At 35.4% G+C, this 219,091-nt stretch overlaps 6 protein-coding genes across 7 annotated transcripts; 4 read left to right on the forward strand and 2 right to left on the reverse strand.

The window, feature by feature from the left end:
* Positions 1-13,404: 13,404 nt before the first annotated feature.
* On the forward strand, positions 13,405-143,321 carry SIFaR (SIFamide receptor). Its single transcript, XM_073963371.1, has 7 exons — positions 13,405-13,819; positions 49,020-50,197; positions 108,002-108,101; positions 119,711-120,159; positions 139,064-139,238; positions 139,403-139,962; positions 142,481-143,321. Exons 2-7 carry the CDS (start codon positions 49,189-49,191, stop codon positions 142,693-142,695), a joined length of 2,508 nt encoding a protein of 835 aa, XP_073819472.1. The 5' UTR covers positions 13,405-13,819; positions 49,020-49,188; the 3' UTR covers positions 142,696-143,321.
* Positions 108,164-108,996, reverse strand: LOC141390432 (uncharacterized). The gene is made up of 3 exons (XM_073963373.1): positions 108,848-108,996; positions 108,532-108,668; positions 108,164-108,464 (listed from the first exon to the last, which is right to left on the reverse strand). The coding sequence occupies exons 1-3, from the start codon at positions 108,857-108,859 to the stop codon at positions 108,308-108,310; spliced, it is 306 nt and encodes a 101-aa protein (XP_073819474.1). The 5' UTR covers positions 108,860-108,996; the 3' UTR covers positions 108,164-108,307.
* Positions 143,322-155,950: 12,629 nt separating the features above from the next.
* Positions 155,951-166,475, forward strand: LOC141390443 (3'-5' ssDNA/RNA exonuclease TatD). Of its 2 annotated transcripts, XM_073963376.1 has the most exons (6): positions 156,001-156,610; positions 156,666-156,896; positions 159,483-159,831; positions 159,896-160,007; positions 164,605-164,774; positions 164,849-166,475. In XM_073963376.1, exons 2-6 carry the CDS (start codon positions 156,683-156,685, stop codon positions 164,985-164,987), a joined length of 984 nt encoding a protein of 327 aa, XP_073819477.1. In that variant the 5' UTR covers positions 156,001-156,610; positions 156,666-156,682; the 3' UTR covers positions 164,988-166,475. The 2 variants fall into 2 exon arrangements, with proteins under 2 accessions (XP_073819476.1, XP_073819477.1); XM_073963375.1 differs by having other exon boundaries at positions 155,951-156,896.
* Positions 166,476-175,354: 8,879 nt separating this feature from the next.
* On the reverse strand, positions 175,355-176,535 carry Idi (Isopentenyl-diphosphate delta isomerase). Its single transcript, XM_073964405.1, has 2 exons — positions 176,132-176,535; positions 175,355-176,043 (listed from the first exon to the last, which is right to left on the reverse strand). The coding sequence occupies exons 1-2, from the start codon at positions 176,426-176,428 to the stop codon at positions 175,588-175,590; spliced, it is 753 nt and encodes a 250-aa protein (XP_073820506.1). The 5' UTR covers positions 176,429-176,535; the 3' UTR covers positions 175,355-175,587.
* Positions 176,536-188,775: 12,240 nt separating this feature from the next.
* Positions 188,776-189,843, forward strand: AP-2sigma (adaptor protein complex 2, sigma subunit). The gene is made up of 3 exons (XM_073964406.1): positions 188,776-188,910; positions 188,984-189,133; positions 189,207-189,843. Exons 1-3 carry the CDS (start codon positions 188,908-188,910, stop codon positions 189,480-189,482), a joined length of 429 nt encoding a protein of 142 aa, XP_073820507.1. The 5' UTR covers positions 188,776-188,907; the 3' UTR covers positions 189,483-189,843.
* Positions 189,844-202,086: 12,243 nt separating this feature from the next.
* Rab1 (RAS oncogene family member Rab1) lies at positions 202,087-212,104 on the forward strand. The gene is made up of 5 exons (XM_073963377.1): positions 202,087-202,588; positions 207,148-207,268; positions 207,338-207,385; positions 207,449-207,676; positions 210,484-212,104. Exons 1-5 carry the CDS (start codon positions 202,566-202,568, stop codon positions 210,679-210,681), a joined length of 618 nt encoding a protein of 205 aa, XP_073819478.1. The 5' UTR covers positions 202,087-202,565; the 3' UTR covers positions 210,682-212,104.
* Positions 212,105-219,091: the final 6,987 nt, after the last annotated feature.

Raw genomic sequence — 219,091 nt, forward strand, 5'->3', positions numbered from 1 at the left:
ATACACCTATTTCAAATAGATTCTTCAAAAACCGGATGTGCCTCCACATTCAATTTTTGGCGAAATACCCATATTACTCGCGCATCTCTGTTTTTTTTTATGACGCGTGTTTTCGCAAATATTATAATCGCGAGTAAAGGATTCCATTTATGTAAAAAATTTTAAAGAAAATCGCGGTTTAGTACGCGGATTTGTCAAAATATATTTTTGCTGATTTATCGATTTTCAATGTATCTATATTCGCGGTTTTAGTAGATGAATTCGATAGCGGAAGGCTTCATTAGAACCGTCGCGTAAAAAAACTAAATTCACGCGGGTTTCAAAGGAAAATGAATGACAGTTGTAAATTTTACACGCAAAAAATATGTTTTGTAAGAAAATTCACGCATGAAATTTTGGCCTTTCGACTCCAATTACTAGGATGCTGTAAGGAGCACACTCATAAGATATGCACCAAACGACGTAAAATCATGAGTTCTATAATCGTGTTATGAGTTTGTAAAATTATCTTCTTGTGCGTCTGGATTATTAAAAAAATTCAAAAAACCCGGAAATTCCGGCTTCAAAATGTTAGCATCAATTTTAAGTGGATGCAGTGGATATATCGAAAAATGATACACTAGTGTCATATTGCCCATGAAGTATTCTTTGAGTCTTTTTTTGGGCATATAAAATGTAAGTTTAAGCCAGAAATCGGAAGAGAGCATAAACAAACTTGTTGGCTTCAACCCATTTTTACCTATTTTTCTACATTGATGCCAACACAGCTTCCACGTAAATTAATTTTAATGGTCGACCTTATAGGATTCCTCCTAAAGCACTTCAGTTTAAAGAATTTTAATCATACTATATAGAATATCTTAACAGTTCGCGAATTCTGAATGGGTGAAACTCGGATTCATCGATTGTAAAACATTTTTGGTTTTCGCCATATACCCTCGTTAGCATAAATGCTGAGGGTATAAACAATTTTCAAAAAAATGAAAAGCAAAAAACATTTGATACAATAACCAAAATGTGTTTTTGTTTGTGAATAAACGAACTAATCCGAAAATGTTTGTTACAATAATAGTCTGTTAGGGTATGTTAATTAACCATTATTTAAATTAAACTCTTGATGGCGGAATTGATAAATAATGTTTCTTCCAATTCGTCGTTTGTGAGGCTTATTGCTCCATATATTCCTGAAAAACCATCAAAAGTTACTTGAAATATCCCGGGACTCCAAAGAAGTTAATCCCGGGATTCGGAAATCCCGAAAAAACGGGGGATCGCCATCCCTAGACTGAACGTGATTATACGTGAATGTTGCATACCGCAATTCAAATAAAAAGTCCTAATTGCAAAAGCTCACGGGAAAAACCGATATTTTATGATGCATCCATTGAGTTTGAAAACATTTATTTGTCGCAAAAAAGGGGATCTTCCTCGTATTTTCGCTTTTGCTGTTGTGGTTTTTGGTCGATTTCACTAGTTATTGTCATAATTTCAAATTAAACAGGTAGGCAAAAGAGTGTATGCAAATTCCAACATTTATCTATATTTTGTTGTTGTAATTTGTAATAAAAAAAGTGATTTTCAAAAAATGCGGTTGTGAAAACAATTCCTTGACAAACTGTATTTACGTCTATGTACTGAATTTTGACGATATTTGCACCACTATGTGAGGAGGGTATTATAAATTGGTTTTGGCTTAAACGTTGGTAACACATCGAAATAAGGTCGTACATTAGTCTGTCCATGAAATCTTATAATCACGCTGCAGGTCTCAATTATGGTCGCAGAGAGGAAGAGGCTTCTTTTGGTGATGTTCGGGGGTCGGAATGGGAAAGAACTTTAGCTAATATCTCGCCTCTAAAGTAAAGCCTGATAATGAAAGCAGACAAATTTCTTCTTTACAACGATGCAAATTCTGACGAATTGCTTAGCGCAAAAGGTGCATAGCTCCAATATAGTATTCCCTATTGAAAGTACGACTTTGTGGCAAGAAACGATGCAGCACTACATTGTAGTCGAAGAAAAACTTCGCTTTTGACCGAACTAGACGTGCATTTTTCGGTCTTCCTTACACCGGTTATACCACAATTGAACTTATGGTCTGTTCATAGTAGATATAACAAACGTCAATAACAGTCAACATTTCAAATATCTATGGGCATTTAATTTAATTTTTTTTAACACTATACTTAATACATTTTCTTTGATCCATTTTTTTCGAATAGCAAAAAAATTGAAGAGCACATCAAAACACGACCAACCTTTTTATCTGTCAAAAACAAACTTACAAAATAACGGTTATTTTTTATTAGACTTCCTTTTAAAAGAACAACATGAACAACAAAACATTCAAAAGTACATATTTGAAATCATAATTGTATTCCATAGCAGTTTCCAATAAATGGTTAAAATCGTTAACAATATTTTTATGATATCGTAACAACAGAGTTTAACAATTGAACTTTTCTATCTTTATATTTGTATGTATTTACCAAACACCTTTATCGGAACTTGTGCAGCCACACTTTTTACTAAGGAGCCCTTAAATGATGGTCCTATGTTTACAATCTTCCGTCTTGTCTTGTCCATTGGCCGCATAAAATCATAGAGGGCTTTGTTGAAATGAGGCTAAAAATCGGCAGCTTAGATGTTGTAGCGATACTTCTATCATTTTGTACTTAATGGAAAACCATAAAAAATGCGTAAAGACATTGACGTTATATTCTTTTCATTGAAAGACGATTTTTCTTTGAGGGTAATTTAGTCTGGGTGCAATTGCAAGCTAAGCAATCGGATTGATATGTGAGTGTGTGTGTATGTTTGTTCTACCTTAAGGTGTTTGAACTTTTGGCCGCATTTGATTTTGCAATAAATAATGCAAAGAAAATAAATGGAGAGAATCTCTCTCTTCTCTCACATGTAAAAAATACTCTTAAAATGTAGTTTACAACAAAAGAGAACGTACACTGCAAATGAACACACTCACATGCCAACATACTCACATTCGTACCAAGAAAGGAAAGGATATGTGGATATGTTCATGGAAATTACGAATATTACAACACCGAAAGGAAAATCATCATAAAATGTTACTTCAAGTCAAATAATTTGGATGCTTTTAAGAAAATAACAACAACAATAGCAGCAATTTGTCTTCATTTATATTGTTCCCAAAGAACTAACTCTAATGTTGAACTTACACACGCACACACACACATAGTCTCTTCTTGTGTGTTGTACAATAATCAGTATTGGCCAGGAAGGATAAACATTAGCATTAGGCCTAGAAATGAAAGGACAACAGCGCAGCCGAAAGTTATGGATGGCAAATAAAAAAAGGGATTAGAAAAGGAAATTTGAAGGAAATTAAACGTAATTTTCATTTGTCCCAAATAAATTGGGGACATTAAAAGCAGTGCAATTTTCGGAAGTCATTAGCACAAAGCGTGTAACTGTATTGGGTATGACCAAAACAACTTTTCCAGGCTACCAGTTATAATCGAGCCAACACCATTACAGTTGTTACTCTGGTCGGTGTGTTGTTATTTACTTTTGAAGGCCTTTTTACAAAACGAACGTTTTTTTCTAGTTTGCATGTGTTCATGTTTTAAGAAACAACAGCTAACAACAAAAACTTGCAAGTTAATGCTATATTTTATATCCACCATTACTATTACCCACACACGCACACATACATTCCACTCACCAGCTGACTTACAAACTTTGGAAACGGTACAACGAGTGCATAGTACCGAGGACAACATGCATATGTAGGTATATCATTTTGTGTGCTCCTATGCATTCATATCTATGCATGTATGTGTGTATAGGGAGCAAGGACAGCAATAAAATTCTTTTGCAATATTGGTGGTTTAATAAGGAAGGGGATGATGTAGTCGAAAATCTGTGGGACCTATAAGTACTTCAAATAAAAACCTAAAAAGATGTGGCGATTTAAAAAATTCAACATAACTGGAGAAGTACCCTTAAATGAAAATTTTTTAACTTTTGTCGGGGAGCGATCGGTAGGAATGGACCATCTTAGAACTTGAGTAAGTTTCAAAGAAACATTATGAAATATATGGCGGACCAAACCGAGCAATCAATCGAGACTTATCGTTCTCAGTACAAATTGACTACCGGTCAATTATCATTTTTTTGGATAATTATCTTATGAAATAGTTTGTTTAGAAGTTTTCGACGAACAGAAGACAATAAACGTCATGATACAGTAAATTTAGTTGGATAATGTATGCCGATTAAAAATTATGCAGGGGTTCTGATATGATGCACCAATTCGGTTTTGTGGAAATCCATGGAAGACAAAAAAATGTTTTTCCTCTGGCTCTAAGCTGCAGAAGGGATACCAAAAAATATTTGTTTGTTATCACTAAAAAGGAAATCAAGTAAGCTCTCGAAAATGGGAAAAACAATAAAATCGGTAAAATATAGTAGAGTTTGACAATTTTTGTGTGCGTTTAACTTGTTGGTTTTTTATTAATATTTTTTGTTTTTAACATTGGAACCCCAGCGCGTATGATTGTTATAATTTAGAAATATAAATTCAATCATACGAACTGTTGCACTGTGGGCGAAATCCAAATCTAGGGGGGAAAAATTAATAACTCCCAAACTAATTGAGGTAAGCGGCTATAATAAACAGATGTTACTTATTTGTATAGGTATGATTACACTGAGTATGGCGAATAAAGCTCACCGTTAGAGCATTTCGTCTTCGTAACGGTACGTCCGCATATAAGGTATTTTGGGTATGTGGACCACATTTCACTGTTAATTTTGCTGTATTTTGGTATTTAGGGTCTTAGGTCCACGTTTTGGGCTATCCCCAAGATTTGTGTTATTTTCAATGTATTCTTCATATTTTAAAATCAAATTAGCTGTACTTTGGTATTTAGGGTTCTAAGTACACACAAAACCTCCGTACCAAAAATGTTCGACCTAGATCAAAGTTTTGATATAGCGTCCATATATAGGTATCTCCCGATATCCAGAGTTAAGAAGGTTTTAGAAACATTTTCCAACGGAAATGGCTGCAAATTTTTCGGGTTTTTAATAGACAAAACATCTATACACCAAACATTATTCACTTAGGTTCACGTTGTAGTATATCCCCCATACAAATGTCCTACTTTATATTACGTATTTTCATTTAAAAATGGGTTTATAAAATTGTTGATAACATGAAAAAAGGCAAAAAAAAAAGGCAGACGAAATTTTGGGAGTAGATACCTCGGAATATGTAATTTAATATTAAACAAGTCCTGTAGTGTTTCCGTGTGTTTCCCATTAGTTGCACTTTACTCAAAATGCTCTAAGTAGAAAAAATCTCCTATAAATGTTTAAAGATTTTTTTCAGAATATTTACAACATCAAATAATGCTACAATTTTTTTTAATAAACACTACTTCCAAACTGTCTGAAAAAATAAATTACGGTCATATTTAGTATCACTTGTCCATATTACTTGTCAATATACAAGTCATCAAAAAAAGCCGATATTATCACTTGCACAAAAACTCCTAGTAAATCTACCGTTATAACGGCCAATAACCATTAAATATACTGATTGTTGTTTTTAGGTCTACCAGTATGTTTGGAAAAATACTGCATTAATGATTTTTACTAAGCTCTTGGTCAGTTTTCGGACTTTTTCCCCGCTAGATTTGAATTTCGACCACAGTGTGGTGTTGGTAAAAAATTGATAAAACAAAACCAAACAGTTAAACACACAAACACGAGTAAAAAAGTATTAGTCGGTTTTTCTGAAAGAAATAAGAGGGTAATAAATGAAGTTGAGCCAATGGGGGAATACTCCACTCAAACAATCGAAAATGAGATTGAACTTCAACAATAAACAAAACAAACAAAAAACAGCCAAGGCACGGGCGGATTGGAGCTTTGTTAAAAACAAAAAAAAAACAAAATTCCAATAAACAACCTCACAGGCAACTGTGTTGGTGTTCTTTTCAACTCATAGAATTCGAAGAATTCTTAGTTGATACGTGCTGACATGTTGCAAAATATTTTGATTTTGGTGTTTCTTTGGAAAAGCCGAAAAGTGAGTGTGATTCTCATTCATATGAGAATACTGGACACTTAAAGAGTTCGGTTTTTCGCTAAAAAGGCATCATTTCAAAAACTGAGAAGCCAATTGATAATTCCCTTCGCCGGGATGAAATCATGATATTGGTAGCGATCAGTAAAATTTTGCAACACTGTCAGTTCGTTTTGAAAAACATTACTCTCTGTAATAGAGGGTAATAAATGAAGTTGAGCCAATGGGGGAATACTCCACTCAAACAATCGAAAATGAGATTGAACTTCAACAATAAACAAAACAAACAAAAAACAGCCAAGGCACGGGCGGATTGGAGCTTTGTTAAAAACAAAAAAAAAAAAAACAAAATTCCAATAAACAACCTCACAGGCAACTGTGTTGGTGTTCTTTTCAACTCATAGAATTCGAAGAATTCTTAGTTGATACGTGCTGACATGTTGCAAAATATTTTGATTTTGGTGTTTCTTTGGAAAAGCCGAAAAGTGAGTGTGATTCTCATTCATATGAGAATACTGGACACTTAAAGAGTTCGGTTTTTCGCTAAAAAGGCATCATTTCAAAAACTGAGAAGCCAATTGATAATTCCCTTCGCCGGGATGAAATCATGATATTGGTAGCGATCAGTAAAATTTTGCAACACTGTCAGTTCGTTTTGAAAAACATTACTCTCTGTAATAGAGGGTAATAAATGAAGTTGAGCCAATGGGGGAATACTCCACTCAAACAATCGAAAAAGAAATAAAGTTTGAAACGAATCGGTTGCTCCTTTTAATAATGTTACAAATGTAACTGATTGGTTTATGTTAATTTAGTTTAATTTCCGTTAATTTAAAATTTTGAATTGTAACGTAAAGTTTTATTACGCAGTTACTTTATTCAAGCAACAACAACTACCATGTAGAATTCTCTTCATCATTCTAGTTCTTACTTTACCTTTTATTGATGTGCTTTTGTTTTCATTTGTTTTGCCATAATCATGTAATTATCGTTTGGTTTGCTACTTCTTGCATTGCTTTCATTTGTTTGTTGTTGTAATTACGTCATTAGCGTGCTTGTTTACTTGCATTGATCTTCGCCCATGTATGTGAGTATGGTTGTTCGCTTAGTGCGAATGTGCGTCTGTGTGTTCGTTGCACAGATTCGAGGTGTTACCAGATGTTCTGGATAACTCTCGAACAGGGGGATTTTGGGATAAATATAGGTGGAATCAACAACGGCGAGTTAGTTGTGTTTTAAGCGTTGAACTGAAAAGATCGGTCAAAGAAGAGTTGCGTGCTAACTAGAGACAAGCTGCGTGCTTAGTAATTAAAGTCGGTTCCGAATAAGTGTAATAAAGTAAATAAAGCATTGTAGAAACGTAATCGGAAACGAACCCTGTTTTATTTGGTACAAATCGTATCGTGGAATAAAACAACGTCTACACGGAGATTAGTAAAATCTAATTCCGTAACAATACGAGGGCGGTTCGGAAACTTCTTAGCCTATCAATGAAAGAGAATAGTTAGTTTTTCAAAAATATTTTTATTTTTCAATATAATCTCCTTAAACTTCAATACACTTAGTCCAACGCTTTTCTAGCAATTATATCCCTTGATTAAAATAGTTTTCCCCAAGGTCTTCAAAATAGTGGTTTACAACTGTAATTGCATCTTCAGTTGAGGTAAAACGCTTGCCAGCAAGGAATTTTTTAGATTTGGGAACAAGTAAAGGTAACTGGGAGCTAAATCAGGAGAATAAGGTGGGTGGTCAAGCAACTCGTACTTTAATTCGTTGATTTTAGACAATGTTAAAACACTCTTTTTGTGTTGTAAGCCAGGACGTTTTTCTCGAATTTGTACATTTAATTGATCCAAAAGGTTGCAATACTCTGAATTTATTGTTTTACCCTTTTGCAGATAGTCAATCAATAAAATACCTTTGAAGTCCCAAAAAACCGTTGCCATAACCTTACCGATTGGATTGCTTTTGCCTTCTTTAGGGCACTTCCTCCAGCTTCAGTCCATTGTTTGGATTGCTCTTTTATCTCTGGAGTATAGTGGTGGATCCATGTCTCATCAACAGTTATGAAACGACGCTTAAAATCCATTTTATTTCGCTTAAAACGATCCAAACAAGCTTGAGAAATGTTCATTCTTATGCGTTTTTGATCGACTGGTAACAAATGCGGCACCCATCTTGCAGAAAGCTTTTTCATCTGTAGTTCTTCATGCAAAATTAAATGGACTCGATCATTTGAGATGCCCATGATATTAGCAATTTCACGCACTTTTATTCGTCGATCATTTAATACCATATCATGTACTCTGGCTACAATTTCTGTTGTTGTTGCTGTTTTTGGACGTCCACTACGTGGTTCATCTTCAATGCTTGTACGACCACGTTTAAATTCAGCAACCCAATTTTTTACTGTTGCATATGAAGGAGCACTTTCACCTAACACATTCACCATATCATTATGAATTTCTTGTCCCGATAAACCTTTTTTATATGAAACAAGTGAGCCAAGGCTATAGTCGGGTCGGGGCCGACTATGTGATACCCTACACCACTACCCCTGTTCATAAGCTTTTGACTAATAAAGTTCAAAATATTAAAATTGGGATAGCTTAGCGCCTTTGCTCTGAATGTCTTCATTAACACGGGTCAATTTTTTTGAAACACATTTAAGTGCATCGAAAGTACAACCCAAATAAAAAATGGAAAAGTGGGATGTATGCCAACCATCTGTCAGACCCCCATCAACCCCCAAAATTTCGTGAGGATCCGATCAAAATTTCGTAGTGTGATTGCACAAAAATGGAAAAAGGGATGCATTACCGACTATAGCGATATCTCTGTTGTCTGACCACCTATGACAACCTACTTCACATCGTTATGAAGGTGATATTTTCTACTTTCCTTGCCAGGTTTTGCTTTCAATATACCTCCTACAGGAGGGAGATATTAACTTTGAAATAAAACGTTGGTCTTTTTTCCAAATATTTTTGTTTCACATTCCGACCCGTGAATAATATCCGCCCATTATCAAAAATCCTCTGTGGGACCCCCAATAACACCCAAAATTTCGTGACGATCCAATTAAAATTGCGACCTGTAGCGTGATTTCCAAAAAAGTGGAAAAATGGGATGTATTACCAACTATTGCGATATCTCCATTATTTGGATACCTACGGCAAACTGCTTTACCTCATTGTAATGATGAGATTTTTTACTTTCATTGTCAGAATTTTCTTTTGGAATGTCCCTAACCAAAGCTGTGATATTCATAATGACGAATATTAAATATTAATATTAAAATCGCAAAAATGAAAAGTTGTGTTCTATTAGCGGCTATTGCGATATCTTGGTTGTTTGACCACCTACGACAACCTACGTGATATTTTCTACTTTCATTAGCAGGTTTTGCTTTGATATACCCCTTTTAGAAGCGGAGATATTCTCTTTGAAACAAATGTTGACTTTTTCTCTAAATAAGTTTTTTTTCCATTCCGACCCCTGAATATTATCCGACCATCACCAATATCAATAGGCTTCTTTCTCTGTAGGAACCCCATTAACCCCCAAAATTTCGTGACGATCCGATCAATATTACGACCTGTAGCGTGATTACAAAAAAAAAAAATGAAAAAATGGGATGTATTGCCGACTATTGTGATATCTCCGTTATGTGGCCACCTACGTCGACCTAGTTTACATCATTGCAAATCAGAGATCTTCTACTTTCATTGCCAGGCTTTGCTTTTAGAAAGTCCCCAACCAAATCTGTGATAATCGTCATTATAATTAAAATTGCAATAATGAAAATTTGGGTTTTATTTGCGACTATTGTGATATCTTCGTTGTTTGATCATCTACGAGAACCTTACATCATTAGAAAGGTGATATTTTCTACTTTTATTGTCAGGTTTTGCTTTTGGTATACCCCGTATAGAAGCTGAGATATTCGCTTTGGAAAAAAAGTTGTCTTTTTATTCACATAAGTTTTTTGCTCATTCCGACCCCTAAATATTATCCGACCATCACCAAAATCAATAGGCTTCTTCCCCTCCGGGACCCCCATCAACATCCAAAATTTCGTGACGATCCGATCAAAATTGCGACCTGTAGCGTGATTACAAGGTTTAACCTTTCCTATGAATCCTGAACAATGAAATTCGATTCAGTAGTTGCATAAAAATTCAAGGTCAAAATTAAAAATTTGATTTTTTTTAAATATTTTACATCAAAATTTGAGTGTTTTTTTAGTTTTTCATATGTTCTAACTATTTACAACCAATGAACAAACCATAAAAATACAAAACATTTTTTTTTTCAAAAAATTTTAAATTTTCCCAAAATTAAAAAAAATACACCTTGGGTTCACATAAAACTCGTATAAAAACTAATATATTAAAGCAACATGCCCATTTGTGTAAAAAAGCTATAATTTATATGGGAAACGGTACGGAAAAAAACAAAACTTTTCCCCCATGTAATTTCAAAAAAATTAAAAAAAGTGTTAAACGAACCGGACTGGACGTGTACAAAAGTATATATGGGCTGAAAGAGGTCACTCTCAGGCATCATTTTGTGAAAACAGAACATTGTTCGATGTTGTTCCACAAAAGTTCTGTAATTTCATAAAATTTAGTACCTGAAGAAAAATAAAATAGTGCATGTTGTGTAAACGCTACGGTAAGTTATTAAAACGATTTTTAAAGACCACAATCCCACCTACCGAACAAAAAAAAATGAACGCAATACCTGTTATAGTTTCCGAGAAATAGCTAGTTCTTTCTCCAGAAATTTGAAAAATTACTTATTTCCCAAAAATCTAACCCCATATAGAAATTAAATATCTGTGACAAAACTAAATTTTGATTTTTGGCCACGAACATCGCGAACAAAGCCCCATATCATTGAGTAAACAGCGAATATGACTTTTCTCCTTAGAATGAAAGAAGAATCCGCCTTTTCCGATACACTAAGTAAGGAAGATTATAATCGGGACAAATTTTACTAATAAATAAATAAAAATTTTAATTTTTGTACTTGCCAATAAATATTTCATCAACAGATTAACATGGCTATAAAAGCTTGGGCTTTAATCTAAAGACGTCTAACATTTTTGAGGAACAAGAAATATTTCCAAACTACTTTCAGGTCTTTTGAAGAAGAAACTTATTTATTTATAAACAAGTAAGCAAAGGCTATTGTCGGACGGGGCCGACCATGTGATACCCTACACCACAACCTGTAGGTGTTAGCTATGTACAACGGCCTTGCACGCTGAATGTCCGGCTTCGATTCCTATCAAATTGTCTACGGTGGCAAAATGCCTCTTAGTAATGTTGGCGATATATTATATGGATGAAATAATACGATGTGTAAAGTTTCGACCAATCAGAAAATCCCCTTAAGGGTTAACTTACGGATTGGCAAGTACAATCTGCTGAAAAAAATTCAAAACGATTCGAGAGGACTCTTAAATATCCTTTTTCCGAATTTTGTGTGGGAGGTACCCTAAGGACCGATATAGTCTTATCCGATCTATATCTGGAAGAAGTAATAATATATGGAAAGTTTGGAGCAAATCGATTGCTCACTTCGCCAGTTATCGTTCACACAATTTTTCGAAAATAATTTTGAACTTTTTTGGGGGAGGTGTGGACCGACATAGCCTACATTCGAACTTAAACAAATTTTGAGCAAAATATTACGTTGTATAAAATTTGGTTCGTTTGTAGCATGAGAGGAAATTGTGGTTCTCTACACATATCAGGCAGTAAGTGCGTTTTCTAGCAGACACATTATTGTAATTTGCATCAGGGAAAAGATCAGTAGTGATTTTTCCATATGTAGGCTACTTTGGCGGTATATGCACTCCATGAATGAAAATTTGGATCAAATTAAAATTTGTATATTTTTCATACAAAAGTCTATGTCACCCGCTAAATAATATCAGATCATCATGCAAAATTATAGGCATTTTCGTCAACATAAACTCTTACTTCGTGCAAAATTTCGTGACTATTGAGCTATAATTGCGACCTATAGCGGCTTTATGATTACACTACAAACAAAAAACTGGATATATTAGGCTGTAACTCTGTTATCTGATCACGTACATCAACATAATTGACATCAATTAAAAAGTCAAGAGATCGCCTTCTAAATATAACTCACGAGTGGGGAATGTGTCTTTCAGGAACAAAGATATAAGCTGTTTATTAAAAATTTTCACAAATTTCACACAAAAGTTTTGGTCCATTTAACCCTCTAAATATTATCTGATCGCCATCTCAAATTGCAAGCTTCTTCTTTATCATATTCTCTTACCTTATTTAAAATTTCGAGGCGATCGGACTATTATTGCGACCTCAGGAGTACCTACAAAATCGGATAAAAATTATGTTTTTGGTCCATTTCACCCGCTAAATATTTCACGATGATCACCATTTAAAATAGCGATCTATTCTGATGTGAAACCGACCTCTATACCAAATTTCGTGACGATCGGTCCATAATTGCGGCCTGGATTTTGATTACAATTTATAATGGACAGACGGACACACGGACGGACGGACGGACGGACACACATCTCAAAATCGCTTTATCTCGTCGAGATATGAAGATTGGTATATCACATTGGGGGTCTCCGACGAATATTTCGCGGTGTTACATGAATTTTTCCCAAAACAAACTTATAATACCCTTTCCACATAGTGGTGTAGGGTATAAATACATTTTTGTCCTCAAAAAAATGCTTAAAGGTAGTTTAGTGTTTTATTTTTTAAATTAATTCTCCTTCGAGTTAAGCTTATTTATTTATTTTATTTTATTTTTTCATTCAGTATAGTTTTATAGTTTTTTCCTCCACCCATAGCTTCATTTTTATGTAGTTATATTACACTATTTTCATCGGAAGTCATTTTCCTTTTATTTCAAAACAAAAATCCTTTATGCAAATTATTAACATGACATGTGAACATATCCGTTTTAATCATAAACATATCACCCTCGAATTTTCAAGCATTTCCTTTAGAACTCACCTTCCGTATTGACTTCGTCTGCTTTCTCATCCGCTGACATTTGTTTTCCTACAATAACTTGGCTAAAATCTGTGAAGAGAAAACGAAAGAGAGTAAAGGACCCAAAATCCACTTGTTTTTAGTAGTGCAAGAGGTGAGAAACAAAAGCAAAACAAAAACAAAGGAAAAATACTCTCAGTCGAGCAAGGACTTGCCGTCGTGCATTAGAGAATGTGTGTTGTTTGGCTGCTTGTTTTGCAAAGGACTGACTGACTATAGCCACGTACATTAGCCTTAGACAAGTGAATTTTTCGTGCTACAGTATTGCTTGGCACGCGGAACCGTTAACAACATATTTTCGCCTAGAAGCCAACGAATGGGATAACGTCTTGTTGGTTAAAGAGAAAAACCCAAATAATATAGGAGAAATGTAACGGCTTTTGGAAATTTGAAATTACCTTCAAAATTACTGAAAAAAAAACTAAATAAACAAAAACAAAAAATATAACGGATGTTACCTTTTGTATATCTTTTTATAAACGTGTAGAAATGTGTATTTGTAGTGCCCTTTGTGAAGTTTGTTGTGATTTTAATAGAAAATAAATAAAAAAGAAAGTTGAAAAACGAGAGAAGTGAAAAATTGATTGCATTCCTACATATTTGGCCTCCACGGGATTATTATGTAAATAACTTTCGTTCGTCGCTGGTCGTCAATCGTCTGTCGTTTATAACGGTAACATGCACGAAATAGCAAAATGCAATTTCAAAACTTGATTGTATTATTAAATCAATTTATGTTGTTGTTGATGTTCTTGTTGTTGTTGGTTGTGAATGTGGAAATTATTATTCGAATTATGGAATTAAAAGTGGCCATTCATGTCACGAGATGTTGTAAATAACCCCAGATTATTGGGTTAAAATTAATAATGTGGTTCGTAGCAGAATGTTCGTGCTTCCTTGTTGCGAGGGTATGTGGGGTGAAAAGAAGACGTTGCTGGGCGTTTGTTAAAGATTACGGGTTGCGTTAATTGAGAAACAGCCGTTGGCAACTTTGGAGAGCGAGTTGAAAAAAAGGGAACACTTGAATGACATATCCCTCAGCTGATGACCCAGAAGGAAACTTACAATACATTCATATGTACATACATACATACGTACATTTGTATATGTATGCATATATGTGTATTAGGGTCAGTTAAAGTTGAATGTAACTGTTTATTATTGTTATTATCCTTAGTGTGAATGAATTTTTTGGATATCACAGTAAATTGAATTACCAATCCAAGGCCAATTGGACTATAAAAAATTGAATAGCTCATAAGAAGGAGCTATTCTAAATATGATATCATTGATATTGGTTGAACGGGTTAACCTGAAATTCTAAATAAAATGGTTTAAATTGTGTACCTTCGGTATTGGCCGAATCCATATTTGTAGCAGAAAGTTATGCGAAGTTCTAAAAGATAATATTTTGTTGGCACTAAAAGGTAATAAACTTTGGACTATACAGATAAAATTCTAAAACGAACAATTCCGAACAGTACTAACATGTGTATCTCTGAAGTGATATTTTGGTATGAGGATTACTTTTGGTATCAAGGGCCAATTTTGTGATTAATTTCAAAACCTCAACACGATTCGAAAATCTGCCATAAACTGCAGTTACGCTAAAAATGTTGACATTTTGTAGGCCAGGTAAATGGACCTAGAAAGGAGTAGACCGATATTGAACATCTGAACTTGTTTATAAGCTTGGAAGAAATACTACCATTTACAAAGTTTGGATCAAATTGGATAATCAAGTCGAGCTGTTTTCAGGTTCAGCAGTCATTTTATTTTGTGGCCCACGATTACAATTTAAGTTTGGTAAAAATTTCAAAATAATCCTCGAAAAGTTTCCGATATTGTATGTTATGGTCGAAAGAAGTGACCCGATATAGACCATCTTCGAACTTGATGTAAGTTTGGATTTAATATTACCCTTTACCAAGTTTTGGGCCAAATTGGGTAATTAATTCGAGGGTTTTCGGGTTCAGAAGTCATTTTATTTTGTGGTCCAGGACCACAATTAAGTTTGGTAAAAATTTCAAAACAATCCTCGAAATTGGTTTTAATCACAACACTGATGGGTTTCCGATACTGATAGGGTCCAGTGAAAATATAAATGACTATATGTAGGTCCTAAGATCCATACTTTTAGCGTGGACCTAAAGTTCCATGATGTCTGCAACTTTCGCGTTAAGAAAGTTTGCGGAATTAACCCTAGATCTGATACGACCATGTCAAAAAGGGTAAAAGGTAAAAGTTTTTAGGGTTAGGCTCTTGAAGGATAATGTGCATAACAAAAAAAATTTATTGGATCGTTGTCGGTAATATTGCCGAAGACACCATATGTATACCTAAAATAGCAAGAATTCCAAGGAATCTTAACTCCAAAAAAAGAAGTATCAGTAAGCCGTCCCAGCAGGGATTTTGGAGCATTTTAAGACATTATTTAAGAATGTATGGACATTGAAAACAAACTTCGGCAAAAAATTTCAAATAGTTTCGAGACGAGTCTTCAAACATTTTTCCCACATTTTGTGTGGGAGGTACCCGAAGGAAGGGGCCGACCTGGTACATGGCTGGATGAAATAATGCGATATTCAAAGTTTGGACCAGTAACAAACTCCCTGCGAGAATTAACTTATGGATTTGCCATTATAGTTTGTTCTTTCAGGGGCTCTTGCAGCTATTAGGTCATTACGTGGGGAACTAGAAAAGTTTCTGGCCTAATAATGAAAACGCAAATATTTACCATCAAAAATAGTTTTGTTGTTTTCTTAAGTAGTCACAAGCATGATTTATACACGATTTCATGCGCTCAAACCAATTGTTCAAGCACTTTTTCGACTCCGATTGAGACACCTCCAAAACATGGTTTTTGAACGATTCAACAGCACCTTCTGGCGACTAAAATCGTTATCCACCTTTGATGAATCATAAATTCCACGTTTTGTCCGGTCAAAAGGCCCTGGTTTGAATCGATGTGTGAGAGCTCACATAGTCTAACGAGAAAATCCCATTTTTGCGGCCAGGTGTTCAAGCAATATCAAGAAATGTTCAAGGATGCCTCTATCTCATGGTATAGAACATGGCGATCTTGCATTGTCCGCCCACACACGGCTTAATTTCTTTCAGGCACAACGGTTCAAATTTTTAAAAAAAATGGACAGGGCTAAATCAGCTCCAAATTATCTGAAACCGATTTCGTCCAAACATACGAGGTTCGAAAATGTTCGGAAAATTTGTGCGCACGATAACTCTTGCAGGTAGTAACTGATTTGATCCATACTTTGCACATCGTGAAATTTCTACCAGACTTGGATGAGGTTCTAATATGGACTCAATCGGTCCACTCCTTCGGGTACCTCCCACACAAAATTTCGGATAAGTTCAGATAAGAGCTGCTCTCGAATCGCTTTGATTTTTGTTGCAAAAACTTGTATTCACTGCCTCCCATACGACGGTACAAGTTTCATCAGGGGCAAGTCCATACTTCCTGAGAAAATAGACTGAAAGGTACAAAAAGCCCCAATGACACCGTGTGTAGTGGTTGGAGCGCAAGATAACTCTGGAACGGATCTGCCGATTAGGTCCAAAATTTGGAATTCGTAATATTTTGTCCAAACATAGTTTATATTCAAAGATAACCCTCCTCCACTCCTTCAGGTACCACCCCATATTTGAAGATAACCCTCCTCCACTCCTTCAGGTACCTCCCCCACAAAAGTTCAAAAATGTTCGGAAAAATTATGCGCACGATAACTCTTGAAGGGAGTGACCGATGTAATCCATACTTTGCACATCCTAATACATCTACCAGATATAGATCAGGTTGGAATATGAACTATATTTGTCTACTCCTTCTGGTACCTCTCACACAAATTTTCGGATAAGTCCACTTTAAGAACTGCTCTCGAATCACTTTGATTTTTGTTGAACCGATTTGCATTCGCCAACTCCATTACGACGGTAAAAGTTTTTTTCAGGGGCAAGTCCATATTTTTTGGGAAAACAGCCCGAAAGTTGTAAAAAACCCCTATGTCACCATATATGGCGGTCGGAGAGCACGATTACTCTCGATTGTTCAACCGATTTGGTCTAACATTTTGTCTTCGTCATATTATATCCAAACTTAGTTTCATAACGCCATACCGGTCCACAACTTCCGGTACTTCTCCCCAATATTTAAAAAATGTCAATAAAATGATAGGACGATATCACTTGAATGGGGCAACCAATTTGGTCCAAACTTTGGATACCCTAGTATTTTGTCAAAATTTAGTTTCACTTCTAAAATGGCCCATATCGGTCCTCCCTAAGGGTACCTCCCCCACATTTGTGTCTTAGTGCAGTTTATTCCTAATCCACATTTTTGTCGGCAAGTTCAAATGTTCAAAAAGGGCCACAAAATTTTGAAGGACCTTATATACATTCGATCTGTCTGTAGGTGAAAGTTTCACTTCACATTGGCTGAGGGTGTATATCTGTTGGCAAAGCCGACTGACACTTTTTTTACTTGTTATATAAAAAGTAAAAAAGTGTCAGTCGGCTTTGCCGACAGAGGTATACCCTCAGCCAATGTGAATTGAAACTTTTATCTACGGACAGATAGAATGTATTTCGCGTCTCTTCAGAATTTTGTGGCCCTTTTTCAACATTTGAACTTGCCGACAAAAATGTGGATTAGGAATTAACACAAATGTTGAACATTTGTGGGGGAGGGTACCCTTAGGGGGGACCGATATGGGCCATTTTAGAAGTTAAACTAAATTTTGACAAAATATTAGGAGATCCAAAGTTTGGACCAAATTGGTTGCACCATTCAAGTGATATCGTCCTAACATTTTAGTGACATTTTTCTTAAATATTGGGGAGAAGTACCGGAAGTTGGGGACCGGTATTGCCCCATGAAACTAAGTTTGGATAAAATATGACGAAGACCAAATGTTGGACCAAATCGGTAGAACAGTTCGAGAGCCACATTTGGTGACATAGGGCTTTTTACACCTTTCGAGATGTTTTCCCAAGAAATATGGACCTGCTCCTAAAAAAACTTTTACCGTCGTAATGGAATGCAAATCGCTTCAACAAAAATCAAAGTGACTCGAAAGTAGGTCTTAAAGTGAACTTAATCGAAATTTTTGTGTGGGAGGTACCCAAAGGAGTGCACAAATATAATCCATATTCGAACCTGATCTATATCGGGTAGATATATTAGGATGTGCAGAGTATGGATTACATCAGTCACTCCCTTCAAGAGTTATCGTGCGCATATTTTTCCGAAGATTTTTGAATTTTTGTGAGGGAGGTACTTGAGGGAGTGGACCGACATGGTTTATCTTCGAACTTAAAGTATGTTTGTACAAAATATTACGAAGGTCAAATTTTGGACCGAATTGGTAGATCCGTTCGAGATTTATCTTGCGCTGCAACCACTACACACGGTGTCATAGGGGTTTTTGCATCTTTCAGGCTATTTTCAGGAAGTATGGACTCGCCCCTTATGAAACTTGTACCGTCGTATGGGGGACAGCGAAAACAAGTTACTACAACAAAAATCAAAGTGATTCGAGAGCAGGTCCTAAACTGAACTTTTCCGAAATTTTGTGTGGGAGGTACCCGAAGGAGTAGACCATTTGAGTCCATATTTAAACTTCATATAAGTCTGGTAGAACTTACACGATGTACAAAGTGTGAGCCAAATTGGTTACTCCCTTCAAGAGTTATCGTGCGCACAAATTTTCCGAACATTTTCGAACTTTTGTGGGGGAGGTACCAGAAGGAGTGGACCGATATAACCCATCTTCGAACTTAAACTAAGTTTGGGCAAAATATTACGAAAGCCGCCTATTTGCCAGTGTATTCAACAATGCAGTCATTTCTTTGCGGTACTGTTTTATTATAAAAGTCCTAAAAGTGTTATATCGGTAGTCCTGAGTTGATGACCTAAAAGCTACAAGAAGCTCTGACAAATCCGCATGATAACTATCTCAGGGAGTTTCTGATTGGTTTAAATTTTGCACATCGTTTTTTTTGTCTAGTCATGTATCAGGTTGTAATATAAAGTATATCGGACCCGTCCTTCGGGGGTACCTCCTACGCAAAATTTGGAAAAAGTGCAGTTTGAGGACTCGTCTCGGATCTATTTGAAATGTTTTGCAGAGGCGTCAGCACAGCTGAATGATACTTCCTTACTTGTTTTTATCGGGAATAAGTCCAAATTGACTTCGATAATTACCATAAAGTTATGAAACCCGTACGTCCGATTTTGACCAATCTTTGCACATCGCAATCGTTCTTACAAACTTACGCCAAATTCAAAGAAATGCTATATCTGTCCACTTCTGCACTTTTAAGGCATGCTGAACTTTTATTAGAAGAAACTGGTTTTCTGTAACCGTACTGGCCAATTTCGATTTCTTTGCTTCTTCAAAATTTTTACTCAACTTAATTGGTCTTTTACAGAATACATACTGCTAATTAACCCAAAAAGTAACATAACTCAAAAAATGCATTTTTTAGTTAACAATTTCCAGTTTTTCTTCGATTTCTACTTTATCTTGTGTTCGTATCTTCTACTTTATCTTTATGTTCGTATCTCTAAAACTGAATGAGTTACACCGTTTTACTAGGAGTTTGGCATAAATCAATAAACAAGTTTTTTAGTTTGTGAAGCACTACACACAATGTGAATTTCGTCGCAGATTTCCTGGCCAGACTTTTGAAGTCGCGGGTTTATGTCAACAAGCCTCAGACTCTTTCAGCTCTTAAGGACAATATCCGTCAAGAAGTGATGGAAAATGCCATCAAAAGGGCTCAAATGACAATAAACTGTGGCGGCGGCCATTTGTATGACATCATATTCTCGACTTGGTGTAAACAAAATTACAGCCAAAAATCATAGGAAGTTTACTTTTGCGTCACCTGGTATTTGTGGGGTTATGTGATTTTGCGTAAGAAATTTTAAGCTTTATATAAGAAAAACTTCTGGACTTCTCTAAAATTATGTTATGAGAGAAAACTTGTTCCACTACTACAATTTAATTCGATATTTTTAAATTTTCAAATGTAAACAGTACTGGTAGTGTATCAATGGCTTAGAAGGTTGGATGGATTCTGTTCTTGCGAGTGGTGGCTTGGTTTTTATACCGCTTCTTTTGTCAGCAAGCAAAATTGTGTTCCTATTTTTATGGAATTTTATCAATTTAAGGACACTCAAACTTCTAACAATCATAATCTAGTATATGTATGTCTGACCACACAAAGTCTCTTCGATTTCCTTTGCATTACAATCTAATGTGAGTGTTTCAAGCACCCCATAAAGAACAAAAAAACTGAAGACAAGTAACACATCAAGGCGTTGAGTTGTCATTTAACAGCATGCCGCTGGTTTTAGTGCTTCAGGGTGCCATCATGTCTGTTTGTGAGATATGAACTAATTTCCCACGCACTCATCCCACTGCCTGCCTTCGTCCCCAATTTACTTGGATCACATCTTCTGGTTTGGCCAAACCAAACAACAAACAGTGTCAGCAGCATCAGACAAACATTTTTGATGTTTGTTGTCTTTTGTCTGTGTCACCGCCGCCCATTTATTATATTAAGGTGGCCAAAATAATTAAATTTTTTTCGAAACTTTGGACATAATAATTGGGATTAACTAACAATAGAAAAAAGAGTTGAAGACTTTTTGAAATTGAGAGATAAAACTTTCTACATAAATAAAGGGTATTTTGGGAAGATGCCTTTTGTTAACAAAATTTTTAAAATACAAATTAACACGAATGGACAAGGCCAGATGAAGGTAAGTTGTCCCTAAACTAAGAGAAATACAATTTCATGGTAAAGGGACGACAGGCTTTTGTAGTTTATCCGAACACTTCTTTATATAAGTATCCAAAAATATATTTGCAAATGGGATTTAAACTTAAGTATTCAACAATTTTTAGTTAATTTAGTTTTTCTTTGTTTACATTAGACACTTTTACTTGCATCAATTCTCGGTTTGAGGACGACAGAGGTAAGCCTAATGGAAACCTTTCACTTTTAACACCCCTCATAGATAAAAATACGTTCTAGGAAAAGCTGACCGTTCCTGAGATAATTTTAGAATTTAAAACAACTGTTATCAACGTTTTTTTCATTTACTCAAACAGTGCCCTAACATTAAAAAATGAGTTTGACTAAAATCCATTCTTAGTTGTAATTGAGTTTTGACTGATTTGTTTTGATAAAATGTAAGAAAAACAAGTAAGCTTTGCCAGCAGAGATATACCCTCAGCATGTGTGGACTGAAACAGCTCTTTCCCCCCCAAAAAAAAAACTTATGTATTTAGTGGCTTTTCAAATTTTTTCAAAATCTTTTCAAAACAAAATACTTAGAGATCAAAAGTTTGGACCAATTCGGTTCCTACGTTTATGAGATATCGCGCGTACCATTGTAGCGAATATTTTCGAACTTTTCTGGGGAAGGTAACGAAAGGAATGGAACTATAATCACCACCTTGAAATATTCATCTTATATTTGAAGAAATATTACGTTACCCAAAGTGTGGACAAACGCAATTTTCGGTTCGAGCTCTCCAGCCACTACATACGGCGCCATAGGCGTTTTTACAACTTTCGAGCTGTTTTCTCAAGAAGTATGGACTTGCCCCGGAAATAGCTTTTACTGTCGTAATTGAGGCAGCGAATGCAAGTTGCTTCAACAAAAAAGAAAGTAATTCGAGAGCAGGTCTTAAAGTACCCGAAGGTACCCGAAGGAGTGGACAAATATAGTCCATATTCGAACTTGATCTATATCTGGTAGATATATTAGGATGTGTAAAGTATGTGCTAAATCGGTCATTCCCTTCAAGAGTTATCATGTGCACAATTTTTCCGAACATTTTTGAACTTTTGTGGGGGAGGTACCTGAAGGAGTAGACTTATATGGCTTATCTTCGAACATAAACTAAGTTTGGACAAAATATTACGAAGGCCAAATTTTGGACCGAATCTGCCCATCCGTTCGAGAGTTATCCTGCGCTCTCACCACTACACACGGTGTCATAGGGTTTTTTGCAACTTCCAGGCTATTTTCTCAGAAAGTATGGACTTGCTCCTGATGAAACTTGTATTGTCGTATGGGTGGCAAGTTGTTACAACAAAAATCAAAGCGATTCGAGAGCTGGTCCTAATCTGAACTTGACCGATATAACCAACCCATCATCGAACTTAAACTAAGTTTGGACAAAATATTACGAAAGCCAAATTTTGGACCGAATCGGTTCATCCGTTCGAGAGTTATCGTGCGCACAAGCCACCCAGCCAGACGGACGGACATTGCTAAATCAACTCCAAATTGTCTGAAACACATTTCGTCCTAACATACTTGGGGTCTAAAACCATTATTTCGATGAGGCACATTTTGCCCGTATGAAAGTGTATATACCCTCGTTAGCATAAATGCTGAGGGTATAAAAAACCTTAAACTTTACATGTTCCAAATTTTGTGTGGGAGATACCCTAAGGAGTGGTAATCCAAGTATATACGAGAGTGTTATGTTAGGCACAACCATGTTTAGTTAGTACCGGCAGATTTTTTTGGAGCTCCAGGGCCATTATCTAAAAAAGTATGGACTTGTCCCCGAAAAAGAATACACCGTCAAGGAAAAGAATAGAAAGTCAAAATTTCGATTTTTAACAAAAAATGTGCCGTTTATTGGCCATTAATCGGTCAACAATTTTTTAAGAAAAATTTGAAGACAAAATTTTGATTTATTTAATAAACTCACAAAAATATATGAAGACTGAACACCAAATTTCTGTAATTTTGGGTGGATAATGTGGCTAAAACCTTAAAAACCCGAAAATTGGTCGGTACCGTTCCACGGGGGTTAAATCAAAACGTGAACCAATACCAACAATTCTCTGTAAAAATATTTCGCAAGACCTGGCGAAGACTAAATACCAAATATCAGCTACATTGGTTGTTTAATGTGGCTAAAACCTTGAAAATACCGAAAATCGGGCGATGCCGTTCTATTGGAGCTATATCAAAACGTGGACCTATGTACATAATTTTCATCAGATAAGTTTTTTGGTCCATTGGGAACCCTCAATGCTAAATTTCGGCGTATTTGGGTGTGAAAAATATGTAAAATCTTCAAAATTCCGATAATCGGGAGGTACCGTTATATGGGGTCTATATCAAAACGTGGACCTATGTCCATAATTTTTATCGGAAAAGTTTTTTATAAAGTGAAAACCCCGCATTTCAAAATTCAACCAATTTGGTTGATAAGTTTAGCTAAAATATTCAAAATACCGAAACATTAAGAAGTACCGTTGCATGGGGACTATCCCAAAACGTGGACCGACCTTCCCAATGTTTTGCTCTCGACATTGTCAGTGAACTATAAGTATTTATACCAAAATTCATCTGCCAACGTCAACTACTTTGGCAACCGTTCATTTGCACTCGCGACATAGTGCAGCGTTTTCTTGAGGTTATGCGCCATTATCTCGGGAACTTGGACTTGCCCTCGAAAAAAATTACAATGACGTAACGGGGGCCGCACGAACATCCAGTTACAAAAATTTTCATAACGATTCGTGAGGGGTCACTAAACTGCACTTATTTCAAATTTTGTGTGGGAGGTACCTGAAGTAGTGGACCGATATAATACATATTCGAACCTGAAGTATGCCTAGAGGTAGTATTACCATATGCAAAGTTTGGTTCAATTCGGTTACTCCCTTCGTGAGTTATCGTGCGCACAAGTTTTGCGACAAGTTTTGAACATTTGTGGGAGAGGTGCCTGAAGGAGTGGACATATATGGCCCATCTTCGAACTTAAATCAAATCTGGACAAAATATTTCGATACCCAAAATTTGAACCGAATCGATTGATCCGTTCGAGACCAGCCAGACAGACAGACAGACGGACGGACATTGCTAGATCTACTCAAAATTGTCTGAAACGGATATCGTACAAACATACTTGGGATCTAAAACCATTATTTCGATGAGGCACATTTTTGGTCGTATCAAAATGTATATACCCTATTTAGCCTAAAGGCTGAGGGAATAAAAATTGATAAGGGTTGATATCAGGAGTTTGGCCCGAGGTATTTATCAGTTTAGTTTTGTTATATTACATCAGCAACTTAGACAAATAAGATTAATATGTCACGACCTGACCTTTGATGTGGTGGTATTTGAACGTGTTTGTGCTTTTTGGACCCGTTTTACAGACTTTCAGAATAATGATTATTAAATGTTTCCTAATTATATCAGTGGCGATGCTTCCCAATCATTATTATGTCCGTGAACCCGATTTTGCATACTTAAAAAATCGGTATTCCAGCTTTTCTAGAAGGGGTATAATTTCCATATTAGATGGGTTTTATTGTATTTGGCGCACTTTTTGGGATTTATTATGATAGCAGAGTTATAAATGAAGTGATTCCAATAATATTTAGAGAGGAAATATAGCTCTGTTGTAGGTTTTCCAAAATAATACACTGATGGTCTATTTTTTGATGTTTTCAAAGCCAAAATCGGACTGTTTTGCATTGAGTTAAATATTCTTTCTTTGCATACTTGTCTGCAGCCGATTCGTCATTGTTTATTGTTAATATGGTCTCAACGTTTTTTACCTGTCTAAAGAACCTCCACGACCAACAGCAAGAGTTGTAAACAAAAAACCGTATATTTTTATTTTACAATTTTGGCCTTTGCAATACATTTGTTGTCAAACTGTATGTTCATCCTTCTAAAAAAATTGCAGTTTTCGATATAAACAGCTTTCTTTAACAACCACAGAATTATTTTAACGTTTTCCTTTAATATTTATTTTGGCAACTAAACTTTTACCAAGAAAGTTGTCGGGTAAATAGTTTCAGATGACAATCGGTCAATATGACGAAAAAATATTAAATTGACATTTAAGGTATCTCTATGTAGTTTTCAACAACTCTCCCACATCAAGTATACACATATGTATGTATTATTTTGACAGTGATGTGATTCACCAGAAGCTATTATTTTCAACGTCAGGACAATAAAAAGTTTTGTTGTAACTGATGTTTGGGACATGTTGTTTGCGGGTTATTTTGTGGTGGTATGTGTAGACAAGATACAATTTGATTTGCTATCCATCTTTTTCCACACACATCTGGATTGATAGGTCTAACAACCAATACACGCACATATCCACACAAACGGAAAGCGTCATTCACGTCATAAACGATATCCTTTTTTTATTAGCTCACTGCTTGATTGCTGGCAAATGTTTTGCTGTTAGTCGTGATTGTTTTTGTGCTCATTGACAGTCAAAGGCATTTAAGTGGCTTTTCAATTGACTTTGTCAGACAATTTCGTGGTTAATAATAAAAAACAAAAAGCACAACGAGTGAGGAACAATGGCAAATGGTGGAAGCGATCAAAGGAATGAACGGATGAAGGGCCACGGATAAATTCATGGCTAGATACCGATGACACGTACATATGCACATATAAAAATATAAATGGGTAAATAAAGAGTTGATGATTTGGTTTTGTGTGATTGCCGTGTTCTGAGAGCGAGAGTATCGTCGGCGCATCGTGCACAGCTTGTTCTATTATTATTAACTCATTAAGGAGGCTGCATGGGTGTGCACTCAAGACAAAGATTGGTTTTGTATTTATATCACGCTAAGGATGGGTCAAAGGTTACAAACTTGAAATGTGGTTTGTTGTGCAGTAACAGTCGTATGAACAATTCCATCGTGTTGGATGACAACAAAACCTATTCAGGGACACACACATATCACTCCTTCACTTTCAGCATTTTGTCGCTTAACTCTCTCAGTGCACTACCAGTGTGAACGCTTGCTTGCATGTGTGTTGGTGTGTTCATTTTTACGTGTACGTGATGTGATTGTGCAGCAAGTTCATTCGTTTTTGGTTATATTTAAACACACCCAAACACATACGTACATTTACCTATAAACATACATGTGTGTACAAGGTATTGGCCCACTCACACACATGCATATATGCAATGACCTTAACTATAATATATGAACAAGGTCGCTCCTACAATGATCAGCCCAGGCTTTGGTGTGGTGACCCTCACACATATATTTTTGTTTTTATGTGCCGCTATCAGTATGCAGGCGTAGTGGAGTGGCGGGGAATGTGAAATAGAGTCTCAATAGTTTTGTGCTATCTTAGGCCAAGAACGACATTCTTTCCAACTTGTTTTTATTTTCAGCTTCCATGAAGGTCATAATTCCGGAATCGGCAGTTGATATACAAACACAACACATATACATCTGTTTATCAATGCCATTGGCCACTTTAAATGGAAATCGAAATGACAATGTGTGGAGATTAATTTGAAACATTTATAATAAAGTATCCTTTTGATGGTTTAGTTCATTTTCAGGAAGCTATGATTTCAAATAAACTTATACAAAATCGTATATAGTTTAGAACTTGTAACATTTTATTTTTATATTTTTTAAAATAGTTAAACAAATACAAATCTAATTTTTTGTCCAATTCTGAATTTAGTGGAATGTTTGTACAGTTGCATTTGTACACATTAAATCAAAATTGAGCCTCATCAAAATAATTGTTTAATACGTTTCAGAAAATTTGGGTCGATTTACTTCTGTACGACTATTTGTCTGTTACGATAAGTCTCGAACAAATCAATTGATTTGGTCCAGTGTGTGGTTCACGTATTATTTTGTCCAAAATGAGATCAATTTCGAAAATGGACCCATCTCGATGCACTCCTTCATGTACCTCCCCCACAAAAGTCTAATTTTTTCGCTTAAGTGCGTGTACGATAAATCTAGAGGGATGTAATAGCTATTGTTCAAATTTTGCACATCGTAATACTTTTTCTAGAAATAGGGAAGGTACATTCCTCCTTGGGGAAAATGCAGTATAAGAGCCAGCCTCGGATCTCGGCGGTATAATTTTTGTAGAGGGCAAGTTCATATTTCTTGAGATAATTACGCTAAATCTATACAAAAAATATACGGACACTTATTAAAATGGCTAGCACGTACGATAGGTCTCGAAAAATATACCCACAAAAGTTCAAACTTTACACCAGAAATTTGTCGGTATATGTCTTCATATAGCGCCCATAGAACGGAAGCCCCTATTTTCGGTATTTTGAAGGTTCCAGCGTCGTTATCAAACCGAAATGGATGAAATTTGGTATTTGGTCTTCGATGGGGGTATAAAATATTCCAGAAGAGAAATATCAATATAGGTCCACGTTGAAGGGTACATAGAAGGGGTATAATTTCCATATTAGATGGGTTTTATTGTATTTGGCGCACTTTTTGGGATTTATTATGATAGCAGAGTTATAAATGAAGTGATTCCAATAATATTTAGAGAGGAAATATAGCTCTGTTGTAGGTTTTCCAAAATAATACACTGATGGTCTATTTTTTGATGTTTTCAAAGCCAAAATCGGACTGTTTTGCATTGAGTTAAATATTCTTTCTTTGCATACTTGTCTGCAGCCGATTCGTCATTGTTTATTGTTAATATGGTCTCAACGTTTTTTACCTGTCTAAAGAACCTCCACGACCAACAGCAAGAGTTGTAAACAAAAAACCGTATATTTTTATTTTACAATTTTGGCCTTTGCAATACATTTGTTGTCAAACTGTATGTTCATCCTTCTAAAAAAATTGCAGTTTTCGATATAAACAGCTTTCTTTAACAACCACAGAATTATTTTAACGTTTTCCTTTAATATTTATTTTGGCAACTAAACTTTTACCAAGAAAGTTGTCGGGTAAATAGTTTCAGATGACAATCGGTCAATATGACGAAAAAATATTAAATTGACATTTAAGGTATCTCTATGTAGTTTTCAACAACTCTCCCACATCAAGTATACACATATGTATGTATTATTTTGACAGTGATGTGATTCACCAGAAGCTATTATTTTCAACGTCAGGACAATAAAAAGTTTTGTTGTAACTGATGTTTGGGACATGTTGTTTGCGGGTTATTTTGTGGTGGTATGTGTAGACAAGATACAATTTGATTTGCTATCCATCTTTTTCCACACACATCTGGATTGATAGGTCTAACAACCAATACACGCACATATCCACACAAACGGAAAGCGTCATTCACGTCATAAACGATATCCTTTTTTTATTAGCTCACTGCTTGATTGCTGGCAAATGTTTTGCTGTTAGTCGTGATTGTTTTTGTGCTCATTGACAGTCAAAGGCATTTAAGTGGCTTTTCAATTGACTTTGTCAGACAATTTCGTGGTTAATAATAAAAAACAAAAAGCACAACGAGTGAGGAACAATGGCAAATGGTGGAAGCGATCAAAGGAATGAACGGATGAAGGGCCACGGATAAATTCATGGCTAGATACCGATGACACGTACATATGCACATATAAAAATATAAATGGGTAAATAAAGAGTTGATGATTTGGTTTTGTGTGATTGCCGTGTTCTGAGAGCGAGAGTATCGTCGGCGCATCGTGCACAGCTTGTTCTATTATTATTAACTCATTAAGGAGGCTGCATGGGTGTGCACTCAAGACAAAGATTGGTTTTGTATTTATATCACGCTAAGGATGGGTCAAAGGTTACAAACTTGAAATGTGGTTTGTTGTGCAGTAACAGTCGTATGAACAATTCCATCGTGTTGGATGACAACAAAACCTATTCAGGGACACACACATATCACTCCTTCACTTTCAGCATTTTGTCGCTTAACTCTCTCAGTGCACTACCAGTGTGAACGCTTGCTTGCATGTGTGTTGGTGTGTTCATTTTTACGTGTACGTGATGTGATTGTGCAGCAAGTTCATTCGTTTTTGGTTATATTTAAACACACCCAAACACATACGTACATTTACCTATAAACATACATGTGTGTACAAGGTATTGGCCCACTCACACACATGCATATATGCAATGACCTTAACTATAATATATGAACAAGGTCGCTCCTACAATGATCAGCCCAGGCTTTGGTGTGGTGACCCTCACACATATATTTTTGTTTTTATGTGCCGCTATCAGTATGCAGGCGTAGTGGAGTGGCGGGGAATGTGAAATAGAGTCTCAATAGTTTTGTGCTATCTTAGGCCAAGAACGACATTCTTTCCAACTTGTTTTTATTTTCAGCTTCCATGAAGGTCATAATTCCGGAATCGGCAGTTGATATACAAACACAACACATATACATCTGTTTATCAATGCCATTGGCCACTTTAAATGGAAATCGAAATGACAATGTGTGGAGATTAATTTGAAACATTTATAATAAAGTATCCTTTTGATGGTTTAGTTCATTTTCAGGAAGCTATGATTTCAAATAAACTTATACAAAATCGTATATAGTTTAGAACTTGTAACATTTTATTTTTATATTTTTTAAAATAGTTAAACAAATACAAATCTAATTTTTTGTCCAATTCTGAATTTAGTGGAATGTTTGTACAGTTGCATTTGTACACATTAAATCAAAATTGAGCCTCATCAAAATAATTGTTTAATACGTTTCAGAAAATTTGGGTCGATTTACTTCTGTACGACTATTTGTCTGTTACGATAAGTCTCGAACAAATCAATTGATTTGGTCCAGTGTGTGGTTCACGTATTATTTTGTCCAAAATGAGATCAATTTCGAAAATGGACCCATCTCGATGCACTCCTTCATGTACCTCCCCCACAAAAGTCTAATTTTTTCGCTTAAGTGCGTGTACGATAAATCTAGAGGGATGTAATAGCTATTGTTCAAATTTTGCACATCGTAATACTTTTTCTAGAAATAGGGAAGGTACATTCCTCCTTGGGGAAAATGCAGTATAAGAGCCAGCCTCGGATCTCGGCGGTATAATTTTTGTAGAGGGCAAGTTCATATTTCTTGAGATAATTACGCTAAATCTATACAAAAAATATACGGACACTTATTAAAATGGCTAGCACGTACGATAGGTCTCGAAAAATATACCCACAAAAGTTCAAACTTTACACCAGAAATTTGTCGGTATATGTCTTCATATAGCGCCCATAGAACGGAAGCCCCTATTTTCGGTATTTTGAAGGTTCCAGCGTCGTTATCAAACCGAAATGGATGAAATTTGGTATTTGGTCTTCGATGGGGGTATAAAATATTCCAGAAGAGAAATATCAATATAGGTCCACGTTGAAGGGTACATACCGATTTTCGGTATTTTGAAGGTTGTGTCTTTAATATCCCACTAAAATAACTGGAATTTGGTATTTAGTCTTTGTTTGAGGTATTAAACTTTCCTCCAGAAATTTGAAGATATACATATGTCCACGTCGTCATATAGCCCCCATAGAAGGATATCTCCCGATTTTCCGCATTTTGAAGGTTGTGGCCTTAAAATTTCCCTGAAATGGCTGGAATTTGGTATTTAGTCTTCGTTTGGGATATATAACTTTCCACCAGAAATTTGTCGGTATAGGTCCACGTCGTCATAAAACAGTACTCCCCGATTTTCGGTATTTTGAAGGTATCAGCGTCATTATAAAACCGAAATGAATGATATTTAGTATTTAGTCTTCGATGGGGGTTTAAAATATTTCAGATGAGAAATATCAGTATAGATCTGGGATGGCCACCAACAACAACTTTCCTATGCCCGAGGGCATACGAAACACACGTACGCTATAAACACATTAGTTAGGTTGATGCATTGTTTACGTTTCCACTCACACTAGCGCAAGTTATAATCTGCAGATGTGTGTTTGTAGCCATCCCTGGTATAGATCCATGCTGAAGGGTACCTCCCGATTTTCGGTATTTTCAAAGTTGTGGCCTTAATATCCAACCGAAATGGCTGAAATTTGTCATTAAGTCTTAGTTAGTGATACAAAACTTTCCACCGTGAAAATCCTCGGTATATGTCCACGTCCTCATATAGCTCCCAGAGAAGGGTATCTTCCGATTTTCGGTATTTTGGGGGTTGTGACGTAGGGGATGAGTGATACCAAGGAACGGTCCTGACCGGCTTTAACATGGCAAAGACCAGGATTTATCTTGGTCCCTCTCTCATCTCAAGTGGACACTGACCTCCCCGTGGTGTCACCTGGGGAGCTGCCTTTAACACCCGTTAAAGTTAGTGAGCTAACATGTGCCGCGCGTTCGCCCATAAGAACGTTAAAAACTTGGGTTTGGGCACCGGGTTAGTACCCCTCCCCTAGAAAATGAAGCCTACTATGAAAAAAAACAAAAGAAAAGGAAAACAAATCCCTCTAAAGTTGACGACCCCCGCAAACGTTTTAAGAACCATGGTCTGCGAATCTGCACCTGGAATGTTCGCACACTTTATAGAGAAGGCGCAGTTTACGCATTGGCAGATGTACTTGGAAAGTAAAAGGCCGACATTACTGCCATACAGGAAATACGATGGAACGGGAAAGGCGTCACAACAACACCAAAAGGTGACGCACTGTATTATAGCTGCCATGACACAAAGCATGAGTTTGGTTGCGGGTTTGTAGTTGGTCGGAGGTTAAAACACCTGGTCTCCAGCTTCACACCCGTGAATGAAGGACTTGCTACAATTGGAATAAAGGCAAAATTCTTCAACATCAGCTTTATTTGCGCTCAAGCTCCCACTGAAGACAAGGACGAACAGACCAAAGATATATTTTATGAGCGCTTAGAAGAAACATATGACCGTTGCCCTGCCCATGACATTAAAATCATTCTAGGCGATTTTAATACCAAAATTGGAAAGGAAAATATCTTTGGCCCAACAGTCGGAAAATTCAGTCTCCACAATGAAACATCTGACAATGGTATAAGGCTGATAGACTTCGCAGCGGCAGAAAACATGGTAGTTAGCAGCACCCGATTTAAACATCTCGACATCCATAAGGGCACCTGGCTGTCTCCAGATCAGAAAACAATAAATCAAATTGATCACGTTGTGATAGATGGAAGACATTCATCAAGCATGTTGGATGTGCGTTCGTTCCGAGGAGCAAACATAGACTCGGATCACTACCTTCTTGCAGCAAAGGTACGCACCCGGTTAAACGAAGCAAACAAAGTACGAACATACACAACACGAAAGTTAGACATAAGTAAGCTGCAATCACAACAGATAGCCACAGCATATTCCACTCAACTAGCCCAATTGCTTAATCAAAGCACTCCTCATCCTGATAACATATCAGCGCAATGGCAAAGTATTGCCCACTCCATGCAAACAGCCGCAAAATAAATACTTGGATACCAGAGACCTCCACCAAGGAATCCATGGTATGATCAGGAGTGTCGTGCTGCTACCGAAGAGAAAATGCGGCATATATGGCTACTTTGCAATCCGTAGCAACGCGTAGCGCACGAGAGAGATACAGGGAGAAAAGGAGAGAGGAGAAACGTCTTTTCCGCAGGAAAAAGAGAGAGATGGAAAAGCGGGAGGGTTAAAAAATCGAGATGTACAGAATCCAGAATGAAGTCCGAAAATTCTACCAAAGAGTGAAGCATCAAACTGATGGCTTTGGTACGGGTACCTCCTCCTGTAGAGACTAGCAAGGTAATTTGGTAACTGATACAGATAGTGTGATCAGGATATGGAAAGAGCATTTTTCTTTGTTCTATAGGCCGAACTAAGAAAATATCTCCATTTCTCTCTGTCTATTGCTTCTCTTTCTGGAATACCGCGCCTTGTTATCTCTTTATCCACTTGTTTGCGCCATCTATTCTTTGGCCTGCCAATTCTGCATGCACCGCCAAGCGGCTCATATTTATACGCCTTTTTAGCGGGTTCATCATAGCTCATTCTTATGATATGGCCTAGCCAACGCAATCGCTGCATCTCGATACGCTTAACAATATTGATGTCGTTGTATAGCAGATACAGCTCGTGGTTCATGCGACGTCGATATTTACCGTCAACGCAGATTGGTCCGTAGATCTTTCGAAGAATTTTTTTCTCAAACACACCAAGCACTGCCATGTCTGCTTGCGCAAGTACCAAGGCTTCGGAGCCATACATCAGCACGGGTAGTATCAGTGTTTTGTAGAGCGTTATTTTTGTTTGACGAGATGTGGCTTTGTTTTTAAACTGCTTACTTAATCCAAAGTAGCATCTGTTGGCCAATACAATTCTTCTTTTTATTTCACAACTGATGTCGTTTGTTGTGTTGACGGAGGTGCCGAGGTAGACGAAGTCTTTTACTACCTCAAAATTATAGGAATCAACGTCAACAGTTGGCCCGATCTCTATGGACGCATTGCGCGTCGACACCATCAACTTAGTCTTCCTGCCGTTTACCGCCAGACCCACTTTAGCAGATTCTCCTTGGACCTTCATAAAGGTATCAGTTACTTCTTTTACTGATCGTCCCATGATGTCTATATCATCAGCATAAGCAAGTAACATGTGGCTATTGGTGTAGATTGTGCCACTTCTTTTGACGTTTGCCTCTCGAATAACCTTTTCCAGCAGGATGTTGAAGAGATCACACGAGAGGCTGTCCAGACATGGCCTGGAATACCTTTGAACGTAGTGGGCTGTCGAAGGCTGCTTTATAATCGACAAAAAGGTGGTAGGTGTCGATCTCTTGGGTATTCTCCAGGATTTGCCGCAGGGTAAATATCTGGTCAATGGTGGACTTGCCAGGTCTAAAGACGCATTGGTATGGTCCAATTATCTAGTTGACCATAGGCTTTAGTCGTTCGCACAATATCCCTGACACGATCTTGTAGGCAATCGGGAGTAGACTTATGCCCCTATAGTTAGAGCATACAGTCTTATCTTCTTTCTTATGGACGGGGCACAGGATACTCAGGTTCCAATCGTCGGGTACTCATTCTTCCTGCCAGATGGTGCTTACTAGCTGATGAATACACCTTATCAGCGTGTCGCCTCCGGTTTTGAACAGCTCGGCTGGTAAGCCATCGGCTCCTGCTGCCTTATTATTCTTCAGCCGGTTTATTGCTGTTTTTACCTCGTCTTGGCTGGGCGGTATACATTTAATACCATCTTCTGGGATTTGATCTGTGGTATCTTCGCCGTCTTCGCTGGATACCAACAGGATTGAAAAATGCTCTTTCCAAATCCTGAGCACACTTTCTGTATCAGTTACCAAATTACCTTGCTAGTCTCTACAGGAGGAGGTGCCCATACCAAAGCCATCAGTTTGATGCTTCACTCTTTGGTAGAATTTTCGGACTTCATTCTGCAACCGAAATGGCTGTAATTTGGAAGTTATTCTTCGTTAGGGATATAAAACTGCCCACCCATAAACTGTCGGTATAGGTCAACGTCTTTATATAGCCCCCATAGAACGGAACCTCCCCGATTTTCAGTATATTGAAAGTTTCAGTGTCATTATAAAACCGAATTGAATGAAATTTGGTATTTTCTCTTCGATGGGGGTATAGAATATTTCAGAAGAGAAATATCAGTATAGATCCACGTTAAAGGGTACCTCTCGATTTTCGGTATTTTCGGAAATGACAGCAATTTGGTAGTTAGTCATCGTTAGTGGTACAAAACTTTCCACGTCTTCATATAGATCCCATAGAGGGGTATCTCCCGATTTTCGGTATTTCGAAGGTTGTGGCCTCAATCTCCAACCGAAATGGCAGCAAGGTTGTGTCCTCAATATCGCACTGAAATAGCTGGAATGTAGTATTTAGTCTTCGTTTGAGGTACAAAACTTTCAGCAGAAATTTGTCGGCCCATAGAACGGTACCACCTGATTTTCAGTAGAGTTGGGCGATCTAGTTCCTAGTTCCTTGTACTAGTTCCAAAACGTATGAGTAACATCATGAAATATAACGTGTGATATTAAGTATACGCAGTTTGTTCAAAGAAAAAATGTGGGCCATTGGAACTGCGAAGTGAACGAGATAGTTCCATATAGTTCCTTTGGCACAACTCTAATTTTCAGTATTTTGAAGGTTATGGCCTTACTATTCAACCGAAATGTGTGAAATTGGGAATGTAGTCTTCGTTGGGGGTATGCAACTTTTCATAGGAAAATTTTCGGTATATGTCCACGTTTCATATAGCCCCAATAGAGTAAAGCTGGCAAACTATTACACTATAAAAGGTACAAAGAATCCCTTGCAAAATCGGAGAGTACAGTTCAACGTTTTGATATGTCCCCCATTTAAGAGTACACTCGATTTAAAATTTTAGATTTTAGTCACATTTTTCTACAGACTTGTATGTATTTCGAGGGTTCTTGTCAAATTTTCTAACCGAGATTGGTGTATTGTGTGTAGTATTTTTTTTGCTTGTGCTATATTTTCTCAATGATGAGAATTTGATTTCGTTGGTTATGTTGGAACACTACACGTGCATCCATTGCAGCCAGCATAGCTTTCATCCAGAATAGTCCATCAAATCTAAATTTCTTCTTTATTAGAAACCATTTCATCATATCACATTTGTGATGAATTGCTTCGTTTCAAGAAAAAAACAACAATTTTGAATTGACAGATGTTTTCAACATCGAACTTTTTTTTGTCAAACTGTCGACACTATCGCAGTTTTCACAACGGGTTGCCATTAACGTACCGAGATGCTGCAGAGCACAAAGAGTTCAAATCGTGTAGGTAAACACATACATATGTATGTACATTCATACGTTTTCGACAATGTCAATGAATTCAGTTCGAAATTTATAACCAAATAAAAAACTATTTTTCTTTGTTGGAAATTTCCTTAACACGGCTATTAACAAAAGCAATATATGGAGGCGTACAAAATACTTTGCATTTTATTCATAACTAATTTATTAACGACAATATAAAATTCTACATCTACTTCATTTTGTTATTGGAAGTATAGTTTCTATGTCAACTTGTTGACATTTTATTGTTTGTGAAAGGAAAATAAATTGATATGGACCTTTTATGAGCATTATAGCGATTAAGATTTAAGACACTGCAAACAATCGAATAAAACAAAAACACATTTTTTGAACTTTGATTTGTGAGGCGAAAAGTTTGTTGATCCCCCGAAAAACGAAGTTATTTCCACTAACATCAATATGGAGAATTGTACCATGCAAACGGGCGGACAGTTTGATGTTTGTTCCTTGGTTTTGCTGTTCAGCATTGAGATTTTAATGCCATTTTTCATGTCAAACTTTATGCCAATTCAACAAATCCCCTTTTACTATTGAAGTTGTAGGATACAATTTATCGAACATTGCCTTAACCATAGTTTAGAAAATAAAACTTTTATGCGGTGACAGGGTTTTGCCTTCCATTCCACCACTTGCCTCCAATAAAACCCATATTGTTTTTCTTGACAGGGAAATAGGAAAAATCTGCCCATAAAATGTGTTATTGCTTCGTTAAATGAAATCCTTTATTTTCAATCTTCCATTATTAAAGAAATATTTATTTTATGCTATGGATTACACTGAAAGTTCTTCGAGCAAGCTGCCACAGTACAATGAAACTCTATGAGGCATTATTACAAGTTACCTTTTGTTATTGTTATTGGGGTTTAAGAGGGGCAAAGAGAGAACCAAAAAACATTAAATTTACATTAAAACAATTTTGGGTATTTTACTGATACGGAATTAGTAGATATTTTCCATTGCGAACGTCAGAAGCACATGTCTTTGAAGATAAAAAAGAAAAACAGTTATGGCACAGGGCAGGATAACCAATGAAAATGTTCACACCTGCATTTGGAAGAAGAGGATAAGCCCTTTAATAGACACAAATAATAGTAACCGTGAACAAAAAAATAAAATGGTATCACATCAACGAAGTTCTGTTCCACAATAGAAAAATTTAAGGATTTAAATAAAATAATCGAAACAAACAAATACCGAGCGGTATACTTGGGATGAAGCATACATACAAAGGCATAATTTATGTAGCGGAAATGTAATTGGTTACGTCCGTAAAATACGTGGATTTGAATCAAAAGCCTCCAGCTTAGCAAATTGGAGGAAATGCTAAACAAAAACATGGCAACAGGAGAAAATGGTATTGCAGCACAAAGACAATAGCGATTGGGGGAGCATTAACCCAGATATGCCCAGCGTCCTATATATAGGACACACAAAATTCTTGCTAATTTGATATGTTATGTTTATCAAAGTACCGTTTATTTTGGTGATATACTCAGTACACATCTGTAGCTCTTGGGATATTATGTGATTCCATTATTTTGAGCTACTATTTTTGAGTTTTGAGGTCTAGTTCATCGAAGTTGCCACCGATCGCTTAGTTTTTACAATGATTTGCGTTATGACCGATTAATTATTGGGTAATTTTATAACGAAAACATACACGATGTGGAGCCTACTACGAAAAAACGTTAACTAGATGCCTAAAAGGTGTCTTTGGACTATATGTCAAATGTTTTGTGTCCCATAACTCCCAGTTATATGATAAAACCCTGTGTCCAAAAGTGGCCTCAAAAACCACTTTTTTCAAAAAATTTTTAAAAAACATATAAACATACTGTTATTATTTCACATTTGCTTCTAAAATAATATAAAAATACTTTTAAAATTATCACGATCAAGCAATGGGCATATCTGGGTTAAAAATAGATTTTGACGAATAATGAATAGCGAAAAATACCAACATTAAAAACTTCTACATAACACTGAAAATCAAATAGGTAGAAAGGTTTTTTTTATTGGATGGTTAGGCACGGAAACACAATCCAAATCGCGCGGCTCAATACACTATACAGGTTCGAAATCTTCTTATTTTTCTCACCAAATTTTATGCGCATATTTTCTTCTTAGGGAAATTCGGTGTATATTTTTTCCCACACTATTACCCACGAAGGGAATCAGGAAAAGTTCAATATTAATCTTAAAACAGTGTAATTACAATGATTTGTTCCTAATAAGCTGTCCAGCATTATTTTGTGCGATTAAAATAATTAGTCTTTTTTTGTTGTATTATGTTTATGCAATTAAATGCAATTTTCGAGCATTGTGCATTCGCAAATAGTTGTATTAATGTGTAAACATTAGGGTGACCCAAAAAAAGAAAAACCATTTTGTTTGTAGAAATCGAGTTGTAGCCACAACAATGAATTGGGCACAGTTTATTTCATAGAGAATTTTCGTCACTTTTCATATTTGGTCCCATACAAATTAGTATGGAAAAAAAAAGAACTCTTATTGGACAGGTCTAGGGTGTATTTTGCCTCCGTTGGAAAGTATGATCGATGATAAGAATAGAACGGCAGACCTTATGAGTGCAATCCTAACGTGCTTACCATTGCACAATGGTTCATTACACCGTGTTTCTAAAAGGCACATCATTTATATGCACATACGAGTGAGTATAAGGGGAGTATGCACATTAGGGTTATGACTGAAAATGATTTCCTGTAGCACGAATGAATGAAATTTTGCCTATTAATCACTAATATAACGTTCATTCCATTGATATACACGGTGCTCTTGAAGCAACTTAAAATGGAAGGTGCTTACACCTGGGAAGTTTTTGCTGATTCTGAAACTACAACTTTCATAGATGAGAAAAATCAAAAAACAAAAAAATCGCCGAAGCGCTTTTTAAATAAATCGCGATTGAAATTGACATTTTTAGGGGTTTTTTAGGGCTTCACGAGTTATCTTGGAAACCACAAGTCTTATCGAAACGGGGCTAAATAAAATGTTGAAGCTATGAAAATTCTCTACAAGATTGACCTTTATGATAATTTCGTAGGTCTTACCGTTATTATGATATTGAAGTTCAAATTGGGACAATGCATTGACTGTATCGCTACCTTATAAAACAAGTTCATACATGGTGCGCCTTAACTAACATTAAGTGAAAATCGCTCACACTTGCGAAGTTTTTGCGGATTTTAAAACAGCAATGTTCATAAGTGAGAAAAAAATGCAAAAACAAGAAAAACTCGCTGGAGGGATTTTTAAATAAATCGCGGTCAAAATTCACATTTTTAGGTTTTCGCCATTTTGCTTTGAAACCGTAAGACCATTTTCGAGATATATAAGTTAAAGTTGGGAAATTGCAGTCATGACAATGTTTTATAAGGAGACGATACAGTCAATGCATTGTCCCAATTTGAACTTCTATATCTCAATAACGGTAAAACCTAAGAAACTATCATAAATGTCAATCCTGTAGAGAATTTTCATAGCTACAACATTTTGATACGACTTTCGGTTTCCAAGCAAAATCGTGAAAACCTAAAAAACCTCTAAAAATTTTAACTTGAATCGCGATTTATTTAGAAAGCGCTTTGGATATCTCATGTGTCTCTAAAGCAGGTATCGGCACTACTACAAACGCATTGTTTGCGGTCTCACGCATACGACTCTCTCTCGCCCTCTCCACAAACAGCGTGTACGTCAATGCATTGCTAAAATTAAAAATCATTAAAAAAGCGACAGCAGAACCTTCTTCATTGACTTCTGAACGAAGTCTGAATGGTTGTTATTCTCATCAAGGGCACGTGTGCCCCTTTTTGCCGAAAGCTGCTCTAAAGTTTATTTTTAATTATATATCTGCTTACCTTGACTTCAAAAAAATGCCCATAATTCTGATAAATTTAAATTTGAAAAATCGTTTTATGTAATCTTATGTATAAACTATCACGCTATGATAAAGAGATATGAAGTTACACACATTCAGACGAACCGTCTAAAATAATCGAGGTAATCGCATCTATCTCACATGAAGAGCACAATTATACCTATCTTTTAAAAAACCAACAAAATCGGAAAGTGTTTAGTGGAATTAGTCCATGTAATATTCATTTTATGCCAGAATAACCACGTGTGTAATCGAAAGCCCGAAAACTGTCCGATTTTTTTAATTTTTTATTTTTTTGAATTTTTGTCCAGATGTAGGGTTTAATGCCCTGATTATGGAAATTTATAATTTTCATGGCAGGTGGATCCGGTTATATGACTCGAATGTCCACATTCAGAAACCGGAAAAGACTCGGTTCTACTAAACCGATTACTACAAAGTGGGTATCGTTTGAATGCTTATAGAAATAAATATCACATGTGGTTAATTTAACCGATTGCTCTCATAATGTATTTACGCGGTTTATTTCAACATATGTGTAAATTGACACTTAGACCGCGATGTCTCGAGAACGGTAACACCTAATTAAAAGAAGACAGTTTTTAAATCTACAACTTTTACTTTGGTCAGTTTTTGATAAGTCCTTCCGGTTTTGAGAAAAGTCCAAAAAACTGATTAAGACTTCCAAATATTACCTTTGACCCCAAACAGCTTCTTTTGGGATCGATACTTCTAATAACAAACCCTAGCTCTTCCCCAAAATTCAGCTTTAAGGGAATTTTTGCTACTTCCCTCTTATACGCATGTCTACTTTGACCGGACTGTAATTGTTGCATAAATTTCGGGACGATCCTAGACATGTCTTTAAACTGCACTCTTGCGAAAAATTTTGAAATTTTGTGCTGGGGGTATCCGTGGGCCGATACAGTCCATATTCTAACATGTTTAAAGTGTGACAGAAATATTACGATGCGGAAAGGTTGGACCAATATCAGTCACTTTGGTTGGTCCGAATGGATTTACAGTGCATACAGTATATAGATGTAAACCGGACAACAAGTAGGGGAAATCGCCTTTGGAAATTAAAAGCTTCAATTTAAATTCACAAATACAAATTTGCAATGTTATACGTATAAATAGGGGCTCCAAATAGCGAAAATTGCCTAGCAACAACATCTAATATGCCTGATGATGTTAACCTAACCAGTTAAGGAATCGATCGTCGCAAGCGGTTGATATCTAGCGAATGATTTTTTTAATAGAATCTCCTTATGTCATATAACTCGATTAAATTAATTAAAAATCCCACAAATAATGATCTTCGCCCTAAAAAGGCAAAACTTTAAAATAATAAAAAAAGAAGTACTTTCGTTAATTTACTAACTATCCTCGAACAACCCTTAATCTGCACGTAAGCAAAAATCGTAAACATTTATGAGACCTTTCTGGAACTTGATGTACGTTTGGAAAACATTTTACGCTGTGCAATGTTTCGGCCAAATCGCATACTCAATTCGTAAGCTTTTGATACATCTCAGGAGATATGCACTTGCCCCCGAAAAAAGTATCGTCGGAAAAGGGGCCGCGAGTACAACATTCATGACGATCCGAGAAGTGTTCCTAAACTTCACTGAAGCCAAAATTTTAAAAATTTTGCCCACATTCGAAACTGATGTCTGTCTGAAAGAAATAATACGATGTGCAAAGTTTGAACTAAATCGGATTCTCTCTTCCAGAATTATCTTGTGCACCATTTTAACGAAAAAAGTTTGAACTTTTGTGAGGGAGGTAACCGTAGGATTCGACCGATATGGCCCAAATTTTAGACCAAATCGGTTGATCCGTTCATGACTAAATCGACTCCAAATTGTTTAAAATGGATTTCGTCCAAATATATTTGGGGTCTAAAACTATTATTATTTCAATGAGGCACATTTTCATCGTATTAAGGTGTATATAACGTTAATAGCCTAAAAATGGGCCATATCGATCCACCCTTGAACTCAAAAGTTCAACATTTTTGTTTGAGTGCAGTTTAAGGTCACGGTGCTCTTGAACCAAATAATGGAAGGAAGTGTTTGCGGATTCTGAAACAGCAATGTTAATAGATGAGAAAAGTCCAAATACAAGAAAAAATCGCTGGAGGGATTTCCAAATAAATCGCGTTTAAATTTCACATGTTTTTTGGTTAGGAATCGCAAATCCTATCGGGGGGCTAAAGAAAATTCTCTACAAAATTGGTTTTCGTAATTGTTTCCTAGGTTATACCATTTTTGAGATATATAAGTTTAAGCTGGGAAATTGCAGCCATGCCCTTGTTTTATAAGGAGACGATACAGTCAGTAAATTGTCAAAATTTCAACTTCTATATCTCAAAAATGGTAAAACCAACGAAAACATCGTAAAGGACAATCATGTAGAAAACTTTCGATGCTATAACATGTTCTCTAGTTCCATTTTGATAGGACTTGCGATTTTCCAGCAAAATCGTGAAAACCTAAAAAAACTGAAAAAAAAATGAACTTTGATCGCGATTTATTAAAAAATTTGGCGATTATTTTATTTTTTCATCTATGAGAATCCGCAAAAACTTCCCAGTTGTAAGCACCTTCTATTTAAAGTCGGTTCAAGAGCACCGTGAGGACTGTTCGAGGACCCTTTGAAAATTTTACAGAAGGTACTCCATGTGATCCCGTTTACAGCGATAACATGTTTTTCAAGGGCATTTGTTCAAAAGCTCTAAATTGTATGGTGTATGGTGGCCAACTGAAATGACTGGTGGGCGCCATATCTATCGAAAGGAATGATTTCCAAAATAAAATCCACTTCCAAAATGGTAACTTTTCCGTAACTTCCGCAACAAATTTCTGCAACTAATTCTAAAAATCTTCCAAATTCATAATTTCTGTAGAAAAATATTTTATTTTTATCTGCATATGCGCCTACGAGAGTTTTTAAACGTTTTCTGTTGAATTACCTTTTAAATGAATTCACCAGTCACATTTGTTCTTGAGCTCGGGTCTTTATTTTTATACCCTCAGCAATTATGCTAACGAGGGTATATACACTTTCATACGGGCAAAATGTGCCTCATCGAAATAATGGTTTTAGAGTCCAAGTATGTTTGGACGAAATGTGTTTCAGACAATTTTGAGTCGATTGAGCAATGTCCGTCCGTCTGTCTGTCTGGAGCGCACAATAACTCTCGAACGTATCAACAGATTCGGTCCAAAATTTGGCTTCCGTAATATTTTGTCCCAACTTAGTTTAAGTTCGAAGATGGGTTATATCGGTCCACTCCTTCCGGTACCTCCCCCACAAAAGTTCGAAAATGATCGGAAAATTTGTACGTACGATAACTCTTGAAGGGAGTAACCGATTTCGTCCATACTTTGCTAATTGTGAAATGTCTACCGGACTTAGAAGAGGTTCCAATATGGACTCAATCGGTCCACTCCTTCGGGTATCTCCCACACAAAATTTGGGATAAGTTCAGTTTAGGACCAGCTCTCGAATCGCTTTGATTTTTGTTTAAGCAACTTGTATTCACTACCCCCATACGACGGTACAAGCTCCATCAGGGGCAAGTCCACACTTCCTGAGTAAATAGCCTGAAAGTTGCAAAAAAAAACCCAATGACACCGTTTGATGTGGTTGGAGCGCAAGATAACTCTCGAACGGATCTGCCGATTCGGTCCAAAATTTGGCCTTAGTAATATTATTTCCAAACATAGTTTAAATTTGAAGATAAGCCATATCGATCCATTCCTTCAGGTACCTCCCCCACAAAAGTTCAAAAATGTTCGGAAAATTTGTTCGTACGGTAACTCTTGAAGGGAGTGGCCGAACTGGTCCATACTTTACACATCCTAATATATCTACCAGATATTGATCAGGTTCAAATATGGACTATATTTGTCTACTCTATCCGGTACATCCCACAAAAATTTCGGATAAGTTCACTTTAAGACCTGCAATCGAATCACTTTGATTTTTGTTGAAGCAATTTGCAATTACAATGGTAACATTTTTTCAGGGGCAAGTCCATATTTCTTGAACAAACAGCTCGAAGGTTGTAAAAACCCCCTATGGCACCATATGTAGTGGCTGGATATCCACTTCCATAATAGTCAATGTCGATCCATTCCTTTAAGTATCTCCTCCGCAAAACTTTTGATATTTAATCCTAATCAATATTTTTGTCGGTTCATACACCCAACATTTTTCAAATTCATACGTTTTTTGAGAAAAAATTGTTTCATTATACACAGGCTGAGGGCAGGGACGTATCCAGGATTTCATTTCGGGGGGGGGGCCCACATGACAAAAATTTTGAATGTTCATGTTAGCGAAAATTTCTTATTTAGCAATGATGTAAACCTTTTTTTAGACATATATTACCGATGAAAAAATTTGCGTTGCTATTTTTTAATTAAAATGACGTAAGACTTCTTGACCAATTTACCCTTGTTTTCAGAATATTTTTGACAATATAGTAATATGTTCAAAACTATGGATATATTAATAATCGCATAAATTTTTGGGTGTATCATTTACCAAATAACTCACAACTACAGTGAATGTTATGTAATTCAGTGAAGAAAGAATATATTATCAGAAAACATGGAATGTTGAGGACATTTCCTTTGATTCCTACTTCACAAAATTTCAAAATCACGGCTTCAATTTTCCACTCCAATTTCATTATGAAACGAAAATGGGATTAGTAGAGAATTGATTTACGCAGAGGGAACGTTGGATATCATGGCGTTATCCACTAGTATTTTTCATATTTACAGGTAGAATTTAGAAGGAAAAAACGACGAGGCGCGTGTCTTCTTTTTTATCTCATCTCGCTGCGGTGCCAGAATATGCTCAATTTTTCAATTGGTGTCAGCTGTCCAATCGTTGTTATTGTCATAAAGAAATTGTAGTTATTCCCCAAACATATTTTGGTGTCCAATCGTAGATCTTATCACAAAGAAGGCCGATAGTGGTTTTCTTGATAGAGAAATAATGCTGAGCAATAGTGAGTCTATCCATGATGAAATTCTAGCATCCAATCGCGATTATGTAAATGACAAATTCTGTCGCCCAATCGTGCATCTGTCAATAGACTAATTTCGGCGTCCAATCGTCGAACTTCTCTTATAGAAATTCCGGTTTCCTATCGTGGATCTTCTCATATATTGATCAGGAACTATGAAAACTCTGACAACCAGTCTTGAATTCTTTTAAAATGAAATTCTGGCGCCCACTCCAAGTTCTATACATGTATACATTCTTTTAGCAAACATCCACAAACCCAATTTTCCCAATCTACATTTTTTATACTCTCAACCTTTAGTTCTCATCTGAATTAATGGTTTTAGGGCCAAAGTGTTTTTGAAAGAAATCTATTTCAGAAAACTTGGAGTCGACTTAGATATGTTCGTCCGTCTGTGTGGCTGCCTGGAGAACACGTAATTCTCGAACAGATCAACCGATTCGGTCCAAAATTTGGCCTTCGTGATATTTTGTCAACATGTTGATCAATTTCGATCGACTATCGATGCACTCTTTCGGTAACCTTCCACAGAGTATTTCAAAAATTTTCAGAGAAGTGCAGTTTAAGACCTCTCTGAATAATTAGTAAATATATCTGTGTAATCTTAAGACCTCAGTAGTCATAGCTTCACTTCCTTTATGGTAATAATTTAGTTATAAGTAGAAATATGAAATAAATAAATGAATAAATAAAAATACCTCTCTGGAAAGGCTTTGCTTTTTTGCAACAAGTGTTCTCGGTGCCCCTATTACTATAGAACTATAGTTTTTTCAGGGGCAAGTCCATACTTCCAGAGAAAATGTCCCGAAAGCTGTAAAGAAAACCTACGGCCATCATGTGTAGTGGCTGGTGCGCACGACAACGTTCGAACCGGATACTGCGTTGGTCCAAACTTTGTTTATCACAATATTTCTGCGAGCCTTATATAAAGTTCGAAGATGCGATTTTTCTTGAACGGAGCAACAGATTTGGTCCAAACTTTGGATTTAGTAATATTTTGTCCAGACTTAGATTTAGCTCGAAATTGGACCATACTGCGTACATCCCTCACAAACCTTCAAAATAGATGTTTAATGCAGTTTAACGTCTGTTCGAAGATCCTTAGAAATTTTTACTGATGGTATTCCTTGTGTTTAGAGCGGCATTATGTTTTTCGTGGGCAAGTCCATATTTCTTAAAAAAAGCTAACAATTGTACTGTGACGAACTAAAAAGACTGGTGGGAGATCTACTTCCAAAATTAACTTGTCGGTCCGGTCCATTTCTACAGGTACCTCCTCCGCAACACTTGTCATCAATGATAAAATCCATATTTTGTTGGCAAGTTCATACGTCCAAAAATTTGTACACAATTCTGAAAATCGCCTAATACATAGCTTTGTGTTAAAGGATTTTGGTTGTGTAGCCGCTTTTCTATCTGTCCATAGATGAAAGTTTCAGTTCACACAGGCTCAGGGTATATTCCTGTCCGCAAAGTCGACTGATACTTGTTGAGATTTTGACGAAGAATAATCTGTTTCCGATTAGTTTTTTTATTTCGTTTGTCGTCACAAAGTCCTTTGCCGAAGAATTAACATTTCTACAAATGTGCATCTATTGAAAGTACTTCCCAAAATACATTTCATAGAGTAACCGACAGAAAAATCCCTGAAGATCAAATTCAATTTCGAAATATTGGAAATGATATGCAATAAATAAAATATAAACATTGGCCTCAATCTCAATAACCTTGATTTTATTAACATTCGAAAGGACGAACAAAACATAAAAATACGACAGAAAAATCATTCTTTATACAATAGACATTTACTAATGTGTAGCAAGAGACCAGTATCAAATAATCTCAACGGACGACACTGCGTTGGAACAGAAATTATATCATAAAAAATGGTTGATATAGTTTTTTTGCAAATTTCAAACATAATAAAGAATTTGTAATTGTTATGATGTTCAAAATAGTTCATTACAAAAGCGTGTTAGAGACTCTATACAAAAATTTAAAACCACAAAGATTAAGCAACGATTTTATCTTTTATTGCTCGTTTCAAACATTTCAAAAGCAAAAGATCGGAAGATTTTTTTTCCAGATGTTGTTTTTTAAGCCAAAGTATTGGACGTAATATGCTGCAAACGTTCAATAAATACAAATAAACGTCTTGTTCTGAACTCAATAGCACTTACAGTCAGCCTAAAATTACGATTAAACGCTTAAACAACACCTTAAAACTTAACAACAACTATGCAGAAAATTGCTCAAATAGCCTAACTTGTTTCTTATTTTTATACTTTCCAATATGTTGGACAATAATGTATACCAATGTAGTTAAATATTTCTTTGTAATACTTCCTCCAAATACTTTACATATTTCTTGAAAAATTTAAAACAGTTTAACATTTTACTCAAAATTAAAAAAATGTGTAACATAAGCTAATATCCTATGGCTACGTCGGTGGCTGAGGGTATATCTCTGTCGGCAAAGCTGACTGATACTTTTTTACTTGTTTTAGTTAAGTTTGTCATTCCGTAACTCGTCGAAATAATCATTCGCCACCCTATATAGTATATATAGGGTTCCGAAGGACCAAGAAACTTCGACACTAAAAATTATGGACATAGGTCCACGTTTTCTTATAACCCCCATATAACGGTACCGCTCGATTTCCGGTATTTTGACATTTTTAGCTACATGTTCTGGCCGAATTAGCTATAATTTGGCATTTATATCAATAAACTTCTCCACCAGAAATTATGTACATAGGACCATGTTTCTTATATAAAGCCCACATATAACGGCGCAGCTCGATTTCAGGTATTATGGCGGTTTTAGCTACATTTTCTGGCCGAATTAGCTATAATTTGGCATTTAGGGTTTCTACACGCAAAGAAAAACAATTGTTCGCTTTTGTTGGAACAAAAACATAAATTTTTGATCCAACAATTTATAATTCTAACAATAAATATTGTTACTTCTGACCAAAACTATTGTAAGTTTTAACAATATTTATTGTTCATTTTGGAAAAGAAGTATTGTGATTTGCAAAAATAAATATTATTACTTCTGACCAAAACTATTGTAATTACATGTTTGGTCCAAAACGATATAATGTCAAAGTGACAATACATATTTATATTTAGAACACATAATATGGTCCAGTGTAACAATAACGATTGTCGGATTGACAATACTACATAAGGAATCCAACAATATGTTAACAATATATATTTTGCTCTTGGAATGTTGTTGGATCAAACATGTTTTTTTCTCTGAGTGTAGTGGTCAAGTAACTTTTCCACCTAAAATTGTGGCATAGGTACTTTCGCAACAGAAAGAAAATTAGCTCAGAGTATTTCATGGTGGAGGGTATAAAAAGTTTGGTCCGGCCGAACTTAATGCTCTCTAACTTGTTTTTAAATTAATTTATATTAAACATTTTATATTTATTTTAAAAATAAGTAATTAAAAAGTTGGCATGAAAATTATTTTTTAATTCAACATTAGCAAAAGTTAGTCTGTACATTATTTTGGCTTTTTATGTTTCTGTTTGCACAGAGATTAGGAGACATAGAAGAAGTCAATTGTGAGAAAATCCAGAAGATAGCAAAAAAATATTATCTTTATACATTTATTCGGTTATTTTTCTTTTTTACTGTCAAGGTTTAAGTTGTTTTGATGATTAATTGTGAGATTTCGTAATGATACCCATCTCATCTTTCTTTACGTTTATTTTGTTAATTTGAGAAAGAAAGACTCTCCCGTGGGCCGTTAGTAAATAAACCACTTAATGTTTTGACAAAAAAGGAAATAATGATAAAACGTGTATTTTCCCAAAAGAATTTTATGAATGGCCTACCAACTTGATCACAAAAATATGACTTCATTTTAAAAGAAGATCCTTCTTTTATGCTACAAATTATATTTGTTCCTTGTGGTTTATAAATTTAGAAGTGATGTGGCACTTGAACTCATTGTTAAATCGCCATTTTTAAAACACAAGAAAATTCTTAAGCCCTCTCAAATGTAAAGAAGGACAAGGTAGCCACTCTTTGTGTGTGTGTCTTATGATTTGTGACAAAATAGTAAATTTGCTTACAAATCACAAAATTATGTTAATTTCTATCTGACCGTGGTACTGTATTGGGAGGCGTTCTAACAAATTTGTTAGCCCATCAGATGTGTGTATGTGTAGGTAGAACAACTCAAAGGACATGTAGCGAAAAATAAAATTACCATAATATACACAACAACCTCAACAACAACTGCCTTTGCAAAATCTTCTTCATAAATTCTAATCAAATGTTTTGATTTATTTTTAATAGGAGTTTCCGGGTGTCTGCAATCACAACAACAGCAGCAAATAATAGTATGTCCACAATTGAATGCTGATGACACTAAGTGACGGATTTAATTGAAAAATGGTGTAAGCAATTAATTACTGTAAGACATCTTTACCAAATCCAAGGCTTTTGCACAAAGCGACAGCGGGAAATGGTATCGTCACATCGATTACGAAGAAAACCCCAGAAAATCGAGGAGAATTTGATACGCCGTAATTACTATGACCCCTTGTATACGGCATCGGCAACTGCCACTTCCACTGCAAAGTCGGCAGCCACATCGAGTGATACACCAGTTAGAACGATAGGCATCGGAAGCAGCAGCAGCAATACAACATCGGCCGTACAACAAATTAAAACCATGGATTATTCGGAGGCTTTGGCTGATTTCAATTTAACCAAAACAGCAAATGACTCTGGCAATGTAATGGCAAACTTGAATCATCAACTCTTTGAGTTGAATAACCTCTCACACAACATTGGCGGTGCTGGAGGAAGCAGTAGTGAGAGTAGCATTAGCAATAACATGGCTGCCTATGGTTTCGATGTTAATTCTACCGTCATTCAAGTACTTCTAGATACTAATGACAGTTCATCTCTAAGTCCCGCATCTGTACTAACATCATCGTTGGCGTCCGCATCATCGTCGTCGTCGTCAGTGGCATCAGCGGATGTCACAGCTTTGCCAACCTTTGGCACAGCTACAGTTACTGCAGCTGCTATTGCATTCGATGCTGATTCAAATAGCGGCCTAGTTATGGATACACTACTGGGCTCCGTTATGACCACTGCCACCGCCACCGTTACATCGGCTGCCTCCAATTATCCCCTGGAGAATTTATATGAAACTACCACCGCCATAGCTACAATTTCGTCATCGATTAAAAGCTCCAACAATGAGTCGGCCTATTGGGAATTGGAAGGATCCGATTTCGATTTCCTGTACCGTCATTCCTTGACCATGACCATTGTATATTGCATTGCCTATGTGATTGTGTTCCTTGTGGGTTTGGTGGGCAACAGCTTTGTCATTGCCGTTGTCCTACGCATGAGGAATATGCGCACAGTGACGAATTATTTTATTGTTAATCTGGCGATTGCCGATATTCTGGTTATAGTCTTTTGTTTGCCGGCCACATTGATGAGCAACATATTTGTACGTAAGTATCGGATTTAGATTTATTTATGGTAATTTATTATTATTGCTATTATTATTGATGTAGCCATTATTGCTGATACGGACAAGAGATAGTAGTAGTTGTTGTTGTTAGTCAGTTTTGATGCGTGGCGAAAATTTGATTTACATCATGGAATAACATCAAATTACAAACGAACGTTTATTTATGTCAGCTATAAAATATGTAATATTGTTCAGTTATGTTACACGGTGCGCCTTAACAACATTTAAATGAAAGGTGCTTACACCTGGGAAGTTTTTGCGTATTCTGAAACTACAATGTTCATAGATGAGAAAAATCAAAAAACAAAAAAAATTCAAATAAATCGCGTTCAAAGTTCACATTTTTTGGGGTTTTTTAGGTTTTCACGATTTTGCTTGGAAACCACGAGCCGTATCATAATGGGACTAAAGAAAATGTTGTAGCAGTCAAAATTCTCTATAAGATAGATGTTAAGGATTTGTTCCTAGGTTTTACCATTTTTGAGATATTGAAGTTCAAATTGGGACAATGGACTGACTGTATCGCCCGCCTCCTTATAAAACAATGTCATGCACGGAGCGCCTTAACTAACTTTAAGTGAAAACAGCTTACATCTGGGATGTGTTTGTGGATTCTGGAACAGCAATGTTGTTGGATGAGAAAAATCCAAAAACAAGAAAAAATCAATGTAGGGGTTATTAAATAAGTCGCGGTTAAAGTTAAAGTTTCGCGATTTTGCTTGGAAACCGCAAGTCCTATCGAAATGGAGCTAAAGAAAATGTTGTAGCTGTGAAAATTCTCTAGAGGATTGACGTTAATGAATTGTTCCCAGGTTGTACCATTTTTGAGATAAAGAAGCTCAGGTTACATTTTTAGATTTTTGTTTTTTGCTAGGGTTTCACGTTTTTGCATGAATACGGCAAGTCTTATCGATATGGGACCTGAGAAAATCGTATATCATAAAGGTCAATGTAGTGGAGAATTTTCACAACTCCAGCATTTTCTTTAGTCCAATTACGATAGGGCTCGCCGTTTCCAAGCAAAATCGTGAAAACCTAAAATGCCCCACAAATTCGAACTTTGACCGCGATTTGTTTGAAAATCCCTCCGGCCTTTTTTTTAGTTATTCTTATCTATAAACAATGTAGTTTCAGAATCCGCAAAAACTTCCCAAGTGTAACCAGTTCTAGGGCAGAGGAGCCATTCGACAGTCGATACGTCTGAAGAGCTGCTTAACCAACAGCGAAACCAGGTAACGTAATTTGGTGACTGTGTGGGTTCGAGTCCTTGGCTTTCCTTTTTCACTTGCAAAAATTTCCGATCATCAAGCTTAACTCTAAACGAGAAAATTAATAAAAATCATTAAAAATGATCTTCGCCCTAACAGGCAAAATTTCAAAAAATAAGCACCTTTCATTTAAATCTAGTTAAGGCGCACCGTCGTTAGGTATCGGAATCGCAGAGAAAAAAAAAATAGTGTTCCTCTTTTGTTTGAAGTCACATGTGTATTTTCGGCACATTTTCTATTGGTTTTGTCCCACCATGCAATTGCGAAACGAAAATAAGATTTTTCTCTCAACCATAAAAACAACTATCGACTATGGTCTTCAAAAACATAACCTAAAATAAAACTATTGCCATTGTAAAAATTGCATTTGAACTTTAACCTGAAATACCTAACCAATGCACAGTGGATCCACTTGTTTGAAGAAAGTGACCAAAAATATTTCCAGTGTAAATATCAAGCTAATGCGCTTGTTACAGCTTTGTGCCGCTACAAAGATTGTTTTTAGAAACCATGAGCGTAGAATTCTCCCTTCTTTCCCCTTAGGAGGAGGTATACGGTATGAATTGTTTTAGTGCTGTTAATACAAAATGTCTTGAACAAAGTTACCGATTATCTTATCATGTAAAAATAGTCATGGGGAAACAAAACAATATCCAAAACAACATAAAAACTAACCGATTTAGCGGGTTAAATAGACCAACATTTTTGCCTTAAAATTGGTAAAATTGTTAATATATATTATGGCGTCTTGATATTTCCATTGATGCCAATTATGTTAATGTACGCGGTCAGATAACAGAGTTATACCTTAATATATGCACATAAACCATATTCTAGGGCAGCTTTAGTCTGCGGCTCACCATTTATAGTTTGGCACTAGTTGGCAGCTCATATTAATACTGGATGACGTAGGGGATGGAAGATACCAAGGAACGGTCCTGACCGGTTTTAACATGGCAAAGCCCAGGATTTATCTTGGTCCCTCTTTCATCTCAAGTGGACACTGACCTCCCCGTGGTGTCACCTGGGGAACTGCCTTTAACACCCGTTAAAGGTAGTGAGCTAACATGTACCGCGCGTTCACCCATAAGAACGTTAAAAACTTGGGTTTGGGCGTCGGGTTAGTAACCCTCCCCTAGAAAAAACAGCCTACTATGAAACAAGTGAGAAAAGGTTATAGTCGGTACGGGGCCGACTATGTGATACCCTACACCACCACCTCTGTGCATTATCTTTTCACTCGAAAACATTTCTTTTAGGGAGATACGAAAGTTTTCTCCTATCTGGCCTTTATTCCAAATGACTTAAGGCGAACTGAACCAAAATAATTATTATTTAATTTTATATTTGACTTCTATCGACATCACCAACATAAATATGCTTCTATCTCTGTGAGAAAATTTCGTGATGATCCGATCAAAATTCCGACCTGTAGTGTGATAGCACAAAAAGTGGAAAAAAGGGATGTATTACCGACTATTGCGATATCTCTGTTATTTTATCACCTACGCCAACCTAATTTGCATAATTTTAAAGATGGGATCTTCTACTTTCTCAGTCAGGCTTTGCTTTTAGATGGTCCCCAACCAAAGGTGTGAATCCGTCATTATTATTAAAATCGCAAAAATTAAAAGTTGGGTTTTATTTGCGACTATTGTGATATCTTGTTTGTTTGATCACCTACGGGAACGTACTTTACATCATTAGAAAGGTGATATTGTTTTTGGTATACCCCATATAGAAGCTGAGATATTCGCTTTGGAAAAAACGTTGTATTTTTATCCAAATAAGTTTTTTGCCCATTACTACCCCTAAATATTATGCGACCATCACCAAAATCAATAGTGTTTTTTATCTGTGAGACCCCCATTAACCCGCAAAATTTCGTGACGATCCGATCAAAATTGCGAACTGTAGCGTGATTTCCAAAAAAAATTAAATATGGGATGTATTACCGACTATTGCGATATCTCCGTTATTTGGTCACCTACGCCGACCTAGTTTGCATAATTGTAAAGATGGGATCTTCTACTTTCATAGTCAGGCTTTGCTTTTGGAAAGTACCCAACTAAAGCTGTGATATTCGTCATTATAATTAAAATCGCAAAAATTAAAAGTTGGGTTTTATTTGCGACTATTGTGAAATCTTCGTTGTTTGATCGGCTACGAGAACCAGCTTAACATCATTAGAAAGGTGATATTTTCTACTTTCATTGTCAGGTTGTGCTTTTGGTATACCCCTTATAGAAGCTGAGATATTCGCTTTGGAAAAAAACGTTGTCTTTTTATCCAAATAAGTTTTTTGCCCATTCCGGCCCTAAATATTATCCGACCATCGCCAAAACCAATAGGCTTCTTCCTCTTTGAGACCCCCATTAACCCTCATAATTTCGTGACTATCCGATCAAAATTGAGACCTGTAGCGTGATTTCCAAAAAATGGATAAATGGGATGTATTAGGGACTATTGCGATATCTCCGTTATTTGGTCAGCTACGCCGACCTAGTTTGCATCATTGTAAAGATGGAATCTTCTACTTTCATAGTCAGGCTTTGCTTTTGGAAAGTTTCCAACCAAAGCTGTGATATTCGTCGTTATAATTAAAATCGCAAAACTGAAAATTTGGGTTTTATTTGCGACTATTGTCATATCTTCGTTGTTTGATCACCTACGATAACCTACTTTACATCATTAGAAAGATGATATTTTCTACTTTCATTGTCAGGTTGTACTTTTGGTATATCCCATACAGAAGCTGAGATATTCGCTTTGGAAGAAAACGTTGTCTTTTTATCCACATAAGTTTTTTGCCCATTCCGACCCCTAAATATTATCCGACCATCGCCAAAATCAATAGGCTTCTTTCCCTCCGGGAACCCCATCAACATCCGAAATTTCGTGACGATCCGATCAAAATTGCGACCTGTAGCGTGATTACAAGGTTTAGATGGACAGACAGACAGACGGACGGACTGACGGACTGACGGACGGACACACATAGCCAGATCGACTCAGCTCGTCGAGATCTCGACGACATTCATTTTGGTATATATAAGTATGGGTCTACGACCATTATCTCGATGCGTTACAAACTTTTTGGCCAAAACCAACTTATAATACCCTCCCCACATAGTGGTGTAGGGTATAAAAAACGAAAGAAAAGAAAAACAAACCCCTCTAAAGTTGACGAACCCCGCAAACGTTTTAAGGACCATGATCTGCGAATCTGCACCTGGAATATTCGCACTCTTTATAGAGAAGGTGCAGTCTTCGCATTGGCAGACGTACTTGAAAAGTACAAGGCCGATATTACTGCCATACAGGAAATACGATGGATTGGGAAAGGCGTCACAACAACACCTAAAGGTGACGCACTGTATTATAGCTGCCATGACGTAAATCATGAGTTTGGTTGCGGATTCGTAGTTAGTCGGAGGCTAAAACATCTGGTATCAAGCTTCACCCCAGTGAATGAAAGACTTGCTGCAATTCGAATAAAAGCTAAATTCTTCAACATCAGCTTTATTTGCGCTCATGATCCCACTGAAGACAAGGACGAACAGACCAAAGATATATTTTAGGAGCGCTTAGAAGAAACATATGACCGTTGCCCTGCCCATGACATTAAAATCATTCTAGGCGATTTTAATGCCAAAATTGGAAAGGAGAATATCTTTGGCCCAACAGTCGGGAAATTCAGTCTCCACAGTGAAACATCTGACAATGGTATGAGGCTTATAGACTTTGCAGCTGCAAAAAACATGGTAGTTAGCAGTACCAGATTTAATCATCTCGATATTCATAACAGCCGCAAAATCCATACTCGGATTCCAGAGACCTCCACAAAGGAATTCATGGTATGACCAGGAGTGTCGCGCTGCTACCGAAGAGAAAAATGCGGCATATAGGGCTACTTTACAATCCGTAGCAACGCGTAGAGCACGAGAGAGATACAGGGAGAAAAGGAGAGATGAGAAACGTCTTTTCCGCAGGAAAAAGAGAGAGATGGAAAAGTGGGAGTGTGAAAAAATCGAGATGTACAGGAGCCAGAATGAAGTCCGAAAATTCTACCAAAGAGTCAAGCATCAAACTGATGGCTTTGGTACAGGCACCTCCTCCTGTAGAGACCAGCAAGTTAATTTGGTAATTGATACAGATAGTGTGCTCAGGATATGGAAAGAAAATTTTTCAAAACTGTTGGTATCCAATAGCAGCGAAGACGACGAAGATACCACAGATCCAATCCAAGAAGATAGAATTGAATGTATACCGCCCAGCCAAGATGAGGTAAAGACAGCAATAAATCGGCTGAAGAATTATAAGGCAGCAGGAGCCGATGGCTTACCAGCCGAGCTGTTCAAAACCGGAGGCGACACGCTGATAAGGTGTATTCATCAGCTAGTTAGCACCATCTGGCAGGAAGAACGAGTACCCGACGATTGGAACCTGAGTATCCTGTGTCCCGTCCACAAGAAGGGAGATAAGACTGTATGCTCTAACTATAGGGGCATAAGTTTACTCCCTATTGCCTACAAGATCGTGTCAGGGATATTGTGCGAACGACTAAAGCCTATGGTCAACGAGATAATTGGACCATACCAATGCGGCTTTAGACCTGGCACCATTGACCAGATATTTACTCTGCGGCAAATCCTGGAAAAGACCCAAGAGATGCAGATCGACACCTACCACCTTTTTGTCGATTATAAAGCAGCCTTCGACAGCCCGCTGCGTTCAAAGGTATTCCAAGCCATGTCTGAATTTGGTATACCCGCAAAGCTCATCCGGCTTTGTAAAATGACTTTAACTGACACGAGGTCCTCAGTTAAAATAGGAAAGAACCTCTCCGAAGAGTTTGGTACCAAAAGAGGTTTCAGACAAGGAGACAGCCTTTCGTGTGATCTCTTCAACATCCTGCTGGAAAAGGTTATACGAGAGGCAGACGTCAAAAGAAGTGGCACAATCTACGCCAATAGCTACATGATACTTGCTTATGCTGATGATATAGACATCATGGGCCGATCAGTAAAAGAAGTAACTGATACCTTTATAAAGGTCGAAGGATAATCTGCTAAAGTGGGTCTGGCGGTAAACGGTGAGAAGACCAAGTTGATGGTGTCGACGCGCAATGCGTCCATTGAGCTCGGACCTACTGTGGAAGTTGGTTCCTATAATATTGAGCTAGTAAAAGACTTCGTCTACCTCGGCACCTCCGTAAACACAACAAACGACATCAGTTGTAAAATAAATAAGAAGAAGAATTGTATTGGCCAACAGATGCTACTTTGGTTTAAGTAAGCAGTTTAAAAACAAAGCCACATCTCGTCAAACAAAAATAACGCTCTACAAAACACTGATACTACCCGTGCTGATGTATGGCTCCGAAGCCTGGGTACTTGCGCAAGCAAACACGGCAGTGCTTGGTGTGTTTGAGAGAAAATTTCTTCGAAAAATCTACGGACCAATCTGCGTTGACGGTGAATATCGACGTCGCATGAACCGCGAGCTGTATCTGCTATACAACGACATCAATATTGTTAAACGTATCGAGATGCAGCGATTGCGTTGGCTAGGCCATATCATAAGAATGAGCGATGATGAACCCGCTAAAAAGGGCGTATCAATACGGACCGCTTGGCGGTGCACGCAGAATTGGCAGTCCTTGGCCAATTCTAGATGGCGCAAACAAGTGGATGATGAGATGAAAAGGTATTCCAGAGTGCGAAGCAACAAATAGAGATAATTGGAGATCTTTTCTTAGTTCGGCCTATGGAACAAATGTTCTGTAATGGGCCAACTAAATAAGTAAGTAATCTTAAACCCATGACCTACATTGGAAATTTATTCCCAAGGTGGGCACTGGTGGGCATCATTACTAAAACCTTAGGTCGAATTTGAGTATATGGCATTAAAAAATACTCTAAGAAAACATGCAGCTAACTGGAATTCCACAACACGTTAAAACACTATTTAAAAAAAAATAAGCTATTACCTTCAAAATCCCTTATAATATTTTGCAACGCGTATTAGTTTCGCGATATTTTGAATATATTTACTTGCTCGTGAATTGTGAGTTTTACTCACTAAAAAAAATGTTAGTCAAATATTCCGACTTTTGGAGCTATTTTTAAGAATTAAACAAAAACTAATATTTCTTTAAAAAGGTCCATGTCATAGCTATCAGAGTTGCAAGATGTTGTATTAAAAATTTCACATTCAGTTTTTTATTTTTGGCCAATGGCTGAATCCACTGTGCAATGGCTCTTCAACTTTTCTTAAAAAAAGCCACTTTATGTATAAAATAGTGTCTCATAAATAAAGCTGCAAATTATGATTGTCGTCTTCTCGTCCACCCCAGTCGACATTCGAACATCATCCTTTGATTCTTTCTATTCTTTTCATTATCTCAGGCCAAGTGTGAACATTTCAACTCAAAACAAAAAAAGGAAAATACTTTGGCGTTAAATAAATTTCACTCGTTCTTTCTCCAAAGTATGATTACCCTGTCATTCGGTTCATTGTTTGTGTGGAGAAATGAATTTCAAGTTGAATTGTAAAAGAAGATAAGCATTTTGTTGCTTTCATATCCGCAGGATGCAGACAAGTGTCGTCGCTTCTTCAGTTGTTTGAACAGAAAACGCAACAACGTTTCTTCGTTTTTTTTTGTTCTATTTTTTCCTTAAGAAACTTAGCTAAGGAGAACAATACAAACGAAAGTGAGACTTTTCACGGTGGCACAATGAGGAGATGCGGCAACGTGGCAAGAAGCACTTACATTTAATGAGTAATCAGCTTAAAGTATGTGTGTGTGTGTAAGTGGATAAAAAAATAGATGAAGAGTTGCATTCTCTAATGGAGGTGAAAGACATTCACTTAATTTGTTTCAAGTGTTCAGTTGATTAGCATTCTTAAGCTAACAAATAGCATATTTAAAACAAGAACTTGCAGATTCGTGGGAAGGAGGACAGGTTGAAAAAAAAAACATTTTCCATTTTATTAAAATAACAAAGCTTAACATTTCATTAATGTTAATACCCAAATTTGGGAGCACATGAACCGAATAACCCGTTACAAAGTTGTGTAAACAAGCTAACCTCTGCATTACCAGTAAGTTGGAAAATAATGGGTTATTTCTTTAAAACAAATTACAAAGTAAAACTACTTACTTAGTCATGAATACGGCAGCACAGAACGTGTGTGTTAGCAAATTTATAAACAGTTTGCGGTACACATGTAAGCATTTAAACAGCACTTAATGTGCGTGCGCGTGGTACAGTGTGTAGTGTGTTTGGCTACAAATCAGAAATTTGCATCTTCAAATCCAGCAGAAGGCAAAATAAAAGTTAAATAAATTTGAGGGCATTATCGAATTACCGGGATTCTACAGTAGCTAGATTTTTTAATACTCTGACGCCTTCTGCTTCCCATGTACTACAATAGTAGTTAATGTTAGCAGCAAACTCTTGCTGCTTAAGACTTTAGTTCCTTTACAAAACTCACATGTCTCCACATGTCCTAATCTATGAGTATTATTTATAAATGTGTGACTTCTAATTTGTAATGCACAAAGAAATAATAGCGGGAAATCGTATGACATTTGTATAACATGACAATATTGATGTTCCAATCTCCTCCTTCCCCTCCTCTAATGCCTTTCTCATTGATTGTCTTTGATTTGGTCAACAAAGAAAATGCTGAAACTATAAAAAGGCAATAACAATTTATAGACATTAATGAAAATGCCAACCCTGGTGAGTCTGTCTGTCTTAGCCAGTCATTCAGTACAAGAAGCTCCCAACCTCCAACGCTACTACTACTACAATCACACCCCGCACTTGTTTACTTCATTCACCCCACATCGACAAAAAACAATTAAGGGATTTTTTTTCACTCACACATCTGATAATGGATTATAAATCACGACCATGTAACAAGTTAAACTGGGGTCCATTGATCCGCCAAGAGGATACACAAGAGAGTGTGTGTGTGTGTGGGTGGTGTGTGTCTGCAAAAGAACTGTTGGATAGGCGATTCATCGACACCATTCACATATGGGGGTGTACCACGCACATCCAACATTTCACACTGCTAAGTATACTTTAAAGTTCAATTGATAGCTGCGAACTTTAACTTATTTTTGTCTTTTAAATAAAAAACAAATTATTTTCTTTGTAATTTCGATGTCAATTTTCTACTTTTAATTGTGTGGGTTTCGCATTGAATTGACCTTTTTGTGGATAATTGTATTACAAAAAAAAAAAAAGAAAAAATAAAGGATTTCAAACGGAGGGTCATAACGGATTTTGTTCAGATAATAAAAGACGTGAGACTATAAACATTTAATAGCTCCTCTCATTTTCCACAATAAACAACGACAATTTCTCAGCTTGGCACAATTACACATTCAGACGAAGTGTCATGTCTTTTACGGGGATAAGTACTTTTACGTCAGTAATTTGGATATACAAAATGTTTATGTGGGTGTCTGTTTTTTATAGACAAACCGCAAAAGGAACATATTGTGGTACATTGTGTATGTGACGTCGTGGATGGTGCTAACCATTTAGTCTTTATTGCAACATTTGTAACATTTTACTAAACTTTTAGTAGCTAACCCTTAATTGACGTTTAAAAGTTTCTGTGCAAATCTTTTTATCCTTTTTGTGGAATTATGCATGAACTCTAACCGGGGAACCCTCTAAAATGAACAATTTTCACACACTTTTTGAACATTTTGTTCCAAAAAGTCATATTTCGTCTACCTTAACCTGGATATATGTTAAACATATGGGAATTTACATAAATATCAACATCAACTAGAAAGTATCAGTCGGCTTTGTCGACAAAGATACATATAATTTCAGTCTGTGACATAATGAAAATAATGTTTTTTTCACAGCGTTAGGGTTATTATCTCAGTCAGAATGTACTCTTACGAGGCCAACATTTTGAATCGAATCAGTTGATCTCTTCGAGAGTTATAGTGCTCTCCAGCCAACCAGGCAGACAGACGGACGGACAGGACTAAGACCCTTCAAGAGTTATCGTGCGCACAATTCTCCGAACATTTTCGAACTTTTGTGGGGGAGTTACCTGAAGGAACCGATCTGGCTTATCTTCGATCTTAAACTAACTTTGGACAAAATATTACGAAGGCCAAGTTTTGAACCGAATCGGCAGATCCGTTCGATAGTTATGGACTTGCCCCTTATGAAACTTGTACCGTCGTATGGGGGACAGCGAATCCAAGTTGCTACAACAAAAATCAAAGCGATTCGAGAGAAGGTCCTAATCTGAACTTTTCCAAAATGTTGTATGGGAGGTACCCGAAGGAGTAGACCGATTGAGTCCATATTGGAACCTCATCTAAGTCTTGTAGAAAGTTATCGTACGCACAAATGTTCCGATCATTTTCGAACTTTTGTGGGGGATGTACACAAAAAAAAAAGAAATTAAATTTTTTAACATTTGTTTTTTTGTTTTAAAACTAATTGTTTTCGATTCTGAAAATGGTTTAGCAATTATTGTAGCAGCCGGACAATAAATTAACTAAATTGACTTGGAAACTATATGAGCGTTCACCCGATTCGAATAATGTACCTAATATTAAAGTGATATTTATACCCTCAGCATTTATGCTACGAGGGTATATAGGCAATATTTTTGAAAATTTAACATAGTTGAAGCCAAGGTTTAGCCTTTAATAACTCGCGAAATGTAGTTGAATATTATACAAATTAATTTCTTTCGGATAAAATAAAATATTTTTAGACTTGGCAAAAAATATTGGCCTTAAAAGTTAACTTGCGTGGAAACTGTGGCTACATTTATGTTAAATTATGGGTAAAAATGGGTTGAAGCCAACGTGTCTTTTTTTGTTTTCTCTCGATTTGTGATTAAACCACACTTTTCACGATTTTCCCGTCAAAGTAAAAGTAGAAGGCAAATAATGTATAACTAAATGTATCACTAATGTATAACTTCTCAAAATTTGATCTGCGTCTACCATTAAATGATGCTGACATTTTGAAGCCAGATTTTAAGTGTTTTTTGAAAATTTCTTCTAATTTCCTTCCACAAACAGGTTTTTCAAAAAATCGTATATAGGATTGTAGAATTCGCGATTCTGAGTTATTTGATATATGTGTCGTGAATGTAGCCTTCACAGCTTCACAGAAATCTGCACCGTACTAGATTGCAAATTTTAGATTTTAACGTTACTAATAAATCTTTACTCGTGAAATTCCATCTACTAAAACGCGAGATACAAGAAATTCCAAGGAAGGAAAATCACCCAAAATTGTTTTCGAAAATATCGCGCATTTTATCACGTATTCTGCTCTCGAATCGCTTTGATTTTTGTAGTAGCAACTTGTATTCACCGCCCCCCATACGACGGTACAAGTTTCATCAGGGGCAAGTCCACACGTCCTGAGAAAATAGCCTTAAAGGTACAAAAAAAAACCCTATGACACCGTTTGTAGTGGTTGGATCGCAAGATAACTCTCGAACGGATCTACCGATTCGGTCCAAAATGTGGCCTTCGTAAAATTTTGTCCAAACTTAATTTAAGTTGGAAGATAAGCCATATCGGTCCACTCCTTCAGGTACCTCTCCCAAAAAAGTTCAAAAATGTTCGGAAAAATTGTGCGCACGATAACTCTGGATGGGAGTGACGGATTTGGTCCATACTTTACACATCCTAATATATTTTCTAGATGTAGATCAAGTTTTGAATATGGACTGTATTTGTTTTGTTCACTCCTTCGGGTACCTCCCACACAAAATTTTGGATAAATTCACTTTAAGACCTGCTCGCGAATCAGTTTGATTTTTGTTGAAGCATCTTGCATTCTCTGCCTCAATTAAGTCAGTAAACGTTTTTTTCAGGAGCAAGTCCATACTTCTTGAGAAAACAGCCCGAAAGGAGGAAAAAACCCCTATGACACCATAAGTAGTGGCTGTAGAGCTCGAACCGAATACTGCGTTCCTCCACACTTTGGATATCGTAATATTTCTTCGAATATTAGATGAAATTCCAAGGTAGTGCTTATAGGTTCACTGCTTCCGGTACCTCTCTCACAAAAGTTCGCTAAAATGATAAGTGCAATATCTGAGAAGCGTAGGTGCCGATTTGGTCCAAATTTTCGATCTCGAAATATTTTGTCCCAGCTTAGTTTATGTTCAAATTTGGGCCCTATCGGTCCAATCCTTAGGGTACCACCCATACAAATGTTCAACATATTTGTGTAGTTAAGGGTCTGTTCGAGGATCCTTTGGACATTTTTACCGAAGGTTTTCCTATTGGCCCGATATTATGCTTTTCGTAGGCTAGTATGGTACACAAGCCGTATCTATTGATATCCCCCGCAATTTTTTGAGCTTAAATCCAATCCATAAATCTGTCCGTTCATACGCTCAATTTTTTTTTTTTTTTTTTTTGGAAAAAAAAGTATTCCATTCCACACAGGCTGAGGGTATATCTATGTCGGCAAAGCCGACTGATAGTTTTTTACTTGTTTCTTCAGAAGATGATTATTTGAATGCAGAGAAAGGTTTGAATTTGAGGTATAAAATAGCCAAACTTATCGCGGGCACAGAAAAACTTCATTGAGTAATAGCCACTGATATTGGTACAATAATTGCTAAAACATTCTCAAAATCGAAAAAATGAATAAATATTTAAGCTTTAAGAAGAATTTCTAAATTAAACAACAAGACAAATGTTAATAAATTAAATTATCTTTTATATATTTTTTGTAAATTAACAAATTTTGCACAGTGGGAGGTATATAAGAAAACAATTCTTTATCAAATTTTAAAATATTTAGAAAATAGTAGTAGTTATTCGAATCCTACTACCATAAAATTGTTGTAATAAATCGTAGTTTGATACAAAAAAATTCAAGAAAATCGAAGAGTACAATCAATGATAAAAATTGATTTGAAATTTTAAGCACTGTGCAAAATGTTTTTCTATTTATATAATTTTAACAACAAACAAGTAAGAAAGTATCAGTCAGCTGTGCGGACGGAGACATACCCAGCCACTAACCAAAAAAAGAAAAAAACAAACACAATAATTATTCCGTGTATAAAATATAGTGATTTTGTATCACGAGTTTGCTTTAAAATCTGTATGCACCGTAATATGGGGCTATATTAAATCAATGATATATACCAAACATTTTTAGTAACCAAACTTCCTCATAAAGGATTTGAAATATTAAATTACGTTAAACTAAGTTTGAAATAAATTTTTGAAAATGTTTAATAGTTATCTTTCACAATAGCCATTATCTTAGGAAGTATTGACTTACTCCGAAAAAAATGTACCGTTGTAAATGAGGCCGCTCGAACATAATAATTGTTCGACAAACATCCCATACGGAACAAGGGAGTCCCCCATGGCCGCTCGAACAACCTACTTAAACTTCACTTTATCCGAATTTTGTGTGGCAGGTACCCGAAGGTTAAACCGATAGATCGGGTTCGAATATGGACTATATTCGAACCCGATCTATATCTGGAAGGAATAATCACGGTGCTCTTGAATCAAATTTAAATGGAAGGTGCTTACACCTGGGACTTTTTTGCGGATACTGAAACTACAATCTTCATAGATGAGAAAAACCAAAAAACAAAAAAAAAAATCGCCGGAGCGCTTCAAGTTGACATTTTTAGGGGTTGTTTAGGTTTTCACGAATTTGCAAGTCCTATCAAAATGAGACTGGAGACAATGTTATAGCTATGGAAATTCTCTACAAGATTCACCTTTACGGTATTTTCGTAGGTTTTACCATTTTTGAGATATTGAAATTCAAATTGGGACAATGCACTGACAGTATCGCCCCCTTATAAAACAATGTCATGAAGGGTGCGCCTTAACTAACTTTTAATGCAAACCGCTTACACAGCGGAAGTTTTTGTAAATTCTGAAACAACAATGTTCATAGATGAGATCAATCCAAAAAAAAAAAAATCGCTGTAAGCTTTTTTAAATAAATCGCGGTCAAAATTCACATTTTTAGGTGTTTTTTTGGTTTTCACGATTTTGCTTGGAAACCGCAAGTCCAATCGAAAAGGCGCTAAAGAAAATAATGTAGCTGTGAAAATTCTCTATAGGAGTGATGTTTATGATTTGTTCCCAGGCTGTACCATTTTTGAGATAAAGAAGCTCGGTCTACATTTTTAGGTTTTTTGTTAGGGTTTCGCGATTTTGCTTGAATACGGCAAGTCTTATCGATATGGGACCTGAAAAAATCTTAAAGCAGTGAAAATTCTCTTCAAGACTGACTTAAATAATTTTTCCTAGGGTGTACCATTTTTTTAGATATATAAGTTTAAGTTGGGAAATTGAATTCATGACATTGTTTTATAAGGAAACGATACAGAATTGTATTGAATTTGAATTGTCCCAATTTCAACTTCTATATCTCAAAAGTTTTAAAACCTAAGAAAATATCATTAAGGTCAATCTTGTAGAGAATTTTGATAGCTACAACATTTTCTTTATTCCCATTTTGATAGGACTTGCGGTTTCCAAGCAAAATCGCAAAAATTTTTTTTTGTTTTTTGATTTTTCTCATCTATGAACATTGTAGTTTCAGAATCCGCAAAATCTTCCCAGGTGTAAGCACCTTTCATTTAAATTTTATTCAAGTGCACCGTGTAATACGATGGGCAAAGTTTGGACCAAATCGATTGTTCCCTTCGAGAGTTATCGTTCACACCATTTTACAGACAAATATTTAACTTTTGTGGGGGAGGTACCCGAAGGAGTAGACCGATATGGCCCATCTTCGAACTTAAACTTAGTTTGGACAAAATATTATGATACCCAAAATTGGTTGGAATCTGTTGATCCGTTCGAGAGTTATCGTGCGCACAAACCAGCTAGACGGATGGTCATGTCTAAATTGACTATGTTTACGCCGAATTTCCCCAACCGACAACCCTAATTTGCATTTTCCCACAATCTAGATTCTAGAATGTGTGCATTAAGCATCTCTAATTCTGCTCAAATTTGTTCCCTGTATGCTCTCTTTTTCTCTTTTTGTATTTTCTCACTGCATTTGCCTTTGTAATTTCCTTTCAATAAACATTTGTTACCAACGCAACAACCATAATTGTTGTTCAATCGGTAAGCGTTTTAATATCAAAATTTGAATAAATGAATAAAGAACCAATATTGTTCTTTCCAGCACCACATATACGTGTTTTTATTTCTTCCTATTCCTGCCATAACTGCAACTGAGAGGAAAATATTTCGAAATCCACGGATTATTTTCTTGTCCAAAACACAGCAGTAAATCCAAACATTTTTTTCCTCCACAAATACCCACATCTGGCATTTTCAGACTCCAAATTGTCTGTACGAATTTCGTCCAAACATACTTGGGGTCTAAAACAGTTATATCGATGAGGCACATTTTTGGTCGTATCAAAGTGTATATTCTTTCTTTCTAGCCTAAAGGCTGATGGTATAAAAATACAAAAAAAGAGTTTTTCAATTTGGGCCAATATTAAAGAAGTTATGAGTATTTCTTTGCACATACATAGTTTTTACAGAATTCGACTTTTTCAAGACGCAATATTTCTGGAACCCTTATTCAAAAAATCTGAAAATATACTGAAACATTTTGCTGACGAGCAATATCAACGCACCAAAAATAATGGAAATCAAAAACCAATTTTACGATTTCGCTCAGAAATCCCCATATATATTTCGTATAAATTCGCCAATAAATTATATTTTGTAGGATTAAAATTTAATCTGATTTTTTAATATATAAGGAAAACAGTTTTGTTGAAGTAAAAAGTAATGGAGGCAAAACATAAAAATGCAATTAAAAACAAAATCAAATAAAAATCATAAAACATAATTGAAAATATGAATTGGGTAAATTCCAATACAATGGGCACTCTCTCAGCAAATGGAAACTTTGTCATACTTCTTATCTGTCACCGTGAATGATGATAAAATCTAATTAAAAAGTTCTGATTTCAAGCAATAAAAACAGCTTAACGAGAGTTCGTTTTATTAATAACGAATATTGTAAAGCAATAAAAACCGTAACACTTCTACAAACTGTTTACTTTTGTCCTAAACAAAACAAAGCATATTTTACTTAATTTTTTTACGCTTACTTTAACTTAAAGTCTTTTTTTTTTTTTTTGTGAGAATGACCTGCCTTTAACCAAATAACCCCATGCCACTTTTATTTAGGTTAAATGCCATAATGGGCTCGCCATTGACAATTAAATTTCGTTCTAAAAGGCTTAAAATGGCATTTCGCTCTGTTTCAATTTGTACATTTCCTTCCTCTCACTCTCTCATACTTTCTCGGCCCCCGCTCTCCCCCTAAATACGAATAATGCACTACATACAATACAAATGGGATAGAGAAATTGAGGGGGAGTATGAAAGAGGAAAAAAATGAGGCGTGAAGTGAAGAAATGCCGATATGAAGTAAACATAAAAGGGTATTTCCCCCCTCAAGCTATCCATTATATATACTCGTACGTACATTTATATATGTATGGAAATGTGTGTGTTTTGAGAAAGACCTCCAACTATTTAAGTGTTCAGTATTGATAGCAGTTTATGCGACTTTTTCTTACGATATCCAAGTAAATCCACCCTACAACATTCTTGCCACTTTCAAGCTTGAAAACAAAAAAAAAGCAAGAATCAAACAAACATTTTACCATCATGCACAACTGCAAAGGCACACACACATATACATGTGTATGTATGTATATATCTTTACCACAAACATGTACATAAACATTGACTCGTTCATTCATTCACAAGTAGTGTTTCGTTTTTTCTATCATTTCTAAGAATTTTGCAGGGGCTGGGACCTGAGACTAGGGTAGTCATACCTTCAATACATCCATAGTAAGGGCATACTCAAAACGGCACAATATGTATGTATGTTAGTGTACAAATTACAGTATACTACACCCAACATTCATATAGGCATACAACTGCTAGGTGTGTATGTGTGTCAATTTTGCATGCAACCAACAACAACCGCCACCACCACCACTTTAGTCTAAAGGATCATCGACACAAAACTGACCTAATTTCAGTTTCGCAGTCAACTTAGACGCAAGGCTGGCGCAAAAAGTTGTTGTTAAAGTTTTAGCTGTTCTGGCACAACGGAGCAAGAAGGAAGGAAAAAAAGAGAAAATTGTTAAAGTTTGTCCTTAAGAGATGCATTGTGTAGTGGGACAAGAGACTGAACAAAAGAGAACAACAACAGCAAACACAATGTAGAGAGAGACATAAACGTAAAATGCAGAGTTGAATCTTTTGTGGGTCAGTGGGTGAATTGAAAGGTGATTTAATAAAAATACACGTAGCCTGCAAATCAGACATTGAACATCCTCGCACACATTCACACACACACACATGTATGTATATACATGGAAGTAGACATTGTAGACAGCTTGTTTGACTGATTGTGTTGTTGTCATTTCTATAGATTTTGATTTTTTTTTTTTTTTGACAATTTGATTTTATCACCATACCATTTGTTTCTTTAACGAGTTTTTGTTTAACATTCACAAACAAACATACATATCTATGTATAGATGAATGTGTTTGTATGTTTATTTATTTTGTTGTTTTAGCTTTTTCCTTTTGTATTCTGTAGGTGTAGGTTAGTTACATCAATGTGATGTAATGTGATATAATGTTTAATCTGCCTGAACCTGTCGTTCATTTGTGGTATAAGATGGTGGACGTTTCAATAATTTTGGTTATTGGAACTTGTGTTTACAGCAGGGATGCACAAACTAATATATGTGACTGTAGTGGTAGTTACTCTCCGATTGAGCACAACATTTTAAAATTTTGCTTTTAATAGATTTGCTTTATTTTTTAATATGATCAGATCATAGAAGTAATTTTAAATAACAAACAATAAATTCAAAGTGTTAATCCTCATGTACAAACACTATTTAAGTAAAACCATAGACTAATTAAGAAGAGACTACGAACGTTCTCATTTTTCATTCTCCACCAGATGTCGCACGAATCGATTTGGGGCTAGTCATCTGACTCAAGTCAGACTGGGGCTAGTCAAATGACTCAACTTCGAAAACAATTTATTTGTTTTTCTACCAATTAGGGTCTTTGTTTGCAAACTTCTCCACTTTAAAATGTACTTTGCATATGAAATTAACTATAACACTCTTTTTGATAGGCATATAGTTGGTAAATGTTAATATTTTTAGGAGTTTTCGTTTGAGTGAAACAAGTAGCTGTCACTCAAACCACAAACATGCGTAAACGACATCTGTCTCGCCGCAGAAAAATGGTGAGAGCCATTCTATGTCTCTACATTAATTAGTCTATGGTAAAACATAAAGAAACCAGTACGTACATACATCCGCGCTTGTGTGCATTCGTTGATGTCTCACCAACGACTGAGCGCAAGAGAATAACAAAACACACGAATTTAAATTGGCGCTAGAGTACTGTTTTGTTCACAGCTGGTTTGCAGTTATGCACAATGGCAAGGAATATTTTTGTGCACCTGGACGTATACAGATTTTTAGTACACACATAACAATCATACGCTCTGCAGTGCGGATAACAAATAAAACTTGAGTATCCCCAAGGAAATGGTTAAAAATTTACAAAAATCATTAAAAAGGTGTATCGTCTACAATGTTCACTCAAACATCCCCTAAGGGAAAGGGAGACTTCTCTCATATCAATGAGTACATCCCGATTGACATTAGCTCAATGAAATGGGACCTAGATTTTAAAGACAAGTCCAAAGGGTATGTATTAACAAAAAATTTGCACGGCGTGCCTTAAACAAATTCAAATGGAAGGAGCTTACATCTGGGAAGTTTTTGCGGATTCTGAAACTGCAATGTTCCTAGATGAGAAAAATCAAAATAAATAAATCGCGGTCAAAGTTCACACTTTTACGGGAGTTTTTAAGTTTTCACGATTTTGCTTGAAACTCGCAAGTCCTATGGAAATGGGACTAAACAAGTAAAAAAGTATCAGTCGGCTTTGCCGACAGAGATATAGCCTCAGCCTGTATATATTGAAACAATTTTTTCCCAAAAAACGTATGTATTTAGGGGTTTTTAAAAATGTTGGGAATTTGATCAAAAGTTTTGCGCAGGAGATTCTAAAAGGAATGGATCTACATTGACCATTATGGAAGTGGACCTCCAGCCACTACATATGGTGCCATAGGGCGTTTTTACACCCTTCGGGATGTTTGCTCAAGTAGTATGGGCTTACCCCTGAAAAAACGTTTACCATCGTAATTGAGGCAGCGAATGCAAGTTGCTTCAACAAAAATCAAAGTGATTCGATAGCAGGTCTTAAAGTGAACTTATCCGAAATTTTGTGTGAGAAGTACCGGATGGAGTGGACAAATATAGTTCATATTTGAACATGATCTATATCTGGTAGATATATAAGGATGTGTAAAGTATGGACCAATTCGGCGACTCCCTTCAAGAGTTACCTTAGAGTTATCTTGCGCTCAAAGCACCTCACACGGTGTCATAGTGTTTTTTTTAACTTTCATGCTATTATCTCAGGAAGTATGGACTTGCCGCTAATAAAACTTGTACCGTCGTTTGGGGGCCAGTGAATGGAAGTTGCTAAAACAAAAATCAAAGCCATTCGAGAGATGGCCCTAAACTGAACTTTTCCGAAATTTTGTGTGGGAAGTAACCGAAGGAGTGGACCGATAGAGTCCATATTGAAACCTTATCTAAGTCTGGTACAAAATTCACGATGTGCAAAGTATGGACCAAATCGGTTACTCCCTTCAAGAGTTATTGTGCACACAAATTTTCCGAACATTTTCGAACTTTTGTGCGGGAGGTACCGGAAGGAGTGGACCGATGTAGCCCATCTTCGAACTTAAACTAAGTTTGGGCAAAGTATTACGAAAGCCAAAATATGAACCGAATCGGTTGTTCCCTTCGAGAGTTATCATGCGCTCCAGCCAGCCAGATAGACAGACGGACGGACATTGCTCAATCGACTCCAAATTGTCTGAAACACATTTCGAGTCGATTTAGCAATGTCCGTCCGTCTGTCTGTCTGGCTGGCGATAACTCTCAAACGGATGAGCCGATTTGGTCCAAAATTTGGCTATCGTAATATTTTCCCCAAACTTAGTTTAAGTTGGAAGATGGGCCATATCGGTCTACTTCTTCAGGTACCTCCCCCACAAAAGTTCGAAAATGTACGGAAAGTGCGATTACTCTTGAAGGGAGTAACCGATTTGGTCCATACTTTGCATACGTGAAATATGTACCAGAGTTAGATAAGGTTTCAATATGGAATTAATCGGTCCACTCCTTCGGGTACCTCCCGCACAAAATTTCGGAAAAGTTCAGTTTAGAGCCTGCTCCCGAATCGCTTTGATTTTTGTTGTAGCAACTTATATTCACTGCCCCACATACGACGGTACAAGTTTCATCAGGGGCAAGTCCATACTTCCTGAGAAAATAGCCTGAAAGTTGCAAAAAACCCCTATGACGCCGTGTGTAGTGGTTGGAGCGTAAGATAACCCTCGAACGGATCTGGCGTTTCGGTCCAAAATGTGGTCTTCGTAATATTTTGTGCAAACTTAGTTTAAGTTCGAAGATAAGCCATATCGGTCCACTCCTTCAGGTACCTCCCCCACAAAAGTTCATAAATGTTCGGAAAAATTGTGCGTGGGAGTGACCGATTTGGTCCATACTTTACACATCCTAATATATCTACCAGGTATAAGTCAGGTTCGAATATGGACTATATTTGTCCACTGCGCCGGGTACCTCCCACACACATTTTTGGATAAATTCACTTTAAGACCTACTCTCGGATCACTTTGATTTTTGTTGAAGCAACTTGCATTCGCTGCCTCAATTACCGCAGTAAAAGTCTTTTCAGGGTCAAGTCCATACTTCTTGAAAAAAAGCCCGAAAGTTGTAAAAAAAACACTATGGTACCAAATGTAGTGGCTGGAGAGCTCGAACCGAATACTGCGTTCGTCCACACTTTGGATATTATAATATTTCTTCGAATATTAGATGAAATTCGTGCTTATAGGTCCACTCCTTCCGGTACCGCGGTTTCTCATAGACGTGGCAACCGATTTGTTCCAAACTTTGGGTCTCTAAATATTGTCGAAACTTAGTTTATGTTCAAATTTAGGCCCTATCTGTCCAATCCTTGTGGTACCACCCACACAAATGTTCAACATTTTTGTGTGGTTAAGGGTCTGTTCGAAATGCTTGCTTATCCATCTGTATTCCAATATGACTTTTTTACCAAAGGTTTTCCTAGTGGCCCTGTTTACAGCTATATTATGTTTTTCGTAAGCTAGTGTGATAAAAAAGCCCTATTTATCGTTATCCCCTCAAATTTTTGAGCTTTAATCCTATCTGTACTTTTGTCGGTTTATACGCTCAAGATTTTGAAAACTCCCCTGAATACATACGTTTTTTTGGAAAAAAATGATTTTAATCCACACAGGCTGAGGGTATATCTCTGTCGGCAAAGCCGACTGATACTTTTTTACTTGTTTTTCCTTCATCCTTATCGCTTTTGTACTAATGTGATGCTTTCCTAATCCCCAAAGATTTCAAATCGAAATGTGATCTATGATTTAATATTTTAAGCCTGAGGCCTCCTAATACTACAAAATACAAAACGATGCATATGTTGTTGTTTTTTTTTTTTGTCTACAAGGCAACCATGTAAATGAATTGCAAAACTTTAACACATTTCGGCTTAGCTAAACGAGAGTTTGACGATGTTTGTTCGAGTATTTGCCCTTATCAAATACTAAAAACTTTGTCTTTATTCTACTTTTGCGAATTCGGTGTTTGGCGGGCTGCAATAATTTCAAATTTGTTTTTATTGTTATTATGTACATAGTTGTGTTTGTGTGTATGTGTATTATGAGCATGATAACAATATATACAGTGAAATGTAGCAATGTTGGAATAAACACCTAAATTTGCACACACACACACACAACACATTGAAATGCTTGCTTATCCATCTGTATTCCTTATTGAAGATGACACGTAAAGGAAATATAATTGTCGGGTAGCTGGTCGACCTTTTGATTTGTTGTATGTGTGGGGGTGTGTTTGTGTGTCGGTGTTCGTTTTGATAAATACATTTATGTCTGTGTGAAATTGTGTCATTTTTAAGGTTACATAAGGTAAGAAATGAAACAAGGCAAGCAACAAAGCCATTTGACTGCCGACTTGACTTGATTTCATTTCATTTGAGTTGATTTTTGCATTGATTGTGGCGGGGGAGGGGGTGTGGGATTCCCAAGAGGCCTAATAGAAAGCAATTTCAATAAAGACCTTGTCGTTCAGTGTTCAGTTTGTCATTGAATAGTAAAATACCAATAGTCAAAGTAGACCAAGGAATGTATTCGGTTTTTGTTTTGTTTTTCTTCGGCACCTAAAGTAATTTCAACAAATACAGATAATGCAGCAAGGACGCAGCTTATGATAACTTTAAGAAAAACATTTTAAACTTTTTTCATGGGAAAACTTTTAATGAGCTCTGAGCAGTTGATGAGCCAAGAGACTCATCAGATAAACTAGCTAGGACTATTAGTTAATGGCCAGTCGCCGAAGCTATTTGCTGAAATTTAGTAGACAAATTGGCGTTGCTAAAATGAGTGGAAGTGAGGGAAAGTGTAATTGAAATAAACAACCCATGCTTGACTAGAAATCTGGACAAAATAATGTCCCAAACTCCATTAATGAAAAATTCAAATCCAAAATTATGTTCTCAAAGACAGAGTGGTCATTACAATGTATGTTAGTTCCTGCTCATGAAATGTAAATTCCGCATGGACAATTTGGCATTTCGGATATTTGTTTCAACGTCTTGTTGGCATGAATAATGACAAATTGACTGTACAACTCACACCAGATACTGATGTCTAACCATTACCGCTATCATTGGCGATGACAATCTCCTCACTTCTATCACAGCATGGTATTGGTTCTCAAACTGTCTTTGAATGTCATCACCTCCTATTCTGATTAAGAGTGAACATTTATCGTTCATGGCTCATAAATTATTCACAACACGTGTAGAGTGTACCATAACCAGTTGTCTTCCTACTTCTCATTCCCCCCTCTCTGTGGCAGGATATTTTTATGCATTTTTTGGTGTAGAACGGATGTAAAACAATTGTACGACGATTCACAAATTCAATAAACAAAACGAATCGACTTTTTGTTCTTCATTGATTTCTTTGCTTGTCACGGAAATGATTTTGATTGGATGCTATTAAAAATCTGATTAAATCAATAAAACAAAAATCTTGTTAGAAATTTATAAAGCCCGTTGAATATTTGATATATAAATAAATGTACATATGTATCTACATGTATGTATGTATACACTCTTCTCTGTGAAATATTGGTTTACTTTAAATATATAAATAAGCCAAAATCCATTTACACATGTGAGTCTGTATGTTTATCTGTAACAAAATAGACCCCTTTCAAATTTCAAAAACAAGTAAACACAAATTGTGTAGAATAATGGGAGTGAGGGAAATGATGATATCAATAATACATCAATATGTAAAGCTTTTCTAAAAACGGAAGTAAATAATAGGAACATAAACCGAATAGGATATGCAAAAATTGGGAACATTAATTAAACAAAAGTTACAAATGACTGAACAAATGAATTATTATCTACAAATCAAATTTTCAGTGGAAGATATTCTACACACAGAAAAAAGACCTCTCTAACATATGTCCCAAACATATTTTGCAACAAAGATATATTTGTTTGCAAGAAGTCCCACCATTTTAGTTCGTGCCGTCAAGTTATCTTGGAGCTTTTAGGTCATTATTACAATCACAGGATGTATGGATTTGCTCCCGAAAAGAATTATACCATAGTGAAGGGGACCACAAAGACAATATGCTGAACAAAATTCAAAACTATCTGAGAGGAGATCTTATACTTCACTTATTCCGAATTCTGTGTGGGAGGTATCCGAAGGTGTGGACCAATATAGTGCATATTCGAACTCGATCCAAGCCTGGAAATAATATTACCATATCCAAAGTTATGACCAATTCGGTTACTCCCTTCGAGAGTTATCGTGCGCACCACTTTAGCGACAATTTTTGAACGTTTGTGGGGGAGGTACCGGAAGTAGTCAGCTAATATAGCCCATCTTTGTAGTTAAATCAAAATTTGGGCAAAATATTACGAATGTCAAATTTTGGACCCTATCTATTGTGCGCACCAGCCAGCCAGATATTCAAACAGGCGGTATTGCTCAATCGACTCTGAAACGAATTTCGTCCAAACATACTTGGGGTCTAAACCCATTATTTCTATGAGGCACTTCTTTGGTTTGGTGTGTACCCTTTTAGCCTAAAAGCTGATGGTATAAATACATTGAAGCGTACCGTTATGTAGAAGCTGATATGTGATTTTCGAACCTAAACTAAGTTTGGAACATATGAATATGAATGAGGCTGTACAAAATTTGGACCAAATGAAAAGGATTTAGACTAAACCTAGGTGGAGTCTCCTAACGTTACTTCCCGCAAAAGGTCAACATTTGTTCGCTCAAATTAAGGACATGTATCAGATTTGTTTGAAATTTGTATGCAGCATGTTGTTGTTGCAACTTCAAGTCCAGAATCGTAATGTTTGCGGATGATTGCACGATCTTGACGTCGCACAGTGTTGCCTTAGTGGACAAAAATCGAAATATGTGTTCTTGACTTTTTTATAATTGTATGGTTTTATTTTATTGAGAACACTTCAAATAGGACAAACCTCAAAGATGTTGTCGATATTTGGTGTTACTATAAAGTTAAAGCTCGTTAAACATAGAACATTTTTCGTATGTGACATTTACTAAAATGTATTTAAAAAAGAAACCCATGTTCATGGAAATTTTTTAAAGAAGTTATTGACATATTCCACAACTTTTTAATAGGGAATTAAAGAGTGGTCGATAGTCTTGCAATTTATGAAAAAAAAAGTTTACATATAATGTGTATACATAAAGTACCGTTATGTTGATTGAAACAGTAACGTGTTATACAAAACTCACGAATTTCGCTTCTTTCATGGAGTGTATCTAAAAATTGCAGCAAATTGCAGTTTCGACCATTTGGTACATGAAACAGACATCTCTTTCGAATTAAAAAATGCAAAGTTTACATCCTATAAAATCCGATTCTCGGAGCCACAACCATATCATTATAAACTATTTGTACGAAAGGAGCAATAATCCTTGTTTTGCCTCAGTGGATAAATTCACTTTATTTGACTGCTTCATTTTATATATCCAAATATAAACCGATTTTAAACAAAATCGGTAAAACTGATCAGAGGCCCAAGCAAATATCGCATATTAAATTTGAAGGCGGTTCAATTAAAATTGGCTGAGTTATAGCAGAATCGGAGAAATATATGGGGGATATATCCAAATCTGAACCGATATGGACCAAAATGGGAATTTTTCATTCCTATGCCCGCATAAGTACTTGTATAAAAATTTATCGACCTATTTTTGTCCAAGTTTACAAGGAAGCGGCAACACTGTGCGTCGGGTCCTATCGTCGATGACACATTTGATACGTTAAATGTCTATGTAGCTGACCTATTGCAGTTCTTCCATCTGAGGAATATGAAAATATCCGCCGCTTAATCAACTGCCACACTGTTCACCACTTGGACGGCTGAAATGAGGCTCTCAACATAGTGGTCCATGGTGCACTGATTTCGGCCACTAACTACCTCCAAATTTTGGGTGTAACGTTCGACGGCCTGTTTATGTCGTCCGCGCAAACCACCGCTATTTGCGATAAGATCAGGAACAATGTCATCAAGTCGCTGGCCGGTTATACTGGGGTGCTGGCCACCTATAAAGCAATAGGCCTATCTGTGATAAGATACTCGTATGCGGCACCAGCGTGGCATGCAAATGTTAGCGCTACGCAGTGGAAGAAAATTCAAACCAGCCAAAATGCCCTGAGGACTGGACAGGCTATCTCCACTCAGCACTTCAGGAGAGATCTTTATGATAGAGAGAGAGAGGTCCAAAGGTATAAACGATAACCTCTAGACCAACGAGCGTATCAGTCCGGTATGTGGTAAGCTATGCGGTGCCAGCGTGGAATGAAAATATTAGCGACACGCAGTGGAAGAAAATACAAACCTGTCAGAATGCCGCCCTGAGGACTGCAACGGGATGTCTTCTTATGACACCAATGGATCATCTTCATGAGGAGGTGAAGGATTTACCAGGATATTGTCGATGCTATACCTGCTTGGGTGTTATCGCAGTGTCATCTTCCCTGTCACGATGTAGTGGGAAGGTTTCCCCCATCCAGGCACGTCTGGAGAGATCTTCATGATCTAGAGAGAGGTGCAAAGGTATAGATATACCTTCAGCCTGTATATATTGAAACAATTTTTTCCCAAAAAACGTATCTATTTAGGGTTTTTTTTTTAAAAATGTTGGGAATTTCAACCGACAAAAATGTTCATTAGGATTGAGATCAAAAGTTTTGCGGAGGAGATACTAAAACATTGACCATTATGGAAGTGGATCTCCAGCCACTACATATGGTGCTATAGGGGGTTTTTACACCCTTCGGAATGTTTGCTCATGAAGTATGGTCTTGCTCCTGAAAAACGTTTACCATCGTAATTGAGGCAGCGAATGCAAGTTGCTTCAACAAAAATCAAAGTGATTCGAGAGCAGGTCTTAAAGTGAACTTATCCTAAATTTTGTGGGGGAGGTACCGGATGGAGTGGACAAATGTAGTCCATATTTGAAGAATGTGTAAAGTATGGACCAATTCGGCCACTCCCTTCAAGATTTACCGTACGAACAAATTTTCCGAAACACATTTCGTCCATACATACTTGGGGTCTAAAACCATTATTTCGATGAGGCACATTTTGCCCGTATGAAAGTATATATACTCTCGTTAGCACAAATGCTGAGGGTATAAAAATGTTACCTAATGCGCACGTTTTGACCTGGCCCCTATATAACACTTAATTTTTTTGAGACATATTAATTTAGGCCTTTTTATTCTCAGGGGATAAAAACTTTTTGTAAAACAATAGTTGCATAGATTAACGTTTTCAAATACACTTTCCAAAATGTCAAAAATAAAAATAGTTCAAAAGATACGTTTGATTTTTTGATTTCTTTGCATTACTTATAAACATTTCATATATTTTGAATGCGGATTTTCGTAAACATTCTGATCCAACCTCAACAGTGATCCTCATAACAAAATTCATTCATCAGTTCACTCAATACCAGTGCTTCTTCCTTGGTATTATTTAACACTTCTATAGTGCGATTCTCTAACACATTTTGTTTCCAGCTCCATCCGTTCACCCAAATCCAAATTGTACCAAATTTAGTACCATTTAGTAATTTTCGTACACATAAGCCCGAATTTATTTATTCACAAGACTATCTAAATCATAAACTCCAACAGTAATATTAATTCTAAATTTCAGGATCCTAGCTCTATCCGTTCACCCAAAACCAAATTGTACCAAATTTAAAACCATTTAATATTTTCCGTACGTAATAAGTACGAATTTTCAAAACCACCCTCATATATCAGTCCTACACTTCCAAATTTCAGTTTTGCTGCTCTATCCGTTCACTTAAATCCAAATTGTACCAAATTTAGTACCATTTAGTACTTTTCCTACACTTCAACAGTAATCCTTATTCCAAATTTCAGTTTTGCTGCTCTATCCGTTCACTTAAATCCAAATTGTACCAAATTTAGTACCATTTAGTACTTTTCCTACACATAAGTACGAATTTACAAAACTACCCCCATATCTCTATCTTAAACTTCAACAAAAATCTTAATTCCAAATTTCAGGTTTCCAGCTCTATCCGTTCACCCAAATACAAATTGTAATAAATTTAGTACCATTGAGAACTTTTCGTACACATGAGTACGAATTTCCAAAACCATTTCCTATTATAAACAGCACTTCCCAACCTTGATTTCCACACCAAATTCCAAGATTCTAGCTCTATCCGTTGAAAATGTACAATTGGTACTAAATTTAGTAACTTTTCGTACACTTATAGGTCGAAATTCCAAAAACCCTTTGGTACATCTTTCTAACTATCCATCAGTGACCCTCATTCCAAATTTCAGAATTCTAGCTCTTCCGGTCTGCCTAATACAAAGGGTACCATATTTAGTACCTTTTAGTACTTTTCGTACACATACAGTTCGAATTTCCAAAAACCCAGTCTTATTTTACCCCTACACACCAACAGCAACCCACACTCAAAATTTCAAGCTTCTAGCTTCAGCCGTTTCGTCTGGGCGATGATCTGTCACTGACGCACTCACTCACTTATCACTAAGCTCTTTTATATAATAAGATAACATATAGACAAACGAGTCTATCAGGCCGTCGCGTAGGCTGTAAAGAGTATGTGAATGTCGTACTTGGTGGGGTGGTACATCCATTTGCGCACTTTCTTCCAAATGTACATCAAATTCCAACAAGATCTACCTTCGGGTTTCAATTAAGTTTTGAAATTTTCATCATTATTGGTTGTGATTCTGATTGTAACTGCATAACTTTATTCGTGGCCAATATTAAATTTTTGCGAATTTGACATTCAATAGAAGGGATATAGCTCGGTCGGCAAAGCTGACTGATATTTCTTTTAATTTTTTTTTTTTTTTTTTTGATTTCATGGAAAACTCCTTATCTGATGTTAGTGGCTAGACAAACCCGATTTTTCAAAATTGCATTTATACATTATTGAGTAAATATAATATATGCGAATTAATATAAAAACTTTGTTCTTCCAAGTCGCTTTAGTGTCTTACCACAATTGGTTTAAACTTCATTAGAGACATTATGCTAAGTGGGTAGCCTTGAATTTATTTTAATTTTACTTTTGTTCTCATCATTCTTGCCATTCAAAGCAATTCAAATTTTTTATTGTTCATAAATGTCATGACATGGACGACTTTGCATAAATTCCAGTTAACGTATGCAGACGACCCCAACACACTCTCCCCCTCCACTTCTGGCAAAAGCAATCTGACAGACTGTCCATAAAGTGTTTACATTGTCGTTTATTAATATTTTGCTTTTTCTTTTCATTTCTTCCTCTGCCTAGACAGAGAAGTTAACATTTAATGTCCTTTTTTGCATCGCAGAATAACTTTTTTCATCTTTAACTTTCCCCCTGACACCACCTGTTTCCCCACAAGTTAAAAAAGTTTTCTTATCAAACACAGCGGGGTAAACGTGATGTTAACTTTTACAACATATTTCAGCGGAGATGACAATGGTAATAATGATTGTTGAAGAAGGAAAAACGAAAAGTCACTCAGTTTTGTTTTGTTGAATATATGTTGGCACACAGCTGTTGTTTGTTTGTTCGTTTGTTGTTAATTTTGTTTTCCAGATGTTGTTGTGTTTTTACATAAATTGTTGTTGATAGACACCTTCATAATGCCCCACATGCCGTTTCTCTGTTCTCTTAGTAAAGCAACGCAGATATAAACTTACCGCAATAACAAAAGTAACAGTAATAAAGACAATGACAACAACAATACAAAAAAATGCAAGCGAAGCACACCTTCGGTCTTAAAGTGCATCGGAAGGTTGCTTGTTTATATTTCTCAAGGCTATTTGTGGCTGGATGGATAACAGATGACCTAAATATTTTGTTCAACGACCTACCTACCTACATGCCTAGCAAACGAGCGACAGGCCGATCCAACTAACTTGCCGACGACGAAACAGCCGACGAAAGTAATCATCAGGGTTACAGTGTTTGTAAATCAAGCCCCCACACACATAGTTTTACTTTTTCTTTTACACTTTTTGCACATAGCCATACAATACGATTACAACTACATGCATACATATGTATGTAGTTACATATACAGAGGCATATATGTATGACAGCAGTATCATGATTTTCTTATTATTTTCCTACACACATATATTTGGAAATAAAGTTTTGCCGAATTGGATATGTAAATGCTACGTTGTATTATTTTCATTGAGAAAAATATGATGGTCACAAAACTTTGCCAATATTCTGGAATATGATAGATTATTTGATCGAAATTCATTACTGACAAATAGAATAATTAAATTATTCTGAAGTCGGTCTGAGCTGATTATATTTATCTGCAGTATAATTAACATTAAGTTAAATTTAATTGGAAAGTAAAAATTATAATACAATTGGTGTTATAAATATGTATACATGTATGTACATAAATAATTTCTAAATAATTATCTGTTAAATAAATCAAGACGTAGACAACGTCAATATTATTGGGTTGGGTTTAATAATATCGATGTGACTGTTAGCTAAGAATTGCGGTGGCTGTTAACGCTTATTGGTGAAGAATATTCTTTTATTCTTTTTGGTATAAGAATATTCTTTTAAACATACAAAGTACTGCATTATCTGAATGTATAATAGGATGGGGCGATTTGAACATCGTAAGGGGCGCTTCGCGTTTCAGATTCCTGTGATTGTACTCAACAAAAAGGTCCACTAGGCCATATGACTATTTTTACCTTTTTAGGATAAAACGTGGACCTATGTAGAAGCTTTTCTTGGACATTGAGAACCCGAAGTGTCAAATTATAGCTAATTCGGTCTAAAAACGTCAAAAATACCTGAAATCGGGCGGTACCGTTCTATGGGGACTATAACAAAACGTGAACCTATGTCCATAATTTTTGGTCGAGAAATGTCTTGATCACTGTAAATGTCAAATTATAGCAAATTCGGCCAAAAATGTTGTTAAAACCGTCAAAATATCACAAATCGGTCGGTATTGTTATATGGGGGCTGTACCAAACGGTGGATCGATATCGTCAATCTTCGATGTTGACATGCCCCCAAACAAAAGACCCATCTTTCCTATCAGCGTCTTATCTCAATTTTTGTGAATGCTAAAGTGTTTACAGACAGAGGGAGTGGCGGACTTGCATAACAAACCAAAATGTTTAAACACAAAAAAAGGAATAACTCATCTATTTGTTAGGAAAAACATTTTTCCGTTTTTTGTGCGTTTTTTAACACTTCATCCACTTAGCCATTTGTAACCGATTTCAAAAAATATATTAGCTTGTCCGAAAGATATTATATACCCCCTTAAAAGGAAAAAAGGATCCATAGATTAAATTTTGTCACCATTTTTAATTTAAATGCAAGCGTTTTATTTGAAAGATTCCAATATGAAGAAGAATATACCTATTGAGGGTACGCGAAAAATTATTTTCTAGTTTTTAGTCCATTTATAAATAAAATACTGTAATTTATTTTTTAATTATTTTTTATTTTGTTATATTTATAACGGTAAATGTAGTGAAAAACGTGGTTTCTAAGATTTTCAAGTTATAACGACCATAACTCTTTTTATACCCTCAGCCTTTAGGCTAAAGAGGGTATTTACACTTTGATACGACACAAAATGTGCCTCATCGAAATAATGGTTTTAGACCCCAAGTATGTTTGTACGATATCCGTTTCAGACAATTTTGAGTAGATCTAGCAATGTCCATCCGTCTGTCTGTCTGTCGGTCTGGCTGGTGCGCACGAGAACTCTCGAACGAATCAATCGATTCGGTTCAAATTTTGGGTATCGAAATATTTTGTCCAGATTCGATTTAAGTTCGTAATATTTTGTCCAAACTTAGTTCAAGTTCAAAGATGGATCCCAGCAAAAAAGTCCTCCCAAAATCATGGGTTTTGTAAGGGATTATTGGCAGCCGTAACTACTCGCAAACCCCCTTTCCTCCCCATTATTTTTACAAGGGCATGTCGCACTCAGTTTGTAGTTATTTTAAGCCCACTAGAATATTTAGTTATTCTGTGGCCACCAGAAGTTGAAAAGTAAGTTGAAAAAAATTCTATTTTTAGAACAGTTGATGTGGAGATTTTTTTTAACTTCATTACACTTCTTACTTTTATTTTACTTTACTTTATTTCGGTCGCTGTGCGAGTTGAACACACGAACCCTCTGATTTCTAGCCAAAGACACTACATACTATGCCACGCACACGAACATTAAGGGTTGCTTAAGAACTTAAATATTCAGTGCACATGTACACCACGAACTGTTATTTTTTAATTAAAAAAACTCGCGTGCCGATAGTGAGCGTTGAACACACAACCCTGGGATTTATAGTCGGACACACACTCACTGTGCCACCGTCGTCATTACTTAGTGAGGAGCAAAGTAAGTAGGTTTGCCTTGTAATTTTTTTAAGAAGAATCCCATTACTTTTCAGATTACTTGTAATGGAAAAAGAAGCTTGTTTACATTACTTTGTAATGGGTTACGTAATGACTACTGGATCCGAATTTTTGCTGGGATTATATCGGTCCACTTCTTCCGGTACCTCCCCCACAGAAGTTTGAAAATGTTCGGAAAATTTGTGCGTACGATAACTCTTGAAGAGAGTAACCGATTTGGTCCATACTTTGCACATTATGAAATTTCTACCAGACTTAGATGAGGTTCCAATATGGACTCAAACGGTAAACTCCTTCGAGTACCTCCCACACAAAATTTCGGAAAAGTTCAGTTTAGGACCTGCTCTCGAATCGCCTTGGTTTTTGTTGTACCATCTTGTATTCACTGTCCCCTATAAGAAGGTACAAGTTTCCTCAGGGGCAAGTCCATACTTCCTGAAAAAATAGCCTGAAAGTTGAAAAACAAACCCTATGACACCATGTTTATGGGTGGAAGCGCAAGATAATTCTCGAACGGAAATGCCGGTTCCGGCCAAAAATTGGCCTTCGTAATATTGTTTCCAAACTTAGTTTAAGTTCGAAGATAATCCATATCGGTCCACTCCTTCAGGTACCTCCCCCACAAAAGTTCAAAAATGTTCGGAAAAATTGTGCGTACGATAACTCTTGAAGATGGTGGCCGAATTGGTCCATACTTTACACATCCTAATATATCTACCAGATGTAAATCAGATTCAAATATGGACTATATTTGTCCACTCCATCCGGTACCTCCCACACAAAATTTCGGATACATGTTCACTTTAAGACCTGCTCTCGAATCACTTTGATTTTTGTTGAAGCATCTTGCATTCGCTGCCTCAATTGCGATGGTAAAAGTTATTTCAGGGGCAAGTCCATGCTTCTTGAGCAAACATCCCTGAAGTTGTAAAAAACCCCTATGATACCATATGCAGTGGCTGGAGATCCATTCTTTTTAGTATATCCTCAGCAAAACTTTTGATCTTTAATCCTAATCAACATTTTTGTCAGTTCAAACGCCCAAAATTTTTAAAACTCCCTACATACATTCCTTTTTTGAGAAAAAAATTGTTTCAATATACACAGGCTGAGGGTATATCTCTTTCGGCAAAGCCGACTGACACTTTTTTACTTGTTTTTAAATATTTTTATTATTGTTTTCAGCGATCTTAAAAAATAAATCAAAAATGGATTACTCAAAACATACGTACATAAATCTTCATAACTGTACCAGATTTAATATGTGAACATTTTCATTTCCGTTTGATTTCATTGAGTCCATGAATATATTATTATAATCCTCAAGGGATGTAAATTTTCTTCTCCACGAACCACACAACGCTGTCGGATATCTCGACAATTCACGGTCTTAATGAATTTCTTGTAACCATTTAACTGATGTTTATTCTTAGCCAGTTTCCACCTCTCATTTGAATGTGTCTACAACAACAACAGCAACACATTTAACACCTGTATTCTTATCGGTTTGGTCTCTACTATTTGTGGGAGTAGCTAACCGATTTAGCCATTTGAACTTTGTGTTAAATCGCCTAATAAAGTCAGCAGTTTACATAATAATAATGGCTTGACACACGCACACTCTCACCCATCGTGTGTGTATACACATACAATAAATACGTATGTTGAAACGGGATTTCTCTGCTTCATTCCATGAACGAAGTTGGAAATTACCTACCCATATTTTGGGAATGTATGCGGTATTTGGATATCCCAATGAAGAAAGTAGGTCGAATGGGGAAGGGGGGGTCTAAAACACATTTTGGAAATAAAATTAATAAATACTTTGTAATATAAACAAAATTGCTAACGTTAATATTTTTACCTTTGGGGTGAAAGAAAACAAACAAGTAAAAAAATATTTAAATTTAAATAAAACTTGTTGTTTTAAAATTTAAAAACAACAAAACCCGAGATTTAGCTGAATTATTTTACAACAATAAAGTAAAAAAAATATTTGTAAAAAGTGAGTGTGATTCTCACTCATATGGGAATACTAGACACTTAAAGAGTTAGGTTTTTCGCTAAAAAGGCATCATTTCAAAAACTGAGAAGCCAATTGATAGTTCCCTTCGCCGGGATGAAATCATAATATTGGTAGCGATCAGTACAATTTTGCAACACTGTCAGTTCGTTTTGAAAAACATTACTCTCTGTAATAGAGGGTAATAATTGAAGTTGAGCCAATGGGGGAAAACGTTTGTTTCATTGCTTTCCAAAATAAATTCTTAAATTCTTTGCAAACCTCTTTTAAAGCTTCGCATTTTAAAATACATATTTTGGAAACAAATGTATTTACCAACAATTTGTTTATTCATTATTCTTTGCACACGATTTCGAAATATTTACATCTCTTGATTAGCGCTCAGTTGCAATCAGTAGACAGAGTAGTCTTGAATTTCCATAAAACTGCATGAATGGCTAATGAATGATGGAGGGCAAACATAAATAATGGTTCAACGGACAAAGAAGAATAATTTAAAACATCGTTTTTATTATTTTTGAAAAAAATATAAAAATCACTTATACAGATTATTTTTGTGTTTATCTTTCGCATGCCAGACCGCAAAGGAACAAATGAACAGACTGAACTTTCGATTGCCATTATTCAACATTTAATTCAATTTCAAATATGGCTTTTGGGGTGATGGAAATGGGTGGGAAGGCAGACGTGTGAATATAGTAATGGGTAAAATACAATTTGAGAATATGTCATAATAAACAAACAACCACAGAGATATTGTGGTAAATATGGAGATATTTACATATGTGGAGAAGATAAAAATACATATCTATATTAATAAAAGAGTAGAGTGACTGATTCACTGACTGACTGACTGATTGACTGATTGATTCATCAACGCCCAGACGAAACGGCTGAAGCTAGAATCATGAAATTTTGGGTGAGGGTCACTCTTGGTCCGAAGGTGACAGATAAGGCTTGGTTTTTGGAAATTCGAACTGGAAGGGTACTAAAAGTACTAAAAGGTACTAAATATGGTACCGTTTGTATTTGGCGAACCGGTAGAGCTAGAACTTTGAAATTTGGAATGAAGGTCACTGATGGAGAGTTAGAAAGGTGTACCAAAGGTTTTTTGGAAATTCGAACTATAAGTGTACGAAAAGTACTAAAAGTTACTAAATTTAGTACTATTTGGTATTACGTGAACGGATAGAGCTAAAATCTTGAAATTTGGAATGAAAATCAAGGTTAAGAAGATGAGTTGATATAAGGAGGTGGTTTTGAAAATGTGTACTCATTTGTACGAATAGTACTAAATGGTACTAAATTTGGTACAATTTGAATTTGGGCGAACCGATAAAGTTGGAATTCTGAAATTTAGAATTACTATTACTGTTGGAGCGTAGGTTTGAGATATGAAGGTAGTTTTCGAAATTAGTACATATGGGTACGAAAGGTACTAAATAGTACCAAATAAGGTACAATTTGGATTTGGGGGAACGGATGGAACTGGAATCCTGAAATTTAGAATTAGGATTACTGTCGGAGTGTAGGATAGAGGTATTTTGGAAATTCGTACTTTTGGGTACGATAAGTACTAAATGGTACCAAATTTGGTACAATATGAATTTAAGTGATCGGATAGAGCTGGAATGGTGAAATTTGGAATTATGATTACTATTGGAGTGTGGGATTGGGATACTTTTGGAAATTCGTACTTATGGCAACGAAAAGTACTAAATGGTACCACATTTGGTACAATTTGGATTTGGGTGATCGGATACATTTGGAATCCTGAAATTCGAAATTAAGATTACTTTTGGAGAGTTGGATAGAGGTAGGTTTGGAAATTCGGACCTATGGGAACAAAAGGTACTAAATGGTACTAAATTTGGTACAATTTGGATTACGGTGACCGGATGCAGCTGTAATTCTGAAATTTGGAATTAAGATTACTGTTGGCGTGTAGGATTTAGGTAGTAGTGGATATTCGTACTCGTGGGTACGAATAGTACTAAATAGTACCAAATTTGGTACAATTTGGATTTGGGTGAACGGATATAGCTGAAATTCCGAGATTTGGAATAAGGAGTACTATTGGAGTGTAGGATTGATAAAGTTTTGGAAATTTTTAGTTATGGGTAGGAAAAGTACTAAATAGTACTAAATTTGGTACAGTTTAGATTTCAATGATAGGATACATTTGGAATCGTGAAATTCAGAATTAAAATTGCTGCTGGTGTGTTTATAGAGGTAGGTTTGGAAATTCGTACTTTGGATACGAAAAGTACTAAATGGTACCAAATTTGGATTTGAGTTATCGGATGTATCTGGAATCCTGAAATTCGGAATTAAGCTTATTGTTTGAACATAGCACTGAGGTAGTTTTGAAAATTTGTACTTATGTGTACGAAAGTACTAAATGGTACCAAATCTGGTACAATTTTGATTTGGGTGAACGCATATAGGTGGAATCCCGATTTTCGGAATAAGGATTACTGTTGGCGTGTAGGATTGATGAAGTTTTTGATATTTTTAGTTATGTCTAAGTCTGGAGTTTCCCCCATTGGCTTAACTTCATCACTTTCCTCTTTGCAGAGAAAAATGTTTACAAAACGCACTGACAGCTTGCAAAATTTACTGATCGCTACCAATATCATGATTTCATCCCGGCGAAGGGAATTATCAATTGGCTTTTCAGTTTTTGAAATGATGATTTTTTAGTGAAAACCTGAACTCTTTAAGCATCGAGTATTAAAAAATCATCATTTCAAAAACTGAAAAGCCAATTGATAATTCCCTTCGCCGGGATGAAATCATGATATTGGTAGCGATCAGTAAATTTTGCAAGCTGTCAGTGCGTTTTGTAAACATTTTTCTCTGCAAAGAGGAAAGTGATGAAGTTAAGCCAATGGGGGAAACTCCAGACTTAGACAATCATGTGATTGAATCTTCAACTAAAACAAAACAAACAAAAAACAGCGAAGGCTCGCGCAAAACGGAATTTTGTAAATAAAATTCCAACGACATACTCACAGGTAACTGTGTTGATGTTATTTCAACTTAACAGAAATCGGTGATTTCTTAGTTGAATCGTGCTGTCAGCTTGCAAATATTTTGTTCTGGTGTTTTTTGGGAAAGCCGAAAAGTGAGCATCATTCTCATTAACATGAGAATACTCGATGCTTAAAGAGTTCAGGTTTTCACTAAAAAATCATCATTTCAAAAACTGAAAAGCCAATTGATAATTCCCTTCGCCGGGATGAAATCATGATATTGGTAGCGATCAGTAAATTTTGCAAGCTGTCAGTGCGTTTTGTAAACATTTTTCTCTGCAAAGAGGAAAGTGATGAAGTTAAGCCAATGGGGGAAACTCCAGACTTAGACAATCATATGATTGAATCTTCAACTAAAACAAAACAAACATTTTTAGTTATGGATACGAAAAGTACTAAATGGTACCAAATTTTAATTTATGTGATCGGATACATTTGGAATCCTGAATTTCGGAATTACGATTACTGTAGGAGTGTTGAAAGAGGTAGGTTTGGAAATTCGTACTTTGGATACGAAAAGTACTAAATGGTATCAAATTTGGTACAATTTGGATTACGGTGATCGGATGCAGCTGAAACCCAGAAATTTGGAATTAAGATTACTGATGGCGTGTAAGATTGAGGTAGTTGTAGAAATTCGTACTCATGGTTACGAAAGTACTAAATGGTACCAAATTTGGTACAGTTTGCATTTGGGGAGCTGGAATCCCGAGATTTGGAATAAGGAGTACTGTTGGAGTGTAGGATTGATAAAGTTTTGGAAATTTGTAGTTATGTGTAGGAAAAGTACTAAATTTGATACAATTTGGATATCAGTGAAAGGACACATTTGGAATCGTGAAATTCGGAATTAAAATTGATGTTGGAGTGTTGATAGAGATAGGTTTAGAAATTCGTACTTTGGATACGAATAGTACTAAATGGTACCAAATTTGGATTTGAGTGATCGGATATATCGGAATCCTGAAATTCGGAATTAAGCTTATTGTTTGAACATAGCACTGAGGTAGTTTTGAAAATTTTTATTTATGGGTACGGTTTGGAATTAATACCTGTTGAATTGTAGGATTGATAAAGTTTTGGAAATTTTTAGTTATGGGTAGGAAAAGTACTAAATAGTACTAAATTTGGTACAATTTGGATTTGAGCGAACGGATAGAGCTGGAATCAAGAAATTTGGAATTAAGATTACTGTTGGAGTGTGGGATTGAGATATGGAAGTAGTTTTGGAAATTCGTACTTATGAGTACGAAAATTACTAAATTTGGTACAATTTGGATTTGAGCGAACGGCTAGAGCTGGAATCTTGAAGTTTGGAATTAAGATTACTGTTGGGGTGTAGGATTGAGGAAGTTTTGGAAATTCGTACTTATATGTACGAAAAGTACTAAACGGTACTAAATTTGGTACAACTTGGATTTGAGCGACTTAAAAAAAAAATAAGAAAAAAAAAATATTTGTATTATATTGGTCGCTAACATTCGGAAAACGAATTAGCAAATAAAGAAGAAGAAGAGGTACGAAATGGTTCCATGTATGGTACAATTTTGTATTGGATGAACGGATAGATCTGGATTCGTGAGATTTGGAATTATGATTACTGTTATCATTTGCTTATAACGTGAGATTTAAGAAATATGAACCATAAATATACGAAAAGTTCTAAATGGCACAGGTTTTGGTACAATTTGTTATTGTGTAAAGGGAATTTTGAAATAATAGGAAGAGGTTCGTATTTATGTATTTACATGAAAGTACTAAATAGTTCTATAATTGGTTTTTGGGGGAAGAGATAGAGCTGCAAGTGAGGATGGCGGTTGTTGGGTTAGGCCATATTTGCGCTGAGAACCTCAATTAAAATATCTCAAAAAATGTGGATTTATCTTGATGTGTAGGCGTGACGAAAATCGGACTAAAGTGGTACGTATTAGTACACAAAATGTTTCCATGTTCACCATTCTATATTATATATTATTTATTTGTTTTGTATATTTAACGCATACGAAGTAGCGGGCACTTTGCTAGTGTACATATAAACATACACATATTATTGAAAATATTCTCTAAAAGTTTTGCCACAAATTAAAGTTCTTCATAAATATTTAAATCTATTTTATTTGTATTGTAATTTTTTTAAATTGAGCAAATGCTGTATGTATGAAACCCATCTAATTTGTATTTTGATGAAATCTTCAAATTCTACAAAATGTTCATTGCCACTAGTTCTTTAATCCGTAATCCCTTTGTGCGACAACACCCATTGATTGACTCTATTATTGCTTCAGCATTGGCAATAAACCGCTCTCCGCATGCTTCATCGTCCTCACAACACAAAGTTCATATCAATCGTCGTAACGTATCAAATTAACCACTTTTAGTTCTACGAACTCTGCCTCTGTAGGATGAATTGGCGCCTCTTTAGATATCTCAAATTAGCCAATTTTAGTTCCAAGACCACAGCGCGGAGGATGTAAAGAACATGTAATTGTTGGTATCCTTATTACAACAAGTCACAAAATGCCATACTAATCACATAGCATATTTCAGTTTTGAAAGCTTATGGAGGCATACACGATAACAACTCATTAGATATTTGGTAAATCGGGGCATTTCTTTCCGCTGTGTGTCATTTGCATCGGCCTAATTACAATGTATGTGTATTGATATTACCAACAATCTGGATACAAACACATTTCTGTATATTAGAACGTAACGAGTAATACATTTCTAAAAACTGACATAGGAATTCTGTAATCACGATAGCGTATCTGTGCAATGGAAAAGTATTGTTCAAAATTGAGGAAAAATGTGGAATTTTTTCCCAAAGAAAAGTAAAATGTTTGGAAGAACTCCAAAAGTAATCGTTTTTACAAATAATAGAAGGAAGTGCCGCTATAGAACAGTAGCGTCATAGAATACGAATAAGTATGTCGGCCGTATTAAACTTACTTGCTAACTTACTTAGCTGGCCCATTACAGAACATTTGTTCAATAGGCCGAACTAAGAAAATATCTCCATTTCTCTCTATTTGTTGCTTCGCACTCTGGAATACCGCGCCATTTCATCTCTTCATCCACTTGTTTGCGCCATCTATTCCTTGGCCTGTCAATTCTGCGTGCACCGCCAAGCGGTCCGTATATACATATACGCCTTTTTAGCGGGTTCATCTTCGCTCATTCTTATGATATGGCCTAGCCAACGCAATCGCTGCATCTCGATACGTTTAACAATATTGATGTCGTTGTATAGCAGATACAGCTCGTGGTTCATGCGACGTAGATATTTCGAAGAATTTTTCTCTCAAACACACCAAGCACTGCCATGTCTGCTTGCGCAAGTACCCAGGCTTCGGAGCCATACATCAGCACGGGTAGTATCAGTGTTTTGTAGAGCGTTATTTTTGTTTGACGAGATGTGGCTTTGTTTTTAAACTGCTTACTTAAACCAAAGTAGCATCTGTTGGCCAATACAATTCTTCTTTTTATTTCACAACTGATGTCGTTTGTTGTGTTTACGGAGGTGCATAGGTAGACGAAGTCTTTTACTACCTCAAAATTATAGGAACCAGCTTCCACAGTTGGTCCGAGCTCAAAGGACACATTGCGCGTCGACACCATTAACTTGGTCTTCTCACCGTTTACCGCCAGACCCAATTTAGCAGATTCTCCTTCGACCTTCATAAAGGTATCAGTTACTTCTTTTACTGATCGTCCCATGATGTCTATATAATCAGCATAAGCAAGTAACATGTGACTATTGGTGTAGATTGTGCCACTTCTTTTGACGTTTGCATCTCATATAACATTTTTCAGCAGGATGTTGAAGAGATGACACGAAAGGCTGTCTCCTTGCCTGAAACCTCTTTTGGTACAAAACTCTTCGGAGAGGTTCTTTCCTATTTTAACTAAAGATCTCGTGTCAGTTAAAGTCATTTTACAAAGCCGGATGAGCTTTGCCAAATTCAGACATGGCTTGGAATACCTTTGAACTCAGCGGGCTGTCGAAGGCTGCTTTATAATCGACATAAAGGTGGTAGGTGTCGATCTGCATCTCTTGGGTCTTTTCCAGGATTTGCCGCAGGGTAAATATCTGGTCAATGGTATGGCCCAATTATCTCGTTGACCACAGGCTTTATTCGTTCGCACAATATCCCTGACACGATCTAGGGAGTAGACTTATGCCCCTACAGTTAGAGCATACAGTCCTTTTCCTTTCTTGAGGACGGGACACAGGATACTCAGGTTCCAATCGTCGGGTACTCGTTCTTCCTGCCAGATGGTGCTAACTAGCTGATGAATACACCTTATCAGCGTGTCGCCTCCGGTGTTGAAGAGCTCCTGCTGCCTTATTATTCTTCGATTTATTGCTGTCTTTACCTCATCTTGGCTGGGCGGTATACATTCAAAACCATCTTCTGGGATCGGGTCTGTGGTATCTTCGTCGTCTTCGCTGCTATTGGATACCAACAGTTTTGAAAAATGTTTATTCCATATCCTGAGCACTTTGGTAGAATTTTCGGACTTCATTCTGGTTCCAGTACATCTCGAATTTTTCACACTCCCGCTTATCCATTTCTCTCTTTTTCCATTCCATTTCTCTCTTAATTGGGCTAGTTGAGTGGAATATGCTGTTGTGATTGCAGCTTACCTATGTATAACTTTCGTGTTGTGTCTGTTCGTATTTTGTTTGCTACGTTTAACCGGGTGCGTACCTTTGCTGCAACAAGGTAGTGGTCCGAGTCTATGTTTGCTCCTCGGAAGGAACGCACATCCAACACGTTCGATGAATGTCTTCCATCTATCACAACGTGATCAATTTGATTTCTTGATTTCTGATCTGGAGACAGCCAGGTGCTCTTATGAATATCGAGATGATTAAATCTGGTACTGCTAACTACCATGTTTTTTGCCGCTGCGAAGTCTATCAGCCCATTGTTAGATGTTTGAAGACTGAATTTTCCGACTGTTAGGCCAAAGATGTTTTCCTTTCCAATTTTGGCATTATTTATGTTTCCTCTAAGCGCTCATAAAATATATCTTTGGTCAGTTCGTCCTTGTCTTCAGTGGGAGCATGAGCGCAAATTAGCAAGTTTTTGCAAATCTTTCATTTACTGGTGTGAAGTTGGAGACCAGGTGTTTTAACCTCCGACCAACTACAAATCCGCAACCAAGCTCATGCTTTATGTCATGGCAGCTATAATACAGTGCATCACCTTTAGGTGTTGTAGGGACGCCTTTTCCATTCCATCGTATTATAAGTTGGTTTTGGCCAAAAAGTTTGTAACGCATCGAAATAATGGTAGTAGAGCCGTACTTATATATACCAAAATGAATGTCTCGACGAACTGAGTCGATCTGGCTATGTGTGTCCGTCTGTCCATCTAGAAGCCTATTGATTTTGGTGATGGTCGGATAATATTTAGGGGTCGTAATGGGCAAAAAACTTATTTATATAAAAAGACAACGTTTTTCCAAAGCGAATATCTCAGCTTTTATCGCAATCTCGCAATTTTGATCGGATCACGAAATTTTGAGGGTTAATTGGGTTCTCACAGATGAAGAAGTCTATTGATTTTGCTGATGGTCGGATAATATTTAGGGGTCGGAAAGATCCAAAAATTTATTTGGAGAAAAAATCAACATTTTATTCCAAAGCAAACATCTCAGCGTCTATAATATATAATTGTTCCACAAACATCCCATAAGGGACAAGGGAGACTTCCTCCATATCAATGAGTGCACCCCGATTCATATTAGCTCAATGATATGGGCCCTACAGTTTATCGCCGAGTCCGAACGGCGTGTCTAAGACACCACTTTTGTAGAGAAGTTTTACATGGCTGAGATACTCAGGAAATGTCGCCAATATTGCTGAGGGGTATTTAGCCACCGTTGAAAAGTGTTTTGATGTTGCCTGGCCGGGGAATCGAACCCACGACCTTATATGTGCAAGGCGGGTGTGCATACCATTGCACCACGGTGGCACCCAGCGTCTATAAGGGGTATATAAAAAGGAAAGTAGAAAATATCACATTTACAACGATGTAACGTAGGTTGTCGTAGGTGGTAAAACAACGAAGATATCGCAATAGTCGCTAATAGAACCCAACATTTCATTTTTGAGATTTTAATAATAATGACGAATATCACACCTTTGGTTGAGGACCATCTAAAAGCAAAACCTAACTAAGAAAGTAGTAAATCCCATCTTTAAAATTATGCAAAGTAGGTTGGCGTAGGTGGTCAAATAATAGAGATATCGCAGTAATCGGTAATACATTCCTTTTTTCCACTTTTTCTGCAATCACACTACAGGTCGGAATTTTGATCGGATCATCACGAAATTTTCTCACAGAGATAGAAGCATATTGATGTTGGTGATGTCAAATATAAAATTAAATATTAATTATTTTGGTTCAGTTCGCCTTAAGTCATTTGGTATAAAAGCCAGATAGGTGAAAACTTTCGTATCTCCCTAAAAGAAATGTTTTCGAGTGAAAAGATTATGCACAGAGGTAGTGGTGTAGGGTATCACATAGTCTGCTGGACAATATTATTCTCTTTTCTTTGACAATTTTATTCTCTTCTCTCGGTATTCGATGTCGTGGTGAAAAAAAAACAATTTTAGTGAGTTTTGTTTGTATGAGTTCCCCTCATCTTTGTTTTTTTATCTTTGTTCTTTTTTTGTGTCGTACACTAGGGTTACAACTTTTTTGCAATTTTTGCAAATATCAAAAATACAACCGCATAGCCGTATAGAGCATGAAAAACTACTGTGAAATACGGGGTCATTTTTTCTCTACGGCGAAAAAAGTTTCCGCACCAAATGCATTGAAGTTCATTAATGCAATATTTAATTTTATTTGTTATAATGACATATACGATTTTCTTATTAACTTATTAATAGTTTTAAACTAATTTAAAATCAATGTCGAAACATTCAGGACCAATTAGTTATCAAATCGCGATATTTCAGAGCATTTACTGCACCTTTGACAGTATTGAAATTTTTTGTTTTTCTTATATATTTATTCTTATAATATTTATTCAAACAAAGCAAAAATATCAAATACAAAAAGGGCTCACCGAATCGAACTTAAACACACGTTTTCGTTATCAGGACAATATTCGGCACATGGTACTGGCGTGGTATTTTTTGGTTATACCCCTAATGTACACCATGAGATTCTTGTCTTTATTTGTTTCTTCTTTGTGTTTTGATAGTTGAGTTACATCACAATATGAGAAGTATTTTTGGCCGTAATTTGTGTTTTCTTTTCATTTTTGTTGTGGTTTTATGATATTCCTTATGTTGGGGTAGGTGTTTGGAGGACGAGCGCAATGAAGTAATTATGTTTCTTCATTCAATTTGTTGTATTTTTAGTTTGACCTGGCAAAACCTGGTCATGTTTGTCAATGCTCATAATATTATACGTGACATGTATACCAAAGTTATGTGGAAAGTGTATACCAGAATTATATACATACGTTTAAATCAAAAATTTCAGTAACAGGTTTACTGGGCTGACAATAGTCTTCGTAAAAATTCTAGATTATGATAGTTTCTACCATAGGTATTGTCAATGATTTTTACAATATTGAGAAATTTCGCAAGTTGTTTTTGTTTTGTATGTTTGGAGCAAACGATGTTATTTTTGGATTTGCAGTTGCAATGCTTGAACAAAACAAATGCATTGTTGGAACAAAAATAGATATTGTTGTCCCAACAAAAGCGAAAAATATTTTTTTCTCCGTGCGCACAGAACGGTTCCTGCAGATTTTCGGTGTTTTGAAAGTCTTTGCTACATTATTCAACCGAAAAGACTGAAATTTTGTATTTAGAATTAATTGGAGTTACAAAAATTTCCTCCAGAAATGTCTAGATACAGATCGTCGTTTTGATAAAGCCCCAAACGGTACCTCCCGATTTTCGGTATGTTGAAAAGCAACATTATTTAACCGGAATAACTGAAATTTGGTATTTAGTCTTTGCTAGGGGTACAAAACATTATAACTGGAACAAAACATCTCATGTAAAATATCAGACACGTTTTAATATAGTCCCCCATATAAAGGTACCAACCGATTTAAGATTTCTGGAAATTTTTAGTCACATTTTTCTACCAAATTGGTTATTAATTGGAATTTTGTGTTCCCAGAAGATTTTTTAGCCTAGCCCCAATATTGGTTTGCCAATTTTGTATATTTCGAGTGCTTTATGTCAGTTAAGATATTCTGCTCCTCCAAGGAATAAGCCTCAACATAGAGCTTAGTACTGTAATAAACGAAAGGAAACTATTTTCTTCAAAATAGTTTGGGGTGAAGGGTACGTAAAGTTCAACTCGGGCGTCCTCACTTTTTTTTTAATTTAATGTTTTTACAAAAAGTATTTTCATTCCAAAACAACCAGTTTCTGAAATTGTTAATATTGGTTGTATATATACATATATAATTCTCATATTTAATTTCGAATTCCAAATAACTTTGGTATAAATGCTGCAACATACGCCCAGATTCTAAAAGAGAAGACATCAGCTGGTATTACAGATTCAACAAGGTGACCACAAGCATCATGCTTGTAGTATTATGTATTCAATATTACAATTTCAAGAATCCTCCCAAAGTAACATTTTAATATGGATGTATGTGTTTTCAATTAAATTCAGTATCCCAAATAATATAAATATCCAAATACATTCGCATGTCAACGATTTCAATATTGTTTTCCTTTTAATCCTCATAAATTAATTTCGATTTAATGCAACACATGTACTCGTACATATGTATGTATGTTTTGTACGAGGAACGAAGACCATTCAATGCTATTTCTGTCACATATTTTCATTAACAAAGGCTTTGGCTGTTAGCCTTTTGGCTCCGCAGATTTGCACGACCAAATTCTTATGGTTAAAACATATGAGGTGGTTTGGTAGGATAACGTGTTTGAAATTTGAATATGTTGAAATAAAATCTGCTAGCGGAACGAACGAACACGTACACAGTAACATCTTTTATAATCATAACTGAGGCAATAACTAATAAACATAAGAAGTTTTTCTTTGATAAGGAAATATTTATAACTTCAAGGTACTGTTACATGTCACGCTCCAGTGTGTAATTTTTATGGCGCTTGACAAATAAGAGCTGCAATAAAAATAAACATAAAATTTAGGATAAAAATATGTTAGGCAATGGTAACTGAAATTAATGACTTCAAAGTAAAATATCGATGAATTTAATTATTTTTATTTTATTTTGTCATTTATATACACAAATATTTATGTGTGCACTGCACATATATATTAGGGTGATGACTTTTTGATCATTTTTCTCAAAAATGATTTCCTGTAGCGGGAATGAATGAAATTTTCCCTATTAATGACTAAAATAACGTTTATTATATTTAAGTATTAAAAAGGTCACGCACAAACCATTTTGTTTTGTTTTTTTTTTTTTTTTTGAAAAATAATGTGACAATTTATTTCCTGTTTCACGAATAAATGATCTTTTGCCTATTATTGAATACAATAAATTTTATTTCATTTAAATATTGAAATGGGTTCCGCACAAACCACTCTCTGATATGATATATGAAATCAAATTATATATTATATAAAATGATCCGATGATACATTCAGTGAGAAACAAAAGGTTATGCCATTTTTGCTATGTCGTGTGGCTCCAAAGCTTATTTTTATACCCTCCACCATAGGATGGGGGTATATTAAGTTTGTCACTACGTTTGTAACTACTCGAAATAACCATTGTAGACCCCACAAAGTATATATATTCTTGATCAGCGTGCAATTCTACATCGATATAGCCATGTCCGTCCGTCTGTCCGTCCGTCTGTCTGTCTGTCCGTCTGTGGAAATCACTCTAGCGTCCGAACGGATTGACGTAGGTTGATGGAATTTTGGGAAAATATGTTATATTTACGTAGGACTTTTGGTATTGAAAGCGGGCTATGTAGGTCCACGCTTTCGTATAGCCCCCATACATAATGACGCGTGACGCGTCGTCGTTTTAAGGAATTTTTAAGATATTTGGCCCATTTTATCACCGAATTGGTTGTAATTTGGTACTTTGTGTCTTCAGAGGCTAAAAAATAATCCTACCAAAGTTGGGTTATATAGGTTCACGTTTTGGTATAGCCCCCACATAAGGCCCCTTATAAAGTACGCGTCATTTTTATATATTTTGAATGTATTAGACCCAGTTGACCAAAGAATCGGTTGTAACTTTGTATTTTGTGTTTCCAGGGGCTAAGAAACAGTTCTACCATAAAATGTTTATATAGGCCCCATAATACGATATCTCCCGATTTTCGATATTTTGAAGGTTTTTGCTTCATTATCACACCGAGATGGCTGAAATTTGGTATTTAGTCTTCTTTAAGAGTATAAAACTTTCCCCCGGAAATTTGTAGGTGTAGGTCCAAGCCATCATATAGCCCCCATAGAACGGTACCTTCCGAATTTTGGTATTTTGAAGGTTGTGGCCACATTAATCCACCGAAATGGCTGAAATTTGTGGTGGAGGGTATAAAAAGTTCGGCCCGACCGAACTTAACGCTTTTCTTACTTGTTAGTTATATATCTGCTTATAGTGGCTTAAAAAGAAAAAAAAAATCAAATGACGTAACATTTTTTTATCGAATCACCTTAAAATTAAGATTTTATGTAATCTGAGGCAGGTTTTAAAAAGTCATAATCTTAATATACATATATGTATGTTCATTAGGGCTATAACCAAAAAAATACCACGCCAGTACGGAATATTGCCCTGATATCGAAAACATGTGTTTTAGTTCGATTCAGTGAAAAATGTTTCCGCATCGACTGCGATTTCTAAAGCCCTTCTGATATTTTTCCTATTTAAAAACTTAAATTTGCTTTGTTTGAATAAATATTTATAGAAAACAAATACGATTCAATTCGAGGCAAAGTCATTAAAAACAGTCAGCAATTCTCGCGAATTCGCTGCAAATGACCACATATTCGGTTGTCCGATAAGTACAATAAATAAAACATAAAATCCGCGAGTTTATAAAGAAAAACAAAAAATTACAATATTGACAAAGGTGCATTAAATGCTCTGAAATATCGCGATTTGATAACAAATCGGCCCAGAATGGTTTGATATTGATTTTAAATTAGATTGAAACTATTAATAAGTTTTTACGAAAAGCATATATGACATTATAATAAACAAAATTAAATAATGCATTACTGAACTTCAATGCATTTGGTGCGGAAACTTTTTTCGCGATAGAGAAAAAATTACACCGTATTTCATGCTCTACACGGCTATGTTGTGGTATTGTTCATATTTGCAAAAATTGCAAAAAAGTTATAACCCTAATGTACATATGTATGTTTATATTGTTATATTAATACTATTCATTTAGATACATTTGTAAAGTTGTGGACATTGACAAATTTCCTATGAACATGTGTGGCAAGGAAGTTGGCCTCAACAATCAAAACGTTCTGTCAAAATGTCAATCAATGATGCATCTCCATCACACATCGATTGGATCGAAGTGTTGAAACAAAAATAAATATTGTGGCAAACAAAAAATGTTTACCGCAAATATGTTAAAGGTCATTTTAACAGAGTCAAAATGTTGGACATTTGTAAGTGCTTCGTACTGTTTTTCCAACAAAAACTTTCGACAAAAGTCATTTATCAAAATAAATTCCTGTGATACATACATACATATGTATATATTTTTGTTTTTGTTGAAATGAAGATAATCATCAATATACACGCGTACATCAGAGTTCAGGATGCCAAAAAAGTGATACAATGATTGAAAAAGATGTACTGGATATTCACATCATTCACTTTGGTTTTGAAATATTTGTAATTTAATTAATTTACATATACGAGTAGTTCTTTAAATTAATGCAATATTTAATATGTATTTTGAAATAACGTGGCAAAATAGTATATTACATCGGTTATTTAAATGTGGTGATCTTACTGAGTAAAGAGACATACCACACCATTCGTTGTACAGTTTCGAATGGTGGGAATACTAACCACCACTCAATCAATAGACGGCAAAAACTCCACATAAAATATTGTTTGGCAACAATTAGTGAGTGCATTGATTCATTTGTTTCCGGATGCGATCTTATGAATTAATAGCTGTGAATGATTTTAGTGATGTTATTTTACACAAATGAAGAAATGCACCTTAAGTGGCGATGACAGTGGCAAACAATGTGAAGGCAATGGATACGCGAATAAGCATTACGAGAGAATAAACTCTTGCAGATGTCAGGTAAACTTTAATATTAAATGTATAAGTGTATCCAAAAATGTGAGATAGCTCAGATATTGAACAAGTTTTTCTTTTATAGAAAAACATATTTTCGTATATGTAAGTCTGAAGACATTGATGAAGATGTTGTTAGTTCGTTCAACATAAGGTCAAATACTTGTTTATTTTGCTGCTTAACACATAAAATCTGAGAACGTTCCAATATACTTATGTAAAAACATAATAACTGTAGCGGCACGCGCTGAATGCGATACACATATGTATGTGTGTATATTATTTTGCCGGCTAAGTACCCAGCAAACCAAAGTGTCAGAGTTCAAATCGACTTTGATGCGAATGTAGGAGAAATTTGAATTGTTGGACCGAATCATAAATATTCGTGTAAAATTATGGGCTTTAATTTCGCTGACCTTATTGTGGACCTTATTCCGAGAGATGATGATAGAAAGGAGGAATGACGGGTTGGAAGGATACGTCATTTATCAGACATGGTGATATCTGGCAAGCTGTAGCAATCTCCTCTTATCTGCGTAGCAGCGTCTTCATACACCATGCAAAACGTGGAGCTATTAATATGCTCGGTAAGGGCTGGTAATTACCTAGTACGGAATGTCCAAGCTAATGATGGACGTTAAAGTCCCCTAGCAACAAACGGTTTTTGTTCTATAACAGCGAACTAATATCGGGCATATAACGCAGGGCACAGATATTCATCCGCGGTATGCTTTACTGCTACCCACATACATTCCATGGATGGGTCAGTAGAGTCAAGCTCAGGCGGGATAAGTTTGTACTGGACAAACTAGTGTGTTAGGAAGGCAAGTCCTCTTCCTTCGCTTCTTGTGCGATCCTTTTGCAGAACGTTGTAGCCATCGCAATATTCGGTACAGATGTTAATATTACTCCTAGGATATTTGGTATTATACGTTTTGACTTAGCCCCCATATAACTTTACCGCAAGATTTTCGCAATTTTGAAGGTTCTAGCTGTGTTATCCAAACAAAGTGGCTGAAATTTGGGTTTTAGTCTTCGCCAGGGGTGCAACACTTGCGTTCAGAGAATTGTCGCTGTAGATCCACGTTTCAATATAGCATCGTCATCATCCGTTTTTCGGTATTTTGAAGGTCTTATCGACATAATTCAATAGAAATCCCTGAACATTACTATTTAGTCTTCAGTATGGGTATCAAACATTTATTTATAGAAAAGTATTCTACTTCTATAACGAATAAGCTTTGCCGTGATGAAGGAGCTTAATATTTCCATAGACAAAAGGAAGCTAATTATACCATTTTATTTCGTGGTGGCAAATCAAGAAATAAAAAGTTTGGCCCGTCTTAACGTAGGATTGTTTGGATTTGGATTGTGATGACGAACATCCCAGCTTAACTCGGGGTGATCATACATATTCTAAGAGGCCAAATATTATAATTGGTCCACAGTTTGAAATTGTCCAAGTGGTAACTATGAGAACTATTTGACATTGTTAGGGAAAATATTACATAGTCCATATTCACATTAGGTAATTTTCTTGCGGCAATTGTCAGTTTGTCGATGAGAGAGGACGTTGAGAGGCAAAGGGTTATCATATACCTCACCTCTCTCTCCTTCAAACTGAAACAATTTCAGAAACAATTCAGATAATACAATTAAAATACACATTAATTTATTATTTACCCCTTAGAAAATCGAGTCTTCGAAGACATATTCGTGCACGATTCGTTAACGAAATTTCCGAAATTGTCATGAACGACAAGTTGAATGACAATGTCTTGCAGTGTGTCTTGGCAAAGAACCCAAGAAATTTTCAAAAAAGCGAACTTTTAAATTTATTACCACTTTTATGACGAATAGGTGACAATTTGCAAGACATTGTCTTGCAATGTGTCGTGCAAAACAAAAAAACGATACCAATTCATAACTGTATGAAAGCAGCATGCTATGCAATATTAATAGAAAATTAAAACTATTTTTTTTTATTATTATTTTCAATTCGGTTCTTGCCTTCAAATAAGCTATTGAATGTACATATTAAACGTGTGTTTATATAAATAAAAGTGAATAAATATACAGATTATAAAAGAACGTAAGTAAAACTAAATAATATTTACAACATTTCATTATGTCATCTAAAAGATCTTTGCGGCGAGAAATTTCTCGAAAAAGTCTGGATTATTTGAAAAGACTTCGAGGAAAACAATTTAATCAAAAAGACTTCTATCAGGCAGAGGACAATAATAATGTTGAAGTTTTGCCAGTTTACAACGAAAATTCCCAGTTTGAACCATTTCTTGAAGATTTGCCTGTTTGTGACGAAAGTTCCCAATTCCAGCCGACACTGCGTGATAAATTGAGGGATGTTTTTTTGAAGCACAACGTATCTAAAAGTTTGGGAGATGATATATTGGCAATTCTGAGGGAAGAAAACTTAAATGTTCCCAGCACTTCCATCCAACTTTTAAATTACGATAAACAGAAAACAAAAATTTAAAAATATTTCCAATTTTATAATTATTACTATTTGTTTTAATTTTTATTATAACTATGTTATCATTTTAATTATTTTTAATTATATACTCTTTGAAAAATACAATGTTTGAATTTACTTTAATTATATATGCATTATTATATATTAAAAAAATTTTTCTTTTCTTTTTAAATGGGGTTATTGGAGGAACTGCGGTTATTTATGACTGAAGAGAAAATAGATGGCATTGTAAGGCATTATGTCGTCAACGACTCATTGCATGACAGTGTCTTTAAAACTGTCGTCAACGACTTATTGCAAGACAGTGTCTGTAAAGTTGTCATCAACGACTATCTGCAAGACAGTGTCTTTAAAACTGTCATCAACGACTATCTGCAAGACAGTGTCATGTACATTGTCACCGACGACAACTTCGCTTACCCTGTCGCCCAAGTTGTCGTGCATGAATAGGCGGACACTTGTGTGAAAATGTCGTCAACAATCCCAAAGGGCTGTCTGCAAAGAGTCGTGAACGAATTGGGTATGTCGTGCACGATTCATCAATGTTGTCTCGAAGACACTTTCTATTGGGTATATTCATGCTTAGCCATTCCACACACACAATAAAAACACAAAATAAACCTTTCTCAAGAAGCAACAAAAACATCCCCAAATTTAAATAACAAGAGAAAAAAAAATATAAAAATTCACCTCAAAGAGGGATCAATTACCTTCTGACAAGAGAACAGAATTCCGTCAGAAGTCTGCCAGACAAACTTCCCACTTTGAGCAGACGTGTCGGACATCCGAAACCTGATTTGCTGGGTTATATGGGTATGTTTTTTTAAAGCCACATACATACATGTGTATGTATGTGTGTTTACATATTGTATGTTGTATTTTTATTTCCTTTTTTTCATGTAGCGGTTTTTATTTGGCCTGTAAGGGGTTTTCTCATATGGATATTTGCGAAAACGTGCACATGTTTTTTAGCTAATAACGGTAAATTTATGTTATTCATTACTTGATTATAGTTTATTATGTTATGCGCGTTTCATTATAAAATATTTTAATGTATTTTATATTGGCATCACGAAGTTATAATAAAGATAATGTTACACCATATTTGGCCAGATAAATCCAAACATTCATTCGCATTCATAATGCTTATGAGGCGAAAGTTGTTCCTTCCTTGCGGTTTAGCTAACTGCAACAACACCACTACGTTACAAAAACCTCTAAATAAATCTTAGCTTCCTTTGTAATTGGATGAATGGCTGGTTTTATCGTAAGCTTCCATTGCTCGCTCGTACGTGCATCACAATTAGAATATTATTTTCATAGTTACTTGGCTAACGAGGCGAGAGTCGTTGGCGGAAATATAATCATTTATAATGAGAATTTTTGAATAATTTTCTTCATCCTGTTGAGTTAGAGATTTCAATTATTATTCATGGTTGGTTGTCGACCACACACCACAATACACACACATATCTTTTTTTTTAAACATCCGGAAGAAAGCTTTGTGAGCAGCAGTATGTGATTCTCTAGTGTAGGATATCCCCACATTCATTTATTGTCTTGATGGTATCTTCATTTCCCTGGCATTTAAGTTGATGCCATTTAATTTAATACACTCCAATCTGTCATTCCTTATTGCTGCCAAGTTTCTTTAGATTTTTTTTGGGATGCACAAAACGGAGTATAAACAACAGGCACCGTGATTATGCACATAAAATGTTGGGAATAGAAACAAAGGATGGAAAGTGGTTGGTAGTAGAAAATAAATTTGGAGAATGTTTTGTTCATACTTCAGCGAAACTCTTTTCATAGAACTACGGATGACGAGAAAAAATGGCGCAAACGAAATTTGCATGACTTGGCTGAATGCGACCACGCTCGTGTTAACAATAACGTGAAAGCATTACGAGTTAAATTGAGAATTTAGATTAAAACTTCAATCCGTGTTATTGAACGTTAAGTCTTCCTAGGGTAAGGAGTGGAAGCCAGAGTTGCCATGTAATAAAAAATAAAATTTTAAACGGAAACAATGGACTAAAATAATCGAATAGAATTTTAGAACAGTCACTTGATTAAACTAATTTGAAAGATGAAATATGAATAAAACCAGTGAATGAACGAATTATTGAAATAAACCCTTCTCCATTGTTATAGCTCAACGATGTGAAACCACGTTCTTATTGGGCATACGCCAGTCGACTTTCGATTGACAGCTCGTTTCTTGGTTGACCATTAATCATTCAACGATTATAGTTGAGTGAACTGGGATGAACCATGTCGAATGACAAGTTCATATGCTCATTTAAATGAATCTATCAATTGAACAAGTTCTTTCGCGCATTAAAGAACTTAAAAGTTTGCGATATATCCGACATTTGAACACCAACCTACTTTAAATCATGGTAAAAGTGAAACGTTCTACGTTCATTAATTGACTTTTGTTTTGTAATTTTTCCTTAGGTATTCGCTAAAGAAGAAACATTTGCCATATTCGGTAGAACATAATGATTTTGGACCAGAGGCATGTTTTAACGAAAACCTCTTCAGACAATTTGGAGGCGATTTAGCGCTGCCAGTGCGTGTGGCTGTCTGGCAATTAACCGATTAGGTTCAAAATTGGCACCTCGTAATATTTTGTTCAAACGTAAATAGATAAAGTTCTAGGATGGGTCGTATCAGAACACTCCTTCGGGTACCTTCCCCAAAAATGTTAAAAGTTTTTCGCTAAAATGTTGGGCACAAAAACTCGCGAAGAGATTAGCTGGTTTGTAAAATGTCCACTTCTTCGGGTACTCACACAGAATTTCAAAAATGTTCCCAAAAGTTCATGTTAAGGACAAGTCTCGGACCCTTTTGAAATTTTTGCAGCTGGTCATGCTAGCGGCGCCTATTACGATAGTACAATTTTTTGCGGGTAACTCCACACTTCCTGAGGAATAGATTAAAGTTACTGATGAACACGATTACTTACGAATATAGTGTCCGATTTGTTCGACACAAGTACATTGTAAAATTTCGTCCGAGCGTACATCAAATTCCAAGAAGGTCTAATCCCACAAAAGTTAAATGGTGGTCCAGGAAGATATGCACTGCTTGTGGTCCTATTAACAACAATATAATGTGTTGCATGGGCAAGTCTATGTTTTCTCACATAATGACCCATTAGCTCTAAAAACGCTACCGGTACAATTAAAATAAAAACAAATGCCAAGGCGGTATATATCGGATAATACCTTCTGGTATCAAGGTACACAAGTAATAAATTTTGATGCAAGTTCTGATCGATGATAATTTTTGACATTTCTGCTGACTTCTTCACAGCGGTATAATATTTTTCGTGGGTAAGTCCAAGCTTTCTGACATAGTGGCCCAAAAGCTAAAAAAATGCCTACAGTAACCAACTAAAATGTCTTGTGGGCACGATAACTATCGGTATTAGTCCAAACTTTGCACATCGTAATATTTCTCTCAAATTTAAATCAAGTTCGAAGGTGGACTATACAGAAAACAACTTCCGGCAGTTCAAGGGCTTCTGTGCGATTCAGATTTTTTTTGGTTCGCAAACCCATGTTTTCTGATATAATGACTAAAAAGCACTAGAAAATCCACGGTGACCCATCAAAATGGCTGGTTGGCACGACAACTAGCTAAACGAGATGGATTATGTTAAAATGTCAGCACGATCCGAAATAATTAAAGCGCAAATGTGTTGAATTTTAGCGGGGATTTATTTCGGATCGTGCTGACATTTTAATAGCGGGTCATTGTGATCATGACTGCAACACTAAAATATTTCTATGAGGTAAGCCATTACTTCCCGAGATATGGACCACAAAAATGTCAACAAAATGTGTCAATAGTTAGGACACCTCCTCCCGCAAAACGTTTTTAGTTCTTGTTGTAGCAATGCATATGTGTTCGTTCGTGTATTATTTCAGTTATCAGGTTCTGGTTCCTCTGCATGCAGACTCAGGTGAGTGCGGTTAGCTGGTCAGCTAAACAAATGCAGTGTGTCTTGCGGTCCCAATCCACATACCGGGCATGTATTGGGTATCGTGCTATACATTTGGACCCAATACGAATTGAGGCGGATGCATCGTCCGGATCTTAACTTGACTAAAACCACTCGTGTTTGCTTTGGCAAGTGCTGCCGGCCAGCGACTTGAGGACGCTGTTCCTACTTCTGATCTTATCGCAAATAGCTGTGGCTTGCATGGACGACTTAAACATGGTGTTACACGTTACACGCAATATTTTGGAGTAAGTAGTGGTCAGAATGTACTACGTCGAGCAATATGTTCAGTGGGAGCCTTATTTCAGCCGTCAACGTGGTAAACAGTGTGGCAAAAGCCGATAGCCGTAGTCGCTAGTGCTTTTAGCTATAAGTTTATTATAATTTTTAAATATAATGCCGTCTGGAGGGTGTGGAATTTCACAAAGTTTGAGGTTAAACAGTTCCGGAGATATCACCCATCCTTGGGGAACTTCCTGTTTCACGCTACGGGTTTGGACTTCTTCCACAAACTACTGGCGTCCGCACATATAGTTGATTACCCAACGTTTCAAATGAGGCTGGAGAATAGTCTTCTCTATATCCTCGAACAGCTTGGCATGGTTGACGGTTCAAATGCCTTCGATATGTCAAGAGCCACCATGACTGTTCGGTCGCAAGGCCTGTTCTGGTTTAGTCCTCTACTGATATGTGTGGATATGGCGTCTAATGCTGTTGTAGTACTATGCATTTTTCGAAATCCATGTTCATGTTGGGCAACTGGAAAACAGTGTAGGTTGGGGAGGTATAGTGCCTCTAGAATCTTTGCCACAGGCGACAGTAGTAAATTCGGTCTGTACGATTCATCTCTACTGGCATCCTTGCCAGGTTTCAGTAGCAGGACCACCCTGTTAACTATCTAGGCTTCTGGTACAACATGGGTGACTAAGGATAGGTTGAGGACACTTGTTAAGTATTAAAATCGATATTCGGTGTGGGCCCAACGCTTTGGATGATTACGGCATATGCATTTAAAATTATCCTTATGGTGGAAGGAATGAAATGATCTGGTCGACCGGTCTTTTTATAAAAAAAAATTGGTCAAAGAATTTCAGTCAAAAGATCTGGTAACATGGGCAAAACGTGGCATTTTTCTGTAATAAATATTGTGGGACATCTTTTCAACATTACTTTCGAAACAATGTTGTGCGTGGATTAACTATTTTCTTCCAAGAAAAGTGTAAAAACAATAGCAACAACCAAATGACTAACAAACAACAAACCATGTCGAAGTTGAAGTAGAAGAAGAAGACGAAAGGATGGCGAATGCATTTACTCATGCTGTACTTTGTTGAATTTTTTCTACTTCTTTTCTTTTTATAGCTTGGATTCTGGGCTGGCTTATGTGCAAAACGGTACCCTACATACAGGGTGTATCGGTGGCAGCATCCGTTTACAGTCTCATAGCTGTGTCATTGGATAGGTAAGTAAATCCATTGACAGGAAAATGAAAACCACTACCAATAATCAAACACATTTAAAATATCCTTTCAACAACATTCATGTTTTTTTTATTTATTTAGGGAGTTCCTTTATGTTTCTTCTTTTTTTTTGAGAGGGAGGATTTTTATGGGGTATGAATGGTGGAGTTGGGATACCTGGGACATCTTTGTATTTTGGGTGAGGTATTTAATGATGCGCTACTACTGCCGAGTGGGCATGATGTACACCATGCACAGGTACAACTGGTACTACAGGTTTCACTACCACGGGTACCACTGGCTTGGCCACCACAACTGGATGAGCTACCACAGCCTTAACAGGAGCAGGATGGTGAATAACGTGCCTGGTAATAAATTAATGACATTTGAGTTTGGGCCTCCTGCTAAGCAAATTAAGCCATAAATACTTACGAATGCACGGCATGAGCACCATGATGATGTATTACTGGAGCATGGGCCACCACGGCATGACCATGAACAGGAGCCACTGGAGCAACTACAACACCAGGAGCGGCGACCGCAAAAGCCAAGGCAGATAAGACCAACAACTATAAAATTGGAAAGCAAACAAAAAAACAAGGAAATATTAAGATTCTGAGACACACACAGCTACAGACACATAACCACAGAGAAATGAGAGTAACACGCATGGCGCCACATTGAAATTATAATGAACTCATACGACGACACAACCATGCAGATATCAGCTACAGGATAACCGACTTACAAGTTTGAACATGATGACGGGATTTTAAGTGTTTTCTTTGCAAATGGAGTTGAAAATTTGTTTCGCTGTTACGCTTTATTGGCAAATGATTTGCAACTGATGTTCAACATAAAATGCCCAAATGCTTTTATACGCTTTTCAAAACAGTGCTAAATGTTCTCGGAGATTATGGCTAAATTGTTGGTTAAATGAGAATATTAAAGTCGTTTCAAATGCATGGACGGACGAGTGCCCCTTTAACACATGATGCTGATGAAAATGGGTGTGCGTAAATGTTCACTTTCATATTAATCGGAATAAACGTTCGAAAACTGGATGACCGCCGTTAAAGTTGTAACAACTACCGGCCTGCAGTAGCCAGCCTTTCGAATGCATAGACGCCCGGAACTCAAGGAGACGTAATGTCGCCATCTACAAACATTTCCAAACGAACGAATCTCAACAAATAAAAATTAACTAAACAACCAAACACACTCACTCACACACACATAGGGTGCTCTCAGTTTGTGAGTTTGTTTCGACCATAAAAAGTGCATTTCTTGTTAGTAATCAAAATAAAAAAAAAACTGATATTGCATTACAATCTTAAATTGGCGCTTACATTTTTTTTCTCTCGAATACAAACTGTTATAGCGGTGTTTTGTTTTCTTTGATGTTGTCTTAACCCTTGTGTTGGTGAGTGAACTTTTTGGGTTTGACTTACATTTTTGGTTTTAAATTAAATTTAAATCTTAAATTTTTCTCCAGCTCTGCTGTTTATATAACCCTTGTGTTAGTAAGGGGTCTTTTTGGGTATTGAAAATGAAGAAATGGACAGACATAGTCTATCTTGGAACTAATTGGATCTAATTTTGAGAGTCATTGCTTTCGATAGTTATCGTCCCAATCAAGAAGTATGGACTAGTTTATGAGTACTTCTGCATTTAAAAAGAAACCTCGAACAGGGAAATTTTGAACTTTGTAAGGACTTTTTCGAAATTTCATACCAGAGCTCCGATTCACTCGCGAGTGAAAATTTGAGGGGAGGTGGTAATTTTTTTTTTTTGGTGCAATATTTTTGGTGGTTGTGGAGCAAGTTTATTTTGGGGTGGGATAAGTTTTTGTTTGGTGTTGGGGAGGGGGCAAGTTTCCCCCTTCAACTTGCTCGAAGTCGAGAAGAGTTTCATTCACGAATGGAATTCGAGCAAATTCGAGCGAGTATTCGGAGCTCTGTTTCATACACGCTTGAAAGAAATATTACCAAAGGTTTAATCAATGTCAGTCACTCCTTTCGATACATAAACATAAGTAAATTGTCGGCAACGGTGGTAAAATCACTGTTGAATCCGTGAATGAAGGATGATAGAACGGCAGTTACTTTCAACGACGTGATAGTAACTGAACCGTGCGTGTTTTTTATCCGACAGTTTATAGTGCACCACGAGAGTGATAGGACGCCTTATAGGAGCCCTACCAACCGATGAGGTACCACCAGCATTTGCTATGGGCGATGTTACAGACATCATCCAAAACGCGAAATCATCCAAAGCGTTGGACCCACACGGAACCTCAATGACAATGCTTAGGCAATGAACCCGGGATTGAGTATTTGACAAGTTTCCTCAATCTATCGTTAGCCACCCATATTGTACCAGAAACCTGGAAAGGTGGCAGGGTGGTTCCGCTACTGAAGCCCGGCAAGGATGCCTGCAGAGGTGAATCGTACAGGCCGATCTCCCTCTTGTCGCCGGTAGCAAAGATTCTAGAGGCACTGCTCCTCCCCCTATGATGAGAAGCAGTTTCCTGGTTAGCCAACATCAGCATGGATTCCGGAAAATGCATAGCACAGCATTACACGCCATATTAACACATATCAGTCAAGGACTGAACCAGAGCAGGCCGTGAGCTTTCGATACCGTGATAATTAACTATGCATGTGGACGCCAGTCATTTTCAGAAACAAGAAATCCAAAACCCGCAGAGTGCAACAAGGAGTTCCCCAAGGCGTGGTAACATCTCCGGAATTGTTTAAACTCAATCTTTCTGAAATTCCACACCCTCCACACGACATATCTTAATGTATGCGGATGACTATACGATCTTTGCATCGGTGATAGGTTAAATGTCTACATAGCTGACTTAGTGCAGTTCTTCCATCTGGGGAATATGCTACACTGTTTACCACCGGGACGGCTGAAATCAGGCTCCCATTGAACATATTGGTCTATGGTGCGCTGGTTCTGACCGCTAACTATCCCAAGATATTGGGTGTAACGTTCTGCATCATGTATAAGTCATCCGTACAAGCCACAGTAGGAACAAGGTTATCAAGTCGCAGGTCGCTAGCACTTGGGATGCTGACAAAGAAACATCCTTGTAGACCTATTATCAAGCAATAGACCGGTCTGTGGTGAGCTATGCGGTACCAGTGTGATATGAAAATGTTAGCGCTGCGCAGTGGAAAAATATTTAAACCTGGCTGAATGCCGACCTGCAGACTGCAAGATGGTGAGGAGACGAAGATTTTACTGGTACATTAATACAACAAGATATTCTCGATGCAGTACATGCTTGGGTGTTACCGGCATGAGCAACCCTACCCTACCGACCGTCCCTCATCCGTAGCAGCAGAAGAAAGCCAGCTGTAGGCAATCACGAAATGTTTTAACCCAGTTAAGATCCGAACTATGCAGCAGTCTCAATTCATATTAGGTCCGACTTGAAAGTACAATACCCAAAACATGCCCTACATATGGATTGGGACCACACGACACGCTGCATTTGTTTAGCTGCCCAGCTAACCCCAATCATCTATCTCCTGATTTATTATGGACGCAGCCTGTACAGGTTTCAGCATTTTTTAATCTGGATACTGAGGAACCAGAGTCAGATAACTGAATAAAATATACTAACGAACAATAACCCCCAGTTTATGTATTTCGAAACGAAAATGTGTGCGCATGAAAGACAACCAAACTTTAGTTTTTGAAATATTATTTCATTTGCTTTTGCTTCATACCAAAAAACAAATTTGAAATACACACTCAAATTTGGTAGTTTTTCTTGCGCATTCGTTTTCTTATCGACATACATAAACAGGCCCTAAGTCTTACGTTTTGAAAAAAGTTTGCTTCAATACCTTTTAAGGTCTGTAACCAAATGTACACTTTCTGACCCTTTTTACTTAGGAAGTATGGACTTGGTCCCGAAAAAATGTTAATAGGCGCCGCAAGGACAACCAGCTGCAAACAAATTTTAAAACTATCCGACCATTTCCTTAAACATTTGAAATTTGTGTGGTACACGAAAGAGTGGAACAACAAAGTCTATATTCCAACAAGATCTATATCTGGATAAAATATCGTGAAGAGAATGTATTGTAAGTTTAGACAAACTATTACAAAAAATCTAATTTTGTTTTTTCAAAATAGTCTGGCTTAATCCCATTGTTGTTGTTTTAATATTTTAAAACAACTAGTTTATTAGTGGAAAAGATTTGGCATTGTTCGCCAAGGGGTAAGGCAGGGAATACTATAGTTTCGATTCTCGCCACAGAATCTCATCAGTTCCCTTGTTTTTTGTTTGTGGATATTCTCCACCGAAGTTATTTTTAAATAACTTCTTCAACAAAAAATCTAATTTTAAAAGCAGTTTATGGATCCGTTCGAGAGTTATAGCCCGCTCCGCACAGACAGAGAGACACCAAATTGTAGATTTGGGGAGGACTTCGTCCAAAACCATTAATTCTAATTAGCCTGAAGGCTGATTGTACAAAAAAAGACGTCTGTGGAAACCATGATCCCGAAGGTCTCCAGAATCTAAAAACCATGATTTTGATCCAAGGAACGTTTTTGATTTAAAATAGTATTACAAGTTCATCGTATCGTAACTTTAGTGTAATATCTCAAGAACTCTGGACGTGCCCCCGAAAAATGTTACCCTCGAAAGGTGCCTCAAAATATATAGCACTTCTTGGAACTTGTTTTAAGTTTGAATAAAACAATATTACGTGGTGCAAGGTTTGGACCATATAGCATAATATTTGATATTGACTTCACATTATGGTGTGGTATATCCAAAACATAAACAATGTATGTTTAACCCGACAAATTTGTGACATTAACCCACCCCACCCCCAAAATATTTCATAATATGAATAATGTTGGCATTTATAATTATTTCTTTAATACAAATTATTTGGATTTCTATTCTTTAGAAGTTGTATTTTAACGGTATAAAATGCATTTTGGATATCACCAAAGGCAAACAAGATATAACTAAATATACCTTCTATGAACTTTTTTTCTCAATACTCCGAAAAACACAAAACTGCTTGCATCCTCAATCATATCTTTGATACAAATGCCAGCTTTTGGGATATGATAGATCTTCACTAAATTCACAATTTTCCTTTTAACTGGTTTATTGTAGCATTTGTAGTTTTCAAGAAAATCTGCGGTGGCAAAGCCGCCCCAGTGGCACAGCCGCCCCATGATACCATAAGTGTCGTGAATGTAGTCTACACAGCATCTCTTAAATCTGTATTTTTATATTTTTTTTACAATTGTCAGTCGATTTCCTCGTACTTGATTGCAAATTTTAGATTTTTACGTTCCGGATCTAATTAATCATTCCCCGTGAAAATCCATCTAGTAAGATGTGAGATATGATAAATTCCAAGTCATCTGAAATTGCTTTTGAAAATATCGTGCATTTTATCATATTCGTGTTTGCAGAAATAAAGATTTAACAAGTAAGCAAAGCGTTAAGTTCGGCCTGGCCGAACTTTTTATACCCTCCACCACGAAGTGAATAGGAACAATTAGTTTTATTTCGTTTATGAAAGTACTAAACTCTTCCTTTTATTGTAGGAGTAGTACATATAACTCAACTGATAATACTCCCTTCAAAACAGTTAATATGGGGCGACATGTTTGTTCCTTCCAAAACATGGACCAATATTTACAATTTTCAGAATTGAGCGAAATACATAAAATTGGGCAAAACCGACAAGACCTAAACGTGGTTATTCTGGATTTGGATAGTTAACAACATCGGGAGCGTCGTTCTATGAAGGCTGTATAAAACGTTAACCTGTACCGATAAATTTCTGGAGGAAAGTTTCGTAACTCCAGCGAAGACTAAATACCAAATTTCAGTTATTCCCATTGAATATTGTGGCTAAAACTTTCAAAATACCGAAAATTGGGAGGGATCTTTCTAAAAACATGGAACAATACAGGAAATTATCAGGTGGGAAGTTTTATACCACCAACGAAGATTAAATATTAAATTTCATTCGTTTCGATGGCATATTGATGACACAACCTTAAAATACCGAAAATCGGAAAGTACACTTCTATGGGATTATTTGAAGGGCTTATACTGATAATTCACTTCTGCAATATTTTATACACCCATGGCAATTTAAATACTAAAACAAAATTCAAAATACCGTAAATCGGAAGGTACGTTTCTATGGGGGTATTTGATGACGTCGACCTACAAATATCAGGTATTTTGGCGGAGAACGAGCTATATGTAGAAAATCGGCAGGTACCGTCCTATGGGGGCTATATGAAGGAGTGCACCTATACCTACAAATTTCCGGGGGAAAATTTTATACACCCAACGAAGACTAAATACCAAATTTCAGCCATTTCGCTGCGATAATGAGGCTAAAACCTTCAAAATGACGAAAATCGGGAGATATCGTCCTATGGGGTCTATATCAAAACCTTGACCTATATAAACATTTTATGGTAGACATATTTCTTAGCCTGTGGAAACACAAAATACAAAATCTTAAATCTTAAAATGACGCGTACTATATATGGGGCCTTATATGAGGGCAATACCAAAACGTGGACGTGGATATAAACAAAAATTGGTAGAAATATTTTTTAGCCTCCGACGCGTCACGCGTCACTTTGTATGGGGGCTATACGAAAATGTGGACCTACAAAGCCCGCTTTCAATACCAAAAGTCCTACATACATATATTGGATTTTACCAAAATTTCATGCACCAACTTCAATCCGTTCGGAAGCTAGAGTGATTTCCACGGACGGACATGGCTATATCGATGTAGAATTGCACGCTGATCAAGAATATATATCGTTTGTGGTGTCTACAATGATTATTTCGAGTAGTTACAAACGGAATGACAAACTTAATATACCCCCCATCCTATGGTGGAGGGTACAAAAACGTCACTGCTATATAGCTCTCTTAATCATTTTATCCCATAAATTGTGTGTGATGCTACATCCACGGTTCTTGATTGAACACCTTGAAATATATATCGATGCAGATTTTGTCGGATGCGGACAAAAATTATATGTACTTTGCGCAAATTAGCGATGTTTTATAAGTTTTTGGATACTAAGATGAAGTCGATGCTACATCTTAGCCTCCAAATGAAATATTGAGAAATATATACATATTTTTGCACATGAAAATCACGTGCGGATAAAGTGATTTTAATAATTACGCGATTTGCACATATTTTAAAACTGCAAATAAATTAAAACGGTTTATTTGAACGCTATTTCCATTTAAGAAGCCTAATGATCTCAACAACCTGATAATTTTCCTCAATGGGAAACCTTCTGTGTGAATATAGATAAAGCAAACTCCGCCCATTTTCTTGGAAGATTTAAGGAAAATAAAAGAAGTACTCCTATAATTTTTTTCCAATACTTTCAACTCAAGAATGCATGTGAAAACTATTTTTTTAACCAAAATTTATTTTTGTTACCGAAATATGTGCTGATTTTGGATATAAAATCCAAACGATTATCTCAATCATTATAATTTTGGTCTCATTAGATTCCCCGTTAATTTTAGATTTAAAACTATTTTTTTGTAATTTATGACCTATGTTTTAAAAAAAATTGAATTAAATTTAATATTTTGACAATTTTTTGTAAATTCCGCGAGTACTGAGTAACATAACTTTTTAGTGACAAATGTGCTCATTAAAATAACACTCTGCAACACTGAAAATGCAAACATTAGGCATTTTCTGAAAGTACATAGTTTTTTTGTGGGGGTTTTCGAAAGATATTATTCACCCCTTTAAAAGGAAGAAGGATCAATAGAAATCCGTTGTGAAAAAAGAACATATGCCCGTTTAAATTTGAAAATGTAAGAAACCCAGATTTTCACTACTTTTACCGTTATAAAAAAATAAAACGAAGTGACCCAAAGGAACTAAATGCTTTTTTGTTGTCCATGGATCCCAACACGATAGAATTTTGCATCAGAACGCTTGAATACTTTTCTGGTCAACTTTTGTAGCACAGTGCCATTTACTGTGCCAAAACTGCCTGAAGCAGCGTTCCAATGATTTTGCGATGTATTATAGAGTTCTTAATCACTGTCTTGGCTACAATTTTTGTCTTTGTATTGGATCGAAAATCTCAATAGTTTGGCCGTTATATGCTAAAATGTCCAAAAAACGTGGATAAAAAACTTTATGTCAAAATCGGGATGCTCGATTTTCGCTGTAGACCTATGGTCTAGTGGACTTTTTGCTCAGTTCAATCCCAGGAATCAGAAACGCGAAGGGCTCATTAAGGTTTTCAAATCGCCCCGGCCTATTGTTCATATATTTATAAAATTTTCTTTGAAAAATGTGCTAGAAATAACGTGATGGAAGCATTTACAAGAATGGAATGTTCTGAAGTGTTGTGAATTACATTCCAGCGGATATTTCTTTCACAGAAAAGTTAACGAAAAATTTAATAGTTTTGGATATATGTTGCGAAATACACGAAATAAAGGAATTTTAAGATACATTATGTATTTTGAGGCAACAAATGCAGTTTCTCGAGTTGATTATTCTCAATATTATTTTCTTCATGCTCTTATCTACAAGTTTGCTTCAGAGGTTTAAATAATAATCGAATTGGTTTTAGAGATATTGCCTCGATTTGCTCTAAAAAGTCAATATTTAGCCATGTTCAGATGAGGCCATAAAATCTAAACCCGATCTAACAACACAAAACCCGAATAGGGTTATTGTCGATTGGATATGTTCTTTCATGAAATCTGCAGTAGAAGTTGTTTGCACAAAATTACCTTAAAAATGTTCCACAGTGTAATTAGCGTTTTTATACCCTCAGCATTTATGCTAACGAGGGTATGTATATACACATTTATACGGGCAATATGTGCCTCGTCGAAATAATGGTTTTAGACCCCAAGTATGTTTGGACGAAATGTGTTTCAGACAATTTGGAGTCGATTTAGCAAAGTCCGTCCGTCTGTCTGTCTTGGCAAACTTTGTTTAAGTTCGAGGATGGGTTATATCGGTCCACTCATTCCGGTACCTCCCCCACAAACGTTCGAAAATGTTCGGAAAATTTGTGCATGATAACTCTTGAAGGGAGTAACCGATATGGTCCATACTTAGCACATCGAGAAATTTTTACCAGACTTAGCTGAGGTTCCAATAAGGACTCAATCGTCCACTCCTTCGGATACCTACCACACAAAATTTCGGGAAAGTTCAGTTTAGGACCAGCTCTCGAATCGTTTTAATTTTTGTTGTAACAACTTGTATTCACGGCCCCCCATACGGCGGTACAAGTTTCATCAGGGGCAAAACCATACATCCTGAGAAAATAGCCTGAAAGTTTCAAAAACCCCTATGACACCGTGTGTTGTGGTTGGAGCGTAAGATAATTCTTGAACGGATCTGCCGATTCTATCCAAAATATGGCCTTGATAATATTTTGTCCAAACATAGTTTATGTTCGAAGATAAGCTATACTGGTTCACTCCTTCACGTACCTCCCACACAAAAGTTCAAAAATGTTCGGAAAAATTGTGCGCACGATAACTCTTGAAGGGTAGGACCGATGTTGTCCATACTTTACGTATGCTAAGATATCTTCCAGGTTTAGGTTTGAATATGGACTTTATTTGCCCATTCCTTCGGGTACCTCCCACACAAAATTTCGGATAAGTTCACTTTAAGACCTGCTCTTGACTAACTTTGATTTCTGTTGAAGCAACTTGCAATCGCTGGCTCAGTTACAACGGTAAAAATTTGTCCATACTTCTTGGAAAACAGCCAGAAAGTTGTAAAAAACCGCTATGGCACCATATGTAGTAGCTGGAGTGCACAATAACTCTCGAACTGATAAACCGATTTGGTCCAAAATTTGGCCATCGTCATATTTTGTCCTTAGTTAAACTTCTAAAATGGCCTCAACATTTGTGTCTAAGTGCAGTTTAGGGTCTGTTCGGAGATCCTTTGCAAATTTATACCGATGATGTTTTTGTGGTCCTGTTTACAGCCATATATGTTTTCCGTGGACAAGTCCATGCTTCCTGGCATACTGGTCCAACGGGTGTACAATAACCCACTGAAATGACTAGTGGGCGCGATATCTATCGAAAAGATATGACTCTCAAAATGAGATCCACTTCCGTAATGCACTATGTCGGTCCATTCCCTCCCCCGCAAAAATTTTGAACTTTAATCCTAAACTTTTATCCTAATCCACATTTTTGTCGGCAAGTTCAAATGTCCAAAAAGCGCCACAATATTCTCAAGAGACCCTAAATACATTCGATCTGTCCGTAGATGAAAGTTCCAATTCACATATGCTGAGGGTATATCTCTGTCGGCAAAGCCGACTGATACTTTTTTACTTGTTTATAATATTTTTTTCTTAAAAGCAGAATTAAAACCGCGATAAATGTTGTCCGCAACAACCAAAAAATTGGCTCGCGAGCGGATTCGTACTGTCGAATTTTTTCTTAACCTATGTACCGAAAATTGTTGATGTAGCGCGAAAAGAAAAACTTAAATTTTTTTTGGAAATGGAATATGAAAGAATTGGCAACATTTCCCATATACCCTCGTCAGTCTCAAGGCTAACGGTACGAAAATAGCTTTCATTTTAGAATACGTTTAAACTAGGGTTTCTTCGTGACAATGTATCTATCTCGATTTGTTCGACATAGGCTTTCAGTATAGTTTAGGTCAAATAAATCGAAAGTGCATTATATTTTATCATCATATAAGGGTATAATCTGAACGCCTTTAAATATTAATTTATTGTCACATTTAACATAAAGAACAAGTAGACAAAAGTAACTCATTTGCAATGTAAATTTCCTAAGGTGAACTTCTCGTAAAAGTCTGTGCAACTGTTTTGTCCCATTATCTTCTAATGTGGAGTAGGCCACCTAATCTATGAGCACGACTTCTATGCTCATACATCATAGTTACCCTCAAATGATTTTAACCACATGTGACTTGTTTTTAAGCCGATTAAACATAAACAACATACATCACACAAACATACATATGTATCCATGTAAGTACGTGGCACCAAAGTTCTCGCGTATTGGATACGACTATTGAATATTGCTTCCACAAGTTGCTCTCTGTTGCGTTTATCTTTATCTCTAAGCTTTTTTGTGTTTAACGAAACAAGATCAAGTTCACCGAGCAAGCTGAAATGCCTTGACCATCGTTCTGACTTGAATGTGGGCCTGTCATTGCATTTTAACAAATTCATTAATAATTTCTATTTTATTGTTAATTTTTAATTCATTTTAATTTGAATATTTATAATATTACACCTGTGATTGATTATTGTGCATTTAATCTGAGATCAATTGAAAATAATGTCAAGTTCGGGAACATAGGCATGGCAAATTTTGGCGGGAAATATGTCATTTCATACTTTGTTAACATAAATCTCTTTAATCAGTCTCATATACTTGCAATCACGTACTTACATGCATTTGTTTTTCCATTCCATTATTCTTTCGCTTTTAATTAAAAAAAAAACTAAACAAAACATTACAATTCTAATCTGTCATCAATGTTTCTCTTTTTTGCTGACAATGTCATTGCAGATTCATTGCCATCTGGTGGCCTCTGCGACAATTGTCAAAAAGTCGTGCTCGCTTTATGATTTTGTGCATTTGGATTATTGCATTCGGCACCACCATACCGTGGGCACTCTACTTTGATTTAGTACCCGCTGCTGAAGCATTCCCAGCTGCTCCCGATATGTATCTGTGTCAGGAGGTCTGGCCACCCGGCACCAGTGGCAATTTGTATTTTCTCCTGGCCCATCTGATGGCCTGTTATGTTGTGCCCATGATTTTGATTACCTTGTGCTATGTTCTAATCTGGATTAAAGTGTCAACGCGCTCCATACCTGGCGATACCAAGGATGCACAAATGGATCGAATGCAGCAAAAGTCCAAAGTGAAGGTTATCAAAATGTTGGTGGCCGTGGTCATATTGTTTGTGTTATCCTGGTTGCCGCTCTATGTAATATTTGCTCGTATTAAATTTGGTAAGTACAACAACAACATCATAGCCAACGCAAAATTTGGTAAGTACACCACCGACATCATAGCCAACACAAATATCAAATCACACACACATACCCACTCACAGACAAACATCATTTTGTTTCATTGTTGTTCGTTCATTGGGATGTTTTTGTTGTTACTAGTCTGTGGCAACAACATAGACAAATGTTTGTGTTTACCCTCCCACCCCCACTTTAAAAAAAAACCTTATTTTCTCCAAGAGGATCTGAAGGTTGAGAAGAATTAATTCTTTTTGGTGTTGCAATGTAGTTGTCACCTTTCTACCCCGCCCCACTGCATTCCACCCGGTCACCTTGCACAAAATGTCTATCTCTTGAACTGCAAGTGCAACCACGAAAGTGTTTGTGTAATTGTTCGTACAGTTCGTAGTACTTTAGTCAAAGCCTAGCATAACCTTTGCCTAAGTCGTTGACGGCGCCACCCAAACAAACTCCCACTGGTACGACCTTCAAATGCACTCGAAAATTGGTGTCAGTTGTATTCAGTCTATGTAGCGAAATGCTATGTTGGCACGTACAACGACGAATGAACGAAAGAACGACCGAACGACAAACACAATATGCGTCCTCCATGAATGGGCCCACTTTAAAGAGAAACTTAAAGTAGTTTTCTCACATAGAGGACACAAAGGCTTAAAGCCAACGCATGCTATGGACAGACTAGGAGGTGTGCTGTTGTCCATTGTTATTGAAATGAAGGTAAATTGTTTCTGAACATTTGTATTAAAGAGAAGAGGAGAATTACAACAACAACAAAAACAGTTAATAAAATACAAAAAAAACTTCCCATCATAACCTATATTCGAAAAAATATTGTACATCGGGTATACAGGTGCAGTAATTTTGGAAGTCCGTATATAACGATACCGCTTGAAGAGTACGGTCGCTTACGTTACTAACTTTTAGCAAACATAAGTACCTGAAAACTTTAGTGACTTCACGCTATTATAATTTCGACGCCCCTTAGTCCATCTTAGAAATGAATAATGACACAAAAGCTCAAAAAATGTTACGGTGACCAACTAAAATTTCCATGGACTTCCCCATGAAAAAATATATTGTTCTAATCAGAATCACACGAACTACCTTCTATGTAAATTAAAAAAAAAACTCGAACTGCCCTTAATAGTCCAGTTAAAATAGACATTGAAATATCAAAAATTCCCACAAAGCTGAATTTTGGTGGAGAGCTAGGGTTTGTCATTAGAAGCAATGGCCGTCGATGCCAAGTGTGCAAAAAAGTTATTCGGGATCAAAAGTCAAATTTTAAGGTTTAGGTTTGCGGATTTTTTTTTTTTTTTTTTTTTTTTTTTTGAAAACGGCTGGTCTAATCAAAAAGTGACCCGAGTAAATATTGTAGACAGAAAAGTTATCTACATCATCGGTCTCTATATTTTTTCCCTAGAAGCAGCCACATCTGTAATCGTAAGCCCAACGGGAACGGCTCCAACTAAAACTCTCCGACTTTTTTTTTTTTTGAATTTTTGCCCGAAGGAAGGGTTAGGTGCGCTGATTACAGAAATGTATAATTTTCATGAACGGCGGATCCGGTTCGCCTGTTATTTCACCCGAAAGGCCAGATTTGAAAACCGGGTTAGACCTGGTTCTACTGAACCGATTACGGCAAACTGGTGTGGTTATTTTAACCGGTTCGCTTCACAATGTACTTACACGGCTTATTTTTTATTTGTCACTTAGATTGCGATATCTCGAAAACGGTAAGTTCTTTTTAAAAATCATGAAAATCATTTTTGTAGACAATTGTTAAATCTAAAACTCTTACTTTACTTTGCTAAGTACTACCGTTTTTGAGAAAAATCCAAATAAAACTGAATTAGACATACAAAAATGACCTTTGACCCAGAATAACTCTTTTTGCACACATGGGATAGATGGGGACTTTTAGAACATCGCTTCTATTGTTAAACCCTAGCTTTCCACCAAAATTCAGCTTTGTGGGAAATTTTGTTATTTCTCCCTTATACGCATGTCTATTTTGACTAGACTATTAAACTGTACTTAAGCGAAGTTTTGAACAGTTTTTGTGATGGAGGTACCGAAGGTGCTGTACCAAATATACATATGTACCTCTTGCAGTTTTATGTACGTTTGAGAGAAATATTACGATATGCAATGGTTGAGCCAATGGCAGTCCTTCCGATTATCATGAAAACCGTCCATTTAAAATGACCATCGTAGGATTTTTAGAGCTCTTGGACCTGTATGTGTGGAAGCATGGACTACGATTTTTAAAGTTTCTGTCAATTCCCAATTCGTCGACTACCCAATTCGTAAGTTATCGTGATAATATTGCATTTTAACTTGCTGAACTATCAGCGAAAAATTTTAAAAGTTTCTGTGCGAGGTACTCGATTCAGTAGTCCGTAGAGTTGTGCCAAATTAACTATGCATATGGAACTATCTAGTTCATTACATAATTTGTATGAACAAACTGCGTATACGCAATATCACACGGTAGATTTTAGGATGTTACTCATACGTTTTGGAACTAGTACAGTGAACTAGGAACTAGATTACCCAACTCTAGTGGGCCAATTTACTTCTAGTAATATTTTTTTTCAGACATAGATCAGGTTCGAATATGGACTATATAGAAGCAAATTTTGGACCAAATCGATTTTGTGTGGGAGGTACCTGAAAGATTGGACCGATTTGCCCCATCTTCGAACTTGATCTATGTTTTGATTCATTCCATTTAATTTGTCCGAGAGTTATCGTGTGCTCCACTCAGACAGACCTATTGACAGATAAGTCCAAATCGACTTCAAATTATCTGAAAGAAACATACTTCGGGTCTAAAATCATTATTTCGAATTGTGATATTTTTGGCGTTTTATGCCCTCCACCATATTAAGTGGGTTACACACGATCAGTTTTGACTGTCGGTTTTGCTCAAATAATCGGTTGCTTGCCAGTGAAACCATTTATCGATATTTCCGAAAAATCGGCAGTTAAAACTGATCGTGTGTACCCCGCTTTAAGTTTGTTTTTCCGTTTGTAACGCATTGAAATAATCATTTGCGACCCTATAAAGTATATATTCTTCAGGATAAAATTCTGAGGCGTTATAGCAATGTCCGTATGTTGTAATCACTCTAGAGTTAGCAATAATTGAGCTATATTTTTGCACAAGAGTGTTTTTTTGCCATATGTATTTCATGTTTGAAAATGGGCAGAATGGTCCCACGTTTTGGTATTTCCTCCATATAACGATACCTCCCATTTTTCGTTATTTTGAGGATTTGAGCTACAATTGTTAACCGAACTAGCTGTAATTTGACATTTAAGGTTCTTAGTGGTCATGAAACTTCTTTACTAAAATCGACAATATAGGTCCATGTTTTGATATAGCCCCAATATAACCTTCCGATTTTTAGGCTTTTTGCTACAATTTTTAACCAAACTATCTGTTTATTTACAAACCTTTTGCCTTTTTTATTTGCAAATAATAAGTAGGTATTTTATGTTTTCTAATTTCAAGTGTTTGGTTTTATTTTGTGTTATAATTCAATGTATGTGAGTGTGTGTATGTACAATGTATGTTGTTTTTAGATTTTGTTTCAAACAAAGGGTAAGTTATAATTAGTTTTTAATTTTAGACAAATTTTACAAAGTGCAATATTAGAAAAAATTTAGTGCAATTTTAATTTTAAGTAGCAAATTTTTAATTATTTATTTAATTTATTTTATTTGTACTTGTTTTTTTGTGTAATTCTCTGTTGTATTTAGTAACAATTTTTGTGTTTAAGTTTCACTTTTGGTGTTGTAAACGTAACAAAATGTAATTTTATTGGTTATTCTTGACTTGTAAACTTGAGTGTGGTGTATAACTTTCACAGCTGGGGGGAATCGCACGCTTTAATGATCACTGTCGGAATGAATTATCGCTGCTCTTTGTACGGCTTTTAATGTTGACAAATTCCAGGATTCATTGGAAGGAAAACAATAGGTTGATAGTTAGCGGCCGCAGTTTGTTTGTATATGTGTATATATGTAAAAATTTACATAGTGCGGACCGCTAATCAATTTTGAAGAAAATAACTTTACAGTGCTGCTCATAAGTATGGTCAGAGACCATACATTCTCCGCCCCCAAGACTCAGTGCTTAAATCATCCTTCTAGTTGACTGGCAGGTTGCGTATTGGTATGCTGCAATCTGGAAAAAAACGAGAAGCAGTACAATGTTCTTTTTTTTAAAAAAGGGGTCCGACTAATTAGTCGGAAAATAGCTTGACCACCTTCGTTATGGGTCGGCTGATGTTACCACCAGCAGTCTTTATGTCTACCACTCTTACGTTTTGGTCGATTCGCTGGTGGGTCTTTATAATTCGTCCTAACTTCCAATCAGTTGGAGCTGAACGTTCATCCTTAAGTACAATTAAATCACCCTCCTTAAGATTGTCTTGTTGATACTTCCATTTAGTACGTCGATGTAGCTCATGCAGATATTCAGTTTTCCATCTATTACAAAAATATTGGGAGATAATTTTCAAACGCTTCCACCTATTGACAATGCTAACATCTTGGTCTGAAACATCGGGTTCGGGAGGGGCTAAAATTGGTGTACCGATTAAGAAGTGACCTGGGGTCAGAGGCGATAAATCGCTAGGATCCTCACTAGCTGGACTTAAGGGTCTTGAATTAAGACAAGCTTCGATTTTTGACAAAATTGTGGAAAATTCTTCGAAGGTAAAAGTCATTTTTGGTATGCATTTCTTCAAATGTGTCTTGAAAGACTTCACGCCGGCCTCCCACAAACCGCCCATGTGTGGAGCGCCGGGTGGAATAAACTTCCAATCGAGATTTTGATGGGAATTTTGAACAATCGTTTTATTTTGTAATTCTTTCATGAACAAGAGTCTGTCTTTCTTTAGGACATCGACTGCTCCAACAAAATTAGTTCCGTTGTCGGAGTATACACAAGATGGGCATCCACGCCTACTAATAAATCTGGAGAATGCCGCTAGGAATGACTGAGTCGAGAGGTCACTAGTTGGTTCGAGGTGTATGGCTTTCGTAGCAAAGCATACGAAAAGGCAGACATATCCCTTTGTAATAAGACATGCTCTTCCCGTAAAATTTCGTATGCTGAAGGGTCCTGCAAAATCTACGCCCGTGTTGGTAAAGGGTCTAGATAGCAAAGTTCTTTCTGGCGGAAGTGAAGCCATAATTTGATTTTCTGTTCTCCGCTTATACAGAATGCAGACTCTACAATTCCGTATTGTCTTTTTGATCAAGGACTTGAGTCTGGGTATGCAAAAACCGGATCTCAAAACTCTCAACATCAATTGGTTCCCACCATGTAAAGTCACCTTGTGAGTGTGTTCGACTAGTAAAGTAGTAAATCTCGCATAGTGCGGAAGAATGATTGGGTGTCGTTCTTCGAAAGTGAGTGCTGGCGATTGAACCAGTCTACCATGAGCTCGCATAATACCCTTTGGATCTAAGTATGGGTTAAAAGATAGCAAAGGACTCTTTGGAGGAATTCTAGATCTTTTCTCTAATGCTTGAAACTCTTCTGGGAAAAAGAACCGTTGGGTGCGAATTATACTGGCACGTTTGCCGGCCTGAATTTCATCAGCAGTAAGTTCAACTTCAGAAGTTAGAGGGTTTTGTCTACAAACAAGGGTGTTTTTCCAAAATCTGAGTGCTTGCGCATAAGCTCTGTATACTCTTGTTAACGAAGATATGTTTCTCATGGGGTCTTTTTCCGTCATTTCTTCCATATTTAGCATCAGCACTTTCGATGTTTTTGCTTCCAGTGTAACTTCGCAAATTTCTTTCGATGGCCAACTATTTTTTGGTAATTTTAACCAATCTGGTCCAGTCCACCAGAGTTGGTAGTTACTAAGCTCGTTGGGTGAGCACCCACGACTAGCAATGTCCGCTGGGTTATCCTTAGAGTCAACGTGGGCCCAATTTTCTATTCCAACATTTTCTAAAATTTCAGATACACGGTTTCCCACAAACGTTGACCAGTGGCAAGGGGGTTTTCTCAGCCATGCGAGGACAATGGTTGAGTCTGTCCAAAAGTGAACGTTAAACTTTGAAATTTGAAGATTATTTAGTATCGATGATGACAATTTTGATAGCAGAACTGCTCCACAAAGTTCGAGCCTGGGAAGTGAAATTTTCTTAATTGGGGCAACTCTTGTTTTAGCAGTTAGTAAGGCTGTTTTTATTTCATTATTTGTGTCTCGGGTTCTGATGTATAATGCTGCTGTATATGCGCTCTCAGACGCGTCACAGAATCCGTGAATTTCCACGTCATTGTCTGGAGAGTAATTTATCCACCGTGGAATCTTTAAATGCTCAATGTCTCCGCTATTCTTAACAAAGTTCTGCCAGTTCATAAGAGTAATTGGCTTCAATATGTCATCCCAGTTAATCTTGTCCAACCAAATCTGCTGCATCACTAATTTGGCGACAACTACAATGGGAGCAAGCCACCCACATGGGTCAAATAGTTTGGCAATTGTCGATAGGACTTCTCTTTTTGTGTAAGATGTTTTAATTTCCATTGTGGGTGGTGTGAATGAGAAAAAATCACCAGAAATATTCCATTTTATTCCAAGAGTCTTTGTGGAGGCATCATCGGAAATGTCGAGTGAATTAACTGGATTTAGTTGTTCTTTGGACAGATCCTTTATTATTTTTGGGTCGTTAGCTGTCCATTTCATAAGCTCAAAACCAGCCGATTCCATGGCAGCCTTTAATTCTTTGCGAGATTTAATAGTATCTTCTATTGAATGACCTCCTGCTAGAACGTCGTCAACGTATAAGTTTTCCAAAATAACTTTCGAGGCAATTGGGTATGTGTCTTTTGTATCTTCAGCTAATTGTATAAGTGTTCTAAGTGCCAAGAAGGGTGCGCAGTTTACGCCAAAGGTAACCGTTTGTAATTCGTAATCCTCTATGGGATCAGACGGAGATTTCCTGAATAATATTCTTTGAAATTTTGTTTGAGTAGGATCCAATAATATCTGCCGGTACATCTTGGTAACATCGGCATTATAAACGTATCGGAAAAATCTCCACTTTAATACTTGCAACACGATATCTTGCTGTAAAACTGGACCAGCGTACAAGTTATCATTCAGACTTCTTTTATTTGAAGTGGGACATGATGCATTGAAAACTACACGCAATTTTGAAGTAATCTTTTCGGGTCTAATTACTGCATGGTGCGGTAGATAGTAATTTGGAGTCTTGGAGATATCATTTGGAGAAATTTTTCTCATGTGTCCCAGCTCAAGATATTCAAGAATTGTACTATCATATAATTCCTTAATTTCTGGGGTCTTCATGAGCTTTCTTTCCATCCGATAAAATTGAGCTAGAGCAATATTTCTTGAGTCTCCAAGTTCTTCGCATTTTTTAAAGGGGAGGGTCACTATGTATCGTCCTTCCGTGTTCCTTTTAGTAGTCTCCAAGTAGTTTTGCTCACAAAATGCATCTTCATCTGATCTCAAAACCTGTTTTGGGGTATCCTCCACCTCCCAAAAACGTGTTAAAATTTTCTCAATTGATATGGTATTGCAAAGTGATATTTGTCTCTTCTTTTGAGCTTCATCCTTCAAGGGTCCGCCAATTATCCATCCAAAAACTGTTTTTTGGGCCAAAAGGGATCCAATTGACTTCATAGGTGCTCCAATTGTAAATATAAGGGGTCCTATGTCCATCCCTATTAGGAGATCAACTGGTTGGCTGACGTAAAATTTCGGGTCTGCTAATTCCAAGTTCGTAGCATCGCGCATTTGTGTTTTTTCTAAAGTATATGGCGGTAAATTCGAAGGCAAAGATTTCAAAACAGGGGCCCAAACTTCCAGTTTAAAATTTGGGTCTAGCTTAGATCGTAGTTTAAAAACGCATGCTTTAGCAGAAGTTTCCGAAATGAGTTGATTTATTCCAGTAACATGAACAAGATTTCGTTTTGTTGGCAAATTTAAACGATTTTTTAACTTCTCAGTAATGAATGTAGATTGTGATCCTGAGTCAATTATCGCACGAGCATCGTAATAATGACCATTAGCCTCAATTTGTACTATGGCTGTGAAAAGTAAAGTGTCTCCGGGATGTTGATCTCTATTTCCACCATCCTGGAGAGTCAAAGTTGTAATATTTTCTGGTTCTTGGTTTGTTGTGGACTGTATAAGTGTCGTAAGAGCTGCAGCACTGGTACTAGGTCGTGCTTCCTCTTGAACTGTAGTTTGTATTGCAGACAGGGTCTCCTTTCCCTTGTGTAACAAAGTATGGTGTTTCAAATTACAAGTTCTGCATCCAAAGCGACTTTTGCATTCTTTCACGCCGTGATTCGTAGATAAGCAATTATAGCAGAGATGTGAGATTTTTACAACATGAATCCGGTCATTCACATTTTTAGCCAGAAACTGTGGGCAATCTCGTATGAAATGAGTGGCTTTGCAAATTTGACACGAATTTTGATATTGTGTCTTGAGCTGCTGAGAAGCATTTGCATTTAATGTACCCTTCGAACTCTGAGCCTTCTGATTTATATTAGTTTGAAAGCTGCTTGCGAACTTCATTTTCTTCGAATTATCCTGTCTGTATGGAGTTAATTGGTTTTGCTTTGAAAAACTTGGCCTTATGTTTCCGACAGATTCCAAAGTTTTGAATTTGTGAGTCAAAAAGTTATTGAAATCGTTCCACGTTGGTAGAGTCTTACAATCTTCAAGGGTATTTTCGAATTCTTCTAAAAATGTTCTTGGAAGTTTGCTGGAACAAACATATGTTAATATTGGGTCCCATCCTGAAACTTCGACCTTTAGAGTTTCCAGAGTTTGAATGCAGCTATTCACTGTTCGCTGTGACTTCTGAATGCTGTGACTTGAGTCGGAAGTAACATTTGGTAAATTGAATAAAATTTTCAGTTGCTCGTTCACCTGCATCCTCTTATTTTCATATCTGTCTGTTAAAATCTTCCAAGCTAGCTCAAAACCGTCATTTGTAAGAGGAACATGGCTTATTAATTCTCTTGCTTCACCAGAAGTCTTCTGGGTCAAATGAAAATATTTCTCCACATTACTCAACTTTGAGCCTCTAATGTAGATTGCTGTAAATAAATCACGGAAACTGGGCCAAGAATTATAACCTCCTTTAAAAACGTCTGTGTCACATGCTGGTAATCTTGAAATTGCTGTTGAATCGTTTTGCTTCTGCGCCATCAGGGTCTCTCGTTTTATTTTCTCCTCTGATTCCTTCTGCTTTAGCGTCTGAATTTGTCCATTGACTGCTGCAATCGCCTTTTTATAAATATCAATAGCCTCTAAGTAATGTTTCCTCAGCTGGTTTTTATCGATTGGTTTTTGTCCCTCTTCTGGCTCATAATCGCGGCATTCCACATAAGCTTTCTTTACTTGGTCGTAAAAAGAGTTAAGTTCCACTCGTGATGCCTCCAGGGTATGTATGTCGTCATCAGTGTTAGCAATGCTTAAAATTGAAACGTAATCCTGCAAGTCATTAACGCAGTTTGCAAATTTTGAGCACTTAGCTTTATCCATCCTTATGGTAATGAGGGTCAGACTTTAGAACAAATTTTTGTTTTACAAAGGTTTGACAAAGTTGCCCTTTACGAGGACAAAATATTATTTTTATTGGGTCTTTAAACCAAATCAAGAATTTTGTCTTTGCAAAATCTTTGTTGTTACTTCCCAAATAAATTGACTTGACGACAAAAGGATCTAATTTTATGGAGACCCGAGGAGTCGACAGCAAATTAAAGTATTTGATAACAAATATTTCCAAACGAAATGCCAGGAAATGAGTCAAAAAGTTGGATAATAAAACAGCTGGTAATTATTTAGTTGAGTAAGAAATCTTATAAAAATGCTTTTCCACAAAAGATATTATGCAAATTCAAGAAACTATAGCAAAAAGAATCATAAACAGAAAAATTCCAATCCAAAAAATGTTCGACTAGAAAAGGTGTGTTGGGTTACACAGAAGAAATTATAATTTTCAAAGAGTCGTGTACCAAAGTACTATAAAATCACTTAATTCCTTCGTTAGGAGGATTTTATAATTTGTTAAAGCTCAAAAAACAGTATAATGTAGAGTCGAAACCAGACAATAATCAAATCAGAAAATGTTAAGAATCCCAGCAAAATGTTGCAATCGCGACCAAATTTTTGAGTCGGTAGAAAAATTTCAGCAAAAAATTTAAAAAACTCCAATTATTTCCAACAGAGAATGATTTGGGTCAAATGTTTCAGCAAGGTATGAAATAAATTTTAGTTTTCAAAGAAAAATATTTTAGCAAAATGTTGTAAAAAAATCACAGTAAAATGTTTCAGCAAAAGAATTCAAAAAAGATGAAAATATTTTGTATCAAGAACAAAAACTTCCATCAGCAAGAATTCAAAAAGTGTTCAAAAATTTTCAAAGATTTTGTATAAGTTCAGAAATTTTCATAAAGTTGTGTAAATTTGGGTTAAGTGTTTTCAAAGACATGTATAGAAAAATGTTTAAGTATATTTTTAAGGTTAGTTAACCTCAAAGTATTTCAGCGCTTGTCCACCAAACGCGTCTATTTCCTTGATTCGTGTTTTATTTGCGCCAAATTGTTCCAAAAATTCTCAAAAAAAACCGCCAAATTTTTCCAAATATTCCCAAAATTGATGTATTGGGATGCTAATATGGCGATTATTTACAAATGTTTAACAATGTTCAAAAGTGTCTGTGTCTCTATGTAACAAATGTTGTAGGGTTATGTATGAGTCTTTAATAAACGGCGATTCTTTTCCAAAAAATTCCCACAAAAATATATGTAAAAATTGCAAGGTTATGGTTGTTAAACTATGACGCCAAAAGGTTGCGCCAAAGTTTGCATATAAACGCTATGTATGTATGTATTGTAGTTGTTATGTAAAATATTCTCCAAAATGTCTGCTAAGTTCATGTAAATTGTTGTGTCACAGTTATGACGCCACAAGACTGCGCCAAAATCGCAATAGAACGCTTGTTGTGTACAAAGAGAATATTCCCACAAAATGAGATAGCAAGATTTAAAAAAAGTAATTTCCAAAAAATCAATAATTTCAAAGAGAATTGATTTGTAAAGTGTATGTGAGAATATGTAAATATTTTTCTCAATATGACTTCAAAAAATGTTTTATGTAAAAAAGTTTTATTATGGCGGGTCAAATTTACAAAGGTCCCACTGTAAACGGACAGATACTGAGATTAAGAAGAGAGGAAAGAGAGTATATTTCTTTCCAAATGTTCCAATTTTTCCAGTAAAATTATCTCCCTTTAAAAACACACTAGTAATTTCCCAATTCTTGGAAGAAATTTCCAAATCTTCCAAATATTCAAGGAGAGAAATCGAGAGTCGTTTATGTATGTGTAAAAGTGTGGACGTATTTGTGTATTCCCACGAGCAAAAAAAGGGTCAACATCAGTCCTTGATCCCAGAAATCTGTTGAATTCGGGTCAATGTGTCAAAGGGTGCCAAATTGTGTGTAAAAATAGCGCTTTTATCATATAAAGGTACAGTGTCGGTGTCAAATTTCGCCGCACCCTGTAATCCTTTCTCGATTTCACGCTTCAAAATACAAAAAAACTCATTCGTACTCACTTTGCACTCTATTTGTATAGTTGGGAGTGTGTGTGTCTGTTTACCCTTGTAGTGTCCAGAGATGTCTTCTTCTTCCTGTATGTTGGCGCTTGTTGTTGTTGTTGTTTTGTAATTTTTGTTATTCCGCCCGTACCGCTTATATTTTGTTAAAATTGTATTTTGTTGTTGTTGTATTTATTTTAATTTCAAAAATAACACTTTTATAATTTACTGTTTATTGTTCTTTTGTTCCACTGTATTTGTTCACAAATTTGTATTTGTTGTTGTTCAATAATTTTATGTTAGTTGTAATATTTTTGGCAATTTAATTTATGAATATTAAATTTTTTGCCACAAATTCGACAAAATATGCTTTGAGCCACTGTACACAATTATATTTTTTGTCGTTTTTAAATCAGCGTTTTCGTGTCTGTCTTTCACACACTTTTTGTTGTTGTTGTTTCTAAATGCACTTTTCACTGTTCTATGTTCAACCACTTGTTGTTGTGTTTTTATTTTTTGGCGGCACTCTCACTGGAATTTTTTGTATTTTCTTTTTGATTTTTTAAACGTTCACTGTCTTCTCTTTTTTCCAGTATATGTTTTTTGTTGCTTTTTTATATTTTTGTAGCACTTTTCTGTTTTTAATATTTGTATTTTTTCCACTTTTTTTTTTAATTTGTTAAATGTCACTGAGTATTTACTTCTATTTGTTATCGTTTATTTCTTTCACTGTTCAACTGTTATGTTCACTGTAATGAACCACCCGTTCAAGTTCACTTTTTTAATGAATTTAATTTATTTCACTAATTATAATTTTTTTATTTTGTAGTTTTTTATCTCACAAAACACTTTCGCAATTTTTAAAATTATTTATAAAAAACACAATCTGGCTCGCAATGGACCAAATGTTTATTTACAAACCTTTTGCCTTTTTTATTTGCAAATAATAAGTAGGTATTTTATGTTTTCTAATTTCAAGTGTTTGGTTTTATTTTGTGTTATAATTCAATGTATGTGAGTGTGTGTATGTACAATGTATGTTGTTTTTAGATTTTGTTTCAAACAAAGGGTAAGTTATAATTAGTTTTTAATTTTAGACAAATTTTACAAAGTGCAATATTAGAAAAAATTTAGTGCAATTTTAATTTTAAGTAGCAAATTTTTAATTATTTATTTAATTTATTTTATTTGTACTTGTTTTTTTGTGTAATTCTCTGTTGTATTTAGTAACAATTTTTGTGTTTAAGTTTCACTTTTGGTGTTGTAAACGTAACAAAATGTAATTTTATTGGTTATTCTTGACTTGTAAACTTGAGTGTGGTGTATAACTTTCACAGCTGGGGGGAATCGCACGCTTTAATGATCACTGTCGGAATGAATTATCGCTGCTCTTTGTACGGCTTTTAATGTTGACAAATTCCAGGATTCATTGGAAGGAAAACAATAGGTTGATAGTTAGCGGCCGCAGTTTGTTTGTATATGTGTATATATGTAAAAATTTACATAGTGCGGACCGCTAATCAATTTTGAAGAAAATAACTTTACAGTGCTGCTCATAAGTATGGTCAGAGACCATACACTATCTGTAATTTAACATTTTAAGTTCTCAGTGGGCACGAAACTTCTTCACTACATATTGTCAGCATAGGTCCATGTGTTTATATAGCCCCAATATAACAATACTTCCTGATTTTGGGTATTTTGAGGATTTTATTTAGAATTTTTAACAAATCTAACTGTAATTTGACATTTAAAGTTCTCAGTGGTCACGAAACTTCTTCACTAAAAATAGTCAACATAGGTCCATCTTTTGATGTAGCCCCCATATAACCGTACCTCCCGATTTTCGGTATTTTGAGGATTTTAGCTACAAGTTTTTAACCAAACTAGCTGTATTTTGACATTTGAGGTTCTCAGTGGTCACAACACTTCTCCACCAAAAATGTGCATGTTGTGGTGCAACCCCCATATAACTGTACCTCCCGATTTTTGGTACATTGAGCATTTTAGCTTCATTTTTATACCCTCAGCATTTATGCTAACGAGAGTATATACACTTTCATACTGGCAAAATGTGCCTCATCGAAATAATGGTTTTAGACCCCAAGTATGTTTGGACGAAATGTGTTTCAGACAATTTGGAGTCGATTTAGCCATGTCCGTCCGTCTGTCTGTCTGTACGTCTGTCTGGCTGGTGCGCACGATAACTCTCGAACGGATCAACCGATTCGGTCCAAAATTTGAATGTCGTAATATTTTGTCCAAACTTAGTTTAAGTTCGGAGATGGGTTATATCGGTCCACTCCTTCCGGTACCTCCCCACAAAACTGCGGAAATGTTCGGAAAATGTGTGTGCACGATAACTCTTGAAGGGAGTAACCGATTTGGTCCCTACATTGCACATGGTGAAATTTCTACTAGACTTAGATGAGGTTTCAATATGGACCCAATCCGTCCACTCCTTCGGGTACCTCCCACACAAAATTTTGGAAAAGTTCACTTTAGGACCTGCTCTCGAATCGTTTTGGTTTTTGTTGCAACAACTTCTATTCACTGTCCTCTATACGACAGTACAACTTTCATCAGGGGCAAGTCCATACTTCCTGAGAAAATAGCCTGAATGGTGCAAAAACCCCTATGACACCGTATGTAGTGGTTGGAGCGGAAGATAACTCTTGAACGGATCTGCCGACTCGGTCCAAAACTTAGTTTAAATTCGAAGATAAACCATATTAGTCCACTCCTTCAGGTACCTCCCCCCAAGAGTTCAAAAATGTTCGGAAAAATTGTGAGCATGAGAACTCTTGATGGTAGTGACCGATTTGGTCCATATTTTACACACCCCAATATATCTACCAAATATATATCAGGTTCGAATATGGACTATATTTGTCCATTGCTTCGGGTACCTCCCACACAAAATTTTGGATAAGTTCATTTTAAGAACTGCTCTGGAATCACTTTGATTTTTAATTAATTAATTGGATTAATCGAGCTAATATGGCCTAAGGAGTTTTGTATTGAAAAATGAATTCTAGCGAAATACCACACACTCAACCATTACGCTACGATCGTTTGATTTGTTGAAGCAACTTTTTGTTGAAGCAACTTTCATTCGCTGCCTCAATTACGACGGTAAAAGTTTTTTCAGGGACGAGTCCATACTTTTTGTGAAAACTGTCCGAACGGTGTAAAAACCCTCTATGGCACCACCTAGTGGCTGGAGAGCACGACAACTCTCGAACCAAATACTGAGTTGATCCACATTTTTCATATCGTAATATTTCTTCGAATATTAGATGAAATTCGAAGGTGATGCTTGTAGATCCACTCCTTCCGGTACATTCCCCACAAAAATTCGAAGATATTTGCTAAAATAGTGCGCGTGATATCTCATAAAGGGTCTGTTCGAGGATTCCTTGAAAAGTTTTACCTAGTGGTCCTGTTTACGGTACCTCCCGATTTTCGGTATTTTGGGGGTCTTAGCTACTTTGTTTGACGGAACTACCCGTAATTTGACATTTGAGGTTCCTTACAGTTACAATACCTTTCCACTAAAAATTGTCAAGATAGGTCCACACTTTGATATGGCCGCCATATAAAGGAACCACCTGGTTGAATAAATTTTTTAGGCAATTTTAGCAACCGCGGTCGAAAGAAATTTGCACCTAAAATTTTGGACAAAAAAGGAAACTAATTATTCCATTTTAGTTACGAATATATTATGGTGGATAAAAGTTCGGCCCGGTCGAACTCAACGTGCGAGAATTTGGGTATTATGGATGTTTAAAGAGCGTTGTTGTGGTAGGAACGTTTTTAAGAGGGTTTCGAAATTTTTGGCCGTTGAAATCGTGACCCAAGGGAATGCATGCGGGAGAATGTCAAAGCTATACAAGGCAAGGCCTTAAGCTGCATCTAAGAGCGAATTTTTGATGTAAGAGAGATACCAGAAGATTTTGGACTAGTGTTGCGTGTGTTCTCGAATAAACCCCTAAATTGGAAAAACCAAAAGAACACAATTTTGTTTCAGACAATTTGGAGTCGATCTAGCCATGTCCGTCCCTCTGTCTGTCTGTCTGTCTGTCCTGCTGGCTGGAGCGCACGATAACTCTCGAACGGATGAACCGATTCGGTTCAAATTTTGGCATTCGTAATATTTTGCCTAAACTTAGTTTAAGTTCGAAGATGGGCTATATCGGCCCAGTCCTTCTGGTACCTCCCCCACAAAAGTTCGAAAATGTTCGGAAAATTTGTGCGCACGATAACTCTTGAAGAGGGTAACCGATTTGATTCATACTTTGCCCATCGTGAAATATATACCAGACTTAGATGTGGTTCCAATATGGACTCAATCGGTCTACTCCTTCTGGTACCTCCCACACAAAATTTTAGATAAGTTCAGTTTAGGACCTGCTCTCGAATCGCTTTGATTTTTATTTTAGCAACTTCTATTCACCGCCCCCTACACGACGGTAAAAGTTTCATCAGGGGCAAGTCCATACTTCCTGAGAAAATAGCCTGAAAGTTGCAAAAAAACCCCTATGACACCATGGGAGGTGGTTGGAGCGCAAGATAACTCTCGAACGGATCTGACTATTCGGTCCAAAATTTGGCCTTAGTAATATTTTGTCCAAACATAGTTTAAGTTCGAAGATAAGCCATATCGGTCCAATCCTTCAGGTACCTCCCCCACAAAATTTCAAAAATGTTCGGAAAAATTGTTCGTACGGTAACTTTTGAAGGGAGTGGCCGAATTGGTCCATACTTTACACATCTTAATATATCTACCAGATATAGATCAGGTTCAAATATGGACTATATTTGTCCACTTCATCCAGTACCTCCCAAACAAAAATTTCGAATAAGTTCACTTTAAGACCTGCTATCGAATCACTTTGATTTTTGATGAAGCAACTTGCATTCGCTGCCTAAATTATGATGGTAAAAGTTTTTTTAGGGGCAAATCCACACTTCTTAAGCAAACAACATGAAGGGAGTAAAATCCCCCCTAGTGACACCATATGTAGTGGCTGGAGATCGACTTCCATAATGGACAATGGCGATCCATTCCTTTAAGTATTTCCTCCGCAAAACTTCTGCTCTTTAATCTAATCAACATTTTTGTCGGTTCATACGTCCACATATTTTAAAACCCTCCAAATACATACGTTTTTTGGGAGAAAATTGTTTCAATATAGACAGGCTGAGGGTATATCTCTGTCGGCCCAGCCGACTGATACTTTTTTTACTTGTTTATATTTATTTCTATGTTCGATATATATTAGGGATATGTATTTTCTGAAGAAAAAATATATTCATCAGAAAAAAACTATTTCCCATAAAACTTATTCATATCAATGACATGTAACCTTTTATAGAGGCGGTACAATATTTGTTAATATGGTGAGGTATTTTGATAAGTTTATAAAAATAAAGCCCTAATAAACATGTGTTTTTTTGATTTCAAAAATGAGACATTGAACAGCTTCTTCCTTTTCAATGAATTACCAGCGACCTCAAACATATTTGCAATAATTATACTTTCTGTGAGAAATAATGCATTTAGTGGAATGATATGGAAACATTCAAATTGAAAAATCTAACGAGTTTTCATTCATGTTTTCTAAAATATTCAATCAAATGTGAAAAAAAATATTAGTTTTTTTTTTTAAATTCCAATAATTGATAGACATTTCCTTATTTTGTTTACATTTATATTTGACACTAACTTTACAAACAAAAACAAATTCATATGTGGTTGTTGTTGAGTTGTATTTGTTGTAGTACTTACTTTACCTGGTTTGTTCTACCATGGCTTTAAGAATAAAAATAAATCGTTGCAATAAAAAATGTCGTAAAAATTCAAACCTATACAAAACAGTCCTTAAATTGCAGTTAACTGACTGCAATCTTAATTTTTGGCATAAGATATGCTACGTTTGGACCGAATCGGGTATGGGATTCGGTGCTAACATATATGCAGCCTAACACCATTATTTAAAGAAATAGATTTCTTAATCGTATCAAAGTACTTGATATATAAAAAACTATTTCCCACAATCATCCTTTAGGCGCTACGCTTAAAAGTTCTCTCTCATCTATTAGTTCTCTCTCATGTATTTTTAATAAAAATCATGGTGCTTGAGGTCTTCTTTTATTTACAATAAATGTTCGATCATCCACCTCTACTTGAAAGATGCATTTAAAAGAATGATGCATTTCACCGTTGTTAATAATTAACAAAAAAGTTACAGAATTGCAGAATATTGCAGTTACAGAATTGCAGAATTGCAGTTACAGAATTGTCCGTAATTTCAACTCGTAGTTATCTATGAGTTCGTAGATATCTCCTCTGTAAGAAAAAATTTATAATTTCAACTCATAGGTAACGTTACAGGGTCAAAAACGGCCGTGTTACATACACCAAGGATTTTACCTGGTTGATAGTTGCCAATGTGTTTAAAGTTGTAAAAAAGTTGTCACATATAGGTGTGACAATGATTTTACGAAATCATTAATGAAAATGACCAATGTTACCACATATTTTCCAAAATTACACTCCTCGGTAAATAGCATGTAGAAATTACCAAGAGCGTAGGTAAAGATAACTAATGGATAGAAACCTACCTGTTTATCTAGGCGTTGAAATTACGGGCATAACTTATTCAATTTGAATATGAATTAAATCTTTAAGAGCAACACAATGCGAATACGTTACGACAACAAACATACGCACCATGTCACTCAATAACTAGACTGTGTGTGTGTGATGAAGTGCATGTGACCACTACAAAAGTTTAATTGCATTCAATTAAAATAAAATAAAAGTTTCAAAACTATTTCACTCCTCCATAAACTAGACTTTTTTTGTGATTATTCACAAAACACAAAACAATCGACGACTACCAACAAACAAACTAAATACAAATCCATAATAAATGCCATTAAGAACTTCTCTCTTTTGAGTTTCAAGGTATTTGTCGTTTGGCGTTTAACGAAACAACAATCGGACATGACAGCAATACCTTGACCATTCCATGCAACCTTGAACTTACTCCTTTTTTCTCTCGAGTGTATTTTAATAGCACCAATGTGCATCTCAGTCTTGCTCTGTTTACAAGTGTGTGTGTGTGTCGCTGCATTTTCATTTCAATGTCAATCACACAAATAACCTACACTCGCTTGCTCACGCACACACCCACTTATGCACTGACATACATATATACACACTATATATTCACATCTGTTGTACATCTGTATTTTTAGGCGGAGAAATTTCCATGGAGGAGAGTGAAATCTTGAACAAGGTTACGCCGTTCGCTCAGTGGCTGGGTTCATCCAATTCGTGCATCAATCCTATACTCTATGCGTTCTTTAACAAAAAATACCGACGAGGTTTCGCTGCCATTATTAAGTCACGGTCCTGTTGCGGTCGTTTAAGGTGAGTGAGCGAGTGCACAGAGACACAAAAACAATTTGCAATTTGCACTTGTGTATTTCAAGAGCATTCCAAAAAGTATTCAAGGTCCCCACCAGACAAGACTAACATGATTTCTATGATTATCTTTGTTCTTGTTGTTGTTGTTTTTTGTTTTTGTTATTCAGGTACTATGAGAATGTGGCCATAGCATCATCGACCACCAGCACCAGCCGCCGTAAATCATCTCATTATCACAATGGATCACGCAAAAGTCCCAGCAGTCCTGGCCTGCGAAAGACCAATGCCGTGTCCTATATCTATGAACACAACTCGTTGCGACGCCACAACTTGATGTGTAAACAGGATAGTAATTTGTCCCAACAAATGCTGCTGAAACAGGACTCGCATGGTTCACGGCAATATTTGGTCAAACAGGAGAGTGCCTCCAGCGATGGCTCTCGCCGATTGTTGTGTCAACAGGACAGTAATGGTTCGAAGGTGTCATTGTCCAAACAGGATTCCGTGGTATCCTACTACTTGGAGAATAAACGTGCTGGTCACAATCTCCAGGATTCATTTGCAGCACAGGATTCTATATCGGTTGAGTCACGTCGCAACACAATGTCACGTGCTGCCATTGACAATGGTGGTAATGCTTCGCCGGCTGTTGGTTCGCTGTTGGAGCACAAAAGACAGAAGTTTGTTAAACAAGATTCGGTTATATCGTTTGTGGATCAACGACCAGGTGAGAATAGCATGGTTTAGTTGATTTTGAAATTTTGAAGAGTATGTTTTAATTTTGTAATAAGTAAAAAGGTATCAGTCAAACTAAAAAAAAAATAAAAAAACATTATGTTCGGCCTGACCAAACTTTTTTATATCCTCCACCACAAGATATTCTGAACTAAAATGGAATAATTGGTTTCCTGTTAGGTGCAATAATTGTTGGACCACGGATACCCCAAATGCCTAAATTTGCTAAAAAAAATTTATCTAAAATTTTCTTCAAACTGTTGGTACCTTTATGTGGGAGACATATGTACCATAACATGGACCCATGTGAAAGATTTTTGGTGGAGAATTTTCGTGACCGCTGAAAACCTCAAGTGTCAAATTACAGCTAGTTCGGTTAAACATTGTAGCTAAAATCCTCAAAATACCGAAAATCGGGAGGTACCGTTATATGGGGGCTCTTCCAACACATGGACCTATATTGAAGATTTTTGGTGGAGAAGTTTCGGGGCCACTGATAATCTCAAATGTCAAATTACAGTAAGTTTGGATAAAAACTGTAACTAAAATCCTACAAATACCGAAAATCGGAAGGTACCCTCATATGAGAGCTATACCAAAACGGCAATTTTTGGTGGAGAAGTTTCAGGACCACTGAAAACCTCAAGTGTCAAATTACAGCTAGTTCGGTTAAACATTGTAGCTAAAATCCTCAAAATACCGAAAATCGGGAGGTATCGTTATATGGGTGCTATTCCAAAACATGGGCCTATGGGAACGATTTTTGGTGGAGGAGTTTTGGGACCACTGAGAACCTTAAATGTCAAATTTCACATAGTTCGGTCAAAAATTGTATCTAATCTTCTAAAATATCGAAAATAGAGGGTACCGTTATAAGGGGGATATACCAAAACATGGACCTATGTGGACAATTTTTGATGGAGAAGTTACGTGACTACTGAAAACCTCAAATGTCAAATTACAGTTAGTCCGGATAAAAATTGTAGCTAAAATCCTCAAAATACAGAAAATCGGGAGGTACCGTTATATGGGGGCTCTTCCAACACATGGACCTATATTGAAGATTTTTGGTGGAGAAGTTTCGGGGCCACTGATAATCTCAAATGTCAAATTACAGTAAGTTTGGATAAAAACTGTAACTAAAATCCTACAAATACCGAAAATCGGAAGGTACCCTCATATGAGAGCTATACCAAAACGGCAATTTTTGGTGGAGAAGTTTCAGGACCACTGAAAACCTCAAATGTAAAATTACAGCTAGTTCGGTTACAAAATTAGCTAAAATCCCCAAAATACCTTAAATCGGGAGATAACCTTATGTGGGGGCTATACCAAAACATGGACTTATCTTGGCAGTTTTTGGACCATTATGTCTGAAAGCATGGACTTGCCCACGAAACACATTATGTAAACAGGAGCACAAAGAGTACACACGGTAAAAGTTGCAATACGATAAGTGACATTTTAAAATTTTTGAGGGATGTAACCGAAGCTGTTGTCCAAAATGGACCTTCTTGAACTTGGAAGAAATTTTACCATGTGAAAAATTTTGTCAGTCATTTGCCGTTGGTGCTGGCAGGGTGTTTTAAAGCTCATGGGGCATAAACTCAGGATGTGTAGACTTGCACCCGAAAGATCTTCTATCATTGTATTAGGAGCCGCCACGACCACCTGATGCAAAAATATTCATAACGTTCCGAGACATGCCCTTAAACTTCAATTGTTCGAAAAATTTTGAAATTTTGTGTGGTAGGTACCCAAAGCAATGGACCCAAATTCTAACCGAAACTATCCCTGAAATTTAGAAGGACCATTTTTTACCGTGAGCATCATTCAGCGCAATTTTTTCAACGACAGTGCTAAACTCGCTCAAGATTGTCTCAAACAGACCTCCAGACATATTTGGGTCTAAGACCATTATTTAGGTGCGGCACATTTTATACCCTCATACCCCTTATACCCCTTAAGAGGGTATATACACTTTGATACCACCAAAATGTGCCTCCATGTATGTATGTACGAAATCTGTTTCAGACCATTTGGAGTCGATTTAGCCATGTCCGTCCGTCAGTTCTTCTTGCGGGCCCAGTTACGACGTAGCAATTTTTTCGGGGGCAAGTCCATACTTCCTGAGTTAAAATCTATAAAAAAAAACGCCTGCCGGCACCAACTACACTGGGTAGTACAGAAGATAACACTCGAAGGAAAATCCGATTTAGTCCAAACATCGTAATATTTCTTACAGCCTAGAAATATGTCCGAAGTTGGAAAGTCTGGGATCATTTTTAAATTTTTGGCATCATGTTGTGTATGCAGAAGTATTGTGTTTACTTATTTTCTTTGGGTCCTAGAATGAAGGTATATCTCAGTAAGCACAGGTGACTGATATTTTCTTACTTGTTATTGTATCAAAGTGTATAATCAGTGTATAATCAGTTCCTATTGCCTATTTTCCGGTGATGCAGATGGAAATTGTTATAATGATTTTTTTTCGGATTTTTACATTTCAGAACCCCGTCGTCATCAATTGGTAAAACAAGATTCCGTTATATCTTTTGCCGATCAACGTCGCGGTCTACTAAACAAACAAGATTCTATAATTGGTTGCTCTAGCCGGTCTGGAGATGGAACTGGTCATCATGTTTCGATTTTAAAGAAAACCGATTCACAGCTTAGCAGCGGTAGTTTTAGCTCACCGAGGCGCAACATAGAAATTTACGAATAAATAACGCAAAGTAAAACGACGAACACGATGTCGTTAAAATAAAAAATATACGAAACCAAAAAAAAAAATACAAAACAACAATAGCAAAGCATAGATAATGACACACTTACACACAGTTAAGAAGAAAAAAGCACACCAACATATCCTTAAAAGTCAGGCATTAAAGAGACCGTGGTAGACAGTCATCACACCCATTGTAGGGGATAGATGCAAAAATAAATGTAAGAAGGCAAAGAAAAACTAAAAATCAAATTGTAGGTTTTATAAAATAACGATTTCAAAATGAAGAAAAAAAAAACTTAAAAAAGATAATATATTTTTAAATATGCAGTGATATTTTTTGAAAAGTGAATGTTAAATATTTACATTTTGGATATCCTTTTTTTAAGTTCGAACAAAAGTTTTCATTTCACTTTTTTATAGATGTCAGTGTGTGTGTTCAGGGAAATGAAAGTGTTTTTTAAACAAAAGAAAGTAAAAAAACGATACAAAAATAAATTTAACACAGGCCTAGACCTTAACTTACATAAATACAAACAAACATACTTACATACAAATTAATGTTAACTGTTTGCTAGAATTTTATTATTTATTTTATACTGAATGAAAACAACAACAAAAGAAAAGAAAAAAACCAAATCAGCTTTTTATATGGAAGAGTTTAGAACAAAAGAAAAAAATACAATAAAATACCAAAAATCAGATAAGAGATTTAAGTTTTACAAAGGTGCCGAAGGTGTCGAAGACCAAAGCCATTTTACATAGGAGTTGGGTTTTTTGTTGAAGCAAAGAAAAAGTTAATTGTTGTTATCTGTAAATGAAGATTTACTCAGTTTCTGCTCAGTTTCTCATAGAAGAATGTGGTCTTTGACGAGCGGCATCATGTAAACAGTTTTTTTGTAGGTCGGTGCTGGAACACACCAAACTCTACTGAAAACATCCCTCCACCCTCGGGCAATGGAGATAAAAATAAAGTACCTTTATTTAAAACACACAAAATAATTATAAAATATATATAATATTAATAACAAAACAAACTAGAGTTATAAACAACAATAAAACATCAAAAAATATATATGTTATAGAGCAAACATAATTATAACTAAATGAATTAAAAAATAATAATTAAAAACAAATAAAAAAAATTGAAAACAAATTTTTGTATTTGAATATTTCTAAACTAAAACTAACAAATTTATATACAAACAATTTGTATTGATTTTTTTAATATCAAAGCAATAATTCTAACTTACATACATATTACAAGAACAACAACAACAAATATTTATACAACATACATACATATATATGAACTAATATCTACATACATACATAATAAATTAATAATTTATTACTAACAAAAACAAAAACCACAAGAAGAATTATAGAAAAACATTAAATACAATTGCAATCCGTATCCGTATGATAAAAGTCATACAGTTTGTATACTAAATGTTTGCCATCGATAACTTTTGTTGATAAATCGATTTTTAATTAAAAAAACTGGAACAAGTATATATTTTACCTGTTTAACAAAATTGCAAGATAATAAATTCAAAAATAGGCCACAAATAATAATAACAAACTGATATTTTGATTTGCGAAATAAATTAAGGTGTAGAAAATCGGAGAATTTATTAGTTTTAGGAACATTTTAATTGTTACTTTCTTATTTAATTTTTTAATATACACCGTAAAAGAAAAAAGAAAACATGGAAAATAAAATATGAGGAAATATATTAAAATGTTATTTACAACAATAACAAAAAATAGTGGATTTTTTTCTTTTGTTTTGCAAACATTTAGTAGTCTAACTGTACGTACACAAACAAATTCCTGGTCATTGTGTGTAAGGATATCCCTAATGAGACGAACATTAGGAAAGAATTATGATCTCATAAATCATTAGTTGTAATGCAGTGAGTTCAGAGGTGTATTGTGTTGGGCCAAAATTATGTGGAAAAGGCCTTAATCTTCTCTTAAAATCAAACGTTTTTAATATAAAAGGTGTACGCACGTATACATTCAAAGACGGCCAATTTTAGCTTGATTCCATAACGTGCAAAATAGTCTTGTCCCACCTGATCTCTGCTTGCGATAAATTGTAATTGAAAATATTCTCCCATCGGTGTTTCGACTGCAATTGATTCGCCTGATTTTTCGTTACCAACAAGTTCCTAACTTTACAAGTTCTTCTTTACTGTTCTTCTTTCTTTAAACTGTAAAAAGCTCTACGCTACCATGTAGTAACTGGAATGCACGATAACTTTCGAAAGGATCAGCCAATTCGGTCTTAAATTCTTAATATTTGTCCAAACATAGTTTAAGTTCAAAGATGCGCCATATCGGTTCACTACTTCCGGTACCTTCCCCTCAAAAGTGCGAAATATATTAGAAAGTTTCAATTCACACAGGCTGAGCGTATATCTCTGTCGACAAAGCCGACTGATACTTTCTTACTTGTTCCCAGATATAGCTAACTTACATATTCTCAACCGATTTCGGGTAAGCTAAAAAATGGTACCTGCGCCATAATTATCCTAGAAAATAGTCTGAGGATTATGATTTAAATCTGTTAAGATTTTGATATATATATTAGGACAATATATATCAAAATCTTAACATTTATTTTCATTTGAAAATTTTAAATTTTATAAACGTCCATTGGGCAAACTCGCACTAATTTAATTTCTCTATAACGTGCAACGAACCGTTGAATACATTCCCGACAGAGAAAACAAATATTTTTGCATGAAATCAAGTAAATTCCAAAATATTGAAATAATAATATTTTGAATTGGAATTAAATTTTTTACTTTAGATTCATCCCCTGCTCTACAAGAGATTTATTTTTAACCAGTATGTATAAGGATTGTCAGTATGTTTATGAGATTTATTAAGAAGATATCCTTTGAACAGAAAACAAAATCAAAACAAATGAACAGAAATTACATATCGATGTCTTACTTCCTCAACCTCGAATCTTAAAAAATAATTTTTTTCAGGAGATACCAAAAAAGATCATTCCCAAAAAATTTCATTTAAACTTTTACGCAAAAGTAATCGTTTTCATATCTCCTGAACAATTTTATCTTTTAAGTTACGAGGTTGAAGAAGAAAGGCATCGTTTATTGTATTATCTACCTACATAAATATATTTATCACTCAGTATAAAAAAATAAGCAAAGGATTGAAAAGAAACAAACAACTGAAACATATTTAAAGAAGGAACGAAAATACAATAGAAATACAGAAAGCACAAAATAAAAGCATACCAAAGTAAAACAACAACAAAATATATACGATATTAAGATTTATATATAAACATTTTTAATATGAAATTTCTATAAAAATCAACCAAAGAAGAAAAAATAAAACTAAAAATTACATAAAATATATATTTTGTTTACTATTTGAGTAAAGAATAAATTACAAGAAAAATATATATAAATAATTATTTTTATTAAAACAAAATACAAAACATTTATAAAATACATAAACATATAAATACAAAACTCCACGAGTTTGTTATAGGACGAGCTTAAAGCTCTTTTAATGCAAAAGCTTACGGATCTAAAACAAAAACAAAAACATGAAAAGTACACATTAAAGCAAAGCAAACAATGAAACGACGCCATCTATAGAATTACTCTGAACTAAATGAATACGAAAAAAAATACATGTAACCTAACCAAAGAAGTTATGGCAAATTATAATTTTGTTAAATTAATTTATCTTTAAAAAACCATACATACATATATAAAGTAAATATTATATTAGCCAACAAACAACAAACATTGAATTAATTTTTTAATAATTTTTTACCAAACGTAATAAATAAGTAAAGTGTTTTGTAATATTTGTTGCAAACTCTCATATACATACTCGTAGATGTTTGTAGATTTAAAACACATAAATATTGATCTGTTCCAGAAACTGCAAGAATGTACTATTTTTGATTTTTTTACCAATTTATAGAGGAACAATTGTCAAAATTAATAAAATAGACTCTTGCAGGTTCTGCAACAGAGAATAACTTTTATAAAAAAAAACATCTTATATGTTTCACATAATAAAGAATACCACGTTCAAATGTTCAAATCAACTATAATTTTTTTTTTTCAAAATTTTCGAGGACAATTAGAAAAAAGCAGGGTTTAAAATGCTAACGCCATATTAGCAAAAGCTCCGAATATTTGCAGCTTTGCCTGCTAAAATTTCTTCGAAATATATTTAGCAACAATGAACAACGGCAACATGTAGCAACAAATTTCACAAAAATATTGCAAGCGATGCTGATGCTATTTGATATTGTCGCTTTAATAAAAAGCATCGGGCACGCATACTCATATTTTGCAGCACACATGATCAACACATATCAGAAAAGAGAATAAGCAACAAAATTTCAACGGCTTAGCCATGTTTTCAGCAAACAATTGTTTTTGAGATCAGGGTTACCAGTGTGATGCATTAAAAATCATGATATAATTAATTCCACTTTTTCGTTCAAAGGACATGTGAATTTTTGGTGAAGCCGTTCAAAATATATACTATTTAATTTTTAAACAATAATAATTAGTATTCTTTAGGTTATACCATATGATGGGGGCATTTTGACATTAAATGACACCTTTTTTATTACTGCGTTGGCAACCCTAGTCATAAAAAACACCCTCTCTGGCTAATTCGCTGCGACAAATGGTCAGCCGACTGCTAAATATGTAGCGTGGTTGTCGATTATGCCTAACGAAAAAAAGATTAGGCGTAAAAAACGAAATACGCAAAAATGTACAGAAATAAATATGCGTTCGGTTGCTTATTTAGCCGTGTGTGTCAATATTGTGTAGCAGTTGAAGTGTACAGCTAATGCTAATGTTTTTTCATGCTGGCTTTTAAACCCTGGAAAAAAGTGGTATAGTTGATTAAAGTTATCGAAAAATCTGTCTACTCCTCGAAATTGAATTAGTGAATATTTTTAATTTGAAGTAAGAAGCTATACCCTTGAGGAAATTTATTTTTTATGCGAAAATCGTTTGTTCTTTGTTTTTGTATCTGCACCATACATCTGTTGTGTATCCATTAGGGTTATGACTTGTTGACCTTTTTTCTCAAATATGATTTCCTGTAGCGGGAATGAATGACATTTTGCCTATTATTGACTATAATTACTTTTATTATATTTAAATATTAAAAAGGTTTCGCACAAACCACTTTTAATAGATATGGTATATGATATAAAATGATATATGTGATATGATGATAAATTTAGTGAGAAACAAAACATTATGTCATTGTGGTTATGTCGTGTGGCTCCAAAGCTTATTTTCAGTTATAGTGACTTCAAAAGTTTGTCGAAAAAGCTCATATAGAAAAATTTTTAAATGACTTTGTGTGTGAGCTTTTTTTTTATCGAATCGCCTTATACTTAAGATTTTATCTAATCTTAAGCGCCTGCTACCCTGCGTTTACACATGACAGGACAGTTGAGTACATTTATTGATTGTTAAAACCAAAACTTGCCTGACGTAGGCGTCCAGACAACTGCAAAAACGGTTGTAAAATTATGAATGAAAATCGTCGATTTCTTTTTGTTTTCCGTTCACATATTTTGTTTTGTTTTGTTTCATCCCAGTCCTGTTGTTTTTTTTTTTGTTATTTGAAATAGTTTTGTTTTCATTTATTCAAAAATGTCCATGTTTACTGTCTACCAGGCAGTGCCGAGGCAACTAGCCAAATGTTTGTATGTATTAGTAAATCAGAGTTGCATTTGCAGACAGTTTGTATTGTGTAAACGCCAAGTTAGGCTGTGCACTTATAACACGTTTAAGTGCACTGTCTCGATTTATTTGACATATATTGTATGAAAATGTCAACGTAAATCGACTGGATTTGCTAAATCGTACTGTTAGGTAAAAACTCATCAAAGTATGACACAGGAATACGAGGTTGTAAAACAGTCATGACCCTTTATATACTATCCTTATGTTCACAATTATTTACAAACAGTAATATTATGCCTACTCCAGAACCTTCAAGAATCTACATCTTTTTTACTACGATAACAATTTTTCCCTTATTATTATTTTTAAATATCGATAAATATATTTAAAAAAAACTTGGCGCCAAGCTTGATAAAATTTTATTAAATTTTATATCAAGTGATAAACGTTTATTAAATATATAAATGTTAATTTTTGTTTGGGTATCTGTCTTTATTTTTACATATTTTTATTTATTTTAAAAGTTATAATTTTCCAATGAAAAAAAATATTCAATACCATAAAAATTAAAATATTTATATATGTACGTACACAATACCTACCTATAATATACATACAGCAAAAATTCCCGTTTAGCCATAAAATAATCCAAATACATCAGAAATATTTTTTAAATACATTGAAATTGAAAACTGCTTCAAAATGCAATGCCACTAAATTTACATACAAAAATATACTATAGAGAAAATTACAGTATAGACAGATAAAACATACATATTTTGAAAATAAATAAGTTGATTACAATAAATATATGGATTAGATTAATATACATAACTAGAGATATAGCTTTAAACAATACCAAAGAAGAACACAAGTCCGGTTGCACACCACCTAGGAAGGAGATGGTTAAATAGTGAAACAGTTGTGTGACAAATGCAAATTGATAATAGAGAAACGAAACCAAAGATTATACACATATACCTAAAGTGAGTCACAAAGTACATACGTATATAGGTGTTTAACAATTTTTTCCAAACATGGGCTTATATAGCCCTACAAAACTCCAAACATGTCTCAAAATTCTAAAAAAAAATACATTTTTAAAAGTTTCAATTATTTGTGACTCGCTTCCACGTACCAGTTTGTAGTAACACTCCCAACAAATTGCAGATAACAAAGATCACAACACACCTTATGCTATAAGTATATAAATAAATATATGTATATTGTATTGTATATTGTATTATAAAATACATACATATGTATATCTGTATAACATTGTAAACAATAACAAATAAACAATTTATTGTATCAGAACAATTTACTTACAAAATGTTGTTACAGACAAAAAAACAAAATAAAAAACCAACCAAAAATATACCCCCGGCAAAATCAAATAACAACAACAATTAAATGAAAAAATTACCTTAAAAAGCAGACAACTTTTGTATTATTTCCGTTATTACATTTCCGTCTATAAAAGGTAAGTGACAACTTATGAAGCACATGTCAGTTGTTCTGAATATTACTTATAACTGATATTTTTAGCATTCAATTCAACATTGGTTAGGGAGAAAAAAACTGAAACTTATTGAACGAACAATTTCTGAAATTCTGAAATTTAGTATTGGCAGTTAATGTTGGTATGTATAGACGAAGACTCGGAAGAATGGTACTAAATGCTGGAGTTCCCAATCATACAGAAACTCCCCTACCAAAAATGTTGGACATAGGTCAAGGCTTTGGTATAGCCCCCATATAGCGGTACCACTCGAATTCAGGCAATTTAAAGTTTTTATCTACATTTTCGCCCTACATTTACTGTAATTTAGTTATGGACTTCTCAGTGGTCAAAAAATGTATTTACTAAAAACTTAAAAATAAAAAATAATTAAACAATAAAATTAGAAAATAATTTTTCGCTAAGCCACAAAAAGTATATTCTTCCTCATGATGGAATCTCTCAAATAAAACGCTTAAAATGGTGGCAAAATTAAACGACATTCTGCTCATTGGGAATGTGAGCCTAAAATCGGGTCGCACTAGGCAATTGACTTCATACAGCGTTTACTCCCCAGGCCAACATTTAACTGAAAAGTAAATGTGATGTTGAAAAATTTCATGTTTCCTGGCCGGAAGATCAAACCCACAAACTTCTGATAGACAATTTTTACTAAATATTGCTGAAACATATTTTTAGCAACTTTTCCATTATACAACTGTCAAAATTTGGAACGTTAGTAATAAATTTACAAATTATCACGTAAAAATACACAGCTAATTATTACAAATTATCGAAGACACAGTCAGTAGCAGTGTTGCCGTTCGAAAAATTTTTTTCGGCCCAAAATTTTCCTAAAAACGGCCCAAAACGACCTAAAACGGCCCAATATTAAAAATTAAAACAAAAAAATATATTTCTCAGAGATACCTTTTATTACTTTTAGAAAACTCGAAAAAATATTGTCTATTTTTACGTAAAGGTAGTATGTCGCAAAAATTTTTCTGAGATATAATGATTGGAAGGCAACAATTTATTGTGATTTGAATGTAGCATATAAAATTTAAGTCCGTGTTTCTCGAAACGGGGTTTTTGAAGTCGGTGCCAACGATAGCTCTAAAACAATTGACCGATATTCATATGACCTTATTATATTATTCATGTGAGCTTAGTAAATACAAAAAACGCTTGCCTTTAAGCGAGACAGATTAAAACAAGTAAAAAAGTGTCAGTCGGCTTTGCTGACAGATATATACCCTCTGCCAATGTGAAGAGAAACTTCTACCTGCGGACAGATCGAATGTATTTAAGGTCTCTTCAGAATTTGGTGGCCCTTTTTGGACATTTGAACTTGCCGGCAAAAATGTGGATTAGGAATTAACTGCACTAAGACACAAATGTTGAACCTTTGTGGGGGAGGGAGGTACCCTTAGGGAGGACCGATATGGGCCATTTTAGAAGTTAAACAAAATTTTGACAAAATATTAGGAGATCCAAAGTTTGGACCAAATTGGTTGCCCCATGCAAGTGATATCGTCCTAGCATTTTAGTGACATTTTTTTAAATATTGGGGAGAAGTACCTGAAGTTGTGGACCGGTATTGCCCCATGAAACTAAGTTTGGATATAATATGACGAAGAACAATTGTTGGACCAAATCGGTTGAACAGTTCAAGAATTATCGTGCTCTCCGACAGCCACATTTGGTAACATAGGGATTTTTTACATCTTTCGGGCTGTTTTCCTAAGAAATATGGACTTGCCCCTGAAAAAACTTTTACCGTCGTAATGGAGGTAGCGAATGCAAATCGCTTCAACAAAAATCAAAGTGAATCGAGAGCAGGTCTTAAAGTGAACTTATCCAAAATTTTGTGTGACTGGTACCAGAAGGAGTAGACAAATATAGTCTATATTCGAACCTGATCTATATCTGGTAGATATATTAGGATGTGCAAAGTATGGATTACATCGGTCACTCCCGTGCGCACAATTTTTCCGAACATTTTTGAACTTTTTTGGGGGAGGTACCTGAAGGAGTGGACCGACATGGTTTATCTTCGAACTTAAACTATGTTTGGACAAAATATTACGAAGGCCAAATTTTGGACCGAATTGGCAGATCCGTTCGAGATTTATCTTGCGCTCCAACCACTACACACGGTGTCTAGGGGTTTTTTGCACTTTTCAGCCTATTTTATCAGGAAGTATGGACTTGCCCCTTATGAAACTTGTACCGGCGTATGGGGGACAGCGAATACAAGTTGCTACAACAAAAATCAAAGTGATTCGAGAGCAGGTCCTAAACTGAACTTTTCCGAAATTTTGTGTAGGAGGTTCCCGAAGGTGTATATTTAAACTTCATCTAAGTCTGGTAGAACTTTCACGATGTACAAAGTGTGGTCCAAATCGGTTACACCCTTCAAGAGTTATCGTGCGCACAAATTTTTTGAACATTTGTGGGGGAGGTACCGGAAGGAGTGCACCGATATAACCCATCTTCGAACTTAAACTAAGTTTGGGCAAAATATTACGAAAGCCAAATTTTGAACCGAATCGGTTGCTCCGTTCGAGAGTTATCGTGTGCACCAGCCAGCCAGACGGACGGACATGGCTAAATCAACTCAAAATTGTCTGAAACAAATTTCGTCCAAACAAACTTGGGGTCTAAAACCATTATTTCGATGAGGCACATTTTGCCCGTATGAAAGTGTATATCAGGAATATTGTCAATTATTTCATATTCCATTTCAGAAAAAAAGGATAAATTTTTTTCGCGCTACATCAACGGTTTTTGTTATGTAGGTTAAGAAAAAGATTCCCAGTACGAATTTGGTCGAGAGCCAATTTTTGGTTGTTGCGGACAAAAGATATGGTGCTTTTATTTCGCTTTTTAAGAAAGAAAATATTATAAAAACGCTAATTATTTTAATGAGCACAGTTGTTACAAAAAAGTTCTCTCGAAGTGACTTCAGCGAGTAGATTGCATAATACCTGCAAAATGCTACACAGAATTCGCGGAATGTACATAAAATTGATAAATTATTGAATATAAGTCTACTTTTTTTAAAATTAAGGTCCATTTAGTGGTCATATAATTACATAAAAAATTGTTGTGGATCCAAACTTCACGGCGAATCAAATGAGACTGCAATCACACAGGTTGGTGTTATAGTTTGGATGTTACAGCCAAAATAAGCACATATTTTGGTCAAAAAATAATTTTTTGTTTGAAAAAATATTTTTTCACATGCATTATGTAGTAGAAAATGTTGTAAAAATGTATATGAATACTTCCTTCATTATGCTTAAATCTCCCAATAAAATAGACGGATTTTGCTTTATTGACATTCATATTAAAGCGTTCCCATTAGGGAAGCTAATTGGGTTGATGAGGATATATGTCAAAGCTTCTGAAATGGAAATAGAGGTCAAATAACCCATTTTTATTTATATGCATTTTAAAATACGTCTAAATCGCGTAATTATCAAAATCATTTTGTCCGCATGTGATTTTCATGTACAGCAAGACCATATCTGATAATTTGTATATATTTTTCGAAATTTAATTTGGAGGCTAAGATGTAGCATCAGCTGCATCTTAGTATTAAAATGCCTATAAAATATCGCTAATTTGCGCAAAGTGCATACAATTTTTGTCCGCATCCGATTTCAATGTCCACCATGAAAATCTACATCGATATATATCTATTTCAAGGCGATCAATTAAGAACCGTGGATGTAGCATCACACACTATTTTTTGGGATAAAATGAATGTAGCTCCCTTATCAGTGAAGTTTTCAAATCTCTGTTTCCGCTAAAACGAAGATGCTGTATTAGTTGTTTCATTGCAGTGGAAACGAACAGCAGAAAACGCGATAAAATACGCGATATTTCCAAAAACAATTTTAGGTGATTTTTCTACTTTGGATTTTCTTGTAACTCGCGTTTTAGTGGATGGATTTTCACGGAGAATGATTTATTAGATCCGGAACGTAAAAAACTAAAATGTGCAATCAAGTACGGGGAAATCGAATGACAATTGTAAAAATTAGGCCCGAAAAATATGTTTTTTACAAAAATGTTCACACAAAATTTCCGCATTTGGATGTAGATTTCTATGAAGCTGTGCAGACTACATTCACATTAGTCGTATCAAACAACTCAGAATCGCACGTACTACAATCCTGTATATGATTTTTTGAAAAACCTGTTTGCGGAATGAAATTAGAAGAAAATTTCAAAAAACACTGTAAATCTGGCTTCAAAATGTCAGCATCATTTAATGGTAGAAGCAGTTCAAATTTTGAAATGTAATACATTAGTGAGATGATCCTTATTTAGTTTGCTTTTACTTTTACTTTGACAGGAAAATCGATAGAAGTGTGGCTTACTCACAAATCGAGAGAAAACAAAAAAAGACATGGTGGCTTCAACCCATTTTTACCCATTTTTTAACATAAATATAGCCACAGCTTCCACACAAATTATCTTTTAAGGCCAATATTTTTTGCCACGTCCAACAACATTTCATTTTATCCAAAAATATCTAATTTGTATAATATAGAACCACAAGTCGCGTATTCTAAAAGGGTAAACCTTGGCTTCAGCTATGTTAAATTTTCAAAAATATTGGTGATATACCCTCGTTAGCATAAATGCTGAGGGTATAAAAACATCTAGCTTGGCATGATTCCGTTGCCACCAAATTATTATGAACTTTTTTTATTTATGAACACAATGTATGAATCTTTACCTAATACTTAAGTATCATGAAAAATATATTTCAAAACCCGGGTAACTAAAAGTTAAAAGTGACCATTAAACTACTACGAGGACCTTCTTGGCATTAAGTTTTAATGTGAAAATTATATTTTTAATGCAACCATATTGCTTTATTTTACGTTTCCAAATCCACCCAATATTAAAAGTAAGCATGTAATAATAGCCCAAAGACTAATATTTGATATTTTATAAAATATTGTTTAAAATTATTAGCATGAAAACGGCCCAAAATGGATTTGGGCCGCCCATCGGCCCAAAATTAAAAATTATTTTTTATTCGGCCCAAATTTGGGCCGAAATGCCCAAAACGGCAACACTGGTCAGTAGTGCGATTCTGTAACTCAGTTTTGCTGTTATCGATAATTGTCGGTAAAATTAAAATGCTTATAATTTCGATAATTAACGAAATTTTTCGGTAAGTTAACGATGAATAAAAAGTAGTTACTAGCCTCTACGGACACAAACAGTGATGCCACCTTTTCTTTATGTTTTTAGTCATAATTTTGCGATTTAATTTTACCGATTTTTGTCTGTAACAGCAAAAATGAGTTACAGAATCCCACTACAGGCATATTAAAAAGGCATTTGAAGGAAGAACAATTATTTTTTCAACAAGTTGATGGCAACGCTAAGCGTTGTTGTTTGTTTCAGTGTAAACTTTAAAACAATAAAAATTTTGAACGCCAAACAAGACATCTTCAAATTTGTGTTTTCCTACCTCTCGATTTTTTAAACTAACGGTCCGAAAACAGAAATACAACGCTTATACATTAGAGCTGGCAAACCATCGATATTCCCAACATTAGATATTTTCGATATAATGTTTTAAAATATCGATTGCTATCGATATTATCGTTAAGTTGTCATCGCCATTAATTTGGAGATGAAAATGGCGGAAATGTCAATGATTTTCTTGAAATTATGCAAAACTAGTTCACAGAAATGTAAAGGAGAATAAGCAACAGCTTTTATTTTATAAAAAATGTAAAAAAAATACATTTTATTTAACCGAAAAATGTGTACGTGTGACTACGGACTTACTTTCTTACACACACATAACCAAAAAGCGGCGAAATTTCTATTTATTTCAATGGATTTCAGGTTAGGGGTTTTTGTTCCGATAATATCGATAGGCAAAACTATCTATCGATATTGAATTTTTAAATAATAATCGATATTATCGATAGTGCCATCGATTTTTTGCCAGCTCTATTATACATAGTACTTTTTACTTGTTGTATTAAAAATAACCGATAATCATTTCCATGTAGGGATATATAGTTGCGGTCAACTCATCGACTTGTGTATCTCTACTACGAAACGAACCCAGTCAACACCACCAGCCAGCAGTCGAAGTTGAGGAGACTTGTATTGCAAAGTTCCTCTAAAAAGTTAAAATTTTACTAAAAAAAAGAACAAATAATAAATAAAATACAAACTAAAAGCAAAAATAATATTAAACAGCAACTATTTACATTAATAATCCGCTAAGCTAATAACTTAAATACAACACAAAAGATTAAAAAAGAGGTGCTTCTTCTTGACGACATTGACCAGATAATTTTCTTTCATCATAAGCTAATTGAATTTACACACACACTCATCGATAATATACGACGCAACGTCTTCAAGAGGAAAGGAAAAACAAGCAGCACAAGAAGAGTGGCAACAAAATAAATTAAAACAATAACAAACATTTCGTCATTGCTATTTTCGTCTGGTGGAAATAAAGCAGAACGAAACTACAACGCCTGCCAGCCAGATCCAAATCAGTGAACAACTCTTACTAATATAATCGACGACGAGAGCCTAAAGACTGAACTAACAAAACGCTCATTAGCTAAACGGGGTGTGGAGTGGGAATCATCGTTGTTATTGTTATTAGTTTTGTTGTTATTGCCACATTACATAGGTAGTGTGTTTTTGTATTATATTACAAGGAAAACACATTAAATCAAATTCTTCAGTTTCGTTGGACCAAATCATGGCGGCAACCCAAGCAACAGCTAACACCAATCCTCCTGAAACCGTTCCAAAAGTTGTTAACACTGATGAAGTTACCTCAGATTTGGGTTTCGATATGGAAGATATGAAACATTGTTTTGACAATTTGATTGTCATTGATGCAGGAGCAAATCTGACCAATAAGAAATATAGCCGTGATTTGGATTCTGTCATACAAAGAGCCAAAGATGCCGGTAAGTTGATTTGTTCACATTGTAACCTTCAAAATGACAAAGAAATGTATGATGGAATGCATGGCGGAGAATATTTTAATTACTTAATTGACCTAAGAGTCAGGGGCGTGTATTTTAAATGTTTGTGTGGGATGGGTATAAATCTAATGGGAATAAAGATATTAAAGTGTTTGCCTTTTGAAATGATTATTTTGTGTAAAAAAAACTTTATGACATTAGGTTTGTCCTTGTTAATACAAATGTTACTGAACATATATATTTCCTCAGCAACTTTAACAACTTTTTAATTATACAATTGTAAAAGAACGACATTCAGTACAATTCGTAATAATTATTACAAATTATCGAGTACACGGACAGGCATATTTTTTAAGTGATATAGTGATCCATTTCACTTTTCACTTCATCCACATTGATTATTATATGTATTTGATTTTTGTTAACTACCTTGATAAACCCTTGCATTATCTTTCTTATCACAAAGATATCGACTATTGTTTAGGATGTTTGCTATGAAAACAACAACTGTGTTTCAATAGTATCAAAGAAAGCTGGTAGATTTGAAAGCAATAGTAAAAGCTATAAAATTTGTCAGTACAATATAACACGTTTCGTATTAGAAAATCTTCTACATACACGTACATGTAAAATTGATGTAAGATTTTTTCAAAACATGTGTAAATAATCGTGATTATAAAAATAGTAATGCAGACAAATGGACATGGAAATAGTATGAAATCAATAAATATGATTGGTCACTCAACATAGTTCGATTCTTATTATTATAGAATACCACAGGAAAGAGAAATCCAATGATGGCGGGTTATCCGATACCAGATTGACCCGCAATCACACAACACCTGTGTTCCGACCAGCAGCTGTCACCTCAGTGTAAATATGATTGTTTATATACTACATAAAATAGTATGCCACAACCGTAGGAATATTTATTGTCGTATTCTACTATGCCCCAGGATATAAAATTTTATGCTAATCGGACCCTATTTGTGGCTTGTAGAACGACGATAAAATCGAAGCAAAATTTCCTAGTTGGTCCATTTCACCCCTAAATTCACTTAAATTTCCTGACGATCGGTACATAATGCGGGCTGGAGTTTTTATTACAATGTTTAATGGTTGGACAGACAGACAGACATAAGTAGCTAGATCGTTTTACTTCGTAGAGGCATGGAGATGAGTATATCAAAAGTGTACATGTTGTAGTTGTAACAGTGTTTTTATTTATGTTTTCCAGTTCTAGGAATGTGCCTATTTCGGTGGGATGTAACCACAGATCTACTGGAGTTAGCTGAGTAGGTTTGGTAGGGCAGATGAACATGTGCAGTGTCACTTGATGGGCAGACGTTTTACATGAATCCTTGCCCTGTAGGAATTTAGACAGCAGCACCATCCGGAGCGTAGTTGATGTTCTCCGAGGACCGCATTTATTTCAATCCAAATCCAAAGTTGTACATAGTTATGCACTATGTTTAAAAGAGGTTGTAAACTATATACATATAAGCTTGGAGAACTTTAAATATATGAGACATAATGGGGGTTATCATGAATGAAATTTCCCCGTGACTTTTGGTTTTCCGCCGTTGCAACTTAAGGAAATTTTGAAATTTCCCCGTGAGTTTTTTTTCGCTGTTGCACTTGAGGGAGAAAGTGAAAAAATTCACGGGGAATTGCCGTTCATGATAACCCCCAATATGATTTCATAATGATTATTTTCAAGAATGTTTCCATGTCCCACCTTCAAAATCAATAGTTGAACTACGTTTCCCAAACAAGCTAATCAGGATCACTTGATATGCATTCATTTATCACTGTTATCTTTTTTTATCGCCCACTCAATTTTGAAATCATAAATGCAATATTTTTTAAAACAGCTAAAATAAATTAGCTAAGCCAATATTCTTGATAACAATTGTATTATGTGAGACATACATACGAAAATATGTCGTAGATCTTGTTATTTCTACGCTAAAATAATACATAATAAAATTCTTATAAAGCATCTTTGTGATCTGATTCCACATTGTTGTTTGTTTGCAATGAGTGTACCCAACTAAAATATTTATTTTTCTGCATACATACATATTTACATATATATATATATTTTACGCACATTGTATTCTGCATAGATATTGTATGTCGAGATGTATGTTACTCTGTTTAGTTGACGCCTCTGATCATCAATGCTTTCATACGAGAAGAAAAGAAAACATGAATAGACTTATTTATTTGTGTCTTAGGGCGTCGCCTTGGTTTGCGGCTGGCGTGTGGCTGGGGAGTGTGGGCGATCGTTGTGACCTTTTGTTTTTTGTTTACTTGCTTGGTATTTTCGAACAGGAGATGCACGTAGACAAAAAGTGATCCAAATCATGCTCCGTAGGAACTGAAATGTTTATATGTAAATATCCATTAGTAGTTCATTGAAATGTGAAGATGATGGGAATGGGTTGGTGGTAATGCACTTCTTTCTATGAATATGTCTGTTTTGTGTTATATTGTTAAGTGCTGCATTTGCATTCATTTGATCACGTAATTTATGAGATTTGTTTTTATTTCTTTTCGCTACAGGCGTACAAAAGATTATGTGCCCTGGCACTTCGGTAAAGTCAAGCAAAGAAGCACTCAGACTTTCACGCATTTATCCCGATATCATTTACTCGACTGCTGGCATACATCCTCACGACTCAAAATCGATTATCGAAGATCCAAGCAGCTGGTTCGAATTTCAAGAAATAGCTGCCTCACAAGAATGTGTAGCTATTGGTCCATGTGGTTTAGATTACCAACGTGACTTTTCCGAACCAGATGTACAAAAAGAGATTTTCGAAAAACAGCTACTTTTGGCAAGCAATTTGGGTAAGGCCATATTGATTCATGAGCGTTCCGCACAACAAGATGTTCTCGATATACTCGACAAGTAAGCATAAATGTGTACAATTTTGTTGAATATTATTAATAAAATTTCTTTTTGTTTCTTTTAGATTTGAGAATTTACCTCCAGTCATTATTAGAAGTTTTATGGGCACTGCCGAGGAAGCAATTAAATATTTAGACAGAAGGTTCTATATCAGTTTAACTGGTTATTTATGCAAGGTAAGTTAATTTGTTATTAAGTGTCTTCCTTTTTATATCAATCATTGACAATGTATACCATTAAGTTTTGCACGTATCAATATTTACTAAATTGTACTAAGTATATGATGTTCTTGTTATTGAATTTAACACCTCATATCTGTAATAGAGGACTATTTGTTTTTTTTTTTTTTTTCAAACACAATACCACAATTTTTACTACACTGCCTACACTGGGCTATAATAATAATATAATAATTGTTCCACAAACATCCCATACGGGACAAGGTACACTTCTCTCATATCAATGAGTGCACCCCGATTCATATTAGCTCAATGATATGGGACCTACTGTTTATCACCGAGCCCAAACAGCGTGTCTTAAGACACCACTTGTAGAGAAGTTTTACATGGCTGAAATACTCAGGAAATGTCGCCAACATTACTGAGGGCTATAACATGAAATAAATAGCCTAGTGCTCTGATAGCTAGTAGGTTTGGAAATATAGATTTTGCACTAAAAGGATCATGTCTGTTCCCGACAATGGTTCAAAGGAGTATGCAACCAGCCTTCTAATCAAATCTGCTGCCTTCCTCATTACGAAGTATAAAAACAGTTATATTTTCTCAAAATAGTTTCAAAAGTTAAGCTGAGTACACATTGCCAGTTTTGAATGACAGCTTTGTTGGTGCTTGCTAGTGTGGCCGTTCATTTTTGTCATTCATCATGCAACCACAAAAATGTTTTGTGGTCGCTGGACGGTGGGACAGTTATCGATAACTGCGAACTATCGACATTCAAAACTGACAATGTGTACTGCTCTTTAAACCTCATTGCAACTCATGCTGTCTGTTGTGGAATTCTGTAACTCATTTTTCGAATTACCGACAAATATCGGTAAAATTAAAATGCTTATAATTTCGGCAATTAACGAACATTTTCGGTAAGCTAACAACCAAAATAAAGTCGTAGATAAGTCCTACCGACCTATTTTTGTCGATAACTCAAACAATGTGTTACAGAATTCCACTTCTAGTATTGAATGTTGAACGACCTTATACGGAGATTCACCAGATGAGGTGTATCAGCTATAATCAACCTCATCTAGTGTCGGTGACCGAGAGCGCTAAAAATGTTGTTAACTCCAGATTAATATAACAGTAAAGTTAGACTGTTCCCGGCGATTTTTCGCATATTTTTTGGCGTGACAAAAAACATTGGTAGCAGCATTTATTTTATATTGCCCTCACGTTTCTAGTACTCTTATTTATATCCTTGTAGTCTTTAGATCCATGCCGGTTTCTTTTTCGCAATTTGTTCACTTTTTAGAACATCATTACTTTTATAACCTTCTCCACATTCGTTATTTGAGTAGTTTTTGTGTTTCGGAAAAACGAGGCTTCATTAATTTTGTTGTCAAACTTTCCAGTGATCTGCGCTACCTATCATTGATGATATATCATCATTACTTGACTTTTTCAGCTTCTCATTTATATCTACATATTTCTATAGTGCCCAACTGATCACTCGTGACCGTATAACTCAATCCCTCTAGAGTTTAATTGTCTCATACAACATTGACTAGAAAAATAGAAAATATTTAAAACAATTTTAATTTTTCTCTCTATATTTCGTCTGCTCCGTCGGAAAAGGTCGTAAGTCCCTTTCAATAAATTTTTCAGGAGGAAGAAAAAACATTCCAGCGCTTTCTGTATTAAAGATTTTATTATGGTGGTAAAGGCAGTGTTTTTCGTTTATTTATTCCGCTTCAATGCCTGTACTTTGTTTGATAAAATTCCGTCGCGTTTGAGAGATAATTGGATGTCTTTGGACTTACGACCTTTTCCTTGTACAGTTTTGTATTTTTGTAGGGACTTACGACCTTTTCCTACAATTTACGGACGTTTTTAAAATAAAATATTTATACTTTACAATACAATGAGGAAAGGGTATTATAAGTTTGTTTTGTCCAATATTCGTGTAACATCGCGAAGTATTCGTCGTAGACCCCCTCCCCTGGCCATTTTTTTATATCTTGACGAGATAAAGCGATCTAGCTAGCCATCCATTAACAATTGTAATAAAAATCCAGACCTCAATTTTGGACCGACCGGAAGTGACCCCATTAGATGTTGGTTATGATCGAAAGGTGTGAAATGGACCAAACCTAAAATTTTTACCCGACTTTGTAGCTGCCCTGTAGATCGCAGTAATATTCCGATTGGAGCGAGAATGATTTGAGTTTAAGACAAAGAATAAGCTTGCAATTTAACATGGTGATGAGATAATTATTAGCGGGTTTAATGGACCAAAACTTTTGTGTGAAATCTTATATATAAAAGGTAATTTGTTTATGTTTGTATGTTCCGCATAGACTCAAAAACGACTGAACCTATTTTTTTTTTGAAAATTTCAGAGAAAATACGAGGAACAACCGAGGTGAAAATAGGCTTCATATTTTTTGAATTTCGGAGGGGGCGGGTGCTTTTTTTTAAAAAATGATTTTTTGCAAAAGTTATGAGGGTATCGGTCAGAAAATTAATTTGCGAGGCAACGGTTGTTGAATCTCCGACCCTAAGTTCTTATTTCATGTAATTTTCAGATTATGCACAGGGATGTCCCTTGGTGGAAGTAGGCTATATATTTTGTTGAATTTCGGAGGAGCGGGTTACACCTGTGCCCTATTTTTTAAATGCGCTATATATAAAACTTACGAACTATTCCGTTTCCCCAATCCTGGGTACATATTTTAGCAATAAGACCCGACCAGAGTAAAATTCTAAGTCGGTATAACCATGACCGTCTGTCCGTCCTTTGAAATTAAGATACAGCTCGCAATTTTTAAGATAGATCTTTGTGATTTGGTATAGAAGTTTATATTACTTCTAGGAAGTTTGGTATTGACGCCTTCATATAGCCCCCATAGAACGGTACCTCCCGATTTCCGGTATTTTGAAGGTGCGGCCTCAATATTCCTCCGAAATGGCTGACATTTGGTATTTATTCTTCGTTTCGGGTATAAAACTTTTTCCCATAAATTTGTCTATATAGGTCCACGCCTTCATACAGCCCCATAGAACGGTGCCTCCCGAATTTCGGTATTTTGAAGATTAGCCACATTGTTTTACCGAAATTGCTGAAATTTGGTATTTAGTCTACTTCATAAACGAAAGGAAACTAATTGAAGTAAAATTAGTTGAAGGGTATAACAAGTTCGGGCTGGCCGAATTTAACGACGTTCTTACTTGTTATTGATATTCACTTGCATATACCAACTAATTTGCGATGCAAAAAAGTTTAATTGACATAAGAAAAGATAACATAAACTGTTTCAAGGGCCAGCAACGTGGACCGGTTCGGCTAATATTTAATATAAAACATGACACGTTGTAATTACGACCTTGTATTTTTGCCTTACGACCTTTTCCTTCAATTAAATTTCATGATTAATTCCGTTAATGTAAGTGGTTTCTTAGCTACATTGTAATACCAAATAGTGTCCTTTTTTGTCTACCCAAGTATTTCTGCCCCAACTCACTGCATCTTTTGTTTTTGTCTGCAAACCATGTAGAATCTTCAGCATGTAATGTCTTCCTGCGTTTAGGAAGTTCATCATCAGAGCTTTCAGAATCACCGTGAAAACCATGGGGAACTAGACCCATGACACCATCGTCTAATTCCATTCCAAATTCAGGTTGTTAGCCAAAACATGACGTCTTCTTAGTTTAATAACATTTCAATCAATTATAATTTTAGAATCATTTAATAATATAAACATTGTACTTACCCGTCCGTTAGAAGGTATTACTTTATTGAATTCAGAATACAAACTAATCTCGTTATGTGAATAAATGTCCCTAGAGAAACCACAAATTACCAGTTGATGATACAGTTAAGTAAGATATACGACAGTAAAACAGTAAAAATTTTTATTTTTTTTACAAATTTTTCAGTATATGAGGTATTTGAACACATACAGCATCCCAATTTGTATCAATGAAAAGGCCAGAAGTCCATCTTTCATAATCAGTTCGCTTATAGGGGAAAATAGATTTCAAATGTAAGTTTTCGTTGCAATATAGAAATAATCACATTTTTGTTCAAAAGTTTGGTCCACAGGCTCCGCCAAATATCATCCGATTATCATCCAAAGGTGTGGGCTAGTTCTTTACATTGTACCCCAACCATGGATGACGTTAAACATTATATCTGAACTACATTAGCTGTAGTATTCTTTTAAAGTATACATTTTCCTGTGGACTTACGACCTTTTCATACTCAAATTTGTACGTTTTGTGGACTTACGACCTTTTCCGACAAGGGCATAACATATAGAAAAACGCGATATACTATCATTTTCTTTGTAGCATACGACGTGTTTTGACTTGTACTATCATCCTGTAACAAAAACGCGATTTCCAAAAAAAGTGGACTTACGACCTTTTCCGACGGAGCAGACGATTTGCTTTGTTCGAAATTGCCAGTCTCATTGTTCACAAATTGAAATTAAAATAATCAAATTATTTTAACAATATCTTTGCAAAATAATCCTAAACCAAAAGTAACGTTTTTTATGAATTCTATTGAACTGTTTTATTCCTTTTATATTCATTTTAGGACAAATCAGATACTGGCGTTCGTCGCCTACTCGACAATGGAACCTTGCCATTAGATCGTTTATTGGTAGAAACAGATTCACCATTTATGTATCCAAATACGCGTGCTTCTAAACTTCCACAACATGTCAAGACTGGTATTACCGAACGCTCCCTATTGTACTTACACAGGTAAGCCAAACTTGTTGAAAACATTTTAAACACAATTTAGGGACATATTTAAAAATCTATCTTCTATTCCCCAGATACTGTACATTTCAACGTAATGAACCCTGTAGCTTACCCGCAATTGTTGAAATGATTGCTGCCTTTATGAAAAAGTCAGCTGATGAAGTGGCTTTGGCAACAGCTTTCAATGCCCTCAAATTATTTGGACTTTCTTAAGGTCCCCAGCTTAAGTGGCTGACACAACAAAACGAAAAGTGGTGTTGTTCAATAGTTTTGAATGTTTGCATGCAACATATATAACATACACATATTACACACATTTATACATACATACAGTGCCAAAAAAACACACACACATAAATGATTTGCTTAGCAAAACAAAACAACAAAAAATTAGAAAAAATAAAAAAATCCTAAAAAACAGGAAACGAGACTGTATAAGTGCCTTATAAAAAAATGAAAAGCAACTACCACTTTAAAGTTATTTTAAGTTAGAATGAAACATAAAACGACGTCTTAACCATACGTTAACTAATAGCAGCTAACATTAAGACGATAAAAACTCTAGTTTAAGTTTGTAATCAAAGCTAACAATGTATGGCGAACATTATTACTTTATTTAAAGTATACTCATAGAGAATGTTGAAAAGGTTTGCCATTGATTGTTAAAAAACTCATTTTTACATTGTATCGAATTTTTTATCTTATATATGCATATTTAAGTTTATACTAACAAGAGAAGTCATTTGTCTGATGCCATGGCAAAAAAAACACACGCGTAATATGAATTTAAGACCACCGGTTTTGACCGTAACAAACAACATGTATTGTAGTTTACGATTCATCTGGCATTTGGAGACTGTGCACACTCCCACTCAAATGTTAATGGATTGTTTAACTATACATCAACGAATGTATCTTCAATAATTGCTAATTAGCGTTAAAAACTGACAGCTGCAGCTTTGTTTAATTTTTTATTTTATTTTTATTATTATATAATGCCATTTTTTCCTTGGCATATTTTTTATATTCCTTTTTGTAAATATTTTCTTATGTTTTTTTTATCATTTTTATCGTTGTGTTCTCCCTCTAATCTAATAATAAGTGTAGACAAACCGTTGACTAAAGGAAAAATTCTAAAAGAAACAAAATATACCTTTAAGCATGTACTTTAAGTGCTATTTACATCAAATAAACTAAACCTCAAACGAGTTGTGCATAAAACAGACATGCAAAAATTAAAAAAAAAAAATATTATTTTGTTATTAAACAAACTTTTCTATATTTATTATTATAAGTCATTCATTCATATCATGCATATACGTGTGTATGATATAAAATTGTGATCATATAAAACATAAAGCTATATATTTTTGTTTTTTATTTTTTTAGTTTCGTAAACAATTTTTTTATAAATATACAGCAACACATACCTATATACATTTACCCATCCAATAATGTGAATAAATATAATCCACAACATTGTATGTAAAAAGTGCGTATTTTATTTGAATTTTAAGCTCCACATTTTTTTTCAAAGAAACACTCACATTCAAACAAATAAAAATAGATTTAAGTGACATAAAAGAAATGTGTAATGAAAATAAGAACAGGTTTATATGGTTTGTTAATATGAAATGAAACGTTAAATAAAGATCTGCATGTCCTTCGAGAAGGAGGACAAAATGAAACGTAAATGAAAATGTTTTTTTATTTAGTACAACAACAAAAAAAACATTCGAACTTCAGTTTTCGAGAGATCAAAATTAAACAAATGTGACTTTTTGGGAGCAAATTGTTAACACTGCGGGACTTGTCTCTACCAGTTAAAAAAAATAGTTATAAATGTATTATCCTACAACCAACTACAAATTGGTTGAAAAGTCATCTATAGATCAGCCAGATTGAAATCTTAAAAAAATGGACAACTGGGGGGCCTAATTATGTGATTCGATATCGAGTTGTTTCGTACCGAGTACTCAAAGTTGGGATGACAACATTCGTTATCGAGTAAAATTATCGAGTTATTGAGCATAAATTTGCGAGAAATTAGTCTTAGCTTAATTGTAAACTAAGAAAAAGAAAGATTTCTTATTGTCTAAAATGCACAAATTTTAGAATAATTTATTTCCCCGCAGGGAAATAGCATAAAACTAACCAGTCGAGCATAAAACTAAAGGTAAGTGAAATTAAAAAAATAAAATATTTTAAAATAATGAAGTTGTACGCACATATAGAGTTTATGGCAACAAATTATTTAATGACTATAAGTTTTTTTTGTGCAAATCTCTTGCTATTGGTCCTCAAAACAATATTTCGTCAAAATATGTAAAATTTATTTGCAATTTATAAATAATACGGAATAAAATTATACGGAGTAATTTAAAAAATTACCTACTACTTTTAGGTGACAACAAATGTATTGCAAAGGGAAAATCAGAACTATAAAGTTAATCATCTTTGTTGTAATTATGCATTTTTGAATGCGATAAAGTTCAGTGATAAAAAAGCCGTTATGCAGGATCTTGATACAGGTAAAAACACTTGAGACCATATTAACAATAGGCAATGACGAATCGCTCACAGACAAGAATGTAAAGAATGAATACTTGACTCAGTATGTATTGTCGGATAATGGGCCAATCCAAAACAGTCCGATTTTGGCTTTGAAAACATCGAAATACCTCTGGACCCTATAGGGAAAAATAGACCCTCAGTGTATTATTTTGAATCGACATATAACAGAGATCTATGGGAATGACTTCATTTTTATTACAGTGTTTTATTTAACTTGCTTTGATGTCCGTTTAGTTCAAATCTGGAAACTCATTTTCCACACAGTTGCATTTGACCAATCGAACTAACACTTTGCACACTTTTCAGATTTGGATGACAATGCATGAATACGGAATCAAAACCAATATTGGTCCATTTTTACAGTGTTTTTACGGTGTTTTATTTAGGTTAGGTTAGGTTGCTTTTAATATCTGGTAACTCATTTTCCACACAGTTGCATTTGACCAATCGAACTGAAACTTTGCACACTTTTCAGATTTGGATAACAATACATGAATATGAAACCAAATCCAACATGGGTCCATTTTTTCCTATAGCCCCCATATAACGGTACCATCCGATTTAGCTCAAATCCAGTAACTCATTTTAACGCAGTTGAAGTTGACCAATCGAACTGAAACTTTGCACACCTTTCAGATTTGGACGACAATACATGAATATGGGCCTATTTTTTTCCTATAGCCAAATATAGCGGTACCACCCGATTTCAGGTATTTTGAGCATTTTATCTTCATTTTTAGCCCGAATCAGCTGTCATTTGGCATTTGGGATTCCCAATAATACCAGGTTTTTGTATAGCCTCCATATGGCGGTACCACCCGATTTCAAGTATTATGAGGATTTTATCTTCATTTTTAGGCAGAATTGGCTATAATTGTGAACATAGGTCCAGGTTTTGGTATAGCCCCATATAGCGGTACCACCCGATTTCAAGTTTTTTAAGGATTTTATCTTCATTTTCAGGCAGAATTGGCTGTAACTTGGCATTTGGAGTCACCAATGGTACAGAAACTTCTTCACTAAAATTTTTTGAAATAGGTCCAGGTTTTGGTATAGCCCCCATATAGCGATACTCCCCGATTTCAAGTGTTTTAAGGATTTTATCTTCATTTTTAGGCAGAATTGTCTGTAACTTGGCATTTAGAGTTCCTAATGGTACAGAAACTTCCCTACCAAAAATTATGGACGTAAGTCCAGGTTTTGGTATAGCCTTTATATAACGGTACCACACGATTTCGGGCATTTTAAAGTTTTTATCTACATTTCCGGCCTAAATTGACTACAATTTTGTTCTCCGTGGCTAAAAAAAATTATTTACTGAAAAGTTAAAAATAAAAAATAATTAAAAAAAATTAAGTTTCAGTGTTTTATTTATAAATGCAGTTAAAACTAGAAAATAATTTGTCGCTTATGGATACTTTACACGACATGTATTTTACATGTGTTCTGTCACTTTGCATATACATTTTTATATAAAAAATGACAACCCATATGTAAAAAAACATATCGTGTAAAGTACCCATTAGCCCCAATAAGTATATTCTTTCTCATTATGGAATCTCTTAAAAAATCGTTTGATTTCAAATTATAAATAGTGGCAAAATTAAACGGCAAGCATTTTATTTGAGAGATTCCATCATGAGTGGCTTTTTCTATTGTAATATCAGCGTTTTCGTACCCTTATTTTAAAACATATTTGAAGTTCTCTCAATAAAAAGTATATAATATAATTGTTCCACAAACATCCCTGACGGGACAAGGGAGACTTCTCTCATAAAAAGTATATTGCTTGCAGCTAAATCTAGAGATAGAACTCTAAAATGTTCATAAATGTGTATTTTGTTTGCAGGCAGACAGATGGGCTACATCACCCGATTTAAAGTTTTTAGACAAATTTTCCGGTCGAATTAGTTGTGATTTGTCATTTAGGGTTCCCTGTGATCTTAGTAGTGTTGTGTTATGTAGGGGTGTGTTATGTAGGGGATTTAGCTACATTTTTTAAACGAAATAAGAAAACTACTCTATGTAAAATAAATGGTAATCTACAACCAACGTATTCTACTCCTATTATGAATAAGTCTTCCCCACTTACCCCGTTCAACAAATTTGGTTTTGTGTGTTTTGTTTATTCAACCATATTACTGATAAAGGTATAATCGAAAACTTAATGTAACAAAATTAAAAACAATGTTTAGACTAATTACATTACCAATTATTAACTGATACATACAAATGCATACAATTTGGGTTAATTAAAACAAATTTTGTTCAGATTGGACACAATCATATAATCATTAACATTGGTAAAAACTATCATGTTTATTGAAATGTGTTCAAAGACTTTTTATGTATGGTTATATGGACCCAAAGACTCCATTTTCAATAGCAGAATCGCAGAATCCCGAAAATCGGGAGTTATCGTTCTATGAAGGCTGTATCAAAACGTTGACTTGTACCGAGAAATATCTGGAGGAAAGCTCTGTAACTCCATCAAAGACTAAATACAAAATTGCAGCCATATCGGTGGAGCAATGAGGCTAAAACTCTCAAAATACATAAAATCTGCGGTACCGTTCGGGCGTCTATATAAAGACGTGGGCCTATACCGACAAATTTTTTTGATAACAAAAGTTTAGACGAAAGTTTTGATGCTTTTCTCTCTATCATTAAGAAAGTCTGTTCTGATCTTATTCCAACTTTAAGTCCAAAGATGCAAAAAACACCAAAAGCTTTCTGGTCCTTCATTAAGCAAAAAAGTCGTCAAGTGATTATCCAACGCCTATGTTCTATGACGGTTTCAAATCCAATTTTTCTCAACCTGATTCCATTGATCAAGATTTGCTTTTAGTTAATGTTGAATCCATTGTCAACTTGGGTGCTTTAAAATTATGTGAAACGGATGTTTTATATGGTTTGAAAATGTTGAGAGATTCAACTAAGTCTGATAATGATGGTATATCATCTTATTTTCTTAAACAATGCTCTGATTCGATTTGCCTACCTCTTATGCTCATTTTCAATTTATCTCTTTCCAAAGGTTTATTTTTGGATAGATGGAAAATCGGCAGTCAATCCAGTACATAAATCAGGTCGCAAAAATGATATTTCAAACTATAGACCTATTTCCAAATTGAGTAGTGTCTCTAAGCTTTTTGAACATATAATTTATGAAAAACTTTATAATTCAGTTAATCAATTTTTAATTTCTCTCAGCATGGTTTTATTAGAAACCGATCAACAGTTTCAAATTTAATGCTTTTTACAAATTATTGTATTACAAGTTTTGAAGATGGAAATCAAGTCGATGCTATTTATTTCTATCTTTGTAAAGCTTTTGATAGAGTTTCGCACAATGTGCTGTTGGCTAAATTACATAAAATCGGTATGCACTCTTCCCTTTTAATGTGGATTAAATCTTACTTTGCGAACAGGAAATGTTTTGTGAATATAGAGAATTGCAAATCTGATTATTACTTCGCTACATCCGGTATACCTCAGGGTAGTATTCTGGGACCCTTGTTTTTCATACTTTTCATTAATGACATTAGCTTGTGTTTTCATTATGGGAAATATCTTCTTTTTGCTGGTGATATAAAACTATTTTCAAAAATATCTTCAATTCGCGATTCAATGTTATTACAAGCCGACATTAATCGGCTAATCTCTTGGTGTCACTTGAATAAACTTAATTTCAATCCGTCTAAATGCGTCCATCTTCCATTTGGAAGGCTATCTAAAATGATAAATAGTCATTATTCTATTGGTCACATTTTGCTTTTCAAAGCAAGCACCAAACTTGATCTTGGTGTAGTTTTTGATGCTGAATTTTCATTCAAGTACCACATTGACTACTATATTTTGCCTAGCGCATATTCAGTTCTTGCTTTTATACGTCGCAACTGTAAAGAATTTTTGGATCCTTATACTCGCAGAGTTATTAGATTTATATTTTGCTAGTAAATAAGCTAGTCTGTAAGGATTGTAATTCCATAGACTCAATAAATAAATAAATAAATTTCTCGTGGAAAGTTTTATACACCCAACGACGACAAAATACCCAATTTCGGTGGAATATTGAGGCCGTTACCTTCAAAATACCGAAGATCGGGTTGTACTGTTCTATGATGGTGTTAAGTTCGACTCTGCCATACTTTGCACACCTATACCACTTATTCGTTTACTATCAATGAGATTTCGATGTTTTCTATCCAATGAGAATCCAATATATAAAATACATAAAATCGAGCGGTACCGTTCCAAAACATTAACCTGTATACCAACAAATAACTGTAGGACCAAACTATAGCCATTTCGGTTTGATAATATGGCTAAAGCTTTCTAAACACCGAAATTGGGTCTATGGGGTCTATATCAAAACGTGGATCTAACGACAGTTCTCTGAAGAAATGTTTTTGTATCCCTAGTGAAGAGATGACACCTAAACATCGGGCGGTTCAATTTTATGGGGCTATATCAAACCATGGACCGTCCGATATGACCCGTTTTCAATGCCAAAGGTCCTATGAGTAATATTCAATATAATTTCAGAAGACAGATGGACGGAAGAACGGACAGACATCTCTATAGAATTTTTTGCTGATCATGGGGTCTACGACTAATATTTTGATGTGCTACAAAACGGTATAAGGTATACGATTTACATATGAAATAGGTCGGATTTAAAATGAGTGTAGTTCGAGAATTCGGTTGTAATAAGTTTATAAATAATAAAACAGTGTAAAAAATCAAATTTGAATTAAACCATCAAGCATTTCTAATGTCTCAATTATTGCAATCAACGTCCCGGTCCACACCAGAGTGATTTCATTGAAAAAATTTCATAAAAGTAGGTGTTCTTAGATAGAGTTCCCCACTACTGCAATTTCATGATATGACTTTACTATGTCCCGGTCCACGCTAAAGTGATTTCAATTTAATAGTTTCATTAAATTAGGCATTCTTAGATCCCCACTACAGCAATTTCATAAAAATTCTTTAGTCCCGGTCCACACTAGCGTGAATTTCATTAAAAAATTTCATGAAATTAGGTGTTCTTAAATCGAATTCCCCCTACAGCAATTTTATGATTTTACTCTACCATAGAGGTCGATCTAGAGACGCATATTTTCATACAATGTTTTCAATGAAATCACTCTAGTGTGGACCGGGACTTAGTACCGGTCCACACTATAGTGAATTTCATTAAAAAAATCATGAAATTAGGCGTTTATAGATAAAATTTCCCACTACAGCAAATTCATGATTTTACTCTACTATGTCCAGGTCTACACTAGAGTGAATTCATTAGAAATTGCACAAAATTAGGCGTTTCTAGATTGAATTCAATACTAGAGTAAAATCACGAAATTGGTGTAGTGGGGAATTCGATCTAGAAACGCCTAATCTCATGCAATTTTTTAATGGAATTCACGTTAGTGTGGACCGGGCTATGGTACTCGATCTAGAGACGCATACTTTCATCAATTTTTCAATGAAATCACTCTAGTGTGGACCGGGACAAACTTCAGTTACGTTGTCAATTGCCTCTGCTACCGAAACAAAAATTTGTATTGCGGAAAGCAACCAACTTCGGTTGCCGAAGGAAACGAATTAATGTATCTTGGTGTGAAAGACAAATCAGCACCACTTTAAAATCAAAAAATATATTAAATACATCCCAGCCAGCATTTTTTGAAATTTTTAATCAAATTCGAGCTGGAATATGAGCTCATTTTCTGATGATAAATGACTCCTTTGTCGGCAGGAAAACGTAACCTCAGGCGACTCTTTTTCGAGTCGAATTTTAATCATTTTTTGTTGATTTGTTGATTAATTTGTGACTCTTTTTCGAGTCTTGTTTGAAGTCATTTTTAAATGGTTTTTTATAATCGTTTATGAGTCTTTAGTGAGTCATTTATGAGTCGAACTGATTATGATAGTATCTTTCTTCGGATAAAATTAGAAAACTCGCGTAATTAAAAGTGCAAAAATCGACTTTTTGCCTAAATACCTGTCCAAGATACCTATAGTGCAGTGGACCAAACTTTTGAACAAAAATGTGATAATTTCTATATTGCAACGAAAATTTACATTTAAGTGCAATGTAAGTGCAATGTTTATCTTATTAAATGATTCTAAAATGTTAATTGATTGAAATGTTATTAAACTAAGAAGGCATCATTTGAATTTGGAATGGAATTAGACGATGGTGTCATGGGTCTAGTTCCCTATGGTTTTCACGGTGATTCTGAAAGCTCTGATGATGAACTTCCTAAACGCAGGAAGAGATTTCATGCTGAAGATTCTACATGGTTTGTAGACAAAAACAAAAGATGCAGGGAGCTGGGACAGAAATACTTGGGAAGACAAATAAAGGATACTATTTGTGATGGCAATGTAGCAAAGAAAGCATGTACATTAAAGGAACGGTGTTTGTGCAATAAAAGAATCTCCGTGAAATGTTCGCAGATCTCCGACGAAAATAGAAGGGACATTTTTTTTTGGAGAATGGCATGGGAGAAAAAAAGGATGCATGTAAAAACATTAATCTAATATGTTCCAATATCAAGGGCCAGAAACAGAGTGGTTCAAAAAATGTATGCCTAATGCAGCGTCGGAAATGTCTCAACTCGTTTTTTGATTCCCTGCCTGAAGTCACACTCTTATCGAGCGCTCACTAGCAAGAAAATATCTTTTGTCTGAATGGGGTTCTAAAGGACAACGTTCCAAATTTTATGTTAATGGTTTCTGCACAAAACAGAAGATTCAACCAATTTGCACGACCACATTTTATGAGATGTTTAAATAAAAAAATAACATTGTTTACCCCCAGACCAATGTGAAATTTATGCTCGATATTTAGTTGGAAACCTCGGACAAGAAGAATATAATATTCACCAAAAAAAAGAAAGAATATTCCAGAAAAGAAAAACTTAAAGGGAGACGAAAGTCGTGTTTTCACTGTTGACCTATAAGCCGTCCTAATGGCTCCAAAATCGCAGGTCAACAGCTTATATTATGGCAGCCCGCCGTAAGCCCGTACGAATCATTCATTTTTTAAATGTTTTAAAATCGATTCATTTTTAAAACTATTCGACCTGGTCGTGGAAAAGGTGATGCTAAAGTAACGTTATCGTAGTAGACATAAGTTACATACATATGTTTCCATTACATCCCTGAAGGGACAAGGGAGACTTCTCTCATATCAATAAGTGCACGACGATTCATATTAGCTTAATGATATGGAACCACTTTTCATTGACGAGTCCGAACGGCGTGTCATACGACACCACCTGTAGAGAAGTTTTCATGGCTGACATACTCAGGAAATGCAAGCCAACATTACTCTGATTACTCTGAGGAGATTTGCACCGCCGCATCGGAATATGAAGTAAAATACTCTGCAAGATGTAGTCTACTTTCGATTAGAACTGATTCTAAAATGTTTGTTGTTAGTGATTTAGCAGTCATTTTGAGCAAAAAAAACATTAAAAGCATTGTTGATATTATTCAAACAATAATATTTTGAAAAAAATATGCAATTCATTTTTATTTTCTTTGAAATTACGAGAAGCGACTGTGAAAAAACAGTTGCCGCAAAATGATCATTTCGGGAACTGAATTTGTCTACGTCAGTTGCTGGTTGCCTACTGTAATTTGTAACAATTTTGGCAACTGCCAACCCAACTGGACGATAGTTGCTTTCCATAATCGAGGCATAAGCTTAACAAATAAACTCCCGGGTTATGAAGGTTCAGTTAAGTTATATCGGTTCCTATGAAGTTTTTAGTGTTTTTAAATACTCTCATGCTATGAAGGTACCATGTTAATCGATTCCTGAAAAATCGAGGTTTAACTGTAATTATCGGATCGCCCATAGTTTTTCTTCTCTAGCATCCCAATGAATGTATTTATGTGATTGACTTTAGTAAGAAAATATATTGTTGTTGCTAGTTGATATGAAGCTAAGCGTGTATATGGTCACCATTAATAAAAACTTATGTATATTTTTATTACTTTAATAAAAGTGTTTATTTCGTTAAAATTGCATTTCAATTTATTGAATACGCTTGTCAGTTATTTTTTGATTAGGTAAAGTTGAAAAAGTCTACATTATGGCCGATAATATAACAATATTTGAGAATTCTTAATTCTATGTGCAAAAAAATAATAAATTTACTATGTGCACATTTTAAACGATCGTTTCACTCGTCATTTACATTTCATAGGCATTGTCTCTTTAGTACCGATATATATTTTTGTGATCTTCGAACTTTTTCAACTGATGCAAATTATCCCACCACACTTTTAAATGATTTTTCAATATTAACTGAAACCATGGTGTCAACGGGGCATCGAATTTCAAAATCTCCTCATCAATATTCTGACGTTTTACAAAACGTACATCGCTGACTTCATTCATGTTTGGCTTTATATCGACATCTTTCTGTAGAAACAGAATGTAGTCGATTTCATGTTCACCCCAAGTGCCATCTCCTGTATTTGCATAATGAATCCTTGTCAAGTAATGGAAGTTCTCCGGTCTTATTTGGTTTGTAGGTATACCAAGCTCATAGTTAAGTCTTCGTTGGGCGGCCTTGCGTATTCCAAAGCAATTTAATTCATCGCGCTCCACTTCGATTTCGTACAGAGGATGACTGCAACAGGTATTTGTATAGGTATTAGGGAATGTTATCTGGGCAATAGAAATAACAATAATGGTGAAAGTCAAGTCAGAAGATCCATGGAAAATAATTTATGCATAACATGTGTGCAAAACATACCTTGTGGTCCGATCTTTTTTGAACTAACATTTCTCCCTTGGTGTTAAATAGAAACACAGAGAATGCCCGATGTAACTTTACTCCTTTCGTCGTAGGATCAACTCTATGACAATCTGCCTTAGAAGTGTGACCAATCACTTTGTCATTTTCATCCACCAGAATGCATTGTTCCTCCAATGCCAATCGTTGCAACTCGTCGTGTTCTTTTGTTTCGGAGGCCGGTGCGAAGCTGACATAACTCCTGCTAGAAGCCCACAACGATGGACCACAAACCCGTCTAACCAATGTTGTAATCATTCTTAAAAACTGACTGAAGTGACTGAATTGACTTGTATATTTTTTTCCTTATTTATTTACATGAAAAATATAGGGATCTACAGCTGACAAAGTGATATAGCGCTCTAAAAATACTTAGAGGTGGTTTACACTATCGACCAATGTCATATGTGTTGACAATTTCCATCCTTAATAGCCCATTTAGATATGACTTCATTAGACGGATTTAGCACATTATCAGGTTTTAGTTGCTAAATCCAGCCAAAATCTACCAGATTTCCCATACAAAAATAAATCCTCTTATTGGGCGGATTTGTTTTAAATCTGGCATAAATCCTCGTATACAACTCTGTTTTTTGCATCATGTTGCTAGAAAATACAAAAAAGGGGTGTCTACGTGGTATCCGATGGAATTGCAATTTTCGAATTTCGAAAAAAGATGAGTTGTGCTAGGTTTGTGCCCATTTGTGCCGAAAATTTTTTTTCGAAATTCGAAAAAATGTCTGAGATATTCGACAAAACATTTTTTTCGAAAAAATGTTGCCAGAATTGCAATTTTCGAATTTCGAAAAAATTTAAGTTGTGCTGAATTGTGCTCAGTTTGTGCCCATTTGTGCCGCAAAAATTTTTTCGATATCTCGTACCATTTTCGAAAAAAGCGATATTTTCGAATACATCACAGAATTGCAATTTTCGAATTTCGAAAAAACAAAAGTTGTGCTGAATTGTGCTCAGTTTGTGCTCATTTGTGCCGCAAAAATTTTTTCGATATCTCCTACCATTTTACGATAGAATAGCAATTTTCGAATTTCGAAAAAACAAAAGTTGTGCTGAATTCTACTCAATTTGTGCCGTTTAAATTTTTTCAATATCTCTAACCGTTTTCAAGATATGGTAATTTCGAAAAACCAGTATTTTGTATGAAAAATCACTGTAATTTCGGCAATAATGCAAATATCGAGATGATCTTTTTTGTGCTAAGTTCGACTCGCTGAGCACAATTTTTCGTCCATACGTTGGAAATTTCCAACTTTACTCGTTACTCGCTCAAAATGAAAAAATCCTATCACTTCCGTTTAAATACGATTTTTTTAATTCTGTAAATTGTGCTGAATTGTGCTCGTCTAGCACACATTTTCGCCTTACGTTGCAAAATTCCATCTCTACTCGTTACTCGTTAAAATCGCAAATAATTTTTTTCAAAGAAAAATCACTGTAATTTTTGCAAAAATGCAAATATCGAGATGATCTTCTTTGTGCTGAGTTGGTTTCACCGAGCACAATTTTTCATCCATACATTGGAAATTTCCAACTTTACTCGTTACTCGCTGAAAATGAAAAAACCTTATCACTTCCGTTTAAATAGGATTTTTTTTAATTCTGTAAATTGTGCTGAATTGTGCTCGCCTAGCACAAAATTTTCCCCTTACATTGCAAAATTCCATCTCTACTCGTTACTCGTTAAAATCGCAAATAATTTTTTTCAAAGAAAAATCACTGTAATTTTTGCAAAAATGCAAATATCGAGATGATCTTCTTTGTGCTGAGTTGGTTTCACCGAGCACAATTTTTCATCCATACATTGGAAATTTCCAACTTTACTCGTTGCTCGCTGATAATGAAAAAACCTTATCACTTCCGTTTAAATAGGATTTTTTTTAATTCTGTAAATTGTGCTGAATTGTGCTCGCCTAGCACAAAATTTTCGCCTTACATTGCAAAATTCCATCTCTACTCGTTACTCGTTAAAATCGCAAATAATTTTTTTCAAAGAAAAATCACTGTAATTTTTGCAAAAATGCAAATATCGAGATGATCTTCTTTGTGCTGAGTTGGTTTCACCGAGCACAATTTTTCATCCATACATTGGAAATTTCCAACTTTACTCGTTACTCGCTGAAACTGAAGAAATCCTATCACTTCCGTTTAAATAGGATTTTTTTAATTCTGTAAATTGTTCTGAATTGTGCTCGCCAAGCACACATTTTTCGCTTTACATTGCAAGTTTCCATCTCTACTCGTTACTCGTTCAAATAGCAAATAATGTTTTTCAACGAAAAATCATTGTAATTTTTGCAAAAATGCAAATATCGAGATGATCTTTTTTGTACTGAGTTGGATTCACAGAGCACAATTTGTCGTCCATACATTTGAAATTTCCAACTTTACTCGTTACTCGCTGAAACTGAAAAAATCCTATCACTTCCGTTTAAATAGGAATTTTTTAATTCTGTAAATTGCGCTCGCCTAGCACACAATTTTCGCCTTACATTGCAAATAAATCTAACATGTTTATTTTTTCGTCCATACATTACAAATTTCCAACTTTACACGTTATTTGCTGAAAAAGAAAGTTAAAAAATAAAAAAATATGCGATCAAAATTAAGTCGGCGAGATTTGAACCCGAGACCTCTATGTACCAGCGGCAGATGTCAACCCACTCAACCGCAAATGCTCATTGGAAGCGTTGAATTATATGCTTGGAAGAGCAACAGATGATTGTTACTAACATTTTTCATTTTGTTGCATATAATTCTCATATACTACACTTTCTACAGAACTGTGATATAAATGGCACGTATAAAATTATGAGTATTGACAAACCACACATGTTCAGGTTTTGCCAAGTTTAACCAACAACATAGTGACCGAGGAAACAATAAAGGAACAATTAAAAACCATAACAAAGCAGAAAAGAAAACAAAAGAAGAAAACTAACAACAAATAAACGCCCCCCGCATCTATGGACTACCTAAAGTACACAAGCCTAACATACCACTAAGGCCCATAGTATCCTCCGTTAATGTCCCGTGTTACAACACTTCCAAATTTCTAGGACAAATTTTAAAGAACTTAGTATCCATGGTAGAACAAACCAGGTAAAGTTAGTACTACAACAAATACAACTCAACAACAACCACATAGGAATTTGTTTTGTTTGGAACGTTAGTGTCAAATATAAATGTAAACAAAATAAGGAAATGTCTATAAATTATTGTAATTTAAAAAACTAATAATTTTTCACATTTGATTGAATATTTTGAAAAACATGAATGAAAACTCGTTAGATTTTCAGTTTGAATGTTTCCATATCATTCCACTAAATGCATAATATCACGCAGGAAGTAGAATTCTTGCAAAAATGTTTGGGGTCGCTGGTAATTCATTGGAAAAAGATAAGCTGTTTCAATCGTTTGCTTTTGAAAACAAAAAAGCCCATGTTTATTAGGGCTTTATTATTTTCAAGTTTAACAAAATACCACACATATTAACAAATATTGTACCGCCTCTATAAGTGGTGTTTTAGTATGCGGCATGTCGTTCGGACCTGGAGGAGGGTTCATGTCAATGATATGAAGGAGTCTTTATGGGAAATTGTTTTTATTTCAGATGAATAAATTTTTTCTTCAAAAAATATATATCCCTAATATACATCGAACATAGAAATAAATACATAAAATGTCGTATGGAATTTGACACTAACACTACAGCCCAGTTCAGTCAGCTGGGTATTGCTGCTACCTTTTCTTGTTCTACCATGCTTAGTATCAAAGAAATATAATATAGAGAATTCTGCAGAACTTAAACACACTCTTAAAGATATTAAGCTGGCCGAAACGGATATATTAGTATCATTCGATGTCATATCCTTATTTACAAATATACCTGTACATACCGCAATTAAAATCATAATGGAAAAATGGGACCAAGTCAAAAACCACACCAAAATCCCAAAAAAACTCTTCCTCCAACTTTTACAATTCTGCCTCAAGGACAACAACTATTTTGTATTCGATGATAAAATATATAATCAAATTTTCGGTATGCCAATGGGAAACCCCCTCTCACCTACAATCGCAGATATAGTTTTAGACCACCTACTTGACGACACCATAGCTGAGCTACAACATAAGGACATAAATATCAAATACATAACCAAATATGTAGATGATATTTTAGCAATAATCAACAAGGACGATGCGGAAACAATACTCAACACTTTAAACAATTTTCACAATAAAATTCAGTTTACACTAGAGGTCGAGAAAGAAAAAACAATACCCTATTTAGACGTTAAATTGATTCGAGCCAATGATACAATCACCTTTGACTGGTATAGCAAAGATACATCCTCTGGCAGAATAATAAATTATCATACAACACAACCAAGATCACAAATCCTTGATACTGTTAAAAAATTAATATACCGAATTCTAAACATCAGTGACAAACAATACCACAACAAAAACACCAAAATAATAGCTCTGTTCCTTTACGTGCCTGAGGTTACCATTTCTTACCATTTTTAACCTGCAAAGTGTTCCTTTACTTTAAAAAGCATACAATTTATATGAGACCAGTTCACCACTTTTACCATTTTTTGCCACTGTTACCATTTTTAAAAGTAAAGGAACAGACCAAATAACGAACATTTTACAAAACAACAGCTTTCCCGGCAATATTATACTCTCCTTAATTGAGGAAATCAAAAGTAAAATTAAGAGAAAAAAAAATAATGTAACAAAATCAGACACAGAAAACGCACAAACAAAAAATTTTTATGGTTTAACTTACATCCCAGGCCTTTTTGACAACCAAAAATTGCCAAAAATCATAAACAACAACAACATAAGCTTTGCATATAAACCGAACACGACACTAAACACAATATTTTCAAATACAAAAGCCCCAATTGAAAAGCAACAACAAAACAACGTTGTATATCAAATCAACTGCAAAGGAAACAAGTAAAAAAGTATCAGTCGGCTTTGCCGACAGAGATATACCCTCAGCATGTATATATTGAAACATTTTTCCCCAAAAAACGTATGTATTTAGGGGTTTTTAAAAAATTTGGGAATTTGAAGCGACAAAAATGTTCATTAGGATTAGATATCAAAAGTTTTGCGGAGGAGATACTAAAAGGAATGGATCTACATTGACCATTATGGAAGTGGATCTCCAGCCACTACATATGGTGCCATAGGGGGTTTTTGCACCCTCCGGGATGTTTGCTCAAGAAGTATGGACTTGCCCCTGAAAAAACGTTTACCATCGTAATTGAGGCAGCGAATGCAAGTTGCTTCAACAAAAATCAAAGTGATTCGATAGCAGGTCTTAAAGTGAACTTATCCGAAATTGTGTGTGGGAGGTACCGGATGGAGTGGACAAATATAGTCCATATTTGAACCTGATCTATATCTAGTAGATATATTAGGATGTGTAAAGTATGGACCAATTCGACCACTACCTTCAAGAGTTACCGTATGAACAAATTTTCCGAACATTTTTGAACTTTTGTGGGGGAGGTACCTGAAGGAGTGTACCGATATGGCTTATCTTCGAACTTAAACTATGTTTGGACAAAATATTACTAAGGCCAAACTTTGGACCGAATCGGCAGACCTGTTCGAGAGTTATTTTGCCCTCCAACCTCCTCACACGGTGTCATAGGGGTTTTTTGCAACTTTCAGGCTATTTTCTCAGGAAGAATGGATTTGCCCCTGATGAAACTTATACCGTCGTATGGAGGCCAGTGAATACAAGTTGCTAAAGCAAAAATCAAAGCGATTCGAGAGATGTTCCTAAAATGAACTTTTCCAAAATTTTGTGTGGGAGGTACCCGACGGAGTGGTCCGATTGAGTCCATATTAAAACCTGATCTAAGTCTGGTACACGCTCCACGATGGGCAAAGTATGGACCAAATCGGTCACACCCTTCAAGAGTTATCGTGCGTACAAATTTTCCGAACATTTTCGAACTTTTGTGGGGGAGGTACCGGAAGGAGTGGACCGATATAGCTCATCTTCGAACTTAAACTAAGTTTGGACAAAATATTACGAAAGCCAAAATTTGAACCGAATCGGTTCATCCCTTCGAGAGTTATTGTGCGCTCCAGCCAGCCAGACAGACAGGCAGACGGACGGACATTGCTCAATCGACTCCAAATTATCTGAAACACATTTCGTCCAAACATACTTAGGGTCTAAAACCATTATTTCGATGAGGCACATTTTGCCCGTATGAAACTGTATATACCCTTCATAGCCTAAAGGCTGAGGGTATAAAAACGACGATGATTGTAACAAAATATACATCGGGACAACAAAAAGAACTTTAAGCATTAGAATGAGAGAACACAAAACAGATATTGAGAAACAAAAAGAAACGACAGCACTCTCACAACATGCTCTGAGCAAAGGCCACACACCCGACTTTGACAACGTCATAATAGGTGTGTCTTTTTACGTGATAATTTGTAATAATTATTACGAAATGTTACTAAATGCTGTCTTTTTACACAAAAGTTCAGTAAAAGAGAACGAAATGAGAGAACAATTTTGACAGTTGTTTGCTGAGAAATTGCTAAAAGTTGCTGAAAGAGTTTTTCCCAGCAACATTTAGCAAGTTCGATCAGCTGTTTTGTAATCATTTGCTAATGGTCAGCTGCTCAATGTTTACCTTATTTTTGTGGAAAAATACAATAAATATTACGATTCAGCTATATTTATTGATTATTTTATTAATATATTAATAATTTTTTATTTATTTTGCTTTAAATTGAAAAACTTTTTCATTGCTTTGGAGCTAGTTTTCTTTCATGCATTGGCGCCAATGTTTTTGTTTTGGTTATCAACTGTTATCTTGCTGAAGTTTACTAAATGCTGTCTTTTTACTTTTTTCTCTATTTTCGTATCAAAGAGTAAAATATCTCTTACTCTCTGAAAAGAAGTTACTGAATAATTATTACTGAAAAAGTAAAAAGACACAACTAATATTGGACAAAGAACGAAAAGAGAAAAAGAGACTAATGATTGAAAGCTTACGCATTCAACAACATATTGAAAGGACAATGAACATAAAAGAAGACACTGACAACATAAGTGTCAGTTACGGCATTGCAATATTGTAATCTCACTGTGATCTAGCTTTTAATTCTTGTTAATTGTCTTATATGTTTAATTAATATTGTTACGAATGTAACTGATAGGGTTAAGTTAGTTTAGTTTAATTTCCGTTAATTTAAAAATTTGAATTGTAACGTAAATTTTATTACGCAGTTACTTTATTTAAGCAACAACAACAACTACCATGTAGAAATCTCTTCATTATTCTAGTTATTTACCTTTCATTTATGTGCTTCTGTTTTGTTTTGCCACAATCATGTAATTATTGTTTAGTTTGTTACTTCGTCATTTCTTGCATCTGTTTGTTGTTGTAGTTACGTCATTACTGTGCTTGTCGTCCAATTGTATTCCCCCCCATGTATGTATGTGAGTATAGTTGTTCGCTTAGGCCGCCATCAGACCATCTGCTTTTTCACATGTATGTAGTGACTTTGGGTATACTAATATACAGAACAGCTGATCCCATACATGTGAAAAAGCAGGTGGTCTGATGGCGGCCTTAGTGCGAATGTGCGTCTGTGTGTTCGTTGCACAGATTCGAGATGTTGCCAGATTTTGTGGATAATTCTAGACCAAGGAGATTTTGGATATAAATAGCGGTAGGAAAGGCAACATGAGTTGAGTTGTGTTTTAAGCGTTGAACTGAACAAATCGGTTAAAGAATAGCTGCGTGCTAACTAGAGACTTGCTGTGTGCTTTGTAATTAAAGTCGGTTCTGAATAAGTGTAATAAAGTAAATAAAGCATTGTAGAAACGTAATCTAAAACGAACCCTGTTTTATTTGGTACAAATCGTATCGGGGAATAAAACAACGTCTACACGGAGATTAGTTAAATCGAATCCCGTAACAATTGGTGTCAGAAGTGGGATTACGATAATCCTACAATGAAGATGAAGTTCAAGGATCTACGAAAGGAAGATTTGAAGAAGGAGCTAAGTAAGTTGGAGTTGTGTTCTACTGGCAACAAGGCCGAACTACAAAAACGCTTGTTGGAAGAGTTCGAGCGCCGTGGAATGAACATCGACGAATATGAGTTTGATATTAGAGATGAAACTTCAGATGCGGTTCCGAGTTATACGGAGGTTGCAAAAGTGATTGCAGTAACGTTGGCGAAGGAATTTAGTAAGAGAATGGAAGAGGAATCTATTGCAATAAATGAAAGCTTCAAATGTCTGACGGAGGAATTGGACGAAAAATTGGAAGAATTAGAGGCAAGAATCAGCGAAAGACTCGACAATATTACGCAAGTTATTGGAAAGCGATTCGAGGTTGTGGAAAACCATTTAAAGAAATTGGATAGGCAATTTCTGGCCCACGACGAGAAGATTGTGAATCTGGAAAAGAAAATGTCTGAACTGGAAATCAAAGGAGGACCAGTGCGAGTTATTGATAACACTCTGAAAATCAAGCCTCCGGAATTCGACGGGTCTACATCGTTTGATGTCTTCAAATTACAATTTGAGACGGTTGCTTCGAGAAATTCGTGGAACGACAACGACAAGGCGGTACAACTGCTTATGTCATTGAAGGGCGGTGCTGCTGACGTATTACAGAATATTCCCGCCGCTTCTAGAAGCAAATATGGAGATATAATTGCTGCTCTCGAACTTAAGTACGGTGGCGGACATAAGCAAGAGACAATGGTGAAACCTCATGCTTGCAATGTGCGGAGGCTGGAAGTTGAGGACAACAATCCCCAGACCGTTGTCGAACTAATGAAAGATGCACTAATGCAGGTAATAGATAAAGTGAAACGAGGGGCTGGAAAAACGAGAAAGACTTGCTACAACTGTCGGAAAACTGGACACTTGGCCCGAGAATGCAGATTGAGACAAGCAAGGCCCAGATCCACCTCACCGCCTTCAAAAAGCGACGACCAACTGGTGGCCAAGAATCTGGAAAGAGAGACATCAGGTGAATCAACAAAAGTGGATTCCGTCAATCACGAGGCGCCGCTGGCAGATGAAGAAAACGATGGTCCCACCATCTCTATAGCCATAGTCCAACAGAAGAATCACAACCTAACGGTTAAAGGCTTCATCAATGGTGTTTTGCGTAACTTGACATTGGACACCGGTGCAGCAAAGTCCATTATTAGACCGGATTTGGTAAAAGGGAAGGTATTGCCGTTAAATGGAGTCAAATTGCGGACGGCCACAGGCGAGACTACAACGGTTCATGGAAAGGCCTACCAAAGGCTGAGCATGGGTAGAAAATCGGTAAATTTCGATTTTATAGTGGCCGATATTGTGGACGAAGTTATACTTGGTGTAGACTTCATGATTGCCTTCGATATCAACCTGGACATAAAGCACCGTGTGATGACTTGGTCCAATGTGGAAATACCGATAAGTGTGGGCTACAACGAGAAAAGCAAACATCGCCCAAAGGCAGAATCCGGCGAGATCGATGTCGATGTCCGTACACTGAAGGTGGAAGCCGCCGACAATTGGCCCGTAGGAAAGCGGAAAAATCCAGCAACGAGGACGAGAAAGCGAAGATGTGCGTCGAGGAAAGGTCCATCGAAAAGCGGCCGTACAACAAGGAAGGACAAGTCCGATGACGACCAGGTGGCACTTAGGAGGGTGACCACAAAGGAAGAAGGTACAACGTCGCGATTCCTGGAGAGAAAGCAACGACGTCCAGAAGAGCGAAGGTCCAAAGCAGATGGCATAGAGGGCACATCTAAATCGGTTGCTACCACTACGGAACGAGAACTGCGTCTAGTCAAGAGAAACAGGCTTAAGCGGGAGGCAGTGTTACCAATGCCCATACCACCGAGAGGGAACTGTGCCTATTCGGGACGAACAGGCTTAAGCGGGAGGCAATGTTACGAATGTAACTGATAGGGTTAAGTTAGTTTAGTTTAATTTCCGTTAATTTAAAAATTTGAATTGTAACGTAAAGTTTTATTACGCAGTTACTTTATTTAAGCAACAACAACAACTACCATGTAGAAATCTCTTCATTATTCTAGTTATTTACCTTTCATTTATGTGCTTCTGTTTTGTTTTGCCACAATCATGTAATTATTGTTTAGTTTGTTACTTCGTCATTTCTTGCATCTGTTTGTTGTTGTAGTTACGTCATTACTGTGCTTGTCGTCCAATTGTATTCCCCCATGTATGTATGTGAGTATAGTTGTTCGCTTAGTGCGAATGTGCGTCTGTGTGTTCGTTGCACAGATTCGAGATGTTGCCAGATTTTGTGGATAATTCTAGACCAAGGAGATTTTGGATATAAATAGCGGTAGGAACGGCAACATGGGTTGAATTGTGTTTTAAGCGTTGAACTGAACAAATCGGTTAAAGAATAGCTGCGTGCTAACTAGAGACTTGCTGTGTGCTTTGTAATTAAAGTCGGTTCTGAATAAGTGTAATAAAGTAAATAAAGCATTGTAGAAACGTAATCTAAAACGAACCCTGTTTTATTTGGTACAAATCGTATCGGGGAATAAAACAACGTCTACACGGAGATTAGTTAAATCGAATCTCGTAACAATATAAAATCAATGTAACAAGATTAAAAAACATTATCGTAAGTTATTAATTCATGTACGTTCTTGGTGTTTTTGTAAAATTGCAAATTGTGATTTTTATATATTTAAATAGACAAGTCCCCTGAAGAAGTCGCCAAACAAGCGACGAAACGTTGGAATGAAAAAGCAATAAACCCCTTGTTTTATTTGCTTAAATTTACCAAAGGTCAGTTAGCTAAACACAATCAACAATAATAAACAACATCTTGACCAAAAACAACCCACAAAAACAATTGTTCTATTCTTTTTTTAATTTTTCTTTACATATTGATCTTCTGAAGATCTTCCAGATGATTAATCTGCGATTCTTCCTCGCGATTCGCTTCCCGGACACAGTTACTTTATGTCGGCGATTCGCAGGTTATCATTAGGCGCGCTCTTCCGCGATTGAATTTATCTTCCCCGCGAATCGCAGATTATCTTTAAGCGATTAAAAATTTGAAAAAATGTTTGCAGGGCTAAGCCTTATATTTACTTTTTTGCAGAAGAGTTTTCGCGGGAGTAAAGTCAATGTTGTTGTTGGCATTTCAAAAAATGAAAAACTAATGAAACACAACATATAACAACGTAAACGAAGCAAAAGTTAAAAATAGTTAGCTGCAAGTTAAAGTGTGGAAATGAGGAAAATGTTTGTTGTTGGCGTAGAGTGCACTATACTAAACTTGGTGTAGACTGTGCACTTACATATGTATGTATATTGATGAAAATTACAACCTAAAACGCCTGTTAGACTATGAACTTATATGTACTTTGATTTAAACTGTCAATCCCATACAATATCCGTCAAATAAAATCCAGTGGATTTAGAATTACGATTTATTTGACATAGGTATATACTATGGAATTGACATTTGAAATCGAGTGGATTTATAAGTCTAAACGTACTATAAATTCGCTAAATTTGCTAAATCGAACACAGCCTAAACGTAATGTAAGCTGGATTTAGCAAATCCAGCGGATTATGAATGCTTTCACGTGAGAGGTTAAATTTCAATATTCCAATGCATTTCATAGTTTTCATACTTTACAGAATGTGTTTCCCAATTAAGAGGTAGTTTACACTATCTATCAATGTCATATGACAAGAAAAAAACCATTCCATATCTACCCTAGAGCTGGCAAACCATCGATATTCCCAACATTAGATATTTGCGATATAATGTTATAAAATATCGATTGCTATCGATATTATCGTTAAGTTGTCATCGCCATTAATTTGGAGATAAAAATGGCGGAAATGTCAATGATTTTCTTGAAATTATGCAAAAGTAGTTCACAGAAATGTAAAGGAGAATAAACAACTGCTTTTATTTCATAAAAAATGTAAAAAAATACATTTTATTTTACCGAAAACTCTGACTACGGACATACTTTCCTACACACACATAACCGAAAAACAGCGAAATTTCTATTTATTTCAATGAATTTCAGGTTTTGGGTTTTTATTCCGATAATATCGATAGGAAAAACCATCGATATTCCCAACATTAGATATTTGCGATATAATGTTTTAAAATATCGATTGCTATCGATATTATCGTTAAGTTGTCATCGCCATTAATTTGGAGATAAAAATGGCGGAAATGTCAATGATTTTCTTGAAATTATGCAAAAGTAGTTCAAAGAAATGTGAGGGAGAATAAACAATTGCTTTTATAAAATAAAAAAAATACATTTTACTTTACCGAAAAATGTGTACGCTTGCTTTCTCACACACACATAACCGAAAAGTAGCGAAATTTCTATTTATTTCAATGAATTTCAGGTTAGGGGTTTTTATTCCGATAATATCGATAGGTAAAACTATCTATCGATATTGAATTTTTAAATAACAATCGATAGTGCCATCGATTTTTTGCCAGCTCTACACCATTGGTTTTTCTATCATCTACAATCGATTAGTGTCGATCTATACATCCATCTGGACCCATTCATGTTTCGATCTATAGATCCATGTCAACCTATTTATGCTTCAATCTATAGATCCATCACTAGTGTACATTCATTTATCTTTATCAGTAAATTATTGTTGATTTTCCTCTCAATCGAAAATGGTAAAAACGCCCATTACATTAAATCCAATACTTATTTAACTTATTTAGTTATACGTTTTGAATTTTCCCATAGATACGATTTATTCTGATACAAAATAGAGCTGGCAAAACTCGTTTGGCCAAGTGGTATATGAATTTTGATGACGATGAAAAACAGAAACTCATCGAAGAAGTCCATGCAGTGGTGACTGTGAGAGATGCAAAACACACAAATTTCGTTGAGGTTTGTTGGGTCATTGATCTGTATTACACTTTGTATATTTAACAATTCCAATTCATCATTTCTTCCTTTGCAGTTTCGTAACTTTAAAATCGTCTATCGTCGCTATGCGGGTCTCTACTTCTGCATTTGTGTCGATGTGAACGACAACAATCTTTGCTACTTGGAGGCAATTCACAACTTCGTAGAGGTTCTTAACGAATATTTCCATAATGTTTGCGAGTTGGATTTGGTTTTTAATTTCTACAAAGTATATACAGTGGTGGATGAAATGTTCCTCGCCGGTGAGATACGGGAGACATCACAAACCAAAGTTCTAAAACAATTATTGACTTTGAATTCTTTGGAGTAAATGGAAGAGTAGAGGAATTCTTTGTAATTTGTTCTAGTAGTGTAGTTATCATTCCACTATGATTGTATGTACTCGTATACTGTGTTCTGCATCTCTGGCCGCAATTTACATGCTTACAGGATAATTGTATCGTAAAGTCTTGCTAGAAACAATTGTATACCTTTTCGAATCTTGGTTTAGTTTATATATGTATATTTTTTCTGCTTTTTTGATTATGTACATCTATGGTACATAAATGAAAGTGTACCGTATCCAAAAAATTTCCTTTGTATTAAAATATGTGTAGTATTAACACAAGAAAAAGAGAATTATATTATGCGTCGTTCAAATATAAATAAATTATTCATATTGTTAAACTAAAGTGTTTAAAAAACAAATATTTTTATTCTCGGAACAACTCCAACTTATAGCAAATAAAAATAGCTAATCGTCAAGGTTATACAAGTATAAATCGACATCCAGGGCAGTACCACTGCATAAAAACATATGAGGCAGGTAAACACTGGCTTAGATCTTTGGAATATACCCAAAATATACATATATCATAGAGCTGTGAAGGTATAACAACATAATACATATTGGGGGTTATGATGAACGGCAATTCCCCGTGAATTTGTTCACTTTCTCCCTCAAGTGCAACAGCGAAAAAAACTCACGGGGAAATTTCATTCATGATAACTCCCATTAACATTTTTGGAGTGTATTGAACAAAGTCTTGGTATACACTATTTGAAGGGAAATATGTGTTAAGATTTGATTAATAAACCGAGTAGCTATGAAATAATTGGAGTAGCTACGATGTAATGAAGAACTTTCTAAAAAAAAAAAATAAAAAAAAAAAAAAAAAAAAACGGAAGAGCAAACCGTAATTAAAGTAATTAGATCTCCAATTTCTAGCTTTAACAACTTTTTTCCCTGCACGAAAATTGATTGTCATTTACATACATACCACATCATATATCTGTTGATTATTATAAACATTAAATTTTTTATATTGTATTATTAATTTGTATTCAATTTACAAGTTGCTTTAACATTGGAGTAGCTATGATGTAATGAAGAATTTTTTCTAGCTTTAACCAGTTTTTATCACTGCGCGAAAACTTATTATCATTTGCATACCACATCATACATCTCTTAATGATCATTTCATAATTTAACTAATAACTTATACGATATACTTATTATCAATCTGTTGCTTTAAAATTGGAGTAGCTATGACGTAATGAAGAATTTAAAAAAAAAAAAAATTAAAGAATATAATTGTAACCAAAATAATTAGATCTCCAATTTCTAGGTTTAAGATGAATTATATATATGAAATTGTTTTTAGAGTAGCTATGATATCTAGGTGGATTCTTTGTAATTATATAAATTGGCCTCAAAATTGGCTTTAATTGCAAAGCAAATAAATAAATAAATAAATAATGGGCCGATTCCGTACAGCGAGGCGAGTCATGTCGCGTCGTCTATCGTCTCTGCGACAAAATTTAAAAAATGCACTACGTACAGCGACAGAAAATAATCGTCGATAACAAGTTATTTTTATACACAACATATTTGAGACTAACAACTCAATACCCATGAATGTTAGAAAAACATTGGACACTTACACATACAATTTTCATATGAAAATACTCAAATTGCTGATTCAAGAAAAACACAAGCAATCAAACCTTACAAAAGAGGCAATTAACAAAACCAAAACTCAACTCAATGATCTTCTGCAAAGAGAAGACCTGACAGCTTTTCTGGAGAGTGAAAACAATATCCTCCAAAAATTAATCTCAAAACAAAAATCAATACACATCAGTAAGCTAAATGCACTAAAAAGACAACAACACCGTGAACTCAATGTACAACATAACAAAGAGTGGTTTATCAATTTAACAAATACTGAGATACCCATGAACATAGAGTGGTTACTCTCACTTGGTCCAAAGTTCTCATTACCAACAACAAGGACAACCTTTCCCCTGTTCAATGCCATAGCTGAGGGAGAAGACTGCATTCAGACCTTAGAGAATAGAGAATCACAAGAGAACGCACGTGTAAACTTAATAACTCTCATCAATGACCACATGAGAAACAATAAATTGGGAAAAAGAGATCGGTACATTCTAGACACAGTTGGTCAAACAAACAAATTTCTGAAAGAAAATTCACATATGTTGGTACTCAACGCTGATAAAGGAGGCAAGACGGTGGCCATGGAAAAAACTGATTATGAATCAAAAATGCACAAAATTCTTAGTGACATGTGTACATACAGAAGGTTAAGAAAGGATCCAACATCAGGATTGCAGGAAAAATGCAATTCATTGATAACAAAATTATTTGAATTGAAAGCAATAACTGAACAGGAGAAAAACAAATTATTAAATAGGACCTCAGTTCCACCAAAAATATATGGACTCCCCAAGATCCATAAAACTGGCATTCCTCTTCGACCAATATGTTCATTTGTGAACTCTCCAACTTATGAACTATCCAAATATATGGCAACAATATTAAATGTCCTAACTATAGATTCAAAATATAACATTAAAGATGCTGTACATTTTAAAACCAAAATCAATAGGCAATACATAGACAATGACGAAATCTTAATCTCCTTTGATGTGGTGTCTCTATTTCCTAGTGTGCCAGTAAATCTGGCAATAAACACGATAAGAGAAAAATGGGACATCTTAAGAGAACATACACAGATCCCCCAAAACCTTTTTATAGATATGTTGACCTTATGTATTAAGGATTCACGATATTTCCTCTACGAAGAAAAGATTTTTGAACAACAGAAAGGAATGCCGATGGGTTCACCCATCTCACCTATAATTTCGGACATAATCATGGAAAAGCTGTTGGATGAAACCATGGAAAAATTGCCGATAAAACCAAGACACTTAACAAAATATGTCGACGATATATTTTGTATAATAAATAAAGACCAAGTTGACATAACTCTAAAGTCCTTGAATATATTCAATAAACAAATACAGTTCACCATGGAGCGGGAAACAGACAATTGTTTACCTTACCTTGACTCTATTATACATAGACAAGGGAACATGCTATTTCTGGATTGGTACCAGAAACCAACAGCTTCGGGCAGATTAATAAATTATTATTCAAAACATCCCCGAAGTATCAAAGTTAACACCGCATCAAATTTCATAAAAAGGGTATTAAATATTAGTGACAAACAATATCATACAAAAAACAAAAAGAAAATAAGACAGATTCTCAAACTTAATGATTTCCCTAACAGAACGATCAACGAATTGATCAAACATGCAATCACTCCGAGTATTGTCAACAAAGACCAAAACGTCGAAAAGATATACAAACGTTTTACATACATCCCAGGATTCTCTGAAAGGTTTTCACATTCAAATATGTACAATAATGAGCAATACCGATTGGCCCCCAAAAGCAATAATACGAACAACATATTCTTCAGTCGGACAAAGACAAAAGTACCAATTGAAGAAAAATCGAATGTGGTATATAAAATTAAATGTAATGGTGACTCGTCCAACATATGCCCCAAGGTATATGTTGGCACAACTAAGACGAAATTAAAAACTAGGATAAGTGGTCATAAGTCCGACCAAAAAGCGAAGAACAAACCTCTGGAGCAGAAAACTGCTCTTGCAGCACATTGTGCAACTACGGGGCATACTCCAAATTTCAAGGACGTGGAAATTTTAATTCAAGAAGGAAATTATAAACGCAGATATATGCTGGAAATGCTTCATATAATTAATGTGCCAGTGGAGAAGCGAATCAATTATAAAATGGACACAGAACACTGTGCACAGATTTATAGAAACACCGTAGAGAAATATAAGAAAAAACTTTAGTTAGTTGGAAAATACTCAAGCCAGAAAGAAGATGTGTCGAATAGTTCGTTGTTTTGCAAATCAAAATTAAATGTAATTATCGCTCAATATTTATATTCATGTTCATATATTTACAAGAAAATTGTTATTTGTTTTTTCTTTCAAAAAGTGAAAAATCCCTGATGATGACTTTCGAGGAAAGTCGAAATATTGGAACAATAAAAAAGTAAATAAAAAACAAAATCAAAAATGTTTTTTAATTATTCTGACCTAAAGCCAAACAAAAAAAAGCATAAGTAAAAAAAAAAAAAAAAAAAAAAAAAAAAAAAATTTTTTATTTTATTTTTATTCGTTAGTAAAAATGAACAGCGACAGCTAATTTGTCGTCGCCAGAAAATGAACATTACGGCGACAAAATTTGACGTCGTCGTGCGACTTTTGCCATACGTAATGGAAAAATTGCAACTGGCAACGCGACACGACTCGCCTCGCTGTACGGAATCGGCCCATAAGTCTAAAAACTGGTTTTATAAAGACATTCCAGGCACAGAAGCGGTATGGCGAGGATCTGGAATCCAGGTGCTACCATATTAGCTCATTTACACTAGCCATAAATCCTCAACTGGATTTAATAAATCCAGTACAAATCTTATTGCATTTAGATATACCTTTGGAGGATTTAAATAGCAGTCAGCTAATTTTTGTTCATATTTGTTGTAGTACTTTACCAGGTTTGTTCTACCATGTACACTCTTGTTTGTCTTTTGAAGAAATGTGTAGGGATCAACCAACTGTTTTTTTGTAGGGATCTCTAAAGCAACAGCTTATAAATTGTATCCAATGAAAATCGTCGATTTCTTTTTGTTTGTCGTTCACGTATTTTGTTGTTGTTCATGTTCTTTTGTTTTCTACACGTTTCAATTATTATTTCACACATTTTTACAAAAAATATCAAAAATTGGTTAACTGTCTGTGAAAAAATTATGGACAGCTGTGAGACAACCGACAAATGTACGTATGTGTTAGTAAATCAGAGTTGCATTTGAAGACAAATTGTCTGTAGTGGGATTTTGTAACTCATTTTTGCTGTTATCGATAACTGTCGGTAAAATTAAAATACTTATAATACACTAGCGTGAATTTCATTAAAAAATATCATGAAATTAGGCGTTCTTAAATCGAATTCCCTACTACAGCAATTTTATGATTTTATGTTTGGTTTACATTCGGCGTCTTTCCGTGATTTCGAAGGCGTTTCGTGATTTCGCGCGGAATCAAGCAAAATTTATCATGATTTCGCATATAAAAATGAAATCAACTCATTTCGTGATTTCAGCGAAATCAACATCAAAATCACAGTACACATGATATACAACCCTGTTTTTGCCTAACAAAGTACCAAAAGTTGCAACACTTTTCACGTATCACAATAAACAAGGTAGATGGTCAATTGATGCAACAAAAAATTTTAGTATCAAAATTTGTAAACAATGTGAAAAAAATATTAAATTACTTTGTCACAGTGCTATTTTTCAGTGTGTTATTGTACTTTTTTAATGGTAATGTTAGAAAAAAGAGCGAATTGTCAAAAATTGATTCCCCATACAAATTTCTTAAAAAATAATGGAACGAAAAAATTACGGAAATTGCAAAAACTGCAGTAAATCAACGTATCAGCTATCGTATTTAGATGATAATGAACATGTTGCTAGTTTCTACTATGCCAAAATTGTATTGCAAAAACAGGAGAATAGGGTGTTATTCGGCGCTGTTTTTGTTTAAAGAGAAGTGCAAGTCTTGCTATACTTCGGAGTACGGGAACGCATTTTTAGAACTAAACGGGAAAACTGCTGAAAGTTCTTAACACAACTTTTATCTATCAAAATTTATTATTATGATGTCTCAACGATAAAATCATTTTTTATTTTTTCATTTGTTATTACTATACACAATTAATACGATATATAGATAATTTTACGATAATTTTCGAAATAAAGTTGTAAAGTTCTATATTGTCGTATATGAAAAATTAATGTTCGATCAGCTGCGCATATGCATCTACCTTGATCATTGTGATATGTTTGAATGTTTATTTAATGTTTATTTTTAGGCCATACATTTCGCTCGCACAAGTAACTTTGTCTATGAGCTTTTGTAGACCAGATATACTGTCAGCTATTATTGCAGTGTCATCTGCATAGCGTATGTTGTTGATTATTACACCATTTACTTTTACTCCTATTCGTTCACTTCCAATGGCTTCCTTAACCCTTTCGGTGATTCTATGCCATATGGCATAACCAGTTTTTGAAGCCCATTTTAAGGCAAAATACTTATGGGCACCCTTTTTTTAATAATTTTGTATTTTTCCCTGAAGTGTTATCTAAAAATAATTCGACAAAAAATTTTGATTGGTGGACCCTATACATTGTTATGTCTCAAAGAGCAAGCGCTCCTCGTTCGATTTAAAATTTGCATGAAAATACCATCTTATAATTTTATATATTTTATTAACAAAAATATTTTTTTTGTTAACTTTTTGTATTTAATTTAGTAGATAATCATTGCCTTAATAATTAAAACGAAATAAAGATCCGAAATATAGTTCAATGGAGCTGCCAGATTTTTTATATTTCATACTATGCCATATGGCATAGATTTTTCCCAACGGAAATGTTTCACTTTGTTCGACTCCCAGATCTTCTATTGTAAAATCCCTAGATTTTCTATAAGAAGACCTCCAGATCTTGTGTAAATAGACCTCCAGGTCTTCTATAAGAAGACCTCCAGATCTTGTATAAGTAGACCTCTATGTCTTCTATACGAAGACTTCCAGGTCTTCTATAAGGAAACCTCCAGATCCACCATAGGAAAACCTCCAGATGATGTATAACAATTCTTGCAGATTTTCCAAAATAACTCCTCCAGATATTATATAAGATGGCCACGTCTTCTACAAGCTGACCTCCAGCCCTTCTATAAGATGACATTCAGGTGTTCTATAAGAAGTCCTTCAGATTTGGTATATGAAGACATTCAGGTCTTCTATAAGAAGTCCTCCAGTTTTTCTATAAGAAGGCCTCAAATCTTCCATAAGAAGACCCTAGCTTTTCTATAAGAAGACCCTAGGTTTTCTATAAGAAGACCCTAGGTCTTCTATAAGAGGCTTTAAATGTTCTAAAAGAAGACCTCCAGATATTCTATAAGAAGACCTTCTATGTGAAGACCCCCAAATCTTCTAATAGTAGACCTCCAGATATTCTATGAAAAACCTTCATGTCTTCTATAAGTAGACCTGGTCCTGGTCTTCAATGAGAAGATCTTATGCTTTTCTATAAGAAGGGCCCCTGCTCTTCTATGAGGAGACCATGTGGTTTTTTATAAGAAGGTCTCCTGCTCTTCTATGAGAAGACGTCCTGCTCTTCTATGAGCAGACCTCCTGCTCTTCTATGAGCAGACCTCCTGTTCTTCTATGAGCAGACCTCCTGCTCTTATATAAGAAGACCTCCTTCTCTTCTATAAGAATACCTCCTGCCCTTCTATATACAAACGTCCTTCTCTTCCACGACGTCCTGCTCTTCTATGAGCAGACCTCCTGCTCTTGTATAAGAAGACCTCCTTCTCTTCTATAAGAATACCTCCCGCCTTCTATATGCAAACGTCCTGCCCTTCTATGAAAAGACGTCCTGCTCTTCTATGAGCAGACCTCCTGCTCTTATATAAGAAGACCTCCTTCTCTTCTATAAGAATACCTCCTGCCCTTCTATATGCAAACGTCCTTCTCTTCTACGAGAAGACGCTCTGCTCTTCTATGAGCAGACCTCCTGCTCTTGTATAAGAAGTCCTCCTTCTCTTCTATAAGAAGACCTCCTGCCCTTCTATATGCAAACGTCCTGCTCTTATATGAAAAGACGTCCTGCTCTTCTATCAGAAGACGTCCTGCCCTTCTATATGCAAACGTCCTGCTCTTTTATGAAAAGACGTCCTGCTCTTCATGGAGAGGACCTCCTGCTCTTCTATAATAAGACATCTTTCTCTACTATAAGAAGAGCTCCTGCTCTTCTATAAGAAGACCTCCTGCCCTTCTATATGCAAACGTCCTGCTCTTCTATGTGAAAACATCCTGTCCTTCTATGAGACGACCTTTTGCTCTTCCAGGAGAAGACATCCTGCCCTTCTATGAGAGGACCTTCTGCTCTTTTACGAGAAGTCGTCCTGCTCTTCTATAAGAAGACCTCTTACTCTTCTATAAGGCCTCCTGGTCTTCTATAAGATGAAATTTAATTAAAAACTTGAATATTTTAGTTTTGTTTTTTTTTTCCTTTAAATACATTCTATGCCATATGGCATAGTGTCCAAAAACCACTTTTCCAAACAAAATGTTAAAAAATTAGTTTTGATTATTCATATAGTGGGCTTAAGTATATATAAAATTGGAAAAATATATTTTTCAGATCAAAAACAAAAAAGAAGCACCGAAAGGGTTAAATATTTTCTGGGAATAAATGTTGAACAGCAAGGGGGACAATATGCATCCCTGTCTCACTCCTCTTGATATTTCAATTTCGTCTGTTGGTTCACTGTTTATCTCCATCCGAACTTTTTGATTCCAATACAAGTTTTTTATGCATCTTATTTCTTTTTCCCCAACTCCAATGTCCTTCAATATTTTGATTAACTTGTCGTGCTGAACGGTGTCAAACGCCTTTTCGTAATCTATGAAACAGAGGAAAGCATCTTTGTGGATATCTCTGCATTTCTGCACGAGTATCAGCATGGACAGCAAAGCTTCTCTAGTCCCCATGCCTTCTTTGAACCCAAACTGTGAGTCTCCCATAGCTTTTTCACATGCAGGATATATTCTTGTGTGTATTATTCTCAGAAATATTTTAAGAATGTGGCACATAAGGCTAATGAGCCTGTACTCACTGCATTTCCTTGCATTAGACTTCTTTGGTATTGCTACAAAGGTCGATAGTAACCAGTCATGTGGGTATTGACCAGTGTCATATACATAATTAAAAAGTTTTACTATTATTGGTATATTGCGTTCATCTACTAGTTTCAGCATTTCGGACGGGATTTGATCAGGTCCTGTCGATTTCTTGTCCTTTAGTGTTATAATTGCTTGTTCTACTTCAGACTCCGTTATTGGATTTCCAGCAATATCAATATTAACGTTTTCATTGCACGATCTGCTTTCATCAGTAAACAATTCTTTAATGTATTCTTTCCAATGGTTTTTTGTTTGTTCCATCTCAAAAATTGGCTGGTTGTTATTATCTAAAAGTGTGGTTTTGGTGGATTTTCTATAAATTCCGGCCGCTTCTTTCAATTTTGTATGAAGATTAAAATCATCATGCAAACTTTGTAGATGCTCAATTTCACGACATTTTCTATTTATAAGAGTATTTTTGGCAGCACGGGTTGCTGCTCGAATTTCTTTGTTGACTTCCCAGTATTTCTCATAATCCACATTTTTAAATTTACTGCGTTCTGCTCGAAGCTGCAAAATTTCATCCGTCATCCATTCTTCATTATTTTCTCTAGCACAGTTTCCAAGCGAATTTTCTGTTATTTTGTATATTGTACCTTTCACATTATGCCAAAGAGTTTCCACATCGTTCAAGTCGATTCTCTCAAGTTCCTTATTTAAGTTATCCTTCACTTGGTTTTTAATCATTGGATCATTAAGTTTTTCACAATTAATTCGGAGCCGTTTCTTCTTTTTTTGAATTGTTGCAAGTTTTGTACGAATGTTCAGCATCAGAAGGTTGTGATCCGATGGCACATCTGCTCCTGGATATGTTGAGCATTTAGTCACGCAGGTCCTATATCTTTTATTAATCATAATATAGTCTATTTGATTACGCACTATATTATTTATGTTATCCTGCGGCGATTTCCACGTATAAAGCCTTCTAGGATGTAATTGGAATAGTGTATTGGCGATAGTAAATCCATTTTCTTGACAGAATTGAATTAATCTGTCACCTCTTTCATTTCGTTCGCCGAGACCAAATCTTCCTGTAACTCTGCATACCTCTTGGCTTCCTACTTTGGCGTTGAAGTCACCTTGGATTATTGTAATTTCATGTGATTTCGTCAATTTTAGCAACTTATTGATTTCATCGTAGAATTTTTCAACCTCGTCTGTGTTTCCATCACATGTCGGAGCGTAAACTTGAATAATGTTTGAGTTAAGTGGTTTTCCTTTTATTTTGACCATCATAGTCCTGTTGGACATTGGAACAAATCCAGCAACAGAACCAGCAACATTTTTGCTAACAATGACACCTACACCTTTTCTGTGTGTCCCTTCCATATTTCCTGAGGAGTATATCGACGCATTTTGGGATTTAAATGTATGACATTCCGTCCACCATGTTTCACTAACGCCTAATATATCAATGTTTAATCTATTCATTTCATTGATGGTATTGTTTAATTTTCCAGACTCATACAAGCTTCGGACATTCCATGTTCCAATGTTTAGAGTTTTCTTGTTTTTACCTCCGGGGATTCTTAGCACCCTCGTTTGGCCGGAGACTGAGGGCCGTGTATTTTGTTCATTGTTTATATTGTAAAATTTTGTACAAAATGTTTTACAGTGGATATGAAATTGATTAGTTGCGGGCGGAGGGTAGGGAATACTATACAGGCATGTCACAGATTCCGATCGGAATGGTTGCAATTCCGAAATTTCATTTCGATCGTTTTTGTCTTAGCTTCTTTAGATTCCGATCGATTTTGTGAAGTCAAAAAACTTAATTATTTATTTTAAATGCGAAATTAAATGTAAATTTGTTAATAAAACAACATTTCAATTATTTCTAAGTGTTTTTAGAGTGTTTTAAAGTGGCAGATTTAAACAAAATAAAAATACAATTCCGTTTGCAAAATCAAAAGTGGTTTCATTCCGAAAAATTCTTCGTTTTTCGTTTTCTGAAGAAGCTAAATACGGAATCAATTCCACTTTCGATCGGAATTCGTTTCTGTGACATGCCTGATAGTTTCAGTTGTCACCAAACAACTTCATCAGTTCCCTTTTCCGCCGACTCTGTATCGATAAACAGGTCAATAAGCCCATCCAGCAAATTAAACAAAATGAGAAATTTGCTATAATACCCTACAATTTGAGTCGAACTAAAGAATTTTATATCCACCACTGTTTTTATGTCGTCTTTGCTTTGCAAAGAATACGAACATAGGAGTGTTGCTTCAATAAGCGGGGGTAAAACAACGAGAAAGTTGTTGTTTTTGCATTACGCATTGATCAACAAGGCCGTGCTGATGCCTATTATTGTTGTTGGCGTTTTTTATTGTTGGACTGCAGAATTTTACATCTTTGTGTTTATTTCAGCTTTAGTCCATATTTTGTTGTATTCAAGTATTTGAATAACAACAAAATGTTTTACAGTGGATATGAAATTGATTAGTTGCGGGCGGAGGGTAGGGAATACTATAGTTTCAGTTGTCACCAAACAACTTCATCAGTTCCCTTTTCCGCCGACTCTGTATCGATAAACAGGTCAATAAGCCCATCCAGCAAATTAAACAAAATGAGAAATTTGCTATAGGCGTTTTTTATTGTTGGACTGCAGAATTTGGAGTAGCTACGATGTAATGAAGAACTTTCTAAAAAAAAAACGGAAGAGCAAACCGTAAACAAAGTAATTAGATCTCCAATTTCTAGCTTTAACAACTTTTTTCCCTGCACGAAAATTGATTGTCATTTACATACATACCACATCATATATCTGTTGATTATTATAAACATTAAATTTTTTATATTGTATTATTAATTTGTATTCAATTTACAAGTTGCTTTAACATTGGAGTAGCTATGATGTAATGAAGAATTTTTTCTAGCTTTAACCAGTTTTTATCACTGCGCGAAAACTTATTATCATTTGCATACCACATCATACATCTCTTAATGATCATTTCATAATTTAACTAATAACTTATACGATATACTTATTATTAATCTGTTGCTTTAAAATTGGAGTAGCTATGACGTAATGAAGAATTTAAAAAAAAAAAAAATTAAAGAATATAATTGTAACCAAAATAATTAGATCTCCAATTTCTAGGTTTAAGATGAATTATATATATGAAATTGTTTTTAGAGTAGCTATGATATTTAGGTGGATTCTTTGTAATTATATAAATTGGCCTCAAAATTGGCTTCAATTGCAAAGCAAATAAATAAATAAAAATAAATAAATAAATTTTACATCTTTGTGTTTATTTCAGCTTTAGTCCATATTTTGTTGTATTCAATTTAATATTTTTTCACATTGTTTACAAATGTTGATACTAAAATTTGTTGTTGCAGCAATTGACCATCTACCCTGTTTATTGTGATACGTGAAAAGTGTTGCAACTTTTGGTACTTTGTTAGGCAAAAACAGGGTTGTATATCATGTGTACTGTGATTTCGATGTTGATTTCGCTGAAATCACGAAATGAGTTGATTTCATTTTTATATGCGAAATCATGATAAATTTTGCTTGATTCCGCGCGAAATCACGAAACGCCTTCGAAATCACGAAACGACGCCAAATGTAAACTAAGCATAACTTGTTTTATTGCTCACCGTGTGATAGATAGTGCATGTTTGTGCTTTGGGAATTATTCGTTATAGACAAGTTCGACTGTAATCATGCACATATCTCGATTGTACAATAAATCGTCAGTCAATTTTCAACAGCTTCAAATCCCAACATCAACCCCTTTAAATAATCGTTATTCACATTTAACCGTCGTTAAGTTTTTAATTTGCTTCGTTGAGTTGTGTTGTTGTGTTCACATCGTCATCGCCATCTTTTGTTGGAAGAATTTTTTGCCTGTGAAATTGAACTTTTTGATAATTACGTGTTTAAAAGCTAGCGCAAAATAGGCAAATCCAATGAAATAAGAACGATTTCATTTGAAAAAATTGCTGTGAATTAAAACAAAAGACGAATAATTCTACTTTTATTCAGTTACCAACTACTTTTCGATAGAAAAACATTTTTTGTCCACGTCAAAAAAGTGATTTGCAAGTATTGTATGTGTGTGTGTGAGCTGAGTTGAGCAAAAAATAGAGAGAGGAAAAATACGAGAAGAAGAAAGAAATACTAAAAAATTAGTGCGACGAGAACATTTAGAAAAAGTTTAATTTTCTTCTGTGCTGTTTAAAAGAAAATTATTGTAAATTAACATCCCAAATTACCACAAAAACACAGTTACAACAATGTCAGCTGTAAATCCTGAATAGTAAGTGAAAAATGCGAGAAAAAAACATTTGAACAGTAATTCATTCACACAAATTTTGCTTTCGATTTTTTTCTGCTTGAATTCGTCCGTCTTTTGACAAAGTTTTGCACAAAGAATCGGAGGAAAAAAAATCCATTGTAAAGTGAATTTTGCGACGTCATTTCTTTTAAATAGAGGAGGAGTATTTGCTTTGTTGTTTGATTGAGTGCCTCGATAATGACGATGGCCCACTCCCTTTTTCATCTTCACATAAACGTAATAACAATGGAAATGAAAATAAAAACAGAATCTGTTGAAACTTATGATAGTGAACCAAAAAATATCCAGTCAGTAGACCAAATTCTAATCACGGATATTGAATGTTCCACGTACAACATCCAGTATTTTAGATTTAGTGAAAAGTGCATCAGTACCTTTTTGTAACCTTTGGCAGGCGACAATGAATGAAAAAAAGTAACTTTAATAAGGGGCGGATGAGTCACGGGCTTACGTCTTTTTGTATTTGTTTGCGTACTTTACGTTCGCTAAGGCCTCTCTGTGGGCCTTTGTGTGGTGGATGGTGCGCTTAGAATTCCATTGAGGTGCTTTTGTTGCACTTTTTTAGTATATTATTTATTAATTTATATATGTATGCCTAATCTATAAAATATATAGTACACACATAAGTCTTGTGTACTATATCAGGTTTATCAAAGTGCAGTTTTTAATGTTGACATCTGGGATATATCTAAGTTTCGGGGAAGCCCAGTAAACTACATTTCAATTGTGCGAATAAAATATAGGAACAATTCAAATTTAAGGCCTGGTCGCGAAGTTTTTTTATTTAATTTTTTTTAATATCTAAGTAGACGTCCTTTCGCCATGGATTTAAATCTTTCTCTTAAGAGCTGGCCTTTAACAAGGAAATTTTTGGAACTTAAGAGGCCCATATCTCGGGAAGTATGGACTTCAACAGCACAAAATGTATATCGTTGGTCTCCAAGGGCTGCCACCAGTATATATGACAAGGTGATCCGCGACCAGTCCGTAATAAAAATAAATGTAAATGCAAGAAATTTGATCGTTTCTTTTATATTAAACAAAAAATGCGCACTTTTACAAAAATAATTCATATTTTAATCAATATTGATTTTAAAACTTTAATAATTTTAAGATTTTGTTAATATTTTTTTTTGATTGTTTGAGATTTTGTTAATATTTGAAACTCAGTTAAAATTTCTTTTTGTTTGTCGTGTTTATAATATAACTTAATTATTTGAAAGGTCAATAGTTTCTTGCATTTTTTGTTCTCATTCCATTTAAATTTGCATTAAAAAGTAAGAAAATTTAAATATGTTGCTTAAATGATTTAGCTATTGTCTATAGTTGGCATGCCACAAACGTACGCACTTCAAACTAGGCCTAATATAGCCTCAAATCGCATAAAAATTCTTTTTTTATTCAAGCTAGTTTTGTTAATTAGACTTTATTTACTTTAGTATTGATCTAACATATTTTTACAATTTTGGGCTGAAAATAATTGTCAAAGCACAATTTTTTCATCTCATGCCGACTTCTGGAAAACTTTACATTTACAGGTACAATATTTTTTTAATAATTTCTAGCGTGTTCTTTTGTATATTATCCACCACCACCAAAAATGTTTCTGAAAATTTGTTCATTTTAATATTTTATTTTTTTAATTTTTTATTTTTTCTTAAGCGACTTGCATTTCACTAACAAAAAGTTAAATTCGGATATAATAAATGGTCTAAGCTTAATGAAACTTTACACAAAGTTAGATGACAATATTATTGAAGCATTTTTAAAATCATTTTCATATTTTGTTATAGTAATTATTAGTTATCTGTGTTCAAATACAAAAGATGACGACTACTGGACTTCAATCCCACGACAGCGGGTTCTTTCGTACCGGATTGACCCGAAACCATAGTGTTTCCGCCAGAGGCTGCCAACCCAGCATTAAAAACCCATGCTGTTACGTTTCATGCTGCTACAATAACAACTACTGGACTTTAGAGCACTTACCCTATTTAGAATTACTTTCAATGCCAACAGAACTCCCTTCTCTGTGCGATTCGACGCAGTGCCTTTATGTTTACTTTAAGACTGCTTCCTTTGTGAAAGTTATGTTAATTTATCCGGAGCTTAGAAAACAGGGCTTAAGACGGGTTTACAAGCGCACGCCCGATTTTTTTTTGAAATTTTTACCACAGGTAGGTCTCATTGCCCTGATCACAAAATTATATATATCGTCTAGATGTAGTCCGAGATATAGGCCTTTTAAGTTCCAAAAATATGTAGCCGAAGGCCGGCTAATTAGAGAAAAATTAATAATATAACATAAAGTTTTGCTTCCATTCCCTATATTTGCACTTGTCCATAGGTGAAAGCCTTAAGCATCCGGCCGAAGGGCGGCTATTTAGAAAAAAATTTAATTTAAAAGAAAATTTTGTGCCCGTTCCCGAGACTTGTGCCTGTCCATAGCAGAAAGTCTTAAATCCCCGGCCGCCTATTGCAAAAGAAAATTATAATTTAAAAGACAATTTGGAACTTTAATGGCCTATATCTCGGGAAGTATGGACTACATCTAGACGATATAAATATTTTTGTGATCAGGGCAACGAGACCTACCTGTGGTAAAAATTTCAAAAAATTTCCCGTCTTGTTCCGAAAACAGTCTTTAAAGGTGTGTGCAACTTTTTATACATTTTGTACGGGTGTCATATTGTCATACGGACCATCCCTGATTATTGATGGTAACGGGTACATAGTTGAATATAACATTAGACTGGTTGGAAAATATACACATATTGGGCCATTCCGTTTGCGAGCTAGCTTGTTCTATCATCTAATGTAATCTTTTTGATGCAGTTAAAAAACAATGTAAATGTTATCAGATACTAGATTTTTTATCCATTCATTTGTTTTTAACAATTAACTATGTAATTCATTAATACACCCACTAATTTTCTGCAGGTTGTTAACAATCCTATAGCATATGTATGTATTTCAAACGGCCCCTAATATTTTGGCCTTATTATACCCAACCATTTGATTTTCTTTGCTCAACACTGCGCTTGTAATGTGTATTTTTGTTGTTTTCATTTTTATTTCTCCATTTTCTTCTTCGAACTTTGCTCAGCTGTGTTTCGTTTTCTATGTGGCCTCTCACTTTTGAAGCGTAATCAATTTCTCTCAAATTGTGTCTTTTGTTTTCTAATAAATTTGTTTATAATTACATCTTTCGATGCAATTTTCTACAATGCAAAACATACAATCTCCCAATGGGCGGGTGGGGTAGACATGACTACAAATGACGATCGATAGATACGCATTTAATTGAAAACAAATAACAAAGAAATGTTTTTTATTTAAATATGCTTAGTATGCGATTTTAAACCTTTATCACGTGTTTGCCATCGTTTAAAAAACTTGTTTATCATTTGAAATGTTTATGACATCTAGAAAATATCCGAGATTTTGGGAAGTTATAATTGTATTCTTCTCCTCGTTTCTTAATATATAATTTTGATTTTTACCTAAAATATTCCTGTTGAATGCTAATTTTGTAAATTAAATCAATGTCCTCAATGGCTTTTAAAGCGTTGTTTACATTCAATACCAGGAAATCCGTTTAAGGTAAATTATACATCGATTGGAAAACTGAAAGCTGTAAAAAGCAATAACTACACAAATAAAAACATTAGCTTGAAGGTGGAATAAAGAACAAACGATTAGTTTTGTTTATGAAAAAATTATAAAACACAACATTTTAAATAACATCCCTTATTCCTGGGAAATAATGATAATGGAATGAAATTTCCCCGTGAGTTTCGTCTTTCCGAAGTTGCAACTTAAGGGAGAAAGTGAAAAAATCACGGGGAATTGCCGTTCATGATAACCCCCAATATGTATTTCCCTCTACTTTCATTGCAATGGCGTACCATTTAACAGGCAAGGAAATATTTGCAAAATGAAGTCATCGTTGACTGATAGTTGTGTAGCTCTAAGTTAAATGCAATAGGTGTACAAAGCATTAGTATGCATGACAGATAAGTTCAACTATGTAGCATCCAGCAATTTTAAACATCATTACAAATTTGACAACACTGATGTTAACTTCTAATAGTTTATACAACGAGGAAAAATATAACGAACAATGCAATATGACCTTGACTATATATATATTTTTGGCTACATATCAAACGATTTTCTCCCTATACTAGCATTTTGCTATAATTTCTTGTTGTTGCACACACATTTACATACATAAATGTATGTATTGACATTCATAATAACTGCTTTATCACCGCATTGCTTTCGGAGCTGTGTGCTTTGACTCATAGACGACATACTTTGTCAGCACAAACACCAAGAATTTATGAATAATAAACTGAAATGAGTATTCCGTGTTATAGGGCACAAATTATTCACATGGAATTTCTTAAAATATACATACATACCAAATAATACATACACTCTTGTAAAGAAAAAAAACAGACTGTTAATTTTTTTAAATTTAATTTATTAAAGTAATTATTAATTTACTTTTGCAGTGATTATCTCTTCAAATTACTTTTGATCGGTGATTCAGGTGTGGGAAAATCATGTCTGTTGCTGAGATTTGCTGACGATACATACACAGAGAGTTATATCAGTACAATTGGTGTAGATTTCGTAAGTTTATTCGACAAGCTTCGCCAAGAAAATTGCTTTAATTTCGTTTATCTTTATTTTTTGTTACAGAAAATCAGAACAATCGAATTAGATGGCAAAACTATTAAGTTGCAAATCGTAAGTTTGAATTAATTTCGATAAACATTTATCACTATTTAATTGCCTGATTTTGTTTAATAGTGGGATACTGCTGGCCAGGAACGTTTCCGCACCATTACTTCATCCTATTATAGAGGCGCTCACGGTATTATTGTTGTTTACGATTGTACGGATCAAGAATCATTCAACAATGTCAAACAATGGCTGGAAGAAATCGAACGATATGCCTGTGAGAATGTCAACAAATTATTGGTGGGCAACAAGAGTGATTTAACGACTAAGAAAGTTGTTGATCATACCACAGCTGCGGTAAGTTTGAAAGTATTTTTAAGAAAATACAATGTAATGACTACTGTCGGATTCTTACAAAATGTTTACAACTGATTGGATTTACTGTCCCATATATCGATTATAGTTGAATGAAAACGTTTTTCTTTAGTCGAAGGCCATACTAGAGCGGTTCCATTAAACAAATGTCATTAAATTATGGGTTGAACTTCGGGTTGCACATTACAGTATGTAGTATCTAAGAACACCTACTTTCATGACATTTGTTTCAATTAGTCACTCTAGTGTGACTTCCCTCCTTACCATTGCTATCGAACACGATATCGTTTTCGAATGTTTCTCGATAGTTTTGCGGATATTTCGTTCGAGAACGACATACGAGAATGAATTGAAAACGATTCATTCGTCGCTCAGTTTGTGGCAGGAAAATCTTCGATTTTGAATATCGGTAATAATATTATTACCGAATGAATGACGATAGTTTCTACGATAGTGGCGAACAATATTTTTTGTGGAGTTTCTTGATGTTTGTGTTAAGTACCTTTTTCGTCTTTATTTCTTTGTTATGTTTGCGATTCGATATGTTAATAAACATTGTTGTCTTGTATTTGTCTTTATCAACACATATTGTTTATTGCTCTGTTCCAGAAACTGCAAGAAGCTACTAATTTGTACTACGATAACATTTTTTCCTTTATGTTATCGACAAAAATAGTAAAAATTAGTAGATTCATGTAGTACTGGAACAGACCATATATTATACGTAGCATTTATATCGGCATTAGGGCCAAACCTATAGCTCTGCGTGTTGCGTGTGCGTTCAAAAATACAAAAACAAAATACATGTGTTTCAATTTGAAATACATTCCAAAGTAAAAAAATGTTTCTCGAAAAAATGTTTCTTCTGAAGAAAAAACATTCACCAAATGTTCGAAAATGATATCGTTTTCGAACTTCTGGCGAACAAAAGAAAAAACATTTGCCAAACGTTCGAAAATGATATCGTTTTCGAAACTTGTCAGCAACTGGTATGGTGGGTTTCGAGCAAGGCAAATTGAATAGGTAGTGGTATCGACAAATTTTAAACATGTTTGCTCTGTTCCAGAACCTGCAAGAATCTAATAATTTTTACTACGATAACAATTTTCCCTTTATGTTATCGAAGAAAATAGTACAAATTAGTAGATTCTTGCAGTTCTGGAACATACCATTTATGTCAACATTTTCTTTATGTTGTTGGGGAGGGAAATTACAACAAACATAATTTTGTTACAAAGGGATTTGACACTTCGTATTCGAATAGTTGGTGTGACGCCAATACCTATTCAATATGCCTTGCTCGACTAAGCTACTGTTTTAGTAAAAATTTTTATTAGTTTCACAAGAATTGTCAAGTTTTGTAGATCAATTAACACGCCTTAGGGCTAATGTAGTGTCATCTGGGGACAGAGCTAGGGATGCGAAAAATTATTACGAAGATAGACGAACGAACGAATTAGTAACAAATTTTTTGTTGTCTAATATGTTTGACCTATGGCATAACTGTGCTTCCGGGTTCGTAATATCATCTTCATCGACTTTCAGCGCCAATAGGAATTTTTCGCCCCCCGCCTTTGATCTTCATATTTGCGCGTAGAGAATAAAACGAGTTTTTTGTTCTAGCACTGCAACTAGTAAAGTTTTAATCAGCGAATTAATTTCTTTTCATTGACAACTCTATAAGCTTTGTAATGGTATGCACACAAGCCTAATCGGTTACTTAAAACCGGTTCAAAAATCGGTTTTAATGTCAGAATATTCGGTTCAAAAATTGAGATAACCGGATCTGTCCTCCATGAAAGTTTTTTATTAACATGTTCTTCATTACATGTGATAAATATTTCAGAAGCACCTCAGATGTCTATATAAGCAATAACCAATTGGCAAGTCTACATACCAAAAAATAACCAATGTCGAATATACAAAAAAATCAAACAAAGTTTTTTTTCTGAACCAAGACCGAGTAAACATCAAATAGGACAATGAAAACGGGACAGTATTAGTTGCCAAAGAGAACCGTACCGTTCTGAGCAACATTTTTGTAGAATATTTGGATGTTGATAAATCTCATCTTGTGGTACTTCTACAGCGGTTCAAGATATAAAGGACGGAAAGGATATGAAAGGAATTGAGTTAGAAGAATGAGATGTTCTACAAAAAGATTTGCCAATCGATGTGACTGAAGACATGTAAACTCCAAACGAAGCTACAATAACGCCAAAGAGAGATATGAAGCTATATTCCCAAGAATTATAAGGGAAAATAAAAAAAAATCATCACGCGATATCTCAGAATCTTGACCTATGGCGAAAATTTCCTTTTGGGTTCTTAATATATTAATCAAGGGCTTTCATACCCAAAGGCAATTTTCCACCCCCCGACTTTGAGTTCCATTTTGTGTCACAGTGTAATCAAATTCAAGTAACAACGAACGACATCCACAATGATATATAGTGGGACACTAATTTGTCAAAACACAGCCAATTTCACGACGGTACAAATTTCTGGGGCAAGTCCATACTTAATTGTATAATGTTTCATAAGCTCTAAATAACCCTAAAATGGCTGATGAGCACGAAAACTTACGAATTGAGTATATTTGTACGTCGTAAAATTTCAAGTTTCAAGAATGCCAACCTCACTACAAGATCTAACAGTTGGAAGAACATTTTCTTGAGTTTTTCCAATGTCTTGTTTTGTTCAAAATTTTTAGTATCAACTGCTTTATTTTAATACAATTTAATCTAGACGAACCATATTAAATATTTTTTTCCTTTTTGCTCTTTTAGGAATATGCAAGCCAGTTAGGCATTCCATTCCTCGAAACTTCAGCCAAAAGCGCCACCAATGTTGAACAGGCCTTCATGACAATGGCTGCAGAGATTAAAAATCGCGTTGGACCCCCATCCAGCGCTACTGAAAACACTAGCAAGGTTAAAATCGATCAAGGGCGTCCAGTGGAAAATACCAAGTCCGGTTGCTGCTGAATAACTTCTACTCCCCAACTACTTGTGAATCATTATTTTATTATAATATAAAAAACAAACAAAACAAAAAAGAAAACCAAGAAACCAAGTAAAATATAATAAATTTAAAAAACTAAAAACACACACACATTCATAACGATAACAACAACAATAATGATTGATACAAGCAACATGAAACTATTGAAAGACGTAAGCAACAATAGCTTCTTTGCAAAGACAAGGAAGATGCTCGTAATGAAGAGATGTTAATCAAAGAATTCTCTAGGCTATTTGAAGATTGACTTCCATTCATAACTAACGATGGATGTGACTGGTGGTCGATACTTTATATACTTCGATGGACACAACAACATGATATATACAATTATTATTTTTTATTTTAAACAAATGTGTAGTAGCTAAATGCAACAACAACAACAAAAATATACAAAAATATATAAAAACAAAACAAATGGAACAACAGAGACGACACACAGACACCAATCAATAATTAAGAGCAAGAGGTTACAGTTTTAATGAGAACTCTAGCATAAGTTTCTGCAAACTAATATTTCCGCTGTTTTTGCTATTTGTTTTCCGATGTCTCGTTGGATATCTCTAATTTGCACTTTCTATATAATTGTGTGATATGGTCAGCTGCCGTTTGGTTATACTTTTGATGTTGTTTCATATTTAATTGAATTTCATTCTTCCGTCTACGCAATGTCGTTTTTTCTACTTTTTGTTTTTCTCTCTAAGGCTTTCTTACTATCCCAATTATAAATAAATTACGATTTTCTTATTTTTAATACATAATTTGTGATGTTTAACAAGTATTTACATTAAAAGAACCAACGTTCATTTAAAAGGAAAATTAGTTTTTAGCGTTTTTCTCACACTTCCCCATTAGTCCTGTCTGTCTTCAGTTAATAAGCACCAATTCCAGTAGCTCTCGTTGTAATTAGAGTAATTAATTACTAATATTTAATTTACAGAAAGAAAACAACAAAGAAGATAACAACCAAATTAATGAGAGTAAATGTGGATCCGAATTAGGAACATCAATATGAAATAAAAAAAAAACAAAACAAACAAAACAATAGTTTGCAACGTAAATAAAATACACTTATACATAATTATAAATAATTATTCTCTGAATATATAAAAAATAGATCGTAAAAACAACAACAAATCGATTATATATATTTAATATACATTTTCAAAATAAAACACAATATGTTTTCTTTATCTTGGTTTTGATGCTTTCAATTGACACGAACTTGTTAGAGCGTAATAGGTCTTATATTCTTTATTCCATGTCTTTTTCGTTCATATGTACCCCATCACTATATTTCCTCTGTCTTTCAACAAGATTTATTTTTTATAATTTTATATTTTACATAAGGGTTTAAATAAAGTATATAAGAAATATTTTAAACTAAATGTACATATGTTGAATTTTCAAATGAACGAAGGTACGGTTGGGTGGGATTTGGAAGGGATTGAGTATGAATATTACTCCGAATTTTCTGCAAAAATTTTTACTCTTCCAAAAATATAATTGTAAAGAAAATTATTAAAGGAATAATATCAGTAAGTACAATTGGATGCTGGCATTCGATTTAAGCAATTAAAAAGAAGTCGGCTAAGACAAGGAAAGTGTTAGTATGAGCCACAAACTTCTAAATAATGAAATGTTTCCATTTGGTCATTACATCACGTTTCTGATGTTTAGATAGAGGAATACGAAATAATGCTTATTGAACTTTAACATTTTAATTCTAATGAATGCCTGAAAGTATACTACACTAAAAATTGAAACATTCACATGAATATGATATCATTTGAATGTAGTCATTGTCATATTTCCGTTGTAGGGAATTTTATAAGAAAAAAGAAGAAAAAATTGTTAACCCTTAAAACTTACATCCGGTAATAACTATTGTTCGAACTTCTCCAGTATGTATCCAGGGTACGTATACATTTTACAGGTGAGTACAGCGTTTGTTATTTCCACAAACACTTTTTAAATGTATGAAGATGAAGACAAAAACTATCGGCCCAATTAGGAATGTAAACTCCCCGTGAGTTTTGTCTCTCTGTCCATGCAATAAAAGGGGAGAGTGAGACAACTTACGAGGCTGTATAAAGCCCAATATACATCTAATACTCTGTTTACACTTCACCGGATTTAATAAACCCACTGTATTTTTAATGTCAATTCCATAGGCCCGAAACTCAATCAGCTCGTTGCTTGCTTTCTTCGCTTTGTCCTAGTAAAAGAATAAATGAAAAAACAACCTTCTTCAAATTCGTTTTGGGCGTTCTTTATTCTTTTACCAGAAATGAAGCAACGCAATCAAGAAAAGTCCATTGTGTATTTACCCATATCGCAAACGTCAAATAAATCCTCATAAAGACGGTTAACCCGGCAAAAAGCTTTGATGCAAACGCCGTTTAACAAGTTTTATAATAAAAAATAATTAAAAAAATAAGCTACTGTGTTTTATTTATAAATACACTAAAAGCTAGAAAACAATTTTTCGCTTAGCATCAGGTGGTATATTCTTTTCTTCTTCATGATGAAGGGGTCGATTATGGATAGCAACCCAACTCTAGTTTCGTTGTCCACGGCAAATTTAATCATAGAATTTTCTATTTCCGGATTAAAATTTATACTTTTTTACAATTAAATTAATAGCTGAAGGTCAAAACACTGATATTGATGGAATTTGACAAAAAAAATCGTCTTTTTGCTCATTTTAATTGCATGATTTTTCTCTTCTGGCAACGCAACTACAGTTGAGTTGCTATCCATAATCTACCCCGAAATTAAATTAAACGGCAAGCGTTTTATTTGAGAGATTTCATCATGAAGAAGAACCTGATGCTAAGCGAAAAATTTTAAAAAAATCATTTGCTTCAACGTGTTTTACCCAGTGTTCGAAAATAAACACTATGGTATCGTACCGTACCGTTCTGTACCGTACCAAGGTGGATAGGTACACTACGATAGTGTACCGCTCCGGAACACAAGCACTAAAAAATATTTTAGTGATACTGTACCGGAGCACAACGATAATCGTAGTGTACCGCATGCCGGAGCACTAAAAATCGTAGAGCTCCGACAGCGGAGCACTAAAAATCGTAGTGTTCCGACTGCGGAGCACTAAAAATTTTAGTGTTTCATCTAACTAAAAAATAACAAAGGTTTATGTTTAGGAAAATGGAATATTTGGTTAAATTTGATCAAACAAGTAAAAAAATAGGTAAAAAACTTTTTAAGTTAAACGGTTTTATGTTAAACATACATTGCAATGTTTAAGATAAATGTACTAAAAACCAAAAAATAATTAAATAGATACAGTCGTGGGAATTATAAACATATACATAGACTAGACTAAAATAAAACCGTGGGGCACGTCAATTGTCTACAATCGTTGATTAAAATGTTTGTTTTGTAATGTTACACTATAATTAGGCAGTTGTTCAACCGACAACGAGTTTTAAGGTTTCATAGTGGTGAGCGAGTAGTACTTTGTGGATTAAAGACAAACTACGAGCAGTGAAACGCTTCCTCGCCAGGCAGCAGTGTGAATGTCCAACGATAAACTAGTTGAAACATCTCTTTTATTTACATGGAGTGTATAACTATTGGAATTTCCATGAGCAAGAAAATAGTAAGTAATTTCCTCAGCGTCTGCGGGCCAACTGCCTAACGACGAATTAAACGATTCTTCTATCGCACATTAAGTCGATAATTTGTAGACAATTGACGTGCCCGACGGTTTTATTTTAGTCTAGTCTATGCATATGTTTATAATTCCCACGACTGTATCTATTTTATTATTTTTTGGTTTTTAGTACATTTATCTTAAACATTGCAATGTATGTTTAACATAAAACCGTTTAACTTAAAAAGTTTTTTACCTATTTTTATTTTCTAGTTTTTAGTTTTTATTTCGCATTCTGTTTAATTCATTTAGTGCTTCATTATTGCAAGGTTTCTTGCCCGATAGTTTATTGCAGTCCAACTCCTCTATACGTAGTCCCTGCAAAGATCTTACTCTACTAAGAGCCACGTAGGCTTGACCTTTTTCAAACAGTTTCGCACCTAAGTATACGACTGCGTGATCCACAGTGCTGCCCTGCATTTTATGTATTGTAGAAGCCCATGATAGTATTAAAGGCAACATTCTTCTTTCAGCCGTCCCGTAATTGTACTTAGCTAGAAACTGTATGGCTTTCGGGTGTATAAGATGTACTGTATAGTGCACTGTATTCTTCTTGTCAAGCCCTTTTATTTGATACCCATATTGGTGGGATTGATAAAAAATTGTTATCAGCCATTTGGTAGCGGCGTCCATCTTAGATTTCAACTTTGCATAGTAAATTTTATTCTACTTGTTGAGTCCTTTCATTTGATACCCATGTTGATGGGATTGATAAAACCTAAGTTATCCGCCATTTTGTAGAGGCCGCCATCTTGGATTTTAATTTTATATAGTACATTGTATTCTACTGGTTGAGCACTTTCATTTGATACCCATATTGATGGGATTGATAAAACCTACGTTATCCGCCATTTTGTAGCGGCCGCCATCTTGGATTTCAATTTTTATAGTATATTGTATTCTGCTTGTTGAGCCCTTTCATTTGATACCCATATTGATGGGATTGATAAAACCTACGTTATCCGCCATTTTGTAGCGGCCGCCATCTTGGATTTCAATTTTTTATAGTATATTGTATTCTGCTTGTTGAGCCCTTTCATTTGATACCCATATTGATGGGATTGATACAACCTACGTTATCCGCCATTTTGTAGAGGCCGCCATCTTGGATTTTAATTTTATATAGTACATGGTATTCTACTGGTTGAGCACTTTCATTTGATACCCATATTGATGGGATTGATAAAACCTACGTTATCCGCCATTTTGTAGCGGCCGCCATCTTGGATTTCAATTTTTTATAGTATTTTGTATTCTGCTTGTTCAGCCCTTTCATTTGATACCCATATTGATGGAATTGATAAAACCTACGTTATCCTCCATTTTGTAGCGGCCGCCATCTTGGATTTCAATTTTTGTAGTATATTGTATTCTGCTTGTTGAGCCCTTTCATTTGATACCCATATTGATGGGATTGATAAAACCTACGTTATCCGCCATTTTGTAGCGGCCGCCATCTTGAATTTATAATGATAATGAATAAACATAATTGTATTGTTACCAAAATCCAAAGTGTATACAAAATTTCAGATTAATCGGTTGACAGGAAGATGGTGAAATTTGAATTACTAAATTTGACCCAAGAATAAATAATAAAACAAACTGGGTGAGCTAAATAAAACCTTTTAAAAAGTATCAGTCGACATTGCCGACAGAGATATGCCCTCAGCCTGTGTGGATTGAAATACTTTTTTCCCAAAAAAACTTACGTATTTAGGGGGGTTTTCAAAACAATATAGATAGGATTAAAGCGCAATACTTTGCGGGGATATCGTTAGAATATTTTCGAACTTTTGTGGGGAATGTTTCGGAAGGTTCACTCCTTCCACCTTCGAATTTCATGTAATATTCCAAGATATATTGCGATATCCAAAGTTGTGGACGAACGCAGTATTCAGTTCGAGCTCTCCAGTCACTACATATGGTGCCATAGGGGGTTTTTTGCAACTTTCGGGCTTTTTTCTCAAGAAGTATGGACGTGCCCTGAAAAAACTTTTACTGTCGTAATTGAGGCAGCGAACGCATGTTGCTTCAACAAAAATCAAATTGATCCGAGAGCAGGTCTTAAAGTGAATTTATCCAAAAATGTGTGTGGGAGGTACCCGACGGAGTGGACAAATATAGTACATATTCGATCCTGATCTATACCTGGTAGATATATTAGGATGTGTAAAGTATGGACCAAATCTGTCACTCCCATCAAGAGTTATCCGAACATTTTTGAACTTTTGTGGGGGAGGTACCTGAAGGAGAGGACCGATATGGCTTATCTTCGAACTTAAACTTAGCTTGCACAAAATATTACGAAGGCCACATTTTGGAACGAAACTGCAGATCCGTTCGAGAGTTATCTTACGATCCAACCACTACACACGGTGTCATAGGGGTTGTTTGCACCTTTCAGGGAATTTTCTCAGGAAGTATGGAGTTGCCCCTGACGAAACTTGTACCGCCGTGTGTGGGGCAGTGAATACAAGTTGCTAAAGCAAAAAACAAAGCGACTCGAAAGATGGCCCTAAACTAAACTTTTCCGAAATTTTGTGTGGGAGGTACCCGAAGGAGTGGACCGATTGAGTCCATATTGAAACCTTATCTAAGTCTGGTACACACTTCACGATGGACAAAGTATGGACCAAATCGGTTACTCCCTTCAAGAGTTATCGTGCTCACAAATTTTCCGAACATTTTCGAACTTTTGTGGGGGAGGTACCGGAAGGAGTGGACCGATATAGACCATCTTCGAACTTAAACTAAGTTTGGGCAAAATATTACGAGAGCCAAAATTTGAACCGAATCGGTTCATCCGTTCGAGAGTTATCGTGCGCTCCAGCCAGACAGACAGACGGACGGACATTGCTCAATCGACTCCAAATTGTCTGAAACGGATTTCGTCCAAACATACTTGGGGTCTAAAACCATTAATTCGATGAGGCACATTTTGCCCGTATGAAAGTGTATATACCCTCGTTAGCATAAATGCTGAGGGTATAAAAATAAAGCTAGAATTGCAAAATCTTGGAATTTTTTACCTTTAGAACTACGTATATTTTCCCATATCAATAACGCATTCCGCTTGAAAACTCTTAGATACATTCAAGAATTAAATGCTTAAACGGCGTTTGCACTAGAGCTTTTTGCCGGGTTAGCCTTCTTAATGAGGATTTATTTGATACTTAAGACCCAAACCGACTGGTTTAATCCGGTTAAGTGCAAACAGGATATTAAATAATCTACTTTTTATATGTCACTCTTTTATAAATCAGCGTATTTCGAGTTATTATTCATTGGACTTATGATTTTGTTGTTTTTTTTTTTTTCTTTAACCTATTTCTTAGGCTGGGGAGCCAAGGAAATATACAGGTAAGTCACAGAAACCAATTCCGATCGTGGAATTAATGTTCGGAAAATTTGTGCGCACGATAACTCTTGAAGGAATTAACCGATTTGGTCCATACTTTGCACATCGTGAAATTTCTACCAGACTTAGATGATGTTCCAATATGGACTCAATCGGTCCACTCCTTCGGGTACCTCCCACACAAAATTTCGGAAAAGTTCAGTTTAGGACATGCTCTCGAATCGCTATCATTTTTGCTGTAGCAACTTGTTTTCACTGCACCCCATACGACGGTATAAGTTTCATCAGGGGCAAGTCCATACTTCCTGAGAAAATAGCCTGAAAGGTACAAGAAAACCCCTATGACACCGTGTGTAGTAGTTGGAGCGCAAGATAACGCTCGAACGGATCTGTCGATTCGGTCCAAAATGTGGCCTTTGTAATATTTTGTGCAAACTTAGTTTAAGTTCGAAGATAAGCCATGTCTCCTTCAGGTACCTCCCCCCACAAAAGTTCAACAATGTTCGGAAAAAGTGTGCGCACGATAACTCTTGATGGGAGTGACCGATTTGGTCAATGCTTGACACATCCTAATATATCTACCAGATATAGATCAAGTTCGAATATGGACTATATTTGTCCACTCCTTCAAGTACCTCCCACACACAATTTTGAATAAATTCACTTTAAGACCTGCTCTCCAATCACCTTAGTTTTTGTTGAAGCAACTTCCTTTCGCTGCCTCAATTACGACAGTAAAAGTTTTTTCAGGGGCAAGTCCATACTTCTTGAGAAAACAGGCCGAAAGTTAAAAAAAAAAAACACCTATGGCACCATATGTAGTGGCTGGAGAGCTCTAACCGAATACTGTGTTCGTCCACACTTTGGATATTGTAATATTTCTTCGAATATTAAAAGAAATTCGAAGGTGGTGCTTATAGGTCCAATCCTTCCGGTACCTACCCCACAAAAGTTCGAAAATATTCGCTAAAATGGTACGCGCGATTTCTCATAGACGTAGCAGCCGATATGGTCCAAACATTGGATCTCTAAATATTGTCGAAACTTAGTTTATGTTTGTGTGGTTAAGGGTCTGTTCGAGGATCCTTTGGACATTTTCCCGAAGGTTTTCCTAGTGACCTAGTGTTCGTCCAGCGGTATTTTGTTTTTCGTAGGCTAGTGCGATAAAAAAGCTCTATCTATCGATATCCCCGCAATTTTTTGAGCTTTAATCCTATCTATACTTTTCTCCGTTCATACGCCGAAATTTTTGAAAACCCCCCTAACTACATAACTTTTATATTTCAATCCACACAGGCTGAGGGTATATCTCTGTCGGCAAAGCCGACTGATACTTAAA

The sequence above is a fragment of the Musca autumnalis genome, unplaced genomic scaffold (genome assembly GCF_047663935.1).
Source record: "Musca autumnalis isolate F117 unplaced genomic scaffold, ASM4766393v1 scaffold_1, whole genome shotgun sequence".
NCBI classification, from domain to species: Eukaryota; Metazoa; Arthropoda; class Insecta; order Diptera; family Muscidae; genus Musca; species Musca autumnalis.

Bases quoted from the DNA above. Each gene is read 5' to 3' on its own strand.
- SIFaR (XM_073963371.1), top strand. From the start codon at position 49,189: ATGGTATCGTCACATCGATTACGAAGAAAACCCCAGAAAATCGAGGAG. The intron at 108,102-119,710 runs GTAAGTAAATCC...ATGTCATTGCAG, and splicing joins ATAGCTGTGTCATTGGATAG to ATTCATTGCCATCTGGTGGC. The intron at 139,239-139,402 runs GTGAGTGAGCGA...TTTGTTATTCAG, and splicing joins TCCTGTTGCGGTCGTTTAAG to GTACTATGAGAATGTGGCCA.
- LOC141390432 (XM_073963373.1), bottom strand. The intron at 108,465-108,531 runs GTAAGTATTTAT...ATTTATTACCAG, and splicing joins GGTGCTCATGCCGTGCATTC to GCACGTTATTCACCATCCTG.
- LOC141390443 (XM_073963375.1), top strand. From the start codon at position 156,683: ATGGCGGCAACCCAAGCAACAGCTAACACCAATCCTCCTGAAACCGTT. The intron at 160,008-164,604 runs GTAAGTTAATTT...TATTCATTTTAG, and splicing joins TAACTGGTTATTTATGCAAG to GACAAATCAGATACTGGCGT. The intron at 164,775-164,848 runs GTAAGCCAAACT...TCTATTCCCCAG, and splicing joins TCCCTATTGTACTTACACAG to ATACTGTACATTTCAACGTA.
- Idi (XM_073964405.1), bottom strand. From the start codon at position 176,428: ATGATTACAACATTGGTTAGACGGGTTTGTGGTCCATCGTTGTGGGCT. The intron at 176,044-176,131 runs GTATGTTTTGCA...TCTATTGCCCAG, and splicing joins AAAAAAGATCGGACCACAAG to ATAACATTCCCTAATACCTA.
- AP-2sigma (XM_073964406.1), top strand. The intron at 189,134-189,206 runs GTTTGTTGGGTC...CTTCCTTTGCAG, and splicing joins AACACACAAATTTCGTTGAG to TTTCGTAACTTTAAAATCGT.
- Rab1 (XM_073963377.1), top strand. From the start codon at position 202,566: ATGTCAGCTGTAAATCCTGAATA. The intron at 202,589-207,147 runs GTAAGTGAAAAA...TTACTTTTGCAG, and splicing joins TCAGCTGTAAATCCTGAATA to TGATTATCTCTTCAAATTAC. The intron at 207,386-207,448 runs GTAAGTTTGAAT...TTTGTTTAATAG, and splicing joins AAACTATTAAGTTGCAAATC to TGGGATACTGCTGGCCAGGA.